This window comes from Pristiophorus japonicus, chromosome 4, assembly GCF_044704955.1.
Source record: "Pristiophorus japonicus isolate sPriJap1 chromosome 4, sPriJap1.hap1, whole genome shotgun sequence".
NCBI classification, from domain to species: Eukaryota; Metazoa; Chordata; class Chondrichthyes; family Pristiophoridae; genus Pristiophorus; species Pristiophorus japonicus.
The window spans coordinates 295,069,540-295,338,703 of NC_091980.1; the positions used below are offsets into that span (position 1 = coordinate 295,069,540).

The 269,164-nt window shown below is 47.0% G+C and overlaps 1 protein-coding gene across 1 annotated transcript; it reads left to right on the forward strand.

The window, feature by feature from the left end:
• Positions 1–103,852: 103,852 nt before the first annotated feature.
• On the forward strand, positions 103,853–240,870 carry syndig1l (synapse differentiation inducing 1-like). The gene is made up of 3 exons (XM_070877575.1): positions 103,853–104,290; positions 148,785–148,922; positions 240,254–240,870. Exons 1-3 carry the CDS (start codon positions 103,853–103,855, stop codon positions 240,410–240,412), a joined length of 735 nt encoding a protein of 244 aa, XP_070733676.1. The 3' UTR covers positions 240,413–240,870.
• The last annotated feature ends 28,294 nt before the right edge of the window (positions 240,871–269,164 follow it).

Genomic DNA, 269,164 nt, shown 5'->3' on the forward strand with positions numbered 1-269,164 from the left:
TGACAAGAGAATGACAAATGCCAAACGATGCTTGGGGTCACGCTTACGGATTAAACGGAGGTGCTCCGCAAAGCGGTCACACAATCTGTGTTTGGTCTCCCCCGTGTAGAGGAGACCACATCGTGAGCAGCGAATACAGTGTACTAAATTGCAAGAAGTACAAGTAAATCAATGTTTCACCTGGAACGAGTGTTTTGGGCCCTGGACAGTAGGAAGGGAGGAGGTAAAAGGGCAGGATATGCAACGCGGCCCCATTATTTCAGGCGGCAGCTGTTGCTAATGATTCTGATATTCCCTCTAGACCCACCTTTTGTTTCTTTACTTGTCCCATTACCATCTCCTTTCACCTTGCTTATTAGTCAGCAAGTTGTGTTTGGGAAATTGATGGGATTGAAGGCCGATAAATCCCCGGGGCCTGATAGTCTGCATCCCAGAGTACTTAAGTAAGTGGCACTAGAAATAGTAGATGCATTGGTGGTCATTTTCCAATAGTCTATCGACTCTGGATCAGTTCCTATGGATTGGAGGGTAGCTAATGTAACCCCACTTTTTAAAAAAGGAGGGAGAGAAAACCTGGAGTACTAGACCGGTCAGCCTGACATCGGTGGTGGGGAAAATGTTGGAATCAATTATTAAAGATGAAATAGCAGCGCAGTAGGAAAGCAGTGACAGGATCGGTCCAAGTCAGCATGGATTTATGAAGGGGAAATCATGCTTGACAAATCTTCTAGAATTTTATGAGGATGTAACTAGTAGAGTGGACAAGAGGGAGCCAGCGAATGTGGTGTATTTAGACTTTCTAAAGGCTTTTGACAAGGTCCCACACAAGAGATTAGTGTGCAAAATTAAAGCACGTGGTATTGGGAGTAATATACTGACGTGGATAGAGAACGAGTTGGAAGACAGGAAGCAAAGAGTCGGGATAAATGGGACCTTTTCAGAATGGCAGGCAGTGACTAATGGGGTACTACGAGGTTCAGTGCTGGGACCCCAGCTATTTACAATATACATTAATTATTTAGATGAAGGAATTGAGTGTAATATCTCCAAGTTTGCAGATGACACTAAGCTCGGTGGCAGTGTGAGCTGTGAGGAGGATGCTAAGTGGCTGCAGGGTGAATTGAACAGGTTAGGTGAGTGGGCAAATACATGGCAGATGTGGTATAATGCAGATAAATGTGAGGTTATCCACTTTGGTGCTAAAAATAGGAAAACAGATTATTATCTGAATGGTGACAGATTAGTAAAAGGGGAGGTGCAACGAGACCTGGGTGTCATGTACATCAGTCATTGAAAGTTGGCACACTGGTACAGCAGGCGGTGAAGAAGGCAAATGGCATGTTGGCCTTCATAGCGAGAGGATTTGAGTATAAGAGCAGGGAGGTCTTACTACAGTTGTACAGGGCCTTGGTGAGACCACACCTTGAATATTGTCTTCAGTTTTGGTCTCCTAATCTGACGAAGGACAATCTTGCTATTGAAGGAGTGCAGCGAAGGTTCACCAGACTGATTCCCGGGATGGCAGAACTGACATATGAAGAAAGACTGGATCGACTAGACTTATATTCACTGGAATTTAGAAGAATGAGAGGGGATCTCATAGAAACATATAAAATTCTGACGGGATTGGACAGGTTAGATGCAGGAAGAATATTCCCGATGTTGGGGAAGTCCAGAACCAGGGGTCACAGTCTAAGGATAAGGGCTAAGCCATTTAGGACCGAGATGAGGAGAAACTCCTTCACTCAGAGAATTGTGAACCTATGGAATTCTCTACCACAGAAAGTTGTTGAGGCCAATTCATTAGATATATTCAAAAAGGAGTTAGATGTAGTCCTTACTACTAGGGGGATCAAGGGATATGGCGAGAAAGCAGGAATGGGGTACTGAAGTTGCATGTTCAGCCATGAACTCATTGAATGGTGGTGCAGGCTCGAAGGGCCGAATGGCCTACTCCTGCACCTATTTTCTATGTTTATGTATCATCCCTTTTGTCACATAATCTCTGCTGCCTTCGACCCTATCACAGACCTTCCCTTTTGTTCTATTCTCCCATTCCCCTTTCGCTGTTTCTGCACTTGCTTAAAACCTGTTGCATCTCTAATTTTTTCCAGTTCTGACGAAAGATCATCGACCAGAAACGTTAACTCAGTTTCTCTCTCCACTGATGCTGCCTGACCTGCTGAGTGTTTCCAGTACTTGCTGTTTTTATTTCTGTTAGCTATAACTGGGTCAGAGTATGGAATTAATAGGGTGCCAGGATCTGTTTAGAGATAACTGGGTCAGTGTAAATAAGATCTATTTTAGTAAAACAATAAATCTTGGCACCATTGATGATGACAGCCTCCAGTTCTGGTGTGAGCCATGTAGTTGCATTCTCTGTTTGGATCAGGGAGGGGTCTCCAGGCGAACTCACAATATCAACATACAGCACCTCTTCTGCCGTCTGCAACTCCTTTATCATAGAATCATAGAATCATAGAAATTTACAGCACGGAAGGAGGCCATTTTGGCCTATCGTGTCTGCGCCCACCGACAAAGAGCTATCCCGCCAAATAAATCAATTCGGCCCATCATCCCTTTTCTCTTTAATCTCTCCTGCCTTCCGCCCGATCACAGACCTTTCCCGTTGTTCTATCTTCCCCCTTTCAGTGCTCCTTATGAATCTGTTCTTTTCGAACATTCCTCAGTTCTGACAAAGGGTCATCGACCTGAAACGTGAATTCTGTTTTTCTCGCCACAGATGCTGATTGACCAGCTGAGATTTCCAGTATTTTCTGTTTTCATTTCAGGTTCCAGCATCCGCAGTATTTTACTTTTGCAATAGCTATCCCAGCCTAATCCCACTTTCCAGCGCTTGGTCCATTGCCCTGCAGGTTACGGCAAGTCAAGTAAACATACAAACATAGAAAACAGGTGCAGGAGTAGGCCATTCGGCCCTTCGAGCCTGCACCACCATTCAATGAGTTCATGACTGAACATGCAACTTCAGTACCCCATTCCTGCTTTCTCACCATACCCCTTGATCCCCCTAGTAGTAAGGACTTCATCGAATATATTTAGTGAATTGGCCTCAACAACTTTCTGTGGTAGAGAATTCCACAGGTTCACCACTCTCTGGGTGAAGAAGTTTCTCCTCATCTCGGTCCTAAATGGCTTAGCCCTTATCCTTAGACTGTGACCCCTGGTTCTGGACTTCCCCAACATTGGGAACATTCTTCCAGCATCTAACCTCTCTAAACCCGTCAGAATTTTAAACGTTTCTATGAGATCCCCTCTCATTCTTCTGAACTCCAGTGAATACAAGCCCAATTGATCCAGTCTTTCTTGATATGTCAGTCCCGCCATCCCGAGAATCAGTCTGGTGAACCTTCGCTGCACTCCCTCAATAGCAAGAATGTCCTTCCTCAAGTTAGGAGACCAAAACTGTACACAATACTGCAGGTGTGGCCTCACCAAGGCCCTGTACAACTGTAGCAACACCGTCCTGCCCCTGTACTCAAATCCATTCGCTATGAAGGTCAACATGCCATTTGCTTTCTTAATCGCCTGCTGTACCTACATGCCAACCTTCAATGACTGATATACCATGACACCCAGGTCTCGTTGCACCTCCCCTTTTCCTAATCTGTCACCATTCAGATAATAGTCTGTCTCTCTGTTTTTACCACCAAAGTGGATAACCTCACATTTATCCACATTATACTTCATCTGCCATGCATTTGCCCACTCACCTAACCTATCCAAGTCACTCTGCAGCCTCATAGCATCCTCCTCGCAGCTCACACTGTCACCCAACTTAGTGTCATCCGCAAATTTGGAGATACTACATTTAATCCCCTCGTCTAAATCATTAATGTACAATGTAAACAGCTGGGGCCCCAGCACAGAACCTTGCGATACCCCACTAGTCACTGCCTGCCATTCTGAAAAGTCCCCATTTACTCCTACTCTTTGCTTCCTGTCTGCCAACCAGTTCTCAATCCACGTCAGCACATTAACCCCAATCCCATGTGCTTTAACTTTGCACATTAATCTCTTGTGTGGGACCTTGTCGAAAGCCTTCTGAAAGTCCAAATATACCACATCAACTGGTTCTCCCTTGTCCACTCTACTGGAAACATCCTCAAAAAATTCCAGAAGATTTGTCAAGCATGATTTCCCTTTCACAAATCCATGCTGACTTGGACCTATCATGTCACCTCTTTCCAAATGCACTGCTATGACATCCTTAATAATTGATTCCATCATTTTACCTACTACCGATGTCAAGCTGACCGGTCTATAATTCCTGTTTTCTCTCTCCCTCCTTTTTTAAAATGTGGGGTTACATTGGCTACCCTCCACTCCATAGGAACTTATCCAGAGTCTATGGAATGTTGTAAAATGACTGTCAATGCATCCGCTATTTCCAAGGCCACCTCCTTAAGTACTCTGGGATGCAGTCCATCAGGCCCTGGGGATTTATCGACCTTCAATCCCATCAATTTCCCGAACACAATTTCTCGACTAATAAGGATTTCCCTCAGTTCCTCGTTCATACTAGACCCTCTGACCCCTTTTATATCCGGAAGGTTGTTTGTGTCCTCCTTAGTGAATACCGAACCAAAGTACTTGTTCAATTGGTCTGCCATTTCTTTGTTCCCCGTTATGACTTCCCCTGATTCTGACTGCAGGGGACCTATGTTTGTCTTTACTAACCTTTTTCTCTTTACATATCTATAGAAGCTTTTGCAGTCCGTTTTAATGTTCCCTGCAAGCTTCCTCTTGTACTCTATTTTCCCTGCCCTAATCAAACCCTTTGTCCTCTGCTGAGTTCTAAATTTCTCCCAGTCGCCGGGTTTGCTGCTATTTCTGGCCAATTTGTATGCCACTTCCTTGGCTTTAATACTATCCCTGATTTCCCTTGATAGCCACGGTTGAGCCACCTTCCCTTTTTTATTTTTACGCCAGACAGGGATGTACAATTGTTGTAGTTCATCCATGCGATCTCTAAATGTCTGCCATTGCCCATCCACAGTCAACCGCTTAAGTATCATTCGCCAATCTATCCTAGCCAATTCACGCCTCATACCTTCAAAGTTACCCTTCTTTAAGTTCTGGACCATGGTCTCTGAATTAACTGTTTCATTCTCCATCCTAATGTAGAATTTCACCATATTATGGTCACTCTTTCCCAAGGGGCCTCACACAACGAGATTGCTAATTAATCCTCTCTCATTACACAACACCCAGTCTAAGATGGCCTCCCCCCTAGTTGGCTCCTCGACATATTGGTCTAGAAAACCATCCCTTATGCACTCCAGGAAATCCTCCTCCACCGTACTGCTTCCAATTTGGTTAGCCCAATCTATGTGCATATTAAAGTCACCCATGATAACTGCTGCACCTTTATTGCATGCACCCCTAATTTCCTGTTTGATGCCCTCCCCAACATCACTACTACTGTTTGGAGATCTGTACACAACTCCCACTAACGTTTTTTGCTCTTTAGTGTTCTGCAGCTCTACCCATATAGATTCCACATCATCCAAGCGAATGTCCTTCCTAACTATTGCATTAATCTCTTCTTTAACCAGCAATGCTACCTCACGTCCTTTTCCTTTTATTCTATCCTTCCTGAATGTTGAATACCCTTGGATGGTGAGTTCCCAGACATGATCATCCTGGAGCCACGTCTCTGTAATCCCAATCACATCATATCTGTTAACATCTATTGCACAGTTAATTCATCCACCTTATTACGGATACTCCTTGCATTAAGGCACAAAGCCTTCAGGCTTGTTTTTTTAACACCCTTTGTCCTTTTAGAATTATGATGTCATGTGACCCTTTTTGTTTCTTGCCTTTGTTTACTCGGCCTTCCACTATTACTTTTTACCTTTCTACCATCTGTTTCTGACTCCATATTACTTTGGCCTGTCTCACTGCATAGGTTCCCATCCCCCTGCCATATTGTTTAAACACTCCCGAACTGCATTCGCAAATGTTACCCCGAGGACATCAGTTCCAGTCCTGCCCAAGTGCAGACCATCCCTTTTGTACAGGTCCCACTTTCCCCAGAACTGGTTCCAATGTCCCAGGAATGGGCCTGATGGACTGCATCCCAGAGTACTTAAGGAGGTGGCCTTGGAAATAGCGGATGCATTGACAGTCATTTTCCAACATTCCATTGACTCTGGATCAGTTCCTATCGAGTGGAGGGTAGCCAATGTAACCCCACTTTTTAAAAAAGGAGGGAGAGAGAAAGCAGGGAATTATAGACCGGTCAGCCTGACCTCAGTAGTGGGTAAAATGATGGAATAAATTATTAAGGATGTCATAGCAGCGCATTTGGAAAATGGTGACATGATAGGTCCAAGTCAGCATGGATTTGTGAAAGGGAGATCATGCTTGACAAACCTTCTGTCATTTTTTGAGGATGTTTCCAGTAAAGTGGACAAAGGAGAACCAGTTGATGTGGTGTATTTGGACTTTCAGAAGGCTTTCGACAAGGTCCCACACAGGAGATTAATGTGCAAAGTTAAAGCACATGGGATTGGGGGTAGTGTGCTGACGTGGATTGAGAACTGGTTGTCAGACAGGAAGCAAAGAGTAGGAGTAAGTGGGTACTTTTCAGAAGGGCAGGCAGTGACTAGTGGGGTACCGCAAGGTTCTGTGCTGGGGCCCCAGCTGTTTACACTGTACATTAATGATTTAGACGAGGGGATTAAATGTAGTATCTCCAAATTTGCGGATGACACTAAGTTGGGTGGCAGTGTGAGCTGCGAGGAGAATGCTATGAGGCTGCAGAGTGACTTGGATAGGTTAGGTGAGTGGGCAAATGCGTGGCAGATGAAGTATAATGTGGATAAATGTGAGGTTATCCACTTTGGTCGTAAAAACAGAGAGACAGACTATTATCTGAATGGTGACAGATTAGGAAGGGGGAAGGTGCAGCGAGACCTGGGTGTCATGGTACATCAGTCATTGAAGGTTGGCATGCAGGTACAGCAGGCGGTTAAGAAAGCAAATGGCATGTTGGCCTTCATAGCGAGGGGATTTGAGTACAGGGGCAGGGAGGTGTTGCTACAGTTGTATAGGGCCTTGGTGAGGCCACACCTGGAGTATTGTGTACAGTTTTGGTCTCCTAACTTGAGGAAGGACGTTCTTGCTATTGAGGGAGTGCAGCGAAGATTCACCAGACTGATTCCCGGGATGGTGGGACTGACCTATCAAGAAAGACTGGATCAACTGGGCTTGTATTCACTGGAGTTCAGAAGAGTGAGAGGGGACCTCATAGAAACGTTTAAAATTTTGACGGGTTTGGACAGGTTGGATGCAGGAAGAATGTTCCCAATGTTGGGGAAGTCCAGAACCAGGGGTCACAGTCTAAGGATAAGGGGTAAGCCATTTAGGACCAAGATGAGGAGAAACATCTTCACCCAGAGAGTGGTGAACCTGTGGAATTCTCTACCACAGAAAGTAGTTGAGGCCAATTCACTAAATATATTCAAAAGGGAGTTAGATGAAGTCCTTACTACTCGGGGGATCAAGGGGTATGGCGAGAAAGCAGGAAGGGGGTACTGAAGTTTCATGTTCAGCCATGAACTCATTGAATGGCGGTGCAGGCTAGAAGGGCTGAATGGCCTGCTCCTGCACCTATTTTCTATGTTTCTATGTTTCTATGAATTTGAATCCCTCCCTCTTGCTCCACTGCTCAAGCCATGTATTTATTCTAACTATCCTGCTCCCTCTACTCTGATTAGCACGGGACCTGGTAGCAATCCAGAGATTACTACCTTTGAGGTCCTACTTTTTAATTTAACTCCGAGCTTCCTAAATTCAGCTTGTAGGACCTCTTCCCGCTTCTTACCTGTATCATTGGTACCACATGTACCACGACAACTGGCTGTTCACCCTTCCTCTCCAGAATGCTCTGCAGCCGCTCCGAGACATCCTTGACCCTTGCACCAGGGAGGCAACATACCATCCTGGTGGCTCGGTTGCGGCCGCAGAAACTCCTATCTATTCCCCTTACAATAGAGTTCCCTATCACTATAGCTCTCCCACTCTGTAGTAACATGAAAGTTTACTGCACAAGATAAAATTTCACGGGGTTGGGGGTAATATATTAGCATGGATAGAGGATTGGCTAACTAACAGAAAACAGAGAGTCGAGATAAATGGTTCATTCTCTGGTTGGCAACCAGTATCTAGTGGGGTGCTGCAGGGATCAGTGCTGGGACCCCAACTATTTACAATCTATTTTAACGACATGGAAGAAAGGACTGAGTGTAACATAGCCAAGTTTGCTGACGATACAAAGATGGGAGGAAAAGCAATGTGTGAGGAGGACACAATAACTCTGCAAAAGGACATCGACAGGCTAAGTGAGTGGGCAAAAATTTGGCAGATGGAGTATAATGTTGGAAAGTTTGAGGTCATGCACTAGAAAAAATCAAAGAGCAATTTATTACTTAAATGGAGAAAGATTGCAAAGTGCCGCAGTACAGCGGGACCTGGGGGTACTTGTGCATGAAACACAAAAGGATAGTATGTAAGTACAGCAAGTGATCAGGAAGGCCAATGGTATCTAGGTCTTTATTGCAAAGGGGATGGAATATAAAAGCAGGGAAGTCTTGCTGCAGCTATACAAGGTATTGGTGAGGCCACACCTGGTATACTGCGTGCAGTTTTGGTTTCCATATTTACGAACAGATATACTTGCTTTGGAGGCAGTTCAGGAAAGGTTCACTTGGTTGATTCCGGGGATGAGGGGGTTGACATGAGGAAAAGTTGAGTAGGTTGGGCCTCTACTCATTGGAATTCAGAAGAATGAGAAGTGATCTTATTGAAACGTATAAGATTATGAGGGGGCTTGACAAGGTGGATTCAGAGAGGATGTTTCCACTGATGGGTGAGAATAGAACTAGAGGGCATGATCTTAGAATAAGGGGCCGCCCATTTAGAACTGAGATGAGGAGGAATTTCTTCTCTCAGAGGGTTGTAAATCTCTGGAACTTGCTGCCTCTGAGAGACATGGAAGCTGGGACATTGAATAAATTTAAGACAGAAATAGACAGTTTCTTGAGTGATGAGGGGTTTTGGGGAGCGGGCAGGGAAGTGGAGCTGAGTCCATGATCAGATCAGCCATGATCTTATTGAATGGCGGAGCAGGCTTGAGGGGCCGTATGGCGTACTCCTGTTCCTATTTCTTATGTTCTTATTCTTATGTTCTAAGTGCATATCCAAGTACTTTTTAAATGTGGTGAGGGTTTCTGCCTCTACCACCCATTCAGGCAGTGAGTTTCAGACCCTCACCACACTCCGGATGAAAATATTTCCCCTCAGGTCTATGGCTCCTGGTTGTTGACCCCTCTGTTAAGGGAAATAGGTCCTTCCGATCCACTCTATCTGGGCCCCTCATAATTGTATATGAAGGAGGGGCATTGAGGAGCAAGCTAAGTTGCAGGTTAACTTTGTTTCAGCATTATCATAGAATCATAGAATGGTTACAGCACAGAAGGAGGCCATTTGGCCCATCGAGCCCGTGCCGGCTCTCTGCAAGAGCATTTCAGCTAGTCCCATTCCCCCGCCCTTTACCCATAGCCCTGCAATTTACTTACCTTCAGGTACTTATCCAATTCTCTTTTGAAAGCCACAATTGAATCTGCCTCCACCATCCTATCAGGCAGTGAATTCCAAATCCTAACCACTCGCTGCGTCAAAAAGTTTTTCCTAGGATGCTGAGGTTGAAATTATGGAGGTACTGGCCATAATCTTCCAATCCTTCTTAGATACGGGGTACAGGGGTGGGGGGGGGGGGGATATGGGGGAGAGGGGGGGAGGTGGTGCCAGAGGACTGGAGAATTGCAAATGTTACACCATTGTTCAAAAAAAAGGTGTAAGGATAAACCCAGCAACTGCAGGCCAGTCAGTTTAACCTCAGGAGTGGGGAAGCTTTTAGAAACGATAAATCGGAAGAAAATTAACAGTCATTTGGACAAGTGTGGATTAACTAAGGAAAACCAGCATGGATTTGTTAAGGGCAAATCTTGTTTATCTAAGTTGATTGCGTTTTTTGATGAGGTAACAGAGAGGGTTGATGAGGGCAATGCGGTTAATGTGGTGTACATGGACTTCCAAAAGGCGTTTGATAAAGTGCCACATAATCGGCTTGTCAGCAAAGTTGAAGCTCATGGAATAAAAGTGACAGTGGCAGCTTGGATACAAAATTCGCTAAGTGACAGGAAACAGAGGGACCGGATTTGCCCAGCGTGCGTTTGAGGCGTCTAATTTGAATGAAGATGAAAACTTAGCGCATGGCGAGATGGGCAGGAGGAAGTTTTTAAATGCGGCACTTTGTTTCCCAAATCGGAGAGCTGCGCTGTTGGAGCACTAAATGGCCTCCGCATGGCAGTCGTGGGGCGAGAGAGAGGTGGAAGCGCTGCGATATACACTCCGCGTCACTCTGACGCGTCACAGCGTCCATTCCCTTCAGTTAAAGGGGAGGGTCGCCGCGAGCTATGCCGCCGCTTCGGTGGCACCCACTGGGCCACCAAGGAGGGTGTCGGCTGGGCCAGCGGGTGCAGCACCCAAGAGCGGGTGCGGGGCTGCCTGTTGGCGGCCCGGCTGAACCAGCAGCCGCCATTGTCATGCCGACCGCAAAGTTGGCCGACAAAGAAAGAAGATGCCAGCCACGGGGCATGGCCCTGACCTTTAAAGGAGGACAGGGCGTCCCAGCCACTACAGCTTTGTGGCCCATAAAGCTGTCAGTGGCATCACCCCGCTCCAAACTCGCTTCCGTGGGGCGATAAAGGGTCGGCGCACACGGTGATGACATCATTGCCGTGTGAGCCACCGACCCAGGGCAGAAATTACGGGGCGTGGCGCAAAGCCGGTTTCGCTGCCGCTATCCCGGGGGCTCCTCCTTTCGGAAAGGGGCCATTTTGTCTCCAGAGAGTAGTGGTGAACGTTAGTTTTTCAGACTGACGGAAGGAACACAGTGGTGTCCCCAAGCCCGCCTGTGTCTCCTCGAAACCTATACATTATACATGAGCACAGTTGCAAGCAGTTATTATTTAAAATATTCACTTGTTTCCTTCTAAAACTGTTTGCTTTGATTAAAACATAACCGTTTCTGGGGGGGCTTTGATTCCAGGGAGGACAGATTTCTATTGATCCGAAATCAGGATGAGATAAAAGCTGACAATCTGAAAGCCCTGCTTATAAATAATTGGGACACGGTACGCCAATGACGGGAGCAGGAAATGAGCACTTTGCTTCTGACAGACGAAGGTGTGATTTACGAGGGATGGTGTGTCCCCCTCAGTACTGTCAGCCAGGCATTCATTGCAACCTCCCATTCTGGTATCGACCAATGCCACTTCTCTGTCACAGCCAAAGAGAAAAGATTTATGCAGCTGGATAAATTTCACTCACTTGAACGGGGTGTGGCCACTTGTTCTCAGGGAAAACATGGGATTCCGACCGGGATACCATTCCGAGCAGGAACATCTGGAGCAACAGCTGCATTGCCGAACAAGATAATTCAGGCTGGCTGATTCCAGCAACATAATTAAAACTCACCTCCCAGTCATCCACTCAGCAACATTTTAAAAAGGTCGTTAATTATTGTGAAACCTGGTATATAATTCACATTTCGTTTTTAACAACACAAAAGACAAAGGGGTGTGGTTTACAGTCCCGGGGTAATTGGTGGGAGTTCTTGCCAAAATGGCAACTATTATGCCAAGGGGCTGGAGGGGGCAGGTGGGGACAGCTTTTGTGCTACCTTCTCCGGAGGAGGCCACCGGGGCAGTTCCTTGGGCAGCAGGACTGCGAGCCACAAGTCCAATGGCTCTGTTCATGTGGCACATTGCCAAAACATTTCCTACCCAGCTTTGAGCTTCTTCCCAACCCAACAGCATCATTCAGGGCTCCTGGGGTGAACAGTGCAGCAATTCGGATAATTTCACAAGACACGTTATGGAAAAGATTACGTTCAAAAATAGAACCGAGTTGTCATGTGGATGGCCTGGCCCATGAGCAAACATGGCGCGTGAAAGGAAAAGGAAACATGCATTTATAGCAGCACCTTTCACCACCTCGGGACGTCCGGACGCACTTTGAAGCCAATGAAGTATTTTTGGAGTGTGGCCATTGTTCCAATGCAAGAGAAGGAGACAGCCCAGCAATCTCCCACAAACAGCAATGTGATACTTGACCAGATCATCTGTTTTAGTGATGTTGATTGAGGAATAAATATTGGCCAGGAAAACAGGATAACTCACCTGCTCTTCCTCGAATAGTGCCATGGAATCTTTCATGCTCACCTGAGAGGGGAGGCGGGGCCTCGGTTTAACATCTCTTCCAACTGATGGCGCCTCCGACAATGCAGCGCTCCCTCAGTAATGCACATAAGTGTCAGCCTAGACTATGTGCTTCAGTCTTTGGAGTGGGGCTTGACTCAGAAGTGAGAGCGCTACCATTGAGTGAAGGCTGACCTTAGCTAATCTCAGTGGCCCACTTTAGGATTTGAGCATGCAATCTAGGCTCATACTTCACCAAGAAAACTGAAAAAGACTAAGTGGGTTCTCCTGGCCTCCTGATGAAATTCATCCCACAGCCAACACCAACACAGATTAACAACTTATATTTATATGGCTCCTTTAACGTTAATAAAAATAGTAACTAGTATTTATTTCATTGCTGTTTTTGGTCTTTGCTGCGTGAAAATTGGCCACGGCATTTGCTTACCCAACAGTGACTGCACTTCAAAAGCAACTCCTTGGTTGTGAAGTGCTTTGGAATTCCCCGAAGATGTGATAGATACATATAATAACAAGTACCTCTTTTCTTACCGATTCAACCCGAGTCCACTTTCAGAGTCTGCACTATATTTCCCAATTTAAATAAATCTTGAATAAAATGCAGAAAATGCCTGAAATGCTCAGAAAATCAGTCAGCACTTATTGAGAGAATAGAGGAATTACTGGGCTGTAGATTTGTTTTGGGCAGATTCACTATCGCCTGTTTTGCGATATCACCCAAGAAGATTTATACCGCAATGATTCAGGTGTGGACCCATCATCAGAACTGGAAAGGGTTACAGATGAACAACATTCACAAAGGAACAGGACAAAGGGAAGGGAGAGGGAATTACACACACACACACACACACACACCTGTGGATATACAGAATAACCTGCAAAATGTTTAAATAGGAAACAAAAAAGATTAAATGCTTGAAATGATATTAACATGAGACGATAGGCGGTGTGTAAGCGAAAGCAAAGAGATTTACAGCAGTGGTTCTCAAACTGGGGTCCGGGGATCTCTGGGGGTCCGTAGAGACTTTCCAGGGGGTCTGTGAGATAATATGAAAGTAGATGCCGAGCAGGGCTGACCTTACACCTAACATCTAAAGCTGATATAGGATGGAGGGATATTTGGCCCACCTTGCTTCCTTCAATCAAAGGATTGCACAGATAGAAAACATACCCCAGTTTGACTATTACAGAAAGATCTCTCATCATTGAATGAAATTAGGGAGCTGAACTAAAGTATTATTGAAACAACCCGCATTAATACTTCACTGAATGATAATTTGGTGACAGTTTATGAAATTAAATGCTTATTCTTAACGCGCACACAATATTTTCTTTCATTCATTCTCGGGATTTGGGCGTCGCTGGCAAGGCCGGCATTTATTGCCCATCCCTAATTTCCGTTAAGAAAGTAGTGGAGAGCCGCCATCTCAGAGGGCAGTTAAGAGTCAACCGCATTGCTGTGGGTCTGGAGTCATGTATCGGCCAGACCGGGTGAGGACGGCAGAGTTCCTTCCCGAAAGAACATTAGTGAAGCAGATGGGTTTTTACGATAATCCGGGAGTTTCATGGTCACCATTACTGCCACTAGCTTCTTTTAAAATTCCAACTGAATTTAAATTCCCCAGCTGCTGTGGTGGGATTTGAACTCACGTCTCCAGATCATTAGTCTAGACCTCTGGATTACTAGTCCAGTAACATAACCACTATGCTACAGTGTCCAGTATTCAATGCAAATTCAAATTCTGGTCTAAAAATGTTTTAAACTCAAAAATGCTTCACATGGGTGTTGCGTTACTTTTGTAATGACCCGCAACTCACCTGCTGTGCTGAACTGCAGGGGGGGGGGGGGGCATTACTCATTTAAATTGAAGCATAAACTGTAGATGAGCATTGATGTAGCATGCCGGAAGTGGCACAACCCATTCCTCAAATAGGCACGGCTTGCCCGAAATAGGCACAAGCTTGCCCGAAATAGGCACAGGCTTGCCCGAAATAGGCACAGGCTTGCCCGAAATAGGCACAGGCTTGCCCGATACAAGACAGAGTACTCAGATGTTCAGCATACTAGAAGTCACATTTGCTGTCTGAAATAAGCAAGCACGTTTATGATTTTACAAGCTTTTAGTGACATCAATACTTATTCATTTAAAAGCATTTTGTGCACCGTATCCTACGTGAAATAACCCACAATTAAATCACGAGCAAGCTACATACTTTAATGATAACCTATTTTCACTACAAGAGAAATAGTAATATTGGCTTTGAATCAGTAATAGAATTTCTTTCTTGTTAATTGTATATAATACATAATTTTTTGCAGTGGTTTATAAAAATGAGCTGAAATGCAATAGCCTATAACAGTATAGCTGCGTCCATAGCCAACAAATCGCTGCCGATCAAATAAAGTAACTAATTTTTTTAAAAGTGCAAATTTGTGGGGGGGGACACAAAACAAACAATAAAAATTGTAAATAAATATAAATTGCAGTTTGGCTTTTATGGAAACTGCGTGTTGTAGTTTTATTATTGAATGTTTTTCATTTAATTTAGATTTATTTTCCCGGGAGGTGGTAAAGGGAAATAAGACATAAGTGAAAGAGCGATGCTTTAATAAAACTCGATAGTTGCAGTACTTTCTTAGTGTGAGTGTTATATAGTATTATCATTTAGATGGGGGGGGGTCTTTAATTACTAATCCATTTGACGAGGAGACCTTGAACCAAAAATGTTTGAGAAGCACTGATTTAGAGAACTTAAACAGTGGGTTGGCTGGCCCAGCCAGGTAGAGATACAAGCAGACAAAAAACAGATCATACGTTCTTCGAGCATAGAAGCAGAAAAAAGTAGGTCAACGCCAAGGGTGCAGACTGCCCCACCAGCACAGGGGTACGACAGAGGCCCCCAACCCAAGCACCATCCTGTCTCTTACCACCCACCCCTCCTCGCTCACTAAGAAACATTAACACACCCATCCCACATTGGAAACATCTCCTACAATGAAGTAGGAACTAAAGTTAAGGTCTGAGTCAATATTAAGGACAGAGGAAACAATTAACCCGCAGAACGGGTAGTTCATCCCCCTATGCCCCCACCTCAATACATTCCAAACTCGATGCTGAACTTTCTTCTACCACCTTTGCCTCTGTTCCTATCTTTTGACCAGTAGCTTCCCTCCCTCTCATGATTCAGCATTTCTGATCCTATTGATAAATGACAGACAGTCTGTGATACACAACAGAGAGTGTGTGATACACAACAAGGAGTGGGACAAGAGAGGCCATGTGTGATGTACGACAGGCATTGTGTGATATACGACAGGCAGTGTATGATATACGACAGGCAGTGTGTGATATACGACAGGCAGCGCGTGATTTACGGCTGTGTGTGATATACGACAGGCAGCGCGTGATATACAGCTGTGTGTGATATACGACAGGCAGTGTGTGATATATGACTGTGTGTGATATACGCCAGGCAGTGTGTGATATACGACTGTGTGGGATATATGCCAGGCAGTGTGTGATATACGACAGGTTGTGTGATATACGACAGTGTGTGATAAAAGACAGTGTGTGATATACGACAGGCAGTGTGTAATATACGACAGTGTGTGATATACGCCAGGCAGTGTGTGATATACAACAGTGTGTGATATACGACAGGGAGTGTATGATATACACCAGGCAGTGTGTGATATACGACAGGCAGTGTGTGATATATGACAGGCAGTGTGTGATACACGACAGTGTGTGATATACGACAGACAGTGTGAGATATGCGACAGGCCATGTATGGGATATGCGACAGGCAATGTGTGTGATATATGACAGGCAGTGTGTGATATACGACTGTGTGTGATATACAACAGGCAGTGTATGATATACAACAGGCAGTGTGTGAGATATACGACAGTGTGTGTTACACGACAGGCAGTGTGTGACATACGGCAGTGTGTGATATATGAGTGTGTGATATACGCCAGGCAGTGTATGATATACGACAGGCCGTGTGTGATATACGACTGTGTGTGATAAACGGCAGGCAGTGTGTGATATACGACAGTGTGTATGATATACGACAGGCTGTGTGCGACATACGACAGGCAGTGTGTGATATACAACAGGCAGTGTGTGATATACAACAGGCAGTGTGTGATATACGACAGTGTGTATGATATACGACAGGCTGTGTGCGACATACGACAGGCAGTGTGTGATATACAACAGGCAGTGTGTGATATACAACAGGCAGTGTGTGATATACGACAGGCAGTGTGTGAGATATACGACCGTGTGTGTTACATGACAGGCAGTGTGTGACATACGGCAGTGTGTGATATATGAGTGTGTGATATACGCCAGGCAGTGTATGATATACGACAGGCAGTGTGTGATATACGACAGGCAGTGTGTGCTATACAACAGGCAGTGTGTGATATACGACAGGCAGTGTGTGATATATGACTGTGTGTGATAAACGGCAGGCAGTGTGTGATATATGATAGTGTGTGATATACGACAGGCAGTGTGTGATATACAACAGGCAGTGTGTGATACACGACAGGCAATGTGTGATTTACGATTGTGTGTGATATACGACAGGCAGTGTGTGATATACGACAGGCAATGTGTGATATACGACAGTGTGTATGATATACAACTGGCAGTGTGTGATATACGACAGTGTGTGATATACGACAGTGTGTAATATACGACAGTCAGTGTGTGATATACGACAGACAGTGTGTGATATATGACAGGCAGTGTGTGATATATGACAGTGTGTGATATATGACAATGTGAGATATACGGCAATGTGAGATATACGACAGGCATACAATGTGGTCAAGACTAGTGGGAGGCCAGAGGATTGGGGAATGTTTAAAAGCCGGCAGAGAACGACTAAAAATATGATTAAGAGAGGGAAGATAGATTATGAAAGTAAACTAGCATGAAATATAAAAGCAGATAGTAAGAATTTCTACAGGTACATAAAAAGGAAAAGAGTGACTTGAGTAATTGTTGGTCCCCTGGAGGATGAGCCTGGGTAATTAATAATGGAGAACAGGGAAATGGCAGATACATTGAACAAATATTTTGTATCAGTCTTCACGGTAGGTAAGAACATCAAAATAATGGGATTAAAGGTGAACAAGTCTCCTGGACCTGATGGCCTGCATCATAGGGTCTTAAGAGAAGTAGCTGCAGAAATAGTGGATTCATTGGTTGTAAAATTTCCTGGATTCTGGGGCAGTCCCAGAGATTGGAAAACCACAAATGTAACGCCCCTTTTTAAAAAAAAGGAGGCAGACAAAAAGCAATAAACTATAGACCAGTTAGCTTAACATCTGTCATTGGGAAAATGCTGGAGTCCATTATTAAGGAAGCAGTAGTGTGACATTTGGAAAAGCATAATTCAATCAAGCAGAGTCAGCATTTATGAAAGGGTAATCATGTTTCACAAATTTGCTGGAGTTCTTTGAGGATGTAATGAGCAGGGTGGATAAGGGGGAACCAGTGGGTGTGGTATATTTGAATTTCCAGAAAGCATTCGATTAGGCGCTACATAAAAGGTTACTGCACAAAAAATAAGCTCACTGGGTTGGGGGTAATATAGTAGCATGGATAGGGAATTGGTTAACTAACAGAAAACAGAGAGTCGGGATAAATGGATCATTTTCCGGTTGGCAAACTGTAACTAGTGGGGTGCCGCAGGGATCGGTGCTGGGTCCACAACTATTTACAATTTATATTAATGACATGGATGAAGTGACCGAGTGTAATGCAGCCAAGTTTGATGATGATACAAAGATGGGTGAGCTCATGCAGAGCACGGAGTGCAGCAGCATAGAGTGGCATTCGTGAGTTTGGTAAATGGGTGAGTTTTAAGGGTTGTTCTCTTTAAACCATTTGGAGGCTGGAGTAAATTGTGAGTGGCAATTGCCATTAGCTTCTAAGTAAGTAGCAGTTTAATTTAAAAGGGAAAAGTTAAATAGTTGGGAATCTTTCAGGTTTAGGCAGAGAAAAACAAGGTAACTCTCCAGTAGGAGGCAATTAGCAGCTAGTTAAACCCAGTTCTGTAAACGACTGACCAGCAGTGAGTCATCTGACCTAGATACAGTTTAAAAAGAGGCAGCTCGTGCAGAGCACGGAGTGCAGCAGCATAGAGTGGCATTCGTGAGTTTGGTAAGTGAGTGAGTTTGGGCAAGTGGGGGTGGCAGATGCTGTTTGTCTTGTTTTTCCAACCAGTGCTGACACTGGAGCAGCTGCTAAGGAGTGTGATAGAAGGAGACGGAGGCCCAGAGACTGGCCAAACCAGCTGCAGACAAAGATAGAGGAGTGCGAAATTGAGAGGTGACATCACAGCCAAGCTGGTAAGTGGTTGGCTGTTCGACTGGTAAGTATAACTCTCTTTTAGATGGACTTTTAGATTGGTTTAATTGGCAGCGAACTACTAAGTAGCTGTTTGGTGTTTAAGTAAATTTTAGTAAGTAAATTAATTTATGGGCTAAGTCATGGCAGGAGAGCTCGGACCCGTGTCATACCCCTCCTGTGCTATGTGGGAAATCAGGGACACTGACGACGAAATGTGCAGGAAGTGTGCCCAGCTGCAGCTCCTGACAGACCGCATGACGGCACTGGAGCTGCGGATGGACTCACTCTGGAGCACATTTAGTGAGTTGGTCACACCGCAGGTAAAGGTTAGGACAGATAGTGAATGGGTGACCAAGAGGCAAGGCAAGAGCAGGAAGGTAGTGCAGGAGTCCCCTGCGGTCATCTCCCTCCAAAACAGATGTACCATTTTGGAAACTGTTGGGGGAGATGACTTACCAGGGGAAGGCACCAGTAGCCAGGTTCTTAGCACCATGGGTGGCTCTGCTGCACAGAAGGGCGGGAAAACGAGTGGGAGAGCTATAGTGATAGGGGACTCTATAGTAAGGAGAATAGATAGGAGTTTCTGTGGCCACATCCAACACTCCAGGATGGTATGTTGCCTCCCTGGTGCAAGGGTCAAGGATGTCTCGGAGCAGCTGCAAAGCATTCTGGAGAGGGAGGGTGAACAGCCAGTTGTCATGGTACATGTAGGTACCAACGATATAGGTAAGAAGCGGGAAGAGGTCCTACAAGCTGAATTTAGGGAGCGAGGAGTTAAATTAAAAAGTAGGACCTCAAAGGTAGTAATCTCTGGATTGCTACCAGTGCCATGTGCTAATCAGAGTAGAGGGAGCAGGATAGTTAGAATAAATACATGGCTTGAGCAGTGGTGCAAGAGGGAGGGATACAAATTCCTGGGACATTGGAACCAGTTCTGGGGGAAGTGGGACCTGTACAAAAGGGACGGTCTGCACTTGGGCAGGACTGGAACTGATGTCCTGGGGGTAACATTTGCTAATGCAGTTTGGGAGTGTTTAAACTAATATGGCAGGGGGATGGGAACCTATGCAGCGAGACAGGGCAAAGTAATATAGAGTCAGAAACAGATGGTAGAAAGGTAAAAAGCAATAGTGGAAAGCCGAGTAAACAAAGGCAAGAAACAAAAAGGGTCACATGACATCATAATTCTAAAAGGACAAAGCGTGTTAAAAAAACAAGCCTGATGGCTTTGTGTCTTAATGCAAGGAGTATCCATAATAAGGTGGATGAATTAACTGTGCAAATAGATGTTAACAGATATGACGTGATTGGGATTACAGAGACGGGGCTCCAGGATGATCAGGGCTGGGAACTCAACATCCAAGGGTATTCAACATTCAGGAAGGATAGAATAAAAGGAAAAGGAGGTGGGATAGCATTGCTGGTTAAAGAGGAGATTAATGCAATAGTTAGGAAGGACATTCACTTGGATGATGTGGAATCTATATGGGTAGAGCTGCAGAACACCAAAGGGCAAAAAACGTTAGTGGGAGTTGTGTACAGATCTCCAAACAGTAGTAGTGATGTTGGGGAGTGCATCAAACAGGAAATTAGGGGTGCATGCAATAAAGGTGCAGCATTTATCATGGGTGACTTTAATATGCATATAGATTGGGCTAACCAAACTGGAAGCAATACGGTGGAGCAGGATTTCCTGGAGTGCATAAGGGATGGTTTTCTAGACCAATATGTCGAGGAAGCAACTAGGGGGGAGGCCATCTTAGACTGGGTGTTGTGTAATGAGAGGATTAATTAGCAATCTCATTGTGCGAGGCCCCTTGGGGAAGAGTGACCATAATATGGTGGAATTCTACATTAGGATGGAGAATGAAACAGTTAATTCAGAGACCATGGTGCAGAACTTAAAGAAGGGTAACTTTGAAGGTATGAGGTGTGAATTGGCTTGGATGGATTGGCGAATGATACTTAAGGGGTTGACTGTGGATGGGCAATGGCAGACATTTAGAGACCGCATGGATAAACTACAAAAATTGTACATCCCTGTCTGGCATAAAAATAAAAAAGGGAAGGTGGCTCAACCGTGGCTATCAAGGGAAATCAGGGATATTATTAAAGCCAAGGAAGTGGCATACAAATTGGCCAGAAATAGCAGCAAACCCGGGGACTGGGAGAAATTTAGAACTCAGCAGAGGAGGACAAAGGGTTTGATTAGGACAGGGAAAATGGAGTACGAGAGAAAGCTTGCAGGGAACATTAAGACGGACTGCAAAAGCTTCTATAGCTATGTAAAGAGAAAAGGGTTAGTAAAGACAAACGTAGGTCCCCTGCAGTCAGAATCAGGGGAAGTCATAACGGGGAACAAAGAAGTGGCAGACCAATTGAACAAGTACTTTGGTTCGATATTCACGAAGGAGGACACAAACAACTTTTCGGATATAAAAGGGGTCAGAGGGTCTAATAAGAAGGAGGAACTGAGGGAAATCCTCATTAATCGGGAAATTGTGTTGGGGAAATTGATGGGATTGAAGGCCGATAAATCCCCAGGGCCTGATGGACTGCATCCCAGAGTACTTAAGGAGGTGGCCTTGGAAATAGTGGATGCATTGACAGTCATTTTCCAACATTCCATAGACTCTGGATCAGTTCCTATGGAGTGGAGGGTAGCCAATGTAACCCCACTTTTTAAAAAAGGAGGGAGAGAGAAAACAGGGAATTATAGACTGGTCAGCCTGACATCGGTAGTGGGTAAAATGATGGAATCAATTATTGAGGATGTCATAGCAGCGCATTTTGAAAGAGGTGACATGATAGGTCCAAGTCAGATGGATTTGTGAAGGGGAAATCATGCTTGACAAATCTTCTGGAATTTTTTGAGGATGTTTCCAGTAGAGTGGACAAGGGAGAACCAGTTGATGTGATGTATTTGGACTTTCAGAAGGCTTTCGACAAGGTCCCACACAAGAGATTAATGTGCAAAGTTAAAGCACATGGGATTGCGGGTAGTGTGCTGATGTGGATTGAGAACTGGTTGGCAGACAGGAAGCAAAGAGTAGGAGTAAATCGGTACTTTTCAGAATGGCAGGCAGTGACTAGTGGGGTACCGCAAGGTTCTGTGCTGGGGCCCCAGCTGTTTACATTCTACATTAATGATTTAGAAGAGGGGATTAATTGTAGTATCTCCAAATTTGCGGATGACACTAAGTTGGGTGGCAGTGTGAGCTGCGAGGAGGATGCTATGAGGCTGCAGAGTGACTTGGATAGGTTAGGTGAGTGGGCAAATGCATGGCAGATGAAGTATAATGTAGATAAATGTGAGGTTATTCACTTTGGTGGTAAAAACAGAGAAACAGACTATTATCTGAATGGTGACAGATTAGGAAAAGGGGAGGTGCAACGAGACCTGGGTGTCATGGTACATCAGTCATTGAAGGTTGGCATGCAGGTACAGCAGACAGTTAAGAAAGCAAATGGCATGTTGGCTTTCATAGCTAGGGGATTTGAATCCAGGGGCAGGGAGGTGTTACTACAGTTGTACAGGGCCTTGATGAGGTCACACCTGGAGTATTGTGTACAGTTTTGGTCTCCTAACTTGAGGAAGGACATTCTTACTATTGAGGGATTGCAGCGAAGGTTCACCAGACTGATTCCCGGGATGGCGGGACTGATATATCAAGAAAGACTGGATCAACTGGGCTTGTATTCACTGGAGTTCAAAAGAATGAGAGGGGATCTCATAGAAACGTTTAAAATTCTGACGGGTTTAGACAGGTTAGATGCAGGAAGAATGTTCCCAATGTTGGGGAAGTCCAGAACCAGGGGTCACAGTCTAAGGATAAAGGGTGAGCCATTTAGGACCGAGATGAGGAGAAACTTGTTCACCCAGAGAGTGGTGAACCTGTGGAATTCTCTACCACAGAAAGTTGTTGAGGCCAATTCACTAAATATATTCAAAAAGGAATTAGATGTAGTCCTTACTACTAGGGGATCAAGGGGTTTGGCGAGAAAGCAGGAATGGGGTACTGAAGTTGCATGTTCAGCCATGAACTCATTGAATGGAGGTGCAGGCTCGAAGGGCCGAATGGCCTACTCCTGCACCTATTTTCTATGTTTCTATGTTTCTAAAGCAAATTCTGAGGTGGACACAAAAAATCTGCAAAAGGATATAGACAGGTTAAGTGAGTGGGCAAAAATTTGGCAGGTGAGGTATAATGTGGGAAATTGTGAGGTTAACCACTTTGGCAGAAATAATAGAAAAGCAAATTATTATTTAAATGGAGAAAAATTGCGAAGTGCTGCAGTACAGAGAGACCTGGTGGTCCTTGTGCATGAAGCACAAAAAGTTAGTATGCAGGTACAGCAAGTAATCAGGAAGGCAAATGGAATGTTGGCCTTTATTGCAAGGGGATAGAGTATCAAAGCAGAGAAGTTCTGTTACAACTGTACAGGTGAAGCCACACCTAGAGTACTGCGTACAGTTTTGGTCTCCATATTTAGGGAAGATTCATCATCATCATCATCGGCAGTCCCTCGGAATTGAGGAAGACTCTTCGAATGAGTCCTTAGGTGGCAGAACAGTCCATCATGAGAATCACAGTCTCTGCCACAGGTGGGACAGACAGTCGTTGAGGGTCGGAGAGGGTGGGACAGGTTTGCCACACGCTCTTTCCGCTGCCTGCGCTTGTTTTCTGCATGCACTCGGCGATGAGGCTCGAGGTGCTCAGCGCCCTCCCGGATGCACTTCCTCCACTTAGGGCGGTCATTGGGCAGGGACTCCCAGGTGTCTTTGGCACTTTATCAGGGGGATGTTGCACTTTATCAGTGAGGCTTTGAGGGTATCCTTGTAACATTTCCTCTGTCCACTTTTGGCTCGTTTGCCATGAAGAAGTTCCGAGTAGAGCGCTTACTTTGGGAGTCTCATGTCTGGCATGTGGACAATGTGGCCTGCCCAGCGGAGCTGGTCAAGTGTGATCAGTGCTTCAATGCTGGGGATATTGTCCTGGCCGGAGGACATGAATGTTGGTGCATCTGTCCTCCCAGGGGATTTGTAGGATCTTGCGGAAGATATACGTGCATTGGAGGCTGTTCAGACAAGGTTCACTAGGTTGATACTGGAGATGAGGGGGTTGACTTATGAGGATGAGTTGAGTGTGTTGAGCCTATGCACATTGGAGTTCAAAAGAATGAGAGGTGATCTTATTGAAACATAAGATAATGAGGGGCTTGACAAGGTAGATGCAGAGAAGATATTCCCACTCATAGGGTAAACTAAAACTAGGGGACATAGGGCTAGACTTTCCACTTTTGTGCAAATCGGCCAAAAATGGCTGTCATTTCCAGTGTGGTTGGCAAATATGGGTTTTGAGATCGCCGGATTATTGTCCATTTATAAAACCCTAACTTTCCATTTTTTTAAATGGGCATTACCGTGAGCGATCTGAAATGGGCGTTAGCATTAAAATTGTTTGACCTTCTGCCGTAAAGTGTCGCCAACCATAACAATGGCATGGCAGCGCTCGTTTCCCATATTACAGGAGGTCAGGGGTCATCATTACATGCACAGAAGAGGAGACAGAGAGAGAGGGAGCAGAGAGGGACTGAAAGCATGTGTAGGTGTTGTGTGAACTTGTTTGGCTGTTGTGGGAAGCAGGAGGGAGATTCACCAGCAGCAAAAACTTTACTAAGCACCAAGGTGGTAGTTGGCACCGAGTTTTTGTCCAACAAATAATATATAACGTGGAAGGGATGGAGGAGGCCCTGGAGCTGTTAGCCAGGAACACTGGTGGCACAGGGCTCCCAGTGGTCCCGGAGCGCACCTCCATTGCCAATGACACGAGAACCAGGAGGAAGATCTTGCTTCTGGCTCGGAGCATGTTCCCATCTCGGGACCATCCACTCCCGTATCCGTCCAAGCAGCGGTTCTGCCGTCATCCCACCCAATGAAGCAGCACCTGAGGAGCTCCTTGGCCAGGCGGCTTGGAGTCAGGAGAGGAAGGGGTAGAGGTAGAGTTTGGGAGGAGAAGCGGAGGGGGGTGTGGGGTGCGAGGAAAGTGAGGTGCTTGGCCACAGGTGATGTCTGGGGCGTATTTTTAGGTTGCTGGTGCTATTTTGGTGGGTGAGTCGGGGCAAGGGACGAGGGGGCTACCTTGTTGGTTTGCATTTGTGCTCTGTTTTGCGGGAAATGGGGACTATTTTAATTTTGTAAATGTGATAAATTTGTTGTGAGGTGGGGCGGGGGTAGGGTGGGCTGTTTTTTACAGTTATACTTATGATTTCAGACAAATGGTCGGATTAAATGTTTTTTATTTAACAAAACCTTGTTGGGCATTGTCTCAGATAGCTACACCATTACACACTGGTGATTTCTTAACATGAAAGGGTATAATTACACTTAACTTGAATCAACTTAAACTTTAACTGTCACCAAGGTGATTCACACCACTGATGTATGACCTGCACACCCAGCAGTGTTGCAGCTTTGTAAATAACGACAACGTTCTTTCAAGCAAAGCGCTCATTTATGAGCTCCTGACATAAGAGTCATGCAGCTATGTAGCCACCACAGGCCCTTTCCTGCAGTCTAGAGGGGGGCGGGGGCATGGCTTCAGTGTCAGCCTGATTGTCTGGCCTGAGGTCAGCATCCCCTCCTCATCCTCCTCTGCCACTCTCTCCTGAGGTGGATCGTCAGTCCCTTCTGGCAATCCCTGTCCCTTCCTGATAGCCAAGTTGTACAGTATGGAGCACACCACTACAAATTGAGCTACCTGCTCAGGGTGGTATTGGAGCTCACCTCCTCAGTGGTCCAGGCATTTAATGCACTGCTTATGCACGCCAATGGTTTTCTCAACGATATTGCGAGTGGATCTGTGGCTTTCATTGTATCGCCTCTCGGCTTCAGTGTGGGTTTCATGCAGCGGGGTCATCAGCCAGGTGGCGAGGCCATATCCTTTGTCACCAAGCCTCCAGCATTGATCTTGTGGCTGACTGGTAAACATGTCAGATACAGCACTCTCATGCAGGATGTGAGCATCATGGATGCTGCCCGGAAATTGAGTATTCGCTGCCAGTATAATTTGCTGGTGGTCAACAATGAGTTGTACACTCTGCATCCTGAAAAAGTGCCCGTTTGGTGATTTACGTACAGTCGATTGCTCCCTGCACCTTGGAGAAGTTAGCAATTCGGTAGAATACCAAAGCCCTCTCACTCTGTGCCTCCCTGGTCATAGGGAAGCTTGATAAAGTCCATCCTGCGTAAAGGGCTTCAGTGACCTGTCTAATGTAGCAATGTGTGGCATGCTGAGATACAGCGCAAATGTCGCCAGCTGAGGCCTGAAAGGAACCCGACACATAGAACGAAAGTGCCGCGGTGACCTTGACCTCGACGGACAGTGCGGTCCTGATTGTGCTGGCAGACTGCACATCTCGCCTGATGAGCTGGCTTATCTCACTGCTAACCTCCTTGTGGAAGCGCAGTATCCTAAGGCAGGTGGTGTTGCTCAAGAAGACTGCTTCTCCCTGTAAGTGCGGGAGGTGTAATATCTGGTCCTCCTCATCAGTCTGGCACATCTTACATTGGGCACATAATGCTGTCGAATGTACCTTCTGCCATCTCGAGTCTGCAGCATGTGCGTGGTCATCAAGCGAGGTTGAGAAATGACAGGCCCAATTCCAATAGCTATCAGTATTACATCGATTGTTCACAAACAATAAATGTCCCCACTTTAGACGACCTAAAGTAAATTCCAATCATTCACAGTATGAAAAGATGTTTATTCAGATGTTCACATCACCTTAAAAGATCTCCACAGTACATCCAAACTCCCCCGAAGTTGAAGCAAATCAGCCCTTTAAATGATGCGACCTGCGACTTAGAAAATGGCATCCATATCGCTGCGATTAGTTCAGGTCAGTTCAAGTTTTTCACACCGGTTTGTTCGGCGAGCGATATTGTCGGCGAGATGTGTGCGAAGTGCCGAAAGTAACGCTGGGCGATTTTCTGGGTGTTAGTTTCGGCAAATGTAATCTTTATGACAGTGTGTGGTATACAACAGGCAGTGTGTAATATACGACAGGCAGTGTGTGATATACGACAGTGTGTGATATACGGCAGGCAGCGATTGATATACGCGAGGCAACGTGTGATATACGACAGTTTGTGATGTATATGACAGTGTGTGATATGACAGTGTGTGATATACGAGAGGCAGTGTGAGATATATGACAGTGTCTGATATACAAGAGGCATTGTGTGATATACGACAGGCATTGTGTGATATATGACAGGCAGTGTGTGATATATGACAGGCATTGTGTGATATACGACAGGCATTGTGTGATTTACGACAGGCAGTGTGTGATATACGACAAGGCAGTTTGAATTATGGCTCGGCAATGCAAATACATTATGAGCAGTGAGGTGCTTAGAGCATATGGTAAGCAGCAGATCCCCATGAAAACCACTGCATTGCCATTTAAATTGATCAAGTTAGCATCTGAAACTTTTGCACCAACTTCTGTCGGAAACTGGGGCAAAAGCAGTTCCCAAAACAACCCAGGTGCACAGTAGGCCTGCAATCAGTGGGATGTCCATCTGATTCAAATCTGGAGCTTGCTTTAAAGAGCACTTCGCGTGGCAATATCATTTCTTCACTTCATAATTTGACGTAATGTTGCAGTGAGTAAAAGAGTTTTGTTTGAACAACACAAGCTGGTGGTGTGAGCGGCTGCATGGAGTGGAAGCCTCACACTGTGCCGAATAGCTGTGTACATCTATGCTAAAAAAAAAATCCTCGAATGGGAAGGAGATTACATGTGGAGACACTGGTAATACATCAAGAAGATGCAGTTAGCCTAATATCTGTGGTTGGGAAAATGTTGGAGTCCATTATTAAAGAAGCAGTAGCAGGACATTTGGAAAAGCAAAATTTGGTCAGACAGAGTCAGCATGGATTTCTGAAAGGGAAGTCATGTTTGACAAATTTGCTGGAGTTCTTTGAGGATGTAACGAACAGGGTGGATAAAGGGGAACCAGTGGATGTGGTGTATTTGGTCTTCCAGAAGGCAATTGACAAGGTGCCACATAAAAGGTTACTGCACAAGATAAAAGTTCACGAGGTTGGGGGTAATATATGAGCATGGATAGAGGATTGGCTAACGAACAGAAAACAGAGAGTTGGGATAAATGGTTCATTCTCTTGGCAACTGTTGTGTATCTGTAAAGCATGCACTCCCATGTTCCACCACCAGGGAGCGCATTCTCTGAAGTCCCAAGGCATCCCAGCATCCCTTGGAAGCACTGTATATAAGCCAGCCCCTAAGGCCAGTTACTCACTCTCTTGGTAGTCTGCCTTATCCAACAAAGATGTTGATGTGCTTATCATCAATGGCATGTGTCTTCAAGTGGCTGTATAGACCAATTCTGGATGCACATAGTCTCTTGCACGTTGGACAAGGGAAGTTTGATGTGCCTGATGCTGACAGTACTGCCACCTGATGTCGTCTATCTCTAGTATCCCGCAAGCGTTGACATCGGCTGTCTTCGAAGGTCTGGCAGGCAGTCCTCGTGAGGGTTCACCACTGGATTTTATTAGCTGCTGTATTCTCGAGGTCCTTTGGTTGGATGCCACAGTACTGGAGGTTAGCCTTGATGCAATCTTTGTAGCGCTTGCGGGGGCGGCCCTGGTGTCTTTGACCTTCACAGAGCTCGCCGTGAAGAAGCTGACGAGGGATCCTTGACTCATCCATGCGGATGACATGTCCAGCCCACCAGAACGGGGCTCGCATGATCATCACCTCGATGCTAGTTGATTGTGCTCTCTCCAGAACCTCAAAGTTTGACACCCAGTCTTGCCAGCGTATGTGGAGTATAGATCTGAGACTGCGCATATGCAAACCTTCCAACTTTTTGATGTGACGCCTATAGGGTGTCCCGGTCTCACATCCATAAAGGAGAGATGAGAGAACGACTGCTCTATACACCAACAGTTTAGTTGACAGCCGGATGTGGTGGTGACTCAACACCTTAGTGCGCAAGCGACCAAGTGCCTGGCTGGCTTTACAGATCATTGAGTGGTGAACCTGTGGAATTCTCTACCACAGAAAGTTGTTGAGGCCAATTCACTAAATATATTCAAAAAGGAGTTAGATGTAGTCCTTACTACTAGGGGGATCAAGGGGTATGACGAGAAAGCAGGAATGGGGTACTGAAGTTGCATGTTCAGCCATGAACTCATTGAATGGCGGTGCAGGCTCGAAGGGCCGAATGGCCTACTCCTGTACCTATTTTCTATGTTTCTATGTTTCTATCAATCTCCTTGTCACTCTGGAGTGTCTTAATTAAGACTGTTACTTTAACCTCCCTGTGTGCAGTCTCATCAGTGTTAGGAACACAACAACTGCCGATGAGTACACGAATTCAACGCAAAGATGCAGCAAACTGTGGGTATCCTGGAGAAGTTCTCGGAGGGTGAGGACTGGGAAGCCTATGTCGAATGGCTAGACCAGTATTTTGTAGCCAATGAGCTGGACGGAGAAGGAAGCGCTGCAAAAAGGAGACTGGTCCTCATGGTCTGCGGGGCACCGACCTACAGCCTCATGAAGAATCTTCTGACTCCAGTGAAACCCAGAGATAAGTCGTATGAGGAGCTGTGTACACTGGTTCGGGAGCATCTTAACCCGAGGGAGAGCGTGCTGATGGCGAGGTATTGGTTCTACATGTGCCAGCGATATGAAGGTCAGGAAGTGGCGAGCTATGTCGCCGAGCTAAGGCGACTTGCAAGACAATGTGAGTTTGATGGCTACCTGGAGCAAATGCTCAGAGACTTTTTTGTACTCGGCATTGGCCACGAGACCATCCTACGAAAACTTTTGACTGTAAAGACACCGATCCTCAGCAAGGCCATTGCGAAAGCACAGGCGTTTATGTCCACCAGTGATAACACCAAACAAATCTCTCAGCACACAAGTGCGAGCAATGTTCATAAATTAACTGAAACTGTGTTTGTGAGCAGGAATGTACAGGGCAGAAACCACGAGTCTGCAACTGCCAGCAGGCATCAGGTGACCCAGATAACTCAGAGTCTGCAACAAAGGATGAATACAAGGCAATTCACACCTTGTTGCCGTTGTGGAGGCTTCCATTCAGCCTATTCATGCCGCTTCAAAGGGTATGTTTGCAAGAGCTGTGGAACAATGGGTCACCTCCAACGAGCTTGCAGACGAGCTGCAAGCTCTGCAAAATCTGCTAACCACCACATGGCAGAGGAAGATCGGTCCATGATGGATCAAAGCAATTTCGAGCCTCAGAGAGAGGAGGCAGATGCTGAAGTACATGGGGTGCACACATTTTCGACGAAATGTCCATCTATAATGCTAAACGCAAAATTGACTGGCTTGCCCGTAGCCATGGAACTGGACACTGGTGCTAGCCAATCCATCATGAGTAAAAAGATGTTTGAGAGACTGTGGTGCAACAAGGCACTCAGACCAGCCCTTAGCCCCATCCACATGAAACTGAGAACATACACCAAACAGCTTATCACTGTCCTGGGCAGCGCCATGGTCAAGGTCACCTACGAGGGCACGGTGCACGAACTGCCACTCTGGATTGTCCCGGGCGATGGCCCCACACTGCTTGGAAGGAGCTGGCTGGGCAAAATCCGCTGGAACTGGGATGACATCCGAGCGCTATCACAAGTCGATGAGGCCTCATGTACCCAGGTTCTTAACAAATTTCCTTCCCTTTTTGAGCCAGGTATTGGAAACTTTTCCGGGGCAAAGGTCCCAGAGGCACGACCCATTCACTGCAAGGCACGAGCGGTACCTCACATGGTGAGGGAGAGAGTGGAAATCGAGCTGGACAGGCTGCAACACGAGGGCATCATCTCCCCAGTGGAATTCAGCAAGTGGCCCAGCCCGATTGTTCCAATACTCAAAAGTGATGGCATGGTCAGGATTTGTGGCGATTATAAAGTAACTATTAATCGTTTCTCGCTACAGGACCAATACCCGCTACCTAAGGCAGACGACCTATTTGCGACGCTGGCAGGAGACAAGACGTTCACCAAGCTCGACCTGACTTTGGCCTACATGACGCAGGAGCTGGAGGAGTCTTCGAAGGGCCTCACCTGCATCAACATGCACAAGGGACTGTTCATCTACAACAGATGCCCGTTTGGAATTCGGTCGGCTGCAGCGATCTTCCAGAGAAACTTGGAGAGTCTACTCAAGTCGGTACCATGCACGGTGGTTTTTCAGGATGACATATTGGTCACGGGTCGGGACACCGTCGAGCACCTACAAAACCTGGAGGAGGTCCTCCAGTGACTGGATCATGCAGGGCTGCGGCTGAAGAGGTCGAAATGTGTCTTCATGGCAACAGAAGTGGAGTTTTTGGGGAGAAAGATCGCGGCGGACTTTCGGCCCACAGACGCCAAGACAGATGCTACCAGGAACGCGCCCAGGCCACAGAATGTCATGGAGCTGTGGTCGTTCCTAGGACTCCTCAACTATTTTGGTAACTTCCAACCGGGGTTAAGCACCCTCTTTGAGCCCCTACATGTGTTATTGTGTAAAGGTGAGAACTGGATATGGGGAAAAAAACCAAGTAATTGCTTTTGAGAAAGCCAGAAATATTTTATGCTCCAACAAGCTGCTTGTATTGTATAACCCATGTAAAAGACTCGTGCTAGCATGTGATGCGTCGTCGTACGGAGTCGGGTGTGTATTACAACAAGCTAATGTTGCGGAGAAGTTGCAACCTGTCGCCTATGCTTTCAGGAGCTTGTCTAAGGCCGAGGTGGCCTACAGCATGATTGAGAAAGAGGCATTAGTGTCTGTGTTCAGGGTAAATAAAATGCATCAGTACCTGTTTGGCCTCAAATTGAGCTGAAACCCGATCACAAGCCCCTCATATCCCCATTCGCTGAAAACAAGAGGATAAATACTAATGTCTCAGCCCACAAACAAAGGTGGGCACTCGCGCTATCAGCGTATAACTATACCATCCAGGCACCGAGAACTGTGCGGATGCTTTCAGTCGGCTACCATTGCCCACCATGGGGGTGAAAATGGCGCAGCCTGCAAACTTGTTGATAGTGGCGCAGCCTGCAGACTTGTTGATGGTCATGGAAGCATTTGAAAATGATAAATCACCTGTCACGGCCCACCAGATTAAGACTTGGACCAGCCAAGATCCTCTGCTGTCCCTAGTAAAAAACTGTGTACTGCATGGGAGCTGGGCCAGCATCCCTGCTGAAATGCAAGAGCTAATCAAGCCGTTTCAGCGGCAAAAGGACGAGCTGTCCATTCAGGCAGACTGCCTGTTGTGTGCTACCCAAAAAGGGCAGGGAGATGCTCATCTCGGATCTCCACAGCACACACCCGGGTATAGTAATGATGAAAGCGATAGCCAGATCCCACGTGTGGTGGCCTGGTATCGACTCTGACTTAGAGTCCTGTGTACGGCAATGCAGCATGTGTGCTCAGTTGAGCAACGCGCCCAGAGAGGCACCACTAAGTTTGTGGTCCTGGCTCTCCAGACCATGGTCGAGGATCCATGTTGACTATGCAGGCCCGTTTCTCGGTAAAATGTTCCTGGTGGTGGTGGATGCTTTTTCAAAATGGATTGAACGTGAAATAATGTCGGGAAGCACCGCCACCGCCACCATTGAAAGCCTGAGGGTCATGTTTGCCACCCACGGCCTGCCTGACATACTGGTCAGGGACAATGGGCCATGTTTCACCAGTGCCGAATTTAAAGAATTCATGATCCGCAATGGGATCAAACATGTCACCTCGGCCCCGTTTAAACCAGCCTCCAATGGGTAGGCAGAGCGAGCAGTACAAACAATCAAACAGAGCCTTAAACGAGTCACAAAAGGCTCACTCCAAACCCGCCTGTCCTAAGTACCGCTGAGCTACCACACGAGACCCCACTCGCTCACAGGGGTGCCCCCGGCTGAGCTACTCATGAAAAGGACACTTAAAACCAGACTCTCGCTGGTTCACCCCAACCTGCATGATCAGGTAGAGAGCAGGCGGCAGCAACAAAATGTAAACGATGGTCGCGCCACTGTGTCACGGGAAATTGATCTGAATGACCCTGTGTATGTGCTAAACTATGGACATGGTCCCAAGTGGATTGCGGGCATGGTGATAGCTAAAGAAGGGAGTAGGGTGTTTGTAGTCAAACTTGACAATGGACAAATTTGCAGAAAGCACCTGGACCAAATGAGACTGTGGTTCAGACTGCCTTGAACAAACCACAGCAAACACCACCTTTTTCGAGCCCACAACACACACCCAAAAGATCAATGACACCACCCCGGACCAAGAAATTGAATCCATCACGTCCAACAGCCCAGCAAGGCCAGGCTCACCCAGCAGCCCTGCAGGGCCAACAACACGCCAACCCAGCGAGGGCACAGCCAACACACCCGAACAGACATTTGTACCGAGGCGGTCCACCAGGGAAAGAAAGGCTCCCGACCGCCTCACCTTGCAAATAGTTTTCACTTTGACTTTGGGGGGAAGTGATGTTGTATATCTGTAAAGCATGCACTTCCATGTTCTGCCACCAGGAAGCTCATCCCTGAAGTACCAAGGGATACCAGCATCCCTTGGGAGCACTGTATATAAGCCGGCCCCTAAGGCCTGTTACTCACTCTGGAGTGTCTTAATAAAGACTGAGGTCACTGTTACATTAACCTCTCTGTGTGCAGTCTCATCTGTGTTAAGAACACAACAGCAACAGTAACTCGTGGGGTGTCACAGGGATCAGTGCTGGGAGCCCAACTATTTACAATCTATATTAATGACTTGGATGAAGGGACTGAGTGTAATGTAGCCAAGTTTGCTGATGACACAAAGATGGGAGGAAAAGCAATGTGTGAGAAGGACACAAAAAATCTGCAAAAGGGCAGACAGGCTAAGTGAGTGGGCAAAAATTTGGCAGATGGAGTATAATGTTGGAAAGTGTGGCAGAAAAAATCAAAGAGCAAGTTATTATTTAAATGGAGAAAGATTGCAAAGTGCCGCAGTACAGCGGGGCCTGGAGGTACTTGTGCATGAAACACAAAAGGATAGTATGCAGGTACAGCAAGTAAGCAGGAAGGACAATGGTTTCTTGGCCTTTATTGCAAGGGGATAGAGTATAAAAGCAGGGAAGTCTTGCTAGAGCTATACAAGGTATTGGTGAGGCCACACCTGGAATACTGCGTGCAGTTTTGGTTTCCATATTTACGAAAGGATATACTTGCTTTGGAGGCAGTTCAGAGAAGGTTCACTAGGTTGATTCAGGGGATGAGGGGGTTGACTTATGAGGAAAGGTTGAGTAGGTTAGGCCTCTACTCATTGGAGTTCAGAAGAATGAGAGGTGATCTTATCGAAACGTATAAGATTATGAGGGGGCTTGACAAGGTGGATGCAGAGAGGATGTTTCCACTGATGGGGGAGACTAGATCTAGAGGGCATGATCTTAGAATAAGGGGCCGCCCATTTAAAACAGAGATGAGGAGGAATTTCTTCTCTCGGAGTGTTGTAAATCTGTGGAATTTGCTGCCTCGGAGAGCTGTGGAAACTGGGACATTGAATAAATTTAAGACAGAAATAGTCGGTTTCTTGAGCGATAAGGGGATAAGGGGCTATGGGGAGCGGACGGGTAAGTGGAGCTGAGTCCATGATCAGATCAACCATGATCTTATTGAATGGCGGAGCAGGTTCGAGGGGCTGCATGGCCTACTCTTGTTCCTATTTCTTATGCTCTTATGTTGCACCCCAAGGAAATATTTCCAAAGGTATAAATTTACATGAGACGGGCTCTGGAGTCCATCCTGTATCAGCTCTGGGGAACATTCCATCTTACAGCTTGTTTCAGCGTATCGTTGTTAAAAGAGGTGGATTTTACTGCCTGCTCCTCGGCATGAATGAAACCACTGCTTCAGCCTTGTCTCAGTGGTACAGTGCTCGCCTCTGGGCAGAAGGGCTCATCTCCCCACCCCTGTCAGTGCCATAAACTCATAATCTCGGCTGACAATTCGGGTCAATGCTGAGGGCATGCTGTACTGTCGGAGGTGCGGTCTTTTGGGTGAGCCACTAAACCAAGGCCCTCTCAACGATCACATGCCATTTCTACAAAAGCAGATTATTTGGTCATTGATCACACATGGTGTTTGTGGGACCTTGCTGTGCACAAATGATCTGTAGGAGTTTCCTACATTACAACTGTGACTACATTTTAAAGTACTTTATTGGCTGTAAGGCGCTTTGGGACGTCCCGAGGATATCTTGAATCAGCCTGATGCCCATAGGATGTATGATGGCAAGAACGCATCATGCTGTTACAATAGATGATAGGAGCAGCAATTCAAGGTGTGAGTCCCAACATAAGGAGGTGCAGTGCCGTCTCCCCTCCTGGAGAATAGGCAACCATGGGAAACTCCCAAGGAACTGGCATATTGGATGGGGGAAATGGCACAGGCCATGCCCTTTGTAATGCAAAGAGTGAGGGATGATTCCGCGCAGTCCTACCCTGACAAAACAGGTGGCACATTTGCATTAGTTACAGGTCCTTGGATAAACACTGCTGGCATTTACATGACTGCCGACCTCATTCCGAGACTCTTCCCCCTTTTATTGTGGGATAAACAATGTTTCTCCTCCCCCAAAAGCTTGCTCCAGTCATAATATGACAATCCCATAAGAGGACCAAGGCACCCGTCGCTTGCTTGACTGCTGGTCAACATGGTAGACTATGTCCAGGTGTCAGCTGTGGCTCAGTGGGTAGCACACTTGCCTCTGAGTCAGAAGGTTGTGGGTTCAAATCCCACTCCAAGGAAATGAGCACATAAATCTAGGCTGACACTCCAGTGCAGTGCTGAGGGAGTACTGCACTGTTGGAGGTACTGTCTTTCGGATGAGATGTTAAATGGAGGTCCTGTCTGCCCTCTCAAATGGATGTAAAAGATCCCAGGGTACTATTTCGAAGAAGAGCAGGGGAGTTATCCCTGGTGTCCTGGCCAATATTTATCCCTCAATCATCATAACAAAAACAGATTATCTGGCCATTATCGCATTGCTGTTTGTGGGAGCTTGTTGTGCACAAATTGGCTGCCGGGTTGCCCACATTACAACAGTGACTACACTCCAAAAGTACTTCATTGGTAGGCGTGAAAGGCGCTATATATATGGAAGTCTTTCTTTCTTTGGGCTCAACAAAAAGCCAACTGCCCCTTTAAGCTGTTGCAGTTTTTTAAGACTGGCAGCAGCCCAGAACTTCCCGTCCTCCACCCAAACCCAGGCAAGACTCACGCCTGCAGCTCGCCAAAATAAATATGCTAAACGAAACTGAACTGGAAACCCAGAAGCTGTGTGCTGTACTTGTGGTTTAGGCAGGTGTTATTGTTGGGGGACTCTTCCATAATTTCTCACTTCTTTCAAAGACTTCAGTTGATAGCTGGGTCCCTCCTGATCCATATAGTACAGCTATAGTAAAAGGAGCAGTGAGCGGCGGCCATGGGCAGCGTGGAGCCCCCGACCTGTGGGGGAACATCAGCGGCAGGTCAGGGCCATAAAAGGTGCGGCGTGCGGCGGCCATGGGCAGCATGGAGGCATACCACTTAAAGGCAGAGCGCGAGCTGGTGCAGGAGGGCGACGGCTGTGAAGAGTGATGTCATCAAGATCCAGGTCGGTGATTGGAGCGTGGGCAGATACAGCAGGAGCGGCGAGAGACTGTGGAGGGATGTGTGATCGGGGTCCAGGGCCAGGGGCCCCCAGGGGCAGCACGGGCCAGCCCACACTGCGATACGTGTGCTCAATAGGTCTGTGCAGCAGAGCTGATCTCCAGTTGCCTTGGGATAATCCTTGCCACTGGACCAAGACCTAGCTCTGTCGAGCCCGTGTGGTGGCTGGTGTGCAATGGCCACCCCACGTTAAAAAAAATTCACGCCCAAGCATCTTCCACCCTTCAGGATGTAGCTCGGGTCCTTCATTGAAACACCTGTGAACTCGGCCTTTTTTTGGCATGGAAGCAAGTCATCCTCGTTTCGAGGGTCGCCTATGATGATGATGATGATTCCTGCTATGCCAGCCTACCGTTAAAAGCTGGCGTGGTAAAGCCAGCCCTGCTATCTTCTATTGCTACACCTACACAGAGGTCTGCAGCACAACCTTTAAGGAGCGTTTTGTGGCTGTCACTTCCCATTCTTCCGATTTCAGGAGAAATTGAAAGCTGCTTACTCGAGCCCCTGGTTACAGGTTACACACCGTAACTGATTACAAGGAGTTGGAGCCACTGACTCCCAGAGGCAGAATTACAAGCAATAGTCACACATGAATATGCATTCATCTGACAAACAACATAAAGTTCCTTTTGCACAGACCCTAAATGCGGTGAGCACCGTAATCTCTTCAGTACACAGGCTCCCTCTATTGATTACACTGGACACAGCAACACTGACCAGGATGGCCTCCCTGCTTTGCTAAGGAGCACAGTTTACCAATGGTTACTGAGAGGCACAGAGAGGGAACTAAGATAAGTGGAAGCATAGGTAGAAAGGAAGGCAGGAAGGGAAAAATAATGCTGAGATAGAAAGAAGGAATTGGGACAGTGACAGGGAGAGACATACAGAAGAAAATAAAATGTAAATAAGGAAGATAAAGGAATTTGGAAAGTAAATGAAAGAAACTTCAAGAAATAAAATAAGACTTGCATTTATATAGTGCCTTTCACAACCTCAGGATGTCCCAAAGAACTTTACAGCCAATGAAGTACTTTTGAAGCGTTGTCACTGTGTAATGTGGGACAAATGATAAGAACATGTTCGAACAAGAGGATCTGAATTAGAAGAGCTGATTGGATGGCACTGCCCTGTTGCATGATTTCAGTCAGTAATAACCTGGGTACCACCGTAGAATATCACCAGCAAGCAGGTTACTGCTTAATCCGGGAGCCTGCTCTGGGCTCCCTCCGACAAGAGCATTAACAGTAGGCTAGCAAAAGGCCATATACCGGACCATCTCAGCTGAGGTTGGTTTGTGCTGTAAGGAGGTTCAGATAATGGAAAGCATATTAATAATATATGATCCCACCTGACGCCCCGGCAAAACAAATCCAAACAAACTCTTTGGAAAACAGTAACAACTTGTATTTATATAGCGCCTTCAACGTAGTAAAATGTCCCAAGGCGCTTCACAGGAGTATTATAAAAGAAAATTTGACACCAAGCCATGCAAAGAGATCAGATGACCAAAAGCTTGGTCAAAGAGGAAGGTTTTAAGGAGGTTCTTAAAGGAGGAAAGAAAGGTAGCGAGGTGGAGAGGTTTAGGGAGGGAATTCCAGAGCTTAGGGCCTTGGTAGCTGAAGGCACGGCCACCAATGGTTCAGCGATTATAATCAAGGATGCTCAAGAGGCCAGAATTGGAGGAACGCAGATATCCCGAAGGGCCGTGGTGCTGGAGAAGATTACCGAGATAGGAAAGGGTGAAGCCATGAAAGGATTTGAACACAAGGATGAGATTTTTTAAATCGGGGCATTTCTTAACCGGGAGCCAATGTAGGTCAGCGAGCACAGGGGTGATGGGTGAGCAGGACTTAGTGCGAGTTCGGACACAGTAATGCTTCACCACATGAAGGTTGCATAGTAGGCGACAGCAGTACAGAAAATCTTCCACTAGCTCAGATTGCTTGTGATTAAACAGCATCCTTGGTTTGGGATTGCTGTGCAATATGTTCAGCAGCCCATTTGCTCCAGTCATGCCTTCTCTTGCTACTCTGCTCTACGTGAAAACGTTACGGTCCACACGTGAATCTTCTTCGTTCCTTGTGGATCTCCTGTGGCATTGCTCAAGGATGAAGTTTCCTTTTAATTGAATGGTTGAACATTATTACCACTTCAAATCATAATGGTAATGGGCGTAAAATCCCGGGCTGGGAATGTGCAATTCCATGATATGTGCTGCCTGTAGTCAGAAGCAGGGAGTTTATTCCATGCCCTTATCCCACGACACCTGATAATAAAGCTATGCCCCCTACAAGCTGCAGTTAAATAAAATATAAATCTCTTCGTGTATCATGCTGTAAAATATAGATGCATTGCTCACCCATTGCAGTTTCATAAATAATACTGCTCCCGTCTACTTCTGGCACTTTACATAATAATTAGAATAGCCGTGAGAAAGATACAACTCCTGGTATTACAGGAGTGAATCCAGCAGGGCACAATGCCTCCAGGAACAGCAACTCTGAATGCACTCCCAGTGACTGCCGTCCCCTGCTGGAAGCACCGGGTCATGGAATCCCCTTCTGTATCTACTTTTACTCAGTGCTTATCTTTACCTCCGTGGTGAGGCTTGACACCTTCGCTACTTTAAAGGTGCATTTATAAACGCATGTTTTTGTCGTCATCACATCACAGTTAAAAACATATAAAAAGAGAGAAAGCAAGGCAATTATTTAATACTGGTTTCTTCTGACACAGAACCAGTAATCTACACATTTCCCTTACTGATGGCCATTAACTTCTGATTGACTTCATGGCCACTCTATTTACAGTAATTCGTAGAATCATACAGCACAGGAGGCAGCCATTCAGCCCATTGTGCCTGTACCAGCTCTTTACAAGAGCTGTCCAATTAGACCCACTAGCCCCTGCTAAAGAGCAGGAGAGTGGGACTAATTGCCACATATTTTTTTCCTGTTCAAATTATGTATCCAACTCCCTTTTGAAAGTGACTGTGGAGTCTGCTTTCAGCAATTAAGGCAATAGGTTCCAAATCATAACACTTTGCTGTGTAAAAATAAATTCTCCTTATTGCCCCTCTGTTTCTTTTACTAATTAGCTTAAATAATGAGACCATGTGACCTTAAAGGTACAGGTCAGGTTAAACAAACCAAGTGTTACTGTAGAAGCAGAATAGTACATTGTACATTACACAGTATAACACTTCTTGTGGTTATAAAAAAAGTGCATCATCTGACTTGCCCATGAGCAACATCAGCAGAGATCAAGTAGTATACAGAATGTATACCATATAAAAATTAGGAATGTATGTAATTGTATAAATATGTGAATCTCAATATATGCAATTGTGTATATAATTGTAATACAACTTTAAATGTTATGTATAAACCTATAAATATTTATTGTAAATATAAATAGCTTTCAAAGTGAACGGTTAGAATTTCGTCAACAGCTCTCATCTACCTCATAACTCATTGGAACACATTACTTTAGCAGCTGACTGCTTGCACTTGGGATTTATGGAAATGGTGCATCAGGTCCTAGCTGGCTCTGGGTATGTGTGTGTGAGTGTGTGTTCATCAGGTCTGAGCTGCTGCTGTCTTCTTCTAACTCGGTCTGTATATATAGATTCCAGAGGTTGGTCCGTCTGCCATTGGACTTCATGTCCCTGCTGCTGCCCAGACTAGGGACTCCCTGCTTCTGATGTCACGTGTATGTGTGTGTTTCAGATAGTGGATGCTTAGTAGGCCTTCGCTGCCCGGGTTCTCTCTTTGCTTGATGTAGGTGAGGAGAAATTAGAGGTAGATATGAAGGAATATGGAACAAATAGGACCTCTTTTAGGCTCAGTGGGTAGCACACTCACCTCTGAGTCAGAAGGTTGTGGGTTCAAGCCCCATTCCAGGGATCTGAGCACAAAAATCTAGGCTGACACTCCAGTGCAGTACTGAGGGAGCGCTGCACTGTCGGAGGTGCCGTCTTTCAGGTGAGACATTAAACCGAAGCCCCGACTGCCCTCTCAGATCCCATGGCACTATTTCAAAGAAGTTATTTCCGGTGCCCTGGTGAATATTTATCCCTCAAACAACATAACAAAAATAGATTATCTGGTCGTTACCACATTTCTGTACGTGGGAGCTTGCTGTTTGCAAATTGACGTCTGGTGGTTTTGAAAGGCGTTATAGAAATGTAAGTCTTTCTTTTTCTCACTCAAATAGGGCCAGTCAGTCTCTCTCTCTCTCGCTGGGGAGGGGCAGGGCAACTGGAGGATTCAGCCAAGCCCACCTAGCTGGGCCTTTTTTGATGGACCAATTAGAAAAAGAAAGGCGCATTTATATAGCGCCTTTCACGACCACCAGGCATCTCAAAGCGCTTTACAGCCAATGAAGCACTTTTTGAAGTGCAGTCACTGTTGTAATGTAGGGAACATTAGGGTGACACTGGGTTGCCCCAGGGTCACCAAACAAAAATCATCACATTTGCCACTAATATAGGATGGTCCAATTAAACTAAAGATGTCAAAATAAGCTTCCCACTGAGCTGGGAGTAGAACCCATCATTCTGGGTGCTCATCGACCCTGACTGAAGAGGAATCTCAAGTCACCCACCGCAGCCCATGTGATGGAATCTCTAGGGAGAGATGGGGTCATCTACCATGTGATTTACATAGACCAATCAGAAGGCTGCACAGACTGAACAAGCCAATCAGATGGCTTGAAAAAGTAAATAATACAATAGAAATAGAGGAGCATGGGTGACAGCATGCCATCAATGGGGCTCGGCTGCAGAATAGGCCATTCGTCTAGACCCCAGATTGTGTTCTAGGATCACAACAAACTCTGTTCCCTAGCCACTGACTCCATCCGTCTCCCCAACTCCTGTCTGAGGCTGAACCACAATGTTCGTAACCTTGGCGTCATATTTGACCCTGAAATGAGCTTTCAACCACATATACGCATCATAACTATGACCGCCTATTTCCACCTCCGTAACATTGCCCATCACCGCTCTTACCTCAGCTCATCCACTGCTGACGCCCTCATCCATGCCTTTGTTACCTCTAGATTTGATTATTCCAACACACTCCTGGCTGGCCTCCCACATTCTACCCTCCGTTAATTAGAGCTGATCCAAAATTGCCCATGTCCTAACTCGCACCAAGTCCCTCTCACCCATCACCCCTGTGTTCGCTGACCTACATTGGCTTCCTGTTAAGCAACACCTTGATTTCAAAATTCTCATCCGTATTTTCAAATCCCTCCACGACCTCGCCCCTCCCTATCTCTGTAATCTCCTCCAGCCCCACAACCCCCCCCAAGATGTCTGCACTCTTCTAATTCTGCCTTCCTGAGCATCCCTGATTATAATCGCTCGACCATCAGTGGCCTTGCCTTCTGTTGCCTAGGCCCCAAGCTCTGGAACTCCCTGCCTAAACCTCTCTGCCTCTCTACCACTCTTTCCGCCTTCAAGACCCTTCTTAAAACCTACCTCTTTGACCAAGCTTTTGGTCACCTGCGCTAATTTCTGCTTATGTGGCTCAAAGTTTTATCGCATAAACTTCTGTGAAGCGCCTTGGGACCTTACACTTTGTTAAAGGCGCTATATAAATACAAGTTGTTGTTGTTTTTTGTTGATGTATTTTCAGAGCCTCTGGAAGTCACTTTAATGGCTTTAGTCACTGGCTTTAAATCATTTCTAAATAAATATTAAGCTTATAAATCTCTGTTCTACAATAAATTGAAACGACAGCAAGTACTGAATTAAAACCTAACTGTTTATTGTGCTGAGAATTCCAAACTGGGCAAACATGGGGCCTTTTGCATTTAAATTAAAATTCAGTAAAGTGGAAGTGCATAGGTCCAATTCAAATATAGATAAGTAGAAGTAAATGAGGAGTGGTTTGGTCCCGAAGGGGCCGAATTTGGCTCGCGTTGGGTTTGGAGCGCATTATTGGGATTAGTTTTTTTTTAGCATCGCCGCGGGATACCCAGGCACCAGCGCGGGTTTGGACTCTTTAACCAAAAAAAAAAATAGTTGTTGCGCTCGCGGAGCACGATGCTCAGCCCATCAGCACGGCGCTGATGATGTCAGCGCGATGCAGACATGCCGTGTCTCGCTGACTCCTCACAATGTCCCTCCCCCGCTTTTAAAGGGCAGGGCTGCTGCAACCTCTGCAGCCTCTTTCTAGTGGGCCCACCAGGGAGGGTGTCAGCCGGGCCAGCGGCCTGGTGTCCAAGAGAGGGTGCCGGTCTGCATGTTGGCGGCCCGGCCACACCCGCGGCCGCCACTGTTGGGCCGACTGAAAAGTATGCCGGCAGAGAAAGCATGGTGCCCGCCGCGCTACCACCTCCCCTTTAAGGGCAGTTGGGGCACCACAGTCACCACAGTTTCTTGCACCGAGAAGCTGTTGGTGGCATCGCCTCACGCCGACCCTCGCCTCCTGCGGGGCGATTTCCCCTGACGGGCACAAAGGGGTCGACGCGGGACAATGAGGGGTCAGCGCGCACGCGATGGCACTAGTACGCTAATTGCGGGGCGCGGCACAAACCAATTTTCACCAGCGGCGCCCTGGGGGCAAATACGCGAGCGCTGATGTGGCCGCTGTCGTCTCTTCTTCTTCGGTGGTCCCTCGTATTGAGGATGACTCCAAAAAGGGATGAGCTCACAGGTGTTACAATGAGGGACCTGATATTCCAGATCCCGAACTACATGTTGAAGGGTGGAAGATGCCTGTGCGTGGATTTTTTTAATGTGGGGTGGCCGTTGCACACCAGCCACCACACGGGCTTGACAGAGCTAGGTCTTGGTCCAGTGGCAAAGATTAACCAAGACGACTGGAGACCAGCTCTGCTGCGCGGACCTAGCGCGCGCACATGTATCGCGGTGTGGGCTAACCCGTGCTGTCCCTGGGTCCTCGCCTCTTCTAAGCCCTGAACTCACGCCTCTCCTGGGCCCCGATCACGTCGCTCTACGATCACTCGCCGCTCCTGCGCCCCGACCTCGTCGCTCCTGCTGTACCTGCCCACGCTCCAATCAGCGACCTGGATTATGGTGACATCCAATCCAGTTGCCCTCTTCACTGCCGTCACCCTCCTGCACCAGCTCGCGCTGCTCCCTGAAGCGGTACGCTGCCACGCTGGTTCCAGGGCCGCTCGCCTTTTATGGTCACGCGCTAATTCATTAACGGTCCCTTATCACCAGCTGGCAGCGCTAACGGGCCCCACGCAAAGGGGCAATTTTGGCCCCCAGGACTTTAAACAGCGATAGCGAATGAGGAGGGCGAGGGTGTTTCAATTCTCGGCAGGAAATGGCAAGTGGTTTGGCCCATTAAGATTTCATACAATCAGAATGAATAAGGCCTTGGAGTGGCTTTCCTGTACTCCTGGGCTGAGGAACAGGGATGAGTAGGCAAAGAAATAGAAACTGGAAAGTGGGCTGTAAAATGTGGAACAGGGAAAACTGGTGGTGAAAACCGACAACGTGCGGAGAATAAAAGGAAGTGAGGGAAAGAAGCGGAAATAAGTGGAGGAAGATGAAGGAATGGGAAGAGGGAAAGGAAATTAACAAGGACAAAAAGGAAATGAAAGTGAATAAGGGAAGAGCAGCCGAATGAAACTCGGTGTAAACCAATTTAAAATAATACTGATCACACGAGATTGTAACACAGGGCAGGTTTCGCCCGAAATCTTCCAAAAAGAAAGTGAAGAGGAGAGACATGAAGTGTGCGCTGGGGCTGATTAGTATTCCGCTCACAGCTCGCCGCTCCACTCCTGAGGAGAGCTGAGTGCTGAGAGAGCGATCACTGAGCCAGCTACCAGTGCTGGGACTGGAGCTGGCAAGGAACAGCACAGTGAGCAGACACATCCGAAAGCTACTTGCCTGCACTGGACACACGCTGCCCACACACACACACACACAGTTACCTGCCTGAAAGCGTTCGGGTCAGCCCCGCTCAAGCGCAGCGTTTCCTCTCGGTTTGCTGAAGGGGGAGCACGGGGCGTTGCGAAACGCCCGCGAACAGTGCATCAACCGGACAAAGTGCATCAACTCGCGTGAGAGTGCCGCAGGATCCACAAGTGGCTCGTTCAAACACCTCCAAACGTTTCGCTACGGGTTTTCCTGACAGCGTCCTTCTCTCCAGCTCCTGAAGGGAAGGAGGTGTGTGTGTGTGTGTGTGTAAAAAAACAAACCAGCCTTTGGGGGAGTTTGAAGCTATCCCGGTGGCTTTTTTCTCCAGCAGCGGAGATGCCTGGATGTTCTGGTCCTCCCCAACTTTCCTGCCGATGGCTTGTGGCTAGTGTTCAGGTAAGGAAACGGCCAACACTCGGAACTGAACTGCCCCACCGGGGGTGGGGGAAGAGGTACTAGCGGCCGGCTCTTGTACTTGGGTTTTTTTTTCTAAACACTGACGACAGGTGCCTTAACCTTATTCTCGCTTGCGTGCAGCGAGCATCTGAATTCTCTTAATCCTTTCAGCTCACTGCGGTTTAGAGCGGATCTCAGTCCCGTATTACATTCTGCTGATGGTGAAGTTTATGTGTGAATGGCGGTTTGATCTGTTGTGGGTTCTGTTTATCCCCAATCTAGATTTTTTTTTTGGTGTTATCCCTGTTGGATTGTGACAGTTACGTGACCGTAGAGTAACCCCCCCATATACAGGTGTGACCATTTATTGATTCAAACCTTCAGACGCCAGTGTAAAGGGATTTCCAGGCAAACACTGTTCAGATCTGTTCACAAACCTTCATTGATGTGAAGTCGAGGTAGGTGAAGGAGAGAAAGAAAAAGATATTATGCGTATGTAAAATTAGATCTGTTCCACATTATCAGCCGGTATCACACTCTCAGCTGCCAATTCTATCACTGGATAGAGACTGAGAAATCTCCAGCTCTCTTACCTGAAAATCGGTTCCTTTTTCAACCATTGTGTGTTCAGTGATAATGAGAGTCCTTGGGCAAACACGTTGCAGCTTCGTTGGGTAGTTCATTGATTATAATGTGAATTACGCTCATCATGTCCAACATGCTTTCTGAGTATGTGTTTTTCCGCCCTTTGGGGAATAGTGGTTGCAAGAGATTATGTTGTCAAGTTATTCTTGTCATAGATTAATAAAAATGTGTATTTTGTACACAAGAGATGGGGCAGAAAAACTAAAAGCGACGTGAAAAGTTAATTGTCATTATCCATTGGTAGGATCGTCGATTTTAAATGTTCCTTTTAAAATGTATTAACTTTCTCCCCAGCCCCTGAAGGTGGGGTAAGTCCCACTGACATCCGCCATCCTCTGTACCAAGTGGATGTGATGTGTGCGTGAGCACCGACCGTGCCAGCTATTTGACTACAGCGGGCCTCACAACCCAATCCTGCCTCGGTTGTGAGGCCCGCTGTAGTCAAATAGCCTACAGGCACACCTCCAGTATGGCTTGCTGCACATTGAGTGGAGACCGAGGCTGACTCTCTCCTTCCGAGCCGAGGGGGCGGTTGGACCAATGGTGGCACCCGAACCGTCGGCCATTATATTGAACTTGATAGCACTAGCCGATCCCCCGTGGTGTTGCTCGTGTTGAGTCGGGGTCGAGCTGTTTTCTAACGCGGGCCCATGAAGACCTCCACCTCCCTCGAGCTCCCAACAGTGCTTTCGACGAAGAGGAGGAGATTTGCTGGTAGGGAATGAGCAGTTAAGGGATGTGTGTAAACCCCTTCAGCGGAATGGCTGGTCAAGACGGGAGATCAGGGCTGAGATTGAGTCTGGTAGAGAAGTCCCATTGCCGCTGCAGTTCAGGGGAAGTGGAAGTTTTGGTGGAATGCCTGGTCAATATTTAATGAAATCAGAAAGGGAAGAAAATGAGCCTCAAGACACACAATATGATCTAGAAAGATAATGGGAGGCTAAAATGGAGGTTTGCATCATCTGGTTCCACCACACTGAGGGTGGGTTCAATTCACAGGCTGATCCACTCCAGTATCAAAGCAGAAAAAGCCACGCCAAATTTGACCCGATTACATCCATGACATGACCATGGAAATCTTAACACTTCTCGGCCTCAGTAAGCTAACAGCAGGGTTTTCAAAGTGACTTTCAGTCGCTCAGAAACCAACCTTTTGATGTGAAGCACACCTCCGAATTTGGACTTTAGTCCCCAGGTGGCAGAGGAAGACGCGTTAGTGTACTTGGGGTATCTTTTCAGGAAGAGAGGAATTGCGTGAAATCAGGTTTTCAACAATAAAAAAGGTCGGGCAAAAGCACAGAGAGTAGAACTGCCGAACTTGCCCGGACAGCATTCCTGTGTGCGCTGTCCCCAATGTCGGGATTAAAGCAAACGGGTTAATGCCTGCTGAACAGTCGGGCCCGTGGAATATTGGTGTGAGCGGCGTCCACCCTCACTGAGCAACAGCGCCAGCCGAGAATGAGCGCAAGTCTTGTTTAAAGTTTACTATTTGTAGTTAAAATTGCACATCAAGTGTTAAGTGTGCTACTTGTGGGACGGTACTGGTGTGGAATGGTTGCTGTGTTAATGGCACCCACTACTTGCAATGAAATTCATTATAAGAACATAAGAAATAGGAGCAGGAGTAGGCCACCTGGCCCCTCGAGCCTGCTCCCATTTAATAAGATCATGGCTGATCTGATCATGGACTCGGCTCCACTTCCCTGCCCACTCCCCATAACCCTTTACTCCCTTATCCAAAAATCTGTCTATCTCTGCCTTAAATATATTCAATGACCCAGCCTCCACAGCTCTCTGAGGCAGAGAATTCCACAGGTTTACAACCCTCTGAGAGAAGAAATTCCTCCTCATCTCAGTTTTAAATGGGCGGTCCCTTATTCTGAGACTATGCACCCTAGTTTTAGTTTCCCCTATGAGTGGAAATATCCTCTCTGCATCCACCTTGTCGAGCCCCCTCATAATCTTATATGTTTCGATAAGATCACCTCATTTTTCTGAACTCCAATGTGTATAGGCCCAACCTACTCAACCTATCTTCATAAGTCAACCCCCTCTTCTCCAGAATCAACCTAGTGAACCTTCTCTGAACACCCTCCAATGCAAGTATATCCTTCCTTAAATACGGAGAACAAAACTGTACACCGTACTCCAGGTGTAGCCTCACCAATACCCTGTAGCAGTTGTAGCAGGACTTCTCTGCTTTTATACTCTATCCCCCTTGTAATAAAGACCAACATTCCATTTGTCTTCTTGATTACTTGCTGAACCTGCATACTAACTTTTTGTGTTTCACGCACAAGGACCCCTAGGTCCCTATGCCCTGCAGCACTTTGCAATTTTTCTCCATTAAATTATAATTTGCTTTTCTATTTTTTTCTGCCAAAGTGGATAACCTCACATTTTACCATATTATACTCCATCTGCCAAATGTTTGCCCACTCACTTAACCTGTCTATATCCCTTTGCAGATTTTTTGTGTCCTCCTCACAATTTGCTTTCCCACCCATCTTTGTATCATCAGCAAACTTGGCTACATTACACTCAGTCCCTTCATCCAAGTCATTAATATAGATTGTAAATAGTTGAGGACCCAGCACCGATCCCTGCGACACCCCACTAGTCACTCTTTGCCAATCGGAAAACGACCCATTTATCCCGACACTCTGTTTTCTGTTAGTTATGTGAAGCATTTTACACATAATGAGGTACCATATGAATATATATTTTTTTACTATCTTCTATCAATATTGCAGGTAATAAATCTACTTCAATTGCTATTATGACTGCAATAATGTAAAATACTGACGTTTACTGGTTATATATAAATAGCACAAGGTGCTGGTCAGTAGCTCATTATTCTACACACAAAGTATCTTAACCCTGCAATTAGATTCAAGCCTGCTATTCACTTCTGGCTATCACTTGTGTTCTATATTTAAACCACCTGAACCTCAGTGCTGTGTGAGCTCACGTCCTCTTTAACAGTGGAGACTGCGCCTGCATTGTCGTTGTCAGAGCTTACTGTACAGATCAGGGGGAGAAAAACCTTTTTTTCCAGTCCCAATTATTTTGTGCTACTTTCTGGCGGAGAGGATGACCTCAGACCAAACCTGCAATGAATGCGCGCACAGCAGGTTAAAGCTGATACTGGGACATGTGCTGCATAGCATCTGTATGAGAGGAAAGCACCCTTTATGTGGCTGCATTGCTTTCTCAATAAATGTGAGCTCCTCTGTTGCCAGCACAACCTGCTCTCGCATGCTAGCTCCTCTACCGTGATGGACAGTCCAGCTTGCCCAGCTTTTAATACCATTTGTAAAGGAAACGGTGCTGCAATGGAAGTACAGTACTGCATTTCAGTGAGATGTCAACTTGTATTCAAATTATCATTTACTAGAGCTACATTCAGACATATTGGCACTGTCTACTGCCAGATGTAAATGAGCTCTGGGCTATATAAGATTTAGGTGAGACCTCACCTGAAGTATTGTTTACCATTTTGGACCATCATCATAGGCAGTCCCTGGAAATCGAGGAAGACTTGCTTCCACTCTAAAAATGAGTTCTTATGTGACTGTACAGTCCAATATGGGAATTACAGTCTCTGTCACAGGTGGGGCAGATAGTCGTTGAAGGACAGGATGGGTGGGACAGGTTTGCCGCACGCTTCTTCCGTTGACTGCGCTTGATTTCTACATGCTCTCGGTGACGAGACTCGAGGTGCTCAGCACCCTCCTGGATGCACTTCCTCCACTTAGGGCGATCTTTGGCCAGGGATTCCCAGGTATCGGTGGGGATGTTGCGTTTTATCAAGGAGGCTTTGAGGGTGTCCTTGAAACGTTTCCTCTGCCCACCTTGGGCTCGCTTGACGTGTATTGTGGCTGTAGACAAGATACAGAGAAAGGGCAATGAGGATAACCTGTGGCCTGACTACATTGAGCTGTGACAATAGATTTTATGCTTTGGGCTTGGATTCACTGGAGAAGCGTAGACTTAGTGGGAATCAGCTTCAAGTCTCTAAAGTTGTTAGGGGATTGATAACGTTGATGTGATGGGGTCGTGTGGAACTAGGGGTCACTTATTTACACTGAGGAAGCAGGGAATGAGATTAGATGCACAGACGTTGAGAATCATAGAAATTTACAGCACAGAAAAAGGCCATTTCAGTCCATCATGTCCTTGCCGGCCGACTAAGAACTATCCAGCCCAATCCCACTTTCCAGTTCTTGATCTGTAGCCCTGTAGTTTATGACACTTTAAGTGTACATCCAAGTATTTTTAAACTGTGGTGAGGCTTTCTGTCTCTACCACCCTTTCAGGCAGTGAGTTCCAGACTCCCACCACCCTCTGGGTGAAGACATTTCCCCCCATATCTCCTCTAAACCTCTCCCCCCAATTACTTTAATTCTTTGCCGCTTGGTTGTTGACCCCTCTGCCAAAGGAAATAGATCCTTCCTATCCACTCTATCCAGACCCATCATAATTTTATACACCTCTATAAGGTCTCCTCTCAGCCTCCTACGTTCCAAAGAAAAAAGACCCAGCCTATCCAATCTTTCCTCGGAGCCCAAAATTCTCCAGTCCAGGCAAGATTCATGTAACTCTCCTCGTTTTATTTTTCTCAGAGGGCGATCAAGTTGCTGATCTGGAGGTAATAATGAGAACTGGTTTCGTCAGTTCTTCAAGAAGTCATTCGAATCCTGTCCCAGCCATTCCTTAGTGACGAAACTTTGCTGTAGTCTCTCAATAAAATCATCCCAATCATCATCAACACAGTACCTCTCGTCTGTGCTGCTAGTGGCCATGCTCGCGTGGTTTAAATTCCAGTTTCTCGTCGCCAAAAATACGTCCTTACTAGACAATATAAATGCACACGAGGCCTATACTTGAGAGAAGGTCACTCTGTGACCAGTAACCTTTATTAGCCAGCACTGAAGTGATGAAGGTGGGTGAGCTTCCCCTTTTTATACCTGAAAGTCCAGGTTAGGAGTGTCTCCCACAAGTTCACCACCTAGTGGTCAATGTTCTCACGGTGTACAACTTAGGTCAGTTTATACATGGGTTACAATGACAGTTGAATACATGACATTCTCTAACCTTCAGAAAGTGTTTAAGTTGAAAGGAAGATAATTTAAGAAAAAGGTCAGAAGAGAGCAAGAGAAGTATAGATGAAGGGGCAGTGAAGGGAGACAGATGTTAATGTCAGTTCAATTTTCAAAGTCAGGCAGGGCCAATAGAATTTTAAAGCCTAATTATCTAATTTAGGATTTATTAATTAGGAAAGTTAATTGCTAATTATTACTTACACGAATATGACAGATTCCAGTGCTAACATCTATGAGACAGAGTGGGCGAGGGATAGATAGATAATGAGACACCTTTCCTCAGTCTAATTTAATTTTTTTTTCATGGAAAATAGGTTGAATTATGACAGCAAACAAAGCCTCTGTGAAAGAAACCGGAAGGAAGGGTGTGATGGGGGTGTGGAGGAGGTAAACAGGCTATGGATGAGGAAGCTCTTTGCGGGAGCGAGTAGGAATAGGAACAGTAAAAGGAAGGTTAAGAGCAAGGCGAGTTACAGCAGAGAAGGGAAAGGGGAGGATACAATGGTTGAATGGATAGTTGAAAGGGGAAGATGTAGTGCAGGGAGTGAAGGCGTAGCAGGAATTGGAGAAAATAGTGGAAAGATGAAGGTGATGTGATGGGAGCGAGGCGGACAAGACTTTTGAAGAGCTCAGTAAGTTGATCGGGGAGCACTTTAAACCGGCGAGCAGCATGCACATGGCGACACACCGGTTTTACACGCACTAGCGACGAGAAGGGCAAAGCGTTCCAGACTTCGTGGCAGACCTCCGGCGACTGGCGAGCCTATGTAAATTCCCAGATGCATGCAGAGCGGAGATGCTGCGAGACTTTTTTATTGAGGGCATCGGGCACGTTGGGGTTTTCAGGAAACTGATTTAGACCAAAGACTTGACCCTGGAAACGGTGGCTTTGATGGCCCAAACTTTTATCTCAGGGGAGGAAGAGACCAGAATGATGTTTGACAAAAATCTTGGTTTAAATGCAGCAAATGGACAGGGAGTCAACATTGTTAACGCGGGACACAGTTCTCTAGGCAGGCAGGGGCAATCGGACATGCCCGAGCATGTAGTCGAACCCAAAGGTGGAATTCAACAGAGACAATGGCTAGCTGAATGGCGATTCATGCCATCGCAAGGGACAATGCGGCCAGTAATGGGGCCATCAACACCTGTTAATGGACAGTTACAGAGACAGTCAGACGATCGACTGGTAATGCACCTTTAAATTTCCAACAAAGGCTCATGTTGGAGGTGTGGAGGCAAACACCCAGCCTGAGCTTGCAGGTATCAGCAATATACCTGCAGAAACTGCAACGTCAGCGATCACTTGGCACGTATGTGCAGGAAGCCTGCAGCCAGGTTGATGTACGAGGAGGATGGGCCCGATGTAAGCCCGACAAGGCCAAATCAACACTGGGGGAAATCGCTGGAAGCTGAAGTTCAGCGAGTTCATGTGGAGCACATATACAGTTCATATACCAGGACGCCACCGATAATGATGAAAGTGCTCCTCAATGGCATCCCAGTATTAATGGAGCTAGACATGGGGGCCAGCCAGTCCCTGACAGTTCGACAAGTTGTGGGCGTCCAAGGCCAGGAGGCCAAAATTAGTGCCGATTGACGCACAGTTATGGACATATACAAAGGAGATCATTCCGGTGCTAGGCAGCGTCACGGTAGTCATGACCCACAAAGATTCGGAGAACAGGTTGCCACTCTGGGTTGTCCGGGGGGATGGTCCCGCACAGCTGGGGAGGAGTTGGCTTGCTGTCATGAACTGGAAATGGGGCGATGTCAATGCAATTTCTTCTGTGGAGCGAATATCATGCTCACAGGTCCTGGACAAATTTGACTCATTATTTCAACCCGGCATTGGCACTTTCATGGGGACCAATGTAGTGATTCACATGAACCCGGACGCCAGACCAGTACACAACAAGGCCAGAGCGGTGCCATACATGATGCGGGAAAAGATAGAAGGCGAATTGGACCACCTGCTGAGGGAAAGCATCATCTCGCCAGTCGAATTCAGTGACTGGGTGAGCCCGATTGTGCCGGTGCTCAAAGCGGATGGGTCGGTCAAGATATGTGGTGATTACAAGGCCACCATCAATCGGGTGTCACTCCAAGACCAGTACCCGCTACCGAGAGTGGAGGACCTCTTTGCGACGCTATCTGGTGGCAAACTTTTTTCAAAATTGGACCTGACCTCAGCTTACATGACCCAGGAGCTGGCGAGTGAGTTGAAGAAGCTGACCACCATCACGATACACAAGGGGTTGTTTGAGTACAACAGATTCCGTTCGGGATTTGCTCAGCTGCCGTGATCTTTCAACGCAATATAGAAAGCCTCCTCAAGTCGATTCCAAGAACGGTGGTTTTTCAAGACGAAATCCTCATTACGGGTTGCGATACTGAAGAACACCTCCACAACCTGGAGGAGATGCTACGCAGACTGGACCGGGTAGGGCTGCGACCAAAAAAGGTGAAGTACGTCTTCCTAGCTCCAGAGGTAGAATTCCTGGGGAGAAGGGTAGCAGTAGACGGGATCAGACCTACTGCGTCCAAAAGGGAAGCGATCCAGAGAGCACCCAGACCCCATAACACGACGGAGCTGCGTTCATTCCTGGGGCTCCTGAACTATTTTGGTAACTTTCTTCCCAAATTGAACACGCTGCTAGAGCCGCTACATGTGCTCCTACGCAAAGGTCGCGATTGGGTCTGGGGGGATAGCCAGGAAAGGGCTTTTGATAGAGCATGCAATTTGTTATAGTAGACTGGGAACACAGACTAAATGATGGCACAATTGAGGAACAGTGGAGACCTTTTGAGGAGCTCTTTCATAGTGCTCAACAAAAATATATTCCAGCGAAGAAGAAGGGCGTTAAGAGAAGGGATAACCAGCCGTGGATAACCAAGGAAATAAAGGAGAGTATCAAATTAAAAAGCAATGCGTATAAGGTGGCCAAGGTTAGTGGGAAACTAGAAGATTGGGAAAATTTTAAACGACAGCAAAGATTGAGTAAGAAAGCAATAAAGAAAGGAAAGATAGATTACGAAAGTAAACTTGCGCAAAACATAAAAACAGATAGTAAAAGCTTTTACCGATGTATAAAACGGAAAAGAGTGACTAAGGTAAATGTTGGTCCCTTGGAAGATGAGAAGGGGGATTTAATAATGGAAAATGTGGAAATGGCTGAGACGTTAAACAATTATTTTGCTTCGGTCTTCACAGTGGAAGACACAAAAATCATGCCAAAAATTGCTGGTCACGGGAATGTGGGAAGGGAGGACCTTGAGACAATTACTATCACTAGGTGGGTAGTGCTGGACAGGCTAATGGGATCCAAGGTAGACAAGTCCCCTGGTCCTGATGAAATGCATCCCAGGGTATTAAAAGAGATGGCGGAAGTTATAGCAGATGCATTTGTTATAATCTACCAAAATTCTCTGGACTCTGGGGAGGTACCAGCGGATTGGAAAGCAGCTAATGTAACGCCTCTGTTTAAAAAAAGGGGGCAGACAAAAGGCAGGTAACTATAGGCCGGTTAGTTTAACATCTGTAGTGGGGAAAATGCTTGAAACTATCATTAAGGAAGAAATAGCGGGACATCTAGATAGGAATAGTGCAATCAAGCAGACGCAATGTGGATTCATGAAGGAGAAATCATGTTTAACTAATTTACTGGAATTCTTTGAGGATATAACGAGCATGGTGGATAGAGGTGTACCGATGGATGTGGTGTATTTAGATTTCCAAAAGGCATTCGATAAGGTGCCACACAAAAGATTACTGCAGAAGATAAAGGTACGCGGAGTCAGAGGAAATGTATTAGCATGGATAGAGAATTGGCTGGCTAACAGAAAGCAGAGAGTCGGGATAAATGGGTCCTTTTCGGGTTGGAAATCGGTGGTTAGTGGTGTGCCGCAGGGATCGGTGCTGGGACCACAACTGTTTAAAATATACATAGATGACTTGGAAGAGGGGACAGAGTGTAGTGCAACAAAATTTGCAGATGACACAAAGATTAGTGGGAAAGCGGGTTGTGTAGAGGACACAGAGAGGCTGCAAAGAGATTTAAATAGGTTAAGCGAATGTGCTAGGGTTTGGCAGATGGAATACAATGTCGGAAAATGTGAGGTCATCCACCTTGGGAAAAAAAACAGTAAAAGGGAATATTATTTGAATGGGGAGAAATTACAACATGCTGCGGTGCAGAGGGACCTGGGGGTCCTTGTGCATGAATCCCAAAAAGTTAGTTTGCAGGTACAGCAGGTAATCAGGAAGGCAAATGGAATGTTGGCCTTCATTGCGAGAGGGATGGAGTACAAAAGCAGGGAGGTCCTTCTGCAAATGTACAGGTGGTATTGGTGAGGCCGCACTTGGAGTACTGTGTGCAGTTTTGGTCACCTTACTTAAGGAAGGATATACTAGCTTTGGAGGGGGTACAGAGACGATTCACTAGGCTGATTCCGGAGATGAGGGGGTTACCTTATGATGATAGATTGAGTAGACTGGGTCTTTACTCGTTGGAGTTCAGAAGGATGAGGGGTGATCTTATAGAAACATTTAAAATAATGAAAAGGATCGACAAGATAGAGGCAGAGAGGTTGTTTCCACTGGTCGGGGAGACTAGAACTAGGGGGCACAGCCTCAAAATACGGGGGAGCCAATTTAAAACCGAGTTGAGAAGGAATTTCTTCTCTCAGAGGGTTGTGAATCTCTGGAATTCTCTGCCAAGGAAGCAGTTGAGGCTAGCTCATTGAATGTATTCAAGTCACAGATAGATAGATTTTTAACTAATAAGGGAATTAAGGGTTATGGGGAGAGGGCGGGTAAGTGGAGCTGAGTCGACGGCCAGATCAGCCATGATCTTGTTGAATGGCGGAGCAGGCTCGAAGGGCTAGATGGCCTGCTCCTGTTCCAAATTCTTATGTTCTTATGTTATGTTCCAACAATCTGTTAACGCTATATGACCCATGTAAGAAACTTGTTTTAACGTGCGAAGCGTCGTCCCAGGGGTCGGGTGTGTGTTGCAGCATGTTAATGCCAAGGGTCAGTTACAGCCAGTAGCTTATGCCTCCAGAAGTCTATCCAAGGCAGAATGGGGCTACGGGATGGTAGAAAAGGAAGCGCTTGCATGTGTATATGCAGTAAAAAAAAAATGCACCAGCACCTGTTTGGCAGGAAATTTGAGGTGGAGACAGATCACAAACCCCTAACGTCCCTTTTGGCCGACAACAAGGCCATAAATACAAATGCAACGGCCCGCATACAGAGGTGGGCACTCATGTTAGCCGCCTATGACTATACAATTTAGCACAGACTGGGCACTGAAAACTGTGCCGATGCACTCAGCAGGCTCCCACTAGCCACCACCGAGGGGGCAACCGAACATGCTGCTGAGATGGCCATGGCTGTTGAAGTTTTCGAAAGCGAAGGCTCACCCGTGACAGCCCGTCAGATCAAAGTCTGGACAAATAGAGACCCGCTACTGTCTTTAGTCAAGAAATGTGTCCTGAATGGGGACTGGGCAGCCACGTACGGGGCATGCCCTGAGAAATTTAAATCATTTCACAGGCGCAAGGATGAACTCTCGATTCAGGCCGATTGCCTACTGTGGGGCATTGCCAGCTGGGCAATGCGCCCAGGGAAGCCCCCCCCTTAGCCCCTGGTCCTGGCCCGCCAAGCCATGGTCACGCATCCATGTGGACTACGCAGGTCCTTTCATGAGAAAAATGTTTTTGGTTGTAGTAGACGCCTAATCCAAAGGGATCAAGTGTGACATTCTTAATTCAAGCACATCCTCTGCCACGGTAGAAAGTCTAAGGGTAATGTTCGCCGCCCATGGTCTACCGGATGTCTTGGTCAGCGCCAATGGCCCGTGCTTCACAAGCATTGAATTCCAGGACTTCATGGCAGGAAATGGTATCAACCATGTCAGAACGGCACCGTTCAAGCCGGCCTCAAACGGCCAGGCGGAACGAGCAGTGCAGATAATCAAACGCGGGATGCTCAGAATCCAAGGGGGTTCCCTACAAAGCCGCTTATCACACCTCCTGTTGGCCAATAGATCCTGACCACACTCGCTCACAGGGGTTCCACCTGCAGAGCTGCTAATGAAAAGGATGCTCAAAACCAGGTTATCCCTCATACACCCCACCATGAAAGAAATTGTTGAGAGCAGGCGCCAGTCACAATGTGACTACCATGACAGGAATGCGAGGGCGCGATGTATTGATGTCAATGACCCTGTCTTTGTCCTCAACTACGCTGCAGGGCCCAAATGGCTCGCAGGCACTGTGATTGCCAAAGAGGGGAATAGGATTCTGGTAGTTAAACTTACCAATGGACAAATCTGCCACAAACACGTGGATCAAACAAAAAGGGAGGTTCAGCAACCCCATAGAAGAAGCAGAGGAAGAACACGATGTAGAGTTCACTCCACCACAGGCAACTGAACACCAGAACCAAGTGGAAGAGAGCCCAGTCACTGTAGGCAGTCAGGACAGGCCTGAGGCATCATAAACAGCAGACACTCAGGCCAACGCCCAACAACCGGAGCCCCAACTCAGGCGCTCTACAAGGGAGCGTAAACCACCAGAGAGACTTAATCTGTGATCCCAATAAGACTTTGCGGGGGTGGTGATGTCATGTATTCAACTGTCATTGTAACCTAAGTTGTACACCGTGAGAATATTGACCACTAGGTGGTGAACTTGTGGGAGACACTTCTAACCTGGACTTTCAGGTATAAAAGGGGAAGCTCCACCCACCTTCATCACTTCAGTGCTGGCTAATAAAGGATACTAGTCACAAGTATGGGCCTCGTGTGCATTTATACTGTATAATCAGGACATATTAGAGAATACAAGGCAAAAGCTACAATAGGTATATAGGGCCCAAGTTTTGAGCCGCGCCTAGAACGGCGCAGTCCTGACCTGGACGCCTGTTTTTCGCGCCACAAAGTGCGCCTAAAAAAAACCTCCAGATTCTCCACCTCCCTGTAGGTCCTCTGGCCCTCGTCGCAGCGCAGCAGGAGCTGTAGGGGGCGGAGCCAGGTCCCTGCGCCGAAAACAGTGCCGGGACCTCTGCACATGCGCGCTACAGTGGGCACGCAAGTGCAGTAGCTCCAGGCTCCCGAAACTGTGTGGGAGGGGCCCGAAGCACGCAGCCCCTAGCCCTGGCTGAATAGCCTCACTGGGGCTGTGTGCATAAGGCTCCTCCCATGGCCAGCTCCTGCTTCCTCCCGACCCGACCCGACTCCCGCTTCCCGCTCCGGACCGGACCCGACACCGACCCGACTCCCACTTCCCCCCCACCCCCAGACCCGACCCGACTCCTGCTCCCCGCCACCCGCGCCCCCCCCCCCGCACTCGCCTCCGGACCGGACCCGACACCGACCCCGACCTGACTCCCGCTTCCCCCCCCCCCCCCCCCCCGTCCCCGGACTGGATCCGACCTGACCTCCCTCCCCCCGACCTGACCTCCCTCTCCCTCCCTCCCCCCGACCCGAACCGAACCGACCTCCCTCCCACCACCCCCCCGACCTGCGCTCCCCCCGACCCGACCCAACGCCACCTACCTGTAAATCTGGTGTTGGGGACGGGCCCTGCCCGAAGTCTCGGGCCCGGCCCATTCAGCCTCACTCCCCCTTCTCCTTCCCTCCCCACCCCAATCTCTTTCCCCCCCTCAATCTCCTCCTCCCCCTCAATCTCCTCCTCCCCCCCAATCTCCTCCTCCCCCCCCAATCTCCTCCTCCCCCCCCAATCTCCTCCTCCCCCCCCAATCTCCTCCTCCCCCCCCAATCTCCTCCTCCCCCCCAATCTCCTCCTCCCCCCCCAATCTCCTCCTCCCCCCCCAATCTCCTCCCCCCCATCTCCTCCCCCCCCCAATCTCCTTCCTTCCCCCCCAATCTCCTTCCTTCCCCCCCAATCTCCTCCCCCCCAATCTCCTTCCTCCCCCCCCCAATCTCCTCCCCCCCCAATCTCCTTCCCCCCCCCCAATCTCCTTCCCCCCCCCCAATCTCCTTCCCCCCCCCAATCTCCTTCCCCCCCCAATCTCCTTCCCCCCCTCAATCCTCTCCCCCCCAATCTCCTCCTCCCCCCCCCAATCTCCTTCCCCTCCCACAATCTCCTCCCCCCAAATCTCCTTCCCCCATCTCCTTTCTCCCCCTTCTCCCCTTTATCCCCTTCTCCCCCCTCCCCCCTTCTCCCCCTCCCCCTTCTCCCCCTCCCCCTTCTCCCCCATCCCTCCCCTTCCCTCCCTCTGCTCCCCCCCTCTCCCTCTACCCTCCTCCTCCCCCTCCCCTCGCTGTCAGAAACACAGACACTGACAGACAGAGAATTAGAGACACACACAGACAGACAGAGAGATAGAGACACTGACAGAGACACACTTGGGGAGGCATCCCAGCACGCTGTTGGAGGGCTGCAGTCGGTAAGTAGAAAATGTTTTATTTATTGATTTTTAAAAAAAATTATTTCTTATTAATTTTTTTTGATTGATTTATTGGTTGATTTATTGATGTATTTATCATTTATTATTGATGATGGCTCTTTATTTGTAAAACTGAAGTGTTTAATGTTTGTAAACTTCCCTTTAAACCCCCACCATTCCCTACGCCTGATTTGTAATCTATGCCTGATTTTCTAAAGTGTAGACAAGGTTTTTTCGAGCGTACAAAAATCTTCACTTACTCCATTCTAAGTTAGTTTGGAGTAAGTTTTCACTCACGCAACTTTGAAATCAGGCGTAAGTGGCCGGACATGCCCCCTTTTGGAAAAAAAATTCTGTTCCAAAGTGAAACTGTTCTCACTGACTAGAACTGGAGCAAACTAAATGACGAGAATTCCGATTTCTAAGATACTCCGTTCTACACCAGTTGCTCCTAAAAATCAGGAGCAAATCATGTGGAAACTTGGGGCCATAATCTCTCCCTCTCCCTAGTTGCCTCTCTGTGCCTCTCTATATTATTTTTAAACATTTACACAAATTTTACCTCAATAAATTTGTCCTTTTTTTCCAAAATTATTTGAAGAAAAGTTACTGGGTAGAAAGTACTAGAAGCTAATTAAAAATATTTCAACAGCTCAGCTGCAGGTCTGGTAGCCTGACAACAAAAAGAACAACAAATTATATTTATATAGCACCTTTAACGTAGTGAAATGTCCCAAAGCGCTTCACAGGAGTATCATTAGACAAAAAATTTAGCACTGAGCCACAGAAGGAAAAATTAGGGCAAGTGACCAAAAGCTTGGTCAAAGAGGTAGGTTTTAAGGAACGTCTTGAAGGAGGAAAGAGAGGTAGAGAGGCGGAGATGTTTAGGCACAGAGTTCCAGAGCTTAGAAGAAGGCACGGCCACCAATGGTTGAGCAATTATAATCAGGGATGCTCAAGAGGGCAGAATTAGAGGATCACAGACATCTTGGGAAGGTTGTGGGGCTGGAGGAGATTAGAGATAGGGAGGGGGCAAGGCCATGTAGGAATTTAAAAACACGAATGAGAATTTTGAAATCGAGGCGTTGCTTAACCGGGAACCAATTTAAATCAGCGAGCAGAGGGTTGATGGGTAAGCGGGACTTGGTGCGAGTTAGGACACAGGCAACCAAGTATTGGATCACCTCTAATTTATGAAGGGTAGAATGTGGGAGGCCAGCCAGGAGTATGTTGCAATAGTCAAATCTAGAGATAACAACATGGATGAGGGCTTCAGCAGCTAATTGGCTATGTTACTGAACTAGCAATCCAGAGATTGTTAAAGCATCATGGATAACTGTGAAAGTAATCTGTTAATTTGTGGGCTAGCAACAGAAAATGACCATGTGGTAAAAACCCAAGTAATATCCTTCAGGGATGGGAACTTGCCAACTCTACCTCATCTGGCTTGCATGTCACTCCAATTCCGCACTATATGGTTGACTCCTAACGCCTTCAGTCCAAAGAGAAATGAACAATAAATACTGCCTTGTCAGTGTTGCTCACAACCTGAACGGTACTGATACACCATGGGGAATTCAGTACTGAATATGTTTCAGACTGCATAATCCAAAATCAGCTCTCAGGTCTAAGCAAAAATATCAAGGCTAAGCCCTTGGGAAAGGCTGCAGTTATTAAGTCAAACCGTTAATGAAGGAATCCATGGATAATTCAAGTTCATTATCTTATTGTGAAATAGTTTCTAAAAAATATTTACTATCTTTAAACCCTTATTTTGGAGATTTCAATTACTGTGGGGAAAAAAAATGAAAAATCAAGAAATTTCAGAAAGCATTTTGGTGAATCCAGTGGCCAGCTCAAACAGTTACAGGATGATCCACACACTCTCTAAAAATAAAAGCTCTTTTATCCCTCAGGGTTGAGTGATTCTGTGACAGGGAAGTGTGATGTCTTCAATATTGAAAGCACCCATCACAGTGCCACCTACAGGCGTAACAGGTACTGTAGGTACCAATAATGGGTATTCAATGAAATACGTGTCGGATTTACCAAATCTAATATATAACTGATACATAAAAACTCATTGGGCTAGAAATTAGCCAGGCGAACGCACACACAAGAGATTAATGTGCAAAGTTAAAGTACATGGGATTGGGGGTAGTGTGCTGACATAGATTGAGAACTGATTGTCAGACAGGAAGCAAAGAGTAGGAGTAAATGGGTACTTTTCAGAATGGCAGGCAGTGACTAGTGGGGTACCGCAAGGTTCTGTGCTGGGGCCCCAGCTGTTTACACTGTACATTAATGATTTAGACGAGGGGATTAAATGTAGTATCTCTAAATTTGCGGATGACACTAAGTTGGGTGGCAGTGTGAGCTGCGAGGAGGATGCTATGAGGCTGCAGAGTGACTTGGATAGGTTAGGTGAGTGGGCAAATGCATGGCAGATGAAGTATAATGTGGATAAATGTGAGGTTATCCACTTTGGTGGTAAAAACAGAGAGACAGACTATTTGAATGGTGACAGATTAGGAAAAGGGGAGGTGCAACAAGACCTGGGTGTCATGGTACATCAGTCATTGAAGGTTGGCATGCAGGTACAGCAGGCGGTTAAGAAAGCAAATGGCATGTTGGCCTTCATAGCGAGGGGATTTGAGTACAGGGGCAGGGAGGTGTTGCTACAGTTGTACAGGGCATTGGTGAGGCCACACCTGGAGTATTGTGTACAGTTTTGGTCTCCTAACCTGAGGAAGGACATTCTTGCTATTGAGGGAGTGCAGCGAAGGTTCACCAGACTGATTCCCGGGATGGCGAGACTGACCTATCAAGAAAGACTGGATCAACTGGGCTTGTATTCACTGGAGTTCAGAAGAATGAGAGGGGACCTCATAGAAACGTTTAAAATTCTGATGGGTTTAGACAGGTTAGATGCAGGAAGAATGTTCCCAATGTTGGGGAAGTCCAGAACCAGGGGTCACAGTCTAAGGATAAGGGGTATGCCATTTAAGACTGAGGTGAGGAAAAACTTCTTCACCCAGAGAGTGGTGAACCTGTGGAATTCTCTACCACAGAAAGTTGTTGAGGCCAATTCACTAAATATATTCAAAAAGGAGTTAGATGAAGTCCTTACTACTAGGGGGATCAAGGGGTATGGCGAGAAAGCAGGAATGGGGTACTGAAGTTGCATGTTCAGCCATGAACTCATTGAATGGCGGTGCAGGCTAGAAGGGCCGAATGGCCTACTCCTGCACCTATATTCTATGTTTCTATGTTTCTATGTTTCTATGTTTTAACGCAATTCTTTCGCGTTAAAGGTGTCTTTTTGTCGTTAAAAGAAGCCTAACAAAATTCACCAAAGGGAATTTAGAAGAAAATTCTTTACCCAAAGAGTGGTGAGAATGTGAAACTTGCTACTACAGGGAGTGGTTGAAGCGAATGGTATAGATGCATTTAAGGGGAGGCTAGACAAGCATATGAGGGAGAAGGGAATAGAGGGTTTTGTGGATAGAGTTAGATGAGGGAAGACGGGAGGAGGCTCGAGTGGAGCATAAACGCCGGTATGGACTGGCTGGGATGAATGGCCTGTTTCTGTGTCGTATATCCTATCTGTGATAAGAATGGTGGTTTTGAAATATCGGCAAAAAGCGGATCACCATACATAAAAAAAAGATTCACTCGGTTGATTCCTGGGATGAAGGGATTGTCTTATGAGGAAAGTTTGAGCAGGTTGGGCCTGTACTCATTGGAGTTTAGAAGAATGAGAGGTGATCTTATTGAAACATATAAAACAATCCCTTCATCCCACGAATCAACCGAGTGAATCTTTTCTGAACTGCTAGACCAAAGGGGCCCACCAGTGCATTACTGACGTACAGAGTTCTCAGAGACCTTGGGGAGGGGGGTAAAATTAAAAGGCCAGTTTCCCAAAAGTGATCAATCGCAGAACTCATTTACACTGTCATTAGATATTGCAGCTTAAACTCTTCCCATGGTGTTCACGATGAGTCAGATGATAGGCTTTATTATAATGGTAGCAATGTTATACCATTTAAAGTACTTTATATTATAATAGTCGTAATGTTAATTAAAAAAGCACATTTTTAAAATCTTTCCTGGTGTAATTGTGCCTGTTCCTAGCTCAGATTTGACTCCTTTCTATATTCATTTTCTTATTAAATCATGCCATTCTCTCTCCTCCATGGGCCTGCTCTTGCATGGTTCCACTCCTACCTATACAATCATAGCCAGTGGACCTGTAACAATGGCTTTGCTTTCTTACCTTGCAATGAATGTCACCATTGGAGTCCTCTGAGGATTTATCCCTACTCACTTGCTCTTCCCTGTGTACATGATGCTCCTTGGTGACATCATGCACAGGAACATCTTCATGTATATTGATGAAACTCAACTCTGCCTCTCCACTGCCTCCCGCGACCATCTCCGTGCTATCAGCCTGTCTGACACCCAGTTCCGAATGAGTCGTAACTTCCTCCAGCTCAACATTGGGAAGACCATAACCATAATCTTTGGCCGTCACCACAAGCTTCACTACCTTGGCACTGGTTCTGTTTTCCACCTCGGCCGCTGTCCCAGGCTAAATGGGGCCGCTCACGGCCATGATGCCTTGTTGGATCCTGAACTGAGTTTCAATCCGTGTATCCTTTCAACAGAAATACTGCCAACTTCCAGCTGTGCAACCTTTGGCCCTGCCTCAATGCCCTTGCCGTTGAAACCTTTATAGGTGCCTTTTTATCATCTCCAGACTCGAGTGTTCAACTAGTCTCCCTGTCGGCCTACCATCCTGCACCCTCCCTAAACGTCAACTTATTCACAACTCTGTAGCACATACTCTGAATTAGATCCCACTCGGCCACCTCCCCCACCCATCTTCACAAAGTGCATTGGCTTCTTATTGCCCAAAGCATTAGATTTATAATCTCCCACCGTCTCTTTAAATCCTTCTTTTTTTTTCCTCTGCCCTTTCATTGCAATTTCCTGCAGCCCTACATCTCCCCGAACTGTGTTCCTCTGACTGCAGTCTTTTGTGCTCTTGCTTCCCCCTCCACAACGCCCCCCCCCCCCCACACCTTCACCCCACCCCCCCCCCCGCCCCCGTGGTCAGTCACCCCTCCATGGATAGCGGAGCCTTTATCCACATGTGCCATACTGTCTGGAGCTCCCTTCATATACCTCCCTGCCTCTCCATCTTTCTCTCAAACTCCTCTGAAATGCACCTCTTTAACCAAGCCTTCTGGCACCCATCCTACCCTCTTTCTTCCTGGTTTGGCATCCATCCTATCTTTGAAGCATCTAGGACATTTTTTTTTTAACTTTAATGTGCTATATGAATGTGAGGTTATTGCTGTTTTCCACTTTGTGCCTTCCTCTTTCTCACTTTCACTTTTGTTATATCTGTCTGTCTGTCTCCACCTCTTTCTCCCAGTCTTTCCCTCACAATCTAAGATTGCTTGGGCAGGTGTAGGAATGTGTCAGAGCGTCGCGAAGGTGAAGAGGGGCAAGGAGAGAAGAAATACAGATGCAAAGCCCTTTACTGGATTGACGTGAGTCAATATAGACATGTGTAGATACAGACAGACAGACAGCTATAGAGACAGAGATACAGACAAACACATTGTTAGGTTTGAAGTTCAACATAGAATAAAAATTGAGCACTTTTAGCTTTCCAATCTTCGGGCCAATTACTGCTCCATAATATATAATGCCAGCAGTACAAGTATGTTGCAGTTAAAGAACTATAATGAAACCTCTAATCTACTCCATAAAATATGAATGATTGAGGTGAAATTAGTGCTCTGTGTATAACTAAGATAATTATTCTGTGCTTTCTGCCAGTCCTCTGGCACTATCCACTCTTCTATGGAACTCACTGATGCCCCTGCTATTTCCTCCCTAGTCTCCTTGAGTATGTATCTCCCCCTCCCTTTCCAGATTGTTTTGAAACCATCTTGAGATGCCCCTTACCCTGGCACCGGCTAGGTAACAGATCTTTTGGGACTCTCAATCCCAATTACAAAGAATAATATCTATCCCCCTGATTGTAGAATCCACAATAACTACCCCCCCCCCCACCCCCACCCTCCACAGCCTCCTGCTCCATGGTGCCTTGGTCGGAATTCTGGCTGTCCTTCTGTCCTTCCCACAGTCTCCTTATCCTCACAGGTATACCAAGTGCTTTATACAAATTGGACAGGAGCAATGACTACTGGCCTTCCTTCACTAACTCGCCTGCGTTCCCCTTACCCGGCTGACTGACAGTCCTCTTCCTGCATATGTGCTTTCCTCTGGTGTGTGGCTGTACTCTGGAGTAAAAGATCCAGTAATTCCTCATCCTCCCTTGTGTGTCGGAGTGTCTGTAGCTCGGACTCCAGCTCAACCACTCTGAGCTGGAGTGTCTCGAGGCTGAGACATTTCTTGCAACTCCACAAACTCCCACATACTACAATCCTGACACACTGCCTGCACCGCCATTTCTTTTAATAATTTCATCTGTAGTTTTTTTTTAAACTAATTGGTCACTTGAGATCGAGTTCTATTAAATAAGTGAATTTTAAATTAATAAGTTACTGTGATCAATTACTTAGCCATTTATCAGTTATTCGTGATAATGGGCTCAAGTTTCAGACCCGCGCTAGAACGGCGCACATCGGAGAGGCCCGCCTAATTTGTGGAACAGAAATTCCGCCGAATACTTACCTCGCGCTTCTTGGAAATATGTCGGGCCATTTCCAGCTCGGCGCAGAGCAGCAGGAGCTGCTGGGGGCGGAGCTACAGCCCTGTGCCCAAAAGAGTGCCGGCAGCTGCGCGCGTGCGCAGTAGCTCCTGGCCCTCCCAGCACGTTCTGTCTCCGGGCGACAATCCTATCCCTGGCCGAAGGGACGTCGCCCCTATCCCAGGCCGAGTGGCCTGACTGCCCTTACCTCTTTCGCGGCAGGCCCGCCTGGCATCTCCTGGGGGCAGGCCACGCCTGAACTCGTCGGCGGCTGGGCCCGCCCGACCGGCGTCTCGCTGGGGTCGGACCCCGCCCGAGCAGCTCTTCAGCAGGCTGTTGGAGGGCTCCCGGTGCTGCAGTAGGTGAGTAGAAACTTTTCATTTTTTATTTATTGATTTTTTTTAAATTAATTTTTAAATTTTTTTTGATTGATTTATTGGTTGATTTATTGATTTATTTAGCATTTATTATTGATGATGGCTCTTTATTGGTAAAAGTGAAGTGTTTAATGCTTTGCAGAATCTCCTAACTTCCCTCTAACTTCCCTTCCCCCCCACCCCATCTCTCGCTACCTGCACCTAATTTATAAAGTGTAGGCAAGGTTTTTCTGAGCGTACAAAAATCGACATTTACTCCATTCTAAGTTAGTTTGGAGTAACTTTTCACTGCCTAAACTTGCAAATCAGGCGTAAGTGGCTGGTAACGCTCCCTTTTAAGAAAAAAACTGTACTAAAACAAAACTATTCTAACTAACTAGAACTGGAGCAAACTAAATGCCGAGAATTGTGATTTCTAAGGTACTCCATTGCTAAACTAGTTGCTCCAAAAAAATAGGAGCAACTCAGGCCGAAACTTGAGCCCTTTAAATGCAATTAGTATTTAATCACTTAGCTTGTTTTCCTTTTACTTACACTTGCGTGCGCTAACGTTACATCGTCACTTACTTGAACTTAACACTAACCACTAAAGATACTAAACACACAAAGGGATATCGAGAGACTTAGTTATATATTTATTTTCATTTCCTGGGGTTCTGCCGCTCCTCTCTCTCTCGATTTTGATGTCACTTTTTCTATTTCCTCAGGTGCGACTATTTACTTATTTATTATTGTCCCTTTGGTTTAAATTACTCAGCACCTCTTTGAATAAGTGCCTGAAGGAAAAATATTTGCAGGGCTGTGGGGAAAGGGCGGGGGAGTGGGACTAGCTGAGCTGCACTTGCAGAGAGCCGGCACGGGCTCGCCGGGCCGAATGGCCTCCTTCTGTGAAGTATCCATTGTATGATTTCCCCCCTCTGCACCTGATTCCCACTCTCAGCAACAGTGTGAGCAGTTGAAGCTAAATACATGGAGCTGGATTTTCGGATCTGGTCATTTCGGGGCGGTAACGGGGCGGTAAAGTTTGCGCCCGGGAACAGTTTGCGCCTCAGCCACAAAATTCATCAGCTGGGCCCTGAGTGTGGGGCGGAGCACTAAGGGAGGCGTTCACACCTGTTTTGGGGCACTTCGCCGGCTGAGCAACTGAAAATCCCGAGCTAAAGAGCCAGCCGCGGTGCGCCCTGAGAGAGGCTTGCTTAAAGATTAAAAAATAGGCACAAAACACAAAAAAAACATTCCCAATACCTAGACCATCCCACATTAGAATAAATTGCAAAATTAAAAATAAACAGAGCAATCGGACTTGCCCCATTCATTACTTACTTCACTCACCGCTGTCGCCGGAATCGCTCTGACTGGCTGGTTTCCCAGGTGATCCCACTAAGGGGCACTAGAGGCTCAGCATCAAATCAAGATCGAAGCGGTGTAGAAACCGGTGGCGTTCCACACGGGCGTGACACTCCCGGGCGGTGCTGCTCAGCACCACCACAAAACCAGCGGCTACGTTCCCGGCTGGCCGCCCGCCCGGAAACCATTCCCGCCGCCATTGCTGGCCATCCCGGGCAAGAACATGGGCGGCAGAAGACCAAAAATACATCCCACGGAATATTTTTTGCTTTACGCTGATCGATATGTGCTGGTCTAAAGCAGTTATTTACCTATGCCATGTGCCACAGCGTGATTTGACATCTGGGGCTAAGTCTCCAACCTGCTGATCACTTACAAAGTTAATCACAAATTCGCCTCATTCAAAGTTCTCATCAGTGGCCAACATTTTGGTCACGGTAGGAGCTTGCGTTAAGTTTATGAACCTTACAGGTGGGTGAGGTAGGTTGTGACCCATTAGAATCATAGAATGGTTACAGCATGGAAGGAGGCCATTCGGCCCGTCGAGCCGATGCTGACCCTCTGCAAGAGCACCTCAGCTAGTCCCACTCCCCCGCCCTTTCCCACTCCCTTGCAAAAACATTTCCCTTCAGGTAACTATCCAATTCCCTTTTAAAAGCCATAATTGAGTCTGCCTCCACCATCCTTTCAGGCCGTGCATTCCAGATCCTAAACACCCGCTGTGTAAAAAAGCTTTTCCTCATGTCGCCTTTGGTTCTTTTGCCAATCCCCTTCACTGAAAAGCATACATTTCTACAACTTTTTTTAACTATCTTTTTTTTCTATTATCTATGAATCTCTCTTTGTTTTCTGAATGAATCCTTTTCTTAAGGAATCTCTAAGTTACTACATCAACACGGCGGGACCAGCTTATCAACTTTAGACTATGATGGGTGGCCGAGGCTAGTAGCTGGGAAATCTTTCAATGAACGTCACATCATAAGAACATAAGAACTTAAGAAATAGGAACAGGAGTAGGCCATACGGCCCCTCGAGCCTGCTCCGCCATTCAATAAGATCATGGCTGATCTGATCATGGACTCAGCTCCACTTCCCTGCCCGCTCCCCATCACCCCTTATCCCATTATCGCTCAAGAAACTGTCCATTTCTGTCTTAAATTTATTCAATGTCCCAGCTTCCACAGCTCTCTGAGGCAGCGAATTCCACAGATTTACAACCCTCTGAGAGAAGAAATTTCTCCTCATCTCAGTTCTAAATGAGCGGCCCCTTATTTTAAGATCATGCCCTCTAGTTCTAGTCTCCCCCATCAGTGGAAACATCCTCCCTGCATCCACCTTGTCAAGCCCCTTCAGAATTTTATTCGTTTCGATAAGATCACCTCTCATTCTTCTGAATTCCAGTGAGTAGAGGCCCAATCTACTCAACTTTTCCTTATAAGTCAACCCCCTCATCTCCGGAATCAACCGAGTGAACCTTCTCTGAACTTCCTCCAAAGCAAGTATATCTTTCGTAAATATGGAAACCAAAACTGCACGCAGTATTCCAGGTGTGGCCTCACCAATACCCTGTATAGCTGTAGTAAGACTTCCCTGCTTTTATACTCCATCCCCTTTGCAATAAAGGCCAAGATATCATTGGCCTTCCTGATCACTTGCTGTACCTGCATACTATCCTTTTGTGTTTCATGCACAAGTACCCCCAGGTCCTGCTGTACTGCGGCACTTTGCAATCTTTCTCCATTTAAATAATAACTTGCTATTTGATTTTTTTCTGCCAAAGTGCATGACCTCACACTTTCCAACATTATATTCCCATCTGCCAAATTTTTACCCACTCACTTAGCCTGTCTATGTCCTTTTGCAGATCTTTTGTGTCCTCCTCACACATTGCTTTTCCTCCCATCTTTGTAGCGTCAGCAAACTTGTCAACGTTACACTCAGTCCCTTCTTCCAAGTCGTTAATATAATTGTAAATAGTTGGGGTCCCAGCACTGATCCCTGCGGCACCCCACTAGTTACTGGTTGCCAACCAGAGAATGAACTAATTATCCCGACTCTCTGTTCTCTGTTAGTTAGCTAATCCTCTATCCATGCTAATATATGACCCCCAACCCCCTGACAGCCACAGTTAAGGTGGAACATCTTTTGGTGCCTTGGCAACCAACAATCTGTTCTGTTCTGCTGGTACAGCTTGTTAGATGAAGAAACATCGTGGATTCGTTTCACAGAAGGGTCCCAGTGGGGTCACCAATTGTTAGATTATTGATCCAAAAGTCCACTTGTACTTCTATTTTTGGTTCGAGGCCTTCAGCGAAACACTCCGCACATATCAATCCCCCTGAGGTCAAGCTTTATGTTTAAAGTATAGATTCCCACAGTAATATGATTCATGTATGCCACACTTACTGTGTGAGATCCTACAAAAATTATTATTCGCTTGATATAAAATGCGACAGTGTGAGACAGTGTGTACATTAAATTTCTTCATCTAACGAGCTGTGCCAGCAGAAGAGAACAGAACAGATTGTTGGTTGCCAAGGCACCAAAAGATGTTCCACCTTAACTGTGGCTGTCAGCTTTCCAGTGCTCTGAACTGCCTCCAAAGAAAGTATATATCCTTTCGTAAATATGGAAATCTAAACTGCATGCAGTATTCCAGGTGTGGCCCACACCCAGGCTGCTGACTGCCACTTTATTTAAGGCAAGGAACTATTGCCTACTTGAACCTCGGCCCATCTGCCAATTAAATCTTTATACTGGGGAAAGTTACAGAACAAGCAATCTCACCAGATAAAATTAATGGGTCTTCTGTCTCACTGATGGACTGTGGTCCTCTTATCAATTAAATGCATTTCTTTCGCAGCTGTGGCCAAGTAGAATTGTTTTGGCAGCTAGCAGTTCCGGAGTATATCCTCTCCCCATGATCAAATACTGGGCTTCAGGAACTAACTGAAACTATAAACTCCTGAACCTAATGGTTAAACCATGAAGCTTGTATAGGATAGTTCATCCTGTGAAGGGAACGCCAGTCTATCACTGCACCCTGACATGATGGCACTGAGCTATTGTAAAGATTATCCCTTCGAAGCTCCCAGAATTGATACACCGTCTCACAGCACTTGGAGTTCTAGATGTTTTTAAAGTCCTTGTGTGCTTATCAGAAGATTGGTAACACCAAAAATGAATGATGAAATTGCTGGTGATCTAAGGGTCCGCTTCAGTCCAAACGTTCAGTGGTTTACACCATACAACTTGTATTTATATAGCGCCTTTAATGTAGTAAAACACCCCAAGGCGCTTCACAGGCCTATTATAAGACAAAAAATTTGACACTGAGCCGCATAATTATAAATTAGGGCAGGTGACCAAAAGCTTGGTCAATGAGGTAGGCTTTAAGGAGCGTCTTAAATGAAGAAAGCGTGGAAGCGAGGTGGAGAGATTTAGGAGGGAGTTCCAGAGCTTGGGGCTTAGGCAACAGAAGGCACGGCCACCAATGGTTGAGCGATTATAATCAGGGATGCTCAAGAGGGCAGAATTAGAGGTGCGCAGAGATCTTGGGGGGTTTGTGAGACTGGAGAAGATTGCAGAGAGAGGGAGGGGCGAGGCCATGAAGAGATTTGATTACAAGGATGAGAATTTTGAACTCGAGACGTTGCTTAACGGGGAACCAATGTCGGTCAGCACGCATAGGGGTGATGGGCGAACGGGACTTGGTGCGAGTTAGGACACGGGCAGCTGAGTTTTGGATGAGCTCAAGTTTACGTAGGGTAGAACATGGGAGACCAGCCAGGATAGCATTGGAATAGTCAAGTCTAGAAAGGCATGGATGAGCTGAGTTGGGGTTGGAGACAGGAGGTGTTATGGAGGTGGAAATAGGTGGTCTTAGTTATATACTTTAATTCGAAATTCGGCCGCCTGAGGAAAAGAGTGTTCGAAGACCAGGCCCTCAAATCTACCACTAAGCTCATGGTCTACAGGACTGTAGTAATACCGATCCTCCTGTATGGCTCAGAGGCATGGACCAAGTATAGTAGACACCTCAAATCACTGGAGATATATCAAACAATGTCTCCGCAAGATCCTACAAATCCCCTGGGAGGACAGACGCACCAACATCAGCGTCCTCGTCCAGGCTAACATCCCCAGCATTGAAGCACTGACCACTGTCGATCAGCTTCGACAGGCAGGTCACATAGTTCGCAGACACGAGACTCCCAAAGCAAGTGCTCTATGCGGAGCTCCTTCACGGCAAACGAGCCATAAATGGGCAGAGGAAATGTTACAAGGGCACCCTCAAAGCCTCCCCTGATAAAGTGCGACATCCCCACTGACACCTGGGAGTCCCTGGCCAAAGACCACCCTAAGTGGAGGAAGTGCATCTGGGAGGGCGCTGAGCACCTCGATTCTCAACGCCGAGAGCATGCAGAAATCAAGCGCAGACAGCGGAAAGAGCATGCGGAAAACCAGTCCCACCCACCCCTTCCCTCAACGACTATCTGTCCCACCTGTGACAGAGTCTGTGGCTCCCATATTGGAGTGTTCAGCCACCAAAGAACTCACTTCAAGAGTGGAAGCAAGTCTTCCTCGATTCCGAGGGACTGCCTATGATGATGAATTCGAAATCTAATCGCCTCTATCCTCGTCAGGTCTGTATGTTATAATATTGGGCTGGAAACGCCAGCTGGGGGGAAAAACCCTAGATGTCGGCAAAGAGTGAGCGATGGAACCCTGCAGCCAATGCTGGATATTGAGGGTGGGTGGCTCGGGAGTTCGTCGGCTGCATGCATCTGCAGCAAGGTTATGCATGCATCTGCAGCAAGGTTATGCATGCAGCAGTCTGAAGAAGGGAAGGTGGGTAAAGATTGAGCTGAGGACTAGGAGCTGAGAAACGAGGCATATCCCAGGCTTCTAAGAGAAAAGCAGCCATGCCGGCAGCATTGACTCGGGCCCGAGTCGGGGAGTGGGAGACATGTAGAGGTGCGGGAGGGAGTATTGAGCAGCAGAGTGGGAGTGACTGAGTGCCCAGGGTGGCAGATAAAAGGTTAAGTATCCTGTGGGCGACAAACTATTTGCATTTTTTGTTTGTTTTGGTTGCTTTTTGTTTCTGTGGGGATGCAGGTTGTTGTTTGCTTTCAATGTATATCGCATTTGAACCAATCAGCATATAGTAGTTAAATAAGTTTTTTTTAATTGGTGGCTTTTCATTCAATATGAAATGTTGTATTCATTAGAATCCTTTGGACAATGAACAATCTTTTTCATTCCCACATCCAATCAATGTGTGTCGATCCAAGACTATCATATTATAGGCAATAGAAGTGAAAGATTATGAAGGGGATAAGGATCTTGACTTGTTCACATTACATTCTGAACTCAGTATCCACTCTTCCCCCACCAGTGATTGTGGCTGCCGTACGTGCCGTCTACAGGATGCATTGCTGTCACTTGTCACCGTTACCCTATTGTATAATATCCCTTACTGATGCACATTTTAATACTGCACAAGTTAATGATAAACTGGGCTCTTTAAACACAGACATCACCAAATCCATTTTCTCAGAACCTGGATGACACCGAGAAAGGGCTCCTAAATTGTTCCAATTGTCTCTGATAATTAAACTTGCAGCATGCGTAAAAATAGTAATTAGTGTAATCACACTGGATGTGACTAAATGGCTAACGTGCGCTGCATACGGAGCAGAGAGCACTAAGATGTGCATGAAGCTTAAGAGTATTACTCCAAATGTACGGAGACATGAGTTGGCACCGCCATACTTGAGCCAGACCGAAGTGACTGGTAAATTGCTGGCTGTTGGCGTGTGGACTCGACATGAATCGGCAATGACACGGAGATGTACACAGGCCATACAGTACCTGAAGTTGCCAGGTATCAAACTCTTCCCCCATACCCCAACCTCCTCATGATTCATACAGAAATAATCATTGAGAAACAACAAATAGACTTGACTTCCCAAAACTTGATATTGTCGCTCCAGCATATACTTGCTCGCCAGCTACGAATCCATTGGGAAACTTAAAGCTAGATTCCCTCAACAACCGCCCTTGCTTAAGTAAGTTTGTAAGTGTCAGCGGTGGCTCAGTGGGTGGCGCTCTCGCCTCTGAGTCAGAAGGTTGTTGGTTCAAGTCCCACTCCAGGGACTTGAGCTCAAAAATCTAGGCCGACACTCCATTGCAGTGCTGACAGAGGGCCACGCTGTCGGAGGTGCCGTCCTTCAGATGAGATGTTAAACCGAGGCATCGTCTGTGCTCTCAGGTGGATGTAAAAGATCCCATGGCACTATTTCGAAGAAGAGCGGGGGAGTTATCCCCGGTGTCCTGGCCAATATTTATCCCTCAATCAACATCACTAAAACAGGTTATCTGGTCATTATCACATTGATGTTTGTGGGACCTGTGCGCAAATTGGCTGCCGCGTTTCCCACATTACAACAGTGACTACACTCCAAAAGCACTTAATCGGCTGTAAAGCGCTTTGAGACGTCCGGTGGTTATGAAAGGTGCTATATAAATGCAAGTTTTTATTTTTTAGTTGAAAGGATTGGCCAGATCAATTCAAAAATCATAGAACCTTACACCACAGCAGGAGACCAATCGGCCCATCGTCACTATGCTGCCTCTTTAGAAGAGCTGTCCAATTAGTCCCACTTGCCAACAATGGCCAAAAAGGCAAATGGAAAAGTTGCCCTGGTGCAGCAGGGACGCTCCTCTGGGGTTTAAGGGGTGATTCTGTGATCCCGGCCTCGCTCTGGGGAGCTGCGTAGGGGAAGCATGCGTCTGAGAAACGGGGCAACAGTGCATTAGCCATATCTCCGAGTAGGGTTGCCATTGGTGGCTGGACCTATTCCTGGAGGTTTCGTTACGTGACCTCGCACTTCCAACAACCCCAGGCAGTCAAAAAGTCTGATTTTTCCCATTTGCAATATTTTTCCATCCACAATATTTTCATGACGAATGAAACAAAACCCACAATTGTTTTAAAGCCCCTATCATCATCGGCAGTCCCTCGAAATCGAGGAAGACTTGCTTCCACTCTAAAAATGAGTTCTCAGGTGACTGTACAGTCCAATACGGGAATTACAGTCTCTGTCACAGGGTCACAGGTGGGACAGACAGTGGTTGAAGGAAAGAGTGGGTGGGGATTCTGGTTTGCCGCACGCTCCTTCCGCTGCCTGCGCTTGCTTTCTGCATGCTCTCGCCGACGAGACTCGAGGTGATCAGCGCCCTCCCGGATGCTCTTCCTCCACTTAGGGCGGTCTTTGGCCAGGGACTCCCAGGTGTTGGTGGGGATGTTGCACTTTATCAAGGAGGCTTTGAGGGTGTCCTTGAAATGTTTCCTCTGCCCACCTGGGGATCGCTTACCGTGTAGGAGTTCCGATTTTTTTATCCCCTGTGGAGGTTAATCTTCAATTCCTGTCGACTCCAGGGCACTCCTGCAACCCTATATCTGAACCCAACTCCCACAAAGGGGTACGGTAGCATCGTGGTTATGTTACTGGACCAGTAATCCAGAGGCCTGGACTAACGATCCAGAGATGTGAGCTGTGGAATTTAAATTCAGTTAATTAAATAAATCTGGAATTTTAAAAAAAAACTAGTATCAGTAATGGTAACCATGGAAACTACCGGATTGTCATAAAAACCCATCTGGTTCACTCATACCCTTTAGGGAAGGAAATCTGCCGTCCTTACCCGGTCTGGCTCCAGGCCCACAGCAATGTGGTTGACTCTTAACTCCCTCTGCGGTTCAAGGCGGCGGCTCACCACCACCTTCTCGAGGGCAATTGGAGACGGGCAATAAATGCCGGCCTTGCCAGCGACGCCCACATCCCTGGAACGAATTAAATTTAAAAAAACAAGGAGCATAGCCCCTTTCCTTTTCTCTAAAAGTGTTAAATGAGAATGAACTGCTTTGCCAGTGGCTGTTTTTTAAGCATGCTTTCAGGAATGAGCAGCCTCACTCTATGTGCTTTCTTGTCATATAATGAATGTACAAGTGAGCGGCCATTCACAACAATCTCGCCATAATGTTGTGGAGCTGCTTTGCCGTGCACTGACTGAGTTCAAACCTGCAGACATTGACTCATGCTGCTGTATAGTGCGCAAGTCCCTGGTGCTTTTTGTCCTAATTTTGTCCAAGTGCAGATCTGGCAACAACTTTCATGAGACTCTATGGGCGAGATTGTCGGCTCAGTTTTTGCCCCAGAGGGGCGGCAATGGCAGCGGTAAGCTCTTCCGGGCAGGCATCCAGCTTGGTCACAGAGGGAGGTTTTAAGGAGCGTCTCAAAGGAGGAAAGAAAGGTAGAGAGGTGGAGAGGTTTAGGGAGGGAATTCCAGAGCTTAGGGCCTAGGCAGCAGAAGGCACAGCCGCCGATGGAGCGATTATCATCAGAGATGCTCAAGAAGGCAGAATTAGAGGAGCGCAGATATCTCGGGGGGGGGGGGTGGGGGTGAGGGGGTGGGGGGGGTTGTGGGGCTGGAGGAGATTACAGAGAAGGGGAGGGGCGAGGCCATGGAGAGATTTGAAAACAAGGATGAGAATTTTGAAATCGAGGCGTTACTAAACCGGGAGCCAATGTAAGTCAGTGAGCACAGGGGTGATGGGTGAGCGGGACTTGCTGCGAGTTAGGACACGGGCAGCCGAGTTTTGGATGACTTCGAGTTTACGTAGGGTAGAATGTGGGAGGCCAGCCTGGAGTGCATTGGAATAGTCACGTCTAGAGGTACAGGGATGTGGGAAATGAAAGAAACTCCCCTCTCTTCACATGAAACACTAGCTTCAATAGCGTCAGCGTCTTGCTGCTTTGTGCTGCATTCTTCAGCAGCATTGGATCTCTGCAGCTTGACTGGGCAAGCTTGACTGAGTTTTTGCTGAGCTGCTGGCTGCCGTCAACGAACGTGACTTGTCGATTCCTAGCCGAGCCATGGGACACCCCCCAATAGATGCGCTTCAGTCACTTTTGCTGTACCATTGAATTTACTGCTTGTTGTCGAGCTGTGGGCTTCTCTCAGTGGGTGCGCTTCACTAGAACTTGGCCAAGGCAAGTCCCGGCCTGTTCTACTGTGTCAGCAAGGAGCAATGGGATGTGGCTGTAAGTAAAGTGGTTTTATTAAGATAACATTAATTTGCAGTATGTTTATTTCCCCATTTAAGCAACAAAAATATCTGGCTTCCTTTCTTGCTGTACTGAGTGGTAATAACAGATAAAGCTATCCGACCAGTACCAATCTATGCAACAAGATCATTACTGCTCCGCTCCGCTCTTGGGACCCGAAATTGACCGACCTGCCGCCGACATTCCTCTTCGGGTTCCGCCCAGTGCCACTTTCGATGTGGGCGGGAGGGGAGAGCCGCCGGGATCCGCCCGCTGACGTCAGCAGACGGCCGAGTGGCGTAAGTGGACTCCCGCCCGCCGAGATGCCAGATTGAGGGCGGGCGGGAGTCAGCGGGAGTCGGCACCAGAAGGGGAGTGGCCCGCTGGCTGGAGGCTGGTCTGTCCCCACCGGTGAGTATGAAGATCTTAAATAAAAAAGGTTGGTAGATATTTTTTTGACAGCCACTTACCTGGATGCGGTCCCCTGAAGGGGTTCCGATGGTTTTTTTTTTCCCCGATGCTTTTTCTTCGCAGGTCTTCGACTCTCCGTGGGCCCGACTCCATCCTCGGCGGCACTTGGGCGGCAAGCACCTTTGCCGCCGAGGTTGGGAGCTCCCGCCGGCTGCCGCCCAGATTGGCGGCGTAAGTCCCTCATTTGCCACCCGCCAACCTTCGAGGGACTCTGGCGACGAAAACCCCGGCCAACGTACCGTCAGGTACCTCGGCGGCCATCGGCGTTCTTTTGGACGGCACTTGGGCGGGCGGAGGCCGTCATCAAATTAGGGCCCTTGAGATTTTAATTTCCAAGTCCACAGGTTTGCCAACATTTGTCATTTTATTTCTTTCACAATATATTGATTTGGCATCATTGCGGCAGCTTGGCGAGGTCTGTAGCTCTCTTGCCTCAGGTTCAGGCGATTCGAGGTTCAAATCCCACACTAGGATTTGAGCCCATAATCTATGCTGACACTCTTTATCTGCCTGTTTCAGGTCGATGTTAAAGATCTCGTGGCACCATTCAGAGAAAAGCAAGTGATTTCCCTGACCAACATTACATGAGACGTTAACTGGTCTTTCATCCTATTCGGTTAGTCGGGCGTTGCTGCTGCAGAATGGTCACCATGTTCTCACTGCAGCTGTTAATTGTGTGAAGTGCTTTCAGATGATATAAGAAATACTTGCATTTATATAGTGCCTTTCACGACCACTGGACGTCTCAAAGTTCGTACAGAGGTACTTTTTGGAGTGTAGTCACTGTTGTAATGTATGAAACGCGGCAGCCAATTTGCGCACAGCAAGCTCCCACAAATCTCTTTTTTTTGGGGGTGATGTTGATTGAGCGATAAATATTGGCCAGGACACCAGGGATAATTTCCCTGCTCTTCTTCAAAATAGTGCCATGGGATCGTTTACATCTACTTGAGAGGGCAGAAGGGGCCTCGGTTTAACGTCTCATCCGAAAGATGACACTTCCAACAGAGTTGTGCAATTATCCGATGAGCCATTATATAAATGGGAGTCTTTCTGTTGTTTTAATGTGCACAATTTACTGAGTTTGAAGGAACAGAGGGAGGAAATTTTTTCCCACTTCTTTCTATCCCCCGAATCATATGCATTTAATGCAGAAATGCTCAAGTTCATTCCATTGAGTTAAGGTAATGCTCCAGTTTAATGCCTTATTAAAAAAATCACAATGTAGACCTTACCGTTATCAGCTGAGTCTCGACGTATTTATTTTCCTCTTGTTTCACTTATCAAAGATTGATTTCCTGGTGCACTGTGTAATTGCATCTATGGTGGGTGGCTACTGCCATCCTACCTGCCACACTCAAATTATTACACTCAAACTAGCTTTATTTAACCTTCCAACCCTTTGCAATGGCCTATCATGACTCCCAATGGTAAGTAAGGCAATTGTGTGCCATTGGGGAGGAAATTTGAGCGCAGCATAATACTGCAAAATAATCTCCAACTATGTAAAACACTAAAGTCCCTACAAATCTATTTTGTAATAAAGTATTTGGAGAATTTTGTGGATCCATTTAAATAAATAAACTGTTTTTAATGTGTTTTCTGGAGCATTGCTTTAATCTGCTGCATACATCGGTGTTTTAGGGGTGTAGACAAAAATCAGCATGGACTGGGCCCTTAGGCACCATTGCTAGCCGGATCCGTCCATTCATGCACTTGATTCCGGACCCACTCACCGTCGCTGAGAACGCTCATGAGAACAGGAATTCCCACCTGCACAATGCAACAGTCAGAATCACACTCAAAAGCAGCAGGATTGAGGGAAGAGAAGTGGTGAGGGGAAAGGGAAGATGGGGCCCGGTGGGGGGAGGGGGGGGAGGTGTAAATGGACAGTATTGAAAAGGATAGAGAAGCAATGGAATGGTTAGTAATGAAGGAGAGACAGAGAAAAGGAAAGGGTGCCAATGAAGAATAGTTGGAAGTGAACAAATGGATGACTATGAAGAAGAGCAGGAAGAGGTAGAATGGACCCACCTTCTAGACTTCCACAATGGAAATATCCTCTCCAGCCCATGAATTTCAGGCCCGTAGTAACCAAGGGAATCTTCTCCCTTGTATTTGTGATCTTGCTAACGAATAACAATCTGATGGAATCTTCTCTCTTGTTTAAGGCACACTGGAGCAGAAATAGCTCATTACTGCACCAACTTCTACTCTATGTTGACTCCTTGGATGCACTATGGGGATTTAGGTTCACTGAAGTGTCACACCAAAAAATCTAGATCCAATGAGTTCTGTGCAACTGTAATCGCACATAATATGCTTATCAGGAGCACTATAAAGGTTATAGGCAAAGATATCAAAAATCAGATGGAATTCCACTTTTTGCGATAAGCAATAATCTTTAGCTCTGTACATTTCTCTAAAGATTGTATTGTCTGCTGACACTTGCTGTCAAAGGGCACAAATGGCCACTTGGCTGAGGGCTGTGGGTCTCCTGGAACCATACCACTGCAAAAAGCCAATGGCTTCGGAAGAAGAGAGACGGGAAAGAAAATAAAGGGAAAATAGTCAACTCACAAATCTTTGTACCGCGGACCATTTAATCCATTCATTCAGAATTCAATCTAAACACAACCAGAAAGCACTGAACACAAGTATATATTTCACATAAAACTAATTCGATTTTGGAAATGTGTTGCTGACATGAGGTCAAATCTAGGAGTAGATTGATGGCATTAACTGTGCTGTTCATTTAAAAAATACATTGGATAATTGGAGAGCAGTGTCTGCTTGAATGAGGATCTGAGTTTAAGTTGCTCGGTATGGATCAGGAATGCCATACTGTGGAAGTGACTGGGTCTTGCGCTGCTCTGCTGGAGTGTGAATGAGTGGAATGGGATTTAGTCCATTGGGATTCTAATGGGAATGGAATTCTACACATTGATGGCAAATGGGAATTGGTATTCTAATAAATGGGAGTGATGAGGAATTATTATGGTCTGCTAAGATGGTGTAAAATAAGGAATTTGTAATTCGTCCATTGGGATTCTGAATCGTGCTGCTGAATGAAATTGATTTCTCCCGTTGGAATTCCATACCGCATTAGTGAATGGAATAGATTCAGTCCATTGTAATTCTGCACCGTGTGTCCATTGCAATTCTACACCGTGCTAGTGAATGGAATAGATTCAGTCCATTGTAATTCTGCACTGTGTGTCCATTGCAATTCTACACCGTGCTAGTGAATGGAATAGATTCAGTCCATTGTAATTCTGCATTGTGCTAGTGAATGGAATAGATTCAGTCCATTGCAATTCTACACATGCTAGTGAATGGAATGGATTCAGTCTATTGCAATTCTACACCGTGCTATTACACTGTGCTAGTGAATGGAATAGATTCAGTCCATTGCAATTCTGCACTGTGCTAGGAAGTGGAATTGGTTTGAACTGTTTGAATTCTGCACAGTGCTAATGAATCACCTTGATCGTACATGGAAATAAATGAGAAGTGGCTTAGTTGATTAACATTAGGCGTACTCCAGATGTACAACACCATCATCTTTCCGACTGCCGCACATGTCTTATTTCATTTTATTCTTTCCATGGCATTAATCGGTGTGAAATTAAAATTCAGCAGGGTAAGTCAACGTGCAGCGTTTACGTGCATCAAACTGCGGTGAAAATATATTGACATGAGAAAGATGCTGACACATCCTGTGCTGGTCACATGCCCTGTGTTCAGATGTTTACAATAACAGCAGGTCTGTAAAAACTTGTGCAAAACTTTCAATTATTTGATCATTTGAAAGTCTTTTCATTCTCAGCAGGCTAAGTATAATCAAACGGAATCCAATTGAAACCCATTTCATTTGCAAAAAATAGAAATATTTGCATATTTATGTGTACAGGGTGAGCACTGAAATAGGCTCATTAATGAAGACTTTGGAGCTTTAGCCTTGGCTCGGTGTCTCTCTCCCACCATCTCCTGAAACAACACGAGGCCACACTGCACAACAACAGTAACCTGTATTTTTATTGCGCCTTTAACATAGTAAAACGTCCCAAGACAATTCATAGGACCGTTAGCAAACGAAATTTGACACCGAGCCACATAAGGAGATATTAGGACAGGTGAGAGGTAGGTTTTAAGAAGTGTTTTACAGGAGGAAAGAGAGGCGGAGAGGTTTATGGAGGGAATTCTAGAGCTTAGGGCCCAGGCAGCTGAAGGCACGGCCATCCGACCAATCCCAAAACTAACGCCCCTCAATCAATCACTCCCTCAATCAATCATTCCCTCAAATATCTATCTAATTCACCCTTAAATTTACCACACTATTGCCACCACACGAATTCACCATTCACTGTGAGAAGTAGGGGCCGAAATTCAGTAACGCTCCGCTTGGGGGCGGTAACCGAGGCAAGCTGGGCCTTTCTGCGCCCGGGGTTAGCGCCCGCGAGAGGAGGTGGAGTGCCAAGTTGGACCATGTCAGGCGCTCCACTTCCTCTTGGGGGCAATGAGTGCACGCCACTCAGGGCACTACTCGACCTCTGGGTTTAAGGGGTCTGCCCTGGGCCACTGGAGACGCGGGATGCTGAGCTGCATGGACCCCGCGGAAAACCGCACCAAAGCCGGGCCGGTACGTCGGCCGAATATTTTAAATGGCGCCACGCATCTCCCCGTGAACTGTCGCCCTGCGAACAGAGAGCGGCCCGGTTTGCGACCCTGAGGCTGGTGCTGACATTGCCCGCGGAGCGCTGTCCAATTTCTGTCGCGGGGTGAAAATGGGGCAAAAAGGGGTCACAGCGCATGGTGATGATGTCATCGCAGGGGGTGCAGCGGCTCGGGGCACTCCCAGCAGGGGCACGCTGATTCCGGTTTTGAACTTCCACAAACTCTCGGGCAATTTCACGGGAGCCGGTAGTGCCCCCCTCCCCCGACGAAAACACTTTTGCGCCCTGTTAGCGGCTCCCGGAGGCATTAACGGGATGCGCACAACATGCCAATTTTGCCCCCAAGGTATCTATACGCCTTCCCCCTTCTAAGCTTAACTTATGACGCCAGGCTTTAGAGTGCGCAGATTAGAAGGCGTAAGTACATTTCTGACTTGCATGAAATGACAGCCAAGCTTTTTATACATCTCCTCCAGCCCTATATACCCTCCCCACCCCTCCCCCTGCACCCTCGACCCGCTCAAAACCTCCAGTCCTCGGACTCTCGCCTTCTGTGCATCCATTCTCTCCGCATCCCCCACACCCTGCCCACCTGTTCTCCCACCATTGGTGGCAGAGCTCCCTATCTCCTTGGTCTGACTCTTTGGAACTCCCTCATTAAACTTCCCCACCTCTTCAAATATCCTCCTCAAGACCTATTTCCATGGCCATAATTTCAGATGCCTTTCCTAATCTATCTCTTCCTGACTCGACATCCATTTTCATTACATTCATTTGTGAAACACCTTGGGGCAAGCTGTTGATGTTGAAGATATTGAATGTATGAGACACGATCCATTCAGAGATGTAAAATACATCAAGCTCTAGCGTGTACCGTTCAGTCAAATATATCACAATATTAGACACTCTGATGTCAAAAGATCATTACTCTGTCTCAGGAAATGTCACAGCACAGTAAGAAGAGCACTGCAAATTTAAACCAGTACCCCAAGCATCTCGAAATCAGCCTCCAAACAAAACACAAAAATAAATAAATACTGGTGCCAACATTTTCATCGCTTTGCAGGCGCACTGTGATAGTTGGAGATGCAAAAGGACGATTGAGCACAATGAAACTCCGCAATCTAAATCTGCTTCTGTTGTTGCATCTATCAGAGGTGCGATAGCAAAAACGATGATGTTTCAATGAGTAGAATAAATGTGAACTGAATAGGGATCCCAACTCTACATTCCTAATATAAACGATACCTAGTATTTACTAGAGTGGAACCAGCAGGCTCTGTGTATATATTACACTGAATAGGAGATGTGTGTGTGTATGTATATGTAAGTGTACATATGTATATGTTGTGATATATTCTTACGACATCACTAACCAGCACACTCTACAAGATGGCTCTAATACAGAAACTTGTCATCATGTGACTTTGCCACATGACCCTTTTATTATTTACATCAGTAGTTGCATTGCCACTAGTGGTCCACTAGCTGGAGCTCTATAACACTTCTCCCTCCTTATTGAAGAAGTAGTCATAACAAAATAATCACCGTATGTAACTTGCATGGTATACACAACAAAAGATATAGACTTGATGTTGTGTATCTGTAAAGCATGCACTCCCATGTTCCACCGACAGGGAGCGCATCCCCTGAAGTCCCAAGAGATCTCAGCATCCCTTGGGAGCACTGTATATAAGCTGGCCCCTAAGTCCTGTTCCTGACTCTGGAGTGTCTTAATAAAGACTGAGGTCACTGTTACTTTAACCTCCCTGTGTGCAGTGTCATCTGTGTTAGGAACACAATAACTGGCGACGAGGATGGGATTCCAACGCAAAGATGCAGCAAACTGTGGACATCCTGGAGAAGTTCTCGGAGGGTGAGGACTGGGAAGCCTATTGCGAATGGCTACAGCAGTACTTTGTAGCCAACGAGCTGGATGGAGCAGGAAGCGCTGCAAAAAGGAGAGCGGTCCTCCTCACGGTCTGCGGGGCACCGACCTACAGCCTCATGAAGAATCTTCTGGCTCTGGTGAAACCCACAGATAAGTCGTATGAGGAGCTGTGTACACTGGTTTGGGAGCATCTTAACCCGAGGGAGAGCGTGCTAATGGCGAGGTATCGGTTCTACACATGCCAGCGATCTGAAGGTCAGGAAGTGGCGAGCTACGTCGCCGAGCTAAGGCGACTTGCAGGACAATGTGAGTTTGATGGCTACCTGGAGCAAATGCTCAGAGACTTTTTTGTACTGGGCATTGACCACGAGACCATCCAACAAAAACTGAAGAGACACCGATCCTCTGTAAGGCCATTGCGATAGCACAGGCATTTATGTCCACCAATGATAACACCAAACAAATCTCTCAGCACACAAGTGCTAGCAATGCTCATAATTTAACTGGAACTGTGTTTGCAAGCAGAAATGTACAGGGCAGAAACCACGAGTCTGCAATTGCCAGCAGGCCTCAGGTGACCCAGATGACTCAGAGTCCGCAACAAAGGATGAATGCAAGGCAATTCACACCTTGTTGGCGTTGTGGAGGCTTCCATTCAGCTTATTCATGCCACTTCAAAGGGTATGTTTGCAAGAGTTGTGGAACAATGGCACCTCCAACGAGCTTGCAGAAGCTCTGCAAAATCTGCTAACCACAACGTGGCAGAGGAAGATCGGTCCATGGTGGATCAAAGCAATTTCAAGCATCAGAGAGAGGAGGCAGATGCTGAAGTACACGGAGTGTACACATTTTTGACAAAATGTCCACCTATAATGCTAAATGTCAAATTGAATTGCTTACCCGTAGCCATGGAACTGGACACTGGCGCTAGCCAATTCATCATGAGTAAAACGATATTTGAGAGACTGTGGTGCAACAAGGCATTCAGACTAGCCCTGAGCCCCATCCACACGGAACTGAGAACATACACCAAACAGCTTATCACTGTCCTGGGCAGCGCCATGGTCAAGGTCACCTCCGAGGGCACGGTGCACGAACTGCCACTCTGGATTGTCCCGGGCGATGGCCCCACACTGCTTGGAAAAAGCTGGAACTGGGATGACATCCGACCGCTATCACATGTCGATGAGGCCTCATGTACCCAGGTTCTTAACAAAGTTCCTTCCCTTTTTGAGCCAGGCATTGGAAACTTTTCCGGGGTGAAGGTGCGGATCCACTTGGTCCCAGAGGCACGACCCATTCACCACAAGGCGCGAGCGGTACCTCACATGATGAGGGAGAGAGTGGAAATCGAGCTGGACAGGCTGCAACGCGAGGGCATCATCTCCCCAGTGGAATTCAAATTCAGCGAGTGGGCCAGCCCGATTGTTCCAGCACTCAAAAGTGATGGCACGGTCAGGATTTGCGCCGATTATAAAGTAACTATTAAATGTTTCTCGCTACAGGACCAATACCCACTGCCTAAGGCAGATGACCTATTTGCGACGCTGGCAGGAGGCAAGACATTCACCAAGCTCGACCTGACTCCAGCTTATATGACGCAAGAGCTGGAAGAGTCTTCGAAGGGCCTCACCTGCATCAACACGCACAAGGGACTGTTCATCGACAACAGATGCCCGTTTGGAATTCGGTCGGCTGCAGAGATCTTCCAGAGAAACATTGAGAGCCTACTCAAGTCGGTACCATGCACGGTGGTTTTTCAGGACGACATATTGGTCACGGGTCGGGACACCATTAAGCACCTACAAAATCTGGAGGAGGTCCTCCAGTGACTGGATCGCATAGGGCTGCAGCTGAAGAAGTTGAAATGTGTCTTCATGGCAACAGAAGTGGAGTTTTGGGGGAGAAAGATCGCGGTGGACGGCATTCGGCCCACAGACGCCAAAACAGAGGCTATCAGGAACGCGCCCAGGCCACAGAACGTCACGGAGCTGCGGTCGTTCCTGGGACTCCTCAACTATTTTGGTAACTTCCTACCAGGGTTAAGCACCCTCTTAGAGCCCCTACATGTGTTATTGCGCAAAGGTGAGAACTGGGTTTGGGGAAAAAAACAAGTAATTGCTTTTGAGAAAGCCAGAATCATTTTATGCTCCAGCAAGCTGCTTGTATTGTATAACCCGTGTAAAAGATTTGTGCTAGCATGTGATGTGTCGTCGTACGGAGTCGGGTGTGTATTACAACAAGTTAATGTTGCGGGGAAGTTGCAACCTGTCGCCTATTCCTCATGGAGCTTGTTTAAGGCCGAGAGGGCCTACAGCATGATTGAGAAAGAGGCATTAACGTGTGTGTTCGGGGTAAAGAAAATGCATCAGCACCTGTTTGGCCTCAAATTTGAGCTGGAAACCGATCACAAGCCCCTCATATCCCTGTTCGCTGAAAACAAGGGGATAATTACTAATGCCTCAGCCCGCATACAAAGGTGGACACTCGCGCTATCAGCGTATAACTATACCATCCGCCACAGGCCAGGCACCGAGAATTCCACGGGGGTGGAAATGGCGCAGCCTGCAAACTTGTTGACCGTGACGCAGCCCGCAGACTTGTTGATGGTCATGGAAGCGTTTGAAAATTATAAATCACCTGTCTCGGCCCGCCAGATTAGGACTTGGACCAGCCAAGATCCTCTGCTGCCCCTAGTAAAAACTGTGTACTGCATGGGAGCTGGGCCAGCATCCCCTTGAAATATAAGAGCTAATCAAGCTGTTCCAGCGGCGAAAGGACGAGCTGTCCATTCAGGCAGACTGCCTGTTGTGGGGTAACTGCGTAGTGCTACCCAAAAAGGGCAGGGAGACGCTCATCTCGGATCTCCACAGCACACACCCGGGTATAGTGATGATGAAAGCGATAGCCATATCCCACATATGGTGGCCCGGTATTGACTCTGACTTAGAGTCCTGTGTATGGCAATGCATGTGTGCTCAGTTGAGCAACTGGCCCAGAGACACACCACTAAGTTTGTTGTCCTGGCCCTCCAGATCATGGTCAAGGATCCATGTCGACTATGCGGGCCCGTTTCTCGGCAAAATGTCCCTGATGGTGATGGATGCTATTTCAAAATGGATTGAATGTGAAATAATGTCGGGAAGCACCGCCACCGCCACCATTGAAAGCCTAAGGGCCATGTTTGCCACCCTTGGCCTGCCTGACATACTTGTCAGTGACAACGGGCCATGTTTCACCAGTGCCGAATTTAAAGAATTCATGACCCGCAATGGGATCAAACATGTCACCTCGGCCCCGTTTAAACCAACCTCCAATGGGCAGGCAGAGCGGGCAGTACAAACAATCAAACAGAGCCTTAAACGAGTCACAGAAGGCTCACTCCAAACCCGCCTGTCCTGAGTACTGCTCAGCTACCGCACGAGACCCCACTCGCTCACAGGGGTGCCCCCGGCTGAGCTACTTATGAAAAGGATACTTAAAACCAGACTCTCGCTGGTTCACCCCAACCTGCCTGATCAGGTAAAGAGCAGGCGGCAGCAACAAAATGTAAACGATGGTCGCGCCACTGTATCACGGGAAATTGATCTGAATGACCCTGTGTATGTGCTAAACTATGGACATGGACCCAAGTGGATCGTGAGTATGGTGATAGCTAAAGAAGGAGTAGGCTGTTTGTAGTCAAACTAGACAATGGACAAATTTGCAGAAATCACCTGGACCAAACGAGACTGCAGTTCACAGACTGCCCTGAACAACCCACAGCAGACACCACCTTTTCCGAGCCCACAACACACACCCAAAGGATCAACGACAGCACCCCGGACCAGGAAATCGAACCCCATCACGTCCAACAGCCCAACAAGGCCAGGCTCACCCAGCAGCCCTGCAGGGCCAACACCATGCCAGCCCAGCGAGGGCACAGCCAACACACCAGAACAGACATTTGTACCGAGACAGTCCACCAGGGAAAGAAAGGCTCCCGACCGCCTCACCTTGGAAATAGTTTTCATTTTGACTTTCGGGGGGGAGTGATGTTGTGTATCTGTAAGGCATGCACTTCCATGTTCCGCCACCAGGAAGTGTATCCCTGAAGTCCCAAGGGATCCCAGCATTCCTTGGGAGCACTGTATATAAGCCGGCCCCTAAGGTCTGTTACTCACCCTGGAGTGTCTTAATAAAGACTGAGGTCACTGTTACTCTAACCTCCCTGTGTGCAGTCTCATCAGTGTTAGGAACACAATATTTATTTTTCCATATTTACAAATCAAACTTAACCACTGGTTTTCTGTCTCGAAGAGGATACCTTCGCTCTCGAACTGTTCTTTCCAAACTTGGTGTCGAACCTAGACTCATTCTAGGCTGAGCCTGAGGAGAGTTTTTCTCCAAGGGCAACCTTTCATCCACATTTTGACTCTCTACAACTTCAGACTGTTTGTCTGCCTGACTTGGATTCTGACTTTCTCTTCGACTTGTTTCTGATGTAGAATTTGCTACTGGTACTGTACTTGTAACAAGACTATCTGACTCATCAGAAATAATTGAATCATTCCAACGTTCAACTCCTTCCACATCGTTAGGTAAAATATGATCAATGTGAACAAACCTAACCTTTCCATGATCAAACATCTTGACCAAATATGTGCGAGGACCACCACTCTTCCTGGTAACCACGTTAACCATTTCTGGTGATGGTTCTTCACGCTAACCTTCTGATTCAATTTCACACCTCTCTCTTCCTCTACCTTTATCATGACTCTCTTTCTGAATTAATTGTTTCTCTTCTACTGACTGCCAAATTTAGCTTAAACAATGAGAACCTGGTTCGTGGCTGTCATTCGAGAAACAACTCTGCTGGTGTTCTACCATAGAAACTAAGGGGCCACGTTTCGGCCTGAGTTGCTCCTGTTTTTTTGGAGCAACTGATTTAGAATGGAATATCTTAGAAATTGCAATTCTCAGCATTTAGTTTGCTCCAGTTCTAGTCAGTTAGAACAGTTTCAGTTTGGAACAGATTTTTTTTTTCAAAAGGGGGCGTGTCCGGCCACATACACCTGTTTTGAAAGTTTAGGCAGTGAAAACATACTCCAAACTAACTTAGAATGGAGTAAGTGTAGATTTTTGTACGCTCAGAAAAACCTTGTCTACACTTAGAAAATCAGGCATAGGTTACAAATCAGGCATAGGGAGTGGTGGGGGGTGGGGGGGGGTGTTTAAAGGGAAGTTTACAAACATTAAACACTTCAGTTTTACAAATAAAGAGTCATCATCAATAATAAATAATAAATACATCAATAAATCAACCAATAAATCAATCAAAAAAAATTAATAAAAAATTAAAAAATCAATAAATAAAACATTTTCTACTTGCCGATTGCAGCACTGGGAGTCCTCCAACAGCGTGCTGGGACAGCCCCCTCAGTGTGTCTCTGTCAGTGCCTCTATCTCTGTCTGTCTGTGTGTGTGTGTCTCACCCTCTGTCTGTCAGTGTTTGTGAGGGGAGGGGGAGAAGGGGGGTGGCGAGAGGTAGAGGGGGGTCGGGAGAGGTAGATGGGGGAGAGGAGGAGGAGGGGGGGAGAGAGAGGGGAGGGGGGAGGGGGTGGGGAGGAAAGGAAGAGAGAGGGAGAGGGGAGGGAGGGAGGGGGAGGAGAGAGAAGAGAGAGAGAGGGGGAGGGAGGGGGGCAGAGGGAGAGGGGGGGGGAGGGGAGGGGAGGGGGAGGGGGAGAGGGAGAGTAAGGGAGAGAGGAGGGGAAGGAGGAGAGGGGAGAGGAGGAGGCTGAACGGCCGGGCCCAAGACTTCGGGCTGGATTTACAGGTAGGTGGCGTCGGGTCTCGGGTCCGGGGGGGGGGGGGGCGTCGCGGAGATCAGTGGGGGGGTCACGGAGATTGGGGTGGGGGAGAGAGTCGCGGAGGTCGGGGGGGGGGGAAGAGAGTTGCGGAGGTCGGGTGGCGGGAGTCGCGGAGGTCGGATCGGGGAGGGGGGGGAAGAGTCTCGGGAGGGGCGGAGGGGGGGGAAGAGTCTCGGGGGGGGGGGGGGGAGGAGAGTCTCGGGGGGGGAAGAGTCCCGGAGGTCGGGGGGGGGGAAGAGAGTTGCGGAGGTCGGGTGGCGGGAGTCGCGGAGGTCGGATCGGGGAGGGGGGGAAGAGTCTCGGGAGGGGCGGAGGGGGGGGAAGAGTCTCGGGGGGGGGGGAGGAGAGTCTCGGGGGGGGGGGAGAGTCCCGGAGGTCGGGGGGAGCAGAGGTCGAGTCGGGGGTAGGGGAGGGAAGAGTCCCGGAGGTCGGGGGGAGCAGAGGTCAGGTCGCGGAGGGGGTGGAGGAGCAGATGTTGGGTCGCCGGGAGGCGGTGGGGCAGCCGCAAAGGTCGGTGGGGGACGGAGGTCGGGTCGCCGGGGGAGGGGAGTGGGGATCGGGTCCAGTCCGGGGAGCGGGAGTCAAGTCGGGTCGGGTCCGGTCGGGTGGGAGGTGAGCCTTAAGCACGCAGGCCCAGTGAGGCCATTGGGCCAGGGCTAGGGGCTGCGTGCTTCGGGCCCCTCCCACACAGTTTTGGGTGCCTGGAGCTACTGCACTTGCGTGCCCACTGTAGCGCGCATGTGCAGAGGTCCCGGCACTGTTTTCAGCGCAGGGACCTGGCTCTGCCCCCCACAGCTTGTGCTGCGCCGCGCCCAGCTCCAGAGAGCCTGCAGGGAGCCGGAGAATAGGTAAGTTTTTTTTGGGGCACTTTGTGGCGCGAAAAACGGGCGTCCAGGTCGCGGCTGCGCGATTTTAGGCGCGGCCCGAAACTTGGGCCCATAGACATAGAAAATAGGTGCAGGAGCAGGTCATTCAGCCCCTCGAGCCTGCACCGCCATTCAGTATGATCATGGCAGATCATGCAACTTCAGTACCGCACTCCTGCTTTCTCTCCATACCCCCTGATCTCTTTAGCCGTAAGGGCCACATCTAACTCCCTTTTGAATATATCCAACGAACTGGACTCAACAACTTTCTGTGGTAGAGAATTCCACAGGTTCACAATTCTCTGGGTGAAAAAGTTTCTCCTCATCTCGGTCCTATATGGCTTACCCCTTATCCTTAGACTGTGACCCCTGGTTCTGGACTTCCCCAACATTGGGAACATTCTTCCTGCATCTAGCCTGTCCAATCCCATCAGAATTTTATATGCTTCTATGAGATCCCCCTCATTCTTCTAAATTCCAGTGAATATAAGCCTAGTCAATCCAGTCTTTCTTCATATGTCAGTCCTGCCATCCCGGCTATCAGTCTGGTGAACCTTCACTGCACTCCCTCAATAGCAAGAATGTCCTTCCTCAGATTAGGAGACCAAAACTGCACACAAATCTCAAGGTGTGACCTCACCAAGGCCCTGTACAACTGTAGCAACACCTCCCTGCCCCTGAACTCAAATCCTCTCGCTCTGAAGGCCAACATGCCATTTGCTTTCTGAACTGCCTGCTATACCTGCATGCCTACTTTCAATTCCTGATATACCATGGCTCCCAGGTCTCGTTGCACCTCCCCTTTTACTAATCTGTCATCATTCAGATAATAATCTGCCTTCCTGTTTTTGCTACCAGTAGTTGTATCAGGAGTATTACGATAAATAATTTGGAAATTTGATAATTTGTGATCCAACGACAACAGACGTTTCTTTGGAATTGGATCCAACATTTGCTTGATGAGGGCACGTTTTGCAATTTGTAATGTGCGCTCTGCTGCACCATTTAAAACAGGGTCGTATGGTAGAACTTTGGTATGCTTCACACCATTTCTGCTCGTGAAATGTGCAAATTCTTCTGAACAAAATTGCAGCCCATTATCAGACACAATTTCTTCTGGGAGACCGTATGAAGAAAACAATCTTTGGAAACACCTCTACCCTCTTCCAATGTACCTGTTCTTTCAGCAGCTCATTCAGTGGATGTAATATTGTAGCCAGATTTGGTAGGAACTTCCCATAATTGTTAAAAAGACCCAAAAATGATTGAAGTTCAGTGACATTCTAGGGAGTGGGTACACTTCTAATTGCATTCAGCTTTCCCTCGGTTGGATGTAAACCACCTTTGTCTACTCTGTGACCTAAGTACTCCACTGAGTTTTAAAATAATTCACACTTGCGGGCAGTCACTTGTACTCTGTGTTTCTCTAGCCATTTGAGCACTTCATTCAACACATTATTATGGATTTTCCTGTTTGGTGCTGAAATGAGTATGTAATCTAAATAACATACTGCCCCTGCAATGCCTTGCAAAATCTGTTTAATCACCCCTTGGAATATGGCGGGGCAGAAGACACTCCAAATGGTAGCCTATTAAATTGAAATAGGCCAAGATAAGTATTTATAGGCAAGCATGACTTGAATTCTTCATCTAGCTCAAGTTGTAAGTAGGCATTTGTCAGATCTAACTTTGAGAAGATCTGGCCAGCTGTGAACAAATCTTCTACATCTGGCAATGTATTGGGTAGATTACCATCTGGAACCTGATTTACAGTTACTTTATATTCACCACACAACCTTGCCTTACCATTTGACTTGGTACAACAACAATGGGTGCAGCCCAATGACTTAGATCGACAGAAGCAATGGGAACCTTTTCAACCTTTACCGTCTCCAGGCCAGGTCCAAGACCACCCCAATCTCTGTCATCGAGCTACAGTATGTGTGTCTGCGCACATACAGAGGCTGAACTCCAGGACATAGTTGACATATTTAATGAGGCATACGAAAGCATAGGCCTTACGCTAAACATCCATAAGACAAAGGTCCTCCATCAGCCTGTCCTCGCCGCACAGTACTGCCCCCCAGTCATCAAGATCCATGGTGCGGCCTGGGACAACATGGACCATTTCCCATACCTCGGGAGCCTTTTATCAACAAGATTGACGACGAGATTCAACACCGCCTCCAGTGCGCCAGTGCAGCCTTCGGCCGCATGAGGAAAAGAGTGTTCAAAGACCAAGCCCTTAAATCTGCCACCAAGCTCATGGTCTACAGGGCTGTAATAATACCCGCCCTCCTGTATGGCTCAGAGACATGGACCATGTACCTCAAGTCGCTGGAGAAATACCACCAACGATGTCTCCACAAGATTCTACAAATCCCCTGGGAGGACAGACGCACCAACGTTAGCGTCCTCGACCAGGCCAACATCCCCAGCATTGAAGCACTGACCACACTTGATCAGCTCCACTGGGCAGGCCACATTGTCCACATGCCAGACACGAGACTCCCAAAGCAAGCGCACTACTCGGAACTCCTTCATGGCAAACGAGTCAAAGGTGGGCAGAGGAAACATTACGAGGACACCCTCAAAGCCTCCCTGATAAATTGCAACATCTCCACTGACACCTGGGAGTCCCTGGCCAAAGACCGTCCTAAGTGGAGGAAGTGCATCCGGGAGGGCGCTGAGCACCTTGAGTCTCATCGGTGAGAGCATGCAGAAATCAAACGCAGGCAGCGGAAAGAGTGTGCGGTAAACCTGTCCCACCCACCCTTTCCCTCAACGACTGTCTGTCCCACCTGTGACAGGGACTGTGGTTCTCATATTGGAATGTTCAGCCACCTAAGGTCTCATTTTAAGAGTGGAAGCAAGTCTTCCTCAATTCCGAGGGACTGCCTATGATGATGATATCTACGTTAGAGATAATGTTCTCAGTTTCTTGTCTTCTGAGTTCTTCCTCAACTTTCTCCTTGAGTCCGTATGATACGTGATGTGTCTCACAGTAAACTGGTCCGGTGTGCTTCTGCACTCTGACACTCACCTTGAAGTCTTGGATCGGACCGCTTGTTTCACAGAACACCTTCGGATACTGCTTGATGACATCATCTTTCGATGCAAATTTCGTTTCCACACAAAAAGTCTCATTCCACTCCAGCTTCAGTGATCCCAACCAATTTCTACCCATCAAGGCTGGCTTGTCTTCTGACACTGCTATGAGAGGCAAGCTCTGAAACTGATCCTTATATTTCACCGGTACAGTGATACGTCCTGCCACAGGGATTTGCTCTCCTGAGTAGTCTCGCTGCTCTCTCCAATTTCTCCAGTTGAAAATCACTCAACTAGTCGAGATACAGCGATTCCGGTACAATGCTCATGGATGCACAGTGTCAATTTCCATGGGTATCCTGGTTCCTGCAACGCCTACTTGGATGACGATACTTTATGAATCATTGTTCGATACCCTCCTGCTCCTGATGATGTTTATCTTCAGAACCTCCTCGTTCTGTTGCTTCTCTTCAAATGCTATGTAATGTGTCGCGACTTCTACTTCTAGCATCGAAAGTTAATTTACTCTTCAGTCGGCATGCCTTTGCAAGATGCTCAGTTTTCTTGCAGAAGAAACATTCTGCCTTCACATATGGACAACTCTGAGCACTGTTAGCTCGATTTCAATGTACTGTTACCTTGGCCAGTTGCTGAGGCCTTGGGGCCCAACTGCCTTTTACTTTTGGTTGTCTGACGACTGGAAATGGTGCGAAATTCCTGGGAGTATTGGTCGGCCATATCCATCGACAAAGCTGTCTGACACGCAAAATCAAAAGTCAAGTTAGGAGTTGTCAACAACTTTCTTCTGATTGCTTCATTTATCATCCCACAAACAAAGTGTTCACGCAATGCTCGGTCCTGAAAACTTCCTAAATGACAGTGAATAGATAGCTTTTTTAAAGCTACAATGTACGCACTGATACTCTCGTCAATTAATTGCTCTCATATTCCAAAACGATAACTTTCAGCAATTTCCAGGGGCTCTGGACTGTAGTGTTGTTCTAACTTGGTTATAATCTCCATCAGTGATGTGTCCTTTGGCTTGACGGGAACACGCACATTTTTCAGGGTTTCATGCACCTCGAGGCATGCTTTAGTCAAGAAAATAGTCCGTTTTCTTTCTAAAACCACCCGGTTACAGTTTTCATCATCGGGGACTTCGACGATACTATTTGTGATGATAAACATTTCTAGCCACTCCACATACGCTTCAAAAGTCTCTCGCTCACGATGGAACTCACTCAAGTGCCTTATTATTCCCATACGTGGCCATCTGGACCCTGGCAATGTTAACAGTTTAGCCAAGTGCGCTTGAAAACAGGATTTTTAGCTGTTCTGCAAAACAAAGAACCTCTCAAAGTCTCTCTGTCGGTTGACTGGATCATCCACCAACAACATTTCAGCTCGGGAATCCAGAATTTCTATCCTCATCACCAATGTAATATATTCTTACAACATCACTAACAAACACACTCTACAAGATGGCTCGATTACAGAAGCCTGTCATCATGTGACTTTGCCACATGACCCTTTATTATTTAAATCAGTAGTTGCATTACCACAGTAGTTCACTAGGTGGAGCTCTATTACATATGTGCGTGTATATATTCTATGCTTTCCTACAACTCCATGTTTGAATTGCTCCATTCCGGTTTCCGCCCCTGTCACAGTACCAAAACAGCTCTCATCAAAGTCATAAATGACAGCCTTTGTCACTGCGAAAAAGGTAAATTATCCCTCCTTGTCCTTCTTGATTTGTTTGCAGCCTTTGACACAGTTGACCATTCCTTCTTTCTCCAACATCTCTTCACCATCATCCAACTGGGTGGGACTGCACTCACCTGGTCCCATTCTTATCTATCTAATCATAGACAGATAATCACCTGCAATAGCTTCTCTTCCCACTTCCGCATCGTTACCTCTGGTGTTCCCCCAAGGATCTATCCTTGGCTCCCTCCTATTTCTTATCTACAAGTTGCCCCTTAGCAACATCATCCGAAACCCAGCATCAGTTTCCACATGTCGCCGATGACACCCAGCTCTACCTCACCACCACTTCTCTTGACCCCTCCACGGTCTCTAAATTATTAGACTGCTTGTTCGACACCCAATTCTGGATGAACAAAAAATTTTCTCCAATTAAATATTGGGAAGGCTGAAGCCATTGTCTTTGGTCTCCACCACAAACTCCTTTCCCTAGCCACTGACTCCATCCCTCTCCCTAACATCTGCCTGAGGCTGAACCACACTGTTCACAACCTGAGTGTCATATTTGACCTTAAAATGAGTTTCCGACCACACATCTGCAGCTTAACTAAGAACGCCTATTTCCACCTCCGTAACATTTCCGTTACCGCCCTTACCTCAGCTCTTCTACTGCTGAAACCCTCATCCGTGCATTTAGACTTAACTATTCCAATGCACTCCTGTGAAGCGCCTTGGGACATTTTACTATGTTACAGCGTGTCAGACACTGCCTAGTACGATCAGTTGAAGATCCAATATGTACAATGAGTAGCAGACCTTGTAGAAATTATGGTTTCGAAATCTGCCAGGGGTTCTGCCAGTCTCCCACTTTAACTCCCACAGGAGACTGGCCTAACTCCTCAGAAAATGGTGGTCACCAAGTCTCCATAGTTTCTGGGAATTTCTTGTGTTCCTTTTTAAGAGGCAGAACCTCCATCCACCCAATCATCACAGGCGGTCCCTCAAACGAGGATGACTTGCTTCCACGAGTTCACAGGTGTTTCGATGAAGGACCCGATGTTCCAGCCCTGAACTCCAGTTGAGGGTTGAAAGATGCCCGTGCGTGAATTTTTTTAACATGTGGTGACTGTTGCACATCAAACAGAACTAGGTCTTGGTCCAGTGGCAAGGATTAACCAAGACAACTGGAGACCTGCTCTGCTGCACGGACCTAGTGCGCGCACATATCGCAGGTACGAGGCAAATGAAGTTCATGGGGGCAAAGCCAGGGACCCCTTCATGGGGTATTCCTGCTCCTTAGGCTCAGTCTGGAACTGGCATATCTTTTGAGGATGTGCAATCAATGAGCTGAGGCAAACTGGCCTCTAGAAGGGGCATTGTGGGCCCTTCAGTGTGGTCCATGCCCGTCAAGGGACCTGGACCTCCAAAGAGAAGTATTTTATATTTTAATCTATTTTTAATAGGTTTTTTTTATTTATTCATTCACGGGATGTGGGCATCGCTGGCAAGCCCAGCATTTATTGCCCATTGCTAATTGTCCTTGAGAAGGTGGTAGTGAGTCGTCTTCTTGAACCGCTGCAGTCCGTGTGGTGAAGGTACTCCCACAGTGCTGCCAGGGAGAGAGTTCCAGGATTTTGACCCAATGACGATGAAGGAATGACCAATATATGCCTAAGTCGGGATAGTTTGTGACTTGGAGGGAAACTTGGAGTTGACGGTGTTCCCATACACTGCCCTTGTCCTTTTAGGTGGTAGAGGTCGCAGGTTTGGGAGGTGCTGTTGAAGAAATCTTGACGAGTTGCTGCAGTGCATCTTGTGGATGGTACACACTGCAGCCCTGGTGCGCTGTTTGTGGAGGGAGTGAATGTTGAATGTTGAAGTTGGTGGCTGGGGTGCCGATCAAGCGGCCCTCTTATCAAGAGGCATGTGATATCAGAAGTACAAAAACTATGTCCGTGTTTAAAATGGAAACTGCCTAGCTAAACTTGTCACTCTAATTATGTCCTCGCACTGTAGAGGAGGCTATAAACACCTCAGTTTTGCATTTCCTCAGCCCATATTGCAGAGAAACTCCTCCTATGTTCAAACCAACTGTACTTCTCAGCTTCTCAAATTGCCCTAAGTTTTTCTATTTTATTATAAAATTATCGGTCGCGCTAGAACTCACCCAAGCACCCTATTATTCCCGTAAGCATGGCCATCTGACAGTTCAGCTAAGTGTGCTGGTAATTTACCTGGGAATTTTAGATATGCTGCAAAACAAAGAACCTCTCAAAGTCTCTCTGTTGGTTGGCAGGATCAATCACCAACAAACATTTTAACTAGGTTATCCAGAAATCCCATCCTACGTCGCCAAATGTGATATATTCTTACGACATCGCTAATAACCGCACTATACAAGATGGCTGCAATACAGCTTGTGACTTTATCACATGACCCTTTTATTATCATACATCAGGAGTTGCATTACCACAGGAGTCCACTAGGTGGAGCAATATTACAAATAGCAAATCAAAGTAATGTGTAAAAATATAGACATAACATATGGAGACTGAATTAGTTTGGCAGCCCTGGATCAATTATTTCCCCATCCTCTAAGCCCACTTCACCTCAAAACTACACTTGATATTGACTTTTAGTGTGCAATACCATGGTAGATCAGCAAGTTTTATCATGAAATTTGAATGTAAAAATGTCTTGTTCGTGCCATTCTGAAAGTAAATGTGCCCTAAATGTTTGCCATCTCATTATATTTTGATTCAGATCCATGGAGAAGGACTTTTGGAGTCCTGACTGGGTTAATCCTGATTAATATTCTCCAGGTGTGCCACTTTACTTGGTGCCCCTGAGTCTGATCAATAGAAATGAAATAATATAGCAGTTAAAGTTGCATCAATCATCTGAGTCACCTTTATGATTTTCTATGCAAGGAAGCATCCCCATGCGTAGTATAGATTTACCCTTCACATAATGGATTAATCTCCAGCTCTGTCAAGCAGATCGCTGCAGATTTCTCTATTTAAAATGAAGCCTTGGATGCAATTCCTTGGACTTTACTGGTAATTCTTCACCGTCCCAGCCAGCAGGTCCCTGTTTGAGCCATGCCCTCCCTTCAACTTTCCTCAATCAAAAGATGCAGCTCACACAAAGGGTCTCTACCCAAACATTAACCTTTTCTTCAGAGGGTGATGGACTGCCCGTCATTTGTAGTTTTATTTTTACATTTCTTATATACTATCATCTGGAGTTTTGGAGAGAGCCCTATGGTAGAGCAGCAGCTGTCCCTCAGGAAACATAAGAACATAAGAAATAGGAGCAGGAGTCGGCCATTTAACCCCTCAAGCCTGCTCCGCCATCCAATAGGATCATGGCTGATCTGATCTTGGCCTCAACTCCACTTTCCTGCCCGCTCCCCATAACCCTTGACTCCCTTATCGTTCAAAAATCTGTCTATCTCAGTCGTAAATATATTCAATGACCCAGCCTCCACAGCTCCCTGAGGTAGAGAATTCCACAGATTCATGAGCCCCTGAGAAAAGAAATTCCTCCTCATCTCCGTTTTAAATGGACGACCCCTTATTCTGAAACTATGCCCCCCCAGTTCTAGATTCCCATTGCAAAAGCAAGTCAAAAGCAGAGTTAGCATCAGACAGATGTTTGAAGCGTTAGTGTCTTTGTAGAAATACATATCATCAGCAGCAGTCCCTCGAAATCAAAGAAGACTTGTTTCCACTCCAAAAATGAGTTCTCAGGTGACTGAACAACACAATGCAGGAATTACAGTCTCTGTCACAGGTGGGACAGACAGTGGTTGAAGGAAAGGGCGGGTGGGGAGTCTGGTTTGCCGCACGCTCCTTGCGCTGCCTGCACTTGTCCTCCACATGCTCTCGGTGACATACATATAGTTCCAGTCGAATCAACGGTACGTAGATCTATGCCAGCGTTCATGTCATTAATGATATACCATGCTCCAAAGAAAAGGCTTTTTAACTTCTTCTGAAGCAGTCCCTCGGAGTCGAGGATGACTTAACTGATTTTTAATTGACGAAGCCCATCCTTTCAAACAACCTGGTGCAAGATCGTTGAGCAGAATAAATGGGGGTGGTAGAGTCCGAGATAGGGGAGGAGAGTGTCCCCCATCACTTTCTTTGGGTCTTCCTGACTACAGCCCAGCTGACACCATGAGCAGGCAACGTTCGCTTTAGCCTTTACCCACATTGCACTTAAGTTGGGCTTTAAGGAGTGCACGTGACTCTGACTTTAATTCCCCAACCCTGTGGTAAAGTGTCTGACAGCCTCTCACCACATCCCCACAGTGGCTCAACGGTCAATCGCAGGCTTAAACATTTATTGTTGCACAATCCAACACATCAGGGACTTCCCACGAAAAGGGCAAAAAGAAACAACTTGCATTTATATAATGTGTTTAACATCCTTGGGATGTGTCAAAGCACTTTACAGTCAGTGAAATACTTTTCATAGAATCATAGCATAGTACAGCACAGAAGGAGGCCATTTGGCCATCTAGTCTTTTGAAGTTTAGTCACTGTGGTAATGTAGGAAATGTGGCGGCCAATTTGCGCACAGGCAGCTCCCACAAACAGCAATGAAATAAATGGCTAGATCAGCTGGGTTTTTTCTTTAGGTGTTGGTTGAAGGATAAAATATGTGTCTGCTCTTCAAAAATCGTGAAATCTTTTGCATCTAGCAGAGAGGGCATATTGGTCCTCTGGTTAACGTCTAATCCAAAAGGTGGCATCTCTGACCTTACGGCACTTCAGTACAGTACTATGTGCGCATGTCACTGGAGCAAGGCTTGAACCCACAGCCCTCAGACTCTCAGTTGACAGTGCTACCACTAAGCCACGGCTAACACGCAGCCAAGGAAAGGCCTTTTGACCGATGAAGTTCGTCCATCCAAACAACCTGTGCAAGAACTTTGAGCAGGTTAAATCGGAGTGGTGGTGTCCTAGATGGAGGAGGAAAGTGTCGCTATAAAGGGGCCGGTGAATTGAGGGAACATTTGAGGAAGCCATGGTCCGGTTGGTCTGTTGAAATGCAAATTTTTGCTTATATTTCCCCTTTTTTCAGATGAATAATCTATTGTGAAGCAAAGAGTGTGTAAAATGAATCAGAATGCATGATTTATAATGTAAAAAATTCTACATTGTTTGAGGAGAGAATGCTGTTGGATCCACTAAAATACACAGCCAGTTGGTGCTCGAGGTGGGGGCAGCATTGGGGGGAAAGTGACATTTGCTGCCAACAGCCCTGGACATCAGGGCAGTCTGGTAACCATTGGAAACCAGGTGGTCTATGAAATCCTAAACTGAATGGTGCTCTCCATTATTCCTATCTGGTCTGTTTCAATACTTCCTGCACCATTCAGACTGCGCAGTCTACATCTGTAGCCTTTGATCTATTACAGGCATCATCTGACATGTTCTTAGTGTGGAGAGTATTTGGATCTGAAAGCACTTGTGTGACAAAGAACAGAAGATGGCGACTACGGTAGCCTAGAGGTCATGGCCCCGGACTAGCAGCTCAGAATTCATGAATTCACAACCTGTGGCTTGTTATAAGAAACCCAACAGCTTTCACTAATGAACTGCAGTCAGTGTGGTTTGCACTGTGACCGTTGGTGCTGAAACATTCCTCGCGCACTGAAGGAGTAACTACCGTGACATTACACTTCAGGTTTATCAAGGCATAATCGGCAGTTGATTAGAGACACTGCTTACTCTAAATCAGATCGATTTCAGCCTTGCGTGGGTGCCTTCCCGCTCATGACTTTGGCTAGTCCTGGAGATTCGATGCAAATCAAGCAGCAAAGTGTAAATGCAAAGACACAAGTAGCTCTTCACTCTTAGCATTGCTGCCTTTGAATCACAGTTACAACCGATCTCTCGCATTTTTAACTTTTCACAAGAATGATACCGGGGATAAAAGGGTTAAATTATGAGGCCAGTTTGCATAGACTGGGCTTGTATTTCCTCAAGTACAGAAGATTAAGGGGTGATGTAATTGAGGTGTTTAAGATGATTCAAGGATTTGATAGGGTAGATCGAGAAACTATTACCTCTGGTGGAGGGGGGTGGTGTGAGAGTACAGAACCAGGGGGCATAACCTTAAAATTAGAGCTAGGCTGTTCAGGGGTGATGTCAGGAAGCACTTCTTCACACAAAAGGTGGTGGAACTCTGGAACTCTCCCCACAAATAATTGTTGAGGCTGTGGGTCAATTGAAAATTTCTAAAACTAAGATTGGTAGATTTTTGTTAAGCAAGAATGTTAACATAGAAACATAGAAAATAGGTGCAGGAATAGGCCATTCGGCCCTTCGAGCCTGCACCACCATTCAATATGATCATTGCTGATCATTCCCTCAGTACCCTACCCCAGCCTTCTCTCCATACCCCTTGATCTCTTTAGCCGTAAAGATATATTCAAAACTCCCTTTTGAATATATCTAACGAACTGGCCTCAACAACTTGGGTTAAGGATTACGGAACCCTGGTGGGTAGATGGAGTTCAGATATAGGTCAGCCATGATCTAACTGAATGGCCTCCTCCTGTTCCTGTGCTTCAACTTTTTATCGTTGGCGAATGCATTGAGGTCCAAGGTAGCTGCAGGCAGATAACATCAAATGCTGAATAAAGCTGATAATTTCAGCTCCGGAGTGGACTGATGTTCTTACCACCGCAGTTCCCCGAGACTTGGGTGTATTTTTTATAACCGAGTCTACATCAGACAGAGATGTTTGAAGCGTTAGTGTGTTTGTAGAAATGCATTGAGGTTGGCTTGGAATTCCAATCGGATCTACATGCCATGGATCTATGCCAATAGAGCGGCTGTTGTCAATGGTGTAATGTATTTGCTTCATAGGTTTTTTGCTTAAGAATTAATAGCAACACATTGCTATTAAGAACTAATTGGTTTATTAGCAAAAGGTTTGACAATCACACTACACATTACTAATTCATCCACTAGGCTCACAACTGCATATCTCATCGTGGATCCCTCAAACCCAACTGACTGGGGTTTTATTGAGTCTTGAGAACATCACGTGACTGGCTAAGCCACTCACAATGTAACAGCTCTACAAACTCGCAGGTGCATATATTACAAATATCATCAATGATGTGCCATGCACCGAGAAAAGACCTGTTGACTGATTAAGCCAGGCCTTCTAAGCAACCTGCCGCAAGAACTCTTGAGCAGATTAAGTGGGAGTGGCAGAGCCCTAGAAAGAGGAGGAGAGTGTGCCCTTGTCACTTTCTTTGGGTCTTCCTGGTCTGCCTGACTACACCCCAGCTGCAAACATGAGCAGGCAACTAGCTCTCGTAGGCCTTTACCCATGCTGCTCTGAAATTGGCCTTTAAGAATTTTACTTCCCCCCCCCCCCCCAAGCCACACCGCTGTGGTGAAGTGTGTGGCCTCCTCTCACCACATCCCCACAGTGGCTCGACAGTGTAGGGAAGATCGCAGGCTCAAGTGCAGATCGTGGCTTGTTGTTACACAACCCAACACATCGGAGATTTCCAGCATCCGCAGTATGAGCTGCGAGGAGGATGCTATGAGGCTGCAGAATGACTTGGATAGGTTAGGTGAGTGGGCAAATGCATGGCAGATGAAGTATAATGCGGATAAATGTGAGGTTATCCACTTTGGTGGTAAAAACAGAGAGACAGACTATTATCTGAATGGTGACAGATTAGGAAAAGGGGAGGTGCAATGAGACCTGGGTGTCATGGTACATCAGTCATTGAAGGTTGGCATGCAGGTACAGCAGGCGGTTAAGAAAGCAAATGGCATGTTGGCCTTCATAGCGAGGGGATTTGAGTACAGGGGCAGAGAGGTGTTGCTACAGTTGTACAGGGCCTTGGTGAGGCCACACCTGGAGTATTGTGTACAGTTTTGATCTCCTAACTTGAGGAAGGACATTCTTGCTATTGAGGGAGTGCAGCGAAGATTCACCAGACTGATTCCCGGGATGGTGGGACTGACCTATCAAGAAAGACTGGATCAACTGGGCTTGTATTCACTGGAGTTCAGAAGAATGAAAGGGGACCTCATAGAAACGTTTAAAATTCTGACGGGTTTAGACAGGTTAGATGCAGGAAGAATGTTCCCAATGTTGGGGAAGTCCAGAACCAGGGGTCACAGTCTAAGGATAAGGGGTAAGCCATTTAGGACCGAGATGAGGAGAAACTTCTTCACCCAGAGAGTGGTGAACCTGTGGAATTCTCTACCACAGAAAGTAGTTGAGGCCAATTCACTAAATATATTCAAAAGGGAGTTAGATGAAGTCTTTACTACTCGGGGGATCAAGGGGTATGGCGAGAAAGCAGGAAGCGGGTACTGAAGTGCATGTTCAGCCATGAACTCATTGAATGGCGGTGCAGGCTAGAAGGGCTGAATGGCCTACTCCTGCACCTATTTTCTATGTTTCTATGTTTGCCTCGGGGACTTCACTGCCTGGTTTCTGATTTCGCACCAATGGTCAAAACATTGAGCCGTGTTCAGCCAAGTTCAGCAGCTTAAATGCTAATGCATTGGCTGGTGATGGAGACCAGAGCGGGAAAGCACCAATGTCCCTTATAACCGACGTCCTGAGCTGCGAATGAAATCCTTTGCTTGTTTAATTCTAAAAGTGTTAGCGCAAGGATAAGTAAATATCATTTTCTCTCCTTCTTTTCCGCAGGCCTTGGGTCAGTGATCACCCTCACGGTCTAACAGCTCTAAACAGGTCAATCAATCATCCTCATTTCATCGCCAGACAAGCCTCCTACTCTCCCACCCCCTCCCCCCCACCCCCTCCTCCCCCCCCACCCCATCCTCTCCCTCCACCCTTCATCACTCACCCTGCCCTGAGATCTGAACAATGGAAAACCTGACAGAACTTCAGAATCCGCTGCTGGAGAAAAACAACAAGCACGTCAGGAATGAATACGGTTACCAGGACGATTACAGCGGGCAGCAACACTACAAGGAGAAGATTTTGAGCTACTTTGTGAACAATAATGCTGCCAAGAGCAAATCCAAACCCAATTTCACCCACCAGCTCCTGGACGCCAGCTCGCTGCACCTGGCCGTCGAGGCCTTTTACCGTCCAAACTTTATTTTGTACCAGGAGGAGGCGAAAGAGAGCGTAAAGGATTACAGGAACGAGAGCTGTGAGACAACGTTCACGGAGAGGAAGAACTTGACTATTGACTCCCCCGACCATTCAGAATCTAAACTGGCGGAGTACACGGAGAACGATGTTAAGATTCAAACCGTCTCCTACGAGGTGGAGGAAGAGGAATTTCATGACTGTGAGGTAGAGTCACTCTCGCTTTATTTAAGGTTTTTAAAAAAAAACTTCCTTACTGTTGTAAGCCTCAGCTGGAGAATATTATGAGGGGGAAATTCCGTTGCGCCCCATTTGAGTGGGGGGTTGGGGGGGGAACAGTCGTGAGGCGCGAGACTTTGCACCAGGCACAGAATTTGGGGTTACCACCCCCGACAGGAAGTGGATCACTAAATAGCGGGGCGGACACTCGGGAGCAGGGGACAGCGCTGCATACTGGGCCGTGTAGGAGGGGCGCTTCCCTTTAATTAAAGGGAAGAACCCAAGCTGCAAACTCTGCATTATAAAACCGGGGAGCGGGGGTTGCCGTGCCAACAGCCATTGGCGCTTTGAATGCTGGGTAAAACAGAATGCCGGGTTGACCAATCGTGGCATGGGCCCCGCACTCAAAGCACAAAAAAAATCGCACCTATTTTCTTTTTTACAAGCACCGCACCTCCCCTTTAACTATCGGCCCACGAGCGGCCAGCCGCCTGGTTCACGTCCCCTACTGCTGTCGCTGTCATCGGCCGGCACAGCTTCAGGGGACGATCTGGGGAGCTGCGCACAGTGATGGCGTCATGATTACCGGCGCAGTGGAGTGGGGCGCTACCGGTTACTGCCGTCGCTAAACTCCCACCGAATTTAGTGAAAACTGGAGGTGCAAAGGACCCACATTTCTAGGCCTGTATGTTTACAAAAATTCGGCTGTTTTTAGGGCTTGTATAATGATCGTTGTTGGGAGGTGGGGTGGGGGGTGGGAATTACAGTGGGAATTCAGGAGATTTCAGGGTCCATCTCTCTATCCAACTGTTTTTGTCTTCAGCTCGTGTCTCATCTTTCTGATTGGTGCAGTGCTTGTACTGTCTCTGATTGATCAAGAACATTTTTCTCTGAGGTGTATCCTTTGTGACCAAAAGTGTGGTAAAAGAGGTAGGTTTTAAGGAACGTCTTAAATACAATGGGAAGATTTTGTAAGTTCAACATGAAATTGCACAACATGAAGTGTTCCGATATAATTTTGCAGCGTTCCAGGATGTTAAGTGGCCTCTCCCTCACCAGGCCAAGTTTGTCTTCGCAAATATTTTCTCATTGAGGGACTTTATTTGCTTAAGTGCCTCCTGATATTGATTCTCTAGGGTAAGGGGTGTGCAGTGATGTCTGTCTGAAATGGCTCTCCCACAAAGCCCAGATCCCTGATCGGCTGGTCAACTCTGGTTCGAGGTATTTCTCAACGCCTCGTCATGTGACCTCTGCCCACAGTTTGCAAACTTACTGCTTTATGAAAGTTGAGTATCTCTGATCAGGGCTTTGCGCCAGCAGCTGTCGCGTGAGATTTCAGAGGAGCAGAAGTCCCACCCGCGAGCAAGCGAAGGAAGTACGCAGGCGCAAACCGCAAAAGGCGGCGAAGTGTGATCTCTACTTTCCTCCCGGGTTGCGAGCAGCAGTGCCCGGGAGACTTGGTCCATTCCGGGAGGGATCGGGACAATATGGGAGGCTCAGCGAACCGAGATCCAGGTCTCTGTAACTCAGTTAATCTGACCGGACAAACGCCTCTTTTATAACGCTGATGTGAAATGTAAATATGTTGTGCAGTTCAAAGGGCCACTTTTCAGGGTCACCAAGTTGAGAAGAAATGTGTTTGGTGCACCAGGCTGCTCATTTAAAAAGAATGAGCAGTAGACAATCATGAACAGCAGATCTTGCATAGAGGAGAGGATAATGAGCCCATAGTGTCTTGGCCAATATTTAACCCTCAACCAACATCACTAAAAATAAACAGATCATCTGGTCATTATCTCATTGCTAATTGTGTTGTGCTCAAATTGGCTGCCGCGTTTCCTACATGACAACAGCGACCATGCTTCAAAAGTACTTCAATGGCTGTTAAGCCCTTTGGGCCATCCTGAGGTTGTGAAAGGCGCTATGTAACTGCAAGCTCTTTCTTTCATAGGCTTTATTCGGTCATTTTGCTAAACCAGTTGCAGAGCATGCAGGCTGCACTTGCTGACTCGCAACGGTCCTTGTGGCAAACTGGTCCGTCGTGGTAACGTCGCGGGAATGTGACTGGATCCCACTTTCCACCAAATTATGGCAGCGAGCCGCGAGGAAATTCCAGGCTAGTTCTTCAAATTGCAGGCGTGAGGCGGCTGGAAGTTGAAGATGGACAGCTGCACACAGAGCATTGAGCCCCACTCCAAGACTCAATAACTGATTCCCCCTCTTCTCACGGGGTTTTCAATCTGTGGAATTCTCTGCCCAGAGAGCTGTGGGGGCTGGGTCATTGACTATATTTAAGGTGGAGATAGACAGATTTTTGAACTTTAAGGGAAGTGAAGGGTTATGGGGAGCGGGCGGGGAAGTGGAGCTGAGGCCAAGATCAGATCAGCAATTATCTTATTGAATGGCAGAGCAGGCTCGAGGGGCCAGATGACCTACTCCTGCTCCTATTACTTATGTTCTTATGTAATCTGGGACGACACTTCAGTGCCACACTGAGCAGGCATTGTATTGCAGAGGAGACTTTAAACCGAGATCCCTGCTCTAGTGGATGTAAAAGGTCCCATGGCATGATAGAAAAGGGGACAATGAGTTCTCCCAGTGCCCTGGCTAACGTGAATCCCTCAACCAATTTGTGGAATGTTGTGTGCAAAATTGGATGACACATTTGCCCACAGAACAGTGACTATACTTTAGGAGCATTTCATTGGCTGCCAAGAGGTTTGAGACACCCTGTGGATGACCATGCAAGATCTTTCTTTTCCTTCATGCCCAGAAGGTTTGGTGCCCAAAATTCCTATTGGGATACAGAGAGACAGACTATTATCTGAATGGTGACAGATTAGGAAAAGGGGAGGTGCAACGAGACCTGGGTGTCATGGTACATCAGTCATTGAAGGTTGGCATGCAGGTACAGCAGGCGGTTAAGAAAGCAAATGGCATGTTGGCCTTCATAGCGAGGGGATTTGAGTACAGGGGCAGCGAGGTGTTGCTACAGTTGTACAGGGCCTTGGTGAGGCCACACCTGGAGTATTGTGTACAATTTTGGTCTCCTAACCTGAGGAAGGACATTCTTGCTATTGAGGGAGTGCAGCGAAGGTTCACCAGACTGATTCCCGGGATGGCGGGACTGACCTATCAAGAAAGACTGGATCAACTGGGCTTGTATTCACTGGAGTTCAGAAGAATGAGAGGGGACCTCATAGAAACGTTTAAAATTCTGACGGGTTTAGACAGGTTAGATGCAGGAAGAATGTTCCCAATGTTGGGGAAGTCCAGAACCAGGGGTCACAGTCTAAGGATAAGGGGTAAGCCATTTAGGACCGAGATGAGGAGGAATTTCTTCACCCAGAGAGTGGTGAACCTGTGGAATTCTCTACCACAGAAAGTTGTTGAGGCCAATTCACTAAATATATTCAAAAAGGAGTTAGATGTAGTCCTTACTACTCGGGGGATCAAGGGGTATGGTGAGAAAGCAGGAATGGGGTACTGAAGTTGCATGTTCAGCCACGAACTCATTGAATGGCGGTGCAGGCTAGAAGGGCCGAATGGCCTACTCCTGCACCTATTTTCTATGTTTCTATGATACACTTGGGAAACTGGGCAGGGGGGGTGGAAATCGGGTGGTGAAACAGGTTCCAACTCCTGATGCCAAATCCATTACTGTCCACCGGAACTTCCCTCAGGCAAATATCTCACCCATCCAAATATGGGCAGGTATACTGTAACCAGAAGCAAATCAGAGAAAAATGATGTGCAACATATCTCCCACAGCCTCAACAAAGCTGTCTGCAAGCGTTGACTGTACTCTCCTGGTGACCAGTGTTGCTAAGGGCGGGCAGGCGGGAGGGGATGCAATTTAAATTTAATAGGCTATTTTCAACAGAACCTGGCAGAACAGTGAACTGGCTCACTTGAATGTTTTGGGGATGTTCCCCAAGAATTGTGGTTCCCCCTATGCTACTGCAAGGTGCCACAATTCAATTCCTCCCTCTCCCTCCCCCTCTCCCCTGGTGTATAAATGGTCCTGGGAGATGAACTGGGGTTAGGGGCATTGGTAAGAAAGAAAGACTTATAAGAACATCATAGGCAGTCCCTCGAAACGAGGATGACTTGCTTCCACGCCAAAAAGGGATGAGTTCACAGGTGTTTCAATGAAGGACCTAATATTCCAGATCCCGAACTGCATCCTCAAGGGTGGAAGATTCCTGTGCGTGGATTTTTTTAACGTGTGGTGGCCGTTGCACACCAGCCACCACACGGGTTTGACAGAGCTAGGTCTTGGTCCAGTGACAAGGATTATCCAGGACGACTGGAGACCAGCTCTGCTGCTGCACGGACCTAGTGCACACACATATCGCAGTGTGGCTGGCCCATGCTGTCCCTGGGCCCTCGCCTCTGCTGGGCCCCAGATTCACACTTCTCCTGGGTCCCAGTCACTTCCCTCTATGAACTCTTGCCACTCATTCGCCCCGACCTCGCTTCCCCTGCTGTGCCTGCCCGCACTGCAGTCAGCCGTCGCCCTCCGAACAATGACGGACAGGCAGAGACCATCTGGTCCATCAAGCCTGTCCCACACAATTGCAATAGCTTGTGTATCACAACACATTCAATTTCCACCCCACCCGAAACCATGTGATCTCCTGGGAGAGGAAAAAAAACAGATAAAATAACCCAGACTAATCTGGGAAAAAAACCTCAGGGCATCCCAAAGCGCTTTATAAAAAGAAAGAAAAAGACTTGCATTTATGTCGTGTCTTTCACGACCATGGAACGTCCCAAAGTGTATTGCAGCCAATGAAGTACTTTTTGAAGTGTAGTCACTGTTGTAATGTGGGAAATGCGGCAGCCAATTTGCGCCCAGCAAGCTCCCACAAACAGCAATGTGGTGATGACCAGATAATCTGTTTTTTGTGATAGGGTGGATCGAAGTTCTGTCCTGCCCAAGCTGTACCTCTACAAGGCCAGTTCTGCCCTGCCCAGGCTGTACCCCTACAAAGCCGGTTCTGTCCTGCCCAGGCTGTACCCCTACAAGGCCAGTTCTGCCCTGCCCACGCTGTACCTCTACAAGGCCAGTTCTGCCCTGCCCATGCTGTACCCCTACAAGGCCGGTTCTGCCCTGCCCACGCTGTACCCCTACAAAGCCGGTTCTGCCCTGCCCACGCTGTACCCCTACAAAGCCGGTTCTGCCCTGCCCACGCTGTACCTCTACAAGGCCAGTTCTGCCCTGCCCAGGCTGTACCCCTACAAGGCCAGTTCTGTCCTGTCCAGGCTGTACCCCTACAAGGCCAGTTCTGCCTGGCCCACGCTGTACCCCTACAAGGCCAGTTCTGCCCTGCCCAGGCTGTACCCCTACAAAGCCGGTTCTGCCCTGCCCAGGCTGTACCCCTACAAGGTCATCCTGCGATTTCCAAGCTCTGCAGCCAGATCAGCTCCTCCTCCTGCGGTTGCACACATGCTATATGCCAGAAATCTCCTCTGCACTACTCACTTCAGTCAGGGCACTAGTGAATGTAAAACCTTGCCCTTTGTGTGTAGCTTTGGCCAGTAGGATTTTCATTCCATCTCCTTGTATATCCTGTGCTTCTATTGTAAATCCTTTATCTCTTCTTCTGGGCCTTCAGCTAGGCCTTGCAAACTAGAGGGGTAGTTTAAGTTGACAAAGTCAACTTTGGAGTATTTATATCCCTGTTGGCTGTATACACCCGGAAAAGGACTTTTGAAATATTGTGATGCAAGATGGCTGGTCTGGATTATGAAGAAATATGTTGCTGGGAGAAACACGTGGGGGTGGATCTCTCCCACAGAAATTGGTGAGAGAAGCTGGGTCTGTTCAAATGTTAATTTGAACACTGGCCTGCCAGCGGCCAATGACGTCAGATCTGGGTGCTCTTAGGAAGGCCAATGGACTCTTTTGTGCGTGGAGCCAAGTTGTCTAGGGAAGAGAGCAAGGTTCTCGGACAAGACCAACACTTGCATTGTCTCCACAATAGTCCAGCAATCAGAACTGATGGGCCATTTAACACTCACTCGGAAAGCCTTCGGACATCGATCGCTGGCTTTGTTCAGACCCCAGCACATCTCAGACAGCTTCAGATAAGACCTGCAGGAGCCAGAAAGGTTCCGCGAAGGGAACAGAACCATCCAAACCCAGCCAGATTTGTGTATTAACAGGAGTATGTATTACTGTCGAGCGTTTTGGAAACTTGATCTTCGTTCTATCGCATTCTAAGTGAAGGCACGTTTGCCTGCCTCGAAACCTCGGGAAATAACAGTAGACTGACCACTTACAGTAGTATTGATGCTGTCTATCACGCATTGCCACCTCCTTTGCACACAAAGTGTTTCTTTCCCCTCATCGGAAACCGGCTACGTTGCTCCTTATGTACTATACAACAACTTGTATTTATATAGGGCCTTTATATCGGCGCTTCACAGAAGTATTATGAGATTTAAAAAATTTGACACTGAGCCATATAAGTAAAAATTAGCGCAGGTGACCAAAGGTTTGTCAAAGAGGTATATTTTAAGGAGTGTACTGAAGGAGGAAAGAGAGGCGGAGAGGTTTAGGCAGGGAGTTCCAGAGCTTGGGGCCAAGGCAACAGGAGGCACGGCCACCGAAGGTTGAGCGATTATAATCAGGGATGCTCAAGAGGGCAGAATTAGAGGAACGTTGATATCTCGGGGGGTTGTGGGGCTGGAGGCGATTAGAGAGATAGGGAAGGGCGAGGCCATGGAGGGATTTGTACCAGCACTTTATTGGTTTTTCTCCCCCCTCCACTGGCATTGAGACATTCTCTTCAGTGGACCGCGAGCCTCACAGCTGGATTACTGAACCTTCTCGACATTTGTACCAATTAAATAACTCGCTACCTGTTTGCTCTTTGCTGCATGTGTACTGCGACTGGCTGCAGCTTTCTCCTTGCTGCCGATTAAGACACGGTTCTCCGGAATCGCACATTTGAGAACTGGGTATTCCCGCAATTTCATTTAGAGGTCCATTAACTTTTAATAAAGCATCTTTTCTCATGCCTTAAGTGAGAAGATGAATGTCAGCCTGCTAAAGCTGCAGTTAAACGGGCCCTTAACTGCCTTACTTTTTGAATTTTCTTCCTTGCACAAAATTGACAAAGAAATAGTCTTGCCAATGGATTGAGCCAAATGTGAGGAGTACATCAGTGGAATAAAAAGCAGATTTAACAGCCATCAAAAGCTCCATCGTGTTTTTCCTTTATGATCTCGAAAGATTTAAAAAATTACCATATAAATGTTCTTGTTTTCCAAAAAGGCTTCAAGGGCAAAGTAATCTCTTAATCTTGTCTGTCAGTGCATATCAGGAATGTTGACAGAATACGAAGCAGCATCTTTCAAATCTTACTGCCATATACTTGTTACGGATACAGAACATGACAAGGGCAAATTGAGTACTTACATGGCATTATCTCCTGTGAGTACGTTTCATTGCTTCTAGCAGGTGTGGGCCCTAAACACTGGCCGGTGAATTGCTCCTGCGGAGAGCTAGGTCGCAGTCCCTGCCTGTTCCTGACACAGGGACACGGGCCGCGTTTCTGTCGGAGAGACACAGATGACAAATAATCAATTCTCTCAACATGCTCTTCTTTCTTGGCACGCTAAACCTGCACATGAGTTCCAAACACCTCCCACATGGAATCCTACAGCCTCATCCCTCATCATCATAGGCGGTCCCTTGAAACAAGGATGACTTGCTTCCACGCCAAAAAGGGATGAGTTCACAGGTGTTTCAATGAAGGACCTAATATTCCAGGTCCCGAACTACATCCTGAAGGGTGGAAGATGCCTGTGCGTGGATTTTTTCAACGGGCTTGACAGAGCTAGGTCTTGGTCCAGTGGCACGGGTTACCCAAGACTAACTGAAGACCAGCTCTGCAGCACAGACCGAGCGCGCACATATATCACAGTGTGGGCTGGCCCGTACTGCCCCTGGACCCCAGTCACTTCCCTCTATGGACTCTTGCCGCTCCTTCCTCCCCTCCTGCTGTGCACGAATTAAAGGCTTGCATTTACATCGTGCCTTTCATGACCACCGGACGTCTCGAAGCGCTTTACAGCCACCTTTGGAGGGTAGTCACTGTTGTAATGTGGGAATCGCGTCAGCCAATTTGCGCACAGCAAGCTCCCACAAACAGCAATGTGATAATGAGCAGGTAATCTGTTTTTTTTTTGTTATGTTGATTGAGGGATAAATATTGGCCAGGACACCGGAGATAACACCCCTGCTCTTCTTCAAAATAGTGCCATGGGATCGTTTACATCCACCTGAGAGGGCAGACAGGACCTCGGTTTAATGTCTCATGTGAAAGACAACACCTCCGACAGGTGCAGCATTCCCTCAGCACTGCACTGGTGTGTTGGCCTAGATTTATATGCTCCAGTCCCTGGAGTGGGACTATGAACCCACAACCTTCCAACCCACAGGCGAGGGTGCTACCCACTGAGCCACAGCTGATACAGCCACAGGAGGAGGCCATTCAGCCCATCGTGCCTGTGCCGGCTCTTTGAAAGAGCTATCCAATTAGTCCCACTCTCCCGCTCTTTCTCTGTAGCCCTACAATTTTTTCCCCTTCAAGTATTTATCAAATTCCCTTTTGAAAATGACTATTCAATCAGCTTCCACCACCCTTTCAGGCCGTGCGTTGACGATCACAACAACCCACTGTGTAAACAGAATTCTAATTTCCCACACCCACCCCTGGTTTTTTTTGTCAATTTCCTTAAATATGTGTCCTCTGGTTACCGACTCTCCCCCCAGTGGGGTAGGGTCGAGAACCAGAGGACACCGATTCAAGGTGGTTGGCAAAAGATCCAAAGGCAACATGAGGAAAAACGTTTTTAAACAGCGAGTGGCTAGGATCTGGAATTCACTATCTGAAAGGGTGGTGGAGGCACATTCAATCGGGGCTTTCAAAAGAGAGTTGGATAAGTACCTGAAGGAAATGAATTTGCAGGGCTTTGGGGAAAGGACAGGGGAGTGGGACTAGCTCAAGTGCCCTTGCTGAGAGCCGGCACAGGTTCGATGGGCTGAATGGCTTCCTTCTGTGCTGTCACCATTCTATGATTCTGTGGAAGCAGTTTCTCTTTCTCTTTCTCTGCTCTATCAAACCCCCCCATAGAAAACACACATATCAGCAAGACTTAGAAACATAGAAGCATAGAAAATAGGTGCAGGAGTAGGCCATTCGGCCCTTCGAGCCTGCACCGCCATTCAGTATGATCATTGCTGATCATGCAACCTCAGTACCCCATTCCTGCTTTCTCTCCATACCTCTTGATCCCTTTAGCCGTAAGGGCCACATCTAACTCCCTTTTGAATATATCTAACGAACTGGCCTCAACAACTTTCTGTGGGAGAGAATTCCACAGATTTACAATTCTCTGAGAGAAGAAGTTTCTCCTCATCTCGGTCCTAAATGGCTTACCCCTTACCCTTAGACTGTGTCCCCTAATTCTGGACTCCCCCAACATCGGGAACATTCTTCCTGCACCTAACCTGTCCAGTCCCGTCAGAATTTTATATGTTTCTATGAGATCCCCCTCTCATCCTTCTAAATTCTGATCAAAATAACAAGAGACCTGAGATCACATCAAATGGGCTAGTGGATAAATGTGTCCCCTAGTGCGGCACTGAGCCACAGAGTAGAATGGGCCAGGTTTATTCCCCAGTCTGTACTAAGTCAGCTAGTCTCAGCGAAGGCAACCGTTCGGGTGCTACATGTGGCCATGTTGCTTCCAGGTCGGGGAAGAGAAAAATCAGCCAGGTTTGCCATTACTTTCCAGCCACTCCCTGCTGGGGAAGTGTGCCTATATATTTTTATATGTGAACAGTGGTTGAGGACGGGATTAGGTCTGGTTGTGATGTGCCTTGTGGTTGAATAGCCTCCCTGTCTAGGTTCCCGCATGATGACAAGTCACCGGCCAGCTCCTACTGCTCGGCTAACAGTAGCACAGCATAAATCAGCATCTCGAGAAGGAGAGAGAGCTGGGAGGGGGGGAACATAATGAATCAGAACCCTTAAATATGCTTGTGTCACACAAGAAGGGAAATAAAATGTTAACTTGGCAGTTAAGAGAGATGGAAGTCTAACTAGGAAGGCACTGGTAACTATATGAAAACTTGCAATCTTTGGATAAACTTAATAATTCCACATTGTATACAATTTTAGCTGCAAAGAAGAATGAACTTGTATTTATTTAGCACCTTGCACGTCCTCAGGACATGCCAAAGCGCTTTGCGGCCAATGAATGACATTTTGAAGTGTAGCACTTGTTTAATGGGAAAATCATGGCAGCCAGCTTTTCACACGGCAAGTGTCCCACAGCTGCGATAAATGAATGTCAGTTCATTGTTTTTTGTAGCGTTGGTTGAGGGGTAAATGATAGCCAGCACCAGGAGGTCTCCCCAACTGGTCTTCAAATACTGGCATGAGATACTTAACGTCCATCTGAGAGGGCAGGCAGGACCTTGGCTTAATGTCTCATTAGATAGCTGGCAACTCCCAACAGTGCAGCACTTCCTCAGTACCGCGGTGCAGTGTCAGCCCGGATCATGTGCTTAATTCTTAGCGTAGGGCTTAAACCCCTGACTTTCTAATTTAGAGACAAGAGTACCACCACTGAGCCAAGAGAATTGCCTGGAACTGAGGAGATATCATGACCAGTGTGTCTCTTTCTCGTTGGCCAAGGTTCACAATGCGTCTTCTTACTTTTCAGGATGTATCTCATACAGCTAAGCAACTTGCTGATTAAATTGCTTAGATTGTTTCAGGCTGGAGTTGGGGACAGGACACTTGGGAAATTTTTGTTCTTGTTTTTCAATATTATCAAGCATTTTCTAACTGGTTCTACTATTACACTGTATATTAAATTCATAGGTTGTGTCTTTATTTCCCTGTTCACACAAAGCAGCAGATGCAATCACAAAAGCTGGAACTGATTTCCAAGCTGAGGTCGTAAGATGCATAATTCCAATAAATTGAACACTGGTTTAATCTTGTACCAACCTTTCACTCCTGTTTTAGTGACTGGAGAAAAACGCACCCAGGAGAGTCGGCAGTGTGACAGTAATTCCTCAGTGGCCGCATCCTCCAAGGTGGAGCAAGTGGATCTATTTTATTAAATCTCAAACTTTCCCATTATGATTTCAAATGAAGGGCACCATTCCATTCAACCCAACCTCCTCCTCACCCAATGTGAGTCACCCTTCCCGTTCTGTTTCAGCCTGTGCGAGAAAGTGGGCTTATCTCGAGGCTATTTTCAGTGTTTTCATCACACGGGAAGGCAATGTGGGCTGTGTGAAAGATGTCGAGGGAAGCGGAACAGAATGATGTGACGTGCAGCATAATTGGTGTGAAATTGGACTTTTGACAGTTGGGTGAGATTGAAGGAAGCATGACGATCATCGCATAAGGAGTTTGGATTTGGCCATTTTCTCTGCTGCTTTGGATAACAAGCACTTTGCGAGACACAGCACATCATCTTTAAATGTAAATTCAATAAGAATAACCACTAATTACTGAGTGGTCCCATCTCAAATTACCCATTGCTGCTGTCAATTTCACGTTTCTGATCATCTCAGTTGGATTTATCTGTTTATTTTACAAAACTGGTATGGAAGATACTTAAAAGAAAATCTGACTCACTCGGGGCATCATTGAATGCTAAAGTTTTTATTAGACCGCTCGGTTCCTTTTCCATCCCTTGTACCATACTTAGCTTTAGGCCTTTGCTCCCGTTTTGCACCCAGGTCCCAGGAAGGGCTCCACGTGCCGATGGTGACTTTCCTGACAAATTTCTCACCATCCCAGTGAAGGGGGAACCTTACCTCCTCTTGGAAGCTCTTCCCAATAGCTCAGGTATTGGGAATGGCAATCTATGCGCCATGAATTATTAGCATGTGCATCGCTATGCCGATCTACTATGGCCAGAGAAGCCCTAATAAAATGAAGTCTTCTCGAACATTCAAAAGGACCGTGTATTGTGAGGGGGAGGGTTGATGAGTCATGTTCTATAATATATTTTATACTAGCTATATGACCAAAGGGGCGAAATTTCTCTCTTTCGCTCTCGCTCTCCTTTTTTTCATTGGTTTGTTTTGGAGTGTCCAAAAGTTCAGTGTTGCCTTTGGAACTGGTTTTGAGCAAGTGAGTCAAAAGAAAATAAGCATCAAGAAGATGCTCAACGCAAGGATCGAGGGCATGTGGACTGAGGTCAAGATGGAGAAGCTTGGCTTACACTGTGACGGGAGATGCAAGGGTGCATGGCAGTCACTGAGAACATGACATTTCTAAGAAGGGGATAGAGGGGCACTCGGATACTCATAAGAACATAAGAAATAGGAGCAGGAGTAGGCCATTTGGCCCCTCAATAAGATCATGGCTGATCTGATCATGGACTCAGCTCCACTTCCCTGCCCACTCCCCATAACCCTTCACTCCCTTATCGCTCAAAAATCTGTCCATCTCTGCCTTAAATATATTAATTGACCCAGCCTCCACACCTCTCTGGGGCAGAGAATTCCATAGATTTACAACCCACTGAGAGAAGAACTTCCTCCTCATCTCAGTTTTAAATGGGCGGCCCCTTATTCTGAGACTATGTCCCCTAGTTTTAGATTCCCCTATGAGTAGAAATATCCTCCCAGCATCCACCTTGTCGAACCCCTCATTATCTTAAGTTTCAATAAGGTCGCCTCTCATTCTTCTGAACTTTAATATGTATAGGTCCAACCTACTCAACCTATCTTCACAAGTCATACCCAGCGAAACAGTTGACGGTATCTATTCCTCGTCACACAGAAGTCCAGCACTCTAGGAGCTTGGGATTGAGGAACCTACAGGGTTGCAGCACAGGCAGTGGTTAAAAACCTCTAAAAGGTTAAAAGCTTGAAGGAATATCAACTTGAGGCGGTTACAGAGAGAAATGAGCAATGTCTCTGCTGTACACAGAAGTCGGAAATTAGGTTAGCAACTGAGCTCAGAGGAGGCAAATCTTAATCAAGTTTCTTCTTTAATAAGCTTGTTTAACTTTACCTCGGCTCTTTACTTACAGACTGACGGGACTTTTTACATTGGCTGACAGCAGAATTCATTGTGCTGTGTTTCTCTGTCCCTGACCATGTTTGTTATTCATTCCTGCCATGTGGATGTCACTGTCAAGGCCGGCTTTGATTGTCCATCCCTAACTATTCTTGGGAAGATGGTGGTGAGCTGCCTTCTTGAGTACAACTGAGTGCCATCCTATCCGAAGGCAGTTAAGAGCCAACCACATTGTTGTGGGTCTGGAGTCACATATAGGTTTCCTTTCCAAAAGGACATTAGTGAACCAGATGGGTTTTTACGACAATCCCGTAGTTTCATGGGCACAATTACTGATTAATTTAATTAAATTTAAATTTAAACTCATGTCTCTGGATCATTAGTCCAGGCCTCTGCCTTAGTAGACCAGTAACATAATCACTATGCTACTGTATGCCACACTACAGCATGTAAATACATACTGTAAGTAGTGAAGCTTCATTGTACCAGAGGGCCACACCAGGTAAACACACAAAAAAAAATTTTTTCCAAAATTATGCTTTATTCATATAACATTTTCACAATACACTGGAAAATAGTTCAGTACCTTGCGGTCAGCAATTCCATACAATTCGTTTGGATGCTGACAGCAGTTCCATACAACGCACTAGCGTGCATTTCATTTCAGGGTACAATTTAGTACCACCCGTAAATCACGTTACATGTAGTACTGTGCAAATAAGGGTATTACATGGAGCAGATAAGAACAGGTTTACATTACAGTCCAGGATACATTTCAATACTGATCACGAATTACGTTACATGTAGAACTATGCAGATGAAAGCAGTACACTGAACAGATGGGAATACATTTACATTTCTTTACAAGTTACTAAACAGTGCAGAGACTTTCATTATACATGGCACAACACAGGTGTTTTTCAGTACATGGTGCTCTATGTATACAAGCAGATTAACAAGTACAGCCCGAGGGGGGCCTGATTCCATCCCCTGGGTTTACCGTGGCGGAAGGGCCTTAAACTGTGGCTCTTCCCCATCGTGCCTTTGCGGTGACTGCACCAATCTTTAGTGCATCCCTCAGCACGTACTCCTGGACCTTGGATTGTGCCAGTCTGCAACACTCGGCCGTGGACATCTCCTTGCTCTGGAAGACGAGCAAGTTTCGGGAAGACCAAAGTGATGGCCCTCCAGCAGCAGATGATGTCTGTCTCAGTGTGCGTACCTGGGAACAGTTTGCAGAGCACAGAGTCCTGTGTTACGGAGCTGCTTGGGATGAACCTCAACAGCAACCACTGCATCTCCTTCCAGATCTGCCTTGCAAAGGGGCAATCCTGAAGGAGATGGATGACAGTCTCGCCCGCACCACAACCGACTCGGGGTCAGAGTGCCATGTCTCTGAAACCCCGGCTGTGCATGAAGGATCTGACGGGTAGGGCCCTTCTCATCGTCAACCAAGCTACGTCTTGGTGCTTATGTGAAAGCTCTGGCAATGAGACATTCTGCCAAACGAGTTTGACAGTCTGCTCGGGGAACCACCCGACTGGATCCACCATCTCCTTCTTCCGTAGGCCGTCCGGCACCTTGCGTGCCGACCACTGCTTTATGGCCTTGTGGTCCAAGGTGTTTTTCTTGAAAAACTTTTCCACGAAGGACAGGTGCTGAGGCACGGTCCAACTGGTTGGAGCGTTCCGTAGCAGCTTGGCCAGACCCATCCTTCGCCACACTGGGGACAGGTAGAATCTCAGCACGTAGTGACACTTGGTGTTTGCGTACGAAGGGTCTATGCACAGCTTGATGCAGCCACATGACGGCCACATTCGGAACGTCCTTTCTTCCCTTGTCCAGAGATTTATACATCGTGTCTCTGCGGACACGATCCATTTTCGATCTCCAGACGAAGTAGAAGACGGCTCGGGTGACTGCCACAGTACAGGAGCGGGGTATGGGCCAGACTTGCACCACGTATAACAACAAAAATGTATACCAATGGGCTAAGTCGTCTGTTTCTGTGCTGTAAATTAGGTGTCAGTCGTGGCTCAGTGGGTAGCACTCACACCTCTAAGTCAGAAGGTTGTGGGTTCAAGTACTGCGTCCAGAAATCCAGGATGACACTCCAGTGCCGTGCTGAGGGAGTGCTACACCACCATAGGTGCTATCTTTTGGATGAGACGTTAAAATGAGGCCCTGTCTCCTCTCTCAGGTGGACGTAAAAGATCCCATGGCACTATTTTGAAAAAGAGCAGGGGAGGTTATCCCCGGTGTCCTGGCCAATATTTATCCCTCAACCAATATCACCGAATCAGATTATCTGGGCACTATCACATTACTGTCTGTGGGATCTTGCTGTGTGCAAATTTGCTGCCGCATTTCCTACATTACAACAGCTATATAAATGCAAGTCTTTTTAAATTCCATCATCAACAGTTACCTAAAAAGAAGTATTATGTCTTAGGCAATTTTCAACCACTTTATTATAAACTATGGGTTCTGGTCTACCTAGAGTTTCTTCGAGCTCAACTTTTAATTAAAATTCCTACATTACAACAGTACAATTCAAGCATCTTTCATTGGCTGTAAACAGGATGTAAAAGGTGCTAGATAAATGCAAGTTCTTTATCTTTTTTTTTGGACTCAAGTAAGGAACTAAGGGACCGAAATTGGGTATCGCACTGGTTGGGGGCAGTAACCTTTCCGGGGCCAGCATTCTGCACTTACCACCCCTCACAGGAAGTGGAGGGCAATGTCACACGCTCCACGTCGTCTCGGGGGCGTTACCCGGGTGCAACACATGGCATGGCGTGGGGTCTCCGCGTAGCGCTGACGTGTTTCAAGGTCCCTTCCCTTCCGATAAAGGATAGGGATGCTGTGAGCTCTGCTGAGCCAGCAGGGAAATGGAGTGCGGGGCTGCACGATTGCAGCCTGGACCCTGCGGAAGCATCGAACAATGGCCCAAGCCGGTAAGTGGGTTAAAAAGAAAAGATGGCGGCGCGCAGCGCACCTCCCTTTTAAGTTTCGCAATGCGATTGTTGTGCAGCCCAGTTGCGCGACCCACGAGAATCCGGTGCAGGGCGGAGAATGAGCCGCCGTGGGGTGAAAAGGGATTGCCGCGCACGCCGGTGACATCATCGGCGGAGGCACAGCGGCCTGGGGCGTGGCGCTACTGCGTGCACACCTCCGCTAACTCCTGCGCAATTTCGGGGGAGCCGGTAGCCCCCCTCCCCCCCCATTCCCCAGAGTCGCTAACGGGAGGCGTACAACAGGGGAATTTCGCCCCCTACGTTTTCTGTTGCCAGTCATGGAAACCTTCACGTTACTGCACTTCTCAGTTTCAGTCGAGGGTACCATCCGTTCCTGAACACTCTCGTACTCAGCAGGATCCCAGCAGATCGCAGTCTCGCCACCTGCCTGTGCTGGTCATCTCTGCATCACTCTTGCTTTCTGTTCCTGGAGCGTGAGAGAAAGCGATGGAGCCAGAACTATCGCAGCAGGCGTAGAGACGGTGAAAAGCTTTGAGCCCGGCTTTCGAGGTTTGGTGTCTGTTTTAGCCATGCTTTGGTTGCACCAATATCCTGGTTTTATCACTGGTTTCCATTTCCATGCGATTACAATATGTAGAGCAGAAGCAAAAATCAGCCGAAATCTTGACCAGTTCTGAAGGTCAGTTGGGACATTCGAGGAAATGGGGCCAGAGTGGTCTGGAATGGATTTACCTGAAAGAGTGGTGGAAACAAGTTCAATTGCAACTTTCAAAACTGAATTAGATATAGACCTAGAAAAAAGGAAATACTTGCAGAGGAAACAGCGGGAGAGCAGGGCTAACTGGTTAGCTCTTTAAAGAGCAGACACAAGTGCTGTGGGCTGAAAGGGCTCCTTCTGGCTGTTTCATTCTATAATTCTAGGTGTCGGGCATGGATAAGAATGTCACGCGCAGTGGAGTGAGGTGGGGTTAGAAGCGGCAAGCATTACAGTGGTGGGAATAGCAGTTGCTGGTGTGATGTATAGAATGTGGCATTTGACAAACACAGTATCGAGGCTATGGGTACTTGGGTTTAGCTTCAGCAATCAGACAGGGGTGGGTTGAAAATGGAATTGAGGGTGCAGAGTGTATATAGCACTGGAGGGTGCACTGCACCAGATATATACAGTATTGAAGGGTGCACTGTAAGATTTAGGATCACAGGTCACACACACACACACCCAAAGGGTCTTAGGAGTTATAAGGCATTTATTAAGGGAGCGATAATTCAAACATAGTCGAACACAACACACAATCAGGATAGACACAGTAGACATACGACCATGACAAGAAGCTGGTACTAGTCCCGATTGGACAGACGGCTGGTGTACGAACAGTTCTTATCTTCACCGTCTGCCCTGAAACGCCTTCTGGGTCTTTCTTTTATTCTCTTTTTAGGGGTGGGCCTGTTGTAGGATATTGGCAGGGTCATTTAATTCATGATATGTCGGGTTCTTTGTCTCAACACTTGGGTGAAACCCTCCTCTTCACATCCTCCCACGGTTGGAGTCAGACAGGACGTTTTTGGCCTTCCGATGTTTGGAGCGGCCTGTTAGCAGTTATTGATCACGCTGTTTGAGTCTTTTTAGCTATTGTACCATGGAATGAATCTTTCAATTCTAACACCAGTCTGAAGGGACTTTTTGGTCTCGTTATTTCTTCCAATCCATGATTTCTTACAACACTAGTGCCAAGTACTGAAGGGTGCACTGATGCTAGGTTTATACAGTACATGCAACTTGCTGCTATTGACCATGTTCAGGTTTTTGGTGAGCGGTGGTGCCTCAGGTTTACCCTGCTGATGGTTCCAGAGCAGTAACAGCTACTTGTCCCTGAATGGAAGGAAGTATTCAATCTCCGGCTGCCCACACTATCTAAATTGGCTTTATCTGGTTTATGTCATTGTCTGAACCCTTTGGGGGAGAAATTCAAGGCCTTTTCACCTCCCGCTAGTGCCCCCGGAGGGCGCTACGGGCACAGCGTCGTTACCGACTCCCGTGAAATTCCGTTAGCGCCCCGCTCCAACCAGTAACGCCCCACTCTGCTGGCGATGACGATGACGTCACCATGCGCAGCGACCCGTTTTTGCCCTGGAGTGAAAACTGGGCAGCGCTCCCTGAAGCTGCAGGCTGCGCGTGGGGCGAAAATTAAACGGGAGGTGCCGAGCTCAAAATAAATAAATTAGCCTTCTGCCTCTTTGGGGTCCGTGTTGCGAACTTGCAGCCTGCCACGGAACCCCGCTCCCTGGTGGTCCGGGGATGGCCCCGTTTCCCACACGCAGAGTGGGCAGTTCAGCCCTCCCCTTTAATGACGGGGAGGGACCTGTCTAGGCGGCAGTGCTACATGTCCCACCAGATAGCACTGTGCCCTTACGTCCCGCTCCCGCCCCACAGACCAAGCAGAGCGGGATATTTTGTGCTCCACTTGCTATAGGGGGCGGTAAGCCGATTATAGGTGGTGGGGTGGGACTCCCGCGGCTGGCACAGGAACTCCCGTCTCGCGGCTGTTATCGCCCCCCCAGACAGGGCGCTACGCAATCTCGGCCCCTTTGATTGGATTCTGCCTTGTAACTCTCTGATGGCAATCTAAGCTGCGCACATACTGTCATATTTAGCAGACATCTCCAGTTCTGAAACTTCCAATGGCCAGTGCCAGTGATACATCACAGAAACATTCAACCAGTCTGATTAAACTCTTTTGCCTTAATGTCTCATGTGACAGTGGTCTTGCTTCTGGGTCGGAAGGTTGTCGATGGTTTGCGTTCCACATCATTCATGGACAAGGTTACTACTCCAGTAGGTTGCTGAAGAAGTGCGGCATTGTTGGAAGTGCCGTCAGTCAGCTGGGCCATCAAACTGATGACCCATCTGTCTATTTAGGTGCAAGTTAAAGATCCTGTGGTGCAGCTCAGCCAACTAGAATGGTCACATTGGGCCTGATTTAAAGAGAAGGACGAGATAACATTTAACTGGAAGCCAATGGAAGGAATGGTCAACGTGTGGATCTCTTGTCTAATTAAGCTGATACTACTTAATTTGAAAACATTTTAAAATCTTTTTTCGCTTGTATTTTTGAGTGTTTAGGCATCAATGTCAAGTGTGACTGTGGAGCTCCTAATCAGACCCTGGAGCACACCATTGAGCACCATCCTCAGAGGGAGTTCGCAGGCAGCCTGCGGGATATCCACGCTGAAGCTTTGCCCTGGATATCCAACTTAGATACTGACATTTGATGTGTTTTGCTACACGAAAAAAGAAGACTGAGCCTAAGCCATTTTGGCATTTGCTTTTTTTAAAAAGGGATTCTGCCTTCATTTCATGAAGAACAAAAGACTGACTGATTACGGGACATTCTCTGGATGGACTGATGGTTTTGTAGATGATCTTGGCAAGAGACTGGAACAAACAGAACATTTTTTCTGTCAGATACTTTTACACAAAGCATGTGCCCGTTTTTCCCTCTCTTGCCTTCTGGTCACCTGTCACTTTAATTCTCCACACCAGTACCACTCTGATCTCTCCATCCTTGGCCTCTTGCACTGTTCCAGTGAAGCTCAACGTAAGCTCAAGGAACAGGCACTTTACAGCCTTCTGGACTCGACAGCGAGTTCAACAATTTCAGACCGTAACCCCTGCCCTTGTTTTTCGTTTCTCTCTCTTTCTCTTTTTTTCTCTTTCCCACGGCAGCTGTTGATGATTCTGCCATCTCCATTTACACCCTATCCAGACCCATCTTTTGTTTCTTAACTTGTCCCATTACCATCTCCTTTTGCCTTGCACCATCATCCCTTTTGTTCTGTCCTCCCCTGCCCCCTTTCCCTGCCCCTGCACTTGATTAAAACCTGTTACATCTCTCCACAGATCCTGCCTGACCCGCTGAGTATTTCCAGCATTTTCTGTTTTTATTTCAAATTCCTGCATCTGCAGTATTTTGCTTTTGTTTTGGCTTGGCATTAACTCTGTGCTGCATTACCCTTCCCTGACCACTCTTGGATCACTCACCCACGTGGTCAGGCTATTAGGGGGTATGATGGCCGGACCCAATCTCCTCACCTGACACCCCCACACATACACATCGACTGGAATCACTGGATCTCAATTGGGGTTGGGATTCTTCCCATGTGAGTCCAGGTAGCCCTGTAAACCATTGCTCTAATGATGCGTCAACCTCTTTAAGCAGTGGGCCAGAGTCACTTGCCACAATGTCAGCTGTAGCTCAGTGGGTAGCACTCTTGCCTCTGGGTCAGAAGTTTGTGGGTTCAAGTCCTCCTCCAGGAACTTGAGCACAAAACTCCATGTGGACATTCCAGTGTAGTACTGAGGGAGGGCCCTCTCTCAGAACTCCATGTGGACATTCCAGTGTAGTACTGAGGGAGGGCCCTCTCTCAGGTGGATGTAAAAGATCCCATAGTGCTATTTTGAAAAAGAGCAGGGGAGTTATCCCCTGGCCAATATTTATCCCTTAATCAACATCATGAAAACAGATGATTTGGTCATTATCACATTGCTGTTTGTGGGAGCTTGCTGTGTGCAAATTGGCTGCTGTGTTTCCCATATTACAAGTGACTACACTCCAAAAGTACTTCAGTGGCTGAAAAGCACTTCGAGATGTTCGGTGGTCGTGAAAGATGCTATATAAATGCAAGTCTTTCTTTTCTTTATAACTAGAGAATGGGCCACCTAAAGGTAAATAGCTTTTGAGTCAATCAGAATCATGATTAAATAACACATCCAACTCCCTATCTATTTAGTGCTACTTGCAGTTGTTGGATGATAGTTTTTCCACCTTGTTCACTTCTCCTTCGGTTTCCTTTGCTCTGGGTCTTGCTTCACATAGACCGCTGTCTCTCTTGCTACGCTTTGTCTTTCCCCCTTAATATTTGTCACTCTCTCCTCCTGCGTTACCGTCTCTCCTCCTTTTTTGACTAACCCTCCTCCCCCCTACTCCTTTATTGATAAGGGAGTGAAGACTTATGGGGAGCGGGCAGGGAAGTGGAGTTGAGGCCAAGATCAGATCAGCCATGATCTCATTGAATGGCGGAGCAGTCTCGAGGCGCCAAATGGCCTACTCCTGCTCCTATGTTCTTATGTTCTTTACTTTTTTACCCCTTTACTTTTTTCTTGTTGGTTCCACGAACTGCTCTCCTCCTGTAGCCAGGACCTGACTCAATGCACAACACTGCAGGATCCGACTGTAGAGGCTTGTAGTGGGAGTTGGGCATCGGCCCTCTAAGAAAGGCAGGCACTCTGCCACGCTGTTGGATTCGCCTCCTTGAACTCTCCGATGTTGGGAAGCGGTCCAGATTTGGCCCACGGGCGGGGAGGTTGGAGAGCCCTGCCCTAATGGGAAGGCTGATCCTGGCTGGATGAGCCATGAGGTTCACAAAGTGCTTTGCCAGAAATATAAGCAGGAAGGGAAGCCTCAAATCTGTCGGCAATCAAAACAAATCTTTTATCATCACACATAAGGTGAAGATCACCCCCCTCACAGGTACTGATGGTATCATTATGTGTCTTTATTGCTGATTTTGGAGAGTTACAATAAACAGTGCATCCAGGAAGATTCTTTATTTTTTAGCTGCCCTCCATGCTTTGTTTTTCCGTTGGCTCTTTCCCCTCGGTTTCTCAGATCCGACCTCCTCTGTGTCTTACTGTCGTGTGTCAGTAACACCTTTTGAAGCTTCTCCATGGCATTGTTTGCTCTATTGTGATACAATTGGCCACATAGGATTGCATAAGAGAGATCTACTTCTGCTGTTCCTACTCTGATTGACCAATGATGATTGATCAGTGTTCTCGATCAGGCCAACATCCCCAGCATCGAAGCACTGACCACACTCGACCAGCTCCATTGGGCGGGCCACATTGTTTGCATGCCTGACACGAGACTCCCAAAGCAAGCGCTGTACTCGGAACTCCTACACAACAGGCGATCCCCAGGTGGGCAGAAGAAACGTTTCAAGGACACCCTCAAAGCCTCCTTGATAAAGTGTAACATCCCCATCGGCACCTGGGAATCCCTGGCCAAAGACCGCCCTAAGTGAAGGAAGAGCATCTGGGAGGGCGCTGAGCACCTCGAGCCTCGTCGCCGAGAGCGTGCAGAAATCAAGCGCAGGCAGCGGAAGAGCGTGCGGCAAACCAGTCCCACCCACCCTTTCCTTCAACCACTGTCTGTCCCACTGTGACAGAGACTGTAATTCCCGTATTGGACTGTTCAGTCTCCTAAGAACTCACTTCTAGAATGGAAGCAAGTCTTCCTCGATTTCAGGGACTGCCTATGATGATGATCAATGATGTCAGTACGGAGTTCAAGCTTCAAGAACAATGTTTTGCTGCTAGTGGAGACAGCAGCCCATTTAAAATAAACAGATTAATGTTCCTGATTGTTTAATTTGTTTCCAGCATGTTGACAACACTGGCAAGGCCGCATTTATTGTCCATCCCCAGTTGCCCTGAGAAGGTGGTTATGAATCTTCTTCCTGAACTGTCTCAGTCCTTGTCATGTATGTAACCTTCCTGTAACAACACTGCAATACTGTATATACTTGAGAAATGCACACATTGACCACAGGGGGTGAACTTGTGGGAGACACTCCTCACCAGGTCATCCAGGTATATAAAGGGAGGTCCCACACAGGGTCACCACTTCTTGGTCCTGTGAATAAAGGTGCAGGTCATGGAGTGACCTTGTCCATAGAATGTGCCTCGTGCGGATTTGTGGTATTGTGTAAGGACTTTACAGTCCTGGTGTTGATGGTCTCCACCACCCCACTGCCCAAATGGAATTACAGAATATTGACCAAGCAGCAAAGAAAGAAAGCCATATATGTCCAAGTTAGGGTGGTGTGTGACTTGGAGAGGAAGATGGAGGTGATGGTGTTCCTATGACATTCTTCAAGATAGAGATTGTGTGCTGGGGAGGTTCTTTGAATGTAAGCTTGGAGAGTTGCTGCAGTGTTTCCTGGAGACCATGCATACCCCATCCATAGTGTGCCAGTGGTGACGGGAGTGGATATTCAGTTCAGTCCCAGAGGCACCAATCATTTCAACTGCTGCGTTCTGGATGGTGTTAAACCTCCAGAGTGTTGATGCCATTGCATCCATCCAGGTGAGTGGTGAGTACTCCAATACACGCCTGACTTGAACCTTGTAGATGGTGGAGATGCTTTGAGGGGTCAGGAGGTGAGTCACTCATCGCAGAGTACCCAGCCTCTCCCCTGCTCTTGTAGCCATGCTGTGGATTTGGTTGGTCCAGTTCAGCATCTAGTGAATGGTGATTATGGAGAGGAACTCGGTGCTGGTGATGCCGTTAAGAGTCGGGGAAGATGGCTGGACTTTCTCTTGTTCAAGATGGTCATTGCTGACCATTTGTGTTGTTTGAATGTTACCTGGCACTTCTCAGTCCAAGTCTGGATATTGTCCAAGCCCTGTGTAGGTTGGCATGGGATGTTCCAATACTGGAGGATTTGTAAATGGAGCTGGATACCAGAATCAACAAGGAACAGCCCCACTCCTGACCTTATGACAGGGGGAAGATTATTGATGAAACAGCTGGAAATGGTTAGGCCAAGGACATTTCTCCTGAGGTGCTGTCCAGGGGCAGTGATGACTCTGACAACCACAACCATCTTCCTAGCCACTGCAGGGGGTTCCCTTTGTCCCCAGTATTTGATCTGATTATTAACCGGGCCTCTTGGTGCCGTACTTGGTCAAATGCTGCTTTAATGTTGAGGGCACTTTTGTGTCTATGCCTCGATCAAGGCCATGATGAGGTCTGGAGATGAACGGTTCTGGTCAATGAGCTGGTTATTTAATAGCAGATAATGCTTGATGGTGCTATCGATGACTCCTTCTATCCCTTTACTGATGATAGGGTGGTGGCTGATAGGGTGGTAATTGAGCCAGTTAAATTTATCCTGCTTTTTGTGCGGAGGACTGACAAGTTTCGACGCTGTCATGGCTAGGGGAGCGACTAGTTCTGGTGTGCAGATTATTTTGTGGGGTGCTGTGATGGTGGATGGAGGGAGGGGAATTGTAACTTTCTACGGATGAATGAACTTAATTGTCCAAATGGCTTTCCTCATCCATACTTTTCTTTTGCGGTATTAGCAACATTACCCACAGTGTTGTTTTTTTTTATTCATTCTGTGAAGGTGGGTAACACTGCCAGGCGTCAGGCTGCAGAAAACACGTGACTTGTCTCTTGGCACCTTCTACAGTTTCTCCCAAGCCTATCTGTCCTTCGAGCAGCGACCAGGGTCAAATCCTGACTCTGCTCTCTCCTCATTACCGTGGCTTCCAGCTGCGCGGTGTTGCTATGCCAACAATGCAGGAGTTGTTTAAAGCCTGCCGAGAGCTAAATCCTAGATCACGTGATGCCAGGAGATATGACGCAGGTTAAAATAGTGCCGGTGGGGGGGGAGGAAAAGCTCAATTATTTGTTTCATTTGAGAACCTCGAACCTTAAATCAAAAAAGTCCAAACTTTTCCTTTCTAACATCGTGTTGGAACCTAACTCACTCCAAGTCCCATTCACCGATCGCCCCTGTGCTCGCTGACCGACATTGGCTCTCGCTCCGGCAACACCTCGATTTTAAATTTCTCAATCCTTGTTCTCAAACCCTTCCCTATTTCTGTAACCTCCTGCAACCCTACAACCCCCCACCCCCCGAGATCTCTATGGTCCTCCAATTCTGGCCTCTGGATTTTAATTGCTCCAGTCTTGCCATCTGCCTAGGTCCTAAACTCTGCAAATCCCTCCCCAAAGCTCTCCACCTCGTTACCTTTTTTTTCATATTAGTTGGATGTGGGTATCGCTGGCCAGGCCGGCATTTATTGCCCATCCCTAATTGCCCTTGAGAAGGTGGTGGTGTACTGCCTTGAACCGCTGCAGTCTGTGTGGTGAAGGTGCACTCACAGTGCTGTTCGGGAGGGAGCTCCAGGATTTTGAGCCAGCGACGATGAAGGGAACGGCGATATATTTTCAAGTCAGAATGATGTGTGACTTGGAGGGGAAGGTGGAGGTGGTGGTGTTCCCATGCACCTGCTGCCCTTGTTCTTCACGGTGGTAGAGATCGTGGGTTTGGGAGGGCTGTTGAAAAAGTCATGACCAGTGGCTGCAGTGTATCTTGTAGATGGTACACACTGCAGCCACAGTGCGCCGGTGGTGGAGGGAGTGAAAGTTGAAGTGGTGGGTGGGCTTGCCAATCAAATGTGCTGCTTTGTCCTGGATGATGTCGAGCTTCTTGAGTGTTGTTGGAGCTGCACTCATCCAGGCAAGTGGAGAGTATTCCATCACACTCCTGACCTCTCTCCTTTTTAAGAAGCTTCTTAAAGCCTACCTCTATGTCCAAGTTTTTTGTCACCTGTAATAATATCTCCTTATGTGGCTTAGTGTCAAATTTATTTGGATAAAGCTCCTCTGAAGCACCTTGAGACATTAAAGGCGCTATATAAATGCAAGTTGTTGTTTTGCTTGCTGAGGTTGCCGTATCATAGCGGCGGATACAACAAATGGAGGGGGCAAGTGCGGCAGGTTACAGGCTCTGGCAAGTACTTGCAAACACCATCCCTGCGTGCACCGATATGTCTGCAGCATGACCCCACTGCCCCCCCCCGCTACTTCCCCTCCCTACTGCCCCCTCACGGCGAGTCCCCATGGACCCCCAACCCACAGTGAGCCCCCACTGCCCCCCGCGCCCCCCCCACAAGGCGAGCCCCCGTGCCATGCCCACAGCCTTACCCCTCCCACACGAAGAGCCCCCACGGCCCTCCCCCCACACGGTGAACCCCACGGCCCTCCCCCCATGGCGAGCTCCCACGGGTCCCCCCCCCACACAGCGAGCACCCATGGTCCCCCCCCCGACCCCACACGGCGAGCTCCCATGGCCTCACCACCCCCCCCAACACGGCGAGCCCCCGTGCCATGCCCGCAGCGAGCCCCCTCTCTACCGCCTCCACCCCCCCATGCTGCAGCGAGCCCTGGACATGTGCATCGTTGCTGTGTGGGCATCAAGAGGTGGTTACAGGACAAAATCCTCTCAGTCTTGCTGCTTCTAACGTTGGCGTTTAATTGAGTGCACTGTAGGGCTCTACATTACATCCAATTTTAGAGAGGGAGCTCGATGAAAAGGTAATGGATGATAACCAAATTAAGATTAACAAAAGCAATAAGAGGTCTCCACTGTGCCATCATACGACTTACAGTTCAATTGAATCATTCGGAAGCATGAATATTTAAATTCTATCCCACTTGTTCATGGCTGGAGTACAGTGTAGGCTACCAGCATCACGATCTCTGTTACATCACACACTTCATTCGACTTCTACACATTTTATTTTAGTCGCAGATCAATGAGTGTCTGGAATTGGGTATGACAGCAAACATCTATGCTCAGCAACATCGACGTGAGAGGGTGAAGACAGGACAGCACACAGACTGAGAGTTACAAACCAGAGATCGTCACGGCTGGAGTGTGTTACACAGAAAGTAATGCACCGAGAAAATCACACAGGCTGCACTGTGTTGCATTAGGAAAATCTATATTGCATGTGTTAGGTACAGGATAGCCTCCTGGGTGAAGAAAACAAAACCCAGTATACATTATAGAGAACCACTGATGCTGTAAAATCTTTATAGAATACCAGAAGCTGTATATATTGACAGGCAAACCAATGGGCAGACACGATGGGGCAAATGGCTTCTTCTGTGCCGTAGATTTCCATGATATTAATTCTATATTATAGGAACTCTATATATGATGGGGGGAATAGGGGACCCTGGATATATGATGGGGAGTAGCAGACTGGGATATATGATGGGGAGTAGGGGGTCCCTGGATATATGATGGGGAGTAGGGGACCCTGGATATATGATGGGGAGTAGGGGACCCTGGATATATGATGGGGAGTAGAGGACCCTGGATATATGATGGGAAGTAGGGGACCCTGGATATATGATGGAGAGTAGAGGACCCTGGATATATGATGGGGAGTAGGGGACCCTGGATATATGATGGGGAGTAGAGGACCCTGGATATATGATGGGAAGTAGAGGACCCTGGATATATGATGGGGAGTAGGGGACCCTGGATATATGATGGGAAGTAGGGGACCCTGGATATATGATGGGGAGTAGGGGATCCTGGATATATGATGGGGAGTAGGGGACCCTGGATATATGATGGGAAGTAGAGGATCCTGGATATATGATGGGAAGTAGGGGACCCTGGATATATGATGGGAAGTAGAGGACCCTGGATATATGATGGGAAGTAGAGGACCCTGGATATATGATGGGGAGTAGAGGACCCTGGATATATGATGGGGAGTAGGGGACCCTGGATATATGATGGGAAGTAGAGGACCCTGGATATATGATGGGAAGTAGAGGACCCTGGATATATGATGGGGAATAGCAGACTCTGGATTTTTATGGGGAGTAGGGGACCCTGGATATTTCCACCTCCATATGATAGCCCGTCTCCGCCCCTGCCTCAGCTCATCCGGTACTAAAACCCTCATCCATGTCTTTGTTACCTCTAGACTTGACTATTCCAATGCACTCCTGGCTGACCTCCCACATTCTACCCTATGTAAACCTGAGGTCTAACTCGCACCAAGTCCCATTCACCCATCACCCCTGTGCTCGCTGACCTACATTGGCTCCTGACCAAGCAGCGCCTCGGTTTCAAAATTCTCATCCTTATTTACAAATCCCTCCATGTGCCTCACCCCTCCCTATCTCTGTAATCTCCTCCAGCCCCACAGCCCCACAAGATGTCTGCGCTCCTCTAGCTCTGCCCCCTTAAGCATCCCTGATTATACCTGTTTGACTGTTGGTGGCCATGCTTTCTGTTGCCTAGGCCCCAAGCTCTGGAACTCCCTGCTTAAACCTCTCCGCCTCTCTACCTTTCTTTCCTCCTTCAAGATTCTCCTTAAAACATCCCCTTTTTGAGCAAGCTTTTGGTCACCTGTGCTAATTTCTTCTTATGTGGCTCGGTGTCAAATTTATTTGTTTTGTCTTGAAGCACTCCTGTGAAGCGTCTTGGGACATAAGAACATAAGAACATTAGAAATAAGAGCAGGAGTAGGCCATTTGGCCCCTCGAGCCTGCTCCGCCATTCAATGAGATCATGGCTGATCTTCTACCTCAACTTCACTTGCCTGCAGTATCCCCATATCCCGTGATTCCCTTAATATCCAAAATCTATCAATCTCTGTCTTGAATATACTCAATGATTGAACCTCCACAGCCCTCTGGGGTAGAGAATTCCAAATATTCACCACCCTCTGAGTGACGAAATTCCTCCTCACCTCAGTCCTAAACGGCTGACCCCTTATTCTGAGACTGTGACCCCTGGTTCTAGACTCCCCAGCCAGAGGAAACATCCTTCCTGCATTTACCCTGTCATGCCCTGTAAGAATTTTGTATGTTTCAATGAGATCACCTCTCAGTCTTCTAAACTTTAGAAAATATAGACCTAGTCTATTCAATCTCTCCTCATAGGACAATCCCCCCATCCCAGGGATCAGTCTGGTGAACCTTTGTTGCTCTCCCTCTATGGCAAGTATATCCTTTCTTAGGTAAGGAGACTAGAACTGTACACAATATTCCAGATGTAGTCACACCAGGGCTCTATATAATTGCAGTAAGATGTATTTACTCTTGTACTCAAATCCTCTTGTAATAAAGGTCAACTTACCATTTGCTTTCTTAGTTGCTTGCTGTAGCTGCATGTTAACTTCCAGTGATTTGTGTACAGGGACACCCAGGTCCCTCTGAACACCAACATTTCCCAATCTCAGCATTTAAAAAATAGTCTTCTTTTCCATTTTTCCTACCAAAGTGGATAACTTCACATTTATCCACATCGTCTTATTCTTGCCCACTCACTTAGCCTGTCTATATCCCCTTGAAGCCTCTTTGCATCCTCCTCATAACTTAGTTCTGAGTAGAGCGCTTGCTTTGGGAGTCTTGTGTCGGGCATGCGAACAATGTGGCCCAACCAGCGGAGCTGGTCGAGTGTGGTCAGTGCTTCGATGCTGGGGATGTTGGCCTGATCAAGGACACTAACGTTGGTGTGTCTGCCCTCCTAGGATCTTGCGGAAACATTGTTAGTGGTGCTTCTCCAGCGATTTGGGGTGTCTACTGTATATGGTCCACATCTATTTTTCCTACCAAAGTGGATAACTTCACATTTCTCCACATTATATTCCATTTGCCACGTTCTTGCCCATTCACTTAGCCTGTCTATATCCCCTTGAAGCCTCTTTGCATCCTCCTCACAACTTACATTCCCATCTTGCTTTGAATCATCAGCAAACTTGGATATATTATATTTGGTCCCCTCATCCAAATCATTGATATATATTAATCCTGGGTGGTCTGCAACAGGCAGGTGTCTCCTGAATAAATGTTGTTGGTCAATTTATTTCTCAAGGTCAATAATAATATCTGACCAGAAGTACCAACAATATTCCAAATAGGGTCTATATTTTATAAACAAAGGAATAATGCTCAAATGTTGGTAATGAGATTTGCCATTTTTAATGGCAAGTAGTTCATATTTTTCAGTTTCAGCATTTTACTACGTTAAAGGCACTATATAGAAACATAAAAACATAGAAAATAGGTGCAGGAGTAGGCCATTCGGCCCTTCTAGCCTGCACCGCCATTCAATGAGTTCATGGCTGAACATTCAACTTCAGTACCCCATTCCTGCTTTCCCGCCATACCCCTTGATCCCCCTAGTAGTAAGGACCTCATCTAACTCCTTTTTGAATATATTTAGTGAATTGGCCTCAACAACTTTCTGTGGTAGAGAATTCCACAGGTTCACCACTCTCTGGGTGAAGAAGTTCCTCCGCATCTCGATCCTAAATGGCTTACCCCTTATCCTTAGACTGTGACCTCTGGTTCTGGACTTCCCCAACATTGGGAACATTCTTCCTGCATCTAACCTGTCTAACCCCGTCAGAATTTTAAATGTTTCTATGAGGTCCCCTCTCATTCTTCTGAACTCCAGTGAATACAAGCCCAGTTGATCCAGTCTTTCTTGATAGGTCAGTCCCGCCATCCCGGGAATCAGTCTGGTGAACCTTCGCTGCACTCCCTCAATAGCAAGAATGTCTTTCCTCAGGTTAGGAGACCAAAACTGTACACAATACTCCAGGTGTGGCCTCACCAATGCCCTGTACAACTGTAGCAACACCTCCCTGCCCCTGTAATCAAATCCCCTTGCTATGAAGGCCAACATGCCATTTGCTTTCTTAACCGCCTGCTGCACCTGCATGCCAACCTTCAATGACTGATGTACCATGACACCCAGGTCTCTTTGCACCTCCCCTTTTCCTAATCTGTCACCATTCAGATAATAGTCTGTCTCTCTGTTTTTACCACCAAAGTGGATAACCTCACATTTATCCACATTATACTTCATCTGCCATGCATTTGCCCACTCACCTAACCTATCCAAGTCACTCTGCAGCCTCACAGCATCCTCCTCGCAGCTCACACTGCCACCCAACTTAGTGTCATCCGCAAATTTGGAGATATTACATTTAATCCCCTCATCTAAATCATTAATGTACAGTGTAAACAGCTGGGGCCCCAGCACAGAACCTTGCGGTACCCCACTAGTCACTGCCTGCCATTCTGCAAAGTACCCATTTACTCCTACTCTTTGCTTCCTGTCTGACAACCAGTTCTCAATCCATGTCAGTACACTACCCCCAATCCCATGTGCTCTAACTTTGCACATCAATCTCTTGTGTGGGACCTTGTCGAACGCCTTCTGAAAGTCCAAATATACCACATCAACTGGTTCTCCCTTATCCACTCTACTGGAAACATCCTCAAAAAATTCCAGAAGATTTGTCAAGCATGATTTCCCTTTCACAAATCCATGCTGACTTGGACCTATCATGTCACCTCTTTCCAAATGCACTGCTATGACATCCTTAATAATTGATTCCATCATTTTACCCACTACCGATGTCAGGCTCACCGGTCTATAATTCCCTGTTTTCTCTCTCCCTCCTTTTTTAAAAAGTGGGGTTACATTGGCTACCCTCCACTCCATAGGAACTGATCCAGAGTCAATGGAATGTTGGAAAATGACTGTCAACGCATCCACTATTTCCAAGGCCACCTCCTTAAGTACTCTGGGATGCAGTCCATCAGGCCCTGGGGATTTATCGGCCTTCAATCCCATCAATTTCCCCAACACAATTTCCCGGCTAATAAGGATTTCCCTCAGTTCCTCCTCCTTACTAGACCCCCCAACCCCTTTTATAACCGGAAGGTTGTTCGTGTCCTCCTTCGTGAATACAGAACCAAAGTACTTGTTCAATTGGTCCGCCATTTCTTTGTTCCCCGTTATGACTTCCCCTGATTCTGACTGCAGGGGACCTATGTTTGTCTTTACTAACCTTTTTCTCTTTACATATCTATAGAAACTTTAGAAATCCGTCTTAATGTTCCCTGCAAGCTTCTTCTCATACTCCATTTTCCCTGCCCTAATCAAACCCTTTGTCCTCCTCTGCTGAGTTCTAAATTTCTCCCAGTCCCCAGGTTCGCTGCTATTTCTGGCCAATTTGTATGCCACTTCCTTGGCTTTAATACTATCCCTGATTTCCCTTGATAGCCACGGTTGAGCCACCTTCCCTGATGGGGAATAGGGAACCCTGGATATATGATGGGGATGAGGAATATAGGCAGTGGCAGGAATTACTGATCTTGTGGCTGAATTTCATCCTCTTTGGTATAATATCACAGTGCTAATCGGAGACAGCGGTGGAAATTGGGGCTAGGCCTGATTATCCTGGGTCTCTGCCCGTTGGTTTGCCTGTCAATGTTTCCATTTCATTTGTCGGTGCGTGCCCTCATAATTTGGGCACATGCAAATTGGGGAGTTACTACACCTGTTTAGCCTTTATGTCCAGCATTCTAAGGGCATCAAAGGCTTTATAAATTATAAAAGGCCAGGCTGTCCCAGAACAGAAACTGACTAGAATTATTTTCCAGTTTGGGATTGGTCAGAGGTGCATCATGAAATGGGCAGAGGGTTCACCGCAGCACAGATCTGCCCCCAAAGGCAGCCTTGAGGATATTTATAATCCTTGAGGAAATTCAGGATCGCTCTATATATAACGGGGGCACAAGAGGTCCTTCTAACAGTAGCAGAATCATGGACTCGTGGAATGACAGACCTTTTATGTGGCAACAGGAATTGCAGGCCAGGTTCAGGTGAGAGAAAATGTTAAAAGTCAAAGAATAAGGAGGAGTCAATAGAGCAGGGTAGCACTGGGGGAAATGAAAACCAGAGTGTGACAGGAAGGGACAGAACGTACAAACATAAAGGTGAATCAGAAAGTGGGGACAAAGCAGGAAAAAAATGGTAGAAAACAAATTTAAAAGCTTTTTTTCTGAATGCGCACAGCATTCGGAACAAAATAGATGAGTAGACGGCACAAATAGTTACAAATGGATATGATCTGATAGCCATTACAGAAACATGGTTGCAAAGTGACCAAGGCTGTGAACTAAATATTCAGGGTATTTGACAATTCGAAAGGGCAGACAGAAAGGAAAAGGAGGTGGGGTAGCACTGTTAATAAAGGATGAGATCAATGTGTTAGTGAGAAACGATATCGGCTCAGAAGATCAAGATGTTGGATCAGTTTGGGTGGAGATAAGGAATAATAAGGGAAAAAAGTCGCAGGTGGGCGTAGTCTATAGGCCCCCTAACATTAGCCACACTGTTGGACGGAGTATAATTAAAAAAATAATGGAGGCTTGTAGAAAAGAAACGGCAATAATCATGGGCGATTTTAATCTTCATATTGATTGGACAAAGCAAATTGGCCAGGGTAGCCTTGAGGAAGAGTTCATAGAGTATATCCGGGATAGTTTCCTTGAACAGTACGTTGTGGAACCAACCAGGGCGCAGGCTATCTTAGATCTGGTATGTGTAATGAGACAGGATTAATCAACGATCTCCCAGTAAAGGATCCTCTAGGAATGAGTGACCATATCATGGTTGAATTTCAAATTTAGTTGGAGGGTGAAAAAGTTGGAACTCAAACTAGTGTCCTAAGCTTAAATAACTCAGAGAGTTGTTAACCTGTGGAATTCCCTACCGCAGAGAGTTGTTGATGCCAGTTCATTGGATATATTCAAGAGGGAGTTAGATATGGCCCTTACAGCTAAAGGGATCAAGGGGTATGGAGAGAAAGCAGGAAAGGGGTACTGAGGTGAGTGATCAGCCATGATCTTATTGAATGGTGGTGCAGGCTCAAAGGGCCGAATGGCCTACTGCTGAACTTATTTTCTTTGTTTCTATGTTTCTAAAGGAGACTACAAGGGTATGAAGGCAGAGTTGGCTAAAGTGGACTGGGAAAATAGAATATCGTATGGGATGGTTGATGAGCAGTGACAGATATTTAAGGAGATATTTCATAATTCGCAACAAAAATATATCCCAATGAAAAGGAAAGACTGTAAGAGAAGGGATAACCATCCGTGGCTAACTAAGCAAATAAGGCATAATATCAAATTGAAAACAAGGGCACACAAAGTGGCCAAGACTAATGGGAGGCCAGAGGATTGGGAAACTTTTAAAAGGCAGCAAAGAATGACTAAAACAATAATTAAGAGAGGGAAGATAGATTATGAAAGTAAACTAGCACAAAATATAAAAACAGATAGTAAGAGTTTCTACAGGTACATACAAAGGAAAAGAGTGGCTAATGTAAATGTTGGTCACCTAGAGGATGAAACTGGGGAATTAATAATGGAGAACAGGGAAATGGCAGAGACATTGAACAAATATTTTGTATCGGTCTTCAAGGTAGGAGATACTAAAAACATTCCGATAGTGGATAATCAAGTTGCGAAAGGGAGGGAAGAACTGAATACAATCACTATCACTAAAGAAGTAGTACTCGGTAAAATAATGAGACCTGATGGCTTACATCCCAGGGTGTCAAAAGAAGTGGCTGCAGAGATAGTGGATTCATTGGTTGTAATCTACCAAAATTCCCTGGATTCTGGGGAGGTCCCAGCGGATTGGAAAACAGCAAATGTAACGGCCCTATTTTAAAAAAATGAATCAAACAAAAAGCAGGAAACTATAGACCAGTTCAACTAATATCTATCGTTGGGAAAATGCTGGAGTCCATTATTAAGGAAGCAGTAGCAGGACATTTGGAAAAGCATAATTCAATCAAGCAGAGTCAGCATGGTTTTATGAAAGGGAAATCATGTTTGACCAATTTGCTGGAGTTCTTTGAGGATGTAGCGAGCAGGGTGGATAAGGGGGAACCAGTGGATGTGGTGTATTTGGATTTCCAGAAGGCATTCGATAAGGTGCCATCAAAACATTACTGCACAAGATAAAAGCTCACGAAGTTGGGGGAAATATATTAGCATGGATAGAGGATTGGCTAACTAACAGAATACAGAGAGTCGTGATAAATGGGTAATTTTCCAGTTGGCAAACAGTAACTAGTGGGGTGCCGCAGGGATCAGTGCTGGGGCCTCAATTATTTACAATCTATAGTAATGACTTGGATGAAGGGACCGAGTATAATTTAGCCAAGTTTGCTGATGGTACAAAGATGGGTGGGAAGCAAATTGTGAGGAGAATACAAAAAATCTGTAAAGGGATATAGACAGGCTAAATCAGTGGGGAAAAATTTGGCAAATGGAGTATAATGTGGGAAAATGTGTGGTCATGCACTTTGGCAGAAAAAATAGAAAAGGAAATTATAATTTAAATGAAGAAAAATTGCAAAGTGCTGCAGTACAGAGGGACCTTGGGGTCCTTGTGCATGAAACACAATACGTTAGTATGCAGGTATAGCAAGTAATCAGGAAGGCAAATGCAATGTTGGCCTTTATTGCAAGGGGGATAGAGTCTAAAAGCAGAGAAGTCCTGTTATAATTGTACAGAGTATTGATGAGGCCAATACAGTTTTGCATTGGAGTACTGCATAGAGTTTTGGTCTCTAATAAAGAACAGAGAGTCGCGATAATTGGTTCATTCTCTGGTTGGCAACCAGTAACTAGTGGGGTGCTGCAGGGATCAGTGCTGGGACCCCAACTATTTACAATCTATATTAACGACTTGGAAGAAGGGACTGAGTGTAACATAGTCAAGTTTACTGATGATACAAAGATGGGAGGAAAAGCAATGTGTGAAGAAGACACAAAAAATCTGCAAAAGGACATAGACAGGCTAAGTGAGTGGGCAAAAATTTGGAAGATGGAGTGTGAGTTCATGCACTTTGGCAGAAAAAAATCAAAGAGCAAGTTATTATTTAAATGGAGAAAAATTGCAAAGTGCTGCAGTACAGCAGAACCTGGGGGTACTTGTACATGAAACACAAAAGGATAGTATGCAGGTACAGCAAGTGATCAGGAAGGCTAATGGTATCTTGGTCTTTATTGCAAAGGGGATGGAGTATAAAAGTAGGGAAGTTTTGCTATAGCTATATAAGGTGTTGGTGAGGCCACACCTGGAATACTGCGTGCAGTTTTGGTTTCCATATTTATGAAAGGATATACTTGCTTTGGAGGCAGTTCAGAGAAGGTTCACTAGGTTGATTCTGGAGATGAGGGGGTTGACTTATGAGTAAAGGTTGAGTAGGTTGGGCCTCTACTCATTGGAATTCAGAAGGATGAGAGGTGAACTTATCGAAATGTATAAGATTATGAGGGGGCTTGACAAGGTGGATGTCGAGAGGATGTTTCCACTGATGGGGGATACTAGAACCAGAGGGCATAATCTTAGAATAAGGGGCCGCCCATTTAAAACTGAGATGAGGCGAAATTTCTTCTCTCAGAGGGTTGTAAATCTGTGGAATTCGCTGCCTCAGAGAGCTGTGGAAATTGGGACATTGAATAAATTTAAGACAGAAATAGACAGTTTCTTAAACGATAAGGGAATAAGGGGTTATGGGGAGTGGGCAGGGAAGTGGAGCTGAGTCTATGATCAGATCAGCCATGATCTTAATGAATGGCGGAGCAGGCTCGAGGGGCCATATGGCCTACTCCTGTTCCTATTTCTTATGTTCTTATTAAGAAAGGATATACTTGCATTGGAGGCTGTTCAGAGAAGGTTCACTAGGTTGATTCCGGAGATGAGGGAGTTGACTTATGAGGATAGGTTGAGTAAGTTGGGCCTATACTCATTGGAGTTCAGAAGAATGAGAGGTGATCTTATCGAAACATATAAGATAATGAGGGGGCTCGACAAAGTGGATGCAGGGAGGATATTTCCACTCACAGGCGAAATTAAAACTAGGGGACATAGTCTTAGAATAAGGGCGGCCCATTTAATATTGAGATGAGGAGGAATTTCTTCTCTGAGGGTTGTAAATGTATGGAATTTTCTGCCCAGAGAGCTATGGAGGCAGGGTCATTGAATATATTTAAGGTGGAAATAGAGAGATTTTTGAGCGATAAGGGAATGAAGGGTTATGGGGAGCGGGCAGGGAAATGGAGCTGAGTCCATCATCAGATCAGCCATGATCTTATTAAACGATGGAGCAAGCTCAAGGGGCCAGATGGCCTACTCCAGCTCCTATTTCTTATGTTCTTAGGTCCAAAAGAGACAGAGCATTGTGAAAACAGGCATTTTTCTACAGAAAATGAGGAAGCTAAGTACTCTATGCACAAGGCTCTTTGCACTATTGCCCCTATCATTTCTGCACTTGCGTACTTAAGAAATTTTGAAGGTGCATTTAAAATAAGATCCTGCCCGTCAACAATAAGTTTGTGAGGTGACTGACATAAAGAAATGGAGAGGTGTTCTGATCCAAATCCAACTGTTGGTCAAGGTCCTTTGATTACAACACATTAAGGGGTTAATGAGAGATCACCTTACTGTCATCTCCTTCAGTCAGTCATTCAGCTCATCCTCAGTATCAAGCATTACATCCGAACAGATCCATTAGCAATTAATTTAATGAATTTGCTAAATCCTGTGCCCCGACAGTAAGAGAGGAGTTAACCTTATGAATATTCATGACACTGGAGGAGGTTAATGTGACATTATTAATCTATTTGCTGCTTCCAGCAGCAATGCGTATAAATTTTAATTGAGATTGTTTTTCTCATCAAGGTGAGGGATGTGAATGTTACATATTTCCACTATTAGCATCAAACACTCCTCTGCCAAGCAGAATATTGGTGGGAGCCAAAGTATGGCCCCCTCTTCTTTGGTCAATGTACCTGAACCGAACTATACTGCACCAATGTTCAGCTTTTATTTTCCCGCTGCAGCCTCTCTGAATGAAATGGATGCTTCATTTAAATATAAATGAGGAGGTAGGGATATCCTGCATCTTATTTCCCAATCTACAGACATTCTTCTGTCCACTGTCTTGAATGCAGCAGTTCACATGTCGGCCTTCAATAGGAATAAATATGTGGAATCGACCCACAAAAAAGTATCGAATTAACTTTTTGCTAGATAGCTGGCTTAACATCTATTGAGAGCGGAACTGAAGATTAAATGGATAAGTGCATGTATAAACATTATAAGCTTAGATTTTGCCATCTGATACGCACAGATTATTGGCGTAAATTCGACACTCCTGATCGGAAACGTGGGCTTTTTTTCCCTGTGTTTCCACGGGCAGTGTCAGCTGTGGCTCAGCGGGTAGCACCCTCACCTGTGAGTCAGAAGGTTGTGGGTTCAAGTCCCACTCCAGAGATTTGAGCACAAAAATCTAGACTGACACTCCAGTGCAGTGCTGAGGGACCGCTGCCCTGTCGGAGATGCTGTCTTTCAGATGAGATGTTAAACCGAAGCCCCGTCTGGTCTCTCAGGTGGACGTAAAAGATCCCATGGCACTATTTCGAAAGGGAGCAGGGGAGTTATCCCTGGTGTCCTGGCCAATATTTACACAACAAAAACAGATTATCTGGTTTTTATCACAATTCTGTTTGTGGGAGCTTGCTGTGCACAAATTGGCTGCTGCATTTCCTACATTCCAAAAGTGCTTCATTGGCTGTAAAGCACTTTGAGATGGCCAGTGGTCGTGAAAGGCGCTATATAAATCTAAGTCTTTCTTTTTATGGTTAGTGAAGAATAATGATAGAGGTGCCCATCTTAAGCAGGTGGAAGCTCTAAGTACATATAACTTAGGAGGTAGGAATATCCTGCACATTGTTTCCCAATGTTCAGGCTTACAGCAATGCATTTGTAATCGCCCCGTGTCAATGGGCATCTCGGGTTTCTAAGTAATGGCAAGTGTACGGAAGGTCGGGGAAAGGACACATTAAGGTGTTTCAGCATTTTCTGCGCTGCTTTTCTCGTCTGTGTGTTGGAACTTGGGTTCTTCAGCTCCACTGAGCAGGCCACATTGTCCGCATGCCGGACACGAGACTCCCAAAGCAAGCGCTCTACTCGGAGCTCCTTCACGGCAAGCGAGCCAAAGGTGAGCAGTGGAAATATTACAAGGGCATCCTTAAAGCCCCCCTGATAAAGTGCAACATCCCCACTGACACCTGGGAGACCTTGGCAAAAGACCGTCCTAAGTGGAGGAAGTGCATCAGGGAGGGCGCTGAGCACCTCGAGTCTCATTGCTGAGAGCATGCAGAAATCAAGTGCAGGCAGCGGAAAGAGCGTGCGGCAAACCAGTCCCACCCAACCCTTCCCTCAACAACTATCTGTCCCACCTGTGACAGAGATTGTGGTTCTCGTATTGGACTGTACAGACACCTAAGAACTCATGTTAAGAGTGGAAGCAAGTCTTCCTCGATTCCGAGGGACTGCCTATGATGATGATCTTCGGCTGTGATTCTCACTCAGGGTTTGCATCTGACTGCTCTCTCCTCTCCCGCTGCACGCCAAAGATGGCAGAGGGTGCTGGGCACAGAAAACTGAAGGATAACCCTCCCTATCTGCCCCTCTCGCCGCTGCTTTCTGTGGCCACCGTGGGGAAGATAGTAGCAGGCCCCAGGATGTGATGGTAATAGCCCTGAAAGACCCCAGTGGAGGGCGAGGGCTATGCAGCAGCCTCCTCTCTCTCTCTCCAGTCTAGCCCAAAACACTTAACTGCTGTAGGCCCCAGTGGGATATTAATCTGATCTCCAAAGCGTTTCTGCCCTTTAAGGTCTCTTACTGGCTCTTCTGGCATTCCTGCTCATGCACCATTGATATTCCCATCTTCTAATAGAATCACAGGAACCTTACAGGACAGAAAGGGGCCATTCGTGCCTGTGCCAGCCCTTTGAAAGAGCGGTCCAATTTAACCCCACACGCCAGCTTTTCCCTCATAACCCTGCAAATTAATTCTCTTCAAGTACATGCCCAATTGCCTTTAGAATGTTCCTGTGGAATCTGATTCTACCACCCTTTCAGGTAACACGTTCCAGATCATACCAAGCCTCTGCATGGAAAAAATGTCTCCGCATTTTGCCTCTTTATATAAGAACATAAGAACATAAGAAATAGGAACAGGAGTAGGCGTGGAGGCATACATTCAGCCGGAGTTTGCAGAGATGAGCAAAATACCTGCAGAAATTGCAGAAATGGACACTGGGGGAAATCGCTGGAAGCTGAAGTTCAGCGAGTTCATGTGGAGCACATATACAGTTCATACACCAGGACGCCACCGATAATGGTGAAAGTGCTCCTCAATGGCATCCCAGATTCAATGGAGCTAGACACAGGTGCCAGCCAATCCCTGATGGGTATCAAACAGTTCGAAAAGTTGTGGGCATCCAAGGCCAGGAGGCCAAAATTATCGCCGATTGACGCACAGCTACGGACTTACACAAAGCAGATCATTCCGGTGCTAGGCAGCGCCACGGTAGTCGTGACCCACAAAGATTCGGAGAACAGGTTGCCACTCTGGATTATCCCAGGGGATGGTCCCGCACTACTGGGGAGGAGTTGGCTTGCTGTCATGAACTGGAAATGGGGCGATGTCAATGCAATTTCCTCTGTGGAGCGAGTATCATGCTCACAGGTCCTGGACAAATTTGACTCATTATTTCAACCCGGCATTGGCACTTTCATGGGGGCCAAGGTAGTGATTCACATAAACCCGGATGCCAGACCAGTACACCACAAGGCCAGAGCGGTGCCGTACGTGATGCGGGAAAAGATAGAAGGCGAATTGGACCGCCTGTTGAGGGAAGGCATTATCTCGCCAGTCGAATTCAGTGACTGGGCGAGCCCGATTGTGCCGGTGCTCAAGGCGGATGGGTCGGTCAGGATATGTGGCGATTACAAGGCCACCATCAATCGGGTGTCACTCCAAGACCAGTACCCGCTACCGAGAGCGGAGGACCTCTTTGCGACGCTATCCAGTGGCAAACTTTTTTCAAAATTGGACCTGACCTCAGCTTACATGACCCAGGAGCTGGCGAGTGAGTCGAAGAAGCTGACCACCATCACGACACACAAGGGGTTGTTTGAGTACAACAGATGTCCGTTCGGGATTCGCTCGGCCGCCGCGATCTTCCAACGAAATATGGAAAGCCTCCTCAAGTCGATTCCAGGGACGGTGGTTTTTCAGGACGACATCCTCATTACGGGTTATGATACTGAAGAACACCTCCACAACCTGGAGGAGGTGCTACGCAGACTGGACCAGGTAGGTCTGCGACTGAAAAAGGCGAAGTGCATCTTCCTAGCTCCAGAGGTAGAATTCCTGGGGATTAGGGTAGCAGCAGACGGGATCAGCCCTACTGCATCCAAGACGGAAGCGATCCAGATAGCACCCAGACCCCGTAACACGACGGAGCTGCGTTCGTTCCTGGGGCTCCTGAACTATTTTGGTAACTTTTTTCCCAAATTGAGCACGCTGCTAGAGCCGCTACACGTGCTCCTACGCAAAGGTCGCGAATGGGTCTGGGGGGACAGCCAGGAAAGGGCTTTTAATAGAGCGCGCAATTTGTTATGTTCCAACAATCTGTTAACGCTGTATGACCCATGTAAGAAACTTGTGTTAACGTGCGATGCGTCGTCCGATGGTGTCGGGTGTGTGTTGCAGCATGTCAATGCCAAGGGTCAGTTACAGCCAGTAGCTTATGCCTCCAGGAGTCTGTCCCAGGCAGAAAGGGGCTACGGGATGGTAGAAAAGGAGGCGCTCGCATGTGTATATGCGGTAAAGAAAATGCACCAGTACCTGTTTGGCAGGAAAGTTGAGCTGGAGACAGATCACAAACCCCTAACGTCCCTTTTGGCCGACAACAAGGCCATAAATGCAAACGAATCGGCCTGCATACAGAGGTGGGCACTCACGTTAGCTGCCTATGACTACACAATTCGGCACAGACCGGGCACCGAAAACTGCGCCGATGCACTCAGCAGGCTCCCACTAGCCACCACTGAGGGGGCTACCGAGCATGGTGCTGAGATGGTCATGGCTGTTGAAGCTTTCGGAAGCGAAGGCTCACCCGTGACAGCCCGTCAGATTAAAGTCTGGACAAATAGAGACCTGCCATTGTCTCTAGTCAAGAAATGTGTCCTGAATGGGGACTGGGCAGCCACGTACAGGGCATGCCCGAGGAATTTAAACCATTTCACAGGCGCAAGGATGAACTCTCGATTCAGGCCGATTGCCTACTGCGGGGAAACCGCGTAGTCATGCCCCAGATGGGCAGAGAGGTGTTCATCAGAGAACTCCACAATGGGCACCCGGGCATTGTCACGATGAAGGCAATTGCCAGGTCACACGTTTGGTGGCCAGGGATAGACGCAGATCTGGAACTTTGTGTTCGCAGGTGCAACACGTGTGCCCAGCTGGGCCATGCGCCCAGGGAAGCCCCCCTTAGCCCCTGGCCATGGCGGGCCAAGCCTTGGTCACGCATCCATGTGGACTACACAGGTCCTTTCATGGGGAAAATGTTTTTGGTTGTAGTAGACGCCTACTCCAAATGGATCGAGTGTGATATTTTAAATTCAAGCACATCCTCTGCCACGGTAGAAAGTCTACGAGCAATGTTCGCCGCCCACGGTCTACCGGATGTCTTGGTCAGCGACAATGGCCCGTGCTTCACAAGCACTGAATTCCAGGACTTCATGGCAGGCAATGGAATTAACCATGTTAGAACGGCACCGTTCAAGCCGGCCTCAAACGGCCAGGCAGGACGAGCAGTGCAGATAATCAAACAGGGGATGCTCAGATTCCAAGGGGGTTCCCTACAAACCCGCTTATCACGCCTCCTGTTTGCCTATAGATCCCGACCACACTTGCTCACAGGGGTTTCACCCGCAGAGCTACTAATGGAAAGGACGCTCAAAACCCGATTATCCCTTATACACCCCACCATGAAAGAAATTGTTGAGAGCAGGCGCCAGTCACAATATCACTACCATGACAGGAATGCGAGGGCGCGATGTATTGATGTAAATGATCCTGTTTTTGTCCTCAACTTCGCTGCAGGGCCCAAATGGCTCACAGGCACTGTGGTTGCCAAAGAGGGAAATAGGATTCTGGTAGTTAAACTTACATGGACAAATCTGCCGCAAACATGTGGATCAAACAAAAAGGAGGTTTAGCAACCCCATAAAAGAAGCAGAGGAAGAACACGATATAGAGTTCACTCCACCACAGGTGACCGAACACCGGAACCAAAGGGAGGAGAGCCCAGTCACTGTGGGCAGTCCGGACAGGCCTGAGGCACCGCAAACAGCAGACACTCAGGCCAGCGCCCAACAACCGGAGCCCCAACTCAGGCGCTCTACAAGGGAGCGTAAACCGCCAGAGAGACTCAACCTGTGATCCCAATAAGACTTTGTGGGGGGAGGTGATGTCATGTATTCAACCAGCATTGTAACCCATGTATAATCTGACCCAAGTTGTACACCGTGAGAACACTGACCACTAGGTGGGAGACACTCCTAACCTGGACCTTCAGGTATAAAAGGGGAAGCTCCACCCACCTTCATCACTTGAGTGCTAAGGAATAAAGGACAGGTCACAGACTGACCTTCTCTCAAGCATGGGCCTCGTGTGCATTTATACTGTGTAGTAAGGACGTATCATGTCGGCCGGATTATTGTGCTCCCCCGGGTTTAGCCGGGCCACCAACAGGCAGCTTGGCATCCTCTCTTGGGTGCCAGGCCGCTGGCCCGGCCAAAACCCTCCCCGGTGGCCCAGTGGCCAATCCTAAATATTCACCGATTCTCTCCCCTTTAAAGGAGGGGAGATACGTGGTAACGCAGACACACAATGACATCACCACCGCTCCGCTGCTGAGTGACAGCGGCGGAGAATCCATCCTGCCTCCACTTCCCGCCCCTCACCAACACTTACCGTCGCACATCCGCCCCCTTTATGACCGACTTCTGGTCCGCTTCAAAAAAAAAAGACAAAGAGCTGAATTTCAGGAAAGAGGCGACCTCACACTTTGAAAAAGTTAGGTGCGCCGGGTTTCTGGCGGGGCTGAATTTCGGCCCCAGAGAATCTTACAGCACGAAAGGTGACCATTTGAAAGAGTTATCCAGTTAATCCTGCTCCCCTGCTCTTCCCCATAGCCCTGCAATTGGTTTTCCTTCTCAAGTGTGTGTCCAATTCCCTTTTGAAAGTTATTACTGAATCTGCTTTCACCGCCCTTCAGGCAGTGCATTCCAAATCGTAAAAAAACTCGTTCCCTGATTCTCTGTACACAGACAGACAAATAGCCACCCCCACAGAGAGAGAGTGATATTGCAGTAAGTGACGAGTTTTCAAAGGATTTAAGAAATGCACAGAAATCATTCAGTATAATGAAAGAGAGAGAGAAAATGGGAGGGAGGGCTCTTTATTTTGTGCTACACATACGCACACGCACATGCACACAGACACACAGACAGACAGACAGACAGACACACACACACACACACACACACACATACTCACAGACAGACACACCCTCTCACACTCACACTCACACAGACACACTCTCACACAGACACACATACACACACACTCACAGACAGACACACTCTCACACACAGACAGACACTCTCACACACAGACACACACAGACAGACACACTCTCACACACACACACACACACAGACACACTCTCACACACACACACAGATACACTCTCACACAGACACAGACACACACACACACTCACACAGGCACACTCTCACACTCAGACAGACACACTCACACAGACACACACCCTTACACACACCCTCACACACACACACACACACCCTCTTATATACACACACACACACACACATATCCCCAACGCCATGGCCTATATTTTCTTCCCTGCCAGCATTTCTCTTCATTGTGTGATCTGATGAGATTACTGGAAATGTTTTCCTAATGGCTTTGGTAATTCAGTCTTTATCTACTTGTGTACCATTAATGAAAATCAGTGCTGAGCTGCTGCTGATGGATTCAATCATTCTTCTTCTGCTCCTCCCCAGAGCGACTGCTCAAGTGACAGTGACAGCGAGGACAACTTCATTATGATCCCTCCGCGTGACCACCTGGGACTGGCCATCTTCTCCATGCTGTGCTGTTTCTGGCCTCTGGGCATTGCCGCTTTCTACTTCTCCCAAGGGGTAAGACTCACGTGTCTTCATTATTCTGCGTGACCCACGAGCACGATATCGCATGTGTGCGTGTGCGATGGTATGTGTGTTGATGTGAGCATGTGTTGTGACAGACGTGTTGTTTGCTGAGTACTGGCGTGGAGGATCCGGTTTACGGAGGAGCTGGGATAAGAATGCATGCACAGGTATAGGGAGCACTCCTGTATCGCGCCTACTTAACCATCCTGCACAGTGTCAGCCGTGGCTCAGTGGGTCGCAATCTCTGAGTCAGAAGGTTGTGGGTTCAAGTCTCACTCTAGAGACGAGCAAAAAATCTCGGCTAACACTCCCAGTGTAGTGCTGAAGGAGTGCTGCACTGCCGGAGGTGCCGTCTTTCAGATGAGACGTTAAACCAGGGCCCCATTTGCTATCTTCGGTGAATATAAAAGATCCCATGACATTATTTTGAAGAAGATCAGGGGAGTTCTCCCTGGTGCCTTGGCTAACATTTCTACCTCAACCAACACCACGTAAAAATAACCCCAGATCTTCTGGTCATTATCAAATTGCTGTTTGTGAGCCTTTGCTATGCGAAAATTGTCTGCCGTGTTTCCTACATTACAACAGCGATTACACTTGCCGAAAGTGCCTGTAAAGCACCTTGGCACTTTCTGAGATCATGAGCGCAATATAAATGTCTTTGTTCTTTTTCCTTACGCAAGGCAGAACAGTGAATGTTGACATTGGGTCACATCTTTTGAGAGTCAGCGCACTGTGAGATACGCAGTGGTTGTGGTGGTACACTGGTTATGTTACTGGACTCGGAATCCAAGGCCTGCAGTGGTAATCCACAGGCAGTAGCCGGAATTTTACCGGCAATGAGGGAACGGGATCGGCGGCAGGCCAGCTGTGAAATTTGAAATGATTGTCAGCGGGTTGGGACGCTGCTGTTAAATGCCTCACTAGTCTCCCAGGGGTCGGGTCTGTCAGCGCTAAACAGACCCGACACCAAGTGGCGGGGGAGGCACTTTAGATTATTAAGAGCTTGTTAACAGGCACTGAAAAACTATTTGAAGCTCACCTTTAGATTTTAATAGTTTGCCAATGGCTTCCCCGCTGCTCGGGGATTACTTGAGGTCAGGAGGTCGGGTGTTGTGTTAGCGTGGGATGATTTCTTAACTTGACAGCTACAAATTTTCTATAAAAGCTCCAATTTCATAGGCGTTCTTATCTATCTAATCCTAGCCAGAAAATCACCTGCAATGGCTTCTCTTCCCACTCTCTCATCGTTACCTCTGGTGTCCCCCAAGGATCTAGCCTTGGTCCCCTCCTATTTCTCATCTATATGCTGCCCCTTGGCGACATCATCTAAAAACACGGTGTCAGTTTCCACATGTATACTGACGACACCCAGCTCTACCTCACCACCACTTCTCTCGACCCCTCCATGGTCCCTAAATTGTCAGACTGCTTGTCCGACATCCAGTATTGGGTGAGCAGAACTTTTCTCTTTAAATATTGGGGAAGCCATTGTCTTTAGTCCACACCACAAACTGCGTTCCCCAACCATTGACTCCATCCCTCTCCCGAGCATCTATCTGAGACTGAACATGACTGTTCGCAACATATTTGACCCTGAAATAAGCTTCCTGCCATATATCTGCAGCATAACTAAAATTGTAATGTCTGTAAGCTTGTAATGATTGTAGCGCCACACTGTCGATGTGGACATATTGTGTACTGCAGCTGCATAGTTAATCATTAAACAACAGGCAGCTTTCCGGAGAGTTCCGAGAGAGCAGCCTGTATGTTAGGAAGCTGTGTGTGCTGTGCTATGTGAAGATATCACATTTGGCGACCGAGGATGAGATTTTTCGAATGATTTAAAGCTTAATTTTTGTTGGTGAAGGATTCAGCCAGCCGACAGAAGACTTTGGAAGTTTCTGTCTTTGAAAAAAGCTACAAAATCCGAGGTAAAATACAGCACACGGTGTGAACAGCTAGAGATTAAAAATGGCAGGTGTATTGGGACATTTGGGTGAATATGGACACGACCGGAAACGTTTTAAAGCGTATGTGGATCGGCTAGAAATGTTTTTCACTGCAAATAACATAATCGAAGTTCCAGACAACGCAGTCCAGAACCAGGCTGTGTTGGAACGTAAGAAAGCGATCTTCTTATCAGTGGCAGGTCCGGCATTGTATGACACCCTTGTAAATCTGTTTGTGCCTGACGAGCCAAAGTACACAACGCTTAAAGAGATTTTAATGAAGCTGGAGCAGCACTATAACCCCAAACCATTAGAAATTGCTGAAAGCTATCGTTTCGGGATTCGGAATCAAAAAGCGGATGAAGGTATCGCTGATTACATCATAGCATTAAAAAAGCTATCGATGCACTGTAATTTTGGAAACTTTCAAAACCGAGCATTACGGGATCATTTTGTTTGTGGGATGAAAAATGATGCGATCAGAAGGAAGTTATTGACGACAGATGACTTAAATTTTGAGATTGCTTGTCAGACAGCGAGGTCGATGGGCATGGTCGAACAATATTCCCGATAATTAAATAATAATTACAGTCGTCAGTCAACCGAGGTAAATCACCTGCAGGTTCAAAGTAAAAGACGGCCATGGCCGAAAGTCTCAAGAACTGGAAATTCTACCAGAGCGTCGAAGTCGTGCTATAGATGCCTGGGACAACACATTGCTCAAAGTTGTCCATATGTGAAGGCAGAATGTTTCTTCTACAGAAAGACTGGGCATCTGGCGAAGGCATGCCGACTGAAGGGTAAACCAGTTTTTAAAGCTATGAGTCCAGCGTTCAAAGCTATGAGTAGAAATCCAAAGAGACTACATAGCATGGAAGAACAACAACAGGACGAGGAGATGTTAGAGTTACACATCATCAGGAGCACGAGGTTAACGGACAGCGATTCGTAAAGCATCAAAATCCACATAGATGTTGCGGGATTCAAGATACCAATGGAAATTGACATGGGTGCCTCCGTGAGTATAGTACCGGAGTCACTGTACTGCGACAAATTGCGTGATTTCCAACTGGAGAAATCCAAGATAGAGCTGCGAGGCTACTCGGGAGAGAAAATTCCTGTAGTAGGCCGTATCACCGTACCGGTGAAATATAAAGATCAATTTCAGAACTTGCCTCTAATAATAGTGAAAGGAGACAAGTCTGCTTTACTAGGAAGAAATTGGTTGAGCTCACTGAAGCTGGATTGGAGTAAGATTTTCTGTGTGGAAGCGAGATTTTCATCAACGGATGAGGTTATCAAGAAGTATCCGAAGGTGTTCTGTGAAACGGGCAATCCGATCCAAGGCTTCAAGGCGAGTGTCAGGGTACAGAAGGACGCTAGATCGGTTTACTACAAGCCACATTCTATATCACATGCACTCAAGGAGAAAGTTGAGCAAGAACTCAAAAGACTAGAGACTGAGAACATTATTTGTAAGATAGATCGATGTAATTGGGTTACACCCATTGTTGTTGTACCTAAGTCTGATGGTAAGATAAGATTGTGTGTGATTATAAGGTAACTGGAAACCAGATTCTAGAGGGTAATGTCCCCAATACATTGCCGAATATAGATTTGTTCACAACACTGACAGGTGGTCAGATCTTCTCAAAGTTGGATCTTACAAATGCCTACTTACAGCTTGAACTAGATGAGGAGTCCAAGTCATGTTTGATTATAAATACTCATCTAGGCCGATATCAATTTAATAGGTTACCGTTTGGAATGTCTTCCGCCCCTGCCATATTCCAAGGGGTGATGAAGCAGATTTTGCAAGGTATTGAAGGGGTAGTATGTTATTTGGATGACATACTAATTTCAGCACCAAATAGGCAAATTCATAATAACATATTGAATGAAGTCCTCAAACGACTAGAGAAGCACAGAGTACGAGTGTCTGCTCGTAAGTGTGAGTTATTTAAAAACTCAGTAGAGTACTTAGGGTACAGAGTAGACAAAGATGGGTTACATCCAACCATGGAAAAATTGGATGCAATTAGAAATGCACCCACTCCCAGGAATGTCACTGAACTTCGTTCATTCTTGGGTCTTTTGAACTATTATGGGAAGTTCCTACCAAATTTGGCTACAGTATTACATCCACTGAATGAACTTTTGAAAAAACAGGTCCAGTGGAAGTGGTCAAAAGAATGCGATACAGCATTCAAGGAGTGTAAAAACAAATTGGTAGAGAGCACCATATTAGTTCACTATGACATAGCTAAGGAGATTAAACTAGCATGTGATGCCTCGCCGTATGGAGTTGGGGCAGTAATCTCTCATGTATTAAGTAAAGGGGAGGAGAGACCAATTGCTTTTGCTTCACGCACTCTCAGTGCCAGTGAGAAAAATAATGCACAAATTGAAAGGGAAGCTTTGACATTAATTTTTGGGGGTCAAGCGTTTCACAAATACTTGTATGGTCATAAATTTACCATCGTTACGGACCATAAGCCCCTAACAGCAATCCTCCATCCAAAGTTCCCAGTTCCAACATTAGCTGCAGCCCGAATGCAGAGATGGACTTTGATTTTGTCAGCATATACATATGATATTGAATACAGACGATCAGCTGATCACAGTAATGCTGATGCAATGTCTAGATTGCCTTCCCCTTCACAGGTTACACCTGATAGGGAAGAAGTGTTTTATTTTTCATACATTGATGAACTGCCAGTCACAGCTGAAGAGACACAATTAAGACAAAAAGAGAACCATGATAAAGGGAGAGTACAAGAGAGAAGAGTGAAATTAAACCAGAAGGTGAGAGTGAAGAACCATCACGATAAATGGTTAAAGTGGTTACCTGGAAGAGTGGTGAAGATATGTGGTCCTCGCACGTATTTGGTAAAAATGTTTGATAATGGACAGGTTAGGTTTGTTCATATTTTAACTACAGACATGGAAGGAGTTGAAGGTGGGAATGATTCAATTATTTCTGACTCATCAGATAGTTTTGATACACCAGTAGCAAATCCTAAATCCAATGTACTGGAAACAAATCCAGGAGAGAATCAGAATGAAAGTCTGAGTCCGAGTCAGGAAAACAAAGAGCCTGAAGTTAGAGTGAGTTCAAATGAAAATCAAGGAAATTCCATGGAGGAAAACGTTTCTCAGGATGAGCCTCAAATGAGTGTGAAATCGACACCATGTTTGGAAGGTTCTGTTCGAGAGCGAAGGTATCCTCTTCGAAACAGAAAACAAGTGGTAAAGTTAAATTTGTAAATATGTATAAAAATGAAAGTTATTTATGATGTTTGTTATGATGGCTTTTTCATTAAGGAGGGAGAAGTGTAATGTCTGCAAGCTTGTAATGATTGTAGCTCCACACTGTGGATGTGGACGTATTGTGTACTGCAGCTGCATAGTTAATCATTAAACAACAGACAGCTTTCTGGAGAGTTCCGAGAGAGCAGCCTGCATGTTAGGAAGCTGTGTGTGCTGTGCTATGTGAAGATATCACAAAAAACACATATTTCCACCTCCATAATATTGCCCGTCTCTGCCCCTGCCTCAGCTCATCTGCTGCTGAAACCCTCATCCATGCCTTTGTTACCTCTAGACTTGACTACTGCAACGCACTCCTGGCTGGCCTCCCACATGCTACCCTGCGTAAACTTGAGGTCATCCAAAACTCTGCAGCCCGTGTCCTAACTCGCAACAAATCCCGTTCACCCATCACCCCTGTGTTCGCCGACTTACATTGGCTCCCGGTTAAGCAACGCCTCACTTTCAAAATTCTCATCCTTGTTTACAAATCTCTCCGTGGCCTCGGCCCCTCCCTATCTCTGTAATCTCCTCCAGCCCCACAACCCCCTGAGATCTCTGCGCTCCTCTAATTGTGCCCTCTTGAGCATTCCTGATTATAATCGCTCCACCATCGGTGGCCGTGCCTTCAGCTGCCTCGGCTCAAGTTCTGGAACTCCCTCCTAAACTTCTCTGCCTCTCTACCTCTTTTTTCCTTTAATACCCTCCTTAAAACCTACCTCTTTGACTAAGCTTTTGGTCATTTGCCGTAATTTCTTATGTGGCTCGGTGTCAAATTTATTTGTTTTGTCTTAAAACGTAATCCTTTTGTGAAGCACCTTGGGACATTTTACTACATTAATTAAAGGTGCTATAAAAATACAAATTGTTGTTGTGTTGACTTCCCAAGGTTAAAAGCTGTTGCTTTCTGCATTTGGAAGACAGATTGAGCTTTATGCAGGTTGCAAGTGTTTGGAGTAATCTCTCTATCCAGTGTCTCCTCATTGGAACAACCGCTCACCATTGACAGATCGCTTCTGTCATCTCAACCTCACCTGCCATCTATTCCATCAGCATCGGTGCCCTTGAAAAAAATCTCACCTTTGTCCTCAGAATCCCACCACGATCAGCCCCAACACCAGCAGCACCAGGCATACCAGCAGCACCAACAACAACACTAACCTTTTGCGCAATCAACTGATGCGACACAGGACACAGGGCATCAGCTTCCGACCACATTGCTGCCCGGGATGATCTCACCATGGCCAGATTTACTTCATTTGATGCTGTACACCCCACCCACATGATGCACCAGGTTGGCACCACCCCACACGTGGTCCCTTTAAGGAAAACATCTGGTGACGGCATCATTAAATGATGTCATCAGACCCACTTCCTTTTAATTGGCCGGAACCTCGCTGGGCGAGCTGAAGCCCAACCATCATAAAATCACTTCTGCAGAGCGAGCATGGGACTGGGACCTTGCTACAGACCCCAGCCGCAGCAAACCCACCTCAGTCGGCAAAATGGCGTCCAGTGATTTCAAACCCCACCACGGCACCGGGAATGAATCAAAAACAATTTTAAAGGCTGGCAGCGAACTAGGGCAGTGTAGATCTGGCCGGTGAGTGTCAGAGCCCTGAGCTTGTAGCCATTATGGTTTAAATAAATAGGTGACTGCAGGAGAGCAGTTAGGAGAGGGAGAAACTAAAACCAATGAAAGAAAACAGCCACAAGAGGGAAGAGGAGCAGGATTCCAGACCATTCAGTCAAAGCAGCTGGCACTGAGATTAGTCAGAGAGCTTAACCGTCGGTGAAATTCAGAGTTGAAATAATAGATGTGTCTGCCAGAGGAGAGCAGAAACGGCAGCGCTGCAGGCAGGGAAAACGGAAGGAAGAAACGGAAAGATCAAATGTGAAAATATACAGAAAGAAAATAGGAAAGAGAAAGCGAGAGATGGGTATCTGAAATGTCCACCATTCCTGGAAACAACTGGTTCTCAGATGGATTAGCATTTTTTTATGGTTCATTCTGTAATGTATTTGCTGCATGGGTTCTTTGCTTAAGAATTCATAGCAACACGTTACTACTAAGAACTAGTTAGTTTATGAGCAAAGGTTTAACAATCACACTACACATTACCAGTTCATCCACCAGGCTCACGACCACCTGCCCCATCGTGAATCCCCTGAACCCAACGTTGAGAAGATCAACGTGGAAATGCAAAGCAACTAGACAGGATATTGATAACTGGGAATTTCAAGATCTCAGGAAGAAAGCTAACACTAGGATGGTTGCAAGGGCTCCAAGGAAACGCAAGAGAACACGGGAAGATAGAGGTCAGGAAGCCTGGACTACACTCCCCAAAAACAGAAATTCCCCAAGACGGTCTCCGGAGTCAAGGAAGAATATAAAAAATGGGCATAGCGGGCTAGACTTTCCACTCATGATTGCCGAGCTATTGCCCATCTATCGCCCATATAAGCAGGCTATCGCCCATTTTTGCTGAAAAGTGTAAAGGTGGGCCAGAACATCGCCCATTAATCGCCGGCCCAACTTTCGGCACACATGAATGTGCTGCATCGCCTAGCCTAAGGCTATCGCCGAGATGATCACCGACCGCAACTTCCGCCATATCGCCCACACATCGCCGGCAAGATCGCTGGAGAAAAGCTGCTCTCACCTGACCTTAAGTCACCACTATTCGCCAGTACTCGGCCCTACGGATGCCATTTTGAACATTGGAGGATCTGAAAGGCTGCTTCAACAAGTGCTTATGAGGAGAATCAATTTGTGAGTGATTTTAAGGGCCTTTTTGACTTGGCAATCACCTAATCACATTTGTATCTGTTGAGGACAGATTTAGGGCATTTATACCAATTTATAGTGATGGGGCCTGTAATTTCTGTACCAGTATTGGTCACTAATCACATGCTGCAGACTGAAGATGAGAGAAGGTATATTGAAGAGCATTATGTGCCCAATCAAAGGAGGGAGGAGACCTTACAACCAATGCATTTACAGGGAAAAGCGATCATACCTGAACTTGTCCTATAACACGTGCCTTAGGAGGCTGCGCTTCCGAAAGGAGGTCATCAGTGAGATATGCCAGCTCATCAAGGGTGATCTGCAGCCTACCAGCACCATCAGGACTGTACTGCCCATTGTGGTTAAGGTTACTGCGGCACGTTCCTTCTCTGCATCAGGCTCCTTTCAGGCCTCAGCGGCGACATTTGCGGTATCTCTCAGCTCACCACATATTGCTCCATTCGACAGGTGACTGAAGCCCTTTACGCTCGCCGGATGGAATTTATAAACTTCCCTGTGACCAGGGAGGGCTTTGGGTTTCTCGAGAATAGCAAACTTTCCCAAGGTGCAGGGAGCAATAGACTGCACTCACATCGCCCTTTACAGACTGCGGAGGTGTTTCGGAACCGAAAGGGATTCCACTCTCTGAATGTGCAGCTCATTGTCGACCACAACCAAATAATCATGGCAGTAAATATAAATTTGCCAGGCAGCATCCATGATGCGCACATCATGCATGAGAGCACTGTCTCTGACCTGTTTAACAGTCAGCCACAAGGTCACAGTTGGATGCTGGGGGATAAAGGATATGGCCTTGCCAGCTGGCTCATGACCCCCCTTGTTTAAACCCCAGATGGAAGCCGAGATGCACTACAATGAAAACCATGTCGTGGAAAAGACAATTGGAGTTCTTAAGCAGCACTTCAGATGTCTGGACCACTCAGGAGGCAACCTACAATACCACCCTGAGCAGGTCGCTGAGTTTATTGTGATGTGCTGCATGTTGCATAACCTAGCGATAAGGAGAGGACAACAATTGCCAGATGGGACCGCTGGTCCACCTCAGGAGAGGGGAGGCGGAAGACAAGGACCTCGGAATGGACAATCAGCCTGGCGATGAACCCACGCCCCCACGCTCCCGCCCCCCCGCAAGACTGGAAAAGCCCCGTGGGAGTTACTCAGCTGCAAATTTCTTGCGTTAGCAGTTCATAAATGAACGCTTTGCGTGAACTTACATTGGTGACAGTTACAGTTGCTTTAAGTTTCATCATTGCCTCGGCTGGCCTGGCCATGGCCATTGTTTCCAACCATTATATTCATGTTTTACCTTACATTATTAAAAGACACTTCAGGACAATTGTAAAATTAAATAAATTAATTTAATAATGGAATAGAAATTTTGAGAATATATAATACACCCCCTCCCCACCCCCCACCCTGAACATTCAACAATATTTTCAAAACAACACAACAGAACAATTAATAACAAGTAACAACCCCCCCACCCCCCCCGCAACTTCCCTACCTGCGGCCACACTTCCCTCCAGATCCTTTACCCCTCCGTGTTGTAACCCCCCCCCCCCCCCGTTTTAATCCCCGAGTAATGGGACCAATACATCTTGCAGCAGGGGACCTCAAGGCCTGCTGCTGTGGGGGCGGGGTTGACATTGGCAGCAGCCCCTCAGTGGCAGGAGGAGAAGGAAGTTCTTCCTCCTGACCCGCATCTGTCCGGGTGGTTGATGGGACGGCACCTTGGGGTGCAGTGCCGTCTCCCGACACTATCGCATACTGCAAGGCATGGACGGCGGCGGTCGTTTGGCCCATTGCCACAACTCTGCGCTCCATACCCTCCGATATTCGGGCGGACATTGCGGCAATGTTCCCGGTCAACCCACCAATCGCCTGGAGGAGCCCTCAACCGATGTCGACGCTCTCCCTGGACAGTGTGACCATGTCCTCATCAGGATTTGCCCATCGCAGCACGTGCCTACCTCGCTGACTCAACCTCCACGGGGTCGGCGTGGGCACTGTACGCCTTGGAGTCGCCTGCTGCAAGCCGCTTGGCCCCGCTACTTCATCCGTCAATGACGACGTGGCCACAGGATCATCGTCTTCAGTGGTCTCCTCCTCCTCCTCTCCTTCCGTGCTGTCCTCTGCACCCATGGTGATGACCACCTGTAAGGCGACAGGTGTGGCCTCTCTTTGCGCCTGCGGAGTCTGGGGACCTGCAAAACATTATTGAGCTTATTAGAACAGAAGGATAAACGTGAGAATTCTTGCGCTGCGCTGGCATACGTAGGAGGAGCAACACTACTGCAATAAATGTGAACAAGAGACGTCACACATCATATGGTAGTACATCTATGAAATTCACTGTCCCAGAGAGCTGTGGAGGCTGGATCAGTGAATATATTTAAGGCAGAGATAGACAGATTTCTGAATGATAAGGGAGTAAAGGGTTATGGGGAGCGGGCGGGGAAGTGGAGCTGAGTCCACGATCGGATCAGCCATGATCTTATTGAATGGCGGAGCAGGCCCGAGGGCCAAATGGCCTACTCCTGCTCCTATTTCTTATGTTCTTATGTTGTTAACCTGAGAGTAGTACAGAAGCTGCATGCATGACATGGCATCATTCATATATTATAATGAAATGCCGTTACCACTGGTTTGCCACTGCTTTACACATTACTGACATGGTGCAACAACGGGATCTGCACCACCACGGGTGGCAGAGCGACTGTGGCTGCCCACTACTGTTGCAGTACATTCCTCCAAGCCGCTGAGCATGGTTATGTTAGCAGGGCCTCCTCCGGTGCCCCTCTGCTCTGCATAATTCTTAGATATCTTCCTCTGCAAATGTGACAAGAGCATGGCATAAGCTAACTGACTAGGTACTATTACAGAAAGACAACAGATTCCAACATTATATGCTAATACGGTTTGTATCCACAATGGATGCATGGTTATAACATCTGCGTTCGAGAAAATATTTCATAAGATCATGTTTAGGAACTAATGCTTGACACCAAATATCTCAACTACAATCTCCATGAAGGGCTCCCGGAGGGAGGGTGGGGGGGGGCCGGGGTGGGTGAGCTCGGCAATGAATGGAGCTAATGTCCCAAAGTGTCCCAGGGCAGACAGTGAGCCAGGGCAGATCTCCCCGAGTCCAGGCTGTCTCACTGTGTAAGTGACAGCAGCCAGAGAGACTGACACAGTCTGGGTAAAGGTGATCGGACCCCCTCATTGCTCAGTCGTGCCCCATCCACCAACGTAATCCAAAAGGAGACGGTGCCAAAATTATTAAAGGGCGCAGGTTCGGAACCCTGTCCAGATCTTAGCAGGGAATCTACGCAAGAATAACCAGCTTAATTTCAATCCGGCACATTTACATATTCTGTGGATCATTACAATTTAAAATCTATTTAATACTTACTCTTGCCAATGCAACCAGGCTGTTGTGGCACTGGTCCGATCCCCTGGGCTTGTGGGACACCAGGGACACAGTGCCCGCAATGTCACTCCAAATGTTTCTATAAGCTCAGGGTGGAGGTTTCCCACGCCCACCTCAGGTTAGTTGGCCCCACCGGCTGTGGACTTCATTCACAAGAGCCTCGTTGGCCCCATCAGAAAAGGGCTTTGCCCTCCTTCTCCCCTCCACATCCTGCCCACTCTCTGCGGACTCGTGCTGGGACATGGTAAAGGTTTGTAAAGTATTCAGATTTTAATCTCAACTGGTTTTTCTCTGTCTCTCTTTCTCAAAGCTCCTTTCTCTCTCTATCTCTCCCTCCCTTTGCCTACTGCACATGCGCAGATGACCCCTAACCTCCCGAATTGCGGGAATCCTTCTTTGCAAAAAAAAACCCCGCGTGCGCAGAAAGGCCGTCTTCCACATCACCAAGGCGCATTCCACATCGCCAAGGCGCATTCCACATCGCCAAGGCACATTCCACATCGCCAAGGTGCATTCCACATCGACAAGGCACATTCCACATCGACAAGGCGCATTCCACATCGCCAAGGTGCATTCCACATCGCCAAGGTGCATTCCACATCGCCAAGGCGCATTCCACATCGCCAAGGTGAAGGCGCATTCCACATCGCCAAGGCGCATTCCACATCGCCAAGGTGCATTCCACATCACCAAGGCGCATTCCACATCGCCAAGGCACATTCCACATCGCCAAGGTGCATTCCACATCGCCAAGGTGCATTCCACATCGCCAAGGCGCATTCCACATCGCCAAGGCACATTCCACATCGCTAAGGCTATTGCCCTCCCCCAAAAAAGCCAAAAGTAGCAATCAAAAAATGGCCGCTCTTCCAACGATCCTGAAAAGTAAAACATCACTAAGGCCAGAATATCGCCCATTTTTTGGACGATAGTGATCTAAGTGGAAAGTCTAGCCCGGAGTCTCTGCGAGATTGTACCGTACCCAGAGCCACTTTCAATCAGCTGCATCTGAGCTGGTGAGGATATGGACATGTTGACCATTGTGCCTATTGAAGTACTTGGACCTGCCAACTCACTCTGATCATCATCCAAGTCAGGCTCATAATCATCTACTCGTGGTACCGAAGGTGCATCACTCACTAGAAACATTTGATCCACATAAACCTTCCTGATGTATTCCCCAATTTTGATCAAGTACTGCTTGGCGCTACATACCCGAATAATTGTACCATTGTCTCATTTGCGTGGATTTGCCCCTTTCGACGGACTGAGAACTCTGACCTGATCACCCTTCTGAAAGCACCGCTCTTTAGAACCGGAATGATAATGACGTTTCTGCACCGATTGTGCCTTCTCTACCTTATCAGACAAGTTTGGTTGCAATAAACTGAGACACGTCCTCAGCCTATGCTTCATCAATAATTCAGCAGGTGTGGACCTTGTTGTAGAATGGGGCATAGTTCTGTATTTGAAAAGAAAATTCGCCAACCTCTGCTTCATGCTCACCGATGAACCAGTCTGTAGAACTTGTTTCTGTAAAGCCTCCTGGACAATCCTGACCGGCCTTTCAGCTGCACCATTCGAAGTAGGATGATATGGTGCTACCAACGTGTGTTCGATACCATTGTGTCTGGCAAAATTTGCAAATTGCATGGACTGAAATTGAGGCCCATTATCTGACACCATTTCTTCGGGCAGGGCATGGCATGCAAAAATATCCCGCAATTCATCCAATGTACTCTCTGTAGTCGTAGATGACCCCATATGCCATACTTCCAGCCATTTCAAATGGCTATCGATTAGAACCAGAAAATTATCACTGCCCCTCTTGCGAACATCAATATGTACTCATTTGGAGTGGTCTCATTGGCCAAGTCCATGTTTGCAGCGCCATTTTAGCTCATATGGTCCTGCAGCCTTGACAGATAGTACACTTACTTAATACTTCTAAGTCTTTATCCAACCCAGGCCAATAAACAAAACTTCGGGCCACCGTTTTCATGCCCATGATGCCAGTATGCTGAGCTTATAGAAACATTTAAAATAATGAAAGGGATAGTATCTTATAGAAACATTTAAAATAATGAAAGGGATAGACAAGATAGAGGCAGAGAGGTTGTTTCCACTGGTCGGGGAGACTAGAACTAGGGGGCACAGCCTCAAAATACGGGGGAGCCAATTTAAAACCGAGTTGAGAAGGAATTTCTTCTCCCAGAGGGTTGTGAACCTGTGGAATTCTCTGCCCAAGGAAGCAGTTGAGGCTAGCTCATTGAATGTATTCAAGGCACAGATAGATAGATTTTTAACCAATAAGGGAATTAAGGGTTATGGGGAGCGGGCGGGTAAGTGGAGCTGAGTCCACGGCCAGATCAGCCATGATCTTATTGAATGGCGGAGCAGGCTCGAGGGGCTAGATGGCCTACTCCTGTTCCTAATTCTTATGTTCTTATGTTCTTATGAGCGTAAAGTTCCGTCAAGACTTTGGCTCGTACTGCACTGGGAATGACTACTTTCACTCCCCATTTTAGACATCCCTGCTCACATGATAATTCTTGCCGATGATGATAAAAGGGCTTCATCCCCTCATCTCAATGCGTCTGATCTTCAGACCACCTTCGCAGGGTGTGCTCATAGGCCCGCTGTAACGTGGCATCTTTCTGTGTGTGCTCTGCAATAACAGAGGTGGTGACTGGAAAGTCCTTATCAACGACATCTAGAGTGAAGATTGACTTTTTGCGGCCAATTTCAGAATCTTCATGAGACAATATTGAAAGGGCATCCACCACTGCCTTCTGCTTCGACATGCGATACTTTGTTTTGTAATCGTACTGAGGCAATAAAATAGCCCGTCTTTTCATCCTGGAAGCCCCAAAGATGGAATTACCACCTTTGGGCCGAGAATAGCTAGTAATGGTTTGTGATTGGTTATTAGCGTGAATTGGCATCCCAAAAGAAACTGGTGAAACTTTTTAATACCAAAATAATTGCCAAAGCCTCTTTCTCAATCTGGGCATCATTTTGTTTGTTTTTGTTAAGCGTACGCGATACAAAGGCAACCGTTCTTTCATGCCCATAACATGGCTGATCACTGCTCCTCCTCATCCTCATCATCATCATCAAAGGCAGTCCCTCGGAGTCGAGGAAGACTTGCTTCCACTCTAAAAGTGAGTTCCCAGGTGACTGAGGAGTCCAATGCAGGACCTACAGTCTGTGTCACAGGTGGGGCAGACAGTGGTTGAAGGAAAGGATGGGTGGGGAGCCTGAATTGACGCACGCTCCTTCCGCTGTCTATGCTTGGTTTCTGCTTGTTCACGGCGATGGGACTCGAGGTGTTCAGCGCCCTCCCGGATGCACTTCCTCCATTTTGGGCGATTGTGGGCCATGCTTCGATGCTGGGGATGTTGACCTGAGTGAGAACACTGATGTTGGTGTGTCTATCCTGCCAATGGATTTGAAGGATTTTGCGGAAGCACTTCTCCAGCGTTTTGAGATGTCTGCTGTATATCGTCCACATCTCTGAGCCATATAGGAGGGCGGGTATCACTACTGCCCTGTAGACCATAAGCTTGGTGCCAGATTTGAGGTCCTGGTCTTCAAACACTCTCTCCCTCAGGCGACCGAAGGCTGCGCTGGCACACTGAAGGCTTGTTGGACCTCGTCGTCGATGTCTGCTCAAGCTGACAATAGGCTCCTGAGGTATGGAAAATGGTCCACGCTATCCAAGGCCTCGTCATGTATTTTGATAATCGAGGGGAAGTGCTGTGTGGCGGGAGCAGGTTGGTAGAGGACCTTTGTCTTATGGATGTTTAGCGTGAGGCCCATACTCTCGTAAGCCTCGGTGAAGGTGTTGTCGATGGCTTGGAGTTCAGCCTCCGAGTGTGCGTAGACGCAAACGTCGTCTGCATACTGTACTTCAATGACAGAGGATGGGATGACCTGGGATCTGACCTGGAGGCGGTGGAGGTTGAACAGATTCCCATTTGTTCTATAATTTAAATCCACTCCAGCGGGGAGCTTGCGAATGGCGAGATGATGCTTTGCAGCCAGGAAGATCGAAAAGAGCGTTGGTGCGATGATGAAGCCTTGCTTGACATGGGTCCGGATATGGATTGGGTCTGTGATGGATCCATTGGTTAGGATCATGGCTTGTATGTCATCGTGGAGCAGACAGAGGATGGTGACAAACATTTGAGGGCAGCCGAAACAGGAGGAGGACGCTTCATAATCCCTCACGGTTGACCATGTCAAAGGCCTTTGTGAGGTCAAAGAAGGTCACGTATAAGAGTTGGTCCTGTTCCCTGCATTTCTCTTGTAGTTGTCGCACTGTGAAAATCATGTACATTGTGCCCCTTAGTGGACGGAATCCGCATTGCGGTCCGACTGCTCCTACACCATACTCAGAGGCATCACGTTAGTCTTAGTTCACGAGTCAGATTATAATGGACGAGAAGAGCATTACTGCTCAAGCGTCTCTTGCATGTGTCATCCGCATTCTGTTGCTCTTTGTCCCATATCCAACGCACCCCTTTCTTTAATAAATAATGGAGTGGTGCGAGCACCATTGCAAGTCCAGAAAGACAATGAGCTTAATATTGGACCAAGCCTAAAAAGGATTGTAATTCAGTAAAGTTTATAGTTGCCAGAGCCATCGTGATGGCTTGCGCTTTCTCCTTAACTGGTTGGAAACCATTTTCATCAACCCACAATCTTGGATAAACCACCTCACACTGTATGAATGCACATTCACTCCCCTTCAGCTTCAGCTTATGGCCATTGAGCCATCTGAATACTTCTAGGATTTCCAGGTTTTCCCTCTCCGTGCCAATGATTATTGACACATCATCTTGATTACACAAAGAGTGATTCATTCCCTGTAAGATCTGATCCATGGTAGCCTGAAATATCTTTAGTGAGGGCTTGATACCATCGGGCAACTTAGTGTATGAATATAAACCTTTGTGTGTGTTTGTCAGATATTGCTGACTATCCTTGTCAACATTGAGTTGAACAAAGGCGTGGGAGAGATCCAGTTTTGTGAAGACTTTGACTCCCGCCAGTTTTGTATACAGGTCCTATGATGTTCAGAAAGGGTACTGTTCATCATCAACTGCTCGATTAAGGGTAATTTTATAATCCCCACAAAGCTGTACTGTTTTGTTTGTCTTCGGAACTACAAGTAACGGGATGGCCCAGTCACTCCTATCCGTCTTCACTGAAACTAAATTTTTCTCCAACTCATCAAGCTCTCGCTCAACCTGCAATTTTAATACATATGGTACCGGCCTTGGTCTACAACAAATAGGTTTGACATCCGACCTAATCTGAATATGGGCTTTGTATCCCTTGATGCCCTCGTATGAGTCCTCAAACATATTAGCATACTTCGCCAGCAGAGGCTTAACCATTTCTGTACTACAGACGCTGTACCAATCCAAACGAAGTACTCTCAGCCAATCTTTGCCCATATGTGTCGGCCGATTGACGTATTTCGCTATAATAATAGGTAATCTTGCTTGTTGCCCCTGGTATTGTGCTATACACTCCATTTGTCCAAGCGTCTGCAGTTCTCCCCTGAATATGTTTTCAGCTCTGCTGAGCTCACCTTTAAACATAGAAGCATAGAAATTTACAGCGCAGAAGAAGGCCATTTTGGCCCATCGTGTCCACGCTGACCAACAAAGAACCACTCGGCCCTTGGTCAGCAGCCCTAAAGGTTGCATATAAACCTATGAACAATGAGGGAAAGGCAAAGAGTACCCAGCCCAACCAGTCCGCCTCACACAACTGCGACACCCCTTATACTGAAATATTCTACACTCCACCCCAACTGGAGCCATGTGATCTCCTGGGAGAGGCATAGACCAGATAAAAACCCAGGCCAATTTGGGGAGAAAAAATCTGGGAAAATTCCTCTCCGACCCATCCAGTCGATCAAAACTAGTCCAGGAGATCACCCTGGCCGTATTCTATTCTCTGCAGTACGTACCATTATATCTGCGCCGTCCAACAAAAGGTCATCCAGTTTAATCCCAAATTACCAGCTCTAGGTCTGTAACCCTGCAGGTTAAGGCACTTTAAGTACCCATCCAACCATCTCTTAAAAGTGGTGAGGGTTTCTGCATCCACCACTCTTCCAGGCAGCGAGTTCCAGATATCCACAACTCTCAGCGTAAAGAAGACCCCCGCTTCAAATCCCCTCTAAACCTTCCACCAACCACCTTAAAACTATGCCCCCTCATAATAGACCCCTTCACCAATGGAAATAGGCCCTTACAATCCACTATTGGAATAATCCACGATTGGAATAATCTACCAAGAAAGTTGTTCAAGCCAGTTTGTTACATATATTCAAAAGGGAGTTAGATGTGGCCCTTACCACTAAAGGGATGAAGGGGTATGGAGAGAAAGCAGGAATGGGGTACTGAGGTAGAATGATCAGCCATGATCTTATTGAATGGCGGTGCAGGCTCGAAGGGCCAAATGGCCTACTCCAGCGCCTATTTTCTATGTTTCTATGTTTCTATGTCCAGATCCCTCAATATTTTGTACATCTCAATGAGGTCTCCTCTGTTCCAATAAGAACAAACCCAGCCTATCCAATCTGTCCTCATAACTAAGATTCTCCATTCCAGGCAGCATCCTAGTAAATCTCCTCTGCACCCTCTATAGGAAGCAATCACATCCTTCCTATAATGCGGTGACCAGAACTGCACGCAGTACTCCAGCTGTGGCCTAACCAAAGTGTTATACAACTTAAGCATAAATTTCCTGCTTTATATTCTATACTCCTGAAATTCTTGTAATATTGAGCAATCAGCCACTGTATCTATTGTCATATTAATCCATTGATTATTAATCAGTATTAACGTTCTGAAATCCTGACATAAGGAATGTACTGCTTTGCCCTTCACTGCATATACACCAAAACCTACATTGTTCTGATCGGTTTCCACCCAGTGAGGTTTTTGATTATCGTTGGGCCTGTTCTTGGATTGACCTGCGGCTGCAATGTGTCCCTTTGCTTGGCACTGGTAGCATCTTGCCCACTTGAACCGACACTGTTGTGCGGTATGGTTGCCATTACACCTATGACATCTATTCTCCTTAGTTTCATAACTCTCCCTCCAACTAGGGCTCACCCTCTTCTGCGTTTCTGCAGCCTGGTGACTGTGAACTACTACTACTGCCGGTAATGGATGAAATGCCTTCATATTTTTCTTTGCCAACTCCATGGAGGTGGCTATCTTGCAAGTTTTCTCAAAAAAGAGATCATCCGTACCTAACAATTTTAATTGGATGTGTTCATCCGTAGTTCACATGCAAATTTATCTTGAAGAGGCCAAGCTAGGAACGCTCCAAAATTGCAGTGTAGGGATAATTTTCTTATGGCAACAAAGTATTCACTGATGGTTTAATCAGGTCTTTGGTTTCTCATTGAGAACTTATAGCTCTCCGCTATTTCTAAAAGCTGTGAATCAAAATGATTCTTCAATATCTGTAGTATGTCTGAGAATGAAACATCCCTAACTTTACTCAGGGTTAACAAATACAATAAGATATCATAATTCTCTGCACCAATCATGACTGACAGAATAGCTTTCATCTTCTTATGCACTGCTTGATTCCTTATTTGTGAATTTGCCACACCTGCTGGGAACTAATTGACATCATTAGCTCTTAAAAAAAATATTTGCAATCTTTCACTGTAGGATGTAAATGATTCCTTATTCTTGTCAAAGGTTCCTAAATCACTGACATAACTCATTGTCACACCCATATTGCCTTCTTAATTTAATAGCCATCAATCATTCTCAATAATTTTAAATTGCTTTTCAATGACTCTAAATGGCTTTCCACAAGCTCTTTTTGTCAGTTCAACATTGTACGGCGCTCACAAAAAAACAATAGTACTACCAGACTCTCATTCGGAAATCACGCTGCTGGTATATCTCCTTATTGTGCTCCACTGGCATTTACTTCTCATAAAAGGCACCTTCTCACCAAATATTTCATCTATCCTCGTCGCCATTTTGTAAAGCACTTGCTTTGTGGGTTCTTTGCTTAATCATTCATAACAACACATTGCTATTAAGAACTAGTTAGTATATTAGCAAAGGTTTAACAATCACACAACACGTTACCAGTTCATCCAACAGGCTGCCAATCATCTCCCTCATCGTGGATCCCCTGAACCCAACTGGCTGGGGTTTTATTGAGTCTTGTGAACATCACGTGACTGGTTCAGCCACTCACAACTCAACCGCTCTACAACTATTTTTGTTGAAACTTAAATGAAATTCCCCCTTTTGACAAGGGCGCTAGAACCCACAAATTAACAATTTTAATCTTTAACGAAACCTTAAATCAAATTAAAATTTGGTTGCCTGGGGTGATAATGCATACCAGCCCCTCCGGCGCTGCGGAAGGCCGCGAGCGTACCGGTGGACACCGCGTGCTCCATCTCCAGATACAACCTGGCTCCAACATAACCGCAGAAGAGAGACAGACAGTTGGGCTGAACGACCTCCTTGACCGCCCGCTGCCTGGACCAGTTAATGGCCACTTTGGCCATGCCCAGGAGCAGTCCAACGAGGATGCCTTCCGATTTGCCGGCTCCCCTCCGCACAGGGCACCCAAAGATCTGGAGCATAGGGCTGAAGTGCAACCAGAATTTAAGGAGCAGCCCCTTCAAATATTGGAATAGGGGCTGCAACCTCGCACATTCCATTAAAACATGGAACACGGACTCTTCCAGACCGCAGAAATTACAGACAGCCTGGGAGTCCGTGAACCGACTTAAAAAACGATTGCACGGGAGTGCCCCATGCAACACCCTCCAGGCCAAGTCCCCAATAAATAAAGGGAGGACTCCCATGTAGAGAGCACTCTATTAGGGATCCCCGCCTCCTCCGGATGGCAAGATGGTACGCCATGGCATGTCCGGACGACAAACGATGATGGCAAAGTGGGGAGTGTGCAAGAGCAACCCGTACAGGAATCCGCTCCCCGCAGAACTGAAAGGCACAGAGGGGATTTCCCAAAGGAGGCCCAAGTTGTGAGGCGCTGGCATCCGAAGGAGGTTTTGGGGCTTGGCGCCGATGAAGAATTCCATATCAGCAGCTCCACAAACCTGCGAGCATACTCACAGGTCCATACATTACACCTTTCATTCAGCAAATCTTGTATTTTATTTTTCTCAGCGCAAAAGCTAAAACTTCCGTATTGATTTCATTTTCCATTTTTTTTTTAATTGTTGTCTCAGCAACTTATTCTCTAAGTCCCAGTTTTTTTCCTTCCTTTGCTGAGCTCACAGATGGGTTAGCATGCAGCTTAGATCTTTTTGCCTTGTTATTTCCAAATCTCTCTCCTGCTTGTTTAGACTGTTCGTGACTTTTTCTCGATAATTTAGCATCCACCATTTTGTGTTACATTTCACCTATCTGACTCCCTCTCTCTCTCACTGAGTTCCCGACCCAGTCTTAGCGACAATCACGTATGGTCGACCAAGTATCTCTGGTCCCCAACCCAGAACTTTACAACTCCCAACACTGTGATCCCACTTCTGACACCACTGCAAGATTAGGATCACAGGTCACACACAGATTACCCAAAGGGTCTGAGGAGTCATAAAAGCATTTTAATAAGGAGCATTCAAATATAGTCAAACACAACACACAATCAAGATAGACATAGTAGTCATACGACTATGACAAGTAGCTGGTACTAGTCCCAATTGGACAGACGGTTGGTGGCATGAACAGCTCTTCTCTGCACCGTCTGCCCTGAAAAGCTCTTTTGATATCTCTTTAAGTCTCTTTTTAGGGATAGAAACATAGAAAATAGGTGCAGGAGTAGGCCATTCGGCCCTTCTAGCCTGCACCGCCATTCAATGAGTTCATGGCTGAACATTCAACTTCAGTACCCCATTCCTGCTTTCTCGCCATACCCCTTGATCCCCCTAGTAGTAAGGACCTCATCTAACTCCTTTTTGAATATATTTAGTGAATTGGCCTCAACAACTTGCTGTGGTAGAGAATTCCACAGGTTCACCACTCTCTGGGTGAAGAAGTTCCTCCGCATCTCGGTCCTAAATGGCTTACCCCTTATCCTTAGACTGTGACCTCTGGTTCTGGACTTCCCCAACATTGGGAACATTCTTCCTGCATCTAACCTGTCTAACCCCGTCAAAATTTTAAATGTTTCTATGAGGTCCCCTCTCATTCTTCTGAACTCCAGTGAATACAAGCCCAGTTGATCCAGTCTTTCTTGATAGGTCAGTCCCGCCATCCCGGGAATCAGTCTGGTGAACCTTCGCTGCACTCCCTCAATAGCAAGAATGTCCTTCCTCAGGTTAGGAGACCAAAACTGTACACAATACTCCAGGTGTGGCCTCACCAATGCCCTGTACAACTGTAGCAACACCTCCCTGCCCCTGTACTCAAATCCCCTCGCTATGAAGGCCAACATGCCATTTGCTTTCTTACCCGCCTGCTGTACCTGCATGCCAACCTTCAATGACTGATGTACCACGACACCCAGGTCTCTTTGCACCTCCCCTTTTCCTAATCTGTCACCATTCAGATAATAGTCTGTCTCTCTGTTTTTACCACCAAAGTGGATAGCCTCACATTTATCCACATTATACTTCATCTGCCATGCATTTGCCCACTCACCTAACCTATCCAAGTCGCTCTGCAGCCTCACAGCATCCTCCTCGCAGCTCACACTGCCACCCAACTTAGTGTCATCCGCAAATTTGGAGATACTACATTTAATCCCCTCATCTAAATCATTAATGTACAATGTAAACAGCTGGAGCCCCAGCACAGAACCTTGCGGTACCCCACTAGTCACTGCCTGCCATTCTGAAAAGTACCCATTTACTCCTACTCTTTGCTTCCTGTCTGACAACCAGTTCTCAATCCATGTCAGCACACTACTCCCAATCCCATGTGCTCTAACTTTGCACATCAATCTCTTGTGTGGGACCTTGTCGAACGCCTTCTGAAAGTCCAAATATACCACATCAACTGGTTCTCCCTTGTCCACTCTACTGGAAACATCCTCAAAAAATTCCAGAAGATTTGTCAAGCATGATTTCCCTTTCACAAATCCATGCTGACTTGGACCTATCATGTCACCTCTTTCCAAATGCACTGCTATGACATCCTTAATAATTGATTCCATCATTTTACCCACTACCGATGTCAGGCTGACCGGTCTATAATTCCCTGTTTTCTCTCTCCCTCCTTTTTTAAAAAGTGGGGTTACATTGGCTACCCTCCACTCTATAGGAACTGATCCAGAGTCAATGGAATGTTGGAAAATGACTGTCAATGCATCCGCTATTTCCAAGGCCACCTCCTTAAGTACTCTGGGATGCAGTCCATCAGGCCCTGGGGATTTATCGGCCTTCAATCCCATCAATTTCCCCAACACAATTTCCCGGCTAATAAGGATTTCCCTCAGTTCCTCCTCCTTACTAGACCCCCCGACCCCTTTTATAACCGGAAGGTTGTTTGTGTCCTCCTTCGTGAATACCGAACCAAAGTACTTGTTCAATTGGTCCGCCATTTCTTTGTTCCCCGTTATGACTTCCCCTGATTCTGACTGCAGGGGACCTACGTTTGGCATAAAATAATGGATGTGCTTGGCATAAAATAATGGACAGGACTATTTAACCTATGGATATGTCGAGCTCTTTGTGTCAACTCTTCGGTGAAACCGTCCTCTCCACATGTCTTTCCCGTTTATGCTTTCTGAAGGCCCACCTCTCCTGTCCTTATTCCCCCGAGGTTGGAGTCAGGCGGGTCCTTCGTGGCCTTCAGATGCTTGTTATCAGTTATTAATGTTCACGCTGAACAAGTAGCTTTAGCTATTGTACCATAGAATGAATCCTTCACATCTAACACCAGTCTGAAGAGACTTTTTTGTCTCATTATTTCTTCCAATCTACAATTCCTTACACCACTGAGGTCAAATAGCCAGCCAACACTCGGCGTCCAGGTTTATGCATGAATAATGGATACTCGGCAAGATACTGGAGGTTGCCTAGTTCCGCTACAGCTTTGACTCCTAGAATCATAGACTCTCACAGCAGAAGGCCATTCGGCCCATCAAGCCAGTGCCGGCTCTTTGAAAGAGCGCGCCAATTAGTCCCACTCCTCTGCTCTTTCCCCATAGCCCTGCAATTCTTTTCCCTTTCAAGTCTATATCCAATACACATAAGAAAGTTACTATTGAATCTGCTCCCACCACCCTTTCAGTACATTCCAGATCATAACATAGAAACATAGAAACATAGAAAATAGGTGCAGGAGTAGGCCATTCAGCCCTTCGAGCCTGCACCGCCATTCAATGAGTTCATGGCTGAACATGCAACTTCAGTACCCTATTCCTGCTTTCTCGCCATACCCCTTGATTCCCCTAGTAGTAAGGACTTCATCTAACTCCTTTTTGAATATATTTAGTGAATTGGCCTCAACAACTTTCTGTGGTAGAGAATTCCACAGGTTCACCACTCTCTGGGTGAAGAAGTTTCTCCTCATCTCGGTCCTAAATGGCTTACCCCTTATCCTTAGACTGTGTCCCCTGGTTCTGGACTTCCCCAACATTGGGAACATTCTTCCTGCATCTAACCTGTCTAAACCCGTCAGAATTTTAAACGTTTCTATGAGATCCCCTCTCATTCTTCTGAACTCCAGTGAATACAAGCCCAGTTGATCCAGTCTTTCTTGATATGTCAGTCCCGCCATCCCGGGAATCAGTCTGGTGAACCTTCGCTGCACTCCCTCAATTCGCTGTGTAAAAAAAAAAAAATTCTCCTCATGTCGCCTCTGCTTCATCTGCCAATTATCTTAAATCTCGACTCCGAGGGACTGCCTAAGAAGAAGATGTTAAATCTGTGTCCTTTGGTTACCAACCCTCCTGCCAGTAGAAATACTCTATCAAACCCCTCATAATTTTGAAAAATGCTATTAACTCTCCCCGTAACATTCTCTGATCCAAGGGGAACAATCCCAGCTTCTTTAAATCTCTCCACATAACTGAAATCCCACATCCTGGTATAATTCGAGTAAATCTTTTCTGCACCCGCTCCTTAGGCCTTGACAGCCTTCCTAAAGTGTGATGGCCAGAATTGGACACAATACTCCAGCTTGGGCCTCACTCGTGATTTATAGAGGTTTAGTACAACTTCCTTGTTTTGTACGCAATGTCTCTATTTATAAAACCATGTGCTTTCTTTTTTTAAAAAAACTTTATCAAATTGTCCTGCCAAAGATTTGTGTATCAACCCCCAGGTCTCTCTCTTCCTGCACCTCCTTCACAATTGTACCATTTAGCTCATATTCCCTCTCCTCATTCTTGCTCTCAAACTGCAGCACTTCACACTTGTCCGCATTAAATGTTATCTGACGTGTGCCTGACTATGTCCTCCTGAAGCTTGCTACTAAGCTCTTCACCGTTCACTACTTTTCCAAGTTCCTTGTTGGGGAGGGGGGACCTGCAGAAAAATAGGCAAGAAATATATACATGCATTTTTTAAAACAGAAATAGCAATTACAATTGAAACAGGAACAGTTGACTGGAGAAGACGGATGACTAGCCTGAGGCAGATTGGAGATGGCGAATAACAGTGGGTTTTATCTTACGACTGTAAGAATACTTGGCTGCACTAAGTATTAAATATTCATTAACCGGGGTAATTGTGAAATATATTTTTAAATGTTTGCATGTACAAATTTGTGTTCTATATGAATTGTCAACGCTCTGTTTCAGAGTCATATTTCATTTCCATCCATTTGTTAAATGAGATTAATAAACTCTCATTGCACTGCACAATCTAATGTCCATTAAATGTAGTAATAGAAATCGATGTTCTTCCAGCAAAAGGAATGAAATGAATAGCTGAGTCATTTTATAAATGAAAGTATGCGTCTGTAAGATCCCATGATGCATGGAAGCAATCCGAGATCGAGATCCTCAATAATTGTAATATCATAACAACTATGGGCTGAGAGACACCCCCCACCCCACCCACCCCCCCATCCCCCTTTCTTCACAACAGAAAATTACGACAGCGAAATTGAAATTTTTGGAAGGGGAATGCAATTTTGCGAGGGGAAAAAAAATGTGGATCTTGCAATCATTTCGACTTGGAATTGAAATGATTATGGGGAAAAGTGTGGCACTGGTGATCAACTGCAGATTAATGATAAAGCATCCCGTTCAGAATGGCAGGCAGGGTATGTGTGGAATGCAACCTGCCAGTGTTGAATAATGGATGTGGCTAACATTAGATTTATTGATGGCTGGAGTTTTTTGCTCAATTACCTTCAAGAGCCAATGTTGTCGCGATGAATTCTGGCAGCTATTCCTGGAGATATTCACCCTGGCTCAGGGGGATTGAACAGCCTGGTGCAAGCGAGACTGAACTCGATCTATTAGAAGCAGCAGGTTTGCTGAACTCCATACCCCTTTCTCACTCCACACTTCAGGCTGTATTAGCGTTTTGTTACACCCTATTGATTTGCTGAATATTTTGGTTTGGGGAGAGAATGTCATTAGCTGGATCCCACTTAAAGGGGGCTCAGGGAGAACTGAGTAGTACAGTCGTCTTGCACCTGTAGGATCTGGGTATTGATGGTATGAAATGGCTGTTAAGAGATCTGTGTGAAATGTATCAATCCAATTCTACATAAGAACATAAGGGCATAAGAAATGGGAGCAGGAGTAGGCCATAAGGCCCCTCGAGCCTGCTCCGCAATTCAATAAGATCATGGCTAATCTGATCTTGGGCTCAGCTCCACTTCCCTGCCCGCTCCCCATAACCCCTTGTCCCCTTATCATTTAAGAAACTGTCTATTTCTGTCTTAAATTTGTTCAATGTCCCAGCTTCCACAGCTTTCCGATGCAGCAAATTCCACAGATTCACAACCCTCTGGGAGAAGAAATTTCTCCTCATCTCAGTTCTAAATGAGCGGCCCCTTATTCTAAGATCATGCCCTCTAGTTCTAGTCTCCCCCATCAATAAAAACATCCTCTCTACATCCACCTTGTTAAGCCCTCTCATAATCTTATATGTTTCGATAAGATCACCTCTCATTCTTCTGAATTCCAATGAGTAGAGGCCCAACCTACTCAACCTTTCCTCATAAGTCAACCCCCTCATCTCCGGAATCAACCTAGTGAACCTTCTCTGAACTGCCTCCAAAGCAAGTATATCCTTTTGTAAATTCTAGTTCCAATTGCCTTACAGTGGGAAGGACTGCCCTAATTGGCACTAATTGGCAATCTCACTCAGAGAGGCTGCTGTGTCAAATATCACATGGGTACAGTAGAGGGTGTACACCTAAGGTTGGGGCTGAGGTACATGTCAGAGCATGTTTCCTCTGCATCTGGGTGAACTACACTTGACCTGGGATTTATTGATGCTGACACTGAGCGAGGGAGCGGGGATGGGGGGGGATTGAAGCAAAAATCATCGGCCCTCCCATTGCACTCCCACCATAACTCCGGGAGATCCAGGTGCTCGATCTGCTCTGTGAGTTCCTGTGCGGCCTGATAAAGGGAGGATCCTCTATCCACCCCTTACAAGGCCAGTGATTGGGAGGGGACGGGGCAAGATGCAAGTACTCGATATGTTTGGAGTCCATCACAGCATTGGCATCCAAGAGGTCTGACAGAGCTGTGGCAACCGAGAAGCCCAGTGAAAAGAGTCCTACTGCTGCTCCCCTGGTGGAGGTGGAAGTTTAGCTCACCTGGGAATCTGGCCGTGAAGCCATTTCAGGGACAAATTTCAAAAGTGCACCCTGCTCTGCACCCCCACTCCCACCCACTCCATCCTCCCCGACATCAGTTGAACTCTCAACTTTATTTTTTTCATTCCTGGGATGTGGGCGTCACTGACAAGGCCAGCATTTATTGCCCATCTCGAATTGCCCTTGAGAAGGTGGTGGTGAGCCACCTTCTTGAGCCGCTGCAGTCCTCATTGGGGCCTACTCAAGATTAGCTCAGTATTATGTTTCTATAGGGATCAAGGGTTATGGAGAGAAAGCAGGAAAAGGGGTACTGAGGTGAATGATCAGCCATGATCTTATTGCATGGTGGTGCAGGCTCGAAGGGCCGAATGGCTTACTCCTCCACCTATTTTCTATGTTTCTATGTTTCTATGAAGGTACTCCCACAGTGCTTTTAGGGAGGGAGGTCCAGGATTTTGACCCAGTGACGATGAAGGAAAGATGATATATTTCCAAGTCAGGACGGTGTGTGACTTGGAGGGAAATGTGGAGGTGATGGTGTTCCCATGCATCTGCTGCCCTTGTCCTTCTAGGTGGTAGAGGTCACGGGTTTGGGAGGTGCTGCCGAAGAAGCCTTGGCGAGTTGCTGCAGTGCATCTTGTAGATGGTACACACTGCAGCCACGGTGCGCCGGTGGTGGAGGGAGTGAATGTTTAAGGTGGTGGATGGGGTGCCAATCAAGCTTCTTGAATATTGTTGGAGCTGCACTCATCCAGGCAAGTGCTTAAATGAAGATTTCACCTGTCCACTGGATAACACAGCATGAGGGGAACACCATATCAACACAGTTATTGTTAACCAGGTTCACTGTATAGTTATGCGGCTCCACCAGTGATTCAGTGGGTATGAATACCATGCTGCAATACTGAGCCATAAAGATCAGGAAGGTCCCACATTGGAATTCTGGTCTCTATTGACATTCTCGGGCTAGGCAGGGAAAAGCAAATCTGGTGCCAGTGATATTTGCCCGGAGGCGATGCACGTGTGAGGACCTTGGGTGAGGATACTATTATCTTGGCTCGCCCTACACTGGCTCACATATAAAAAATGTCAGTCGGGTCTGTAATGTATTTGCCTCATGGGTTCTTTGCTTAAGAATTCATAGCAACACATTGCTATTAAGAACAAGTTGGTTTATTAACAAAGGTTTAACAATCACACTATACATTACCAGTTCATCCACTAGGCCCACAACTGCATACCTTATCGTGGTTGACCTAGGCTCAACTGACTGGGGTTTTATTGAGTCTTGTGGGCATCACGTGACTGGCTAAGCCACTCACAATGTAACAGCTCTACAAACCTGTGAGCATACTCGCAGGTGCATATATTACAGTGTCTATCAGCACCAAAGAAACCGTACCTTGGCATAAGTCACTGTTTTCATGATGGAAAGGGGGAACAAAGGACAAAATTGGATAGAATAAAAATGATGGTTGCACAAGTTGATTCTTAATTGAAGTGAGACTTCTCAATTAAAAAAAATGTTTTGAAGAAATGTTTTGAAGAAATGCGATGTTTAGATCAGGATGGTGCTTTCATCTGGAGTTCAACTGATTAAAGGGTCAGCATCTACCAGTGTGCGGCAACGTTTATTTTATTCACACAATGAGCTTACACGTACATAATACGGCAATGTGTTTGAACTCAATTTATAGTATTGCACCCTGTGTTTGACAGCACAAATGAATCGAACAAAAAAAAGACTATGTCCCTATTTTTTTTATATCGTCGTGCCAGAAGGAATTTAATCACTTGTGCTGCGACTGAATCAGGAGACGTTAGCACACCAAAACCTTACTGACGTGCATTAGGCTGGAAATATTCTGCTTGCTGACAATGCTGAGAGCTCTGAAAACTGGGTTAATTGGCAGAAACTCTACGCCTGCCTCATGATTCTACCTTCTTGTGGCATTTGTGCCGAGCAACGCCAGTGCGAATAGAAATTAGATCTCCCCGGGGACGGCCAGTTAGCACACCGACCTTTCACTTCTGGGAGCTGCGGCTGTTGGTGGTCAACAGTATTAATGCGATGAATTTGGGCGGGCCTGATCCAGTTCCAAGGCCACTGAACACAAATGGCGATAAGCCGGCAACTTTGCCAAGGGACCCATGCTGCGGAAAATGGAGGTATTGCACTGGGGTAGCATGGGATGCTTTTGTGAAGCAAAGGTTAAGGCATGTTGCTGGGGCAGAATAGAGAGAGCTTTGACACACATCTAATCTGTGCGAGCTCTAACCGGGAAATGGTTCAAGGGACAAAGTAAATGGAGTTGATTGTGGCTGATGTGGGCAGGGTGCAGGGGGGTGGGTGGGGGTACATTCTATTCTCCACCTTGCCAAGCACAAAAAAAAAATCCTACTAATATTCTCGGGTTGCAAAAGAAAATCGAAGCTTTTTCACGTTTAGTCCCGAGCATCAGAGTCAAATGGTCTGGTACATGACGGGGACGATGTTGAATAATGCTGTTTCTCCTCTCAGCCATGCAGAACTTCCCTGGTGCAATGTTATAGTCGGCACTGCGTTTATTTTCTGCTGATTAAAATGATTTATTTCTTCAGTCGAAAGCATTGTACAAGCGTGGTGTGCTGTGCGTTTGGGAGATGGGCAGCGATGTGACGAGATGCGTGTCTGGCCTGGTGGGACTGACAAGAGATCAGTGAGACTCCGGTTCCAGTGCGTTGCCGGCTGGCCTGTCGGACCCCGGCACAGATCCTCTGTTGACACCATGCGTGGTTAGGGTTGCCAACCCTCCAGGATTGCCCTGGAGCCTGCAGGACACCGCTGAGAGCAGAACCAGGAGAAAAGTCACAGGGGCAATAAAAAAAAAATGGTGTTTCCGTTTACTAGTTATACAAATATTGGACATGGGAGAAAAAAAAAGGCTGAGTGACAGTCAAGAAGCATCCGATCGGATAATGAGTCTATTCAGTTTCCAATTGGTGTGGGAAGGCGGGGCACCGTGAGCATGAACATGTCGGGCGACCAATGGCGCGGGGTGGGAGGTCAGGTGAAAAAACCTCCAGGAATACGTCTACCCAAAGTTGGCAACCTATGTGTGGAAAGAGGCTGGTCTGTTTACCTTTGGAGCATTACGTGCGGATTCAGCACACTGACTCCCCGTGCCATGAGTCGCTGTTGTTTCAATGGCCCCCAGTACAAGTGACGCAATGATACGGTTCAGTGGGATTTGCAGCACTGCGTCGTCTGTAGAAATCCTGAAAAGTTTTGCCAAGCACTGTGTCATGCGCGTTATGCACCTTTAATTTAAAGGGAAAAAAATCCCTTCCTTCTCCAGAACTCAACCGATTGCTATTGAACCGACTTGCAATGTCTGCTTCGTTAACCTTCCCTGTCAGCTCTATTACCCTTTAGTGCACAAAGTTCCACCTGACTTTCCTACTTGCCATTAAGCTCATTTTTCAATTTATGTGTCTCAGTGTGTGAACTCCTTCGTCACCGTGTATAATGAGGGCCAGCTTGTAGTCTCCTCTGCTCCAGATGTTACTGGAGCGATAACTTTTGGGCTATCACTCCAGAAACTGCTGGAGAAGAGGAGACTGTGAGCTGGAATTGTGTTTTGTTACACATGTTTCAGTTGCCTCGCCTTCACAGCACGCGCAACACACAGGGTGTATTCCTCGTTGGCATCAGAGAAAGTGGAACGCCTCCCTGACCTTGCCGGGCTCCCGCAGGAGCAGGTACAAGGCAAGGAATTGAAATGTGTATTTATTCCTTACCTCCTGCCCTGAGCAAACTCAAAGATGAGCGAGCCTGAGATTCTGTCTGCTCTCACCGACACAGTGAGCTTCCATTAAAAGCACGTTACACAACCCCCGACACGTTCAAGCTGCCTATCTAAATAAAGATGTTTTGGGGAAAATAAATTAAACGTGAGGCTCAGAGCGTGAGGAAGGGAGAATAATTTTATCTTTCAAATCTTTTTTTCCCGTAAATTATGAAAACACTATTACCGAACACCCAAACTATATGAAGGCAGCTGGTCACTGCTCCAACGTTCCACATTGTAAATTTTTAACTAGGTATCGATAACATATTATGACCTAGAGTTTCTGCTAGTTTGTGTCGGTTTTACCAGCGCAATTCGCCTTAAATCAGCCAAACCAATGTAAAAGATCAAGGAATTTTAAGCGCATGGTAGGGCAAACAACAGTCGGATTTCCGCAAACTTTAACGCTAGTGTAAGATGCAGTGCGTTTGAAGCTGACCCCTCCCACAAAACTGGCCACAGCCCCCAGATCGAAACTATCAGCATGGCGAGTTGCAGCCGATTGTGCCCACTTACGGGCCTTTGAGGAGGCTCTTCAAATTGAACTTTTTTTTCGATACGAAAACACTAGGAGACACATTTTTAAAAAAGTTTTAAGTACTTAATTTACCAAGAAACTGACTAGTGTACATCAATTAAACTAGTAAATGGTTCCATCACTTTCCGTGATTTGAAATCAGGTTACTCACAGCAGGTGGATTAAATACTCTTCTTAAAAATGCTTATCATAGAAATTTACAGAACGGAAGGAGGTCATTTCGGCCCATCGTTTCCACGCCAGCCAACCAAGAGTTATCCAGTCTACTCCCACTTTCCAACTCTTGGTCATAGCCCTGTAGGTTACGGAACTTTAAGTGCACATCCAGGTATCTTTTAAATGTGGTGAGGGTTTCTGTGTCTACCACCCTTTCAGGCAGTGAGTTCCAGATCCCCACCATCCTCTGGGTGAAGAAATTTCCCCTCATATCGCCTCTAAACCTCCCCCCAGTTACTTTAAATCTATGGCCCTGTTTGTTGACCCCGCTGCCTAGGGAAATAGGTCCTTCCTATCCACTCCGTCCAGGCCCCTCATAATTTCATACACCTCAATCAGGTCTCCCCTCAGCCTCTCTGTTCCAAAGAAAACAGACGCAGTCTCTCCAATCTTTCCTCATAGCCAGCCTAAATTCTCCAGTCCAAACATCATTCTTGTAAATCTTCACTGCACCCTTTCCAGTGCAATCACATCTTTCCTATAATGTGGTGACCAGAACTGCACACAGAACTCCAGCTGCAGCCTAACCAGTGTTTTATATAGTTCAAGCATAACCTCCTTGCTCTTGCATTCCATGCCTTGACTAATAAAGACAAGTATTCCATATATGCCTTCTTAACTACCTTATCTACCTGGTCTGCTAACTTCAGGGATCTGTGGAACCACATTGCAAGGTCCCTTTGTTACATAGAAACATAGAAAACAGGTGCAGGAGCAGGCCATTCGGCCCTTCGAGCCTGCACCACCATTCAATGAGTTCATGGCTGAACATGCAACTTCAGTACCCCATTCCTGCTTTCTCGCCATACCCCTTGATCCCCCTAGTAGTAAGGACTTTTGAATATATTTAGTGAATTGGCCTCAACTACTTTCTGTGGTAGAGAATTCCACAGGTTCACCACTCTCTGGGTGAAGAAGTTTCTCCTCATCTCGGTCCTAAATGGCTTACCCCTTATCCTTAGACTGTGACCCCTGGTTCTGGACTTCCCCCACATTGGGAACATTCTTCCTGCATCTAACCTGTCTAAACCCGTCAGAATTTGTTCCTCTACACTTTTTAGTGTTGTACCATTTAATGTGTATTCCCTTGCCTCATTAGACCTCCCCAAATGCATTACCTCACACTTATCCGGATTGAATTCCATTTGCCACTGTTCTGCCCATCTGACCAGTACATTGATATTTTCCTGCAGTCCACAGCTTTCTTCTTCATTACCAGTCACACAGCATATTTTAGTGTCATCTGCAAACTTCTTAATTGTACCCCAACATTTAAGTCCAAGTCATTGATATATACCACAAAAAGCAAGGGACCCAGCACAAAGCCCTGTGGAACCCCGTTGGATACAGCCTTCCATTCACAAAATCACCCAGCAACTATTACCCTTTGCTTCCTGCCCCCGAGCCAATTTTGGATCCAACTTGCCACTTTGCGCTGGATCCCATGGGCTTTTACTTTCGTGACCATCTGCCATGTGGGACCTTATCAAAAGCTTTGCTAAAATCCATATACACTACATCATACACACTGCCCTCATCGACCCTCCTGGTTACCTCCTCAAAAAATTCAATCAAGTTAGTCAGACATGACCTTCTCTTGGCAAATCCATGCCAACTGTCCTTGATCAATCTATGTCTTTCCAAATGAAGACTTATCCTGACCCTCAGGATTTTTTCCAATAATTTTCCCACCACCAAGTTAGGCTGACTGGCCTGTAATTACTCGGTCAATTCCTTTCTCCCCTTTTAAACAATGGTGCAACATTAGCAGTCCTCCAGTCCTCTGGCACTGCATCTGTAGCCAGAGAGGATTGGAAAATGATGGTCAGAGCCTCTGCTATTTCCTCTTTTGTTTCTCTTAACAACCTGGGATACATTTCATCTGGGCCTGGGGATTTATCCACTTTCAAAGCTGCTAAGTCCTTTAATACTTCCTCTCTCACTATGTTTATCTCATCTAATATTTCACACTCCTCCTCCCTCATTGCAAAATCTGCATCGCTCCTCTCTTTTGTGAAAACAGACGCCAAATATTCATTAAGAATCATACCCATGTCGTCCCCCTCCACACACAGATTTCCTTTACGGTCTCTAATAGGTCCCACTCTTTCTCTAGTTATCCTCTTGCTCATCAAAATGTACTCCCATTGATACCCCTTCCAACTGCCCCTCTTCATTTCCCCAAACCAAGTGCAGAACCGCTAATGCCTTGTTGGGCTTGTTACATACTGGCTAAAGAAGTTCTCCTGAATGCATTTTAGGAATTCCGCACCCTCTGTACCATTCACACTACCTTTTCCCCAGTTAATATTAGAGTAGTTGAAATCCCCCTCCATTACAGCTTCTTGAATCTTCTTTGACTATTTGGGGGTCTTTAGTACACTCCCAGTCGTGTGATCGCCTGTTTTTTGTTCTTTAATTCAACCCATATGGCCTCGTTTGATGACCCCTCTGATATATCGTCCCTCTCACAGCTGTAATTGTTTCTTTAATCAATACTGCGACCCCCCCTCTCCCCTCTACTTTTTTACCCCATTTCTATCCCATCTGAAAACCCTGTAACCAGGAATGTTGAGCTGTCATACCTGTCCTTTCAGCCATTTCTCAGGAATAGGTATAATATCGTACTCCCAAGTATCAATCTGTGCTCTCAGCTCATCTGCCTTATTCGCTATACTCCTTGCATTAAAGTATATATCATTTAGTATTCTCAAACTACCCTTTTGTCTATTTTCCAGCCCTTGTTTGCTTTGTCTTCCAAATTCACTTTCTATCTCTACTTCTCTGCTGCCCAATTCCAGCTTTGTTTCTCTCCCCACTGAATCTACTCTCAGGTTCCCATCCCCCAGTCAAGCTAGTTTAAACCCTCCCCAACAGCACTAGCAAAACCTTCCGCGAGGATAGTGGTCCCGGCTCTGTTGAGGTGCAATCCGTCCGGCTTGTACAGGTCCCACCTCCCCCAGAAACTGTCCCAATGCCTCAGGAACCTAAAGCCCTCTCACCTGCACCCTCTCTCCATCTTATATGTTGTGAAACACAGTGTCAGTTTCCACATGTACGCTGAAGACACCCAGCTCTCCCTCACTACCACTTCTCTCAACCCCTTCCCGGACTCTAAATTGTCAGACTGCTTGCCCAACATCCAGTTCTGGATGAGCAGAAATGTTGTCCATTTGAATATTGGGAAGACCAAAGCCATTGTTTTCAGTCGCCGCCACAAACTCTTTTCCCTAGCCACTAACTCCACCCCTCTCCCCAACTTCTGTCTGAGGCTGAACCAGACTGTCCGCAACCTTGATGTCATATTTGACCCCGAAATGAGCTTCCAACCACATATCCGCAGCCTATTTCCACCCCCGTAACATTGCCCATCTCTGCCTTTGCCTCATCCGCTACTGAAGCCCTAATCCATGTCTTTGTTACCTCTAGACTTGACTATTCCAAAGCACTCCTAGCTGGCCTCCCACATTCTACCCTGCCTAAACTAGAGATGATCCAAAACTTGGCTGCTCTTGTCCTAACTTGCATCAAGTCCCACTCACCCATCAGCCTGTGCTTACTGACCTACATTGGCTTCAGGTTAAGCAGTGCCTCGATTTCAAAATTCTCATCCTTATTTTCAAATCCCTCCATGGCCTCGCCCCTCTCTATCTCTGTAATCTCCTCCAGCCCTACAACCCGCTGAGATGTCTGTGCTCCTCTAATTCTGCCCTCTTGAGCATCCCCGATTATAATTGCTCGGCCATTGGTGGCCGTGCCTTCTGTTGCCTAGGCCCCAAGCTCTGGAACTCCCTCCATAAACCTCTCCTCCCCTCTTTCCTCCTTCAAGACACTTCTTAAAAAATACCTCTTTGACCAAGCTTTTAGTCACCGTAGCTAATTTCTACTTATGCAGCTCGGTGTCAAATTTTTTTAATCTCATAATCCTCCTGTGAAGCTCCTTGGGATATTTCACTATGTTAAAGGCTCTCCATAAATACAAGTTGTTGTTGAGATAAATCCATTTTCAACTGTATGACTAAAACTACTCTTAAATGCATCAATTAATATTTTTAATAGATGGGAAAAAAACAAATTGGTTTCTATTACGCTGCCCAGTGTTGCTGGTTCATGGAAGGTTTTACGTTTGTGATTATGCAAATTTGATCGGAAACGTGAACCATAACTTCACTTCTGAAAACCAGCGCAATTGCCGGTGGCACCCAAAGCGGAAACTCGACTCCTACATATCTTCATTTGAATGCACCTCCTGTCCTCAAAATCTTATTCCCTATTGTCACGTTTTGTTACATTTTTTTGTCAACTTTTACCAAATTCCTATGTCCACTTTTATAATGGAAACTTCCTATGTCAACTTGTCACATTGTAATTACATTCTCCCGCCAGTGGTGATGCTGTGGCAGTTCATATTTTTCATCTCTCAGCTCCTCGGCCTGTACTGCAGAGAAACTCCTATGCCCCAACCAGCTCTACTTATCTGTTTCACAATTTGCCATATGTTTTATACTTTATAATAATAAATCAAAGTATAATGTCAAAATAAGTAAATATGAGTTTAAAATAGGGATTAAATTATGTCTGCAAAATGTAGTCTAATTATTCCCCTCCCCTAATCCCACTTCATCAGAATACTAACATAGGTCGACTCTACAGCCTAGATATTGGATTGGAGCATTCGTTGTTCACCTGCACAAGAATTTAAATTTGACATTTTGCGGGATGGAGAATCAGTGTAGGTCAGCAAGGCTGGCGTGATGGCTGAGTGGGACAGTGCGGGATAGTATATGGGCAGAAGAGTTTAAGATGAGTTGAAATTATGGAAGGCGGAGGGTGGCCAGGAGAGTATTGGAATAGTCGAGTCGAGAGGTGACACAGGCTTGGGCGAAGGTTTCAGTGGTTGATGGACTGAGGTAGCGACAGAGGTGGGAGACTTTTTTTTAATCCATTCACAGGATGTGGGTGTCGCTGGCAGGGCCGGCATTTATTGTCCATCCCTAATTGCCCTTGAGAAGGTGGTGGTGAGCCGCCTTGTACAATTGGCTTGCTACGTAGATGCAAGTGATGGAGAGGCTATGTTTTCGAAGCTCAAGTCATGGTTGAATTGGACGGCAAGATTGAAACTAGTCTGCTGCAGCCTGAGACAGTGGTGCGGGAGAGGGCTAGAATCAGTAGTGAGTGTCGGGAGCTTGTGGTGGAAGCTAAAAATTATGGTTCCAGTTGTCCTGATGTTGAACTAGATGAAATTGCTGCTCATCCAGTGGATCCACTGAAGTGCCATAACAGTATCACGCGACATCAGTGTACAATAAATAATCTTTAAAACAATTACTTAGGCATGATGTAGATAATTATACAGGGCTAGACTTTCCTATGAGCCCCTCAACGCCCGATTGCCCTCTCAGAATAAACGCTAACGTTTGGTGAATACCGCTGGCGCGAATTTCCACTTTGATGTTAAAAATAATTAAAACTAATCGCCTGGTGAGAAAATGGGCATTGCACCTTCATTCTCGGCAGTGTTCTCGGCGGTTAAGGGGAAACTAAGTAAAACGGACGGTTCTTACCAGAATGGACGGTAAGTATTTAAAATTTAGTCCGGGGCTACGGTTGGGCCTAGGGAGAGGGGAAAACTTAAAAAAAGATATCAATTTAAAAAAAAGTAAAAAACATTCCCAAGACATTTGTACACCTAATCGCCGTTTTAAAATAAAAAAAAAAATAAAGAACCTTTAACTTACCTTTCTTTGCAGAGTACTCGCCTACCGCACTGTTTAAGCAGCTTTTACAGGGCGGTTCCCTCGGCGATCTGGACGGGCTTCCGTTGAGGCCAAACTTATGCCCTGGCGATTTTTTTCCACATTGCACGTCGGCGGTTTGGTCCCGGCGGGCTTTTTCAGATTTGGACGATACCACTAAAAAAAACTAAGGGGGAAACTTTCGCCGGGCGGAAAAACAGCCGAGAACCCGCTGAAAATGATAGGAAAGTCTAGCCCATAAACAGTTCATTCAGTACACTGCATGCAGTAGGATTGACTGAATTCCCACTTTATTATTGAGGTATACCTGTACAAGTGTCTGCACTCTCATATCAGCGCAAGTCAGATTGGAACGAGGATGTCATGGGAGATTTCAGCTCATTGCTACAGTCTAATCATTTTTATCAGTTTTGCAATTTACAAGCTTTCAAGAACTTACAGCTCTCCATTATGAGATGAAAAGACTTGTGTTACACTGCAGTGGTTTGACAAGAGTATTCAGCGAGATAAACTCAGTGCAGGTGAAAGGAGTGAGCCCCATCAATAGACGAATCAATTTTACTAAATGTAAGATTTTTTTCTTTCTTTCTTGCCATTTTCTCCACTGCTTTCCTATAAAGGTCTTCTCCACCATGCATCCCAGTCTGAGAACAAACAATGAGAAGCCTGCTCTTGGAACCACCCGCGTTACTCTGAAATCTGCCGGGGGACTGCTCCGTGGTGACTCTCCGCCTGACTTTGCCTAGAGTCCCACAGTTTCTTTTAACTACCTTTGTTGGGCAGAGAGGCATTTTACAGAACATCCCCTCGATGAGTTAAATACATTGGTATTTAGGACTGATGTTAGCTTCTTTACCCACAGAGCACTTGAGGTTGTAGGGTAGTAACAGCAAAAACTTTGGAGGCAGTTGAGGTAGTTGGATGTTCTTGGGCTTTAGGATTTGCTAGGTGAGGGAGCTGAGATAAGTTTTCCTCACCTGTATTTATCTTGTGGTAGTTGATGCAAGATCCATGGAAGGGATAGGTTTTAAGAATATAAGAAAACATAAGAAATAAGCAGGAGTAGGCCATACGGCCCCTCGAGCCTGCTCCACCAATTAATACGATGATGGCTGATCTGATCATGGACTCAGCTCCTCTTCCACGCCCGCTCCTCATAACCCCTTATCCCCTTATCGTTTAAGAAACTGTCTATTTCTGTTTTAAATTTATTCAATGTCCCAGCTTCCACAGCTCTCTGAGGTAGCGGATTCCACAGATTAACAACCCTCTGAGAGAAGGAATTTCTCCTCATCTCAGTTTTAAATGGGTGGCCCCTTATTCTAAGCTCATGCCCTCTAGATCTAGTCTCCCCCATCAGTGGAAACATCCTCTCTGCATCCACCTTGTCAAGCCCCTCATAATCTTATACGTTTCGATAAGATCACCTCTCATTCTTCTGAATTCCAATGAGTAGAGGCCCAACCTACTCAGCCATTCCTCATAAGTAAACCCCCTCATCTCCGGAATCAACCTTGTGAACCTTCTCTGAACTGCCTCCAAAGCAAGTATATCCTTTCGTAAATATGGAAACCAAAACTGCACGCAGTATTCCAGGTGTGGCCTCACCAATACTCTGTACAACTGTAGCAAGACTTCCCTGCTTTTATGCTCCATCCCCTTTGCAATAAAGGCCAAGATTCCATTGGCCTTCCTGATCACTTGCTGTACCTGCATACTCCCCTTTTGTGTTTCATGCACAAGTACCCCCAGATCCCCCAGGTCCCGCTGTATTGCGGCACTTTGCAATCTTTCTCCATTTAAATAATAACTTGCTCTTTGATTTTTTTCTCTGCCAAGGTGCATGACCTCACACTTTCCAACATTATACTCCATCTGCCAAATTTTTGACCACTCACTTAGCCTGTCTATGTCCTTTTGCAGATTTTTTGTGTCCTCCTCACACATTGCTTTTTCTCCCATCTTTGTATCGTCAGCAAACTTGGCTATGTTACACTCGGTCCCTTCCTCCAAGTCGTTAATATAGATTATAAATAGTTGGGGTCCCAGCACTGATCCCTGCGGCACCCCACTAGTTACTGGTTGCCAACCAGAGAATGAACCATTTATCCTGACTCTCTGTTTTCTGTTCGTTAGCCAATCCTCTATCCATGCTAATATATTACCCCCAACCCCGTGAACTTTTATCTTGTGCAGTAACCTTTTATGTGGCACGTTGTCAAATACCTTCTGGAATTCCAAATACACCACATCCACTAGTTCCCCTTTATCCACCCTGTTCGTTACATCCTCAAAGCATTGTAGAAAATTTGTCAAACATGACTTCCCCTTCATAAATCCATGCTGACTCTACCTGACCGAATTATGCTTTTCCAAATGTCCTGCTACTACTTCTTTAATAATGGACTCCAACATTTTCCCAACCACAGACGTTAGGCTAACTGGTCTATAGTTTGCTGCTTTTTGTCTGCCTCCTTTTTTAAATAGGGGTGTTACATTTGCAGTTTTCCAATCTGCTAGGACCTTCCCAGAATGCAGGGAATTTTGGTAACTTACAACCAATGCATTCACAATCCCTGCCGCTACTTCTCTCAAGACCCGAGGATGCAAGCCATCAGGTCCAGGGGGTTTATTTGCCTTTCGTCCCATTATCTTACTGAGTACCACCTCCTTAGTGATTGTGATTGTGTTAAGTTCCACCCCCGCTATAGCCCCTAGACTATCCACTGTCGGAATATTGTTAGTGTCCTCTACCGTAAGGACTGATATAAAATATTTGTTCAGAGTTTCTGCCATCTCCATGTTCCCCATTACTAATTCCCGGGTCTCGTCCTCTAAGGGACCAACATTTACTTTAGCCACTCTTTTCCTTTTTATATACCTGTAGAAACTCTTGCTATCTGTTTTTAGATTTTGTGCTAGTTTACTTTCAGAGTCTATCTTCCCTTTCTTAATCATTTTTTTTAGTCGTTCTTTGCTGGTTTTTAAAAGCTTCCCAGTCTTCTGTCCTCCGACTAGTTTTGGTCAGTTTGTATGCCCTTGTTTTTAATTGGATACCGACCTTTATTTCTTTAGTTAGCCACAGGTGGCTATCTTTTCTCTGACACCCTTTCCTCTTCACTGGAATATATTTTTCTTGAGAGTTGTGAAATATCTCCTTAAATGTACACCACTGTTCATCAACCGTCCTACACATAGAAACATAGAAACATAGAAAATAGGTGCAGGAGTAGGCCATTCGGCCCTTCGAGCCTGCACCGCCATTCAATAAGATCATGGCTAATCATTCTTTCAGTACCCCTTTCCTGCTTTCTCTCCATACCCCTTGATCCCCTTAACCGTAAGGGCCATATCTAACTCCCTCTTGAATATATCCAGTGAACTGGCATCAACAACTCTCTGCGGCAGGGAATTTCACAGGTTAACAACTCTCTGAGTGAAGAAGTTTCTTCTCATCTCAGTTCTAAATGGCCGACCCCTTAACCGAAGACAATGTTCCCTGGTTCTGGATTTCACCAACATCGGGAACATTCTTCCCGCATCTATCCTGTCCAGTCCCGTCATAATCTTATATGTTTGCATGAGATTCCTTCTCATCCTTCTAAACTCCAGTGAATAAAGGCCCAGTTGATCCAGTCTCTCCTCATATGACAGCCCAGCCATCCCTGGTATCAGTCTGGTGAACCTTCGCTGCACTCCTTCAATAGCAAGAACTTCCTTAGATTAGGAGACCAAAACTGAACACAATGTTCCAGGTGAGGCCTCACTAAGGCCCTGCACAGCTGCATTAAAACCTCCCTGCCCCTATATTCAAATCCCCTAGCTATGAAGGCCAACATACCATTTACCTTCTTTACCACCTGCCGTACCTGCATGCTCACTTTCAGTGACTGATGAACCACGGCACTCAGGTCTCGTTGCACCTCCCCTTTTCCTAGTTTGCCACCATTCAGATAATATTCTACCTTCGTGTTTTTGCCCCCAAAATGGATAACCTCACATTTATCCACATTATACTGCATCTGCCATGTATTTGCCCACTCACCTAACCTGTCCAAGTCACCCTGCAGCCTTTTAGCATCCTCCTCACAGCTCACACCGCCATCCAGTTTAGTGTCATCTGCAAACTTGGAGATTTTACATTCTATTCCGTCATCTACATCGTTAATGTACATTGTAAAGAGCTGGGGTCCCAGCACTGAGCCCTGCGGCACCCCACTATTCACTGCCTGCCATTCTGAAAAGGACCCGGTTATCCCAACTCTCTGTTTCCTGTCTGCCAACCAATTCCCTATCCACGTCAGTACACCACATGCTTTGATTTTGCACACCAATCTCTTGTGCGGGACCTTGTCAAAAGCCTTTTGAAAGTCCAAATACACCACATCCACTGGTTCTCCCTTGTCCACTCTACTAGTTACATCCTCAAAAAATTCCAGAAGATTTGTCATGCATGATTTCCCTTTCATAAATCCATGCTGACTTGGACCAATCCTGTCACTGCTTTCCAAATGCGCTGCTATTTCATCCTTAATGATTGAGTCCAACATTTTCCCCACTACTGATGTCAGGCTAACCGGTCTATAATTATCCGTTTTCTCTCCCTCCTTTTTTAAAAAGTGGTGTTACATTAGCTACCCTCCAATCCATGGGAACTGATCCAGAGTCGATAGACTGTTGGAAAATGATCACCAATGCATCCACTATTTCTAGGGCCACTTCCTTGAGTACTCTGGGATGCAGAATATCAGGCCCCAGGGATTTATCAACCTTTAATCCCATCAATTTCCCTAACACAATTTCCCACCGAATAAGGATATCCTTCAGTTCCTCCTTCTCAGTAGACCCACTGTCCCCTAGTACATTCAGAGGAAATTTGTATCTTCCTTCATGAAGACAGAACGAAGTATTGGTTCAATTGGTCTGCCATTTCTTTGTTCCCCATTATAAATTCACCTGAATCTGACTGCAAGGGACCTACGTTTGTCTTTACTAATCTTTTTCTCTTCACATGTTTATAGAAGCTTTTGCAGTCAGTTTTTAAATTCCCTGCAAGCTTCCTCTCATACTTGATTTTCCCCCTCCTAATTAAACCCTTAGACCTCCTCTGTTGAATTCTAAATTTCTCCCAGTCCTCAGGTTTGTTGCTTTTTCGAGCCAATTTATATGCCTCTTCCTTGGCTTTAACACTATCCTTAATTTCCTTTGTTAGCCATGGTTGAGCCACCTTTCCAGTTTTATTTTTACTCCAGACAGGGATGTACAATTGTTGAAGTTCATCCATGTGATCTTTAAATGTTTGCCACTGCTTATCCACCATCAACCCTTTGAGTATCCTTTGCCAGTCTATTCTAGCCAATTCACACCTCATACCGTCGAAGTTACCTTTCCTTAAGTTCAGGACCTTATTTTCTGAATTAACTTTGTCACTCTCCATCTTAACAAGGAATTCTACCATATTATGGTCACTTTTCCCCAAGGGGCCTCGCACAACAAGATTGCTAATTAGTCCCTTCACATTACACATCACCCAGTCTAGGATGGCCAGCTCCCTGGTTGGTTCCATAGAAACATAGAAAATAGGTTCAGGAGTAGGCCATTCAGCCCTTCGAGCCTGCACCGCCATTCAATGAGTTCATGGCTGAACATGCAACTTCAGTACCCCATTCCTGCTTTCTCGCCATACCCTTTGATCCCCCTAGTAGTAAGGACTACATCTAACTCCTTTTTGAATATATTTAGTGAATTGGCCTCAACAACTTTCTGTGGTAGAGAATTCCACAGGTTCACCACTCTCTGGGTGAAGAAGTTTCTCCTCATCTCGGTCCTAAATGGCTTACCTCTTATCCTTAGACTGTGATCCCTGGTTCTGGACTTCCCCAACATTGGGAACATTCTTCCTGCATCTAACCTGTCTAAACCTGACAGAATTTTAAACGTTTCTATGAGATCTCCTCTCATTCTTCTGAACTCCAGTGAATACAAGCCCAGTTGATCCAGTCTTTCTTGATATGTCAGTCCCGCCATCCCAGGAATCAGTCTGGTGAACCTTCGCTGCACTCCCTCAATAGCAAGAATGTCCTTCCTCAAGTTAGGAGACCAAAACTGTACACAATACTCCAGGTGTTGTCTCACCAAGGCCCTGTACAACTGTAGTAACACCTCCCTGCCCCTATACTCAAATCCCCTCGCTATGAAGGCCAACATGCCATTTGCTTTCTTAACCGCCTGCTGTACCTCATGAACCAACAGCCCCATAATGGTGCACTTGGAATGTGAATGCCTGACTGACCTTAATATTGGATGATTCTCCAGATGCTCTCGAATCATGGCCAACTATAATTTATGCGATGCCCCAGGGATGATCAAGATGTATTGGTCTAGAAAACCATCCCTAATATACTCCAGGAAATCCTCCTCCACTGCATTGCTACCAGTTAGGTTAGCCCAATCAATATGTAGATTAAAGTCGCCCATGATTACTGCTGTACCTTTACTGCACACATCCCTTATTTCTTGTTTGATGCTGTCCCCAACCTCACTACTACTGTTTGGTGGTCTATACACAACTTCCACTAGCGTTTTCTGCCCTTTGGTATTCCGCAGCTCCACCCATACCAATTCCACATCATCCAGGCTAATGTCCTTCCTTACAATTGCGTTGATTTCTTCTTTAACCAGCAATGCCACCCCGCCTCCTTTTCCTTTCTGTCTATCCTTCCTAAATGCTGAATACCCTTGGATGTTGAGTTCCCTGTCTTGGTCCCCCTGGAGCCATGTCTCCGTGATGCCAATCACATTGTATCCGTTAACTGCTATCTGCGCAGTTAATTCATCCACCTTATTCCGAATACTCCTCGCATTGAGGCACAGAGCCTTCAGGCTTGTTTTTTTTAACACACTTTGCCCCTTTAGAATGTTGCTTAAATGTGGCCCTATTTGTTTTTGCCTTGGGTTTCTCTGCCCTCCACTTTTACTCTTCTCCTTTCTATATTTTGCTTCTGACTCCAATTTATTTCCCTCTGTCTCCCTGCATAGGTTCCCATCCCCCTGCCATATTAGTTTAACTCATTCCCAACAGCACTAGCAAACACTCCCCCTAGGACATTGGTTCTGGTCCTGCCCAGGTGCAGACCGTTCGTTTTGTACTGGTCCCACCTCCCCCAAAACCGGTTCTAATGTCCCAGGAATTTGAATCCCTCCCTTCGGCACCATTCCTCAAGCCACGTATTCATCTGAGCTATTCTGTGATTCCTACTCTGACTAGCACGTGGCACTGGTAGCAATCCTGAGATTACTACTTTTGAGGTCCTACTTTTTAATTTAACTCCTAGCTCCCTAAATTCGTCTCGTGGGACCTCATCCCGTTTTTTACCTATGTCATTGGTACCTATATGCACCATGACAGCTGGCTGTTCACCCTCCCTTTTCAGAATATCCTGCACCCGCTCTGAGACATCCTTGACCCTTGCACCAGGGAGGCAACATACCATTCTAGAGTCTCGGTTGCTGCGGCAGAAACGTCTATCTATTCCCCTTACAATTGAATCCTCTATCACTATCGCTCTCCCACTCTTTTTCCTGCCCTCCTGTGCAGCAGAACCAGCCATGGTGCCATGAACTTGGCTGCTCTCCCCTGATGAGTCATCCCCCCAACAGTGCCCAGAGCGGTGTATCTGTTTTGCAGGGGGATGACTGCAGGGGACCCCTGCACTATCTTCCTTGCACTGCTCTTCCTGTTCGTCTTCCATTCCCTATCTGGCTGTGTACACTTTACCTGCGGTAAGACCAACTCACTAAACATGCTATTCACATCATTCTCAGCATCATGGATGCTCAGAGTTCATCCACCCGCAGCTCCAGTGCCGCAATGCTGTCCATCAGGATCTGCAGGCGGATGCACTTCCCGCACACGTAGTCATCAGGGACACCGGAAGCGTCCCTGACTTCCCACATAGTACAGGAGGAGCATAACACATGTCCGAGCTCTCCTGCCATGACTTAACCCTTAGATACAATTAAATTGGCAACAACAATGTTAAAAGGTTACTTACTGATATAAAAAGAAAAAGAAAAACTACTTACTAATCACCAGCCAATCACTTACCCCCTTGGCTGTGACGTCACCTTTCGTTTTCTTTCTACTTTTTTGCCTTCTCCCTGCAGCTGCACAAGCTCACCTTTATAGGCCTCTGCCGACCCTGAACTCACGATTCAGCGACCACGAACTCCCACTGCCTCTCGCGGCCTTTATAGGTCTCTGCCGATCCCCGGACTCACGCCTCAGCGACCACGAACTCCCGCTGCCTCTCGCGGCCTTTATAGGCCTCTGCCGATCCCCGGACTCACGTTGCAGTGACCACGAACTCCCGCTGCCTCTCGCGGCCTTTATAGGCCTCTGCCGATCCCCGGACTCACGCCTCAGCGACCACGAACTCCCGCTGCCTCTCGCGGCCTTTATAGGCCTCTGCCGATCCCCGGACTCACGCCTCAGCGACCACGAACTCCCGCTGCCTCTCGCGGCCTTTATAGGCCTCCGCCAATCCCCAGACTCACGCCTCAGCGACCACAAACTCCCGCTGCCTCTCGCGGCCTTTATAGGCCTCTGCCGATCCCCGGACTCACGTTGCAGTGACCACGAACTCCCGCTGCCTCTCGCGGCCTTTATAGGCCTCTGCCGATCCCCGGACTCACGCCTCAGCGACCATGAACTCCCACTGCATCTCGCGGCCTTTATAGGCCTCTGCCGATCCCCGGACTCACGTTGCAGTGACCACGAACTCCCGCTGCCTCTCGTAGCCTTTATAGGCCTCCGCCAATCCCCAGACTCACGTTGCAGTGACCACGAACTCCCACTGCCTCTCGCAGCCTTTATAGGCCTCTGCCGATCCCCGGACTCACGCCTCAGCGACCATGAACTCCCGCTGCCTCTCGCGGCCTTTATAGGCCTCTGCCGATCCCCGGACTCACGCCTCAGCGACCACAAACTCCCGCTGCCTCTCGCAGCCTTTATAGGCCTCGGACACTCCCCGGACTCACACCTCAGTGACCAAGAACTCCCGTTGCCTCTTAAGGCCTTTATAGGACTCTGCCGATCCCCAGACTCACGTCTCAGCGACCACGAACTCCCACTTTTATCTATTTTCCCAGTCCACTTTACCCAACTCTGCCCTCATACCTTCATAGTCTCCTTTATTTAAGCGTTGTATGCTGATTGCAGTTCCAACTTTCTCACCCTCCATCTGAATTTGAAATTCAATCATGCTATGATCACTCATTCCAAGGGGATCTTTTACTAGGAGATTGTTTATTAATCCTGTCTCATTACACAGGACCAGATCTAAAATAGCCTGCCCCCCTGTTTGGTTCCATTACATACTGCTCAAGGAACCCGTCCCTTACGTACTCTTTGAACTCCTCCTCAAGGCTACCCTGACCAATTTGATTTATCCAATCAATATGGAGGTTAAAATCACCCATGATTATTGTTGTTCACTTTTTACAAGCCTGCTTTATGCTCCGACCAACAGAGTTGCTACTGTTAGGGGCCTATAGACTATGCCCACCAGTGATTTTTTCCCCTTATTGTTCCTTATCTCCATCCAAACTGTTTCAACACCCTTATCATTTTAGCCATTATCGATTCTTAGTATTGCAATGGTTCATCCTTTATCAATGGAGCTACCCCATCTCCTTTTCCTTTCTGTCTGTCCTTCCGGATTGTCACATATGCCTGGATATTTAATTCCCAGTCCTGGTCACCTTGCAACCACGTCTCTGTAATGGCTATAAGATCATCCCCATTTGTCTCAATTTGTGCTGTCAACTCATCTATTTTGTTACAAATGCTATGTGCATTTAGACAAAGTGACTTAAGTTTGTTTTTTTTTACCCTTTTTTCTACTTGTTTCCACGCTCCTTCAAACTCACTTTCTTTATTTTTGCTTTCTAATTCCAGCTTTACTCCCCTCCCTACTGAATCTATTTTCAGGTTCCCATCCCCCTGCCAAGGTAGTTTAAACCTTTTTTGGCTGCTGTGTTTGGCTATTTAACAAGAGTCACTGCATTGCAAAGCAATTTGTTATATGTGAAGTGTTTTGAGATGGTCTGAAAGACATATTAAGATGTTGTATAAAGGCGAGTCTTCTTTCCTTTGTCTTGTCCTTGTTTATTGGAAATTGTGTTAATTTTCACATTCCAGTGACTAGTTCATACAGTGTGACAGTGGAAGTCTTTTAATCTCCTTCTTATTCGCCAAAGGTCACAGCGATCTATCAGCATTTTCCCACAAGTTCTGAAATTGACTCAATAAACTCGTCAATAGAAAATGGCCGTTTCTACTCGTGTGGTGCCAAGAGGTCATGCAATCTGATTGGATAGTCAGATTCTGCCTGCAGTGGATATTTGTTTTTAGATTTTCTCATAAGAAGTGTTCAAATCCTCGGAAAGCATAAAAAACAGTCAATAATGCATAAATGAATTGGAATATTGACACTCTGCTGATTAATACAGAAACGGGTATTGTGGGCTTGGTGAAGATGTGTGAATGTGGACAACGGGATCTAAAAACATGTCTGAAAAGGGCCCAGATTCAGCAATTACAATTGAAAAGCACTATATAAATGCAAGTCTTTCTTTCTACCTCCAGAAACACGACTGCTGTTTTCATTCTGTTTTAGATTTTTTGCTTAAGGCAAAATATAATAACTGAAATGAATTTTGTTAGCAGTTTGTTCATCCAGTCCAATTTTATTAAACTTTCCTGCAAAGTAGGAAGGTTTTGTTGTGGGGATAAAAGGGACACTTAACTTGGGGATAAACGTCGCACTTGCGGGAAATGAAGAAAAATCTTGTTTTTATGGTGAGGTATATTCTATAAGAAGTTGTAGGTTTATACCTACGGTCAAGTGCACTGAATTTCTCGCTCTTGATCTTTTAAGGCAGGACCTTAGGTTAGTGTCTTGTTTCGAGGGAAAGCATGTCGAACAGTGCAACTCTCTTTCCGTACAGTACTCCAGTGGACTGTCGGCCTAGTTTATGTGCACAAACCCTGATGTGCGATTTGAACCCACAATCTGTTCAGTGACGACATGGAATCGAGGGTTATGGGAGATGGCTCAAGTGGAGCATAAATGCCGGCATGGACTGGTTGGACTGGAATGGCCTGTTTCTGTGCTGTAAATTCTAAGGGGAATTTTGTGAGCAATGGCATATTTTCAAGGGATTACTTAGGAAACAATTCTGCCAGTCATTTCAACAGAAAAGTCACACCATGTACATACACACACACCAACACTTCATCTATACTACCAACTAAACATACCCTTCATGACACATTGAGCAGAAAACTTCATTTTTTGAGGTGGTGTGGTCGATGGTGCCAAAGGCTGCAGAGAGGTCGAGGACAAGGATGCCATTTGTGACTTTAGTTAGGACCATTTCGGTGGTGTGGCAATGGTACCAATGACATCGGTAGAAACGGGATGAGGTCTTGCAGGCAGAGTTTATGGAGCTAGGAGACAGATTAAAAAGCAGGACCTCAATGGTAGTAATCTCCAGGTTACTGCCGGTGCCACGTGCTAGTGAGTACAGAAATAGTAGGATAGAGACATGGCTGGAGAGATGGTGCAGGTGGGAGGGCTTTAGATTCCTGAGGCATTGGGACCATTTCTGGTGGGGGATGGGACCTATACAAGCCGGACGGGTTGCACCTCAACAGAGCCGGGACCAGTATACTCATGCGGGGGGGGGGGGGGGGGGGGGCGGTTGTTGATAGTGCTGTTGGGGAGGATTTAATCTAGCTTGGCAGAGGATAGGAACCGGTGAATAGATTCAGTCGGAAGAAAAGCAAAAGCTGGAATTGGGCAGCAGAAAAGTAGAAAGTGAATTTGGAAGACAGAGGAAACAAGGGCTGAAATTAGACAAGGGAGTTTGGCACCATTAAATAGTATATACTTCAATGCAAGGAGTATAGAGAATAAGGCAGATGAGCTGAGAGCACAGATTGACACTTGGGAGTATGATATTATAGCTATTACTGAGACATGGCTGAAAAAAGGGCAGGTATGGCAGCTCAACATTCCTGGTTACAGGGTTTTCAGACAGGAGAGAGGGTAAAAATGGAGGGGGTCGCAGTATTGATTAAAGAAACAATTACAGCTGTGAGAAGCGATGATATGTTAGAGGGGGGTCATCAAACGATGCCATATGGGTTGAATTGAAGAATAAAAAGAGGCAATCACACTACTGGGCGTGTACTATAGACCCCAAAACAGTCAGAGGGAGATAGAAGAACAAATATGTGGGCAAATTGCTGCGATGTGGTAAAACTATACAGTCATCAAGATCCACGGCGTGGCCCTGGACAACGTGGACCACTTTCCATACCTCGGGAGCCTATTATCAGCAAGGGCAGACATCGACGATGAGATTCAACACCGCCTCCAGTGCGCCAGTGAAGCCTTCAGCCGCCTGAGGAAGAGAGTGTTCGATGATCAGGACCTCAAATCTGGCACCAAGCTCATGGTCACCAGGGTTGTAGTGATACCCGCCCTCCTGTATGGCTCAGCGACGTGGACCATATACAGTAGACAGCTCAAATCGCTGGAGAAATACCACCAGCGATGTCTCCACAAGATCCTGCAAATCCCCTGGGAGGACAGATGCACCAACGTCAGTGTTCTCGATCAGGCCAACATCCCCAGCATTGAAGCACTGACCAAACTTGACCAGCTCCATTGGTTGGCCCACATTGTTCGCATGCTTGACACAAGACTCCCAAAGCAAGCGCTCTACTCGGAACTCCTACATGGCAAATGAGCCCAAGGTGGGCAGAGGAAACATTTCAAGGACACCCTCCAAGCCTCCTTGATAAAGTACAACATCCCCACCGATACCTGGGAGTCCCTGGATAAGACCGCCCTAAGTGGCGGGAGAGCATCCGGGAGGGCGCTGAGCACCTCGAGTTTCATCGCCGAGAGCATGCAGAAAGTAAGCGCGGGCAGTGGAAGGAGCGTGTGGCAAACTAGTCCCACCCAGCCTTTCCCTCAATGATTGTCTGTCCCACCTGTGACAGAGACTGTAATTCCTGTATTGGGATTGTTCAGTCACCTGAGAACTTCTTTTTACAGTGGAAGCAAGTCTTCCTCGATTTCGAGGGACTGTCTATGATGACAATATGTTAGAGGGGTCATCAAACGAGGCCATATGGGTTGAATTGAAAAACAAAAAAGGTGCAATCACACTACTGGGCGTGTACTATAGACCACCAAACAGTCAGAGGGAGATAGAAGAACAAATATGTGGGCAAATTGCTGCGAAGTGCAAAAACTATACAGTTGTAATAGTGCGGGATTTCAACCACCCTAATATTAACTGGTTAAAAAGCAGAGAGTGAATGGTATAGAGAGTGTGAAATTCATAAAATACATTCAGGAGAACTTCCTTAGCCAGTATGTAACAAGCCCAAAAGGGAGGGGGCGGTTCTGTACTTGGACTTGGGGGAATGAAGAGGGGCAGGTGGAGAGCATCTCAGCGACGAAACTCAAGTTGCTCAGCGCCCTCCCGGATGCTCTTCCTCCACTTAGGGTGGTCTTTGGCCAGGCACCTCAAGTCGCTGGAGATATATCACCAACGACGTCTCCGCAAGATCCTACAAATCCCCTGGGAGGACAGGCGCACCAACATCAGTGTCCTCGTCCAGGCCAACATCCCCAGTATTGAAGCACTGACCACACTCGATCAGCTTCGCTGGGCAGGCCACATAGTTTGCATGTCAGGCACGAGACTCCCAAAGCAAATGTTTTATGCAGAGCTCCTTCATGGTAAACGAGCCAAAGGTGGGCAGCGGAGGCGTTACAAGGACACCCTCAAAGCCTCCCTGGTAAAGTGTGACATCACCACTGACACCTGGGAGACCCTGGCTAAAGATCGCCCGAGGTGGAGAAAGTGCAGCCGGGAGAGCGTTGAGTACTTCGAGTCTCAACGCAAAGAGCGTGAAGAGGTCAAGCGTAGACAGCGAAAGGAGTGTGTGGCAAACCAGCCCCACCCACCCCTTCCCCCGACGAATGTCTGTTCCACCTGTGACAGGTTCTATGGCTCTCGTATTGGACTGTTCAGCAACCAAAGAACTCACTTTGGGAGTGGAAGCAAGTCTTCCTCGATTCCGAGGGACTGCCTATGATGATGATGATGATGATGATTTTGGTGCTAGTGATCATAATTCAGGTTCAAGATCATAGTTCAGGTTCATAATTCAAGATTTAGGATATTTACGGAAAAGGAAAAAAGGTGAACCAGGAAAAAAAGTTCTCAATTGGGGTAAAGCCAATTTTGCTGAACTGAGATGCGATTTGGCCAAAGCTGACTGCAAACGGCTGCTTGATGGTAAATCAGTGTCAGGGCAGTGGGAGACATTCAAGGAGGAGATCCTGAGGGTTCAGAGCAAGTACGTTCCCTTAAAGAAAAAGGGTGGGGCTAACAAATCTGGAGCACCCTGGATATCAAGGGACATACAGGGTAAGATAAAGACAAAAAGGGAAGTTTATGACAGATACTGAGAACTCAATATTACAGAAACTCTAGAGGACTATAAAAAGTGCAGGGGTGCAATTAAAAAAGATATCAGGAAAGCAAAGAGAGAGTATGAAAGAATGTTGCCAAGTAAAATCAGGGAAAACCCAAAGATGTTTTATAAATATATTAAGAGCAAGAGGATAACTAGAGAAAGAGTGGGGCCTATTAGAGACCATAAAGGAAATCTGTGTGGAGGCAGAAGACATGGGTATGATTCTTAATGAATAATTTGCATCTGTTTTCACAAAAGAGAGGGGCGATGCAGACTTTGCACTGAGGGAGGAGGAGTGTGAAATATTAAGACGAGATAAACATAGTGAGAGAGCAAGTATAAAAGGGCTTAGCAGCTTTGAAAATGGATAAATCCCCAGGCCCGACATGAAATATATCCCAGGCTGTTAAGAGAAGCAAAAGGGAAAATAGCAGATGCTCTGACCATCATTTTCCAGTCCTCTCTCGCTACAGGTGTGGTGCCAGAGGACTGGAGGACTGCTAATGTTGTACCTTTGTTTAAAAAGGGAGAAAGGAAGAGACCGAGTAATTACAGGCCAGTCAGCCTAACCTCGGTGGTGGGAAAATTATTGGGAAAAATCCTGAGGGACAGGAGAAACCTTCATTTGGAAAGATATGGATTAATCAAGGACAGTCGGCATGGATTTTTTAAGGGAAGGTCGTGTCTTACTAACTTAATTGATGTTTTCGAGGAGGTAACCAGGAGGATCGATGAGGGCAGTGCGTATGATGTAGTGTATATTGATTTTAGCAAAGCTTTTGATAAGATCCCAAATGGCAGACTGGTCACAAAAGTAAAAGCCCATGGGATCCAGGGCAAAGTGGCAAGTTGGATCCAAAATTGGCTCAGAGGCAGGAAGCAAAGGGTAATGATTGATGGGTGTTTTTGTGACTGGAAGGCTGTATCCAGTGGGTTCCACAGGGCTCAGTGCTGGGTCCCTTGCTTTTTGTGGTATATATCAATGACTTGGACTTAAATGTTGTGGCGTATGATTAAGAAATTTGCAGATGACACTAAAATAGGCTGTGTGGTTGATAATGAAGAAGAAAGCTGCGGACTGCAGGAAGATATCAATGTACTGGTCAGGTGGGCAGAACAGTGTCAAATGGAATTCAATCCGGATAAGTGTGAGGTAATACATTTGGGGAGGTCTAACAAGGCAGAGGAGTATGCATTAAATGGTACTACACTGGAAAGTGCAGAGGGAAAAAGGAACCTTGGAGTGCAGGTCCACAGATTCCTGAAGATAGCAGGCCAGGTAGATAAGGTGGTTAAGAAGGCATATGGAATACTTTCCTTTATTAGTGAAGGCATGGAATACAAGAGCAAGGAGGTTATGCTTGAATTGTATAAAATACTGGTTAGGCCACAGCTGGAGTACTGTATGCAGTTCTGGTCACCACATTACAGGAAAGATGTGAGTGCACAGAAAGGGTGCAGAGGGGATTTACAAGAATGTTGCCTGGACTGGAGAATTTTGGCTATGAGGAAAGATTGGAGATGCTGGGTCTGTTTTCTTTGGAACAGTGAGGCTGAGGGGCCTGGATAGAGTGGATAGGAAGAAGCTGTTTCCCTTGGCAGAGAGGTCAACAATCAGGGGGCATAGTTTAAAGTAATTGGGGGGAGGTTTTGAGGAGATATGAGGGGAAATGTCTTCACCCAGAGGACGGTGGCGATCTGGAACTCACTGCCTGAAAGGTAGAGGCAGAAAGCCACACCACATTTAAAAAATACTTGTACTTGGATGCGCACTTAAACTGCTGTAACCTAGAGAGCTACGGACCAAAAGCTAGAAAGTAGGATTAGGCTGGCTCGCTTTTGGTCGGTCGGCGCGGACACGATGGGCCGAAATAGCCTCCTTCCATGCTGTCAATTTTTATGATTCTATGTCAGTGACTTGGAGGAGTGTTTTTTTTCCCAGGAACAGAAGCCATGGGAAGTGGGGTTGGAAGGGGTCGGTGAGTGATACAAAAAAGTGATTGGAGATGGTTTTGTCAGTGATCGCGAACCATGAGGAGATGGTCGGGAATATGGGTAGACAAGTTATACGGAGCGAGAGGTTTAGAGAGGCTGGAGGGCAATGAATTCAGAGGAATCACAAGGTTACCTCCAATTCTCTACGCTTTCATTGTTGCTAATAATCTCATATGCGGAACCTAATCAAATGCCTTTTGCAAGGCTGCATCAGACAACGACCATATCTACTCCTCAAAAAATGCAACTAGATTAGTTGAACATGCTGACTCTTTTTAATCAGCTCCTATTTGTCCCAGTGCTCAGTCACTCTGTCTCTCAGCAACTTCTGCAGAACTGATGTCCAACTGACACATGGGTATTTACCTAATTTCTCCCTCCCTCCCTTATAAATATTTGCAACTTCCCAATCCAAAGGCACAATTCCTGAATATAGAGAGTTTGGGAAAATTCTGATTGCAATTTCCCACCTGCTCTTGGAATCTGTTGCCTTTAGTCCCATTATTTTCGCTGTTTCCAGTTTTGCCACATATTAAAGTCACTACCACCTTCTTATCTCTAAAGGACAGTTTAACCTCCTTAATTCCTAACTTCTCCCCAAATTCTGTGTGAAGCATAAAAACCTCAGAAAATGAACTGGTGTAAAGTAAAGGTAAACCTAGCAATGAACGTAGTTAAGGAGGGGTTGCATGCCATTGTGTCAAGGGAGTCATAAGTTAGCCCATTGCCATGCAACCCCTCGTGCCTGCGCTCTCACCCCACCCCCGGGGAAATCTGCTGTTTAATCAGCTGGCACCATCAACAATAAACATAATTACAGACAAAAGTGCCACAAAAAGCATAAAGTACATTTGTCACCATGACATTAGGGCCCATTGAGTCTGCTCTCAATCCCTTTGGGAAACGTTTTGTACTTTAATCAGTAAGAACTCCCCATAAATACATTTCCAGACCAGCACCAGACACACACAGACCAATTAATATTGCCACGCCTGCCCTGCGGAACTGCTCTTTAGCCCTCAGTGAAATGTTTATTACCTACTCTGCAAGTAATGAGAACCATAAACCTATTTAATCAGAATAGTCTACTGCGATGCTTCCTTTCATCGGGATCTTGGGGAGAGCAGAGCATGATGATGAGCATTGTTGGCTAAGATAATGAGGCTATCTCCTGCTCCATTTGGGTCTTTAACCATCGTACTCTGTATTAAGCAGGCTGGTTCTTAGTTTGGGATCAGCACCTCCAACAATTATCTCAATTATTGGGGAAATATCAAAGATGTAAGGATGGATGATTGAGGAGGGTATTCGAGGAATATGCAAAGTTAATAATTTTTTACTTTCACCCCCACCCCTTGCCCCCAACTATGTGTGTGCAAGATCCTCTTCATTGAACTGTGTATTGTTATCAACAGGCAGATCAAATATATGTATTGCTACTAGGCCGCTGAGACCTGTACTCTAATATATGTTGAACTGCTGAAAGACTGCCCTGTACATTAATGCCTATTAGGCTGACATGAGACCACCTGTACACTAATACCTGTTGAACTGACATGAGACCACGTAAGAACATAAGAAACAGGAGCAGGAGTAGGCCATTTGGCCCCTCGCGCCTACTCTGCCATTTAATAAGATCATGGCTGATCTGATCATGGACTCACCTGTACTCTAAAACCTGTTGAACTGATAGGAGACCACCTGTACTGTAATACCTATTAGACTGATATGAGACCACCTGTACTGTAATACCTATTAGACTGACATGAGACCACCTGTATTGTAATACCTATTAGACTGACATGAGACCACCTGTACTGTAATACCTATTAGACTGACATGAGACCACATGTACTGTAATACCTATTAGACTGACATGAGACCACCTGTACTATAATACCTATCAGACTGACATGAGACCAACTGTACTGTAATACCTATTAGACTGGCATGAGACCATCTGTATTGTAATACCTATTAGACTGACATTAGACCACCTGTACTGTAATACCTATTAGACTGACATGAGACCACCTGTACTGTAATACCTATTAGACTGACATGAGACCACTTGTACTGTAATAGCTATTAGACTGACATGAGACTCCCTGTACTGTAATACCTATTAGACTGACATGAGACCACCTGTACTGTAATAGCTATTAGACTGACATGAGACTCCCTGTACTGTAATACCTGTTGAACTGATATGAGACTACTTGTACTCTAATGCCTGTGGAACTGCTGGGTGACCATTACTTCACACATCAATAAGCCATCCTGTGAAGACCAGTGAATTGTAAAGGAGTGCAGATCTCCAACATGTGCTGATCACACTTAAGCCGATATCAATTTACTAACCGCTGCCCGTGATTTACCGACAAGTGGGGTCGGGTCGTTGGGTCAAGTTTCCTGCTGCTGGCACATACTCAAAGAATGACTCCCCTCTGTAAATGCAGCTTATATCCAGCACGTGGACCTGATGTGACACTGGAGTAGAACAGAGTGAAACTTCACCTTGGAGGGAGCCTCACCTACTTCATTCTAGAGTCAATTTGTGCCTGAACACTGGACATACACTGCACAACCTTAGCGTCAGAGCAAAATGCAAGATACTAGACTTGTGGTGTCCCCTAAATATTTTGCTGCTAAATGCTAATAGAAAAATAAATGAAGGGATTGACACATGTAATGTCTGTAATCTTGTAAAGTTTGTAACTCCACTGTGGATGTGGACGTATTGTGTACTGCAAGTGCAGGGTTAATAATAAACAGAACCAGGCAGATTCCGGAGACTTCCGAGAGAGCAGCCTGCCATGTTAGGAAGCTGTGTGTGCTGTGCTCTGTGAAAATATCACATTTGGTGACGAGGATGGGATTTTTCGGATGATTTAAAGCTTAAATTTTGTTGGTGAAGGATTCAGCCAGCGGACAGAAGACTTTGGAAGGAGTTGAAGGTGAGAATGATTCAATTATTTCTGACTCATCAGATAGTTTTGATACACCAGTAGCAAATCCTAAATCCAATGTACTGGAAACAAATCCAGGAGAGAATCAGAATGAAAGTCTGAGTCCGAGTCAGGAAAACAAAGAGCCTGAAGTTAGAGTGAGTTCGAATGAAAATCAAGGAAATTCTGTGGAGGAAAACGTTCCTCAGGATGAGCCCCGAATGAGTGTGAAATCGACACCATGTTTTGAAGATTCTGTTCGAGAGCGAAGGTATCCTCTTCGAAACAGAAAACAAGTGGTCAAGTTAAATTTGTAAATATGGAAAAAAAATAAGTTTATATCCTGTGTTATGTATAAACATGAAAGTTATGTATGATGTTTGTTATGATGGCTTCCTCATTAAGGAGGGAGAAGTGTAATGTCTGTAAGCTTGTAATGTTTGTAGCTCCACACTGTGGATGTGGACGTATTGTGTACTGCAAGTGCAGGGTTAATGATAAACAGACCCAGGCAGATTCCGGAGACTTCCGAGAGAGCAGCCTGCCATGTTAGGAAGCTGTGTGTGCTGTGCTCTGTGAATATATCACAACACAGCTTGAATTTTCCAATTGGTGTTAACCCATCCTTCTTAAATAGGCACGCACAGCTGTTGAAATAACACTAATTGGAAACTAGTCTTTCACGAGTAAGAATTCTGACACTCTCTATGGAGGACCGGAAACCAATTCTCAGCTAGATTAAAGCTTTGCCTTGTTACCTCTCTTCATTTTCTCGTATTATCTAAGCAATTTCTGCAAAAGTTTTACACTGTATTAAATAATTCTGAGGCTATTGTAGAAATCATTAAAGATAAATTTGTGGGTATTATAATGACGTTGATTCGAGCAAACGTCTCCTCCCCTGGAGGGTTCTTTCATCTGCTGGGTGCAGATGCAATGCCCACATCATGCAGTTGGTCGGGTGGGTAGGCTTTTACAATCCCTTCTCATGCAGGTGTACAAATTGTTTCCAGATGCAACATTATCAGAAATATTGAAGTACAGCGCACTGAACACTTGCTGAAAGACTCCTTGAAGTTTTCAAAGGGAGAGTTCTGTACCAATTATCCTTTTAAACAGTTGCACTCTGTCACATTTTTTCCAGGGAGTAGAACTGATCCACTACAAGAATTATACCCAGCACCTATCGCTCGAGGCAGGAGGGGGCGGTGGGCATGTGCGGTGAATTTTTAAACACTTATTTTCATGATTTGTGCCCGAGAGTTTGGTGAGATACATTCTTCACTTCCTGAAGATACCGTGGTCTGTAACGTGTCCGGCAAGGTAGCACGAGAGCAGCAAGGAGAGAGAAAATTCACCCCTCAATCTCGTTTTGGTTCTGAATTCACAGTGTCACAGGTTCCCTCAATAACCTCAGCATTATGAATCGCTAACATTTTAATAACCAATACATTATTTTGTTTCACATTTATAATCAACTTTGGTCTTATTCCTCCAGGACCCCTCTCCACACAAACTATCTCCATGTTATGATTGCTGCCGCATTCTTCTTAGGCAGTCCCCCGGAGTGGACTTGTATCCTCACTCAAATCAGTTTTAAGGTGACTGATGAGACCAAATGAGGGTCCCAAACTTAATTTTAACTTAATTGGGGTACTGAAGTTGCATGATCAGCCATGATCGTCTTGAATGGCGGTGCAGGCTCAAAGGGCTGAATGGTCTGCTCCTGTACCTATTTTCTATGTTTCTATGTTTCTAAAAGGTGGAAGATGCCTGTGCGTGGATGTTTTTAACGTGGGGTGGCCGTTGCACACCAGCCACCACACGGGCTTGACAGAGCAAGGCCTTGGTCCAGTGGTGAAGGGATCCAAGATGATTGGAGACCAGGCTCTGTTGCATGGGCCTAGCACACATACACACACACACACACACACACACACATTCCTACTGACCCCTTCCCTCCCTCAGATCCTCACAGCAGCTGATACAACATGTACGTGAAACAATACATTCCTTCACTTAAAACAAGCAGTTCCATCACTGATGCCTGCTTGGAATATTCTGCCCATATTTCAAAGTTTTTGCACTCCTTCCTGACAGTTCCCTTGGTGATAAATGACTGCTAATAGGCCTGGCACTCCATTTGTTTCTTTCGCTCAACAAACAGTTCCCGTCTTAACAGAAAACGCTCACTTGAATGTAAAAGATCGGCTGTATGTGACATTAATATCATTCATGACTGGCTGCAGAAACCTCATTAGGTGGATAACTCACTTCATTCACAGCAGATGTGGCTCTGTGAAGCCTGGCCTATAGGGACCCTTCAATCTTCAGAAATGTAAGCAGGTAATTAAAATAAAATCCTACATGAAGGCACGTGTTTCAAGGGAGATAAACTAATAGAACATTACAATAATATTTACATCCAGCCACAGGAGTTATAAGGCCTTAAGGAATTCTTTGATTTTTCATTCTGATGTCTAGGATTTGTCATTTTTCACAGACTAATGCTTTGATAATTCAGGGTCTCCCTTTGAATGCCACTTTCTTGCCCAAGGGAGAATAATACGATTTGGGGAACTATTCTCAAAGGAAAACGCTCCTACTTCTCATCTTCCCACATATATAGCTTCATTTCTTTTTTACAGCTGTCAAGAGAAATGGTCAGTATTGAACAGTGGTTGACACAGTATAAGTAGACTGTGACTCCCAGAGTCAGTACTATGTAGTGGCCAATCTATAAGCTCAGCATCCAGATTGAAGGCCCTTTGAAACATAATTATTATAGAATTGTAGCAAAGCGAAAAAGCCATAGCAGAGCTTACAGTGGCACCGGGACGGACCAAAGAATGGTGAGAGAGCAGTGTCGATTGATTTTGATCCGCTTATATCACCTGTTCTTTTCTTTTTCTCTCTAACTTTCTTTCCCTTTCTCCTTTTCTTTCATTTCCTCCTTCCTTTGTTACCTTCAGTCTCTCTTTCCCTTCATTCGCTCTTTTCCTTCATTCTTTCTTTCTTTCCCTTCTTGCTTTCCTTTTTTTCTCTCGTTTTCTCTTTATTTATTTATTTCTCTCTCTCTTTCTTTCTTTCTTTCTTTCTTTCCTTTGTTCCTCCCTCTCTTTCTTTCTTTCTTTCTTTCTTTCTTTCTTTCTTTCTTTCTTTCTTTACCTTTCTTTTTTTCTTCCCCTTCCTTCCCTTCTTTCTTTTGAACCCCTTTATTTCCATCTTCCCCCTTCTTTCTTTCTCTTCATCCTAAAGTTCCTTCCTGGCCACTACAAAGTATTCCAGTGAACCTTTTCTTTCTCCCCGCCCACCATCCATCCCCTGTCCCCACTTCCTCACCCTCCTCATTTCTGGAAAAAAAGTTGCACATTAAAGTTCAGCCAGGAACCAATTAAAACGTTAACATGTGTGGCTGTAAGATCTGAACATCTCCTGTCTGACAAATGAAATCCCACATTTCAGTATGAAGAAAATAGATGGGCACTTACATCATTTTCTTCCTCACCCTCCAATGTTCACCCCTCTCTCTTCTGAAGGCAAAGACTCTCATCTTGTCCATGAGACCCACTTCCTTGGGATATAGGTCCAAGGCTCTCCATAGCTCTCTGGTACCTCACCCTATTTCTTCATTTATGCAGGGCAATGGACATTTGCCTGTGAGGGATACCCATAGCCAGGCCCTGTCCTATTCTTGATTGGCCTTCACAGACGCACACATGATCACTGGGCAGTAATCAAGACCAATTTTCTGCTCCAGCGAAATTGAGGACAATTATGGTGAGCCCCTGTTGTGATACAGTTGAAGTCAATTATCTCAGCACAGGTGTGGATCAAACTGTTCTGTTTTATTCAGGTGAACATTGTTCAGTGCATTTAAACACTCGCACATTTAGAAAATTCAATAAAATTTTTCTGTGGATTATGAATTATTCAAAATTAGATATCCACTTTAGAAAAAGTTAAATTGTGCTGATTGAGGGCATCAAGCTAATGGTTAAGGGAATGAAAGATAACCCCCGGCTACTATTCTCCACTGCTAACCGCCTTCTTAAACCCCTCTCCCTGTCTCCACCTCACTCACCTCCAACAACAAGTGTGAGGAGCTCATGGACTTCGTTCCCTCAAATATTGAGACCACCCGATCAGCTGCCTCTGCTACTTCCCTTCCTTGCCCTAGCCAATCAGGCCAAACTTCCTCTTTCTCCAGTTTATCTCTGATCCCACCTCTTGACCTCTCCACGCTCATCCTGTCCATGAGACCCACTTCCTGCTCCCTTGACCCTATTCTCACTAAACTGCTGACCACCCAGCTTCCTTTTCTGACTCCCATGTTAACTGACATTGTGAACGGTTCTCTCTCACCAGGTACTGTCCCCCTCTCTCTCAAATCTGCAGTCATCACCCCTCTCCTCAAAAAAACAACCCTTGACCCCACTGTGCTTGCAAGCTACTGCCCCATCTCCAGCCTCCCTTTCCTCTCCAAAGTCCTTGAATATGTTGTCACCTCCCAAATCCGTGCCCATCTTTCCCGGAACTCCGTGTTTGAATCCCTTCAATTGGGTTTCCACCTCTACCACTGTACTGAAACGGCTCTCATTAAAGTCACAAATTACATCCTTTGTGACTATGGCCATGGTAAACTATCCTTCCTCGACCTGTCTGCAGCCTTTGACACATTGACCACTCCATCCTCCTCCAACGCCTCTCCACCATTGTTCAGCTGGGTGGGACTGCACTCGCCTGGTTCCATTCTTATCTATATAATCGTAGCCAGAAAATCACCTGCAATGGCGTCTCTTCCCACTCCCGCATCGTTACCCCTGGTGTCCCCCAAGGACCTATCCTTAGCCTCCTCCTAATTCTCATCTACATATTGCCCCTTGGCGACTTCATCCACAAACACGGCATCAGTTTCCACATGTATGTTGACGAAACTCAACTTTACCTCACTACCACTTCTCTCAACCCCTCCATGGTCCCGAAATGGTCAGACTGCATGTCTGACATCCAGTACAGGATGAGCAGAAATTTTCTCCAATTGAATATTGGGAAGACCAAAGCCATTGGGCTGAATTTTCGGCCTTCTCCGCTCCGTTGTTCGCCCTGGAGGAGCGGCGAGGTCTTCTGGCCGGGTGGTCAGCCTCTAGCGCCCTGCGGCGATCCTCGGGTCTAGGTTTTGCGATGGCGCAGATCAGCACCGCCTGGAAGAGCTGCGCTCGATGTGCAACGCCCCTGGTTGCGACACCGGTTCGAGGTGGAGCACCTGCCCGACCCGTCCGTCCGGAATCGCGCCTTGCAATGACCTCCTTGAAAATCAGGGCGGTCCAACCATCCCATCGGCAAAGGGGTGCGTAATTGACTCCTGAGGTAAGTGTGATTGTTTTTTAAAAATTTTGTTTAGCGATTTATGTTGTGACGTGGGCAATGTTTTGGGAATGTTTTTGTGGGGGGTTTTTTCTTTCTCCCCAGGCGTCTCTCGGAGCACTCCATGGCCGGGCCTTTAGCTTAGGAGTTTCCCAGCCTAGCGCCAAGAGAGGTGTACAATGCCTCCCTTAGCGCTGCGCTCCCTGACGCAGAGCCCAGCTGCCCAAACTTACATTCTGAGGCCCAAAGTATTCCTGGCCGCTAACGTTCCCGTCCCACCGCCATTATTGCCCCAAAAACATAAAAGCCTAAAATCCAGCCCATTGTCTTTGGCCCCGCCACAAACTGCATTCCCTAGCCACCGACTCCATCCCTCCCCTAGCATCTGTCTGAGGCTGACCCTGAAATGAGTTTGCTGCCACATATCCGCGGCATAACTATAACCACCTATTTCCACCTCCGTAACATGCCCGTCTCCGCCCCTGTCTCAGCTCATCTGCTGCTGAAACCCTCTTCCATGCCATTGTTAGCTCTAGACTTAACTATTCCAATTCATTCCTGGTTGGCCTCCCACATTCTACCCTATGTAAACTTGAGGTCATCCAAAACCCGTAGCCTAACTCGCACCAAGATCTGAGCACCGAGCGGCCCCGACCTCGGTGAGTCCGAGAGGCCAGAGAGTTCGGGACGCCAAGAGTCCGAGGAGCAGGAAGGCCAGAGGTAGGCGAGGAGTTCCCTTCTGGCGAGGAGCTCACAGCCCTCGTCCGGGCAGGTAAGATAAGTCTAATTAGAGGGATGGCAGGGCAGCTCAGTCCCGTGGAGTGCACATCCTGCGGCATGTGGGAAATCCTGGACGCTTCACACAGCCTAAACAACCATGTGTGCAGGAGGTGTCTCCAGCTTCAACTGCTCGAGCTCCGTGTTTTGGAGCTTGAGTGGCGGCTAGAATCAATACTGTGCATAGAAACATAGAAACATAGAGAATAGGTGCAGGAGCAGGCCATTCAGCCCTTCTAGCCTGCACCGCCATTCAATGAGTTCATGGCTGAACATGAAACTTCAGTACCCACTTCCTGCTTTCTCGCCATAACCCTTGATCCCCCGAGTAGTAAGGACTTCATCTAACTCCCTTTTGAATATATTTAGTGAATTGGCCTCAACTACTTTCTGTGGTAGAGAATTCCACAGGTTCACCACTCTCTGGGTGAAGAAGTCTCTCCTCATCTCGGTCCTAAATGGCTTACCCCTTATCCTCAGACTGTGACCCCTGGTTCTGGACTTCCCCAACATTGGGAACATTCTTCCTGCATCTAACCTGTCCAAACCCGTGAGGCTGAGAGCTTCGTGGATAGCACGTTTCAGGAGGTGATCACCCCACAGCTTAAAAGCGTGCAGGCAGAGGGGAAGTGCATGAACACCAAACGGAGGAAGAATGCAAGGCAGGTAGTGCAGGAGACCCCCCCTGAGTCCATCTCGCTTTCCAACTGATACTCTCTTCTGAGCATCGGTGAGTGCAATGGTGCCTCTGGGGCGTAGAGCCAGAGCCAAGTCCAAGGCACCAGGGGTGGCTCAGCTGCACAGAGGGGAGGGACGAAGAACAAGAGAGCTGTAGTCGTAGGGGATTCAATAGTTAGGGGAATAGAGAGGCGTTTCTGCGCCTGTAGACGTGACTCCAGGATGGTATGGTGCCTCCCTGGTGCCAGGGTCAAGGATGTCACTGAGTGAACACAGGGCCTTCTGGAGGGAGAGGATGAACAGCTAGAGGTCGTGGTCCATATCGTGACCAACGACACAGGTAGAAAGAGGGATGAGGACCTGCAGGCAGAATTCAGGGAGCTAGGAGAAAAATTAAAAGGTAGGACCTCAAAGGTAGTAATCCCCGGGTTACTACCGGTGCCACGTGCTAATAAATATAAGAATAGCAGGATAGAGAGGATGAACGCGTGACTGGAGAGTTGGTGTAGGAGGGAGGACTTTAAATTCCTGAGGCATTAGGACCGCTTCTGCGGGAAACCGGACGGCTTGCACCTCAACAGTGCCGGGACCAATATCCTCGTGGGGAGTTTTGCTGGGGAGAGTTTAAACTAGCTTGGCAGGGGGATGGGAACCTGAGAACAAATCCAATAGGGAAGGAAGTAAAGCTGAAATTGGAAAACAAGAATGTAGAAAGTGAATCTGTAAGACAGAGGAAACAAGGGTTAGTAAGTAGTAATCAAGCAGGTCTTCCTGTGCTAAATGGTATATACTTTAGTGCAAGGAGAATAGCGAATAAGGCGGATGAGCTAAGAGCACAGGTAGACACTTTGGAGTACGATATTATAGCCATTACAGAGACATGGCTGGAAGAGAGGCAGGTTTGGCAGCTCAATATTCCTGGTTGCAGGACTTTTAGACAAGACAGAGAGGGGAGTAAAAAAGAGGGGTTGTCTCGGTATTGATTAAAGAAACTATTACAACGGTGAGGAGGGATGATATTTTAGAGGGATCATCAAATTAGGTCATATGGGTCGAATTGAAAAATAAAAAAGGGGTGATCACATTCATAGGCGTTTATTATAGACCCCCAAACAGTGGGAGGAAGATAGAGGAGCAAATATGTAGGCAAATTGCTGTGAAGTCCAAAAATATAGGGCAGTAATGGTAGGGAATTTTAACTATTTTAATATTGATTGTGATAAATATAGTGTCAAGGGTGTGGAGGGTGTAGAATTCTTAAAATGCATTCAAGAGAGCACTTTTAATCAGTATGCAACAAGCCCAACATGAGAGGGAGCGGTTTTGGATTTCATTTTGGGGAATGAAGCTGGGCAAGTGGAAGGGTTATCAGTGGGCTCGAAGGGCCGAATGGCCTACTCCTGCACCTATTTTCTATGTTTCTATGTTTCTATAAATATATTAAGAGTAAGAGGGTAACTAAAGAAAGGGTAGGGCTTGTTAGAGTCCATGAATGTAATCTTTGTTTGCAGGCGGAAGATGTTGGGAGGGTTCTTAATGAATACTTTGCATCTGTTTTCACAAAGGAAAGGGGCAATGGAGATACTGCTATCGAGGAGGAGTGTGATATTCTGGACAAAATAAATATAGTGAGAGAGGAAGTAATAAGGGATTTATCAGCTTTGAAAGTAGATAAGTCCCCAGGCCCGGATGAAATGCATCCCAGGCTGTTGAGCAAAGTAAAAGAGGAAATAGCAGAGCCCTTGACCATCATTTTCCAGTCCTCTTTGGATCTGGGTATAGTGCCGGAGGATTGGAGGATTGCTAATGTAGTACCCTTGTTTAAGAAGGGAGAAAGGGATAGGCCGAGTAATTACAGGCCTGTCAGCCTAACCTCAGTGGTGGGAAAATTATTGAAAAAAAATCCTGAAAGACAGGATAAATCTACATTTAGAAAGGCAAGGATTAATTAGGGACAGTTAGCACAAATTTGTTAAGGGAAGATCGTGTTTGACTAAACTGATTCAATTTTTTGAGGAGGTAGCCAGGAGGGTCGATGAGGGTAGTGCGTATGATGTAGTATATATGGACTTTAGCAAAACTTTTGATAAGGTCCCACATGGTAGACTGGTCACGAAGGTTAAAGCCCATGGGATCCAGCGCAAAGTGGCAAGTTGGATCCAAAATTGGCTTAGAGGTAGGAAGCAAAGGGTAATGGTTGATGGATGTTTTTGTGATGAAGGATGTTTCCAGTGGGGTTCCGCAGGGCTCAGTACTGGGTCCCTTGCTTTTTGTGGTATACATCAATGATCTAGATTTGAATATAGGAAGTATGATTATGCAGTTTGCTGATGAAACTAAAATTGGCTGTGTGGTTGATAATGAAGAGGAAAGTCATGGACTGCAGGAGGATATTAATCTACTGGTCAGGTGGGCAGAACAGTGGCAAATGGAATTTTGTTTGGATAAGTGTGAGGTAATGCACTTGGGGAGGGCTAATAAGGAAAGTGTATGCACATTAAACGGTAGGCCACTTAAAAGTGTAGATGAACAAAGGGACCTTGGAGTGCTTGTCCACTGTAATATATATATAATTCCACCTCTGGATTCCTGTGGCACTGTAGCCAGTGCTGTTTATAATAAAGGGAACAGGTCACCTGACTCTGGTGAGTTCCGATATGTTCTGCCATCTTAAGGCTGTGTGTGTTTCTCTGAGTTACTGAAAATATAACAATGGCGACAAAGATAGGTTTATCGGAAACAAAACGCTGAAATTGTTTTGATGGAGGAGTCAGCCAACTGACAGAGAGACTTTGAGAGCTTCTCTGTTTTGATTAACAGCTACAAATCTGAGGTAAATTATAAGCACACTTGTTTGAACTGCCAGAGTCCAGATGGCTGCGCCTCTGGGAATAATAGGGCATTTGGGGGAGTTTCAACACGACCGTAAAAGTTTCAGAGCGTATGTGGAGCGGCTAGAAATGTTTTTCACTGCAAATAATATCATCGAAGTCCCCGATGATGAAAATCATAACCAGGTGGTGTTGGAATGATAAAGGGCTATTTTCTTAACTGAAACAAGGCCCAAGGTGTATAAAACCTTGAAAAATTTGCTTGTGCCTGTCAAGCCAAAGGACACAACTCTTAAGCAGACAGCACTATAGCCCTGAGCCCCTGGAAATTGCTGAAAGTTAGCGTTTCGGAATACAAGATCAGTTAACAGAAGAAAATATCACTGAGTACATTGCAGCATTAAAAAAGCTATCCATTCACTGTAATTTCGGAAACTTTCAGGACTGAGCATTGCGTGACCGCTTTGTTTGTGGGATGAAAAATGATGCGATCAGAAGAAAGTTATTGACAACTCCTAACTTGACTTTTGGTTTAGCTTGTCAGACAGGTATGTCAGTGAATATGGCCAACCAATACTCCCAAGAATTTCATGCTATTTTCAGTCGTCAGACAACTGAAGTGAATCGCCTGCAGGTTAAAAGTAAAAGTCTCAGAAACTGGCAATGGTAACAGAGCATTGAAGTCCTGCTATCAGAGCTTGGGATAACACAGTGCTCAAAGTTGTCCATATTGAAGGCAGAGTGTTTCATCTGCAGGAAAACTGAACATCTTGCATAGGCATGCCGACTGAAGGGTAAACCAGCTTTCAAAGCTATGAGTAGATAACCCCAGAGAATACATAGCATGGAAGAAAAACAACAGGACGAGGAGGTTTAAGAGCTACACATCGTCAGGAGCACGAGGTTAATTAACAGCGATTCGAAAAGTATCATAATCCACATAGATGTTGCAGGAACCAAGATACCCGTGGAAATCAACACTGGTGCATCCGTGAGTGTAGTATCGGAGTCGCTATACCTCGACAAATTGCGGGATTTCCCATTGGAGAAATCCAAGATAGAGCTGCGAGGCTACTTGGGAGAGAACATTCCCGTGGTAGGTCGTATCACCGTACCGGTGAAGTACAAGGATCAATTTCAGAGCTTGCCTCTATTAGTAGTGGCAGGAGACAAGCCTGCCTCACGAGGAAGAAATTGGTTGGGATCACTGAAGCTGGATTGGAGTGAGATTTTTCGTGTTGAAACAAGATTTGCATCGAAGGATGATGTCATCAAGAATTATCCAAAAGTGTTCTGCGAAACAGGCAAGTGTAGGTGTCAGGGTACAGAAGGATGCTTGGTTTACTGCAAGCCACGTTCTATACCATATGCACTCAAGGAGAAAGTTGAGCAAAAACTCAAAAGATTAGAGACTGAGAATATTATTTCAAGATTGATCTATGTAATTGGGCTTTACCCATTTTTATTGTAACTAAGTCCGATGATAAGGTAAGATTGTGTGGTGATTATAAAGTAACCGTAAACCCAGTTCTAGAGGGTAATGTCCCCAATACATTGACAAATGTAGAAGATTTGTTCACAACACTGACAGGTGGTCAGATCTTCTCAAAGTTGGATCTTACGAATGCCTACTTCAGCTTGAACTAGATGAGGAGTCCAAGTCATGCTTGACTATAAATACTCATCTATATCAATTTAATAGGCTACCATTTGGAATGTCTTCTGCCCCTGCCATATTCCAAGGGGTAATGAACCAGATTTCGCAAGGTATTGAAGGGGTAGTATGTTATTTAGATGACATACTCATTTCAGCACCAAATAAGCAAATTCATATTGACATTTGAATGAAGTCTTCAAAGGCTAGAGAAGCACAGAGTACGAGTGTATGCTCGCAAGTGTGAGTTATTTCGAAATTCAGTGGAGTACTTAGGGTACAGAGTAGAAAAAGATAGTTTACATCCAACCAAGGGAAAGCTGGATGCAATCAGAAATGCACCCACTCCCAAGAATGTCACTGAACTTCGATCATTTTTGGTTCTTTTGAACTATTATGTGAAGTTCCAACCAAATTTGGCTACAGTATTACATCTACTGAATGAACTATTGAAAAAACTGGTCCATTGGAAGTGGTCAGAAGAATGCGATACAGCATTCAAGGAGTGTAAAAGCAAATTGGTAAAGAGCACCATGTTAGTTCACTATTACGTATCTAAGGAGATCAAGTTAGCATGTGATGCCTCTCCGTATGGAGTTGGGGCTGTGATCTCTCATGTAGTACGTAGTGGGGAGGAGAGACCAATTGCTTTTGCTTCACGCACTTTCAGTGCCAGTGAGCATAATTATGCGCAAATCGAAAGGGAAGCTTTGGCATTAATTTTTGAAGCCAAGAAGTTCCACAAATACTTGTATGGTCATAAGTTTACTATTGTTACGGACCATAAGTCCCTGACAGCAATCCTCCATCCAAAGCCCCCAGTTCCAAGATTAGCTGCAGCCCGAATACAGAGATGGGCTTTGATTTTGTCAGCATATACATATGATATTGAATACAGATGATCAGCTGTTCACAGTAATGCTGATGCAATGTCTAGATTGCCTTCCCCATCACAAGTTACACCCGATAGGGAAGAAGTGTTTTATTTTTCATGCATTGATGAACTGCCAGTCACAGCTGAAGAGATTGGTAGAGCAACCAAACGTGACCTAGTGATGTCAAAGGTGTATGATTATATTGCAAATGGCTGGCCAAACCAGGTAACAGACAAAGATATTCATCCATTCTTCATTCATAGGAATGAATTATCAGTCAATAAAGATTGTTTCACGAAGGGTGCAAGAGTAGTTATACCAAATAAATTCAGGTCCAAATTGTTAGGAAAATAACAAGTAAAACATTAGACATTTTACAAAGATTATTTTCTTCATTTGGCCTCCCAGAAGAAATTGTTTCTGATAATGGACCACAATTTTGTTCAGAAGAATTTGCACAGTTGACGAGCAGAAATGGTGTGAAACATACCAAGGATCCACCGTACCACCCTGCTTCAAAGGGTGCAGCAGAACGTGCTGTACAAATTGTAAAAAAATATGCCCTCACCAATCCAAAGAAATGACAGTTGTCATTGGACCACAAATTGGCTAATTTTCTAATTACGTATCGTAATACTCCTCACACAACTACTGGTCGAAGACCAGCAGAGTTGTTTCTCAACCGACAGCCAGATACTCGTTAAAACCAAACTTGGCACAGTCTGTAGAAGAGAAACAATTAAGACAGAAAGAGAATCATAATAGAGGTAGAGTAAAAGAGAGAAGTGTGAAATTAAATCAGAAGGTGAGAGTGAAGAACCATCACCATAAATGGTTAAAGTGGTTACCAGGAAGAGTGGTGAAGCTACGTGGTCCTCGCACATATCAAGATGTTTGATCCATGGACAGGTTTGTTCACATTGATCATATTTTACCTGTAGACATGGAAGTAGTTGAAGGTGGGAATGATTCAATTATTTCTGACTTATCAGACAGTTTGCATATCCTACATCCAATGTACTGGAAACAAATCCAGGAGAAAGTCAGAATTTAAGTCTGAGTCCGAGTCACGCAGACAAATGGTCTGAATTTAGAGGGAATTCAAATGGAAATCAAGGCTATCCCTTGAAGGAAAACTTTCCTCAGGATCAGCCTCGAATGAGTTTAAATTCAACTCCATGTTTCGAAGGTTCTGTTCGAGAGCGAAGGTATACTCTTCGAAGCAGAAAACAAGTGGTTGAGCTTGATTTGTAAATATGGCAAAATAAGTCCATATCTTTTGTTGTGTATAACTATGCAAGTTATGCATGGTGATTATTTTGTTATAATTACTTCTTCATTAAGGAGGGAGAAGTGTAATAGATCTAGCTCCACCGGTGGACTCCTGTGGCACTGCAGCCAGTGCTGTTTATAATAAAGGGAACAGGTCACCTGACTCTGGTGAGCTCCCGTATGTTCTGCCATCTTAAGGCTGTGTGTGTTTCTGTGAGTTACTGAAAATATAACATCCACAGATCCCTGAAAGTAACAAGCCAGGTGGATAAGGTGGTTAAGAAGGCAGCCTTTATTGGCCGATGCATAGAATACAGGAGTAGGGAGGTTATGCTTAAATTGTGTAATACTCTGGTTAGGCCACAGCTGGAGTACTGCGTGCAGTTCTGGCCACCGTGTGAGAGGAAGGATGTAATTGCACGACAGAGGGTGCAGAGGAGATTTACTAGGATGCTGCCTGGAATGGATAATCTTAGCTATGAGGACAGATTGGATAGACTGGGTTTGTTCACATTGGAACAGAGGAGGCTGAGAGGAGGCCTCATTGACGTGTATAAAATTTTGAGGGGCCTGGACTTAACACAATCACAATCATTAAGGAGGTGGTACTCAGTAAGATAATGGGACTAAAGGCAAATAAATCTCCTGGATCTGATGACTTGCATCCTAGGGTCTTAAGGGAAGTCACGGCAGGGATTGTGGATGCATTGGTTGTAATTTACTAAAATTTCCTGGATTCTGGGGAGGTTGCAGCAGATTGAAAATATAATGCCCCTATTTAAAAAAGGAAGCAGCTAAAAAGCAGCAAACTATAGACCAGTTAGCCTAACGTCTGTGGTTGGGAAAATGTTGGAGTCCATTATTAAAGAAGCAGTAGCAGGACATTTGGAAAAGCAAAATTTGGTCAGGCAGAGTCAGCATGGATTTATGAAGGGGAAGTCATGTTTGACAAATTTACTGGAATTCTTTGAGGATGTAATGATCAGCGTGGATAAAGGGGAACCAGTGGATGTGGTGTATTTGAACATCCAGAAGGCATTTGACAAGATGCCACATAAAAGGTTACTGCACAAGATAAAAGTTTACAGGATTGTGGGTAATATATTAGCATGGATAGAGGATGGGCTAACTAACAGAAAACAGAGAATTATGATTAATGGTTCATTCTCTGGTTGGCAACCAGTAACTAGTGGGATGCCGCAGGGATCAGTGCTGGGACCCCAACTATTTACAATCTATATTAACGACTTGGAAGATGATGGGAAGAAAAGCAATGTGTGAGGAGGACACAAAAGGACATAGACAGGCTAAGTGAGTGGGTAAAAATTTGGCAGATGGAGTATAATGTTGGAAAGTGTGAGGTCATGCAGTTTGGCAGAAAAAAATCAAATAGCAAGCTATTATTTAAATGGACAAAGATTGCAAAGTGATGCAGTACAGCGGGACCTGGGGGTACTTGTGCATGAAACACAAAAGGATAGTGTGCAGGTACAGAACGTGATCAGGAAGGCCAATGGTATCTTGGCCTTTTTTGCAAAGGGGATGGAGTATAAAAGCAGGGAAATCTTGCTACAGCTATACAGGGTATTGGTGAGGCCACGCCTGGAATACTGCGTGCAGTTTTGGTTTCCGTATTTACAAACGGATATACTTGCTTTGGAGGCAGTTCAGAGAAGGTTTACTAGGTTGATTCCGGAGATGAGGGGGTTCACTTATGAGGAATGGTTTAGTAGGTTGGGCCTCTACTCATTGGAATTGAGAAGAATGAGAGGTGATCTTATCAAAACATATAAGATTATGAGAGGGCTTGACAAGGTGGATGCAGAGAGGATGTTTCCACTTATGGGGGAGACTAGAACTAGAGGGCATAATCTTAGAATAAGGAGCCGTCCATTTAAAACTGAGATGAGGAGAAGTTTTTTCTCTCAGAGGATCTGTGGAATTCGCTGCCTCGGAGAGCTGTGGAAGCTGGGACATTGAATAAATTTAAGACAGAAATAGACAGTTTCTTAAACGATAAGGGGATAAGGGGTTATGGGGAGTGGGCAGGGAAGTGGAGCTGAATCCATGATCAGATCAGCCATGATCTTATTGAATGGGGAGCAGACTCGAGGGGCCGTATGGCCTACTCCTGTTCCTATTTGTTATGTTTTTATATAGTGGGTAGCAAGGGCCTATTTCCCTTGGTGGAGGTGTGAATTACGAGGGGGCATAGTTTTAAAGTGATTGGTGGAATGTTTAGAGGGGATTTGAGGGGAGGCTTCTTTACGCAGAGGGTTGTGGGGGTCTGGAGCTCATTGCCTGGAAAGTTGGTGGATGCAGAAACCCTCACCACATTTAAAAGATGGTTGGATGGGCACTTAAAGTGTCATAACCTGCAGGGTTACGGACCTCGAGCTGGTAATTGGGATTAGACTGCATAACCTCTTGTTGGCTGGCACAGATACGATGGTAAGTACTGCAGGGAATCAAATACGGCCAGGGTGATCTCCTGGACTCATTCTGATCGCCTGGATGGGCCAGAGAGGAATTTTCCCAGATTTTTTCCCCCAATTGGCCTGGGTTTTTATCTGGTTTTTGCCTCTCCCAGGAGATCACATGGCTCCGGGTGGGGTGGTGTGTAGAATGTTGTAGTGCAAGGGGTGTTGCAGTGGTATTGGGCGGACTGGTTGCTTTATTTGGAGATAAGCCAAAAAACATTTTTTACAAGTACACTTCAATAAATCCACTGCTATGCAGCTTAATAGAACCCATTCAAGTTTATGGTGGTGCAATCAATTATATAATTGGGTAGTGAAAACTGGACAGACTACAAACATAAGTTAAACATGCACTGAGCTTTACAGACAGTGCTGTAAGCAGCAAGGGATGGACAGCAGTTCAGGCGTTCAGCTGCTGTCTTTATCCAAGGTGTGCTTGTCAAATAAGTATTCAGCCATTTCGTTTTCAGGAGCACCCAATCTCCGCAAGTTGGTTACATAGTCTCCGAGTAGCTTGATAGACTTGACCTGCTTATCCAGATAGCAAGTCTCCAGGAAGTCACAGAGATGTGGGTCACTCTTGTCTGGAGCCAGTTTATGCAACTCTAAAAGCGATTGGTTCACACTCTTCTCCAGTTCCGGAGAACACATCATTGCATCCAAGCCACTTCCCCATTCATCGCGATCTGGTTTCTTGATATCCTGGAGTAAGATGCGCCCTTCTCGCTGGTTCTGTAGTTTCATTCGTTTCTCAGCATGGTCGCGTTCGTCATAGGATTGTTCCAGAAAGAATTTGGCAAAATTCTTCAATGCAATGTCATCGCGATCAAAGTAATAGGCTGGATGCTATTTACCTGTTTGCCATTGTTTATTGTTCATTGGTTTATATGTAACCTTCAGAGCTGCTGACCGAGGGCCGTGCAGCTTTTTGTCGACATGCGTGGACACGATGGGCTGAAATGGCCTCCTTCTGCGCTGTAGGTTTCTATGTTTCTATGTTTCTAAGTCCCGCTCACCCATCACCTCTGTGCTCACTGACCTACATTGGCTACCGGTTAAACAACACATTGATTTCAAAATTCTCATCCTTGTTTACTAATTCCTCCATGGCCTCGCCCCTCCCTATCTCTATAATCTCCTTCAGCCGAGATGTCTGCACCTCTCAAATTCTGCTCTCTTGAGGATCCCTGATTATAACTGCCCAACCATTAGTGGCCGTGCCTTCTGTTGCTAAGACCCCAAGCTCTGTAACTCCCTCCCTAAACCTCTCCACTGCTCTACCTCTCTTTCCTGCTTTACGACACACCTTAAAACCTACCTCTTTGACCAAGCTTTTGGTCATCTTCCGTAATTTCTTCTTATGTGGCTCGGTGCCAAATTTATTGGTTTTGTCTTATAACACTGCTGTGAAGCGCCTTGGGATGTTTTACTGCATTAAAGGCACTATATAAATACAAGTTGTTGTTGTAAAGGAATCTTTGGCTCTTTGGCAATCAGAAGTATTCTCACACAGTGAAAAAAAGTCACAACAAGTGAGAGGCAAGACTCCCTTTGTCCAAATGTTTACACCTATTTCCTGCTTAGGGAAAAATATACTTCTAGTCTAACTTTCTTGCTGATTGTCTGAATGTTCATAAAGGTGAGGGGCAATGTTGCTGGAGAATAGAACATTTATCTGTTTTTTGTTCCAAATTACGATGACAAGCACTCACAGGACATGCCTCCACTCTGGAGCAACCCTCCATTATTTCAGCAACTGTAAGATGGGGGTTCTGCTCAGACATACAGCATTTCGTACCTGTACATAATAAGCCACCTTGAACTGTTAGGTTCGTCTACAGACCCTGTCATTGAATGATGACACCTGCCTGTCACTGGCCTTTCAGTTCTTTGAGAAAACCTGAGTTTACTTCTAATAGTCTCTATAGTTTGAAGGGACCAGGTATCATCTTCTTGAAATAGCATGTGGTAAACTTTATTTCTTTGGCCAAGCAGATAACTGCACAAATCTCTCCAAAATGCATCATGGTGTCACTTGTACAGCTTAGCAAACATGACCTTTGATGGCTCTTGTCTATCTCATCAATTGAGAAGAGGTTTTGCACACATCTTTTATGGAGCCAGTGACCCTTTAAATGTACATCTTAGCCCTATGATATGCGCAGTGCCTGTAATCTCAGCAAGGCATCCCTGCCTGTTGAGTGTGGCAGCTCAACTCCTAACACCATGTGCCCTTCGGGCTTCTCGGGTGAGATTGCTAAGTAAGGTAAAAGGTGGGCGAATTGATGCAATATAAATCCATCTGGAAATCAATCAGGGATCCCAGAATCTTCAACTTTAGTTTTATTATTTCTTCGATGATGTTTTGATAGAAAGAAGTCTGGAGAATAGGTTGTTATTACACAGAAATCTTAAACTAAAACCTTGACATTGGTGTCGGAGCTAGGTTGGATGTTCCTGCGTGACTGTGAGAAAGATTATATGTTGAATCTGTAGGGGGGTCAATCGTTCTTTATGCCTGAGGGCTGTTCCAATTCTAACTTATGAAAGAATGTGAGGGATGAACACATCACAACTCATTCCAAAGCAATCGTACTGGGCTCTGGATGTACCATGGCAACCATTTGCTTTGTTCCTTTGGCTTATGTAACCACACAACATCGCTAACATCATATTTTAATTTATATAGTGCTTTATTAGTTTTTTTAAAATCTCAAAGCACTTAACATAAGTCAGCTGTGGCTCAGTGGGTGGCACACTTGCCTCTTAGTCAGAAAGCCGTGGGTTCAAGTCCCACTCCAGGGACTGGAGCACGAAGTCCAGGCTGACACTCCCAGTGCAGGACTGAGGGAACGCTGCACTGTCGGAGGTGCCGTCTTTCAGATGAAACGTTAAACCGTGGCCCTGTCTGCTCTCTCAGGTGGACGTAAAAGATTCCATGGCACTATTTCGAAGAAGAGCAGGGGAGTTCTCTCCAGTGTCCTGCCCAATACTTTTCCCTCAACCAACATCATTATTACAGATGATCTGGTCATTGTCGCATTGCTGTTTGTGGGAGCTTGCTGTGCACAAATTAGCTGGCATGTTTCCTACATTCCAACAGTGACTACACTTCATTGGCTGTAAAGCACTTTGGGACATACTGAAGTCGTAAAAGGTGCTATAGAAACGCAAGTTATTTTTTTTCTTAACAGAATGAATTAGCTTTGAAGATCAGTGGCAGTTATCCTGCGATGGCTCACAATCACAGTGATGCCTGCTAATCGGTTTGTGTGGTTTTGAGTGACAGAGGACACTGGGAAAACTTTTCTTTTAAATGTCAGAAGATTCAGTGACCATCTTAAACCAGTGGAACTTGTTATAACAGCTTATCTGACTGACACAATGTCCAGCAATGCTGCACTCCCTCAGTGTTGCACTAGAGTGCCAACCTACAATAATGAACTCAAACCCATAATTCTGGAGGTGAGGGGGGGTTGACCTATAAGGAAAGGTTGAGTAGGTTGGGCCTCTACTCATTGGAATTCAGAAGATTGAGAGGTGATCTTATCGAAACGTAAAAGATTATGAGGGGGCTTGACAAGGTGGATGCAGAGAGGATGTTTCCACTGATGGGGGAGACTAGAACTAGGGGGCTTAATCTTAGAATAAGGGGCAGCCCATTTAAAACTGAGCTGAGAAGGAATTTCTTCTCTCAGAGGGTTGTAAATCTATGGAATTCGCTGCCTCAGAGAGCTGTGGAAGCTGGGACATTGAATAAATTTAAGACAGAAATAGACAGTTTCTGAAACGATAAGGGAATAGGGGGTTATGGGGAGCGGGCAGGGAAGTGGAGCTGAGTCCATGATCAGATCAGCCATGATTGTATTAAATGGCGGAGCAGGCTCGAGGGGCCATATGGCCTCCTCCTGTTCCTATTTCTTATGTTCTTATGTTTGATCCAGAGACGAGAGTGGTACCAACTAACCTAAAGTGACACAGTTTACTGTTTTAAAAAGCAAACTGAATCAATTAAAATCTACAGCAACTTCTTAACAGGGCATCACTGTTACAAGATTGGTGAAATAAGGAAGTAATTTATGCATTAGCATTCCTCATTACGGTCATAATTTGATATAATGCTGAACGCTTCTGTTGGCACAGTATTAGTGTGGAATGGATTGGGCCCTCGGAGATAGCAGATTGAATACTAATCCTCTATGGGCTGGGTTACCAATAACACAAATCTCATCGAGCGTCTGCAACAATATCTCGAAGCTTTATCTTGAATTGTCCAAAGTGGAACTCGTGTGAATTGTTGATCAAACACTTTTTCAGAGTTTCATCTATGCAGGAGGTATTTTGTATCCTTCAGCTCTCTGCAGGGTTTTGTGGTAATGAGAAACAGAAACAGCAACTGCTTGAAACTGGTCAGTCAGCATCTGTTCAGGGAACAGAAAGTTCTCGGCTCTGAACCCTTCCAAGATGAAGGTTCCTCACCCAAAACGTTAACTATCCTGTTCTCTCCACAGACGCTGACTGACCAGCTGAATGGTTGCAGCATTTTCTGTATTTGTTTCAGATTTTCACCATCACTTTCTGATGGTGCAATGAGTCATTGGTAGCATACATAAACCAGCCAAAGTTCATTGGCTTGGACCAGTTATATTTCAACCAGCCCACTCCCTGAACAAAGCAGATGAAACGCACTCAGTCCCTAATTCTCTCTACTATTATAATCTAGAATACAGCGTAATCCCTTTGTCCAAGCAGTTAACTCTTAGCACATACAGGCCCTAACACTGGCTCACCAGGTAACATCTTGGCAAACTTCTCTGTAGCCGTTCTAAGGTCTTTACATCTTACCTGAAGTGTGCCTTTATTTATCAACCCAAGTAACCCATATGCTTTTCTAACCAGCTTATCAACTTGCCCTGCCACCTTTAAGAATCTATGTATATGCTCATCTGCACTTTTCAAAATTGTGCCTTTTATACTATACTGCCTTCCCATATTGGTCTTCACAAAGTGTATCTGTTACGTATGGAGAAAGAGTCAAGACTAAACACTATGAGCTCAAAGTAAAGTGTGACCTTAGTCTTTTAATACAGGTCTCCAGAGTGCCTCTCCAACCTGTGAGGCCTCCTTAAATACCTGTGCTCCCAAGGGATTATGGGATCCCTTGGGACTCCCGGGGATGAGCCCTCTGGTGGCTGTACAGAGTAAATAAGAGTTTACATATATAACAGTATCACTTCACAATTCACAATGGGTGCTCCTGGCCTGCCCACTACTGACACTTGAGATGTTTTCAATCTACACTCTCGGACTCTCTGGTGAAAACCAAGAGCGACCATTTTACGAGGGGCACATTGCCGATTGGGGTCTCCCATGCCAGCAATGCACACTGGGAATTCAGCACTGCCCACCATTTTCCAATCATCCACCACAGCATGGACTCTCAAAATGATCCCTCGTAGCCCACTATTTTCCTTTATAGATGCTCCAAGATTTCTTTGTCAATTCTGTAGGCTCATCTGTAGAATAGACACGTCAGACCTGTCAGCTACCAATGATCAGGGTTTTCTATGATAGGTCCTATCATCATCATCATCGTAGGCAGTCCCTCGGAACAAGGATGACTTGCTTCCACGCCAAAAAAGGATGAGTTCACAGGTGTTTCAGTGAAGGACCTGATATTCCAGGTCCCGAACTACATCGTGAAGGGTGGAAGATGCCTGTGCGTGGATTTTTTTAACGTGTGGTGACCGTTGCATACCAGCCACCACACGGACTTGACAGAGCTAGGTCTTGGTCCAGTGGCAAGGATTAACCAAGACGATTGGAGACCAGCTCTGCTGCATAGACCTAGTGCGCACACATATCGCATTGTGGGCTGGCCCCTGGGCCCTCGCCTCTTCTGGGCCCTGAACTCTCACCTCTCCTGGGCTCCGATCACATCCCTCTACGAACTCTTGCTGCTCCTTCACCCCGACCTCGCCGCTCCTGCTGCACCTGCCCACACTGCAGTCAGCCGTCGCCCTCCTGCAGCAGCACGCTCTGCTCCCTGCAGTGGTATGCCGCCGCACGCTGCACCCTCTAATGGCCCCGGCCTGCTGATAGTCTTGCAGGCCGGGACTGTGCCGATTTGCGGGCCGGGCCACCGCACGCTGCTCCCTCTATCATAAGATCCTAGATAGACTGATATGAAAGAGCTGCGTCTGGATAGTAGGTTTTCTTGAAGTGCTCAAGTAGTATTTTTCAGCTTCGCTGCCATATTCTCAAATCCATCCTCAAAGGACACTCCTGGCTTGACATATTGACTGCATGAAGAAAACTCATTCTCTCAATGTTTTTGTCAATCATTTGTATTAGTAAGGAGAACATTTTTGAGCTTTGTTTTAAAGGGTCAGGATTGACCAGTTGAGTCCAAAGCCTCGTTCCAATCCAACCCGGAGGAGTTTGGAGCACATCCATACTCATCCCTCATCATCGCCGGTTACAGCTATTACTGCAGGACTTCTGTGGCATAGCATGTTGGAACATCAAAGGACAGCAAGTGTTTGGATGGATGGTCACACCCATGATCTGTCACGTAGTAGCCTCAGCTATGCCATGTGGTGGGATACACGACAGAGATAGAATTGCAGGTAATATCCGAAGGGCCATCATCCTGGGCTGCTCCTGTACATCTCCAATTGTCATTTTCAGAGTGCCAGTGCCAGGTCATCATCATAGGCAGTCCCTCGGAATCGAGGAAGACTTGCTTCCACTCCTAAATTGAGTTCTTTGGTGGCTGAACAGTCCAATACGAGAGCCACAGACCCTGTCACAGGTGGGACAGACATTCGTCGGGGGAAGGGGTGGGTGGGACTGGTTTGCCGCACGCTCCTTCGGCTGCATGCGCCTGACCTCTTCATGCTCGCGCATTGAGACTCGAAGTGCTCAGCGCCCTCCCGGCTGCACTTTCTCCACCTAGGGTGGTCTTTGGCCAGGGACTCCCAGGTGTCAGTGGTGATGTCGCACTTCACCAGTGGCAGGTACCTGAGAGTGGATTTCCCGCTTAGCCTCCTCGCTGAGAGAGGGAGAAATTACCTTTAAAGGAAAAACTTATTAAACTAGTCAAGACAATGGGCTTTCCCTGTGCTGTATCATTCTATGATTCCAGTGAACAACATTCAGTCTGGTGAGCTCTGACTTTCTCGGCTAAGGTATTTGAGGGTGTTGCATGTTTGTATAATAACTGTAAATCTATGGAATTCGCTGCCTCAGAGAGCTGTGGAAGCTGGGACATTGAATAAATTTAAGACAGAGATAGACAGTTTCTGAAACGATAAGGGAATAAGGGGTTATGGGGCGCGGGCAGGGAAGTGGAGCTGAGTCCATGATCAGATCAGCCATGATTGTATTAAATGGCGGAGCAGGCTCAAGGGGCCATATGGCTTACTCCTGTTCCTATTTCTTATGTTCTTATGTTTGATCCAGAGACGAGAGTGGTACCAACTAACCTAAAGTGACACAGTTTACTGTTTTAAAAAGCAAACTGAATCAATTAAAATCTACAGCAACTTCTTAACAGGGCATCACTGTTACAAGATTGGTGAAATAAGGAAGTAATTTATGCATTAGCATTCCCCATTACTGTCATAATTTGATATAATGCTGAACGCTTCTGTTGGCACAGTATTAGTGTGGAATGGATTGGGCCCTCGGAGATAGCAGATTGAATACTAATCCTCTATGGGCTGGGTTACCAATAACACAAATCTCATCGAGCGTCTGCAACAATATCTCGAAGCTTTATCTTGAATTGTCCAAAGTGGAACTCGTGTGAATTGTTGATCAAACACTTTTTCAGAGTTTCATCTATGCAGGAGGTATTTTGTATCCTTCAGCTCTCTGCAGGGTTTTGTGGTAATGAGAAACAGAAACAGCAACTGCTTGAAACTGGTCAGTCAGCATCTGTTCAGGGAACAGAAAGTTCTCGGCTCTGAACCCTTCCAAGATGAAGGTTCCTCACCCAAAACGTTAACTATCCTGTTCTCTCCACAGACGCTGACTGACCAGCTGAATGGTTGCAGCATTTTCTGTATTTGTTTCAGATTTTCACCATCACTTTCTGATGGTGCAATGAGTCATTGGTAGCATACATAAACCAGCCAAAGTTCATTGGCTTGGACCAGTTATATTTCAACCAGCCCACTCCCTGAACAAAGCAGATGAAACGCACTCAGTCCCTAATTCTCTCTACTATTATAATCTAGAATACAACGTAATCCCTTTGTCCAAGCAGTTAACTCTTAGCACATACAGGCCCTAACACTGGCTCACCAGGTAACATCTTGGCAAACTTCTCTGTAGCCGTTCTAAGGTCTTTACATCTTACCTGAAGTGTGCCTTTATTTATCAACCCAAGTAACCCATATGCTTTTCTAACCAGCTTATCAACTTGCTCTGCCACCTTTAAGAATCTATGTATATGCTCATCTACACTTTTCAAAATTGTGCCTTTTATACTATACTGCCTTCCCATATTGGTCTTCACAAAGTGTATCTGTTACGTATGGAGAAAGAGTCAAGACTAAACACTGTGAGCTCAAAGTAAAGTGTGACCTTAGTCTTTTAATACAGGTCTCCAGAGTGCCTCTCCAACCTGTGAGGCCTCCTTAAATACCTGTGCTCCCAAGGGATTATGGGATCCCTTGGGACTCCCGGGGATGAGCCCTCTGGTGGCTGTACAGAGTAAATACGAGTTTACATATATAACAGTATCACTTCACAATTCACAATGGGTGCTCCTGGTCTGCCCACTACTGACACTTGAGATGTTTTCAATCTACACTCTCGGACTCTCTGGTGAAAACCAAGAGCGACCATTTTACGAGGGGCACATTGCCGATTGGGGTCTCCCATGCCAGCAATGCACACTGGGAATTCAGCACTGCCCACCATTTTCCAATCATCCACCACAGCATGGACTCTCAAAATGATCCCTCGTAGCCCACTATTTTCCTTTATAGATGCTCCAAGATTTCTTTGTCAATTCTGTAGGCTCATCTGTAGAATAGACACGTCAGACCTGTCAGCTACCAATGATCAGGGTTTTCTATGATAGGTCCTATCATCATCATCATCGTAGGCAGTCCCTCGGAACAAGGATGACTTGCTTCCACGCCAAAAAAGGATGAGTTCACAGGTGTTTCAGTGAAGGACCTGATATTCCAGGTCCCAAACTACACCGTGAAGGGTGGAAGATGCCTGTGCGTGGATTTTTTTAACGTGTGGTGACCGTTGCACACCAGCCACCACACGGACTTGACAGAGCTAGGTCTTGGTCCAGTGGCAAGGATTAACCAAGACGATTGGAGACCAGCTCTGCTGCATAGACCTAGTGCGCACACATATCGCATTGTGGGCTGGCCCCTGGGCCCTCGCCTCTTCTGGGCCCTGAACTCTCACCTCTCCTGGGCTCCGATCACATCCCTCTACGAACTCTTGCTGCTCCTTCACCCCGACCTCGCCGCTCCTGCTGCACCTGCCCACACTGCAGTCAGCCGTCGCCCTCCTGCAGCAGCACGCTCTGCTCCCTGCAGTGGTATGCCGCCGCACGCTGCACCCTCTAATGGCCCCGGCCTGCTGATAGTCTTGCAGGCCGGGACTGTGCCGATTTGCGGGCCGGGCCACCGCACGCTGCTCCCTCTATCATAAGATCCTAGATAGACTGATATGAAAGAGCTGCGTCTGGATAGTAGGTTTTCTTGAAGTGCTCAAGTAGTATTTTTCAGCTTCGCTGCCATATTCTCAAATCCATCCTCAAAGGACACTCCTGGCTTGACCTATTGACTGCATGAAGAAAACTCATTCTCTCAATGTTTTTGTCAATCATTTGTATTAATAAGGAGAACATTTTTGAGCTTTGTTTTAAAGGGTCAGGATTGACCAGTTGAGTCCAAAGCCTCGTTCCAATCCAACCCGGAGGAGTTTGGAGCACATCCATACTCATCCCTCATCATCGCCGGTTACAGCTATTACTGCAGGACTTCTGTGGCATAGCATGTTGGAACATCAAAGGACAGCAAGTGTTTGGATGGATGGTCACACCCATGATCTGCCACGTAGTAGCCTCAGCTATGCCATGTGGTGGGATACACGACAGAGATAGAATTGCAGGTAATATCCGAAGGGCCACCATCCTGGGCTGCTCCTGTACATCTCCAATTGTCATTTTCAGAGTGCCAGTGGCAGGTCATCATCATAGGCAGTCCCTCGGAATCGAGGAAGACATGCTTCCACTCCTAAAGTGAGTTCTTTGGTGGCTGAACAGTCCAATACGAGAGCCACAGACCCTGTCACAGGTGGGACAGACATTCGTCGGGGGAAGGGGTGGGTGGGACTGGTTTGCCGCACGCTCCTTCGGCTGCATGCGCCTGACCACTTCATGCTCGCGCGTTGAGACTCGAAGTGCTCAGCGCCCTCCCGGCTGCACTTTCTCCACCTAGGGTGGTCTTTGGCCAGGGACTCCCAGGTGTCAGTGGTGATGTCGCACTTCACCAGTGGCAGGTACCTGAGAGTGGATTTCCCGCTTAGCCTCCTCGCTGAGAGAGGGAGAAATTACCTTTAAAGGAAAAACTTATTAAACTAGTCAAGACAATGGGCTTTCCCTGTGCTGTATCATTCTATGATTCCAGTGAACAACATTCAGTCTGGTGAGCTCTGACTTTCTCGGCTAAGGTATTTGAGGGTGTTGCATGTTTGTATAATAACTGCATGAAATCTCATGTCAGTTGTGAGGAAGAGCATTGAACAGATCATTCACAGGCAACTCAGCAGGGATTTTCCAGTAAATGCAGAAATCAATTCCATTTGCACGAGTCTTTTTCTCTCTGAACTGGGTAATTGTCTATTTGGCCAAAGAATGGGTTGAGTCAACTTCAATATATTACAATATTCAATGAGCTGATAGCTCTATTATAGACCTCATTGTTAGACATAGTTATACATTGTGACAGATGGTGTGAAAACCATTAACAATCTGACTCAATTATACTGTAATGGACCTAGTTGCTACTGCTGCAGAGCAAATGAACCAGCTTCGGTAAAGTTTATTGTTAAGTCCTGACTCTAATGTACTGACTTACACGAGACACATGCTGAAGTCAAGGTCACTCAGGACCTGCACCTTTAATTCCAGCTCTCCAGTGCTGCACTTGCCTGAGACCTCCCTTTATATACCTCAGTGGGACAGGTATGGAGTGTCTCCTGCAAGTGCACCTCTGGTGGTAAGGTCTGCTTATTGTTACAGGTCATATCCAGTTACAGTCATGTATAGCATGGTAAGATACAGTTATATACAGTAATGTGAGATACATGACATCACCCTCCCCCAAGGTCTTATTGCCTTTATAGATTCAGTCTCTCAGGTGGTCTGCGCTCTCGCATGGAGCGTCTTAGTTGTGGTTTAGTTGTTTGCCTTGGTGCCTGTTTTTCGTTCGGTGTGATTGCTGGTATCTCGCCTGGGCTGTCTGTTGAGACTGCCCTTTCCTCAGGTTGTTCCACCTGTCTGTCCACCAGGTGTGGTGTGAGTTCCACATTGTAGTCTGCCTCTGGTTCTTCAGTGTTATCAGTGAATCTACTTTTTACTTGGTTGACATGCCTCCGGCAGGTTTGGCCATTGTCCATTTGTACAACCAGTAGCCTGTTTCCCTCTTTGTCTGTTACTGTACCTGCAAGCCATTTGGGACCCCAGCCATAGTTTAGCACAAACACTTTGTCCCCTATCTCATTCCACCTCCCCCTCGAATTTCGGTCATGGTACTCAGTTAGCTTTTGACGCTTAGCCTCAACAATTTCATGCATGTCTGGGAGGATTAACGAGAGCCTAGTCTTTAAGGTTCGGTTCATCAATAGTTGCGCGGGGGGAACCCCAGTCAACGAATGTGGACGAGATCTGTATGCCAGCAGCAGTCGTGACAGGCGGCTCTGCAGCGTGGGACCTTGGATTCTGAGCATGCCTTGTTTAATGATCTGTACTGCTCGCTCCACCTGGACATTGGAGGCCGGCTTGAAAGGTGCCGTCTTAACGTGATTTATACCGTGGTCAATTATAAAATCGTGAAATTCTGCGCTGGTGAAGCACGGACCATTATCACTGACCAATATGTCAGGAATGCCGTGCGTTGCAAACATGGTTCTAAGGCTCTCCACAGTGGTGGAGGTGGTGCTCGAGTTTAAAATGTTGCACTTAATCCATTTTGAAAATGCATCAACGACTACGAGGAACATTTTGCCCATGAATGGGCCCGCATAGTCTACATGCACCCGCGACCACGGTTTGGTGGGCCAGGGCCAGGGGCTTTGGGTGGGCCTCCCTGGGGGCATTACTGGGTTGGGCACAAATGGTGCACCGATGGACGCAGAGCTCCAAGTCCGCGTAAATGCCAGGCCACCAGACGTGGGATCTGGCTATGGCCTTCATAAGGATGATCCCCGGGTACTCACGATGGAGCTCCCGGACAAACGCCTTCCTGCCTCGTAAGGGCATAACTACTCGGCTGCCCCATATCAGGCAGTCTGCCTGTAGTGAGAGTTCATGCATGCGCCTATGGAAGGGTTTGACCTCCTCGGGGCAGGCATCGCGAGCCTCTGCCCAGTCATCAGTTAAAACATATCTTTTAACTAGAGATAACGTGGGGTCGCTGGTCGTCTAGGCTCTGATTTGGCGAGCCGTCATGGGCGAACCTGTGGATTCAAAGACATTGATTGCCATGACCATCTCACAGTCCTGTTCATCGGACCCTTCTGTGGTCACCAGGGGTAGCCTGCTAAGCGCGTCGGCACAGTTGTCTGTGCCTAGTCTGTGCCTTATTGTGTAGTCATAAGCCGCCAGCATGAGTGCCCACCGCTGAATGCGCACCGAGGCGTTGCCGTTGATTGCCTTGCACTCGGATAGTAGGGACGTGAGGGGTTTGTGGTCGGTTTCTAAACCAAACTTGGCCCCGAAAAGGTATTGGTGCATCTTTTTGACACCGTACACGCACGCAAGCGCCTCCTTCTCAACCATACCGTACCCCGTTCCGCCCGCGAAAGTGACCTGGAGGCTTAAGCAACGGGCTGCAATTTACCCGCATCATTGACGTGCTGTAAAACGCACCCGACCCCGTACACTGACACATCACACGTAAGGATTAACTTTTTACCTGGGTCAAAAAAGGCTAAAACACTCTTGGAACATAGAAGGTTGCATGCCTTATTGAAGGCGCGTTCTTGGGCGTCCCCCCAAAACCAATCACACCCCTTTCTGAGTATCACGTGGAGAGGCTCCAGCAGTGTGCTCAAGTTCTGCACAAAGTTCCCAACGTAATTAAGTAGCCCGAGAAAGGCGCTTAGTTCCAAGACATTCCGGGCCCTGGGTGCCAGGCGAATCGCTTCGGCTTTGGATTTGGTTGGGCGGATTCCATCAGCGGCCATCCTTCTGCCCAAAAATTCAACCTCAGACGCGAGAAACAGACACTTGGATTTCTTAACTCTTAGGCCTACCCGATCCAATCGACTTAGTACTTCCTCAAGATTGCGGAGATGAGAGTCGGTGTCCCTGCCTGTGATGAGTATGTCATCTTGAAACACAACCGTCCCCGGGGATGGACTTGAGCAGACTCTCCATGTTGTGCTGGACTATAGCAGCTGCCGACCTGATGCCGAATGGGCATCGATTGTACACAAAAAGGCCTCGATGTGTGTTGATGGTGGTGAGTAGCTTAGACTCTTTGGTCAGTTCTTGCGTTATATACGCAGATGTGAGGTCAAGTTTTGAGAAAAGTTTTCCTCCAGCCAATGTGGCAAATAGGTCCTCCACTCTGGGCAGCGGGTATTGGTCCTGTAGGGAGACTCTGTTTATGGTAGACTTGTAATCCCCACAGATTCGCACGAATCCATCAGGCTTCATGACGGGGACGATGGGGCTTGCCCAGTCGCTGAATTCCACGGGAGAAATTATGCCTTCCCGCAGAAGCCGGTCCAGTTCATTTTCAATCTTTTCCCTCATCACATAAGGCACAGCTCTAGCCTTGTATGGACCGGTCTGGCATTCTGTGTGATGTAGATTCTAACTTTAGCCCATTTGAAGGTGCCCACACCTGGCTGAAAGAGATGTTCAAAACGGCTTAGGACTGTTGAGCAGGAGGTCCGTTCCTCTGACGACATGGCGTGAACATCATCCCATTTCCAATTAAGTTCTGCTAGCCAGCTTCTCCCCAACAGGGCTGGGTGATCCCCGGGGACAATCCACAGGGAAAGTTGGTTCACCATCCCTTTGTGTGTGACTGAGAGCATGGCGCTGCCAAGGACTGGGACGATTTCTTTCGTATAGGTCCTTAGTTTGGTGTCGATCTTTGTGAGTTTTGGTCTGTTGCTTTTGTGCGGCCACAGCTGCTCAAATTGTTGAACGCTCATGAGGGATTGACTGGTCCCTGTGTCCAGTTCCATGTTGACGGGTATCCCGTTGAGTAGAACCCTCATCATAATTGGAGTAAGAACAGTGGATATTGATCGTGTTGACCCGCTGTACCTCGGCCTCCCGTGCACTGTTCCAACCGTCTTCTGGTCCACTTTCCGACCCTTCCGATTCGTATACCAGCCGAGCTGCTGTTTTTCTGCACATGCGAGCCAGATGCCCTGTGTAGTTGCAGTTTCTGCAAACGGCATGCTGAAATCGACACACCCTGGTTGAGTGCCTTCCCCCACATCTCCAACACAGACCGTTTCCATTGTTTCCGAAGGATGAGCTGCGTCTAGCTGATCTCTCTTGAGCTTCTCTCAATCTGTTTTTGATTGCTCGCATTGTGGGTTGATGAGGTGTGATCGGCCGTTCATGTGGCCCTTGATTTTGATGGCTTCTGGCGCCACTTTCTGCTGTTGAAGGCCTGCTCTCCTGCCTTTGTCTGTGTGTGGGGGTAGCGGTTTGTTTCATAATGTGAACCCCTTGTTCTGATGCCTCGTTGGTTGTCGTACCCGAAGTATAGATCAGCCTCTTTTCTTCTTCGCCTGCCAAGAACGTCTGTGCGACCAGTGTTGCTGCCTCTCGAGTCAAGTTCTTAGTCTCTGTGAGCTTTTGGAATATGCCTGCATGGCCTATTCCTTCAATAAAAAAGTCTCTCAGTACTTCTCTCCTTAGTTCATCGGGGAACTCACATGAACTAGCCAGCCTCTGAAGTTCCGCCACAAAGTCGGATATGCTCTGGCCCACACAGTGTCTGTAGTTGTAGAACCTGAGTCTGGCCATGTGTAGGCTGCTCGCTGGCTTCAGGTGGTCTCTCACCAGTGTGCTCAACTCCTCAAACAACTTGCTTGCTGGTTTCTCGGGTGCCAGCAGGTCTTTCATTAAAGCGTATGTTTTCGAGCCACAGCTGGTCAAGAGATGGGCTCTTCTCTTGTCTGCATTATCGTCGCCTAACCAGTCTTTGGTTACAAAGCTTTGCTGGAGCCTTTCTATAAAGTCATCCCAATTGTCTCCAGCATTATATTTCTCATCTGAGCTGTTGGTAGCCATTCTGTAGATTCTGTGATCCCGTAACTCGTCGCCATTGTGAAGTCCTGACTCTAATGTACTGACTTACACGAGACACATGCTGAAGTCAAGGTCACTCAGGACCTGCACCTTTAATTCCAGCTCTCCAGTGCTGCACTTGCCTGAGACCTCCCTTTTTATAGCTCAGTGGGACAGGTATGGAGTGTCTCCTGCAAGTGCACCCCTGGTGGTAAGGTATGTTTATTGTTACAGGTCATATCCAGTTACAGTCATGTATAGCATGGTAAGATACAGTTATATACCGTAGTGTGAGATACATGACATTTATCTACGAGATACTTAATTTCTTCCTGAACTTCTTCATTATGTTTTTATTTTTCCGCCATGTTTATGTTGCTAGGAGGTGGTCACGTTTTGTTGTGTGTAACCTGGCAATGATTTATAGGGGAGGGGGAGTTATCGTGTTAATACCCGGGCATCTTTCCTTTGTGATTTGTAAATTCGATAAACTGTACTTGTGAGAAAAGATTAGAAGTTAGATTGAGTGCTTCTGTTGCTGCCAATATGAGCAAGAGAGATGGAAGAAAGGGCGGCATATAGGGACACCGCAAGTCCCGGAGTGATATGATTGGGTAATTACCCCACCAATCATGCCTGGAGACCGCACTGCTGTAAGTGACTGGGATTGATTTTATGCACATCATTTATATTATGTTCATCTCCTCTACTCACTTCATTTTGCTGGAGAATTAAACTTGCTTTTATCGGGAGACTTTGTCGTCTTTTTGACCATGAGTTCTGTTTACTGTAGTTCATAGAGACTCGGTTTGTTGTTTAAATAGAGTATTTGCTGTCATTCCTGCCGCAAGTCCCACCCCACCTCCAACTCTTTGGCTGGATATAGTCTTGTCAATGCTCACTCTGCAAAACATAAGCTACTCAGTGCTGGAAGAGTGTACCTGCTCCAGTATATCTGCAGTCCAAGAGAAACTGCACTCCTGGCAAAAGATTTCCTCCCAAGCTGGGTGAAAAGTTCCGGTGGCAAAGCGGGAGCAGCTCCGAAGGCATTCCCACCTGTAATGTATCTGCTTCACGGGTTCTTTGCTTAAGGATTCATCTTAAGAATAGCAACACCTTGCTATTAAGAACTAGTTGGTTTATTAACAAAGGTTTTACAATCACACGACACATTACCAGTTCATCCACTAAGCTCACAACTGCATGGATGACCTAGACCCAACTGGCTGGGATTTTATTGAGTCTTTTGAAGGTCACGTGACTGGCTAAGCCACTCACAATGCAGCAGCTCTACAACTCTTTTGGTTGGTTGTAACCAAATAACCAATTAAATCAAGTGCCCCCCCCCCCCTGATTAAAGGGGGGCAGCAGCTCTACAAGCCTGTGAGCATACTTGCAGGTGCACACATTACACCACCCTTTGTCTTCACATTCCAATCCTGTAGAATTTTCTCATCCCAAAACCAACTGATGCCGAACCCTGCCATTTGCTCCAAGGGTACTTGCAGCTACAGTATAGGGTCTGTCATAAGCTATGGTATCAGTGGCGACCAGCTGTGGCCTACAGCGGCTTCACCTCATTGGAGGTTGCAGCAACGCTGACCTATGTGGATTGTGCTGTGGAAACGCTTCCTCGGAACTAGCACATGCAGCACCACCTCAATGTCAACAGTCATTAAAGAGGGACCGATGCTGGGCTGCTTCATAATTTATTTTTGCCTGGCACTGCTTAGCCCTCCCCTACTTCAGCTGTAGCATTGGCGGCTTCATGGGTTGAGAGGCCTTTTAAGCTTTTCCAAAAGATTCTGAATTTTTGTTACTCCCCTTTAAACATCCCTCACACATGATCTTCCACCCCCATCACTAGTGTGCTCCCCACGCGTGTCCAAATTTGCACCAAATGATAATGAACTTACCTCTGAAAATTGAGTGCAGATAGCATAGTGCCAGGAAGATTTTCAACTGCCCGTGTCTTATCTGAGAGTGGTATTAGAGACGGGGGTGGCAGTGTGGGGGCAACTTGGTGGCTCCCCCACCCTTAGATGGCCAAGGCCCGCCTGATGCAATTTTCATTAAATCGGCAGACAGCGCACCACGGGAGGCGGGAGGCTGTCCCGATATGTAAGTCGGGGTCCTGCACTGTTGTTGCTGTGGTTCCTGCATAAATGGCAACCACTCATCCAATAATGGGAAGAAATTGTTCAGTGTGCACAAATATGGGTCAAAGGCAGGTATATGGAGTTAGGTCACAGATCAGCCATGATCTCATCAAAAGACAGAACAGGGTTGAAGGGCTGAATGGCCGACTCCTGTTCCTAGGTATCTATCTGTGGCTGAAGAACATTTGTCCCTCTGCCCTCTGAAATGTTGTTTGGAAGGGGGAGATGTTTTTGGAGTGGTAGTTGTCTGAACTTGGGTCAACTTCAAGTACTTCCAAAGAAAAAGGAAATGTCTGAATTAAGAGCAGCATGAATTGGGAGGTTGAAGTGACTGTGTGTCATTGGCAGACTGAAACAGACATGTTAATGGCAGTGTGAAGTTGCAATGACTGCATGAATGGCAATCTGATGGAAGGTTTGTGTGGAGGATAGTGTGAGATGTCATTAACAATGTTTGGCTATAGTTCATCCTTCAAACGCCTGTTGTTTATCTAATGGGTTAGCACACACTCTCTCACCCTGGGTGAGACCGTATTAAAGCTTTCATAATTCAAATTGCTAATACTGGTGGTAACAAATGACTTCTTCATTTACAGACGAGCAAGGCTATTGCGAAAGGAGACTATCAGCGTGCAACCTCAGCATCACGAAGAGCCCTGTTCCTCGCAGCACTCTCCATCACCATTGGAACAGGAGTTTATGTCGGGGTCATTGTGGCCCTCATCGCTTACTTGTCAAAACCAGGACATGTATAGTGTTGGAAGTCCCGTCTGCTCAATGTGAAGATCTTTGAAAGACAGTTCTTCAGCTGTTTGATTATCCAATTTTATTGCCCTGTTAATTGAGTAAATTGTGTGTATTATTCATTGTATGGCCGTTTTGGATCTGGGGGAAATGTGCTGCCTGGTAGCGAGGAGGTTTCAGATGCTTGCTTCACACCTCTGCACCGGAAGCTTTGAGTGACCCGACAGTAGCCAACCCTCAAGCCCAACAGTGTCTCCTCAGTTCTTGACGAGGCAACCATGAGAGAAGGCTTGGCAGAGGCAGGGCACTTTACTGTGGGAGCGAGGCAGGGTGGGGCATGGAAAAGACAGCAGTTGCCATCTCACCCTGCTGAGCTAACACAGAATGACAGTGAGGATGGTGGTGTGGGAACAAATAGTCACTTCGTCTCCCCTGTCCTGATAGCTTAAAGGAAGCTGGAGGAAGCAGAACATGTCTAAACTAAAGAAAAATGGTGGGAGGGGGGGGGATAGAGGGTCCGGTGGGGGGAACAACTCTGTACAAATGTAAATAACTGGTCCAGGGCAAGAGCAGATATGCCAATGATATGAAAATAGACCATTTGCGATTGCTAAGCAAACTATGCCCTGGGTCATTCTCTCTCAGTAAGCCAATTATGCCATAATTAACTGTTCAATGTTAATGTAGCTGTGTCATAAAGGCTACCTCTTTGATTATGCCTGGTCCATTATAAATGCTGTGTGAAATAAAAAGGCCTGGATCCCACTATCAATCTACAATCATACTGTTTCATTTTGTGAAAGTCAAGAATCTTCTAAAAATTAAATGTGACTTTTGAAAAAAAAAAATCTGATTTAATCTAAAAGGAATATCACATGTTGACTATTATCAGCCTATGTGTCAGACTCTCAGACAGGACAAACACAAATACAAAAGCATAATTTTTGACCATCTGGGTCCAGCTAACAAGGAATATTAGTTTCACCCTTCATCACCCACTCCACGTCATGAACATAAGTTGGGTTTATCCTGGTGGATATAAATATTTCCCCTTCCCTTGCAATCAGACAAGAACATGTCCCCAGAGTTAGTGGTTTTCCTTCAGTCAGAAGCTCAGTTTTTTTTATGAGGTATATGAATTAATGCACGAGGTGTGCTGTTTAACCGGGCTATATTGGTTTGCTCCTGACATTTACAGTACATCGACATCAGCTTTATCAGGTCAGCCTGATGTTCAGTAAAATGGCAACAACAGATACAAGACTGGATACCTGTGAGAGAGTTAACAAGGACTGCACCAGCTGAAGGATTCAAATGCGCTTGTAAGTCACGAATATATTTACCTCTTTCTAACAGCAGAATGCTTCACGGAGAGGCATTTTACACAATGGAAGTGCTGGGGAATGGTGCATTTAACTGAATGTAAATCGATGTAACTATTTGCACTGCACTTTTTTTTGACAAACATGCGACAAGCCCCACTCCTGTCAAGCTCCGCTCCCCCACTTCCTGGCCCGAATCATTCCCTCCATCATATCATCATAGGCAGTCCCTCGAAATCGAGGAAGACTTGCTTCCACTCGAAAAGTGAGTTCTCAGGTGACTGAACAGTCCAATACGGCAATTACAGTCTCTGTCACAGGTGGGGCAGGCAATCGTTGGAGGAAAGGGCGGGTGGGACTGGTTTCCCGCACACTCCTTCATTTCCTCCACGTGATGCCGAGAAGCAGGACCTGAGACTTTGACTCTCTGCACCCGCTCAGGCCCCGGCCCTCTCCCCTCTCTCCTCCTCTCCCCGCCCCCCCGACTCGCCCCAGGCCGGGGTAGGGCCGAGCTGGGGCCGAGAGGCAGAGAGACACTGGGGAGGGAAGAGAGAGAGGCTGGGGGGGGCGGGGGGTGGGGAGAGAGAGGCTGGGAGGGAGAGAGAGAGGTTGGAAGAGAGACAGGGGGGAGAGAGAGGCGCTGGGGGGAGAATGAGAGAGCTGGGAGAGAGAGAGAGAGACTGGTGGAGGGAGAGAGGGATACGAGTGGGGGGGAGGGGGAGAGACATGGGTGGGTGTGGTGGGGGGGATCGGCGGGGAGAGTGGGAACTCAGGGAAGATGGATCACATTCTCCAATCCCCTACAAGGGACATTGTTGGAGTGGGTGATATCTCGAAGTCACAACACTGACACTATTCACTTCATACCCAATAAACCTGTTAACAATCCATACACAATGCCTGCCCCTTATATGGTGAGATGGAGGGAGGATGCACTTATGCCAGGGTAAGGCATTTCGGCTGGGGGAGGCATGCACTTGGGCTGGGGTAAGGCACTTTGGCTGGCCCTTGCTGTCTGCTGGGTAGCTCTGTTCACTGTCGCTTCAGGAAGTCAAAGTGGATTGAGTTACAATTTGCAAAGTCAGTGAGACCTTGAGATGGGCGGTTCTAGTTACACATTCCTGTGAAACTTCAGGGTGTGGCTTAATTCCAAGGGGACCAATCATAGACAAAGGATGGAGCATGGTGGTCATTTTGGCAGTAAAAATAAGTACGTTCAATGTAAATAGTGCATTTAGCCCAAATATAACGGGATTGCACAGGAATAACAATGAGGAATTTTGTACAAGGTTAATATTACATTTAATTAACTGAAGAACTCTTATTTAGTAATAATGAGGCCACCGCAGCTTCTTAATTAGCAGAGAGCACTTAAAGGGAACAAGACACCTGGACCCGACAGACAGGACGCTCGGGCAAATACTGAGGCACTTGCTAACGAAATTGGTCACATCCTGGCAAGCATTGTTAGATACATATTCAAAACAGTACTTGCCAATTGGAGAAGGGCAAACCTCCCACCCATTTATGATGAGGGGTATAAAGATAATCCAGGGAATGATAGGCCAGTGAGCCTGACATCTATAGGCAGGTAAAATATTAGGGAGTATCGTGCAGGAGGCAATATTGCAGCACCCAGAGAGATATGGAACAGTAAGAGGGAGGCAGTATGAGTTTATGAGGGAAAGATCATGTCTGACAAATCTATTCAACTTCTTCATGGAGGCTGTGGGACAAGAGGTGCTCAATAGACATTGTAGGGAACATTTGCCCTTTTCCCGATCCTGGCACGGAGCCTCATTCACCACTGCGCATGTCAAGAATTCATGCTCACTCAACCCAGTCTTTTCAGTCCATTAACATTCATATTTTGATTTTAGCAAAGCTTCTGGCACAGAAGCAATTAGGAGATTGGTCCAAAATCTCAGAAGGTACAGAATAGGTGGTGGCTGAGGGGGACATAGGAGGAATGGATTGGCTCAATTTAGAGTTTTCATGAAAGGGAAACCATGTTTGACAAATTTGCTGGAGTTCTTTGAGGATGTAACGAACAGGGTGGATAAGAGGGAACCAGTGGATGTGGTGTATTTGGATTTCCAGAAGGCATTCGATAAGGTGCCACGTAAAAGGTCACTGCACAAGATAAAAGTTCATGGTGTTGCAGGTAATATATTAGCTTTGGATAGAGGATTGGCTAACTAACAGAAAACAGAGATTCGGGATAAATGCGTCATTTTCCAGTTGGCAAACAGTAACTAGTGGGGTGCCACAGGGATCAGTGCTGGGGCCTCACTTATTTACAATCTATATTAATGCCTTGGATGAAGGGACCGAGTGTAATGTAGCCAAGTTTGCTGATGATACAAAGATGGGTGGGAAAGCAAATTGTGAGGAGGACACAAAAAATCTGCAAAGGGATATAGACAGGCTAAGTGAGTGGGCAAACATTTGGCAGATGGATGCCAGTTAATTGGATATATTCAAGAGGGAGTTAGATATGGCCCTTACGGCTAAGGGGATCAAGGGGTATGGAGAGAAAGCAGGAAAGGGGTACTGAGGGAATGATCAGCCATGATCTTATTGAATGGCGGTGCAGGCTCGAGGGGCCGAATGGCCTACTCCTGCACCTATTTTCTATGTTTCTATAATGTGGGAAAATGTGAGGTTATCCACTTTGGCAGAAAAAATAGAAAAGCAAATTATAATTTAAATGGAGAAGTACTGCAAAGTGCTGCAGTACAAAGGGACCTGGGTGAAACACAAAAAGTAAGTATGCAGGTACAGCAAGTACTCAGAAAGGCAAATGGAATGTTGGTCTTTATTGCAAGGGGGATAGAGTATAAAAGCAGAGAAGTCCTGCTTCAACTGTACAGGGTATTGGTGAGGCCATACCTGGAGTACTGCGTACAGTTTTGATCCTCGTATTTAAGGAAGGATATACTTGCATTGGAGGCTGTTCAGAGAAGGTTCACTCGGTTGATTCTGGAGATGAGGGGGTTGACTTATGAAGATAGATTGGGCCGATACTCATTGGAGTTCAGAAGAATGAGAGGTGATCGTATCGAAACATATATTGAGGGGCTCGACAAGGTGGATGCAGAGAGGATATTTCCACTCATAGGGGAAACTAAAACTAGCGGCATAGTCTCAGAATAAGGGTTCGCCCATTTAAAACTGAGATGAGGAATTTTTTCCCTCAGAGGGTTGTAAATCTGTGGAATTCTCTGCCCCAGAGAGCTTTGGAGGCTGGGTCATTGAATATATTTAAGGGAGAGTGTTAGTGTTAGTGTTTTATCAGAAGAATCACTCAACACTCAGAGTCGGTTCCAACGCCAATGCGGCCTTTATTAACGCCAGCGGGGAGGAAGCCTCAGGACTGGATCCAGGCACTTCACTCCGCAGAACAAAGGGTTTCATGGATCTTTATATGTTTTACAACAGTTTACTACAGTTACATCATATAGGTTATAAATTCAATTAGACCAATAGATAGAGTTAGTGGCTCATGTGTTGCTAAGAGATGTGTTGCTAAGAGATGTGTTGCTAAGGGGTGTGTTGCTAGGAACGACTCATGTACCATGTTCCAGGCCCCCCTTATCTTACTGTCCTTGGGTGCTGTCTTTGGTAGCCTCCTTATCTTAATCCTGTTACAGAGTCGTATTGTCCTTACTTCCAACAGAACATTTAGTCCTGAGGCTTGGCTGATTAGCTTGTTAGTCCTGTGTGTGGGAAACAACAATTATCAGTTTCCAGGAATGCGGTCTAATTCAGCTAACAGAAATCCCTTGAGGCCTCACGGGTAGCCATTTTATGGTATTAGAGTTACATATTTAGTTCTAACCTTATACTACAGGTGTAGTTCTAACCTTATGCTACAGGTGCCGTTGCCCTAGGTTTTGATATATTCAGCAGGTGCCTAATGCCTACAACAATTCCCTCCTTTCGGTAAAGGGGCTAGTCCTAGTCCCTCTTTAACCGACCGTCCTACACTTGTTAGTTTTTGTGCACGGCCCGGTACTCCCTGCCTCAACGTGCTGGCCAGTCACACGGTTTCAGGAGTCCCGGTTGCTTAGATCAAATTGACAAAGGTCAAATCCTCCTTCCCCTTTACAAGATAGGCTTGTTTAGTATTTGGGGACCGGTCATGGGTCCCTCTTCATTGTGCGTGGTGCCTGCATGCCTGGCAGGCTATTATGCCCCATGTTATTGCTAAGATCAATTGTATCCCGACCAGTACGTGTGAAATTATTCGAATCCATGGGTGGATGTTCACATTTATTCCCCAGTCCCAGACCTTTCTCCACCAACTCTGACTTTGTAAGTCTATATCAATATCTTCTTCCAGTACTTTGATTTTAGTTGGTGGTAGAGCTTTACGGATTGACCCACCCTGAGCCTCAACTCTCATAATACTTCGGTTAGATGTGGGATAGGGACCTGATCTGGCTCGTCATAATCCTGCAGATGATCATGGAGCTGATCGATTACATCAATAACTTCGGACTTCCGGCGCCTGACCTGGGTGATATGCGCTTGCCTGATCGTGACAGGTCGTAGTGGCGTAAAGCAAAAGTTTGGCTGTGATATAAGGCACTGCAGGTCATTATACTGGTATGAACGCTCTGTGGTAGAGACGCAGTATCTTCCCTTCCCTCTGTAGCCTGCTCTCGCGAAGTGCCTGTGTGCGGGCACTATTTCTAGTACACACCCTTCGGTTCGGTTAAACCCGCACTCGCCTAGCTCACCTCGGCCTACCAGGTGAGGGCATACTGTGATCTCCCCCCCTTGCTTGCATTCAGTTCGGGAAATCCCAGTAAGTATGTCGTTTCGACGAACGGCGGAGGTGGTGGTTAGATAGTAATGGATGGAGACATTTTCCCGTATTACTCCGATATTCTCCAGTTGGTACAGGGGAAACGGCCCTGAGTCTGGCGTGGCTATAGGGATCATCAGGACTATCCCTATCCCAGTATTCCTACTCATCTGGCAATCTGGAATTGCTGGGTATACTCGGGTCAGTCCCTTCAGAGTACAATTATCCAGTGTCCCACTCTGGTTAGCCAACTGAGCTAAATGTGAACTGTCTATCCAATCGGGTACTTCCCCTCGTTGGATCTGGTCAAGATTGTGGCGGATCTGTCCCACCATCCACAGACCATAAGCGTGACAGAGTTGCCCCTGTCTTTGCTTTCCTGTATCTTCTTTTTCTCTATCAATGAGGTGGTTGATAGTTTTGGCGTGAGCTTCCAGGACTGAGATGCCATCCAACTGGATTTCGGCACCCTCCTTTCCTAGGTTGGCTTGGTCTTCCTGGTTTTGCTCCACCCTCTCATTTAACCCTTGTATGTCTGTCGAGTTTACTACGGAGGTCCATGTATTGAAAACGGTGGCAACATCATTAACTATTCCCCTCTTTATCCTGGGGGCTGACCCCTGTCCTCGGAATCTACTGGCACCCATTGCATCGGCAGCCTGCTGCATTACAACTTTACTTAATACATTGTACATTTTCCTTGACTGTTCCGTACAGTATTCCGGCATCTGGATGCCTGAAATATTTTGTTCAGGACAGGCACAATTTCATGTTTAACATTATCATACAATAATTCCCCTTCGTTGTACATTACAATCCCATTTTCTGGTCCCTTAGTAGTTATGGGACAAGGCAGTTCCTCGGGCAATGTAGTGGTTCTTATGGGGCGCGGTGTCGGAGGGGGTGAGAAGCATACATACAATGATATTGCAGCCGCCCCCACCTCCTCGTAGTACCCACACAGCCCCATTCACTTTTTGCAGATGACTGATTGCTGGGATTGTCCCGGAGGCACGCAAATTATGCCGAAAGTACATTCATCGGGCCCTTTGACATCCCTCTGTTTAATGCAGCTGCTCCTTATACCCGTGGAGCACTGTACACATACCCGGTTCTTGTTAGGATTTATTTGTAACCATGCATTAAAATAAGTCCTGTCCTTGCTCCAGTCCTTGGCTGCTGGGATGCACATTCCATCCGTTAAATTAAACAAAAGTCCATAGGTCATGTAGTTGTTTATTTCCTGAGTGCGCTGCAATCTGTTGGTATCATCCAGTGCTTGCGTGGGTCTTGAGGTTCCCAGTATCATGAGTCCCCAGTGTCGAAGTCACCACTGCGGTCCCATCTTGGTGAGTGTTTTATCTAAAAATTTTAAACAGAGAGCCTGGTCGTCACCAGGTGTTAGGTTCTGGTTAACTTGTGTTGCTGTCACTCTGTGGAATCGAAGGTAAGGATTAGGTTAACCATATTCTTTATAGTCGTACCATCGCTATCACTTCATGTCCCTGTCTGGGCTGCCGTCGGTTTTGCGTTTGAGCCTGCTGTGCTCGAGCCTGCACGATGACCCATCGAAATATTATCCAAACTCCAATCAACACCAATGCCACCATTATTCCTCCAAACATCGCTGTCTGCTTTACCGTTAGGTTGGGTTTGTGGACTACACCTACCCAAAGTGGGGTACATTGGTTCCAATACCATAGGTGATGGTGCTATGGCTGCGCACTGCACTATCTGTCTGGTCCCGTTTTTTAAAACATCTCTTCCAGCCTGTTTATCTTAGCTTTTAACTCTTGACCAGCTAGTTCCATTTTATTTTTATTCTGAATATCCCACCATTTCCTCTGTCTGTCAGGTGAGTCTTTATTTTATTAAGAAATCCAAATTAATAATGTCCAGTATAAAACAGCTGTCAATGGAAAGGGTTAACTCCTTTACAGGTTTGTAAGAAAGCCTGATGTCATTATGTGACTTCACGTAATTATCCGAAAAATTATTTTTTTTAAAGTCTTTGTGCCTTCAAAACTTGCTTAGAAATTAGGAATCCGTTAAACAGCATAAATTAGTAAAATGGTCATAATAAAAATCTTCTCATCAGGGAAGATGGCATTTTAGAGTAAACTCCAATGTTTTCTTAACTTCTAATTCAAGTACTTGCCAAAGAATTTTTTTTTAAATTGATTTAAAACGAGACCACACATTTTTAATAGCAATTTCGTTTACTGAAATTCAATTTTGTTTTTTTTTAATTTCTCTCTCAGCACAAAATCTAAACTTCTGTGCCAGTTCCATTTTGGAAATCTTTTCAAACTGCATTGAAACTTTCTCATAATTTAAAATTCGAATCCATGTAGAGTGTTTTTTACCTCTTCCAATTTTTTTTTTCTTCTAATTAAACTAATATCTTTTTCACAGCAAACATCAACTAGTATTTAGTAAGTTATGTCTTTTTCCATCACAAACACATTTGTTAATTTAAAATCATTTATTTACTTTCAAAGTGGCGTCTTTATCTTTTTCTTTTCTCCATAACTAGAATGGAGTCCAGCTTTGAGGGTTTGAGGGCTGCTTTTCGTTATCTCAAAATGCTCTAGTTTCAAAGTCGTTAAAATGTCTCTTCTAAACTGCTAAAGCTTGCTGTTTTTAACATTTTCCAAAAGTTCCTTTTACACCTTCGCAGATAGCTCGCCACTCGCCCAGGAGTTTGACCTGATCAGATTTAATTTAATAATTTTTTTTTGAATCCACCTCAGTATTTTCTGTGCCTTCACTGAATATCTCAAAATCCCAATTCAAACTTTGTAATTTCAATCTTTATCATTGCATGTTTTCTTTCGACAAGTAAATTCTTTTTTTTTTAACAACCGGGACCATGTATTTTTTATCTTTTGCTCAACAAACCTATCCTTTGTACTTTTCCAAGCTCCGTAACTTATCATCCGAATAAATCCACACCTGCGTTTCTAACTTAAAATGTCTTAAAACTTCCCACATACAGGACAACACTATAAAGGGTTAGCTAAAATAAACAGACACTTGCATTCCTCTTCCAACCAGGCTTTCAGAAACATGACAACATAAAAATTCATTCCGCAGTCACAAAATCACACAGGGACTCTCACTCAACGATCAGACATTTACAACAGTCTCTCTTCTTTCCTATTAATCATTTTGGCCAGCTCTATTTTTGGATCCATGACCTTTCAGGGAATTCATAGTTTTATCTAAATAATTTCTCACATAACTTTTGTAGTGGACTACCGGTATTGGTCTTTCCGTTCCTTCACCCACCATTCCCGTTGGGCTGCTGGCAGGTCCTGCTCTAATCATTTTCTCGATTAGTTTCTTTTGCTTTTCTGCCAGATGGCGGGTAAGGGACCCTCCTGATTCCCACTCGAGTTTATCTGCTTTATCTGGCCATTCCTGGGTAGGACTAGGACCGTTAGGAAACTACTCTCAGAGGTTTGCCTTTTACCTCGCACAACTTGTAGTAGACCGTCTCTGGGCTGCTGTCAGGTCACAAGTCTGCTGTTACACAAACTTATACAATTCCCGCAGTGCTCTAACCTTATACTACAGGTGTAGTTCTAACCTTATGCTACAGGTGCCGTTGCCCTAGGTTTTGATATATTCAGCAGGTGCCTAATGCCTACAACAATTCCCTCCTTTCGGTAAAGGGGCTAGTCCTAGTCCCCCTTTAACTGACCGCCCTACACTTGTTAGTTTTTGTGCACGGCCCGGTACTCCCTGCCTCAACGTGCTGGCCAGTCACGCGGTTTCAGGAGTCCCGGTTGCTTAGATCAAATTGACAAAGGTCAAATCCTCCTTCCCCTTTACAAGATAGGCTTGTTTAGTAGGTGCCGTTGCGCTAGGTTTTGATATATTCAGCAGGTGCCTAATGCCTACAACAGGGAGATAGATAGATTTTTGAGCGATAAGGGAATAAAGGGTTATGGGGAGCGGGCAGGGAAGTGGAGCTGAGTCCATGATCAGATCAGCTATGATCTTATTAAATGGCGGAGCAGGTTCGAGAGGCCAAATGGCCTGCTCCTGTTCCTATTTCTTACATTCTTATGCAAGAGATTGGTGCAAAATCTCAGAAGGTATAGAATAGGTGGGTGTTGGGAGGTGGGGGCAATGGATTGGCTCAATCTAGAGGACGTTTGCATGGAGCTGCGTGAGAATGTAAGAAAGGGTCTCCTTGGGCAGGGCGGAGGGATGGGAGGTCAGTTCCTAGCACTATTACTGTTTACATTGTATATGATTGATTTGGAAGTGGGAACAGAGACAACATAGGCTGAGCTTCCTAGTGATACAAAAGTGGGGAGGCTACAAGTAACAGTTAACAAGTGGGTAACAAGTGCATCTAGATAGATTGGGAATTAAACTGAAACGTGACAGATGTTTTTTAACGTGGACAAATGCAAGGTAGTAAGACTGGGAATTAGGAATAAGGAGCTATAAAATGGACAATGGTAGACTACTCAGCACAAAGAGGGAGGAGGCTCGTGTGGAGTGGAAACACCGACATTGGGCAGTTGGGCCGAATAGCCTGTTCCTGCGCTATAGATGCGATGGGATCTGCGTGTACTGGTCAATAGCTCAATAAACCTATTGGCGCAATATGCAGCAAACAAGACCTTGAGGTGTACAACGAAAGGGTTAGGACAAAGTGAATAATGGTGAGCTTTATTGACCATTGGTTCAGCCCACGAGGAGTAATGTGTGCAGTTTTGGTCACCATACAACAGTGGAGACATCATGGCTTTGGAGAGATTACAGAGTAAGGCAATTAAACCCTTAACAAACATTGTTTGGACCGACGAAAATCAAAATCAAAAGGTGCATTAAAAAAACTGGGGGCTGGTCCCTCTGGTAACTTACCGGTTTCTGCTGGGCCTGGTTAGGGTTGGAATTTCTGTGCCCCCCCCCAATCATGGTCCCCTGTATCAGAGGCAGCGTGTTTGGGGTGCGGAGATTACCTGGTCGGGGGGGGGTTTCTCATCCCTGCTCTGGAAGAGCAGCAGTACACCAGGAGGTGCAGCAGCCTGCTGGCCAGCAGAGGTGGGGCCAACATGGGGCAGCAGCCAAGCCTGTGCCGTGGCCTGGACTCCCAAAGACTGTTTAAAAGTTTCATTCAGCCTCCTTTTTAAGGGGGAGGGGGTCGATATGATATGTGGGAGGGGGCACCCTGCACCTCATGTCACAGCCTTCGCCCTCTGGCAGATGCCTGGGATTATGTAAAGAGGGTGACCTCCCCCCCGACCTTGGCGAGGTCAGTGTTGGAGGTCACAGGCATGTCCATCCCAGCACTTACCCCAGAATCGAGAGCATACAGATGCCATTAAATTCTCCCGAGGGTGGCGAATACAGCGAACAAACGGCCCACACAGATGTACTAAAGGAAGACAGTGCCAGCAGATTCAAAAATGAGCTGGATAGTCTTTTTTTAGCTAATTATGCATTTGAGGAGTATAAGAGAAGAAATATTGTGAAGAATTTTGTGAACTTTGGGACAGCAAGGTGGAACACAATGTCCTTTTCTGGTGTTTCACATTCCGACCGGAATAGTGAACAGCCAAGAATCCTGCATAACGGTAGTGAATGGGAACAGTGCACTCAATTGAATGAAGAATTCCGATATTTGCATATGACAATACTCCCCAAAGCACTTTATACATTTAGAATGACCCTTTTTGAAGTGCAATCATTAGTGTTACGTCGGCAAACACTGCATCCATTCTGCAGCCGCCACATCCGATGAGCAGCAATGAGATGTCAGACTATGGGGAAAAACATTTTTACGCAGCGAGTGGTTAGGATCTGGAATGCACTGCCGACCAGGGTGCTGGAGGCAGATTCAATCGTGGCTTTCAAAGGGAAATTGGATATCGGGAACGGTAGCATAGTGATTATGCTACTGGACGAGTAATCCAGAGGCCTGGACTAATGATCCAGAGACGCGCTCAGCGATGCCCAGTCTGGGTTTCCCCAGGACCACTCGGCTCCAGACCTCATTACAGCCTTGGTCCAAATGTGGACAAAAGAGCTGAATTCCAAAGGTGAGGTGAGAGTGACTGCTCTCAACATCAAGGCAGCAGTTGACCGAGTGTGGCATCAAGGAGCCCTAGTAAAACTGAAGTCAGTGGGAATCAGGGGGAAAACTCTCTATCGGCTGGAGTCATAACTACCACAAAGGAAGATGGTTGTGGTGGTTGGAGGTCAATCAGCACAGCCCCAGGACATCGCTGCAGGAGTTCCTCAGGGCAGTGTCCTAGGCCCAACCATCTTTAACTTCCCTCCATCATAAGTTCAGAAGTGGGGATGTTCGCTGATGACTGCACTGTGTTCAGTGCCATTCACAACTCCTCAGATAATGAAGCAGTCCATGCCCGCATGCAACAAGACCTGGACAACATTCAGGCTTGGGCTGATAAGTGGCAAGTAACATTCGCGCCACACAAGTGCCAGGCAATGACCATCTCCAATAAGCGAGAGTAAAACCGCCACCCCTTGACATTCAACAGCATTACCATCGCTGAATCCTCCACCATCAACCTCCTGGAGGGGGGGGTCACCATTGACCAGAAACTTAACTGGACCAGCCACATAAATACTGTGGCTAAAAGAGCAAGTCAGAGACTAGGTATTCTGTGACAGGTGTCTCACCTCCTGACTCCCCAAAGCCTTTCCACCATCTACAAGGCATAAGTCAGGAGTGTGATGGAATTCTCTCTATTTGCCTGGATGTGTACAGCTCCAATAACATTCAAAAAGCTCGACACCATCCAGGACAAAACAGCCCACTTGATTGGCACCCCATCCACCACCTTAAACACTCACTCCCTCCACCACCGGCGCACCGTGGCTGCAGTGTGTACCATCTACAAGATGCACGGCAGCAACTCGCCAAGGCCTCTTCGGCAGCACCTCCCAAACCCGCGACCTCTACCACCTAAAAGGACAAGGGCAGCAGGTGCATGGGAGCACCATACCCTGCAAGTTCCCCTCCAATTTACACACCATCCTGACTTGGAAATATATCGCCGTTCCTTCATCGTCGCTGGGTCAAAATCCTGGAACTCCCTCCCGAACAGCACTGTGAGAGCACCTTCACCACATGGACTGCAGCGGTTCAAGAAGGCGGCTTGCCACCACCTTCTCAAGGGGCAGTTAGGGATGGGCAATAAATGCTGGGGCTTGCTGGTGACGTCCACATCACATTTTTAAAAAGCACCTGAAGAGAAAAAAATTGCAGGGCTACAGGGAAAGGGCGGGGGATTGGGACTGGATGAAGTGCTCCTGCAGAGAGCTGACACGGGCTCTACAGGCCCAATGGCGTCCGACTGTGCCCTCACCATTCTATGATTCTGTGATTCTTCAGTCATTTTGTGTTTTTGGCACGAAACCTGCGTTTCACCATGAGGCTTCTTTGCCTCATTATTCCAGCATGTGTTTAGCCTGATTTGTTTCATTTAGTTTTAAAGATTTTTTTTTACTTCGAAATTTCAACACGGAAACAGGACATTCAGCCCAACCACAGCCCAAACATGTTGGTGTTTTTGCACATGACACAAGGAATGATCCTGATCCTTTAGCCCTCCCTTTCCTTCAAGCTCCGGCATAACCTGTTTTTAAGTGTTGACATGGTCTCTTCCTCAATCACTAACTCCGGCCGAGCATTGGATAGAGGTGTTGGTTGAGGGACTAATGTTGACCAGGATACCAGGGAGCCGAAAGTGCCCTTCTCCTGAAGGCCTGTTACCACCGCAAAATGGCGGCCACTCCACGGAGCGGAGTGACTTCTGGTGGACTGGCAACTGATGGCCCAACTGCCCTCCCGAGGTTTCCCGGCGGTGCTCCGATACTCCCCCCAGCACCGCTCTGCCGCTGCCGAGCCATCTTAGGTGTGTCATCACTCTGCACACCGCCGGTCAACACCACCCCCGTCACACCCCACAGCGACATTCCCCTGTGAAAACCTTCGGCCTGCCCAGCGGTCCAGTCAGGCTGTGGCCTTCTGCAATGGCGGTGCGGCTTCCCTTAAAGGGGAGGGCACACTGCCGCTGCCGCCATGTTTTATTTGTCAGCCGACTGCCAGGTCGGACCGACAATTGTGCCCCCGGGTTGGGCCGCGACGCCAACAGGCAGCTTGGCAACCCCTCTTGGGTGCCAGGCTGCTGGCTCGGCTGAAACCCTCCCTGGTGGACCAGTGGGCCGAAATATTGAAATCGCGAAGGTTCTCCCTTTTCAGTGAAGGGGCGAGCCGTGGTGACACAACGCCATGCTGATGTCATCGCGGCAATCACTCCGTACCGCCCCCCCGCAACTTCTGCCCCTCTCGAGTAGTCACCGCTTCAACTTCTGCCCCTCTCGAGTAGTCACCTCCTCAACTTCCGCCCCTCTCGATAGTCACCATCCCAACTTCCGCCCCTCTCGAGTAGTCACCACTCCAACTTCCGCCCCTCTCGAGTAGTCACCACTCCAACTTCCGCCCCTCTCGAGTAGTCACCACCCCAACTTCTGCCCCTCTCGATAGTCACCACCCCAACTTCTGCCCCTCTCGAGTAGTCACCACCCCAACTTCTGCCCCTCTCGATAGTCACCACTCCAACTTCTGCCCCTCTCGATAGTCACCATCCCAACTTCCGCCCCTCTCGATTGTCACCGCTCCAACTTCTGCCCCTCTCGATAGTCACTGCCCCAACTTCCGCCCCTCTCGAGTAGTCACCATCCCAACTTCCGCCCCTCTCGATAGTCACCACTCCAACTTCTGCCCCTCTCGATAGTCACTGCCCCAACTTCCGCCCCTCTCGTGTAGTCACTGCTCCAACTACTGCCCCTCTCAATAGTCACTGCCCCAACTTCCGCCCCTCTCGATTGTCACCGCTCCAACTTCTGCCCCTCTCGAGTAGTCACCGCCCCAACTTCTGCCCCTCTCGTGTAGTCACCGCCCCAACTTCTGCCCCTCTCGAGTAGTCACCGCCCCAACTTCTGCCCCTCTCGAGTAGTCACCACCCCAACTTCTGCCCCTCTCGAGTAGTCACCGCCCCAACTTCTGCCCCTCTCGTGTAGTCACCGCCCCAACTTCTGCCCCTCTCGTGTAGTCACCGCCCCAACTTCTGCCCCTCTCGATAGTCACCATCCCAACTTCCGCCCCTCTCGATAGTCACCACTCCAACTTCTGCCCCTCTCGATTGTCACCGCTCCAACTTCTGCCCCTCTCGATAGTCACTGCCCCAACTTCTGCCCCTCTCGAGTAGTCACCACCCCAACTTCTGCCCCTCTCGATTGTCACCGCTCCAACTTCTGCCCCTCTCGATAGTCACTGCCCCAACTTCTGCCCCTCTCGAGTAGTCACCACCCCAACTTCTGCCCCTCTCGAGTAGTCACCACTCCAACTTCTGCCCCTCTCGTGTAGTCACTGCCCCAACTTCTGCCCCTCTCGAGTAGTCACCACCCCAACTTCTGCCCCTCTCGAGTAGTCACCACTCCAACTTCTGCCCCTCTCATGTAGTCACTGCCCCAACTTCTGCCCCTCTCGAGTAGTCACCACTCCAACTTCTGCCCCTCTCGAGTAGTCACCACTCCAACTTCTGCCCCTCTCGAGAAGTCACCACTCCAACTTCTGCCCCTCTCGAGTAGTCACCACTCCAACTTCTGCCCCTCTCGGTAGTCACCACTCCAACTTCTGCCCCTCTCGATAGTCACCACCTCAACTTCTGCCCCTCTCGATAGTCACCACCTCAACTTCTGCCCCTCTCGATAGTCACCGCCCCAACTTCTGTCCCTCTCGAGTAGTCACCACTCCAACTTCTGCCCCTCTCGAGTAGTCACCACTCCAACTTCTGCCCCTCTCGATAGTCACCACCTCAACTTCTGCCCCTCTCGTGTAGTCACCGCCCCAACTTCTGCCCCTCTCGATAGTCACCACCTCAACTTCTGCCCCTCTCGTGTAGTCACCGCCCCAACTTCTGCCCCTCTCGATAGTCACCATCCCAACTTCTGCCACTCTCGTGTAGTCACTGCTCCAACTTCTGCCCCTCTCGAGTAGTCACTGCTCCAACTTCTGCCCCTCTCGAGTAGTCACCGCCCCAACTTCTGCCCCTCTCGTGTAGTCACCGCCCCAACTTCTGCCCCTCTCGTGTAGTCACCGCCCCAACTCCTGCCCCTCTCGATCGTCACCACCCCAACTTCTGCCCCTCTCGAGTAGTCACCGCCCCAACTTCTGCCCCTCTCAAGTAGTCACCGCCCCAACTTCTGCCCCTCTCGATAGTCACCACCCCAACTTCTGCCCCTCTCGAGTAGTCACCGCTCCAACTTCTGCCCCTCTCGTGTAGTCACCGCCCCAACTTCTGCCCCTCTCGTGTAGTCACCGCTCCAACTTCTGCCCCTCTCGATAGTCACCACCCCAACTTCTGCCCCTCTCGTGTAGTCACCGCTCCAACTTCTGCCCCTCTCGTGTAGTCACCGCCCCAACTTCTGCCCCTCTCGAGTAGTCACCGCCCCAACTTCTGCCCCTCTCGAGTAGTCACCGCCCCAACTTCTGCCCCTCTCGAGTAGTCACCACCCCAACTTCTGCCCCTCTCGATAGTCACCACTCCAACTTCTGCCCCTCTCGTGTAGTCACCGCCCCAACTTCTGCCCCTCTCGTGTAGTCACCGCCCCAACTTCTGCCCCTCTCGTGTAGTCACCGCCCCAACTTCTGCCCCTCTCGATAGTCACCACCCCAACTTCTGCCCCTCTCGAGTAGTCACCGCCCCAACTTCTGCCCCTCTCGAGTAGTCACCACTCCAACTTCTGCCCCTCTCGTGTAGTCACCGCCCCAACTTCTGCCCCTCTCGTGTAGTCACCGCCCCAACTTCTGCCCCTCTCGTGTAGTCACCGCTCCAACTTCTGCCCCTCTCGAGTAGTCACCGCCCCAACTTCTGCCCCTCTCGTGTAGTCACTGCTCCAACTTCTGCCCCTCTCGTGTAGTCACCGCTCCAACTTCTGCCCCTCTCGAGTAGTCACCGCTCCAACTTCTGCCCCTCTCGAGTAGTCACCGCCCCAACTTCTGCCCCTCTCGAGTAGTCACCGCCCCAACTTCTGCCCCTCTCGAGTAGTCACCGCCCCAACTTCCGCCCCTCTCGATAGTCACCGCCCCAACTTCTGCCCCTCTCGTGTAGTCACCACCCCAACTTCTGCCCCTCTCGAGTAGTCACCACCCCAACTTCTGCCCCTCTCGTGTAGTCACCACCCCAACTTCTGCCCCTCTCGTGTAGTCACCGCTCCAACTTCTGCCCCTCTCGAGTAGTCACCACTCCAACTTCTGCCCCTCTCGTGTAGTCACCGCTCCAACTTCTGCCCCTCTCGAGTAGTCACCGCCCCAACTTCTGCCCCTCTCGTGTAGTCACCGCCCCAACTTCTGCCCCTCTCGAGTAGTCACCACCCCAACTTCTGCCCCTCTCGTGTAGTCACCGCCCCAACTTCTGCCCCTCTCGTGTAGTCACCACCCCAACTTCTGCCCCTCTCGAGTAGTCACCACCCCAACTTCTGCCCCTCTCGTGTAGTCACCACCCCAACTTCTGCCCCTCTCGAGTAGTCACCGCCCCAACTTCTGCCCCTCTCGAGTAGTCACCACCCCAACTTCTGCCCCTCTCGTGTAGTCACCGCCCCAACTTCTGCCCCTCTCGTGTAGTCACCACTCCAACTTCTGCCCCTCTCGAGTAGTCACCACCCCAACTTCTGCCCCTCTCGAGTAGTCACCACCCCAACTTCTGCCCCTCTCGTGTAGTCACTGCCCCAACTTCTGCCCCTCTCGATAGTCACCACTCCAACTTCTGCCCCTCTCGTGTAGTCACCGCCCCAACTTCTGCCCCTCTCGATAGTCACCATCCCAACTTCCGCCCCTCTCGATAGTCACCGCTCCAACTTCTGCCCCTCTCGATAGTCACCATCCCAACTTCCGCCCCTCTCGATAGTCACCGCCCCAAATTCTGCCCCTCTCGTGTAGTCACCGCCCCAACTTCTGCCCCTCTCGATAGTCACCATCCCAACTTCTGCCCCTCTCGATAGTCACCGCTCCAACTTCTGCCCCTCTCGAGTAGTCACCACTCCAACTTCTGCCCCTCTCGATAGTCACCACCCCAACTTCTGCCCCTCTCGATAGTCACCACCCCAACTTCTGCCCCTCTCGAGTAGTCACCGCCCCAACTTCTGCCCCTCTCGAGTAGTCACCGCCCCAACTTCTGCCCCTCTCGAGTAGTCACCGCCCCAACTTCTGCCCCTCTCGAGTAGTCACCGCTCCAACTTCTGCCCCTCTCGAGTAGTCACCGCCTCAACTTCTGCCCCTCTCGAGTAGTCACTGCTCCAACTTCTGCCCCTCTCGTGTAGTCACTGCTCCAACTTCTGCCCCTCTCGTGTAGTCACCGCTCCAACTTCTGCCCCTCTCGAGTAGTCACCGCCCCAACTTCTGCCCCTCTCGTGTAGTCACCGCCCCAACTTCTGCCCCTCTCGAGTAGTCACTGCCCCAACTTCCGCCCCTCTCATGTAGTCACTGCTCCAACTTCTGCCCCTCTCGTGTAGTCACCGCCCCAACTTCTGCCCCTCTCGATAGTCACCACCCCAACTTCTGCCCCTCTCGTGTAGTCACTGCTCCAACTTCTGCCCCTCTCGTGTAGTCACCGCCCCAACTTCTGCCCCTCTCGATAGTCACCGCCCCAACTTCTGCCCCTCTCGATAGTCACCGCCCCAACTTCTGCCCCTCTCGATAGTCACCGCCCCAACTTCTGCCCCTCTCGATAGTCACCACTCCAACTTCTGCCCCTCTCGATAGTCACCACTCCAACTTCTGCCCCTCTCGATAGTCACCGCCCCAACTTCTGCCCCTCTCGTGTAGTCACCATCCCAACTTCTGCCCCTCTCGTGTAGTCACCGCCCCAACTTCTGCCCCTCTCGTGTAGTCACCGCTCCAACTTCTGCCCCTCTCGAGTAGTCACCGCTCCCATTAAGAGCGACTTCCGGATCTGAATAAAAAAAAACAACAAAGAGCGGAATTTTGCTCAAGAGGCGACCTCAACTACAGTTGCGGTAAAAACCATAGAAACTGAGTGCATGTGGCCCGTTTCAAGCGGGTGTCAATTTCTACCCACAGGAATGTAATGTATGCACCTCTGAGCACGCTCACAAGTTTGTAGAGCTGTTGAGTTGCGAGTGTCTTAGCCAGTCACGTGATGTTCACACGACTCAATAAAATACCAGCCAGTTGGGTTCGGGGGATCCACGATGAGGTATGCAGCTGTGAGCCTGGTGGATGTACTGGTAATGTGTCGTGTGATTGTCAAACCTTTTGCTAATAAACCAACTAGTTCTTAATAGTAATGTGTTGCTATGAGTTCTTAAGCAAGAAACCCATGAAGCAACACATTACAAGGGGAAACCCCTGTTCTTTGATTCGTGCGATGGGATCTTTAGCATCCATGTGAGGCACTGGATCAGGCAGACAGGGCCTCACCATAACATCTTCACTAACTCCCTACTCCAACCCCTCAGTATTGCTCTGCGGTGTGGGCTTTACACATTCAATCACAACCTTTTAAACCCAAAGGGGAGAGGGCTACAAACTGAGACTAACTGACACAACGGGATCACATAAAGTATTATGAAGTTCGGATTGTCTGAATAGTTTTAGATTGCACCAGTGTAAACCCTCCCCCTCCACACGCTTTGGCTAGAAATAATACTTGCCAACTAGTCCAAGATGAGTTACTTTTCATGAAACTGCCCATCCTCCAATATTCTCTTCATCCTATGGAGTACCTTTATTCTCCACCATTTCCTCTCATTCCTCAACTTGGTCTACACACTCTCTCACTTCCCCCCCCCCCCCCCCCCATGACTCAACTTGGGTCTACACACTCTCTCACTGCGCCCCCCTCCCATGACTCAACTTGGGTCTACACACCCTCTCACTGCCCTCCACCCCCTCATTCCTTAACTTGGGTCTACACACTCTCTCACTGCGCCCCCCTCCCATGACTCAACTTGGGTCTACACACCCTCTCACTGCCCCCCACCCCCTCATTCCTTAACTTGGGTCTACACACCCTCTCACTGCCCCCCCCCTCCCATGACTCAACTTGGGTCTACACACCCTCTCACTGCCCCCGACCCCCTCATTCCTTAACTTGGGTCTACACACTCTCTCACTGCCCCCCCCTCATTCCTCAACTTGGGTCTACACACTCTCTCATTGCCCCCCCCTCCCATGACTCAACTTGGTCTACACACTCTCTCACTGCCCCCCCTCCCATGACTCAACTTGGGTCTACACACTTTCTCACTGCCCCTCCCCCTCCCATGACTCAACTTGGTCTACACACTTTCTCACTGCCCCCCCCCCCTCCCATGACTCAACTTGGGTCTACACACCCTCTCACTGCCCCCCACCCCCTCATTCCTTAACTTGGGTCTGCACACTCTCTCACTGTCCCCCCTCATTCCTCAACTTGGGTCTACACACTCTCTCATTGCCCCCCCCTCCCATGACTCAACTTGGGTCTACACACTTTCTCACTGCCCCAGACCTCCCATGACTCAACTTGGGTCTACACACTCTCTCACTGCCCCCCCCCCTCTCCCATGACTCAACTTGGTCTACACACTCTCTCACTGCCCCCCCACTCCCATGACTCAACTTGAGTCTACACACTCTCTCACTGCCACCCCCCCTCCCATGACTCAACTTGGTCTACACACTCTCTCACTGCCCCCTCCCAAGACTCAACTACTGGCTCAGTGGAGGGTGTCAGAACATATTTCAGCAACATAGAGACTAGATAATAAAAAAAGGTGGTGTCTTGCTGTAGTATTTTTGGGGTTCTGATTGCTGCTTAGCGGAGCACCAATTTGCCGTTTCCCATGTGTGTTCTGATTGACACTGGACGACCGACTGATGTCAGACATGTTCCTCCCAGGCTGCTCCACCCTTCTGTACCAGATTTCCTCGAAAACACCTCTCTGATTTTTGGTCAGTAGTGTATTTGTATGATATCAATTAAACGTTGTAATTTGTATAACATCCATTGAACATTGTAATGTAATTTGTAAGATCAACTGCTGTATAATGTGGAGTATTTTGTATATTTTGGATTTGGAATGGTTATGTTTGTAATTTCCAACATCTTTTTGCTTTTTGTCATGAGGTGTGAGGTAAAGCCCCCCCCAAAAAAGCCGGGTAGTGGATTCTGATTGATTGAGCAGCCATCTTATAATCCACAATGTACACAATCTGCTTCAGGTCTGCTAAAGGTTTACTGTTGTTGTTTTCGAACAGCTGTGTTTTTTTAAGTCAGTCAGAATAATCACCAGCTGTATAGGGGAATGGTAACTTTATAAGCCTGTCACTCTTCAGCCACAGAGGAGCAGTGCACTGAGAGAGACTGTGCATAAAGGCGAGCCGTGTGCAGAGAGAATCTTCACCCCGATGTCTTGTGTTTGCTGCAGTGCGTGTCTGTCAGGAAATGAATGCATGGTCCGGGAGGGCGATGGCTGTGAAGGGGGCAACTGGATTGGGCGTGACCATAATTCAGGTGGCTGATTGGAGTGTGGGCAGTTCATCATCATAAGCAGTCCCTCAAAATTAAGGAAGACTTGCTTCCACTCTAAAAGTGAGTTCTTAGGTGACTGAACAGTCCAATACGGGAACTACAGTCTCTGTCACAGGTGGGACAGACAGTGGTTGAAGGAAAGGGTGGGTGGGACTGGTTTGCTGCACGCTCCTTCCGCTGCCTGCGCTTGGTTTGCGCATGCTCTCGGCGACGAGACTCGAGGTGCTCAGCGCCCTCCCGGATGCACTTCCTCCACTTAGGGCGGTCTTTGGCCAGGGACTCCCAGGTGTCGGTGGGGGTGTTGCATTTAATCAAGGAGGCTTTGAGGGTGTCCTTGAAACATTTCCTCTGCCCACCTTGGGCTCGCCTGCCATGCAGGAGTTCCGAGTAGAGCGCTTGCTTTGGGAATCTTATGTCAGGCATGCGAATAATGTGGCCCGTCCAGCAGAGCTGGTCAAGTGTGGTCAGTGCCTCAATGCTGGGGATTCAGCTGGATAGCTCTTTTTCGGTCGACGTGGACACAATGGGCTGAAATGGCCTCCTTCCATGCTGTAAATTTCGGTGGTTCTGTGATTCTATGAAGCAGAGTAGTGGGCCTATCGATCGCGGGCAAAGAAGACCGGCAAAAATCCTGCAAGGGAGAAGGTGAAAAATGTTCTTTGGCTTACTTCGGCCTCCTCGCCTTTAAACATCGCCCCCCCCTCGCCCTGCCGAAGCCCCCGGCCGCCCAATGCATGCCTCCTGCAGCTGTCGGTGTTTTCTCCCGCCGATGTTGCAGAGGGCGGAACCGAAGTTCGGGTCCGGGGAGTTACCGGGGCGATGCGCACGGCGATGACATCATGATCTCCGGACGAAGGAAATCGGGGCCCAATGTCCTACCGCCAACGCAAACCTCCGCCGAATATGGCGGGAGTCGATGGGATCGCTGCGCCTGGTCACAAACTGGTTAGCAACCCGCTAACGCCCCCTGGAGGCGATAACGGGAGGCGCTAACGAGGCCAATTTCTCGGCCATAATCTTGACCATCAGCAAGGATGTAGTAGCTTCTCCTACAATCTTTTTCCGAGCGAGTACAACTCACGACAAAGGATTGATCAAGTTGTTAAGTCTTGGGAGAGAAAGGTTCCTTTCCAAACCTTCTTGTCCCGACGTCTCATGTCGTTCTCCTGCAAACCCTTGTAGAATGGGCTGTTTTATATGGATTTCTTTCCAAATTCTGCGGTTATCATACCGTTCAAGGGGTGTTTTGAACATCAAAGAATCTCATCAGTTTCAAGACCTTGTTTCCTTATCTCTGCAACTGTCCACATCGTTTCTTTTCACCAGTAACTTCAGATTTTATCTGACGAAGGCACCATTTTGTCTTGCTGACGCACACATTTCTCTAGCCAAGCCTCCTGGACAATAAGCCAAGACCAGCAGGGATCCTGATTTTTCAGTCAAGCTGACAGTTCGGTGTTCTTAACCAACCAATCGAGGAGTTCAAGGTCCATCATTTTGGTCTTCTTGAAAACAAGCATCGACAGTCCAAATACCTTCACAACGAAGTGTGGATTGCAGTAACTTGAGCATACAGATGCATTTCCAAACCAGGGGTTTTCATCACAAGGCTTTATACCAAATGTGTCAGAACACTTATTTTGGCAATGTTCCTTCAGTCCTGAAGCTTTTATTATCAATAAAATTTCTCTCCCAGCTGCTGGGAAGACCTATCCACATATGACACAGCATTCGTGTGTTCAAGCAGCTCGATCAAGGCATTGAACACATTCGCCACTTTCGGGCTTTGAGGAGGACCACCAATCTTCACCTGGTGGAGCAAAATCTCCAACTCTCATCAAAAGGAGGAGTCCTGCTCTCAGCCACATCAATGTGCAGGGCATCCTTAACACGTGAGCAGCAGCCCTTTAAGAAATGCTTCTGCCGGATATCCCACCGATTCAGCCTGTGCTCCGGGAATCTGCGCTGGGAGTGTTACAATAATTGTAAAAGGAGCGGTCCTGGTGAAATGGCACAGGGTCAGCTTCCTCTGTTACCGGGACCATGAACCACAAGGGATACAACACAGCAACCCAACCTCACCCCTTACTGCCACATGTACAGCAATAGTATAGAGCACGCCCGAAACTCCACCGAGGGGCAGTGGGCTGGTGGGGAGTCTCAGAGCACAGTGTGTCGGGGGGGGAGTTACTGAGCACAGTGTGTCGGGGGGGGAGTTACTGAGCACAATGTGTCGGGGGGAGGAGTTACTGAGCACAGTGTGTCGGGGGGAGGTGTTATTGAGCACAGTGTGTCGGGGGGGGGGAGTTAATGAGCACAGTGTGTCGGGGGGGGGAGTTAATGAGCACAGTGTGTCGGGGGGGGAGTTACTGAGCACAGTGTGTCGGGGGGGAGTTACTGAGCAGTGTGTCGGGGGGGGGGTGGAGTTACTGAGCACAGTGTGTCGGGGGGGAGTTACTGAGCACAGTGTGTCGGGGGGGGGGAGTTACTGAGCACAGTGTGTCGGGGGGGGAAGTTACTGAGCACAGTGTGTCGGGGGGGGGAGTTACTGAGCACAGTGTGTCGGGGGGGGGAGTTACTGAGCACAGTGTGTCGGGGGGGGGAGTTACTGAGCACAGTGTGTCGGGGGGGGGAGTTACTGAGCACAGTGTGTCGGGGGGGGGGAGTTACTGAGCACAGTGTGTCGGGGGGGGGGGAGTTACTGAGCACAGTGTGTCGGGGGGGGGGAGTTACTGAGCACAGTGTGTCGGGGGGGGGGAGTTACTGAGCACAGTGTGTCGGGGGGGAGTTACTGAGCACAGTGTGTCGGGGGGGGGAGTTACTGAGCACAGTGTGTCAGGGGGGGGTAGTTACTGAGCACAGTGTGTCGGGGGGGGAGTTACTGACCACAGTGTGTCGGGGGGGGAGTTACTGAGCACAGTGTGTCGGGGGGGGAGTTACTGAGCACAGTGTGTCGGGGGGGAGTTACTGAGCACAGTGTGTCGGGGGGGGAGTTACTGAGCACAGTGTGTCAGGGGGGGAGTTACTGAGCACAGTGTGTCGGGGGGGGAGTTACTGAGCACAGTGTGTCAGGGGGGGCAGTTACTGAGCACAGTGTGTCGGGGGGGGGGAGTTACTGAGCACAGTGTGTCGGGGGCGGGAGTTACTGAGCACAGTGTGTCAGGGGGGGCAGTTACTGAGCACAGTGTGTCGGGGGGGGGAGTTACTCAGCACAGTGTGTCGGGGGGGGGAGTTACTGAGCACAGTGTGTCGGGGGGGGGAGTTACTGAGCACAGTGTGTCAGGGGGGGGGAGTTACTGAGCACAGTGTGTCGGGGGGGGAGTTACTGAGCACAGTGTGTCAGGGGGGGCAGTTACTGAGCACAGTGTGTCGGGGGGGGGAGTTACTGAGCACAGTGTGTCGGGGGGGGAGTTACTGAGCACAGTGTGTCAGGGGGGGCAGTTACTGAGCACAGTGTGTCGGGGGGGGGGAGTTACTGAGCACAGTGTGTCGGGGGGGGAGTTACTGAGCACAGTGTGTCGGGGGGGGAGTTACTGAGCACAGTGTGTCGGGGGGCAGTTACTGAGCACAGTGTGTCGGGGGGCAGTTACTGAGCACAGTGTGTCGGGGGGGGAGTTACTGAGCACAGTGTGTCGGGGGGGGCAGTTACTGAGCACAGTGTGTCGGGGGGGGGAGTTACTGAGCACAGTGTGTCGGGGGGGGGAGTTACTGAGCACAGTGTGTCGGGGGGGCAGTTACTGAGCACAGTGTGTCAGGGGGGGCAGTTACTGAGCACAGTGTGTCGGGGGGGGGGGAGTTACTGAGCACAGTGTGTCGGGGGGGGGAGTTACTGAGCACAGTGTGTCGGGGGGGGGAGTTACTGAGCACAGTGTGTCGGGGGGGGAGTTACTGAGCACAGTGTGTCGGGGGGGGGAGTTACTGAGCACAGTGTGTCGGGGGGGGGAGTTACTGAGCACAGTGTGTCGGGGGGGGAGTTACTGAGCACAGTGTGTCGGGGGGGGGAGTTACTGAGCACAGTGTGTCGGGGGGGCAGTTACTGAGCACAGTGTGTCGGGGGGGGGAGTTACTGAGCACAGTGTGTCGGGGGGGGGAGTTACTGAGCACAGTGTGTCGGGGGGGGGGAGTTACTGAGCACAGTGTGTCGGGGGGGGGAGTTACTGAGCACAGTGTGTCGGGGGGGGGGGAGTCACTGAGCACAGTGTGTCGGGGGGGGGAGTTACTGAGCACAGTGTGTCGGGGGGGGGAGTTACTGAGCACAGTGTGTCGGGGGGGGGGAGTTACTGAGCACAGTGTGTCGGGGGGGGGAGTTACTGAGCACAGTGTGTCGGGGGGGGAGTTACTGAGCACAGTGTGTCGGGGGGGGGGGAGTTACTGAGCACAGTGTGTCGGGGGGGGGGAGTTACTGAGCACAGTGTGTCGGGGGGGGAGTTACTGAGCACAGTGTGTCGGGGGGGGAGTTACTGAGCACAGTGTGTCGGGGGAGGGGGAGTTACTGAGCACAGTGTGTCGGGGGGGCAGTTACTGAGCACAGTGTGTCGGGGGGGGGAGTTACTGAGCACAGTGTGTCGGGGGGGAGTTACTGAGCACAGTGTGTCGGGGGGGGGAGTTACTGAGCACAGTGTGTCGGGGGAGGGGGAGTTACTGAGCACAGTGTGTCGGGGGGGGGGGAGTTACTGCGCACAGTGTGTCGGGGGGGGGCAGTTACTGAGCACAGTGTGTCGGGGGGGAGTTACTGAGCACAGTGTGTCGGGGGGGGGAGTTACTGAGCACAGTGTGTCGGGGGGGGGAGTTACTGAGCACAGTGTGTCGGGGAGGGGGAGTTACTGAGCACAGTGTGTCGGGGGGGGGGAGTTACTGAGCACAGTGTGTCGGGGGGGCAGTTACTGAGCACAGTGTGTCGGGGGGGGAGTTACTGAGCACAGTGTGTCGGGGGGGGAGTTACTGAACACAGTGTGTCGGGGGGGGAGTTACTGAACACAGTGTGTCGGGGGGGGAGTTACTGAGCACAGTGTGTCGGGGGGGGGAGTTACTGAGCACAGTGTGTCGGGGGGGGAGTTACTGAGCACAGTGTGGGGGGGAGGGGAGTTACTGAGCACAGTGTGTCGGGGGGGGGGAGTTACTGAGCACAGTGTGTCGGGGGGGGGAGTTACTGAGCACAGTGTGTCGGGGGGGGGAGTTACTGAGCACAGTGTGTCGGGGGGGGAGTTACTGAGCACAGTGTGTCGGGGGGGGAGTTACTGAGCACAGTGTGTCGGGGGGGGGAGTTACTGAGCACAGTGTGTCGGGGGGGGGAGTTACTGAGCACAGTGTGTCGGGGGGGGAGTTACTGAGCACAGTGTGTCGGGGGGGGGAGTTACTGAGCACGGTGTGTCGGGGGGAGTTACTGAGCACAGTGTGTCGGGGGGGGGGAGTTACTGAGCACAGTGTGTCGGGGGGGGAGTTACTGAGCACAGTGTGTCGGGGGGGGGAGTTACTGAGCACAGTGTGTCGGGGGGGGAGTTACTGAGCACAGTGTGTCGGGGGGGGGGAGTTACTGAGCACAGTGTGTCGGGGGGGGAGTTACTGAGCACAGTGTGTCGGGGGGGGGAGTTACTGAGCACAGTGTGTCGGGGGGGGGAGTTACTGAGCACAGTGTGTCGGGGGGGGGAGTTACTGAGCACAGTGTGTCGGGGGGGGAGTTACTGAGCACAGTGTGTCGGGGGGGGAGTTACTGAGCACAGTGTGTCGGGGGGGGGAGTTACTGAGCACAGTGTGTCGGGGGGGGAGTTACTGAGCACAGTGTGTCGGGGGGGGGGGAGTTACTGAGCACAGTGTGTCGGGGGGGGAGTTACTGAGCACAGTGTGTCGGGGGGGGAGTTACTGAGCACAGTGTGTCGGGGGGGGAGTTACTGAGCACAGTGTGTCGGGGGGGGGAGTTACTGAGCACAGTGTGTCGGGGGGGGGAGTTACTGAGCACAGTGTGTCGGGGGGGGAGTTACTGAGCACAGTGTGTCGGGGGGGGAGTTACTGAGCACAGTGTGTCGGGGGGGGAGTTACTGAGCACAGTGTGTCGGGGGGGGAGTTACTGAGCACAGTGTGTCGGGGGGGGGAGTTACTGAGCACAGTGTGTCGGGGGGGGAGTTACTGAGCACAGTGTGTCGGGGGGGGGAGTTACTGAGCACAGTGTGTCGGGGGGGAGTTACTGAGCACAGTGTGTCGGGGGGGGGAGTTACTGAGCACAGTGTGTCGGGGGGGGGAGTTACTGAGCACAGTGTGTCGGGGGGGGAGTTACTGAGCACAGTGTGTCGGGGGGGGAGTTACTGAGCACAGTGTGTCGGGGGGGGGAGTTACTGAGCACAGTGTGTCGGGGGGGGAGTTACTGAGCACAGTGTGTCGGGGGGGGGAGTTACTGAGCACAGTGTGTCGGGGGGGGGAGTTACTGAGCACAGTGTGTCGGGGGGGGGAGTTACTGAGCACAGTGTGTCGGGGGGGGAGTTACTGAGCACAGTGTGTCGGGGGGGGAGTTACTGAGCACAGTGTGTCGGGGGGGGGGAGTTACTGAGCACAGTGTGTCGGGGGGGGAGTTACTGAGCACAGTGTGTCGGGGGGGGAGTTACTGAGCACAGTGTGTCGGGGGGGGAGTTACTGAGCACAGTGTGTCGGGGGGGGAGTTACTGAGCACAGTGTGTCGGGGGGGGAGTTACTGAGCACAGTGTGTCGGGGGGGAGTTACTGAGCACAGTGTGTCGGGGGGGGGAGTTACTGAGCACAGTGTGTCGGGGGGGGAGTTACTGAGCACAGTGTGTCGGGGGGGGGAGTTACTGAGCACAGTGTGTCGGGGGGGGAGTTACTGAGCACAGTGTGTCGGGGGGGAGTTACTGAGCACAGTGTGTCGGGGGGGAGTTACTGAGCACAGTGTGTCGGGGGGGGAGTTACTGAGCACAGTGTGTCGGGGGGGGGGAGTTACTGAGCACAGTGTGTCGGGGGGGGAGTTACTGAGCACAGTGTGTCGGGGGGGGAGTTACTGAGCACAGTGTGTCGGGGGGGGAGTTACTGAGCA

Excerpts from the sequence above, each read along its gene's own strand:
- syndig1l (XM_070877575.1), top strand. The coding sequence starts at position 103,853 with ATGGAAAACCTGACAGAACTTCAGAATCCGCTGCTGGAGAAAAACAAC. Across the intron at positions 104,291-148,784 it reads AGGAATTTCATGACTGTGAG|AGCGACTGCTCAAGTGACAG; the intron begins GTAGAGTCACTC and ends GCTCCTCCCCAG. Across the intron at positions 148,923-240,253 it reads CTTTCTACTTCTCCCAAGGG|ACGAGCAAGGCTATTGCGAA; the intron begins GTAAGACTCACG and ends CTTCATTTACAG.